Source organism: Ambystoma mexicanum, chromosome 9, assembly GCF_040938575.1.
Source record: "Ambystoma mexicanum isolate Mex_15411 chromosome 9, UKY_AmexF1_1, whole genome shotgun sequence".
Lineage (NCBI taxonomy): Eukaryota > Metazoa > Chordata > Amphibia > Caudata > Ambystomatidae > Ambystoma > Ambystoma mexicanum.
In genome coordinates this window covers 1,543,835,653-1,544,124,010 of record NC_090931.1, presented here as the reverse complement: position 1 = coordinate 1,544,124,010, position 288,358 = coordinate 1,543,835,653, and the positions used below count along the sequence as shown (strand labels likewise).

General features: G+C 47.8%; 1 protein-coding gene across 1 annotated transcript; it reads right to left on the bottom strand.

Moving 5' to 3' along the window:
- Positions 1 to 91,445: 91,445 nt before the first annotated feature.
- Positions 91,446 to 285,816, bottom strand: LOC138489489 (zinc finger protein 345-like). The gene is made up of 8 exons (XM_069617230.1): positions 285,034 to 285,816; positions 267,544 to 267,670; positions 214,435 to 214,509; positions 200,726 to 200,800; positions 198,388 to 198,516; positions 167,963 to 168,061; positions 116,526 to 116,624; positions 91,446 to 93,766 (listed from the first exon to the last, which is right to left on the bottom strand). The coding sequence occupies exons 1-8, from the start codon at positions 285,055 to 285,057 to the stop codon at positions 92,571 to 92,573; spliced, it is 1,824 nt and encodes a 607-aa protein (XP_069473331.1). The 5' UTR covers positions 285,058 to 285,816; the 3' UTR covers positions 91,446 to 92,570.
- Between the last annotated feature and the right edge of the window lie 2,542 nt (positions 285,817 to 288,358).

The window sequence follows — 288,358 nt, the reverse complement described above, 5'->3', positions numbered from 1 at the left end:
CCGTGTATTTGTTTATAGAATGTGCCATCGTACAGAAAAAAGTTTTCTGTCAGGGCGATTTTAATACATTCCAAAATAAATGAAGTGGGTACTTTCCTGAGGCTTTCAGTCCGCTTATTCAGATATAGTTCCATAATAGTTAGGCATTCTGCCTGAGGGATACTAGTATAGACTGCGGCCTGATTCTATTCATTCCAGTCCTTCTGCTTCTGCCCGTGGGTCATCGTTTCCGTCAGTGCCACTTCTGAAGACAAAGCGCTCCTATCATGGAAGGAAGAGGTTTTGTGCGGGTGACGGTCGCCTGGAGACGGCCATGGGAGGGGGCATACTGTCACGATTCGCTCCCTTCGCTCCCGTTCCCGCCACTTGGGGGCATGTTTTGGGGTTTATTCCCTACTGGACATTTCCTCCGAACCTAATGCTACAGTGCTGTGATGAATTGGGAGCGCTAAAACCTTATTTTTCAAGTTACTTCCGTTCCGGATCCATTCCAGGTTTTTGGCAGCCAGCATGCTACTTTGGTCAAATGACTATGCTTCCCAGAATGCCTGGCTCACTGCTTCACCTTCTCCCTTGCAGGACAAGGTTGGGTGGAGGATAGGCAACACCTGTGGCTGCAGGTGCAGCAGGCGGCACACCTGAGGGGTGTGCTCGTTAAGCAGCTTTAAAAGCCTCAGTTTACTTCAGTCCAGCGCTGGTCATCGTTGCAGTGTTTCCTGTTGTGACTAGTCCCTTGTTCTTAGCTTATGTGCCTAGTTCCTAGTTCCTGTTTTCTTGTTCCTCCGCCCTGGATTTCGGATTCATGCGCTAAATTGATTTCTGCTCCCTAGATTCCCTTTTTGTCTTCCTCTGTTTGCAGGCAGCATTTCTCAGTGCTTTCCCCTTTTAGATGCAGCCCAGTTTGTCTGTGTTCTATATTTCTTTGACTTTGTCCTTTGCTGCTGTAAACCCGTATGCCTTAGCCTTCCTCTTAGATTAGCTTCCTGTCTTTTCCTTGGAGGGGTAGGGGGAAGTTTGCCTTGGTTATTTAGTTTTTCCCTGCTCCTGATCCTTACTTTCTATTGGGATCCATTCCATGTTTTCCATAGCACTTCTGCATTTATTTCCCATTTGATTATTAGGTGTGGTGTGCTGTTGTAGCTAGCTCCTGTGTGAATGCTTATGTTTTCCTCACTATTTTGTAATCACTATTCCAACTTAGGTATTTAGTTATCCTCCCATTGCTGTTATAGCCTTTCTGGGTCCCAGTTTGATCAACAGGGTTCGTGGGCTTGCTGACATTCAAGAGGGTTTTCTCGTCCTCGTGAGTACTGTTTTTTTAGTTTCCTTATTTAATACCATCAAGAGTGTTAGTTCACAGATCCTGTCATTGCTGACCCTCTACGTGGGTTTAGCGCTGTCAGTACCTGTAACAGCAATTGGGGGTAAGGCACTTGCCGACTTTCCTCGCGGTCAGGTGCTTACCCCACATCCCTTTTCATATATTGGTTTTGTTGTCACACTCTATTTGCACTCCTGGGTTTTAGCATACATGAGTCTTGGTTCCTGTGTGCACGTAGTTTAATTCAAGGCTATTCACTGTGTGATTTAGTGCACATTTCCCTTGCCATATTCGCTGCCTTTGTACTCGCCTGACTAATCCTGACAGTTTTAACCCGACCCTCGGCATGCAGGCCGAAGGACATTTGGGGCCCGTTCAGATCCTATCTATGTAATATGATTGCCGATGCTGACTTGTCTTCATAATATTGTTATGTGAAATGTAACGGATATTTTACCCCTGATGTAATGGTTGAACAGATGTGCTGTGGTGTAACGGCCTATACGTGACCATTAATAAAAAAGAGTTTAAAAAAAAAAATACTTCAAACAGGGTGATGGCTTCACCCTTGGGTCCCCCTCTTCTAGCGCCAACCCTTGCTTACTCAAATCTTTGGATGATAGCTTAACTCCGTAGATCTTCTCCTTCGGGCTCAGATCCCTCTCGACTGCCAGCCCTTGGGTAATGACTTCACCTCTGGACATCTCTTAGCTGTCAGCGTTTGAGTTCAGCTTCATCCCGGATCTCCCTCGTGCCGGTCTCTGACCAATCTTAACTTCTTATTAAAATGTCTTTGTCAAGAATGGTTCGGTGGACCTCCCTTCTCTGGGTTCACTTCACCACTCCGTTTCTCGCGACAGTTAGGCTTCGTCCCTCTCCCTTGGCATCCCTCCTATGGGTTCACTATTGCCTTTCATTGTTGTTGTTTTCAACTGAGTTCAAATGTTCACAGGATTCACGTCCCTCACTTTACTTTCATTCACGAGGCGGGATTCACTTCACTTACCAACTTGCGGATCAAAGACTTTCAACTATACAGGGCTTTTGCTCGACCCTCACGTATGACCACTTTGCTTCCTCTTTGGCAGGCCCTCTGTATGGCCTTCTGGTTACTGTAGTTTCTCAATATGGGGCTCGGCCAGAGTCTCTTGAACTAACACCCACATGGTACCCTTTCCTCTCTGTTGCTGGTTTCCCCCTTTTACAGTTCAAACAGTTCACTAAAAGTTCACTTGTCTTCAAAGTTCAAACATTTGCCACATTGCGATTCTCACTCAACACAGCCCGGTGCCTATCGGTTCTCCCTTCGACTCACCAGCTGTGTTGAACCGCTTGGGTGGAGTCAAGGCTGGTACCATGGGCACAGTAGCTTCTATCGCTCCTGCCTATCAGCGTAGGCTGGCCCTATGTACCTACAACACCTGCAGCCTGACACTGGGGATATTGTCTACGGTCTCAGATTCCCTTCGACAAAGGTTCTGCTGGCCTGGGATGAAAAGGGGAAGGATCTTTCTCTCCTCGCCTCCCTCTCGCTTCCCGCCACCTTTCTTCTTTGTCAGAACTGCCACCTTGGCTTAGCCATCTCCGTGTGCTGTCGTTCGTGTCCGCCTCCACCTTGCTCAATCTGTACTCTTTGGCTCCACCCTTTATACCTGTGAGGAAGGGAAAAGGCCGCCGGGTGTGTGCGAATCCAGTTACTTGCCTGACTTTGCCTGACCCTTCTGTCGGAACATCAACATTACAGATTTGTGAAACAGTATTCCTGTCAGACTGTCCTACGGGATAGGATGAGGAAACGATGCTATTGTAAGGGGGAGGAGTGATTGGTAAACTGGGAAGAGTGGAATGGGTAGGGTTTGTAAAATGGACAAGAATAACCGTAATGGAGGACAGAACATAAGGGATTATGGCAATGGTAGTGTTTCTTCTGCGCAAATGAAGAGCGCAGGAAATACTGGGGTGTCGGGAAAGAATAATCAGAGTGACGGGATGAAGAATGCTTGGGAGTATTCTGATGGGGGAACAGAAAAACAAGGGTTCGGAGAAGGATGTTTTCTGAATGCAACAGGATGTGAACTCTGAGGGGATTTGTTACATCCAGAGGGGATTGTAGATTTGGATGAGATAGATCGAAAAGAAGGAAGGTGGGTAAATGTACTATAGCCTACAAAGGCCTCAGATATAGGGTCCTCCTCTCCGTCTTCCCTGGTACAATACTGCGTCTTACCTGTGGCGATTCCCAGAGCATAACCCTGGGTTTCCCTACTCAGGTAATCCTCCCCCACTGGACGACCTCCAGGAACTGGATCCAACAGCGATGGCCGTGTCCTGGCCACCTGAATAAGGGCTTCCCGGGGCTTTACTGGGAGAACACCCTCAGGTTTGTCCCAGTTGTCATAACTTTTATGATATTGTGCTTGGTCATCCAGTGCTGCAGTGATTCTTGGGATACTTCATCACATACCAATTGCTTGATTTTGCCATGGTCGGCATTACATTTACGATATTGTACTTGGTCATCCAGTGTGCTGGTGGTTCTTGGGAGACGTCATTGCATACTAATTCCTTGATTACACAAAGGTTGTCATAACGTCTACGATATTGTACTTGGTGACCCAGTGCTGCAGGTGTTCTTGGGAGACTTCATTGCATACTGATTCCTTCATTACTCGAAGGTAGTCATAACTTCTACGATATTGTACTTGGTCATCCAGTGCTCCAGTGGTTCTTGGGAGACTTTGTTGCAGTCCTAATATCTGGTCCAAGCTGCACAGGAGAACTGTGAGACCTTGAAGGACAATCGACAAAACCACTTTCACTCTTTCCTTGATCACACTATAAAAGTCTTGCCGCCCTGAACAAAGAATTTGTTATGAAAACATGAGGCTATAACCAAGCCTTGTAATAGATTTGTTAGATTGAGAAGGTTAAAATGATAAGCACTTCCCTAGTGTAATTCTGAGGATTACATAATTTTATAATTACTAACAATGGTCAGTATGCAATCCTGCTTTGGGAATGAGGGTAGGGAGGGGGGGAACTTGAGATTTATTTAGAATTTTAATAACAAAGACACCTACCTTCTACTTCACCTGAGCTGAGACAGTCTCTCTTCTCCTCTCTTCCTTCGGTGTCCGGAGTGTGGATAAGGTGTACGTGTTCTTCTCTCTTTATAATGAATGACTCTTCAGGATCAGTAATCGTGTCACCTGTAGTATAAAGTAAACAGCCATGATTTCCACCCTCTGGACAAAAATATAATTCTGATTCCATCAGTTGAACAATTCTCCAGCATGCTCTGTGTGTTAGAACTATTGTTGTTGAAATGAAATATCTACAAGAGACCTGCTGTCAAAAATCAAAGGCTAGGAGGACCACAAGGGGGCACAGGGAATAATGGCCAACTAGCTCAACGGCTCCCGACCCTAACCTTCATTTATCGGAAAATAATCCGTCCCACGACGATAGGGCAGGACACAAACCTGTGCAAACATCTGCAGAAGCATAGAGCCTCAAAAAGAGACCACCCACGCCGAAAGGGTGGCACAGGAACCATGTGAATGGGTGAACATGGAGAGACCCAGTATGAGAGCACAAGAGTATCTACCACCATCAGGCGCAGAGAGGGGACATAGGATGCCCCTACCCACCCCCAATACATGCTGCTGGACAGGGGCATTGCCTGTGACTGCACAGAACAGTAAAGAGCCACACAGGAGGAGAAGCTGGAGTCAACAGCCAGGGGGTACACACACGGCACACAGGACTTCAGGAGATATGCAGAAGGAGCCTGGGGGAGCGGCGACGAGTGGAGAGGGGAGTGCATGCCACCCCCCATTGCAGCAGGAGCCAGGATGAGGGGGAGCACGAAGGTGCAGCCTGGGGAACATTTAGCCTGAAGAGTGAACCAGCAGAGGTAGAGGGGCTTGAGGAAAGGACTGGAGCACCTTGTTAAGGGTGTGGAGGGTCAGATGGAGTCAGACACGTAGCAGGCATTATTCAGTATCTTTAATGAAATTATAAATAAAAGACCTAACTGTCCCTATTGCTAGAGGGAATACCCTACCTATCTAAAGGAACTAAAGGTGCTCCTCAGTTGTCAGGAAGTCCAAAGTAAATGTTTCCTCTCTCCAAACAAACTATCTAAACGTAACAATATAGCTAACTATAGGAAATAGGCCAGGGCACTGCCTTAAATTCGCCTGGTCTTCTCTTCTCTTTATTTACAACATTTCTCTGTGGTGCAGATATTTCTTAACATAATCTCTTTGGATAGTCCCCGACATCAATTCTTGTAGTTCTTCAAAGACGCTCTTGGTTCTCGTGCTTTCTGTGGTCCTATATTTAGAAAGTTTTCTCTGGCGGTGGTTCCTCGCACTCTTGTCATCCCTTATAGACTCTTCCCAATAGATAAGTCCAGGCTTTGCTGAGTTGGGCCTATCTTGACCCTTTTTTAGGCTTTTCTTGTAATTAATTCTTTGTCTCTCCTCTTTTATCCTGCTCATTTGACAATTGTATTTCCTATCTGTCCCGCGGTCTGCTCCGTTCCTCATCCGTCAGGGGACAGCAGGATACACCAATGTGCATGGGTTCAGCCTCTGCATGTCAGTCAGATCGGTGGATGTGGGCAATGGAGCTCATGAAGCGATTGAGCGATCCAGTCTTTGTGCTTGCCTTCTCTCCTGAAGACGATATACCAACTTTAGAAACATACTCATCAGGTCGGACAAAGAAGCTGGTCTAGGTACCCTAGTGAGTTCATTCTTGATTTCCTCATTGGGCCCTCTGCGGAAAAGGGTGAACTGTGCAGTCGGGGCCACCCTGATTCAGCTGCGACCTGTTTGAAATGGATAACATAAGAGAGTAGGACCATTGTTCCCTGTCAGATATCCAAAAGCTTTTCATGAGTATTACAAGTCAATTCCAGATGATCAAGCATCTGGCCTAGGGCTGCCACGAAGCTACCGTAGTTGTCAAGGAGAGTGCTGTTAGAGGTCACTAAAGTGAGAGCACACCCTGTCATGTGCAAGAACATGAATCCAACCTTGGCCCATGCTGTGGAAAAGGCCAATGGCATAAAGGTGAACTGTATTGTGCAGGCATTGAGGTATTCTCTCAGTTTCTTGTGGGAGCCATCCAATTTCCCTGAGTTAAGGCTAACCAGAGAGGGATCAGTAGGAAGAGGGTCACGGTTTGCGATCATGAGACGACGGGTAGCGTTTTCGATTTTCAATGTTACCACCTGAGTGGTAAGAGGCTGCACAGTATTTATGAATTCCTGAACTTGCTCCATAGTAGGTTTGTGACATGCAGGTTAGGAAGCATAGCTCAGGGGCAATGTGTTTGTTATGGAAGCAAGACTTTGCAGCGCAGCATAGGTTCGAATCCCAATCACGCACTTAGAGACCACTTGCTGGTATTAAGTTCGTTATAAATGGTGGGCATCTATAACTCTCACCTGTGGGTCTTGTGAGTCATTTGGTAAGAAGGCCAGATGAGTACAGGTAAAGGCAATCCTTCCTAGATGCTACTGTGCCCTCCTGAATACAGCAGGATGAGCAAGGGGGCCACCAGAGGAACATACTCTAATAGAAGGGTGACAAAGCCAATGGTGGAAAAATAAACCTGGAGCCTGTCTACAAAGGATCTGTGCAGGAGGAGGAAGCTGGAGGAACTCCCAGGGATTCAGGAGTCACAAAGGAACAGGAAGTAGCAGCAGCACAGGAGACAAGAGAGAGGGTAATCCATGAGGCAGGCGGCCGAAGGACCAAAGGGAAGAAAGGAACAGGAAGTAGCAGCAGCACAGGAGACAGAGAGGGTAATCCATGAGGCAGGCGGCCGAAGGACCAAAGGGAAGAAAGGAACAGGAAGTAGCAGCAGCACAGGAGACAAGAGAGAGGGTAATCCATGAGGCAGGCAGCAGAGGGACCAAATGGAAGAAAGGAACAGGAAGTAGCAGCAGCACAGGAGACAAGAGAGAGGGTAATCCATGAGGCAGGCAGCCGAAGGACCAAAGGGAAGAAAGGAACAGGAAGTAGCAGCAGCACAGGAGACAAGAGAGAGGGTAATCCATGAGGCAGGCAGCCGAAGAACCAAAGGGAAGAAAGGAACAGGAAGTAGCAGCAGCACAGGAGACAAGAGAGAGGGTAATCCATGAGGCAGGCAGCCGAAGGACCAAAGGGAAGAAAGGAACAGGAAGTAGCAGTAGCACAGGAGACAAGAGAGAGGGTAATCCATGAGGCAGGCGGCCGAAGGACCAAAGGGAAGAAAGGAACAGGAAGTAGGAGCAGCAGAGGAGACAAGAGAGAGGGTAATCCATGAGGCAGGCGGCCAAAGGACCAAAGGGAAGAAAGGAACAGGAAGTAGCAGCAGCACAGGAGACAAGAGAGAGGGTGATCCATGAGGCAGGCGGCCGAAGGACCAAAGGGAAGAAAGGAACAGGAAGTAGCAGCAGCACAGAAGACAAGAGAAAGGGTAATCCATGAGGCAGGCGGCCGAAGGACCAAAGGGAAGAAAGGAACAGGAAGTAGCAGCAGCAAAAGAGACAAGAGAGCGGGTAATCCATGAGGAAGGCGGCCGAAGGACCAAAGGGAAGAAAGGAACAGGAAGTAGCAGCAGCAGAGGAGACAAGAAAGAGGGTAATCCATGAGGCAGACAGCCGAAGGCCCAAAGGGAAGAAAGGAACAGGAAGTAGCAGCAGCACAGGAGACAAGAGAGAGGGTAATCCATGAGGCAGGCGGCCCAAGGACCAAAGGGAAGAAAGGAACAGGAAGTAGCAGCAGCACAGGAGACAAGAGAGAGGGTAATCCATGAGGCAGGCGGCCGAAGGACCAAAGGGAAGAAAGGAACAGGAAGTAGCAGCAGCACAGGAGACAAGAGAGAGGGTAATCCATGAGGCAGGCGGCCGAAGGACCAAAGGGAAGAAAGGAACAGGAAGTAGCAGCAACACAGGAAACAAGAGAGCGGGTAATCCATGAGGCAGGCGGCCGAAGGACCAAAAGGAAGAAAGGAACAGGAAGTAGCAGCAGCACAGGAGACAAGAGAGCGGGTAATCCATGAGGCAGGCGGCCGAAGGACCAAAGGGAAGAAAGGAACTGGAAGTAGCAGCAGCACAGGAGACAAGAGAGAGGGTAATCCATGAGGCAAGCGGCCGAAGGACCAAAGGGAAGAAAGGAACAGGAAGTAGCAGCAACACAGGAGACAAGAGAAAGGGTAATCCATGAGGCAGGCGGCCAAGGGACCAAAGGGAAGAAAGGAACAGGAAGTAGCAGCAGCACAGGAGACAAGAGAGAGGGTAATCTATGAGGCAGGCAGCCGAAGGACCAAAGGCAAGAAAGGAACAGGAAGTAGCAGCAGCACAGGAGACAAGAGAGAGGGTAATCTATGAGGCAGGCAGCCGAAGGACCAAAGGCAAGAAAGGAACAGGAAGTAGCAGCAGCACAGGAGACAAGTGAGAGGGTAATCCTTGAGGCAGGCAGCCGAAGGAACAAAGGGAAGAAAGGAACAGGAAGTAGCAGCAGCACAGGAGACAAGAGAGAGGGTAATCCATGAGGCAGGCGGCCGAAGGACCAAAGGGAAGAAAGGAACAGGAAGTAGCAGAAGCACAGGAGACAAGAGAGAGGGTAATCCATGAGGCAGGCGGCCGAAGGACCAAAGGGAAGAAAGGAACAGGAAGTAGCAGCAGCACAGGAGACAGAGAGAGGGTAATCCATGAGGCAGGCGGCCGAAGGACCAAAGGGAAGAAAGGAACAGGAAGTAGCAGCAGCACAGGAGACAAGAGAGGTTAATCCATGAGGCAGGCGGCCGAAGGACCAAAGGGAAGAAAGGAACAGGAAGTAGCAGCAACACAGGAGACAAAAGAGAGGGTAATCCATGAGGCAGGCAGCCGAAGGACCAAAGGGAAGAAAGGAACAGTAAGTAGCAGCAGCACAGGAGACAAGAGAGAGGGTAATCCATGAGGCAGGCGGCCGAAGGACCAAAGGGAAGAAAGGAACAGGAAGTAGCACCAGCACAGGAGACAAGAGAGAGGGTAATCCATGAGGCAGGCGGCCGAAGGACCAAAGGGAAGAAAGGAACAGGAAGTAGCAGCAGCACAGGAGACAAGAGAGAGGGTAATCCATGAGGCAGGCGGCCGAAGGACCAAAGGGAAGAAAGGAACAGGAAGTAGCAGCAGCACAGGAGACAAGAGAGAGGGTAATCCATGAGGCAGGCGGCCGAAGGACCAAAGGGAAGAAAGGAACAGGAAGTAGCAGCAGCACAGGAGACCAGAGAGAGGGTAATCCATGAGGCAGGCGGCCGATGGACCAAAGGGAAGAAAGGAACAGGAAGTAGCAGCAGCACAGGAGACAAGAGAGAGGGTAATCCATGAGGCAGGCGGCCGAAGGACCAAAGGGAAGAAAGGAACAGGAAGTAGCAGCAGCACAGGAGACAAGAGAGAGGGTGATCCATGAGGCAGGCGGCCGAAGGACCAAAGGGAAGAAAGGAACAGGAAGCAGCAGCAGCAGCACAGGAGACAAGAGGGAGGGTGATCCATGAGGCAGGCGGCCGAAGGACCAAAGGGAAGAAAGGAACAGGAAGTAGCAGCAGCACAGGAGACAAGAGAGAGGGTAATCCAAGAGGCAGGCAGCCGAAGGACCAAAGGGAAGAAAGGAACAGAAAAGGGCACACAGGGCAAGGAAAGGTAGAGAGGAGGACTATAATAGAGACCTTAGCTTGATCTGAGGCATAAAGAATCAGGAGATTCATGAAGTGGATCTTACATTGAGTGAAAAGGCCTCGGGGTCTCCCTGAATTTAGTTGGCATGGGTGGAGAAGGGATGTTGGTATCTGTTCCAAGCCCTGGGGCTGGTAGGGTGGCCAGGCTTAGCACTGACTTGAATGTACTATGAGTCGTTGGCCCACTAGAAGTCGTTGTGCCCCAAGGGTTACTGACACTAGGACTCTTGCTTATTGAGGAGTCCACCTTGGTTTGTAACACTGTGATAGTCTGAAAGAGAACCGCACTCTCATGGCGAGAGGTGTTAACCTCCGCTTGTAGTTTGAGCATTGAGTCAGTCAACTCTTTTATCAAGGCTTCCATGGTTCAGGAAGGAGTATAAGTGTCTAATATTCTTTTGTGTTCATCCAGCCCTGGCCTTCCGAAACCTTGGAGATAGTGCACTGGAACCACATTTGGAAGGTGGGTAGAGGTCCAAGAGAACCCCCTAGACTTACAAGTCCTGTCCCAGTGACAAGGGTGGTCTTGGGGAGTTTAGTGTAGAATAGGCGGGCAGCTCTTCACAGCAGTAGGGCTATGGAAAGGAGAACAAGAACACTTGCTACAATGGTCCCAACAATTACCCGAGACCCCATTCCTACCCACAAGGAGTTATAGTCATCTGGTATGGATGGTAAATCCGTATGGGAGAGAGACCACACAGTCCCCGGATATCTAGAGCTCTGCAAGGGTTATCCAGGTGGTAAGGGTTGGATGGCTGCACTCCATATCAACATTTGTGGAAATGTAGGTTGAATGCTATACGATTGTAGGGAGGAGGTTGAAACATAAAGGAAGCTTAATTACCTACATACGGGACTGGAAGTTGTAAGTATCAGTGTGAGGTCCGCAGGGCTTCGGGGATGGATGGCAGTTCCTGGGAGGCAATGGAAAGTTCGGGCGTGTCTCTTTGAAAGAATGGAACACTTCTTGATAAGAGGTGCTGAGATTCTTTGGAGCGTTCACAGGAGGTCCCCAGGATTCGGAGAAGTAGAGAAGGTTCCTGCAGGACTTGGCGGATCTTAAACATGAACAGGGGCAAGAGTTTCGAGGTAACAACGTTCCGCCATTGTTTCAACAATATTAGACGCATCACAATAGACGCAATGGTAAAGTAAGTGCTCCTTTGTTTGTTTTCATAGTTCTCTCTGAATGGACCAGAAACAAAGGATTTACCATGTTGGGGTGGTAGGGGTTGGATGTAGTCTAGGAAGCCCAATAGCGCAGGGTCCACAAGGGTTGCCACAGCCGACCTGGTGAAAATCGGGTACTGGGCAACCTTGGACGCATGACAGGTTGACCTAACCTGACAATCTGGAGCAGTGGAATGAACACTGGACATTATTCTGCAGTTAGGAGTGCCAGTTTCCCTTTTGCATATCAGTTTAAGTGTAAGAGTCAGAAATAGGCGTTTTGGACACAGGACAGTGGACTGTTGTTTGACAGACGTTCTGACAGTTTCCTTAGTTTTGTTTGAGGCAGAGAGGCTCCTCTTGGATTTAGGGAAAGGTAGGATTTTCATTTTCTGTTTAACAAAAAGGCTATCAGCCATTAAAATGCCACCACTGAGTCTGCATCCTGCGTCTGACTCCTTACATATGGTGTCTGGAGTGGAATGTGACGCAGCTGACACAAGCTTGGGTACCCTTAAGACTAACAAAACTGACGACCAAGTTTACAACCTTATGGTCACTACATTAAAAAAGGAGGGAGCTAATTGAATCCTGTTACTTAGTGGGTTATCTATCCCAGATAGTTAAACCAACCCAACCCATTTCAGCTGTTCAGAACCACTGGGTCCACTCTGAGAGATCTTACATCCCCATGGCCACCATCACCTCAGAATGGGGGTTCCATTCCCGCTATTCAGCTCCCATGCCATTTTTTCCACTGTGACAAACTGTGGAGGGCAACGGGTATTATCAATTCTGTCCCCAAGACTACCTTACGCCCCCTCCCCCCCCAGAGACAAGGCTATCATTTCCTGGGACCTATTGGTCAATCTTTCCTCTAGGTGAGTTACTTACATCGTATATCTAAAAAAAGGGGATACCAAGGGAAGGCAGAAATGTTTAACCCTTCTGTCTTACAGTGGGGAGGTGAAGTTGATTCTCTTTTGCCAGACCCTATTAAGATCCAAAGGGAGAAAATAGTGGGTAGCCTGGTGTATGAAGCCCTGTGGGAGTCTCCTTCCACCGAGACCCAAGAACAGGTTTCCATCCCTTAAATGAATAGGCTCAAATCAACCTGGGTGAGGACCCTGATAGATACCAAAGAGAATTCTCTCCAGAAACAAATAACCCTCCCACTTCTCCAATCCACTGGGGAGTCACCAATTCCGCAGAAGAATCAGGCCTTGGGTTATTTGACCATGACATTTCAACCCTTGTTCCCTTAGATAGTAACCCAAAGAAGTGCAGAGGGCACAGGAATCTTAGCCCCGGTCGGTAAGAGAATAACATGAGCAAACCAGTTACTATACTCACTGAACCGGAGAAACGCAAGGTTCATCCTTTCAGGGTAGACAGTTCACGGTCGGGAAGGGGGGAAAAGAATGGACACGATATGAGACTTAGAACCAATAAGTTAGAAACCAACCATGGGGAAGTGAAGGACCTAGAAGATCAGGAAGACTTGCAACCAGTCCCAAAGTGGATAATACCTGTACCACAGGGGAAGGACTCCGAGAGCCTTTCCCAGATCAGGGAAGTCCTCATTGTGACACCCACCAGCATCGGCATTGATCTCTCTGTTTCACGACTGACTCCAGTAAAAATTGCCCCAAGAATTCCAATCCTTCTCCATTACTATCAGAGAAGGTGAATTCATCAGGCTATGAACCCTTAGAGATAGAGAACCCAGAAACCACTTCTTTTTACCCATCTCTTACCGACAAACCTCGGTGGCATTACTGCGAGGAGGATTTCCTGTGCAGAGTTTGCAGTGACAGTCTCTCTCCTCTTGCACCATCATTAGAGTGAGGGACAGAACGACAGGCCTTCCACCCGACCAAGAATACCCCTGTTATCCATGCAGAGAATTTGGCCATCCAAATGAACTATGTCGTCTGACCCTACACTACAGATACCCTATAATCTCATAGCTGAGGGAAATCACAACACCACCTGGCCAGTGGAAAAAACTGTAAAAGACAATTTTTCTACTCAGTCCAGCAGGGATTCGGATATTAAAATATTGTATGCCCAACCCCACAATGTAGACTCCAGTTGGGGTCAAAAACCTGGGAAACCTGACAGAAGGGCTCAAAGAAAAAATATGGGCAGAGCAGCAATACTTTTTTTCTGTACAGGGGATCAGAATACCTATAAAGTTCCTGTTTTCTTAACAGGAAGGAACATCTGGGTCCTGTTGGGTAGCGGAATCAAGGGGTGCGCTATCTGATCACAGTTGCTCCCGAAAGGTTGGAAGATGAAGGGCACTGAAAAAAACAACTGTGTCCATGGGCATAGGGAGAAATACCCCCACACTCAAGTTCCCATTAATATCCTGGGAAAAGAGATCTGGATCAAGGTGGCAGTGATCCCTAATGTTCCCACACTACTACTTATTGGTAGGAAAGTTTGCCACTTTACCCAATGGATGGGCTGGGTTGCGCAAAGGAGCCTGGAATATCAGGGCCAAATCCTTGAAAGAAGCTATAATTACAGAAAATCCTCACCCCAAGAAAAGGCACCAGGAAAATACTCTCCTTCTAACAACAAGGATGACAAGAAATATAGTACCAGCCCACCTATCTGGTCTTGGGAGCCCCCAAAGAAAGCATACAGTCCTGTGTGTCCAGGGAAGGGTATGTACGAATCTATTGATGTTGTCACTACTTTCCCGGGGAAAATCTCCCTTATGTGGTCAGGGTGGTGCGGCCACAGTCCAGAAGACCCACTCGGGGCAGCAATATGAGGGAGGATCACATGAAGAGGGAGTTCTCCTATGGACTCTGGGACGATATTCCAGAGAGAACATGGAATCCCCCTTATCCACCCAAGGGTGACACCCAAAACCAAATCCTTCATATCCTATTGGCATGTTGAAAACGACCATGCTTGTATGACAAATAGGGAAGTACCTAAATGCCCCTCTTTGACTCTGATTCAATGTAGTGGCACGAGGAAGAGGGCCAGAGCGATGAAGAATACATGGAGGAACCAAGCTATGTGCTCTAGTTGTTGTAAACTCCTTATTGGTGCCGGGACATTCAAAACCACTCAGCATAGAGAAACATGGAGTCTTCTTCCTCTCGACGCGGGTCGAGGAACCGGAGAGCTGCAGGCAGAACCGCAGAGCAGAAAGGCTCAGGTAGACGGCATCCCGACAAGAGGCCCTTCCGAAAGGTTACACTGTGCGAAGGTTGAGGCAGAGGAAGGACGAAGTCTTCCCACCGACCAAGCAGACTAGGAAGCGGGTGAAACATAACCAGTGTACAGAGCAAAGCCGCAGAGCAGAACGGAGGCTACGAGAAACACGAAAGCTGCTACGAGAAGCCAGTGAGCCCATAGAAGGGAGTTGGAGCAACAGGATGCTGCATGGGGAACCAAAGGGGTTGAGAAGCTGGGTCGGAAACCCAATCCCTCGCTCAGAAAAGGAGATATCTTCTTCGTAGCAGTACTTACATGAGAAAGCAAACTGTTACGAAAAGCAAAGTACCGAAAGTCACAAAGACAAGATATTGAAATTGCATGAGACTGTGAATCTTGATAAAGGCCTGGCAGAAGAGTATATCAGGCAGGAAGATTGCGAGTCTGGGACCCGCACCCAAGTGTATGAAAGAGAACTGTCATATGCATGGTGACATCAAGAGGAGGACGTCATCCTCTTGATCATATAAAAACCAGGGGAAGGAAGTCTTTCCCTCCGGTCCTGTGGAGAACATGTAAAGGCCAGGAGAAGAGGAACTACCTCTTGGCCTTGTGAACATTTGTGCATCTGGTATCCAGGGGAAGAGAGGCAGTACCCTGGTATTGACTGAGTTTTGAAACACTGCGAGCGACAAGACAACCTCTTGAGTTTGTGAATATTTGTGCCTATAGTACCCAGGGGAAGGGAGACAGTACTTTGACCGGGAGTTGAATAAACCAAGAGGAGAACTACCTCTTGTTTTTTGTGAACATTGTGATAAAAGGGAAGATAAAAGCCCTTTCTTCTACTATTTGTTGAAGAACCTTTTTTGTTCTGACAGTTTCCTTAGTTTTGTTTGAGGCAGGGAAACCCCTCTTGGATTTAGGGAAAGGTAGGATTTTCATTTTCTGTTTAACAAAAAAGCTATCAGCCATTAAAATGCCACAACTGTGTCCACATCCTGCTTCTTACACCTTACAATACATTGCTTCCACAACACCATAATGGTGTCCTTAATCCCTTCATCCGCCTCCCTAGACATGGGATACTGTCTCGAATGTGGCAATATTGCACCAGGCTTCTATTTAATCCTCACCACTTCTGTGCTCTTCAGCAATCCGATGTCATCACTAGTCCACAAGTGACTAGGCACTTTCTCCAAATCTTCCTTCACATACAGTGCTGTATTCCTAACAACAGATATAGTCTGAGGTAGCTCCCTATGCTGTACTGTTATCTGGCAAGGTATCCCCACCTCAAAGGTCCGTTCCTCTGTGTCCTTGGCATCCTCAAACAATTGTTCATCAGGCACCTCCCTCAATGATAGTGTCAGAACGATGCAAAAAACCGTGCAGCATTCCTCTCCTTCCTCATCAGTGCCTGAGAGAACCACTTTGTCCTTAACAGTTACTGCCTCTAAAATGATGGTGACAACAGTACCTGGTTCTTTCTACTGTGAAACTGCAGGTCGAAACAAAAACTCTGCTGGTATCCGTAATGCTCGAATCCCAGGAATCCGCCCCAGCACTACAATTGCTCCCTAGAGAAACAAATCTGAATGTACACGCACCCCCCTTATCGCGGCATATTATCCCTTGTTCTGTGAATGAGTACGCCATATTCAGTTTACTCAACAAGTCTCTGCCCAAGAGGTTCACTGGGTATCTGTATAGTACAACAAAGGACCTGATAAATCCTGAGTAACTACATTAATAAGTAAATCCTCTGTGTATAGAACCGACATAATAGCCCCAGAGAATCCCTGTATGTCCAGCTTTTTTCCTGAAAGGGTAAACTTACCTTCCTTGAACTTCCACCATGAATGAAAAAGTTCAGTTGCCCATCGTTACACCTACATGGGGTTCCACTCCCAGATCGGCGGTAACAGACAGCACTGGACACGTCAGAGCTCTCTGTGGGCTGTCCTAGTCTGGGTATGAACTTGTACCCAGGAGCGGAATGTGGCTCCCCCCAAAACACACACTCCTGTGTAATGTGTAACGGTACCTTGAGGCAAAGGACTTCTCTCCATTGGCTGTACCGGTGCCTGTGCTGGCACAAAGGTCTCTGCAGCCTCAGACTCTGGGTTCTGTCCTACCTGTGCTTGGTGTGGTTGCAGAGATCCTGGGACCCAAGGCATGGTCGGGGTCTGCATCTGTGGAGAAGGGTCACCCACAAACCTACCTGCTGGTCCATTGGGATTAGTGTGTGAGTTATAGAAATATGATGGCCTACTCCTACAATCCCGCGTCAAATGTCCCATTCTTCCACAGTACCAACACTGGACTCCATATGGTCTTCCAAACTGGCCTCCGATCTGTCCACTGAAACTAGGCCCCACTCCTCTAAATCCACCAAATGCACTCCCTCTCCCCTCAGGAAACTTCGTCTGCCCCCTCCCATGTTTCTGAGATCAGAAGCATATCCATCCACCACTGTGCAATATGTGATTCAAATTGTCCCTGCTTTTCCTGTTGTACTTCGGTGGAGCTTGTGATCGTGGCTCCTTCTAAGCTTAACTTGGCCAACTTCATTTCAATTAGCTTAGCTTTGGCTTTCTGCGCCTGTTCTGCTGCTTCATTTACTTTCTCCTGCCTCCTTTTACAATGGTGCACCTTATATTCTTGAATTCCTGGCCAACCCTTTGCTTCTATACCTACAATGTTATCTAAATCTTGCTGTGCCTCCTTGGGGAGTCCCCTTTTTGTCTGTTTTTCCAATGCATAAATCCTCTTCTTTACCCCTGCAGTGAGCGAGAGTAGTAACTTCATGAGATTAATCCAGTCCAAGAGGCATATTGTGCTCTACCCAACCCTTTCTGTAGTAACAGAAACTGTCTTCCCTGTACCTTTGTTGGGGTTTTCCCTGTTACCCCTTTACACTTCATCACTACTACACGACCACCACAGTGTGTCCTAATAGCACATGGTGTAATTTCCCTAACTGCTACCTTATGCACTCAAGCACCCTGTTCTCCCTCTTCTCCATCTGATTCCCATTGCTCTTCATCTTCTTCCACTGCATCAAATCGTAGCCCGCGCTACCAGAGCGCACTTTTTCTGGGACTATTGTCTCAAGTTCCACGTCTAAGGACATATCTTCTGGGCGCAATCCACTTTAAGGTCTGTTATGACTGTGTTAGGGAGAATTCTCATAAAGGGCTGATTTCCCTTACCTAATGAGTCCCTCAGCAGCTTTGCTGGATTTCTAGGGTTTCTTTTTTTCACCTGGTAAGAGTGTGAGCCTTTTTCCCACTCTTACATGTGTTGCGCCTTGTGTGTTTTAACTTTTTGTGTGATCTTGGGCACTGGTGCCTCGCCTACTCCAGAGCACCACTTTTTGCGTGTGTTACACAGCACCTTCAGTGCAGTGACACAGGGTTGTCTTTGAGACTTCCCCCTGACTCCAGTTTCTGGGACTGACTCCTGTCTCCCAGAAACATGTAAAGTTGACATTAACTTTATGTAGTCTCTTTAAACCACAGACCCAGTACACCCCATCTTACATGGAGTATTGGAAAGGGTTAATTCTTATCACTTTTTGTCTGTGTCTCTTGGAGCCTTGTTTCGCTCCCTTTGCATCAAGACTTGGCTGGTGGCAGTGGTAACTACCCTATTTTCTCTACTGTAGTTATCTTATCTAACCATGATATTGTTTTAGGCTATTATATTAGCCTCGAACATAAATCCGCAAGACCAAATACATTTTATTTTGGCTTTGGTTGGGTTTATTCTCCATTTCTTTTTGTTAAAGTCTTTCTCGTGTTTTTCTCTGCGCGCCAAACTGGGGATGATTCCTTTGTTCGCTGTCTTTTCGTGGGCTTCTGCACAGAAGCCCTCCTCAGAGGCGCCTGCAAGTCTGGGTAGGCAGGATGTGAGGGTGGGGTCTTCGGACCCCTGCCATGGGTTCCCTTGGTAACCCAAGTTGCACTCCTGTTTGATTGGCTGGGTGACGTTCCTTGGCGGGACAGGCACCCTGCTGTGTGACTGACAGCCAGGCTGTATGAATGGGGGAAAACTGCATAAAAGTCAGGTCTCTGGGACTGGAAAGGCAGAGTCGCCACTGGAACGAAAGAACCTATGAGGAGCTGATGGAAGAGGACCCCTACAATGAATGAACCGCCCGGTGAAGCCCTGCTGCAGGTCCGAATCTTCAGAATCCGACGACAGAGAAGATCCTCCAGGAAACTTTTTCCCTTGAGCTGGTGGGACCAACCAGTTCACCCAAACTTCAAGCCAGGACCCCTCCTCTGGTCAAATTCGCTGTACAGAGCTACAGTGGGCCGGATAGCCAGGAAGGTCGGACCCTGCTTGGGTTTTAAGGAGCGCACCTTTTATTTGTTGCTTTGCTCTGCTGCTGGTTTCTTCCCTGGGTAGTGCAGGACCCTCCAGTCTTCCTACTTCTTGTCAGTCCGACAGTCGCTTCAGGAACCATGAGCCTGCAGGAACGACCAGGAACGTCTACCTCAGCTACAGCTTCCTCTGCGTTTTAAGGTACTGTGCCAATCCGGTTGTTCGTTTCGTTCAGCCACGGTGAAAGTGTTTGAAATCTTTCTCCAAACCGAGGGCTTGTCCTTCTCTTCTCTTTGAACTAACTTTTCTGCCAACCAACTTCGTCCAGAATCCGTAGCACGAACTTTACCGCGAATTACCCTGAACTGTGTGATCTTGAGCAAAAGACTTTTGACCCATTGACTTTGACCCTAAGCCTTTTCTACCTGGTCCTATCACTGTAGTTCCTCTTGCTCAATTGCCCTGAGTACTTACCTGTTGGTGTGGTTCAATTTCTATTAACTTTGTTTTTCCCTCCCTTTTAAATTGCTGGAGTGCCATTTTGCTCCCACTTCATTTTGTGAGCTTAACTTGTCTGGAATTTAAGGGAAGTGATGTGGTGTATTAAGAGTGTGATTTTAAAACTGCTTTCTGATAGTGAAATGTTATATAACTGAAGAGTAAATAAATGTATATTCTTTTACTTGAAAACCTTGAGTCAGTGTTTGCCTGAATCATAGTAATTGCTGTCCTTTGTGTAACTATTTGATACTTCTCACTTACTCTTGAGATATGTCTGGCTGCTCAGCCACTGCTACCACTTTAACTGTGTAGTACAGGCTTGTACCAAAGGTCAATATGTACTGTCACTTGTAGTCCTAATTGTGTGTGGTGTTCCCAAAGGGTACTGCATATAATTCTCCCTAACAGTGGTGTACAGCGGTGAGGATCAAAGTATAGTAATTACACTTAGAGTGCTGCTATTATCTTGGATCAACTAACGACGAGGCTAACATCACTAAAAAGCAATATTAATCATGTCTGATATGGAAAGCCACAGTCAGGAGACCCTCCCGAGTTACACTGCTGATTATTTAAGAAACATGTGTAAAGAAAGGATACTCTCTGCGCGCACTGCGGAAGTGCACCAAGGAGTGTGTCTTTGGTCTGCCATTCCCTTTGGCTGTGTGGATCACTCGTTTGGATTTACTTGCTGGACTCTATTGGTCCGCACCCTCATGAACTCTCATGGACACTAATGAGGACTTTTAGCCAATGTCTCTATAATACGGTGTTCCTAGTCAGCACATTACACTAATTGTGTAATCTTATCATTTTATCTTTCGGCTCCACCCACCTATAACGTAAACCCTTTAAGAACTAGCGTGCGCGCCCTGTAGGAGGGCACCAAGAAGTGTGTTTGTGTCCGTGTGCCGCGTGTCGTGCGTTCTGCACCAGGTCCCGTATGTTAGGTTTTATATTGCTTAATCTTAAGCTTTAATGGTTCCCCTCACGGTCCTTGTGCCCTATAATTACTGAATATCATTGCTGAGATCCCCATCTCAGCTTGACCCTTAGTCCCCAATCGGCCCCATTCTACTACTGCTGTTTGCTCTGTTGGCTCCCCGTAGCACGGAAGCACGGTGAGGAGGGAGGCGGTTGCAAAAACAATAGGGCGTTATGGCGGCGCCGGCCCCAGTGGCAAGTTGGGCGTTATGGCGGCGCCGGCCCCAGTGGCAAGTTGGGCGTAATGGCGGCGCCGGCCCCAGTGGCAAGTTGGGTGCTATGGCGGCGCCGGCCCCAGTGGCAAGTTGGGCGTTATGGCCGCGCCGGCCCCAGTGGCAAGTTGGGCGTTATGGCCGCGCCGGCCCCAGTGGCAAGTTGGGCGTTATGGCGGCGCCGGCCCCAGTGGCAAGTTGGGCGTTATGGCGGCGCCGGCCCCAGTGGCAAGTTGGGCGTTATGGCCGCGCCGGCCCCAGTGACAAGTTGGGCGTTATGGCCGCGCCGGCCCCAGTGGCAAGTTGGGCGTTATGGCCGCGCCGGCCCCAGTGGCAAGCTGGGCGTTATGGCGGCGCCGGCCCCAGTGGCAAGTTGGGCGTTATGGCGGCGCCGGCCCCAGTGGCAAGTTGGGCGTTATGGCCGCGCCGGCCCCAGTGACAAGTTGCAATGTGAAAGGTGGTCATTCACAGTTGAATCTGCTAGCCCCTAATATCGCCTGGTTCCTCTGAGCATAGTAATATCGTGGGTTTGTTAGCAGTTCATTGCGAGCAATTGGACCACTAAATGAGTATTTGAAAGCCCATAATTTGAAAACAATTACTGCAATCACCACACAGCAGTGTCAAGATTGCCATTAAGTTTGTTGTTCTCTCTACTTCCTAGTTCAGCCACATAGTCTGCATTATTACATTTCTGTGAAATACTGAGTGTTGTTCATTGTATTCTCTGTATAATCTGAACAGTGTGCAGCGGCCTTGTTAGGATGAGCTAAATCGTGGCTAAACTGCAGGATTGATGTGTGTAACTGGCATCTCTCCCTCTGACGTCATCCATATATGGAACGATCGCGCTAACCACTCTGGTGCTTCTTCTCGTGGCCACCATGGAGGAGTACGAGAGAGAAATTGCTTTCCATAAAAACCTTCGCAACAGACGGATATGTATCCCGAAAATAATTTCTAATCCAAAGGAAATGTTGCCTGTGTGCAAAGAAATAACGGAATATTATAGTAAGATGCCTATTGTACCCATGAACGGGCACACATTGCCTTAGAGTCTGTAAAATAAAGAAGCCCTTGTCACCGAACTGTGTGAGCTCTAAGTTGCTAAGCAATTTGTTATGTGGCCCTGCCCATTCCTTGCCTAAACTGAATAATGTTGCTTGTACTGGGAATCCGGATATTGCGCAATTACCTAGTGAAGCGATTGGAGACAAAGGGAGAAGCACTCTTGACCCCAAAGCCCACATCTTGAATCCAACTTGTTCTGCCAACGCTCATACCGTCCATAAGGAAAATATTAGTGATGCAACAGTTCTAGTCCATGACCTCTCGTCAATGGGGGCGAATCTACCCATTGACTTACCCGTTTCAGCTTTGGACGACACAGAGGTGGAATACATGGGTCTCGATCCCGACCAATCGCTAACAGAGGTCGTATCTACCCCTATGTATTTCACAGCTCCTCGTAAACCTAGCAATCTTAGTGACTCGCAAGGTGCTGCAAATCCCCCATATTCCCGTGGTGTAACTGTAATACCTGTAAAGGTTGAATGCCCATTGCCAGAGGTCTACTTGTTTCCTCTTCATCCCACAGATATTAAGTCGAACTCTGTTTTCCATTTTCCTACTACGAAGGCTATTCCTGACCCTAGTGAAACCCAGATGAAAAGCCCAAATGACACAAGCATGAACTCTGACGATATGTTCTATGCTCTTGAAAATCTGTTATCCCAGTTAATTTCTAAATGTGAAAATCTGGAAAAGAAGATCAATATTCAATCTTTGATAATATATAAGAACATGCGTGGGCGCTGTCATGTGGCATGTAGTGGTGAGTCAAGTAGATCACCACGTAAAACAAGTGTGTTGTTACGTCCGGTGTCAAAAAATATAAGAAGAAAACTAGAGTACCGTTACTTGCTCCTGTTCATCATGCATTCATGTACAGTGATAGGAAACTAAGCAGGCAACAAAAAATCAGTAAAACAATTAAACCACAGGATGACCTAAGTAGAGTGCATGGCGCCACCTCAGATGTTGATCCACCCCACCCAAGGGCAGTGGTAATTAGTCCATCCCCGGTTCTGAGACCTGTCATCGGGGATGATGAAGTAATTTTAGTTAAAGTTGCGTCCGGAAACTCAGCCAACACAACTAAATCCATTAAACCGCAATCGCGAAGGGTTCCTGAATCAAAACTGACTAAACAAATAGCTCGTGTCAATAAGAACACTAACACACAACCTACTCTGCCGGCAGTTTGGGCGCATCCTCAGAGTAGGTCTGCAGTAAATAACAGACTGCAGATAGGAATTAGACCTGAACTATTAAGGAAGATGGTACCAGCCCCCCTTCAGTTAGTGCAATTGTACCAAGATACCTAGCCTACCCCCTTGAATAGACCAGCTGTGTTATGTATCTTTAAGTCAATCGTACCATTAAGAGTTATTACATCCAGGCCGAAATAAAAAACCAGTTCATAACAAATATATGTTTTGAAGTGGAGGCTTCATTAAACTATGTGTTAAGTTTTGAAGCCGATTTTCTACGACTTGGCTATAATATCTATTGTGTCAAAATCTCGCTTCATAAATCTGACACAGTAGTATCATTAAGTGTCACTAATAGTGACCCGCAAAGGTCTCGGATCCCACTCCAATCCGATCTACCCCTTACATCAGATATGCCTAATGCAACTGTAAACAAAGAGGCCACTAGTCCACGGACCACTCTATTGAAATCTAGGGGTCCACCCGCCATTCCGCCAGCTAATAATACTCTTGATGGCTACTGGCAGTGGCTACCCGTGGCATTCAAGCCTCATTTTTCCGCTGAGCGACAGTGATGTAATAAGGTGGATATGCTCTACTCTTGGAATACTAGAGGGCATACCCACTTGTTTGAGAATGATGGCCTGGTGAGCAAGATGGACATTTTTGGTGTAGTTGCATTGCAGGAAACTTGGCTGATGGCCGAAGTGCAATTCGATGGTAGAAGTACAGTTCATCAGATAGCCACTCAAGGCCCAATGGGTCGACCGAAAGGTGGCCTTCTGGTATCTGTTCTACCACCATGGTGGATAGAAAAACTAAAACAGTCTTCCCAGTACATTTTAGTTACTCAGTTATCATTGCTTTCATTAGATATCATACTGATAAATGTGTATGATCCGCCAAATATGGCCCTGTCGCTCGGGAACTTTAGGATTGTTGATACAGTGCTATAGACATACAACTAGGCCTTACCGGTATGGCTAGTCGGGGATTTTAATGGGCTCATTGGTCACCTCCCTTTAGTGGAGGACAGCACACTTAATTTTACATCCTCAAATTTGCCCTCGAAGAAGACCAACAAACAGGGAGCAAAATGGCATTCTATGCTGGCTGCCCATGGGATCGTCAAACTGAATGGTATTACTCCTAGTGACCCCTTAACGGCCTTCACTAGAATTGAAGGTCGTTCGGTGTCTACAATTGATTATGCACTCTCTAAAACATGTGAGTTAACTTACATAAGGGACATGTCACTGTTGTTAGATACGAAAGTGATCATGTTCCGTTGTGTTGTCTTCTTACGTTGCCTATGCCACCGAATACTGCAACCGACTATGATGAAAATGGCCAATTATCTCTCAACGAGGGGGGGAATCGCATTCGCGGGCACAGCGCAATATTGATCAAGCCAATATTGTAGTATCTGCATTACTACCTCGTTTCATACAGACAGGGTCTGGTGGGGACAATGAAGCTGCGGTTATGCTGTCTAACTTTTCTAATATTATGTTGGCAATTAAAGAGAAGGTAGTTGAAAGACGATCCTACACCAGTATTGTATAACACTCTAATATGCCGAATAAGCGTTGTGATGGCTTTGATAAAGCAATTAGTGAAGCCAAAAAAAAGATGCAAATTGAAATACATACAATCCTTTCAGAGAATGACACCTGCATTCTTCCACGGTCGAACACTCTTGGGTAAGGCGAAATCTTGATGTATATTGCGCATATATGGATTTCTCTGCAGCATTTGATACGGTGCAGAGAAACCGATTATGGAGGAAGCTGTATAGGTGGGGCATTCCAATGGGTCTCCTTAGGATGCTTATGATGCTGCATACAGACACCACAGTGCAGATCCGTCTAAATGCAGGGGGTAAACTGTCAGCCTCCATGACAACCTCTAGTGGTGTAAAACAGGGGTGTATGGTGCGGCTGTTCTTTTCAACTTATACTTGGCGGATATGCAAATGGCTTTCCGCCTCAAAGCAGCAAACCCTGTAAAGATCACTGACGTAATTATCGGATGGCTGACATACGCCGATGATCTCATTTTGTTGGATTATACACTTGCAGGTCTCCAGCATATGCTGGATGTACTTGGCGAATATTGTGCTGATAATGAACTGCTGATTAATATCAATAAGAGTAAAATGATGGCTTTTACAAAAAACATAGACCTAAAAAATATGTGTGGACATTGAATGGCAAAATAGTGGAACAAGTAACAACTTATAAATACATGGGAATCATTGTGGATGACCGATTAACATGGAACGCTCACTGGTCTTCCCTCCAGCCTCGGTGTATAGTGTATGCCATCACCATATGGGGGCATAATCTTATCAAGATGGTAGAACGTTTTGAAGCCCGTTTGCTACGCAAATTGCTCCGTTTACCTGCCAATGTAAGTGTGGAGTATCTGTACTTGGAATTTGGTCTACTTGGAATGTCATATGTATTTATCAATCATTGTGTGATAAATTATGAGAAACTAAATAGACTGGAAATAGTCACAATCACAGGCACATATGCAGCTGAGTTCTTGAGACTTGATGGTAAAACCTTGTTTGGCATCATGGGCAAATTAAAAATGTTACACACTAAGTGGACTGGTGCACTTTTAACACAAGGCCAAACCAGTATATATACCTTGAAATCTTTGTTAAAAAGAGCATTGAAAGAAGTCAGTTACGAACAGCAGCTAACTAATCTTGCTACTAAATCTCATAGTAGTACTTATTGCCAAGAACGTATAACCAGATGTTCCATCCCGGGCTATATCAATGCATATCCAAGTTCACAAACTGTCCGCCAATATTTGTTATTGAAATTCAACATATCGGAAGCACTGGAAACAAAAGGTGCCCAAACAGGGATTCCGCGTGTCTGTGTCACCTGTGTGGCAATGAAGTTATTGAGACGCTGCACCACCTTTTGATTGTGCGTGACAGTTTGTACGCTCTGCGTCATAAACACATGAAGTCATAAGACAATCTTACGGAGTGTGATGAAATGGAGGCACTGTGGTCGCAATTTATGAGCGGCAATGATATAAATTTGATATATTTTATGGTTGCGTTTTATAAAAGGATTGTACTGATTTTACGCTGTATTGATTGATTTCGTGATGTATTTGGATCTAATTGGGTGAGAGATGTGTGTGTTCTTAATCTGGTTTTAACATTGTGATGTAATTGTGTAAATTGTTTTGTACAAAGCATTTGTTTTGCTGTATGTATACTAATAAACATTGAAACATATATAATTCTGCCTAACAGACTGCACTATCAACTTTAAAAATTAACTGTCCTGCCCTCCACTGATCCAATCCTATACCTGCTGCTCGCCTGTTGCCTTTTCCCTGATACTCCCTTCATTGCCACCTTACTTGTGCCAACTCTCGCTGAGCCTGCTGCAGTGCTTCCTCCAAGCTTCTGCATGCCTGGCTCTCCAATTCTATTCTTAATTGTTCTTCTATCCTAGCCGGTGGAGACAGTGTTTGCTTCCTCCTCACATCTATTGGGGTGGAGGATCGAGACGATGGAGCCACATACTAGTATCCTGCCGCAGGTGATAAGGGAAAGCGCCCATATGGTGGCAGGTAGTAGGGGTCTCTGAGCCCTCCTGCATCTCACCTACTTCCTGGGCCTTACCTTCCTGGGCCTTTCCTGTCTCCTCAAACATCCTCCACAATTCCAAAATGCTCTGCTTTTTTGCTAATTTCTTACCCTTCTATACCTTATTGATAAGAAGGTATGGATATTCTCCAGCATCCCAACCTTTTTTCGTGCCAAGATCTAAAAAGTCTACCCTTAGTTTCTTTTACCCATTCTCTATGGTACTTTAAAACCTTTTCCTTGTATCTTGGAAGCGACTGGCACAGATGATCAAGCGAGTCTCCATACTCCCTTAAATCCTTTATCTAATAAAAAACAGGAATCTAAACACAAAGCCGAACCTGCGGCACGCCAAAAAATAAAATAAGAAATACCCAAATGCCAATTTTCCCGCAAAATTCTTTAAAAACCCTCAACAAACCTTTCAGCTCTTCCTCACACACACCACAATAAACTTGTCATTAATCATCAGTAATCATTCTTACACAGAAGATAGCAAATTATTTGATTTGATTTGATTTATAGCGCACACCACACCGTGAGGTATCTAAGCGTGTTGCAAGACAACTTTGATGCAAGAATGGATACTTACATAATTTCTCTATCTGCTCTTACCATAGTGTAAAGTTAAGTTCTCCCTTGCTGATAATATCAGCTATGTCTGTAGCAGGCGCGATAATAGATCTTGCATTTACTAGGGTGCCTTTGATATAGGGGTTAGTGGACTGGGGTGAAGTTGTGGGGTTCTTCTGTAAGTTCTTGTTAGGTTTTCTTGTTTGGTCTTTTTAGGATGCAAAGTGTTGGGCGTTGAATGAGGTGGTCGAGGAGGCAGACTAGTAAAAGGTGGTGATTTATTGGGGCGAGGTAGACTCTCCTGGGGTGTGTTAGATACGGATGAGTGTCTGTTGAGCCTAGAACCAAGTCTTTCATTTCTGAGAGTGCCACGGCAGGGCTGGTTCGCTGTCGGTTTAGTAGCGAATAACTTAATCCATTGGCTGGGTGTGGGAATGTCTGTAGAGTTAGGCCTAGTTGGGTTGATGGTATGGTTGCTTGAGCATAGTTTTAAGTTGGAAGAAATAAGGTAGGTTTAACATGAGAATCAGGTGACCTATGTTTCAGAGGTGGGAGAAATTTGGTACAATTAATCTTGGTGGGTGAGGAAGGATTCATGTTTGACTTGCAGAATATCAACTCTGGCTGAGCGTAGTCAAGCACTAAGGCGCATAGTAGGCTAGCTATTGATAGGAGCCAGGGACTAGCTACGCAAGGGTTAATAGAATGCATGCTAAGATCTGTACTGGAACATGTAAGGCTTGTATAAGCCACAGTTAGAGTTCTAGGGATCGGCCAATCACTGACCACATTACAGTCTAAGGACGGGCTGTAGGGCTATGCAAATCGTTAAAGTTACAGTAGATCCTCATTAGTCCTGCGGTAGGCTAAGGCGGAGGTATGGTCTAGGACATTAGGGTCATGGTGAGATAAGTATGGAGCTATACAATAATAAAATACAATATCATGGTTCCTTATTAACAAATCTCTTCTGCTCGAGCACTGAAGGAGCGTGGTGTTTTCCACTACAAAACAATACATTTCTCTCTCTCTAGTACAGCATTTTCAACTGTAATGCTGTCTTTTCTTGGCTACAGGAAGGTCTCTCCTCACTACTTTGACTACCCAAAAATAATAAACAAAGAAAAAAAAAATGAAAAGAAAAAGAAAGACTTACAATGAACAATGCAATCTACTGTCACACCCATATGTCAATTCTCACACTTTCATTCAATTCCAATTAACTTCCTGATTCCAAAAAAAAACATACAACAACTTCTCTGAATACCCCTTTCATACAACCCCAAGAAATTAAAAAATAAAATGTTTCCCTCTTCCCCCTTGGTTATCTAGCAAGAGTGCACTCAAGTACAATAGATGTCCTCCAAAGCTCTCTGCAGCGGTGCCCTTCCAAAAAAACCTGCACGACTGGACTGCCGCACCTCCAGCTGAGTGGGCAGACAGGTCTTCAAATAAATTGGTGCCTGCAGGCAATTTTTTGGGGTTTTATGTGATTACAGAGAATACAAAACAGAGAATGCTTTTTCAGCAAAATAAACGTTAGTGAAAAAATATTGAAACCATTTTTTTTACGGGGGGATGGTTTCCCCCATAACCCCTGTTTCTCTATGTGCTTAAAGCAACCCCAACCCCATTCCCACCCGTTTTACCCCCTTAGCCCACCCCTTTATCTATTTTATAAAATGTTCGATGTTTTTTTCTCTGTTTCTGTTTCTCTCTTATAGCATTCTATGTAATTGTATTCTCTATTATCACTGGATATCTTTTTTTGTTGTAAAGAGAAATCTGATCTTTTCTACGAATTACAACAAAGTTACAGTTTGTATACAAAGTTTTAGACAATTTACGTAATTACAAATATTCTGTCACAAAGTCATCCCCTAACTCCCCATTGGCTAACTCTAATACAAAGTAATTTAATTGCCCTAGCTCTAAAACCCCATTGGATACTTTCACAAAGTACAACCCCTTTGACATGTGATCTTCTTTCATAGTCAGTTATGACGTACTCTACATAATACATCCATCATTCATGAATAACTCAGTTTATTATTCAGACCATGTGCCAGAAACCAATTAACCCAGATGGTGATTTAGCAAGGATTTCCATAAACACTACGAGGCAAGGGGAGGGGAAACCATATATAAGTACTTTTTTGAAGCAGCAGTAAAATCCTTATCCTCCCAGATGCACCGGCATCCCATATTATTTATCCTGCATTCATTCACATAATTCTATTTGTGACTGCCATTTCAAGTCATTTTGCCTTTGGCATACATTCTACTTATTTCCCTGAAACCCCATAAACCATCAGCTCTCCATTTATCCATCCATGTAACCAGCCCTTCCTGGTCATCAAAAACAAACTTTTGTGCTTCCAGGAAAATTACCCTTTGTATCTAAGAACCCAATCTGGTCATATAAAGCTAAAAAATGGCCGTCCAATCCGTTTTCACCTTTAGCCCTTTGCAATGTTATCACAACTGCCCAAATGCGGTTTGTTCCTACCACCTTCCATGACCTCAGTCATTCAGCTCTCCAAATCAGGCAAAAAACCCTCCTGCAAATCCAGGGACTCTGCGGCCTGCTAGCACTCCAAATAGGAGAAACCTGCATTCTGTGATGTCTCCATGTTCCCACAATGAACCCCATATTTCCCCATGCCCTAAATGTGTCAGCAATCTAAACCATTGTCGAATTCCAACGTGTTAGTTTCCCCTTCAATGAACTCCACTCTTGCATGCATAAAGCTCCCTGCTACCTACTTCTCAGCTCTACGAACCGTGCATTGCACAATACATTGTATCCGTGCTACTGCTGCTCATGTTGCTGCCTACTGTGGCTCTAAAATGTGTCCAACTAAAGCACAAAGTAACACTCATTTCAATTCTTCTAACTACATTGAACATGTATCTAGCTGTAACACCGCATCTAACCCAGCAGCACCATGGCCTAGTACAATGTGCGTAGTGTCAACCTCTTTTCCGTGTTGGGACCTACAATATCTACCCCAACAGTTGGCTTAATAAACCAAAAATACAATTTGAAAAAACTGTGAAAAAGGGATTGAGCAGACAACAGACAACCCTTTCTCAGAAGAATTAAACAGAGCTAGGAGAACTGGTAGACAATGGAGAGTTCTCAAGTCAATAGAACAGGAATGCCACCCGCTGACAAGTGAGAAACCACAAAATTATAGTTTGGGTTTGGGCCCTAGCCAACGGCATGCAAACAGTCAAAGAAAGTCTTTAATGTCCAGTTATAGTTGCACATATTAAAAAGCCTAAAAGGTCAGAGGATTCCACAGAGAGACACAGTGAGAGTTAGGGAGATCTGCAGCTGCAGATAAATGTAGTCCTCCAAAAGAGTGGTAGCCGGGGTGGACAGGGCAATGCAGTCTTTAGTGCGTGAAACCAAGGTGAATTGCAGGAGGTGGCACTCAGGTAGGGCAAAAGCATGATGGGGACAGAAGAGGCAAAGAATGGCAAGTCACTGGCAAAGCAATCCAGAGTCAGAAGAGGGTCTGGAACAAAGCATCAACCATGCAATCCCAAGGACCAGCGAGAGTCAAGGCTGGAAATCAGGCCGAAGGTCGGGTACACAGTCAAGCCAAGTAGCGGGTCCAATAAGCAAGACTGGGCCAAAAATTCCAGGGAAGCAAAACATCAGTACAAATATTCAAGCTGTTTGACAATGGGCACTGATATGGTGGAATAGGGGCTGTTTGTAGGGTATAAGGCATCATGCTTGGGTTCATGCTGCAGCCTCCCTGCCTAATGTGGTTTTATTGAGAAGATCCATGGCAACCGTAAACAGTGGTGAACAAGTCTTCACCTTCGGGTACGCTGCGCTAAGGCCGCACAATTTCTGCCAGCGTTTAATGATACTTTCTTCCCATCAACATCGATAATGTCTCTTGGTTGTTCAGTTACGCTTTATTTCTTAACACACATGAGCTTCAAATATCACAATTGTCTCTTGGTCTTCTGTTAAGATTTCATTTACCTCCATGGTTTCAGCTTAGTTATCACAATAATATTTGGTACTTGATAAGACTTTGCTTCCCACAATGCAACAATGATTTCATTCATATATTAGCCTATCGAAACTAGACTATTGTAACACACTTCATATATTAGCCTATCGAAACTAGACTATTGTAACACACTTCATCTAGGCACCAGCAAACACAACACCCATAAACTCCAAACCTTGCAAAACAACACCTGTATCAAACTTAAAACCTTGAACATCACTCACAACTGTCTTAATAACAAAGCACCCGCATACCTCACTGAGAAATGTACTAGGTACACATCTGAACGCCCCATTCGAAAGGCCCAAACCAATAGTATCAGAATCCCAAACTTCAATCTGAAAAGAACTGGAGGTTCAAACTTCCCAGTATTGGCTGCACATCTATGGAACTCTATTCCGGATCCACTAAGAGCCCTCGCCTCCTTTCACATATTCAAAACCAATGTTAAACGCTAGCTACAAACCAACGACTCCTGACACCTCTCCTCTGAACGTCCGGTCTCCACTGACCTAGACACCTCTCCCCTCTCCCTTTGCCTTTTTCTAATCCTTATTATGCTACCGATAACTGTATTATATCCTAATATACTGTATGTAATTGTAAGATATGATTGCAACTGTAACATAAGAAATGTAAGATATTTATGTTACTGTAAATTAAGATTTTCACAAGCGCTCTATAAATAAATAAACAATACAACAATACAATACAATGAGCTTTACCAGAAGTCAGTCCGATTAGGCTTCACCTCTCAGCATGCTATAGCTACAGCTGTTGCCGTCTTTCCTTAGGCTTTCCTTTAATATGTTGTTGGGTCTTAGACTACATTTCCCATCATGCATCAGTCTTCCCAGTTAAGATTTCCGATGTTGAATGGAATTAAGCTTCACTGCGCAGGCGATTAATTGCTCATGTCTTCAGTATGCTTTCTTTTACAGTATCATTGGGTTACAGTGCATGACACAGCATGCCTCCACTCACTCTCATTGTTGATGGTATTCAAGACCACAGGACCTAATTCTCCCTCTGACGTGTACCAATGGTTTCTTGTGCAACTGTGGTGTGTCTATGGGCCCTCAGCTAGTTTCTCTCTCCAGCATGAATCTTCAGCCTCATCCTTTCAATGTCTGCATTCCTCCCTCATCAGCACTGCATGACTATCTCGTTATTTCTTCTCCTCCTCCTTGCTCACTGTCTTACATGCTTTCTGCATCCAGTTGGTTGTGCGCTCTCAATACAGGTCTTATACCTCTGACTTATCTTCTCCTTTGTGCCATCACCTTTCTTTGGTATTTGTGTGCTTTGCTTCTATATGCTGTCTCCGTTGGTTTGATCAGCGTGCTCCAGTTTCCATCCCAGAATCTTGTCCAAGGTAATCTTACTCATCACTAGGTGATGACACTTAGGGGATCCATGTGTTTGCACCATCTGCAACTGGTTTTGGCAGCTTCCCTTCTCCTGCCCAACATACCTTGGCTTTCACCTGCAGACACTCGCTGCTTCTCTAGCGGCCTTGGCGGCTTGGTCAATTGGGGAAAGTAATAAAACACAAACTCTGTATTTTCCGTACCCGGCACCTCCAAGAAGACTGACTCACTGCTGGTGTGAAAGAATTGAAATTTGGTGTAGGTGACATGGCGAGGTTCACTGTTGCAGAGAATAGACTGGCTGGTAACTCCAGTTTCTCGGCTCCCATGATAGTGGTCAGTGTCACGGGAAATACTGTACTTACTGATGATGGGTAGTACATGCTGAGATTACCCAAATACTGGACTCCTAAGCAAAGGAGTCAGGTTAGGGAATGAGGTCTGAGTGTGACGACGAGTGGGAACAAGTAGTCAGTCTACGCCTTAGTCCTGATGGCCACAGAAATGGAAATGGTTCAGACGTTGCAGGGGAGTGAGAGGCACAGTGCCTAGCAGAGTTAAGCTGCACCAGCGGTCCATTCATAAACCATATACATATAGATAATAGGTATAATCCTGTGGGACGGTCGGAGGGTCGCCAGCGCCCCACAAAGCTATACTGCCTCAGGAGCTGGTGTACAGGGATCTCCCTGGTCCCCTGGCCAGTCTCTAGCCTCACACATCATATTGGCTGCAGGTTCACTTGGTCTGATAATGCTCCAAAGCAGCATTACCCTCTTGTGATTGGTGGGTGTCACAGCTCTACACACAGGATTCTGAATCCGTGGGTGGGGTAAAAGGGGTAGTTATTAAACATTTTTTTTTCATAACAACATTTTATTAAGTTATACAAATCAACATGACATCAATGACAGTACGACACTTCATTGCAATATCTCAGTGGTACCAGAAACAGGGATAGTGAGGAATCAGCTAGTGCCAGCAGGAGCTCCATTGTCCGCTACCATATCCTATCTTGGTGGCCATATAGGTAGTTGTAGGCAGAGCGCATCTGCTTGAGGTCTATGTATTGGTCAATAGAGGGAGCTACTTTGCAGCCATCTGGTTATTGGTGGCCTTCTAGACAGCGCTGGGAATCTAGTTGCATAATCCATGAAAGGATCCCAAATGTTCATAGTTTTATGAAGGTATTGGTTCGAATTGCAGTCACCTTTTCCGCCACCGCGATGACACTTGGACCACATAATGCTACTGAGGGACCTTCTTCATTTTTCCATAGCCAGGCCATAGCAATTTCTGCTGCAAGAAGTAAATGCGTACATAAACGTGGAATGTGTCCCGAGATTGGTAGAGCCCCCGCCCCCCCCCCCCCCCCGGTTTCCCCCAAGAGAATAATTCCCGGGTCCCAGGGTATGGTAGGTCCCGTGATATCCTTGATGTGTTTAATCACTTCCTTCCAATATGTCTCCGCCCTTGGGCAAGCCCATACCATGTGAAATAGGGAACCAGGGGTAGAGCAGCCTCGCCAGCAGCGATCAGAAAGATTCGGATTCGCTCTATTGATCTGTACTGGGGTAATGTAATATCTATAACAGAGCTTGTAGCCAACCTCTGTTTGTAATACATTGTGAGCTTTTGTGCAGTCTGGCCCAAATTTGAGTCCATTCCTCAATTTCTATCTCCCGGCCCAGGTCCTTCTCCCACTCAATCATGTATCTTTCTTTTTTCGTGGGGTCGGCCCTGTCCAGGAGACGGTACAGAGCCAAGATTTTACCTCTTTTTGTTGGCGTTGTGAGGGAGATCTCTAGAGCTGTTAGCTCTCTGGCGCATTCCTCCCGAACCGCTCTATGAGACAGCCAGCGCCATATTTGGGTGTAATGGATTCTCTCCCGCTCTTCTACCATGAACTTCTCTTTGCATCTTTCAAATGAGATGGGGGAACCCTCCTCCAGAAAGTCACCCGTCCTAAGCAGGCCACCCTCCCTCCACGACTGAAAGCTATTGCTGTCACAGCCTGGTGAAAACTCTGGGTTGTTCCAGATAGGGGTTAGTGGGCCCAGTGTGCCCCTTATACCCCATTTACGCGCTGCTGCCTTCCAACTTCGGACAACTGTTATCGTGGCAGATAGGGGGCCTTTATTCGCTTGCGCTTTCATTTCTGGCAGATGCGGAAGGTCCGCGGGGTTACCTGGACACCAGACCCCCTCGATCTGCATCCACTTCGGCGCATAATTGTGATGCTGGAAATGCATCAGAGGGACAGGGCCTCTGAATCCTTGTCCTTTATCGTGTGTTCTGTGTGTTTTCCGTGCAGGAGTCCATGTTGGATTCCTGGCGGTGCAGCTCTCTCTTTTGGTTTGGTGTACAGGCCCATGGGATACCCTTATGGCACCCATGGGTGGGGGTACAACCCTGTGCCCCTAGTGTATGTTTTTGGGCACCTGTGGGTGGCCCACAGAGCAGGGTATGGGCTGGTGGCAGCTCCATGCTGAATTTGACAGGTGCTCTGGGTGTCCTCCATTTTGGGATACCCAGGCCCTGCCATTGGAATCAGTTGATTCCTGATAGGAAACAAAATGGCCCCTGTGGCCTCTTGCTTTCTATTGCCTGTTACCTTGTTTTCCCAAAGTCTTGGGAAGCCCTGACGCTGTCCCTTCCCCCTGACTGGCTGTGGGGTGGAAGTTCCATATATGGTGTTGTTGTGAAGTGCTGCCCAGACTGGCTGGAGCCTTCTCAATTACTGTATGTTGTGGGTACCTCCTGTGGGTGGGACCTGGGCGAAAAGAGTGTGTGACCAATATGCACTCCTTGTTGTGGTTGTCCGGTTTCTGGCATGAGAGACAAAGACTGAGACAGCCCTGCCCGAAACTGGCCTGAATGCAGTGTGTAGTGTTGAATGGCTGGGTAGTTGTCCCAATCCACATTCCTTGTTGTGAGTGTCTGAGAGGGAGGAGGATGGCCTGAATGCACTGTGTGCCTGATTGGCTGACTGACTGCATGAATGCCCTTCTGAATGATTGGCTGCTGAGTGTGTGCCAGCAGTGTGGATGAGAGACCAAATAGTATATCTGGGGACCTCTCACCATTGGAAATTGTTCAGAAGCTGAAGTCCACTACAACGAGCAACTGGAGTAACTGAAGCCTGACCTTGAAGCCCTGCTGGAAGAGAAGAATTGCTGTTGCTCTCCTTCACAATCTGAAAGCTGCTGTGTCTCCAAGGACTGACCCAGAGAGGACCTGGTAAGGTGCCCTCTTCCCGAGCTACGAGGGACTATCGTGCACAGCTGCTCTTTGCCAACGCTCTCTGGTAGACAGGCCTACGACAGGCTGCCGACCGGAGACGGGGACTGCCGCGGAATCCCAAAGAGAAATGCCCGGACTGTTGTCTGCCACCGTCGACGACCGCCGTCGCCGACCAGAGCCGCCGTGCTCCCGTTTGCCTAAGAACTTCGTTTGATCAATGGACGCTCTCATCTGCATCGTCGCCCGCTTCATCCCGCTGGAGAAAGCCTGACCGTCGACGCGCCGAGGAGCATCCGCCGGTGGGTTTCCCGCCACCTGAAGACCGCAGAGACGCCGACGACTCAACACCCTTGCTGGGCCACAGTTCTTCATCATCTCTTTGCGGTCCAGAACTATCGTCACCGAGGTGCCCCGCACGCCTCTTCCTTGCAGGACGCCAGCGCTCCGTCGTCGACGAGCACCGCTAGGAACGAAGCTGCCACTTCACCACCATAGTTCAACCTGTTCCCCGTCGGACGTTCGACGACCCGTGACTCCTGCCTTAAAGGGAGGGCACTCAAGAAGGGCCGTCGATTCCCCGACGCTGAACGCCGAGTCATCCACACCTCTCGACGATCCGTGGCTCCTACTTTAAAGGGAGTCACTCCAGAAGGATCTGTCGACGCCTCTTCGACAAACTCTGCTCTACAAGGTACATTGGGGGGGGGGGTAGAAACATTATAGGAGAAAATAAGACTATTGAACAATATATGGACTGGGCTTGTGTTATATATGTTTATTTTACAGGTTGCCCAGGTGGGGGGGGATCTCCACACAGAAATGTGTCTATTGGTAGGGGCCAGTAATCTGCCTATTGTTTTAACTATCTTGCTTTTCTTCCTTTTTCTACTGCTGGTTTCCCTATTATTGATCTGTGTGCCATTCTGACAGTATTGTTGATGCACTTTAATGAGGTCTGATAATATTAGTGGTACCACTTTAGAATTGTAGATATTTACCATTGTTGATTTTCCTGAGCACAAAGTGTGTTATTGTGATAAGTGTACATAACCTTTGAATATTAATTATATAAAGACTGTGGGCCTCATTACATGGATGGCAGTGAACCATGGCGCTATTAGCGCCATGGTTCATGCCGGTAAAATACCGGCACCGCCTTGGTGGAAAGGGGAATTACCGCCCTATTCCAAGGTTGGCCGGGCGGTAATTCCCCCTTCCACCATTGCCCTTCCCCATTCCCATTCCCATTTTTGCCCCATAGGGCTCTATGGGAATGGGGAAGGCGCTAATTACGGTACCGCAAATTGCGGTACCGTAATTAGCTCCCTGGTCCCTTTGCGGGTTGGTTTTTAACGCCTGCAAAAAGCAGGCGTTAAATTCCCCAACCCGCAAAGAGACCTCGTAGTAAGGCGGTAAGGATTTACCGGTACCGGTAAAATACCGGTACCGGTAAACCCTTAACGCCATCCGTGTAATGAGGCCCTGGGTTTTCAGTAATACAGTGTGTGGACATTCCTTTGTGGGGGCTTGGGGACTACACTGTACTTAAGAACCAGCCTGCATCACCTCCTAAGAAGCTAGGCCTTGATTGCTCGACCAGGTTTACCAATAATAGAGAATCTTGGCTGGGGTCCTCTGTGCCTCTCCTCTACCATATAGAGAGCAGAAGTACAGACCACCCCCTACCAGTCTTTACAGTCCTCTTCTTGTACCCAGGAGAACGCGTGTGATAGCTGGGCTTCTAGGGTATATCTAGCTATGTCTGGCACTCCTAGGCCTCCCGGATTTTTGTCTCGCATCATTATTCGCTTACCAATATGAGGCTTTCCCCCCCCCCAGACAAAGCCCTGCAATTTATTTTGCATATCTACCAGTACTGGGCCTGGAATGCGGGTCGGTATTGCTGTGCAGAAGTATAGCCACCTGGGAATTATATTCATTTTTATGGCCGTAATTCGCCCAAACCAGGAAACTTCCCAAGAGGACCAGGTCTTTAGGTCTTTCTTAAGATTTGTAATAAGTTGTGGAAAGTTTGCAGCATATAGATGGGCCGGGTCTCTCGTGATACGCACCCCCAGATATCCGATCGCGTCTTTCACCCATGGTATCGGCATTAACCGGCTGAGGGCGGTTCTTTCTTGTTTAGAGATATTGATTGCCAGGGCCGATGACTTGTCTAGGTTAATTCTGAACCCTGATAATGCCCCAAATTCATTAATTTCCTTCCACAAGGACTCAAGGGAAGAGGCCAAATTTGATGCTGTTATTAATACATCATCCGCATAGAGTGCTATTTTATATTCCCTACTTCCTATCTTAATTCCCCCTATCCTAGCATTCTGCCTGATTTTGGCTGCAAAGGGCTCCATTGACAAAGCAAAAATCAGAGGAGAGAGTGGGCACCCCTGTCTAGTGCCTCTTGAGATTTGTATTGCTTTGGATCTCCTGCCATTAACTCGCAGCTGTGTCGTGGGGGTTTGGTAATTGGCCATTACCCATGTGATGAAATTTGGCCCAAATCCGAAATGTTCCAGGATTGCACGTAGGTACCCCCAGTCCATCAGATCGAATGCTTTATGAGCATCTAATGATATCACTGCCACCCTGTCCCCGGATCTGTGGACATGTTCAATAATTTCTATTGTTCTCCGAATATTGTCGTGAGTCCCTCTCCCTGGTATAAACCCTGTCTGGTCACTCTCGATCAGGCCTGGCAAAACCACTCCCAACCTGCCCGCTAATATTTTAGCAAAAATCTTACCATCATTGTTCATAAGCGTGATTGGGCGGTAAGAAGCGGCCAATTCTGGAGGCTTCCCGGGCTTGTGCAGCAGGACAGTTAATGACTCTGCCATAGTCCCGGTGACTGAGCCAGACAACAGAAAAGAGTTGAATAATGCCACTGGCTGAGGAACCAAAAGCCTGTAATATTTCTTATAAAAGGATGCAGATAAGCCATCGGGGCCAGGAGCCGTGGATTTCAACGATTTAATGGCTTCAGTTATTTCCTCTGCCGAAATGGGCAGCTGCAGGTGCTCCAGGCGAGTCGAGTGCTGTTTGAGCAAAGACTGCAAATACTTTGGCAAGTTGTCTAATACTGTTGTTGACCCCTTCATAATGTCTGCATGGTATCTTGATAGTTCATTGATTTTATCTGTATCAGTTTAGAGGATTTTCCCATCAGCCCCTGATAGTGTGAGGATGTTGTTCCTGCATCGGATTTTCTGCAGTTTTTGTGCTAGTATTTTGTTTGCTTTATTCCCCTTTGTGTAATAAAACTGTCTTGTGAAGGCTAAGTATTTAGCGGTACGATCAGCGCAATGCATTTCCAAAGCAGTTTTAGCCTTTCTAAGCTCTTTCTCGACTTTTCTGGAATATCGCTTTTTCAGCTCTGTTTCTAGTTGGTTCACTCTCTCCTCCAGCTTGGATGCAGCAATGTTCGAGACCCTTCGCTGTTCAGCTATTGCGCTAATCAGAGCACCTCTGACGACCGCCTTCATAGCATCCCAGATGATATTAATAGGAGATGTCTCAATTGTGTTTTCTTTGAAGTAGTTAACAATTGTGTTCTCGACATCCATTTTGATGCATTCATCCAGTAACAGAGTGTCATTCAATCTCCAGTGTTTTTGGACCGGGCGCTTTTGCCCAGAAATAGCTAATTTTGCAGTCACCGGGGCATGATCCGAAATCATGCATGTTTGTATTGACATTGCATCCAAGCATGGGTAAAGAACCCCTGAAATCAATATTAAGTCGATTCTCGAGAAGCCTTTGTGCACCTGGGAATAATGGGTGTAGTCTCTTGCAGTCCCGTTAAAGAGCCTCCAGGCATCTACGGTTTCCGTTTCCCTTAATAGCTTGGCTAATGCTAATGCTTGTACGAAGTCAGATTTAGTAGGCGGAAGGGTCTTGTCCACTTGGGGATCTGGCATCGAGTTGAAGTCCCCGCCCATGATTAGGTGCCCTTCTTGAAATGCCAAAATGGTTGGGATTAAACTTGTGATGAAGTTAGCTTGAGCTGAGTTGGGACCATAGATTGCAGCGATGGTGATCGGGAGCTCCTCAAATAGGCCCTTGAGTAAGAGGAACTGACCGTTTGGATCTCTTTTTATAGTTATTAGGGGGATCCTGTCACTCAGGAGTATGGCTACTCCTCTTTTCCTTTGGCCAGAAGTGGCAAAGAATGCTTTTTTGTACTTGTTAAATCTTACTCTGTGTTCATCTTCTTGCAGTAGATGAGTTTCTTGTAGAAAAACAATGTCCCTGTCTAATTGCCCGAGTCTTTGTTCAACTGATTTCCGTTTCCGTGGCGAGTTGAGTCCTTGCACATTCCATGACAGGATTGTTATTTCACTTGTGTCAGCCATGGTCTCTTATTCCTTTTTTGTCTAAGATGGAGTTTTGTACTTGTTAAATCTTACTCTGTGTTCATCTTCTTGCAGTAGATGAGTTTCTTGTAGAAAAACAATGTCCCAGTCTAATTGCCCGAGTCTTTGTTCAACTGATTTCCGTTTCCGTGGCGAGTTGAGTCCTTGCACATTCCATGACAGGATTGTTATTTCACTTGTGTCAGCCATGGTCTCTTATTCCTTTTTTGTCTAAGATGGAGTTTTGTACTTGTTAAATCTTACTCTGTGTTCATCTTCTTGCAGTAGATGAGTTTCTTGTAGAAAAACAATGTCCCAGTCTAATTGCCCGAGTCTTTGTTCAACTGATTTCCGTTTCCGTGGCGAGTTGAGTCCTTGCACATTCCATGACAGGATTGTTATTTCACTTGTGTCAGCCATGGTCTCTTATTCCTTTTTTGTCTAAGATGGAGCGCACTCTCGCCTGCAGATCTCGCCGTTTACAGCCTCCGTTGAGGAGCTTGGGTCGAGCCATTGAAGCTCCCAGACCTTGGGTATTTGATTGTTTTTCGATGAACCCTTCCCCCTCTGCCCCCCCTTTGACACGAACAAGTAGGAAGAACAACATCCTACAGCCACTGGGAAACTGGTGGCCTCGATGCTCTCATATTGGCCAACTGGGCCGCCGAACCAACTGTGAACTAGAACTGATGCAATATATCCGCACTGCCAGGATATCGTCCTCAGTGCCTGTATGAGGAATTAGTTTAAACGTGAGGCTCCATCTCCTTTTGGATTTGTAGATCCATCCATTGCACCTATCGTCAGTCGGCGCGGTCCGGTATAAAGCTTCCGTTACCCGCCATCGTCGTTATATTTTAATTCGAGATCACCCAGGATTGGAGTTTTTCCTGGATGGGCCTCGAGGTCTACGCCGTCGGGTAGGTTTCGACCATGATCCGTCGGAAGGATTGCTGTGCTGAGATTGGGGTGGTTCTTCAGAGTCTGAGCCGCCCCCCGTTCCTCTGATGCCCATGAATTTGTCGGCCTCTTTCAGTGATCAAATTTGTGTCTTAGCCCCCTCCCATATGAACTTGACCGAGGTGGGGAATCCCCACTGATAGGCAACCTTTTTCCCCGGCAGCCATTCCGTGAATGACCGCATGGCTCTTCACTTCTGCAGCGTGGAATTCGCCAGGTCTTGGTATAGCGATATTTTAGATCCTTGGAATGTTATTTGGCCCATTTGTCTTGCTTCACGCATGATTTCCTCCTTTATTTGGTAGAAATGAACCCTTACCAAGGCATACGGGGGGAAGCTGGATGCAGATCTCGGGACCGACCTGTGTAACCGGTCCAGTTCTAGAGGTGCATCATCCGGCAGGGTTATGATGTACCTGAGCAACCCCGAGACATGGTTTCTTAGCTCTGAGTCTGGTATAGACGATGGAATCCCCCGGATGCGTATATTGTTTCTCCGCGACCGATTCTCTGCATCCTCTTGTTTGGCTTCGATAAGGTCACATCTCCCCTCCAGAGCTTTGATTCTGTCTCTGTCGAACTCGTCCTCGAACCGCTGATCACAAACTTCTGATTCAAGCTCCGCCGTCCGTCTCTCCACCTCCACCACTCTTTTGTCCAAGGAGTTTATTTTTTTTGTTACTTCTTCTGTACTCTTGTGAATTTCATTTGTCAGTGTGGAGAGTAGTTCCTGCATGTCCGCCTTGGTCACCATTTGTTCTGTGTTGATAGCTGATGGTGCGCTGATAGGGACATCCTCCTCTGCGGGACCCTAGGGCTTTTCCCCTTTTTTGGAGCGTTCAGTCGAGGCACTAGCCATTAATGCCGCAATGTCCGTCTGCTTGGCCATCTTCCCACTCCTGGACATCCTCGCTCCCGACTACCCCCTGATTTTCCCCCTCAGTAATATATTCACTTGCTTTACCTGCCGCTGAGAGTAGTACGCGAGGGGGGGAGGGGACCAGGCAAAGCAGACAAGACCTCCAAAGGGGTTCTATTGAGCGCTGCTGGTTGAGGATATTGCGTAATGGTGCCGTCTGCACAATCGCAGCCAGCTAAACCCCCTTTCAGATTGTGGTGGTAAAGTGCACATCATTTATATCACTGTCTCTTAGGTGGTTTAGGCCAATACTGCAAGGGCAATGCTTTTACCGTTTATGTGGTCTTTCTGGTTCCAGGATCGAGGGAGCGTTGGTTTATGCAAACACTGGCCCGGCTGTTCGCGTGGCCTCACCTAAGAGTACACGTGGCGCCGCTTCTCCGTGCAGGTCCCCCCCACAGCTATGATCAGACGCTCGAACTTCGTAGTGTGCCTCGTTGTGAGCATTTGTTGGGGGTCCAGTTAGTCCAATGTCCCACTACTCACCTCATATCCGCGGGCCTGTGATGGATCTTTGTGGGGACTTTGCTCCCTCTGTCTCCAGTGCAATGACGGCTCCGATGCCACACCTGCAGCAGTCAGGCCAGCCGGGTGTTGGATCGTGGGTGCTCGCTGCAGCGCTGAGTTTCGCAGCAGACGGTTCCTCCTCTGTGAGAGTAGCTTGGATGAGCTCTGCGGTGTGTCTCACAACCGGTGGAACACGCACCGGTAGGTCTCGGATCGTAACCTCATGGAGCGGTGAAGGGAGCCTCTCCTGCTGCTCCCGAAGCCTCAGCGACTCAGGGACGTTTATCGGTGCCCATGCGGTCCCCCAGGTGAGGAGAAATGCGTTTCATAGTCTCACGGAGGCCCCCCCAGATCCGGGCTCCCTCCGCCGGGATTCTCCTCCGCTCTGCTCCAGGGCACCTCCGCGGGACTACTGCAGCGTGAGCCCTGGTGAGCCGCACACCTCTGGCACCTTCCGCTGGGCTTCAGACATACGTCGCTCTTCTTGAAGGCAGTGCTAGACAGTTTGGGTCCGTTCGTCCAGCGGCTCGTGCTGCTTTCATGCGCCTGCATCTCCCCCATTCCACAGCTTCGCGTGGGTCAGTGGCGTGGCCGCCATTTTGTCTCCGGGAGCTCCCCCGATTCAAAAATGCATCTGAACTCAGAGATTCAGTCACCTTCTAGGGAATCACTCGCCATGCAGCAGCAACTAGTCCTCCCACAAGCTGTGGCTTATTTTCGGCGGAAAACAGAGGCTGTAAACAGCATTATCGTATACTGCGCATCGGGCCAGCCAGGAGCTTCTAAGAAGACATGCCGCGGCAGCTCCAAGCCAGTAATCCAACCATTGCAGAGATCGCCCCATATTTACCTGTGCTGAGACAGTAATTTCCTCCTCTCTCTTCTGTGCTCGGGAGACTCTTCAAGTTCAGGTTCTCCTCTATGTTTTTGGTAAATACCTCCTCTCGATCGTTGATTATGTCACCTGTCAAGAGAAGGAAAAAAGAATTTCCACCCACAATAAACCATCTCCATTGTGCTTTTAGGGTCACTTTTAATGAAACGCTAAAATCAAACAAAATGGAGTAATCCCAGATTGAAGCTATATTGTAATTGTAAAAACATCTTAAACTACATTTCCTGGATGCTTATGGTACAAAAGAGCTACTCTCTGAAGCACTGAGGCCAGCACTACCTGCCTGTCTGGCACAAAGCATCAAAACATTTCTTTATCACAAAAGAGCTACTCTTTGAAGCACGGAGGCCAGCACTACTTGCCTGTCTGGCGCAAAACATCAAAACATTTCTTTATCACAAAGGAGCTACTCTCTGAAGCACAAAGTTTAGCACGGTCTTTGGAGGTGCAACTGTCGACCCTCTGGGTTACATCAGAGCCCAAATTGAATTCAAAGGGAGGTCTACCTCCACCAAGGTGTACTTCTCACCCAAAGGCCCAGCCGTGCTCGGATGGGACGATCAACACAGACTCTGCATCAAACTAGACCCCAGAACTCCGGAACAGGTACTCATGGTCTCCTCAGGAGCAGCGCAAAATTTCAAGGAGATTTTCCCAAGCCTGTTTTCTGAGAAACCGGGGAAAGTGAAGAACTTCGTCCACAAGATTCAGTTGAAACCCAACGCGGTGTCTGTGAAAAATAAAGTTAGACCGGTGCCTGCCACGGCAAGACCTGCCTTAGATGCCCACCTCTGGAAGATGGTCGAAGAAGGCACCATTGAGACGGTGGAATCCTCCGAGTGGTTGAGTCCGGTGGTTCTAGTAAAGAAAAAATCCAGCGACGACCTCAGAATATGCACTGATCTGAGAAGTCTGAATCTAGAGGTTGTTACAGATAGCTTTCCGCTCCCCAGCATCAGCGAAATTGTTCTCATGATGAAAGAGGCGTCAATCTTCTCGAAACTGGACATGCATGACACCTATCATCAGATTCCACTAAACAAATCGTTGCGCCTCCTTACAGTGTTCATCACTCCTTTCGGCACATTTCAATACACCCGCATGCCTTTTGGGCTGTCTTCAGCCACATCCGCATTTCAGAGAATGATGAATTCCCTACTCAAAGGTCTCACAAAAGTCTCATTCTTTCAGGATGACATCCTTGTGTATGTCAAGAACAACGATACCCATGACACAGCACTCAGGGCGGTCCTGAGCAAACTTCAAGAGGAGGGCGTTCATCTACGCCACGAGAAATGTGTCTTTCGATTTAGCAAGGTAGAATACCTTGGGTACTGCATCTCAAGTGAAGGGGTGAGCCCCAAGAAGAACCTTATGAAGGCCATAGCAGACGCCCCGGCCCCACTGTCCAGAGAAGAACTACGCTCGTTCCTGGGCCTAGCGGAGTACTACACAAAATTTGCCCCACGGTTCTCCGAAACCACGTCCTCCATGAGAGAACTTCTGAAGAAAGGGGCAACCTACTCCTGGGGGCCAGAGCAAGATGAAGCATTCACCGACATCAAAAGAAGGATCCTGCATGCACCTTGCCTGAAACCCTTCAACCCTGAATGGGACACCTGCATCACTACGGACGCTAGTGCGTACTGACTGGGAGCTACCCTGACACAGAAGAAGGGCGACACTGAAAATATTGTGGCATTTGCATCTAAAGCCCTATCATCAGCGGAGAAGAACTACTCCACCGTAGAGAAGGCGATGTTGGCTTGTGCCTGGGCCGTCGACTACTTCAGATCTTACGTTTGGGGCACCAAGTTTAGATTGGTCACGGACCACAAACCCCTCATTCACATGTTGAGCCCGGACGGCACCAAGGCTGCCACCCTGAGACTGGCCAGGATCGCCACAAAACTACAAGAGTACACGTACGAGATAGCCCACATTGCCGGCTGGAAAAACGCACAAGCTGACTGCATGTCCATGCTCCTGAACCAAAATACCCCTGGGACCACATTCTTGGAAGATGAATGTGTTGTAGCCTCTATAAGCGATTTGAGAAACGGCGAGTACCTGGACCTGAGTGAGCGCCACTGGCAGGAGGAGTTCGAGCAGGATGATGCACTACGGCGCGTAGCAGCCTGGGTCCGCAAAGGCTGGCCTGATGAAAGAACAATCCCCAAAGGCCTACGTCCCTACTGGAAAGTGAACGACAAAATCAACGTTGTGAACGGTCTCATTCTGAGAGGAGACCAAGTGATCCTGCCCAGCGGAATTCACAAATTAATACTGTGCAGAGCACACTCTGGCCATCTGGGGTGCAACATAACCAGATGCAGGATACGCGACGCCTATTGGTGGCCAGGAATGGATCAGGACATACGACAAATGGTCGAAAGGTGCCATGAGTGCGCAAACAATGACAAGCGCCTCTCTGTGAGACAAGCCCCTATGCTGCCCACCGAAGTCCCCAAAGGGGTGTGGTGCAAACTAGGTTTGGATTTCATAGGGCCTCTGGACAGCATGCTCCCGGAACATAAGTACAGGATAGACACGGTCGACTATTTCTCAAAGTGGGTCGAAGTCGACTTCACTTCAGACATCACCACTAACACAGTCATAGAAGCACTCACTGCCATATTCCAGCACGAAGGCCTCCCAGAGGAAATAGTGATGGACAATGGCGTCCAGTTGGTGTCACGAGAAATGGAGAAATTCCTCAAACTAAACAATATTGGTCAGCGAAGAGCAAGTCTCTACCACTCACAGGCCAATGGCCTGGTCGAGCGGGTGACCGTTTCATTAAAGGAGCGCTGCAACTAGCGCATGCCTCAGGCCTAAACCCGTACAAAACAGTCAAGGATGCCGTTGCAGCCCACTGCATCACCCCCAACGCCGTCACCAGCGTATCACCATTCCATCTGCTAAGGGGGAGAAGGGCAGCATCCACACTGGTACCACCGTGGCTCCATCACGTGAGAGCTGACGAGGATGTGGACATGGAAGACGTAGTCTTTCACATGCAGTGGAACAAAGAAGCCATGAAGGCTCACAGCGGTCAACAGAGGCGACCCGGTCAAGATACGCCTTCCCCACAAAGACACTCGACCGGCTCCAGATACAGCAGTCCCATAGAAGTCGTTGTGAAAGGGTCGAACCACATTTGCACCAGTGACGGAAGGAAGTGGAATCTAGAAAGGGTGGCCATGTACCGCAGGAAAGAAGCTATTGAAAAGCCACACTGGGAAACCGGAGAAGATCAAGACCAGCAAGAGTCATCCGAAAACCCTCGCCAGTCAGGAAGAGATGCCTCGGAGATACCCTACGACGGCGAGCTCTCGAACACCAACTCCCAACCCCACTCATGGAGTTACAGCGCGGGGCAAGACAAGGAGAACCTGAATCACCCGCACCTCCCCAAGGGTGCTCCCGCAACACTGCCCTGCTTCTAGACCAAGGCAGACCACAGAGAGAGAAAAGGAAACCCAGCAAGTTTGCAGACTTTGTCATGGAATGACCATCCATCCTTTTCCCAGCAAAGGAGGTGTGTGGAGATGTCACGTGATCGCGGGAGCATGGTCTCGTGAGATCTCGTTCCAACGTGATCTCGCGGACCCGCGCTCAACGAAAGAACCTTGGCGCCAGCAAGAGGCTGGTAGAGCGCCAGACAGGTCGGGTCTGAAGATCGCTGCTCCTGATGAGGAGCTCACGCACCCGAGGCCCACGTGAGCCCACACAGTAAGCTTCCAGGGCATAAATCCAATGCCACAGGAGGCCTCATGGGGGCCCTGGAAGTCTACAGTGTGCAGTACAACTGCACACCCTGCCCCCAGTGAAGTAACTGGGGTGCCCAGCCTGACACTGTGAGTACCTGCCACTGACCAGCACATGGACTACTGAGCTCACCTGTTTTGTTATATATAATAAAGCCAGTTAGAACCGCTCCAGGCGTCCTGTCGTCCTTAGAGGCCACAACAGTCCACAAAATGACTTTACTATGCTTGGCACAACAATGTCTTGCCACGTGGTAGAAGCAAAACGGCAGTCTCATTGCAATGGCAGGGACTTCTTCCCCACTCAGCACTCGCTTAACAGTCGTTCGTTCTCCTATCACTTGTGCCGCACTTACTTGTAATCCCCCCTGTCAAAGATTACAGTCCAGTACCTCAAAGCCACGCATGACATTGTACACATTCTTCCTCAGAATACTGCTACATTCCATCGCAGAGCATAACTGGCATCTTCTCCGGAATGGGCAATGTAAGAACTCCACGGAAACTTGGGTCTGTCCTCTGAGACGTCCCTCTGGTGGTACCGGTAGCACATGTGCGCCCCAAACCCATCGATCCCTTCATCACGAGTACTACTACACTGGCCCTGACAGGTCCAAGCCAGGGCTCCTCCTACATATCCTGGCAAGTCGAGGCACTACTCTACGACTCACTGGGGGTCATTCCGAGTTTGGAGGTAGCCATGGTGCTATTAGCACCATGGCTGCCTCGAAACTCGGGTCCGGGTCCGGGTCCGGTTAGTCGGAATGGGGACTTACTGGGACATTCTGACCTATGGGGACCCGGTAAATCCCCATTTCGAAAACCATTCCCCATTCTCATTTGAGCCCCCATAGGGCTCAATGGGAATGGGGAAGGAGCTATTAACAGGCCGGCAAATAGCGGGCCCGTTATTAGCTCCATGGTCCCTTAACAGGTCCCTGTTAGGGAGAATTCTCTCTTTAGGCTGAATTTCCTAACCTAGTGAGTCCCCGAGCAGCTTTGCTGGATTTCTGGAGTTTGTTTTTTTCTCCTGCCAAGAGTGAAACTCTTTTTCTCCCACTCTTGGACATGATTTATGATGTTCCTTTGACTGTTAATGTGTTTTATGGGCTATGGGGTCCTTTACTCCATAGGGTCTCATGTGTTTTTACCATGTGTGTTACACAGCACCCTCTGTGCAGTGACACAGGAGTGTCATAGTGACACCCCACCATAGACTCTATACCCTGGGACTAACTACTGTCTCCCAGAGCATGTAAAGTCACTGGCTTTACTAGTCCCAAATTATTAACATAAACCAGTACAAACCATAATATTGTGGACGTACTGGTCGGGGCAATTCGATTGCCCCGGGGTCTGTTAGTCGAGGGGGCACATCTCCGTCCCCCCTGACCGAGTTTTGGCTGGTGGCAGTGGAAACCATTTTTTATATTCGACTGCAAATATATCCCTATGGGATTTTCCCATTGTTCGAGGCTACCAACTTTGATTATTTAATTCTCATAGCCTCGAACATACCGCTGGTTTATTTATTTAATATTAATTCACCGGTTGGTATTTTTTGCCAGGACTCGATTCTAAAATGGCATTTGTGTTCTCTTCTGTGACTCCAACCCAAGTCGAGCCCTTTGTTCCACTTTTTGGTGGGCTTCTCCACAGAAGCCTCCAAAAGTGGTGCCACTCTGTCTGGGTACCACAGGGGGTTTGGGAGGGGGTTTAGGCACCCTGTACTGAGTTACCTTGGTAACTCAAGTCGTACTCTCGTGTGAGTGGCCCAAGTGGTGAGCCGGCGGGCTCACCACTTAGCATGTTTGATGGACAGCTAGGCTGAGTGAATGGGGGTGTGCTGCATAAAAGCAGGGCTTTGGGGACTGGAACTTCAGAAGTCGCCACAGGACCTGAGAATCCGACAAGGGAGAAGCTGAGCCAACCTGCCACGACGACACCACCGGTGGAGCCCTGCGGAACCGACTCACCACTTCCCGACGACAGAGAAGATCTCCCGGCTGGAGAGGCTTCTTCCCCTGACTGGTGGGCACAACCAGTTTTACCTTCTTTTTCTCGCATCCCAGGACGTCTTGTGGTCGAATTGCCCGTGCCAAGCACCCCGGCAACCGGATAGCCACTTACCACTGGACCGCGAATAAAAGGACCGCTCCTTTTACCTGAGAACTCTGCGGCTGGTTTCTTCCCTGGCAGTGCAACGGACTCCTGTCTTCCTCCCCGACGAGATCCTCTCTTCCCCCGGACGAAGCACCAACTTGCATCCGCTGCCAGGAACAACTGCCCCTGCTGGAGTATTCTCACCACTTTAAGGTACCGTGTCCGCCAGGCCTCCCTTTCTAAAGATTGCTACAAGGTAATAATAATCCCTTAACCTTCTGGATTGGGCTGGCCGCCTTGACCCTCTAACTGGTCCCTTTCTTTTGGTCCAACTCTTTCTGATCCTTTGCAAGACTTTTGTGCACTTCAACCGTGTGACCTTGGACACATTTCGTCCTGATCCTCTTAAAGTGGATCCGGCCTTCTGAACTCTAACTTCACGGTTTTACTTGCCTTCCTCTCTTGTTGTGTTCTTGTGAAAGTGTTGGGATCTGTTTCAAATTATACTCTGATTTTCTCTCCCTTTTAAAACGAATTATTAGAGTGCCATCTGCGTTAAGCGCTCACCTCTGTCTGAAAATAAGTGGGGCTTTACTTAAGACTTGTCTAATGTTCTTCTAAGGGAGTGTATATCTTTTAGTGACATTGTTTTTAACTGCTTAACATTAGTGCCTGTGTGTTCTTCTAGATGTGGTTTTAAATAAATAATTATCTCTTTTACACCAAGCTCTGGTCAGTGTTTACTTGTTCTACTGTGTTCTTTTGACCTATTGTGAATACTCTGTATACTGCCTAACTCTTCTTGAGGGAAGTCTGACTGCTCAGCCACAGCTACCAAGTGAATCTGTGTGGTACAGACTGCTACCAAGTGGGTTTACTGCCAAACACCTGTAGTCTTAAATCTTTTGCAGCGGTCCCAGAGGGAACTGCACAGGTTTCTGCCTAACAGTCCCGCTAAGGACGGCTGGTCAGACCAGCCTGTCCTGGTGGGACCCGCTAAAGGACCATGGAATGTGGCAGTAGGGGGTTAACGGCACCGGCATCCTTACCGGTGCCGTTAACCCCCTACCGCCATGATCGGAATGACCCCCTCTTCAGATGAAATCCACAGCGTCACGTATTGCGAACACTGCATGCACACAGCAACATTCCAACTGATCACCAACTCCCTCAGCACATTCGGGAATAATGTGTGTAGGTGCTGAGAGCTGCTGAAGGCTAACGGTCATCTCGGGCAAACTCAGCCCCAGTTGCAGCAACATGGTTAGACTTCCAAATTCCCTGTCAATCACTTCTAGCCGTGAGATGCTCTGTTATCCGCTCCTTCAGGCATACAAACCGGAGACATCCCTCTCCAAACAGCGAACCAGAAACCTCCCAAGTTCTCGTTGCATTCACCCTGGGACTACTCCCTTCCTAGACACGGAGTCACTTATGTTTTACAGTCTCTGGCACTCAACTTCTTAGCGCTTTCACGATCTCTATGTCATGAACACTCCATAGCTCCTTTTAGTATTTTACAGTCTCTTGGCACTTTTAGAGGCTCTGCAAAATTAATCTGCCACACCCCTGGGCATCTCCCGGGCCATCTCTCTTGCACTCTCATGGCCCCTGGGTGCTTAGAAGAACAGTCTCCGGCACTCCACCCCTTTGTGCCCAATGCACGCTGTGGAGCTTTTTCAAACTCTGGGAGGCACTGTCTCTGCTGCTTATAGCTCCCTTAAGCCTCCAAGCTTGCTGTACTGTCTCTCGGTTCCCCCTGGGTGATGGGACTTACATGGGGGGCAGTGGGCTCCCTCACTTTCTCAGTCCCTTTTATTCCTGTGCTGCCCCTCCACCCCGAGCAGTCTCCTATCTCCTCTCTCTCTTCCACATCTCTCTCTCTCCCTGACTCCATCCATACAAGTACCTGTCTGTCTCCTCTCTGGGTTCTCCAAGACCAACTCGTTGCCAATTTATGTTATGACCTTAACTGACGTCAACGGGTAAAAGGATAAACTGGCTGCCAGGAGATCTTCATTAAGTTACTTTAATCAGGTGTTACATCAAGAGATTCAGTTACTGTCAGGGTTCCGTCCCAAGTGACACACCGTGGCTTCAGCTCTCCTTTCCCACGTGTTGGACAATCGGTGCACGGAAGTAAACAACCCCATGCCTCCAGGAAGTCTGCTTTCCTGTCCCGACCTTTTGGAGTTAAACGGCGCATACAAAAGCCTCATGCTATGGCATTGTCTACGCACATTAGTTCTTTCAGAGAACGCTATGGGTTGTCATGGAAACGCTGACTACCAATGCACAGACGTATACTTCCTGGATTACGGTGAAGCGCTGTGTTTGCTATCAGCTGTTCATGATTTAAGCTCCACCCATCCTGCACGGCGCTGCTTCTAAATTTGTTTCTGTAAGCTGCTCTATGTTTGAACTCTTGTTTCCTGGTATCTTGACTCCTTGGCCTGAATATTGGATTCCATGTCCTGTCTCCTGTTTGGCGCTATGTTTGTTTATGGTTTTTAACTCGGATCGTTACCTGGACTGCTCCGGTTCTCCTTTGTGCTTCTGCTATGGTCTGTTGCTGACTTCAGACGGCAATACTGGACTGTCTCGGATTTCCCTTTCGGATTCTTCTTTCATACTCACCCGCCTCTTCACTTCAGTGCTGCTTGGGACTTCACGCATCGGCGTTGGGATTTCAGCTGACACTTTTGAGGACATTGGCACATCGGCGCAAGGATAAAGGACTTGGGTTTAGGCGTCCTCGTTCCGCGGTGTCAGGGATCCTGTTGTGTTTGGACCTCCTTCACAGGGGTCCTCGTGCCGGCGGGAATAGGGGGGGCTACGAATATCCTGGAACCTTGTTCTTCTTCTACTGCTGCTGTTTCTACGTGGGTTACTCCTCAACTCTTGGAAACTTTCTTATCGGTAAGCAGAGTGCACGTCAGTGTTCATATCTGTGTGATTAGACCTATTGCCTGTGTAACAGTCTGTTCTGTTTCCCCGGATTACCCCTCACATCTTTGCTTGAAACACTAGACAAAGCTAACAACGTTCTAGTGAGTACTTTTTCATATTCCTGTTTAAGTCTTTCATTTCGTTCACTGACATTATACTAATCATTTTCTTTCCTTTGTAGCCAGCTGTGTGTTAGGCAGAATCCTGTGCAGTTCCCTTAGGGAGCACTACAGAAGATTAAGACTACAGGTATGAGCAATAAATCCCCTTTGGTATCAGTCTGTACCACAAAGATTTACGGGCCGATTCATGGAATAAATGTGCACCGAAAGGGCGAGTGCAAGTGGGAAAATCGCAGCGCACGCGTGCCAAAGCCGCAAACATTGATTCATGGAATTCAGTGCGCGTGTAAATCCTGGGATGTGCACTAAAATCGTTAGTGGCACACGCGGGCACACACGTGATTAAACGGTGTGCGCTACGCGCACAGGGAAAGCGCACATAGCGCAGCGCACACAACAAAAGTGGGTGGAACACGGGGCATAACACGCGGAATGGGGAACAACGTGCGAAAATGTGGGCGTTACGGGCGAAGTACAGGAGGTAAATGCTCGCAACGCCCACACGCGCGCCAACAACATGTATTCATGGAATCGAACAGGGGAAAGGCGTGCGCCAAAAAAGACGCGCTAATCCGGAAAAACGTACGCCAGCAGGAAGTAGGCGTATGCGACCCGCGCAGCATAAAAGTACACGCAAACAACAAACAAGCTCAGACGCTACGATGAATATACCGTTCCTCGCAGCAGTGGTTGTGGGACACCACAGGAGGAGGAGGATAGCCAGGCCACGCATTTCTTTACCCAGGACCAGCCTTTTTGGGATGCCTGATGACCAGGTGTATGGAGGTACAGGTTTCTACCACACATAATCCTAGAACTGGTCAGGGAGTGGGAGGATGACCTCACATCACCCATCCTGTGCTCCCAAGCACTGAGCCCCTTGGAAAAGGTGCTCAATGTACTGCACTTCTTGGCTACTGGGTCATTTCAGCGGACAAGTGCCATATTGGGGGATGTGTCACAGGCCACGCAGTCACACTGCCTACACCAGGTGTTGGCCATCATGACTGCACGCCCCTCAGTCTGCAGGCATATATACATGCCCAGAATACCCGCAGAAAGGCAGGCCGTGGTCCAGGACTTTTACGGGGGGGCACACTTCCCCAAAGTGCTTGGTACCATTGATTGCACCCAATCTACGTCCTCCCAGGGCCACTGAGCACATCTATAGAAACCGCAAGCCCTGGCATTCCATCAACGTGCAGATAGTATGTGATGCCAAGGGAATCATCACCTCAGTATATGCCAACTATCTAGGGTCAAGCCATGATAGTTTTATTTTCAGAATGTCACCCCTAAACCGGGACCTGGAAGCTGGGCGGCATGGCGATACATGGCTGATTGGTGAGTATAAATGCCTCTGCACATGCATGCATGTCAGATACTGAGTAATGTCACAACCCCACTAATGATACCCATCACCACCTCCCCAGGGGACAGTGCCTACCCTCTGAGCACCCACATGATGACGCCAATTCGGAACCCCATCACACCACCCGAGGTAAGATACAACACAGCCATATTGCAACCCGGGGCATAGTGGAGCGCACATTCGGAGTGCTCAAGTCACACTTTCGCCTCCTTGACCGCTCTGGTGGGCAGCTGCTATACGCGCCCCCAGTAGTGTGCAGGATCATAGTGGCAGCATGTGTCCTGCACAACGTTGCAACACGCCGGTGGACATAATGGTGCCCCCACATCCCCAGCCACATGCACAGCCGCTGCGCATGGGAGGTGAAAAGGCACGTGGTGAGGCAGCCGGTACCCAGCTGGTGGCAAATTACTTCACCTAAAATCCTACCCCTGCAGAGTGCACACAGGCCTGGCACATACCAGCTGACAATCAATGATGATAACAAAAGGGACAGTCAACTGTCACAACCATACCACCCTGAGATTGTCCACCTGGAAGTGTTACATTGTGTGCCTCCCTACCTACTAAAAGACACCCAATGCTGTGTCACAAAAAGACACACATTCATGCAGCAGGAATGAGTACCCCCTTGCAAAATACCACATCAAAATAGTGCCATGTCACCAAACCCCTCCCCATCTCAGCTACCCAACACACCATGGCATGGCATGCAGTGTGAAAACAACTAAATGAATGCACAACTCATGACACAAGTGTCACAAAGTGCACTGTCCCTAATGTAAACCAATCCACAGACAATATGCTCTCATTAATCAATAAGAAACACCACACATGAACAAATACTTACCAGCAACACAAAACATCAGTACAGGATGAAACCGTGGCAATATATGACAGCAAAAAATTAAAGTAGTGCAAGTCTCACAACCTGACTAAGGCAGCACATCAACCCCTTCCAACGGCAGAGTGTTGCTGTCAAGCAAATGTGTCAGTGTACTGCATACAACATGAACTGCATCTGCAAAGGAGACGGCCTTGTGAAGACATCAAGAACCTACATGCATATAAGGAGAAAGACATGGATGCACAAGCACATATCAATACACCATGCAGTGTAGAATACAACAACAATCCCACTAGGGATGTACACACAGTTTTGACTACAGACTGCCCACACAACTCATGGGAGCCCAATGTCACTGTGTAAGTTACTGTCACTTGGTCACACCCTTTGCAAGCCCATGGAAGGGGGAAGCAGGAGGGGTGTGTGTGTCAAGAAACCAAGCATCTAACCCAAAGACAGGACAAGCCTGCATGTGCCCAGCTGGAATACACAGTGGATGCCCACGGGAGCCACACAAAGCAACAAACCGTAAAAACATTTTTTTAAAACAAAGAAATCAAAAATGGCCATGTGTGGACCAGGGGGGGGGTGGCTGAGGCCACCCAGGAGGGACGAGATACAGGGTGTATACCAACACCCATATGTGTGGATGTTGGAAAAAAAAAAAACCTCCATGGGCTCATGGCCTGCACGGCTACACTACAGTGGGAGAACTGCCATCGCTGTCATCACCCTCTGCTGCTACATCAGGAGGTGGCCTTGATATGGGAGGCAGCCCACGCAAAGCCCTGGTATGGTCCTCCATGGCAGCAAGCATGCGGGTCTGGAAGGTTTGGTTTTGCAGGATGATGGTACAGAGATCCCCATGCAGCACCTCACGGGTAGCAGGCATTTCTGCCTGCATGGCCTCGCGTGATGCCCGCATCTCCGCACGGGTTGCCTGGAGCTCAGCTGACAGTGAACGTGTGAGCTGCTCCAGCTGCTGTTCTGACCTAAAATTCCGAGAAACCTCAAGTTCACCCAGAGTATCTCTGAGGGACCCGTGTTCTAACCTCAGGGCTTCCCTGTGGGCCTGTGACTCTACAGATATGGCTGCACGCAGAGTCTCCAGTGCTGCCCGTTGGTCCCTGTTGGACGGCAACATATCCCCCCTGTGTGAGTGGCAAATGGAGTCTGTTGCCTGCTGCTGGAGCTCCATCTGCCTTTCAGGGGAGAGAATGGAAGTGGCCACCCTATCCATTGCCTGAGCCATTATTTCACACAATGCCCCCTTTTGTGCTGCTATACTGTACATGGAGTTCTCCCACACAGTATTGCCTGGTGGCGCACGGCCACCGTGTTGGCGGGCACCACACCTGTTTGGGGCAAGGCGATCTGCACCTTGCTGTGCTGGCACTGCCTGAGGCTGCAGGACTGCATTCCCCCTCTGATCTGCTGGCCCAGGAACAGGATCAGATGTTGTGGAGTGCGACCCTGCATCCGTAACCGCCAAAGGCGGACTTACCAACACCGACATCCCCATAGAGGGTTCTACCCCTGGTGCAGGTGGGTTGGACAGAACAGAATCCCTGCCAGAAACACTCACCTGCGACGGCACATAAGTCTCATCATCCGATTCAGCACCTGAATCATAGAGGTCTGGGGAAGTGCACCCAGAGACACCCGTAGACAGTATGGTCTGCAGTAAGATTGGGTTTTCACCCACCACCACACCACGTCCTCCACTGGTGCCCGGTCGTGGCTGAGATTCCTCCTGGGTCTGCACCATCTCCTCCACCTCAAAAGCATCAAGTGCGTCATCACCTGCAAAAACATGAAAGACAACAAATGGAAACAGGCATTAGCACCATAGCACACACATAGGCCTGACAAGCCAGAGATCCAGTACATGAATTACACATGTCCCACATGACTATAACCCTGGCATGCATGCACTGTCAATGAGTTGGAAGGGGAGGCAAAAAACAGACGCTGATGACACCAAGATGGAAAAGCAACACATTTGCTGCATGCTGGGTAGCACTGGCATCACACATTAGCCTGTGAGTGGCATGTCCAGTACACATACATGACACATGCCAGCACACAGATGGCATGTAGCATAGCCATGGTACATTTGACAAGTACAGCCATATGGTAGGAAATCAGTACTGTCACCCATCCATGTGAGACGGACATGATGAGATAAAACATGCAAAATAGTGTGACAAAACACGCATGTGCCACACACTGCAACAGATCCAGTGTTCACTGATACAGTGATGGCAGGCAGATGAATACATCAATGGTTGGTCACTTCAACATGGCAGAAGACAACAGTCATGTTCAACATTCAAACAGGGCCAAAAAATGATTGTGTGCAGCCCATTACTCAATCAGCCTGAATGGTTAAATCATTCCCATAACAAGGTAATAAATGTGGGCCATTGTGGGGTGTAATCTATGACAGAAGTATGTGACATTTTTGGCAGTACGTAAAAAAAATGTGTCCTAAAAATGGCAAGGATTGAAACAATCAGGCAGAATGAACAGGAAAACATTTTGAACAATGTAGTTGCAAGATGACGGTTGAAGGGCAACTGCAGTAATCTGGTGCAAATTGGCAACTGTGGTCAGAAGGGATACTATCATACCCAAATCCAAGGCCGGGGAATGGTTTGGAGGGACCACATGGGTGACCCATAACAGTCATGACTAAACAGCCTCACCTGGCACTCAATCAGAACACATCACCCAAGCAACATACACATGGATTGCACACACATGCATGGGCACTCACCGGACAATGCTTCAAAATCTGGTAGGTCTTCCACGCCTCGGATCTGATCCTCTGTGATGAAGCCTCCAGCGACAGACTCATGTTCAGTGAGTTGGTCGTCCTCTGGTGGAGACCCACCGCCAGTCACCAGAGTAGAGGCATGATTGGAAGCCAGCTTGTTCTTTGCTCTGCGTTTCAGGTCATTCCACCGCTTATAGCAATCATCAGCTGTGCGCCTCACAAATCCAAGGGCACTAATGTGGTCCGCGATGGTCTGCCAGTGGGCCCTACGTTGAGCAGGTGTAGTGTTGCACCCTGCAGTCACCACCATTTCGCGGCTATGTGCCAACACATAGGCCACAAGTGCATCTAGTTCGGCGACATTGAAGCTAGGCTTCCTTGACGTGCCGGAGTGTGTCGCTGTGTCTGGGGTCCCAGCCTGTAGTGCAAGAGCACCCTTCTTCTTCTTGGAAGGTGGTGCGGATCCTGAGCGGCTTACGCCGCTCTGGTTGGTAGGGGCAGAAGTGCAGGTAGACTGGGTACTTGAAGTTTCCAAAGGCACAATGATCAAAGGTCTCAATGCAGGCATTGGCTGCAGGGTGATGTTGGCAGGACCAACCTCGGTGTGAAGGACTTCGACCGACACTGTCCCGGCTGGGAGACTCGGAGCTGGGGTGGATTGAGCTGCAGCTGCCCCTGCTGCCTCCTCACCCTGGCTACTTGGGGCAGCAGATGACATTGCTGCCCCAGATCCACGTGGCCTGGTGACAGCAACTTTCACCGCCACACGTGGCTTAGACTTGGTGACACGGAAGTCAGCCTGGGAGTCATCCTGTGCCGGTTCAGCTGACAATATGGGCCGGTTTAACAAGGCCTGAGCTGGGATGGTGTCAGCTGCATCTCCCTGACCCACTGGGGAGAGGGGGGCATAGGTGTCCCTGAATGGTCCTGGACACACTGCCCTCTTGGTCCACCCTGCCACCGTTGGCCACCACTGCCACCCTGCTCATCTTGGCCATGTCCCCTCACGATGGAATTCGTACCCTAGTGCTCTAGCAAGGCTGTCTGTGACCCCTGGGGGAAGATGAAGGGTCACTCAATGCACAGTCACCCCGAAAACAAAATTAAACGTGCACGCAACCCCTGGTAGACCACGTGCGTGGAAAAATTAACCCACACTACGCTGTGGCACCCAGAAACACAAAAATAAGTGTACGCGTGATTCACGCAGCCTACAATGACCTCTGAAGGGGTATGCGACACACGGGGCAAGCACAGTTGGAAAATACGTGCGCGACTCACCATCTGCCTGGAAAAACAATGTGAAAAAGACGCGCGTGTGTGCGTTGCCAACACCCCCGCCAAAAGAAGAAATGAACGCTGTCTGAGTAAACAGGGAGTACGAACTGGAACCGTTGTGAAGTAATCGCGTGTGAACTGACAAGTAGTACAAGAATCACCAGCTCGCTCTCCACAAAAAGCACGTACAAGAAAATGGGGTCATACGCGTACCTTTTAAGCCAGCCCACACGTGCCATGTCACGTAGCGCGTACGCGCTAAGGGCCTTTTCTCCAATTACACGCAGTGCCACCCGGACGTGCAGTTTTTTCACGTGTACAATGAACATGCACCCGTTTTTGTGGGAAACGGCTGCACGCGTAATGTCACAGACGCGCTTGCGCGCTAAGGGCCTTTCCTCGAATTTCACGCTGATGTGCATTTTTTTCACGTGCCAAATCACTCCGTATCAAGCTGGCCACGCGACAACACACGGAAGACCACGCTCCTGCCCAAAAGGCCATTTCCCTGCCCCACAGAGCTCCGAGCACGCTCCCACCTGCCATCTGCTGCTGCCTGCCTGCTGCCAACATGTCCTGCTATTTGGTGCCTGCACGTCAGACATCTTCAGGGGTCCAGTTGCTGTGTCCACTCCTGCTGGAACAGAAGACTCTCGACTGGGATACCATCGCTCCACAGCCCAGCCCCAGGACCCAGTTGCCCACCCACACCTGCCTTGGGGGTCGCTATGTCGGGGCAAACAACATCCGAGACCACTGGCGACCCCCAGCCAGAGAGGCAGAGGGCTACCAGCTTCAGCAACAAGGAAGTTGGTATCCTGGTGGAGCAAGTTCTGGGGCATTATGATGCCCTTTTCACACCATCGCGCGCCAACAAGGAAGGACGGGAGAGGATCTGGGGGGACGTAGTGGTTGCCATCAACGTGGAGGGGGTGGCAACCCGCGACATCAATCACGTCCAGAAGCGCTGGGAGGACTTCAGGTCCAGGACCCTCAGCAAGGCCCGGGATACAGAGGGGTGCCGGGTCAGCCTGAGCAACATCAGATGAGGGTCCTGGAACGCATTAGCCCAGCGCTCCACGCCCAGATCCTTGATAGGCAGACCCGTCTGGAGTTGGCGGTAAGTGGCCATGCATTGCTGTGTGAAACAGGGCATGTTGCAGTGTGCTGGTAGTCAGCTAATTGCCTGTATGCCTGTATGTGTGACATGGGCCAGGTATGGAGGTGTGTTAGCAGGGACATCATGGTAATGCATGTGAGACCAGTCATGCAGGAACCACATGGATGGTGCATGTGTTGCAATGCAACATGGGGAGGTGCATGCGGAATGCACACATGAATGCATGCCTGTCTCTGTTCTTGGATATGGATGGGGGTGGGAGATGGGTGCTGCTCTCATGTACATGTATGGTGTACATGTCTGTGTGTCTGAGAAGTGTGTGTGTGACTTTGAAACGCCATGGATGCATGACACATGTCCGTGACGATGTGTTGATTCACTTATACAGTCTAGTCACCCTTGTATCCACTGTGTCTGTGGTGTACGAGGCCTGATGCATGACCCTCCTGTGATGTGTGTGCTTGGGATCAGTATGAGCCATGATGCATGTGAGTTTGAAGCCAAAGCTTTATGTCAATAGAGGCCCTTGTACATGGATGCTGATGTTGATTGCATGCACCGTGCCTGTTTCTGCATGTGTGTTGCCTGCATTGACCCATGTGTTTTGCAGGGACAGGATGGAAGTGACGTTTGACAGTGCCACTCATGTGTTATTGCTTCCTGTCTAGGGGACTATTGTACAGTTGTAACGCTCACCTGATATCCACGGGGACGCCACTCAGCCGGTCCGGACTTCTGACCACTTCGAACCCTTCCCTGGACTTGCTCAACCAAGCACTGGGCCTGAAACACAGTATTATCAGAGGTCAATTCCCTATTGGTCTTGCTTGTCTGGCCCCCCTTTTCTTCCCTGGGTCCCAACCTTCCCCCGGACCTCTCCTCACCTTGTTTTTTGATGTGGGGCGCTCTCCGTCCTGCCTTCGATGCAGGGGTGCATTGGGTGATGCGGGCTGGAGAGTGCCTAGTTGCTTCACTGGCACGAGCCCGGCGGACGGGGCTTGCTGCGGCTTCAGCCCGACCGGTAATTGGAATGAGTCTTACAAAAGTTCTGATGGCTCTCGTCCCTTTAATACTGTGTCTTTCTTTCATTAGGTGATGAAGGTCTTGAGGATGGTGATGCGCTGCTGAAGTAAGTAGGAATGCGGAGCATGATGCTTATTGGCTTCCTTAGCACTAACCAATGTTCGTCTTTTCCGTGCCGCAGTAACCCAGCATGGAAGCGAGCTGAGGAGATGAGCTGCGGTGAGAAAGCGCGATGTGCGGGACCTCTTCAATGTTTTGCGCTAACCTGATGTGTCTTTTCCCCTTTTTCAGATCGGCGGGATGCTCCGGAGCAGAAGTTGTCCGATCGCCGGGAGTTCAGGTAAGGATTAAACTCTATTTGCAAATTCGAGAGAGCTAAGTATTGCAGAATGCTTACTAACGTCTTTTCTTCTTTTCTTCTCCCCTTTGGTAGGGCGCGGCGTGCCGAGATGGAGATGACTCTGCCGTAGGAATCTGCAAGACTGGGAAGAGCTGGACAGAAGGTGGATGCTCTTTGAGGTGAGTATTGGGAACGAAGTTCTTATTCTTGCAGGTGCGCTGGCGCTGAAGAAAGAAGTGGGCCTCTTCAGGAGATCCGAGCACGGTGAGTGTCACGCTGCAGGTGCAGAGAAACGCAAAGCATGTTTCTCAGGCCGGGTGTGGTTTAAATAGTCTGTAGGTATCCCAGGTATCCCTGGGCTGAGCCACACCCGAAAGACTAGACCGCTCATCGAGTTCAAGGATCTGAATTACTTGGGGGGATCCATTGCCCCATAATACATTGCAAGTCCAATCCTAAGTGGATCTCAGGACTGTGTGTGAGCTTGGTGCCAAAGGCGCCAAGTCTGAGTCCAAGTAGGTGTCTGGGGAGATGGAGAGGCCGTTAGGGGCCGACTAGGTGGCCGTGACCTGGCTCCAGCCTGATATGCCGGGGGGTTGGGGGTAGGAATCGTGACAGCACTCCCCCTCAAGGCCCCTCTCAAGGTGGCTTTCCCCTCAGGTCCCGGTTTGTTTGGGTGGTTTTGGTGGAACCTCCTAAGCAGACGAGGTGCGTGGATGTATTCACAGGGTTCCCATGTTCTGTCCTGGGGACCGTACCCTTTCCAGTCCACTAGATAGTATAGTTTGGATCTGACATACTTGGAATCCAGGATGTCCTTGACCTCGAATTCTGGCTCTCCTGCGATCTCTATTGGCTTCGGTGCTGGAGTCACACGGGTCCCAGTTTGAACAGGCTTTAAGAGAGACACGTGGAACACAGGATGAATTAGCATATTAGCTGGTAAGGCTAGTTTGACAGCTACTGGATTTATCACGGAGGTGATAGTGTATGGGCCTAGGTATCTTGGACGGAAGGTTTGGGTCCCTTTAATGGGTACATGCTTGGATGCCAGCCAGACTTTGTCTCCCACTTGGTAGTTAGGGGCTTTGATTCGATGTTGGTCTGCCAATTTCTTCTGATGATCCTTAGCTCGGAGTAGCTAAGGATCGTCAGAAGCCAGGGGCAATCCTGATGCAAGGTCAGAGGCAGGCCAATCGGTACACAAGGGAAATACTAGATGAAATAACCATGAAATAGGATGCTAGACTCACTGGGGGTTTGTCGAGCAACGTTCCATTCGAACGCCAGTCTTATTCTTCTGACTTTCTCAATGTCACAACATGATGCACTCCTGATGCCACGTGACTTTCGCTATGTGTTTTGTTTCCACAGCAATGTCCAAACTCTGCCGTAGTCAACACGGCAGCGAGGTACAGGGTGGTGAGGGTGCCTTTGGCCCCTGACAGTGGTGCAGGCAGCTGCTCCACTAACACACATACTCAGTGTGTGTTTCAGAACAAAATCTGTCTGTAGGATGGCTGTACAATTCTTCCCAATGGATTTGGCTTAAGTCAGTGAAGTGTGGGAATTCCAAGCTTCATAGGGGCGCAAACTGGCCCCTGCTCCTCTTTTATTTCATTGATTTCCTTGGACTGCTCATACAACAAGTCTTTCTGCTGCATGCGTAACATGCATAATGTCACATTTGTTCTTCTTCGCTGGATGCGTCAGATTTAGTACAATCACTGGTATGGCTCACCTGTGTCTTATTTCAAGAAGGCTTGCTGTGGTCCTTTTCCTGCCGAGAATTCTGCTTTGTGCAGGTCTCATGTAGATATGAGCGAACCTCCCCTGACACCACACTGACAGATAGGTAAACATTCAGGCAAGGTAACCCCTGGAAGAACTGCCAAAATGCAGGAAAACCTCCAAAAGGAAGGGAAAAACCTGCATGCTGGAAGCAGGAGCAAGGGTCCAGTGGTTCAGCAGATGTGTACGGAACTCATGGTGGCAATAGTAAAGACAGACACACGTGACCACAGTTCAAGGGTGTTTATTAAACTGTATAGGTAGGTTGGAAAAATGCCTAATCTAAACCTAAATCTAAGATGGGAGCAAGCTTCGACCATCAAACAATAATAAGGCAGTCCTAGTGGTGTCTTGTCAAATAAAAGGACCTATACTAAGGAACACCTATTGCCAATCCTTATGGTTAATACAAAAGAAGTGTGGGATAATGTTCATAAGAAAGAAGGAAGTGTTCACCAATAATAATTCAGGATGCATTACCTGGGGTCTACCTTCCCCACGTTTTTAGCACAGGACAAGGTAGGATTTTGGAGCACAGCACACGCTCAAGCTTTCCCAGCATGAGCTAACTGTTCCGCTCTCAGCAATCAGGGCCTTCGGTGGTTAAGTTTCTTTTTTACAATGTATTCAAAATAATAAACAAATGTTCCCTTCTGCTTGCACGTTGGGTGATGCCGTTCACCCTTGGATCCCCCTCTTCCGGGCGCAGATCCCTGGAAAGTTCCTTAATGATACCAGGTCCTCCGATAGCTATGTTTTCTTGCTTTCGAGTGCCTGACAGGTTCAAAGTCAAAGTTTCAACAAAACGTTGTAGAGTTCTTCTCGGGTTTTATTTGTGTGACAGTTCTTCACCCGTAGGTTCCCCCTCTTCCGGGCTCAGACCCCTCTCGATTATTAGTTTTTTCTTTGTCTGATCTCACTCTGTCATATTCATTCACAAGGCCTTCCCTCTTGTACTTTGCTTTGTTGCATTCACAGGTCAGTGGGTGTTAGCTTCTCACCCTTGGATCCCCCTTGTCCGGGTTCATATCCGGCTCGACTGTTCGCCTCCCTCGATCGGGTTCACTCTATGGCTTTTAATGCAACTTTGTTGTGCTTTCGCGAATATTAATGTCTTTTTATACACTTCACTGTGGACATCCCTCAGAAGACTCACTTTTGTCAACACACTGTATTTCAGGACTGTAGACTTCGCCCCCTCTATATCAGCATCCCTCTTTCGGGTTCACTCTTGCCAATCTTGTCAATTGTGCCTTTTCCATTCAACTCTTACGATGCAGGATTCATTTCCCTTGACTTCACAAGCATCTGCCGGTCAAAGACTTTCAACTGTACAGAGGAATTTACAAGACACATGTATGATCACTCAAGTGTTAGTCTGTCGTCCTTTGTAATATGCGGAAGTGTTCGCGTCAGAAAAGGGGATGGGGGAGTAAAGTTCTTGTGTATTAAACATGGTAATTTGGGGAAAAGGTGTCAGAAGGAGGGGTTACTGTGCCTCTCCCATCAGTGTCCCACTTCCACTCCCCTAGGACCTCCATCCAGATGATCCTCCCTCACTGGTCCACCCCCCCAGGAACTGGATCTAATAGCGATTGCTGTGTCCTTGCCACCTGGATGACAGACCCCCGGGGACTCGTCAGGAGACACCTTCAGGTTTCTCACAGATGGGAAGAAGGCAGAACTGAAGATGAACAAGGAATCAACAGAACAAAGAGCCAGGATCCAAACTAGAGCGGGGAAGCGTCCAGAACAGAAAGGGAAGGAGTGAGGCAGAAGACAACAAAAAGGGAACAAGGAAAGAAGGTCACAAAGTGAGTGGAACAGGACAGAGTATCACATAGGAAGGGTTGAGCTGGGTATCACAGAATACAGAGCGTTGAGACATGGTATGCACTAATCAGCGATTGCATAAGTAATTGTGAGCTTCCGCAGCTGGTGAGAGAGAGCCTCTTACACTAGACCACTCAATCCGCTTCTGGGTGGACAAGCAGAGCACCATGTTGCAATGGTAAATGGCACCCATCAAACGAGAACTAAGCTTCCAGTAGGACCATAACCACCACGGTCAAAAAGACTTGACAGTATGTCCCCTCTGGGACTCCAGACCACCAGGCATGCCTGGAGGCACTTATGGAAGTGACGGAGAGAAACAGGTGCATGAATGTTGGTAGTGGGTTCCCAAGACCGTTCACTGGGGGGTGACCGTTCCATTCCACCAGATATTGCAGACAACCCCTTCTGTATCTTGGGTCACACAACCTGTCAACCTCATATTCCCCTTGCTGATCGCCAGTGACCACCGGAGGGGAAACACGTGCTTTCCTAGAGGAAGACTGGAATGGTTTCAACAAGGAGGTGTGAAACACAGGATGCATCTGTCTCCAGGTTGGAAGCAAGTGAAGATGGAAGGCGACAGCGATGATCACCTTGTCCACAGAGAAGGGTCCATAGAAGCAAGGAGAAAGCTTGTCTGGACGTAAATGTTTAGTTAAGTACTTAGATGACAGCCACACCAAATCCCCCACAGAATAAGGGGGAGAGTCTCAACGCTTACGATCAGCATATCGTTTGGCTTTGATCAGATGTTCTTTGACTTGTTTGTGAATTGTAGTCAGATCAGAAACCCATGCATCCATGGTAGGAACATAAGTTGTTCCAACAGGAAGAGAAGTTAGGACCATAGGATGGAAGCCATAATTATAGTAAAAAGGGCTTGCTTCAAGGAGGAATGATTGGAGTTGTTATAACTGCTTGTTATAACTGCTGAAACAGCCCTCTTAGACCTAAAGATCAAAATGGACGAGTCGAAGGACAAAGGTAAGCTAGCAGTCCTCCTACTCCTCAACTTATCTGCGGCCTTCGACCTCATCGACCACCATATTCTCACCAAGCATCTTAACACAGCTGCAGCATTTTCCACTAATGCATCCGACTGGGTTAAATCCTTTGTATCAAACTGGACGACCAGAGTCGTCTCCCCTTCAGCCTCACCAGATCACTCTGTGGTGTCCCTCAAGGATCTTGTGCGTCTCCCACACTATACAATATATTTACGAAGCTACTCTTCGAACACCTGGACAACTTGGGTGTCATCTACACTAACTATGCAGATGACACTCAAGTCCTCATCCCCTTCACTGGTTGCTACGACCATGATTCCAAATTGCTCAACAACATTTACCTTGAAATCCAAGCTTGGATGGCCACCAACAGTCTTTGCCTCAATGACGATAAGACTGATTTAATGATCGTGGGTACTCAGGCACGCCTGAATAAACTCGATTCCAGATACACTTCTTCCGTCATTGACGGTAATATAATCAATGTCTCTAAAGAGATAAAAACATTGGGGGTCTACCTCGATTCAACTCTCTCTTTCAAAAAACAGGTCAGCAGTGTGGCGTCTTCCACGGCCTACACTAATAAACCGATCTACAGCTGTAAATCTTACTTATCCACAAGCAGCTGTCTAACGCTAGCTAGGGCACTTGCTTTATCTAAACATGACTATTGCAATACATTATTCCTTGGCTCTTCTGAACACAATCTAAATAAACTCCAGGTACTCCAAAATAACTCTCTGAGAGCAGCACTTAGCCTCCTCAGATCCTGCCATATATCCTCTCACAGACATAATGCCAATTTGTTGCCCATCCGTGACAGAATCACACTACGCACCCTGACTCTCACGCATAAATGCCTCACAAACGAAGCCCCAAAATACCTGGCGGTTAAAATTTGTAAACACCAACCTACTCGCACTACCAGATCCTCTCACTCCCACAACCTGGTGGTACCAAGGTTCAATTTAAAAACAGCTGGAGGAACCAGCATCCCTGTCCAAGCTGCCAAACGATGGAACTCCATTCCCATCCCGCTTAGACAGGAACCCTCCTTCCTCACCTTTAAAGCCAGTATAAAAAACTAGCTGAGCAACAAGACTCATCACTAAAATGCCATCACCATGTTATCTGCTCACTGTCTATGCTACTGTTCATCGTCTTTGCATAATTATAATACTGTATACTACCTCCTGTCCTATGACCCACCTGTAACCAGGGTCCCACTTGCTGTCCCACACTAGTTTGTAAATTGCCTGCTTTACTTGTAAATTGCCTGCCTTATTATGTATGTAATCCCTAAGTTTCAAGTAACCAGCTACCTTAGGGTTTGGTGCGCGATATAAATAATAAACAAATACAAACACACGAATTCAGCAACGGGAATAAGGGTGACCCAGTCATTGAGTACTTGTGTGGAGAAACATCGAAGTAACTGCTTAAAGGACTGATTCACCCTTTTGGTGAATCCATTGCTTTGCGGGTGGTATCCTGAAGATAAGGCTCTTCTGACTCTGAGTAGCTGGCATAGTTGGGACAAAAACCAAGAAATGTACTGGCTTCCCCTATCAGAGATTATAGTAGACGGTAGGCCATGTAGTCGAAAAACACTTCTGTAAGGAAGACATTAGCTATCTCTGTGGCAGAGGGTAGATTGGCCAAAGGAATCCAATGGGCTATACAGGAATAAGCGTCACTGGTGACCATAATTGTCACGCCCCTACGTTCCATGAACACATCTCACAAAACACACTCTCCCCTGCAGGCTTGCCGGCAAGGAATGGGACAAGGTCAACGACGCCGGTTTTTGCCATCTCAGCGTTGGTTTCCATTCCGGCGGTGGCAGTTGCCATTGAGACGCGCCACGGGCCTTCTACAACGTCTCCGTTGCCGGCACCTGAGAGCTCCTCCTTCAGCACGCTCGATCACGTGACGGTTGATGGAAGTCATGTGATCACCAGTCAGCGTTCAAAAGGGACGCGCCGACTGCCCTTCAACGCTTCACAGCTGATCCTGTTGGGCGCATTACGGACTACGGACTAAGTTTACTACCACTGACCTCGGATTGATTTTTGGACTCTGATTTTGGCTTCTTCCTTCACGGTACCGTTGTTTGGAACTATTCTTCTACTGGATTCGACCACATTTCCGTCCCTGGATTGCTATTTGGATTGCCCTTTGTTATGAACTATGTTCTTGGATTACGCACTTTTTCAACTGATTGATCTACGTTTTCTGGCTTCTACGTAAGGTGGTGTTTTCATCAATCTCGTCACCCTTGCCGGCTGCCTCTGACAAACTTCTTTACACCATTATTAAGTCCCGACCAACTCTTAAGGCGGTCATAGGGGGCACCTTCCGGCATCTTCAGGCATTCCTTGTTGCGGCTGACGAAGATCACCACCTGTGGCCTCAAGGACCGCTCGGGCAGTAATTTCTTGTTTGCTCGAGTGGTACTTTGGGACAGAGGTTTCATCGGCTACACGACCATCAAGTTTTGACAGACTCTGAAGCCATTTTTTGGTCGTCCAGACGATGGAACCTGCTGCCGGGGACCCTGTGGCTGCTCTAATGCAAGCTGTTGCATCCCTTAGAACCGAAGTAGCGGATGCCACAACCGCGATACATCATCATTTAGATAATATCCAAAGTACCCGCAACCCTCTACCGGCAGATGCTGAGTTTGGCGATCAGGCAACACCACCACCGGTTCCCTCTGTACCTCCTACACCACCTACCCCCGTGGTGTTACCTACTCAGTTTCCATTAGCACCTCCTGAGAAATTTCAGGGTGATCCTAGAAAATATCGCACTTTCATTAATAAGTGTAAACTTCATTTTCTTTGCCGACCACTGGTGTTCCATGATTCCACCACAAAAGCTGCCTTTTTGTTATCCCATTTGACCGGGGTTGCAGCTACCTGGGCTAATCCTTTTCTTGAGAACAACCACCCAGCCCTTTACGATTTTGATCTTTTGGTGTGCGAGTTGGCCAAAGTATTTGATACCAGGTACAAAGCCCAGTCTCGGGATCTGGAGCTCCTAGCATTATCCCAAGGCAGACAAACCTTAATAGAATACATCACACGCTTTAACCAATTGTCAGCTGAGACTTCATGGCCTGAAAACAAGAAAGCTGTGGTATTTTACAAAGGTCTGTGTAACACTATGAAGGACGCCCTTTCTGAAATTCCTTCCCTTCCTGATGCATATCCCGAATTAGTAGACTTAGCTCTTCAGGTAGACGCTCGGAAGACCGAACGTCGGTCAGAATCTGGTTTTTCAGGTAAACCCTTACCCTCTCCACCGGATGGTGCAAGTGAACCCATGCAAATAGGTGGTCTACGAAGTCCCATCACTCAGATTGAAAGGGAGCGTCGGAGAACCGATAATGCATGCTTCTACTGTGGAATCAGTGGTCATTTTGTCAAAGAATGCCCAAGACGCCCAAAGAACAAGTCCTCGGGTTTTCAGAAAGCTCGTCCTTGAGTACGGGGGACAAGACAAGCTTGATTCACAACCCCAGAGTTCCTACTTTCGGCCCAGTAAGACCAGTGGTCGTTCAGGCAGTGCTTCATCCTGATAGGGAGTGTTCACACACAGTACATATAGTTATTGATTCAGGGGCCACTGGTTGTTTTATTGATATACCCTTGGCCAAAGCATTGAACCTTCCACTAGTGACCAAGACACATCCCGGACCAGTCCAAACGGTGGACGGACCTCTCTCATTTCTGGTCCGATTAAACAACAGACCGCCCAGATGGACGTGATTATTCAGGGGAACCATAGAGAACAATTGTCCTTTGATTTGATATCCACACCACAGTTTGGAATAATCCTAGGCCTTCCCTGGTTAAAAAAGCATAATCCCCTCATCAACTGGGGTACGGGGCAGGTTTCTTTTGAATCAGACATTTGCCAACACTTTTGTTTATTGGAAGATGAATTAAACAACCCTGCGAGGGCACTTGGGGCCCTACACTTAGCCCCTGTTGGGGAGAACGACCCACCTGAAATAACCCATACGGTGGGAGCCACCTTGTCAGGAGTACCCCCAGAATACCATGATTTCCATTCGGTTTTTGATAAAACATCTGCCGAGATACTGCCCCCTCACAGACCGTATGATTGTTCTATTGACCTAATTGATGGGGCATCGCTCCCCAAGGGACGCATATATTCACTATCACCATCTGAAGAAACGTCCCTTAAAGAATACATACGCCACGCACTACAGTTAGGACATATCAGGCCTTCTTCATCACCCGTGGCCAGTCCTATCTTTTTTGTTCCGAAAAAAGAAGGCGATCTCCGCCCCTGTGTAGATTACAGACGCCTGAATGCGATTACCATAAAGAACCGTTACCCTATTCCACTCATCTCTACCCTGTTAGACAAGTTGACCAATGCCTCCATCTATACTGAACTAGATCTCCGGGGGGCATATAATTTAGTTCGTATGCGACCAGGGGATGAGTGGAAGACTGCTTTCTGCTCTCGCCAAGGATTGTATGAATACATGGTGATGCCTTTTGGTCTCTGTAATGCCCCTGCCATTTTCCAACGACTGGTAAATGATATATTTAGTGATATTCTGGATGTTTATGTCGTGGCGTACTTGGACGACATATTGATATTTTCCCAAACATTGGCCGAACATGTCATTCATGTTAGAGAAGTATTCACAAGACTCAGGAAGAATTCACTCTACGCTAAACCTGAGATATCTGTTTCATACAGCTGAAGTTGAATTTCTGGGTTTCCATATTTCACCTGGGGGGCTAACAATGAACCGATCCAAAGTCCAGGCTATCACAAATTGGCCAGTACCTGTTACATTGAAACAATTGCAATCCTTCCTAGGGTTCGCAAATTTTTACCGAAGATTCATTGCAAATTTTTCCTCCGTTGTTGCACCATTAACCGCATTGACCAGTCCTGCAGTACCATTTATCTGGACCGATGCACATCAAGCAGCTTTTGACTCCCTTAAAACCTCGTTCACCACGGCCCCAGTCCTGCAGCATCCAGACCCAGAGCTTCCGTATATCGTAGAAGCAGATGCTTCTTCCTTTGCTTTAGGGGCCGTCCTATCTCAGCCTTGTCCTACCACCGGAGCACTACAACCGGTGGCCTACCATTCCAGGAAATTCACACCGACCGAAACTCATTATACGGTCACTGAAAAAGAACTTTTGGCCATCAGAGACGCATTGTTGGTCTGGAGACACCATCTTTTGGGAGCAAGACATCAGACTATCGTCTACACAGACCATAAAAACTTACAGGATCTAGCGTCTCTGAAATGCGCCAATAGTAGACAAGTTCGTTGGCACCTCTTTTTTGCTGCATACGATTTCCTTGTCAAACACAGACCGGGTTTGTCACATGGTAAAGCGGATGCTCTGTCCCGTTCACCTGGGGGAATACCTCTCCCTTCATATCCCGGAACTCTTTTAGGTAAAGGCCATGTTGTTTGTACCTGTACTCCATCTTCTCCTATGATAAAGGCTATACGGCAATGGGTTATACAACATCCCCAAGTATTGGATGATTGGGATACCGTTATGCAGGATGGATTGCCTTTTGTTAAAGGAAAGCTGTTCCTCCCCACCAGTGACTCTCGTAACCAGGCCTTAGAATGGTCCCACAATGCTCCAATCAATGGCCACCCAGGTCAGCGACGTACTCTAGAGTTGTTGAAACGCTGGTGCTGGTGGCCATCGATGCGACGAGACGTGGAGACATATGTTAACACCTGCTCTATATGTGCACAATGCAAGACTCGGAAGGGTCGTCCACTAGGATTGCTACAACCATTGCCCATACCCCCGAAACCATGGCATACGGTATCCATGGACCTGATAACTGATCTACCACGAACACAAGGCTATGACACGATTTGGGTGGTAGTAGACTCGTATACAAAAATGGCCAGTTTTTTACCATGTAAAGGCATTCCTACTGCTCCCTCATTGGCTCGGATGTTTTTTTAATCGATTTTCTGTCTGTTCGGTTTGCCGAGTGTCATTGTGTCAGACAGGGGGTCTCAGTTCACCTCACGTTTCTGGTTAGCCCTTACCAAATTACTAGGTATAGATGCCCGTTTTTCTTCAGCTTACCATCCAGAAAGCGACGGGCAAACTGAGAGAGTAAACCAGGTCTTGGAGCAGTACTTGAGGTGCTTAACTTTGCAATTCCAGAATACCTGGTTTGATTCTCTTCATTTTGCGGAATTTGCTTATAACAACGCCCTGCACTCGTCCACTGGGTTTTCTCCATTTTCTTCGCTCTATGGCCAACATCCACGTACTTTACCCTTTTCTGATTTGAATCCTGCCAATGCCCCTGTATGGAGTACCAGTACCCCTGCGGCAAATGACTGTGTCAGAGATCTCGCATCCGTCCATGCTCAAACCCTTGTCCATCTCCAGGAGGCCCAGGTATCTATGAGTGCTGCCGCTAACAAAAAAAGGAAAGAGGCCCCGTCATATAAGCCAGGCGACCGGTTATGGTTGTCTACACGGCATCTCCATATACCGGGTTGTCGTAAACTGCTGCCCCGTTTTGTCGGCCTGTATAGGGTTTCTAAGGTTCTGAACCCGGTGGTCTATAGACTCGCCGTCCCCGCTTCATGGAAATTACACCCTGTTTTTCACACATCTCTCCTCAAGCCTTGTCCTGATGATACACGCATTGCTCCCGCTCCTGGCCCTGTCCCTGTGGTTTCCCAGGAGGATTATGAAGTTAGCTCTATTCTGGGATCCCGGGTTGTTAGGGGGAGGTTACAATACTTGGTGGACTGGTTGGGTTATGGTCCTGAGGAGAGGTCCTGGGTCCCATCGTCTGATGTACATGCCCCGTTATTGGTGTCCAGGTTCCATCGGGAGAACCCTTCTAGCCCATGGGGTCGTGGGCCTTTGAGGGGGGGCTCTGTCACGCCCCTACGTTCCATGAACACATCTCACAAAACACACTCTCCCCTGCAGGCTTGCCGGCAAGGAATGGGACAAGGTCAACGACGCCGGTTTTTGCCATCTCAGCGTTGGTTTCCATTCCGGCGGTGGCAGTTGCCATGGAGACGCGCCACGGGCATTCTACAACGTCTCCGTTGCCGGCACCTGAGAGCTCCTCCTTCAGCACGCTCGATCACGTGACGGTTGATGGAAGTCATGTGATCACCAGTCAGCGTTCAAAAGGGACGCGCCGACTGCCCTTCAACGCTTCACAGCTGATCCTGTTGGGCGCGTTACGGACTACGGACTAAGTTTACTACCACTGACCTCGGATTGATTTTTGGACTCTGATTTTGGCTTCTTCCTTCACGGTACCGTTGTTTGGAACTATTCTTCTACTGGATTCGACCACATTTCCGTCCCTGGATTGCTATTTGGATTGCCCTTTGTTATGAACTATGTTCTTGGATTACGCACTTTTTCAACTGATTGATCTACGCTTTCTGGCTTCTACGTAAGGTGGTGTTTTCATCAATCTCGTCACCCTTGCCGGCTGCCTCTGACAAACTTCTTTACACCATTATTAAGTCCCGACCAACTCATAGGGGGCACCTTCCGGCATATTCAGGCATTCCTTGTTGCGGCTGACGAATATCACCACCTGTGGCCTCAAGGACCACTTGGGCAGTAATTTCTTGTTTGCTCGAGTGGTACTTGGGGACAGAGGTTTCATCGGCTACACGACCATCAAGTCTTGACAATAATGGTGGTACAACCCTTGGAGGCGGAACGTCAACAATGAAATCTGTAGCTATGATTTGCCAGGGTCTAAATGGTAGCTCTGATTGGTACACTAATCTAGATGGATTGCAGGTGTCATTTTTATTCTGAGCACAAACCAAACAAGTCTGAAGGCGAGATTTAACAGACTGCGACATCTTCGGCCACCAGAATTGTCTTTGGAGAGTTTGTAAAGTGACCTTTTTCCCTCAAAGTCCAGCAGGCAGAGGATCATGACACAACGTGGCCTCTCTCATAGAAACAGTGAACAAAAATAAAAGGCCTCCCTTGAACAGCAACTAATCCTTTTTGGAAAGACCCTAAGGATTGGATCGAGGGTACGTTGCTGACTGAGTACTAGTAGCAGTATCCTGGCAAACGTGTTCCAGGAATGTATCGATATGATAGAGAAAAACTGTCTCTGGAAAAATCCTAGGAAAAACGCTTGAAGAATCTTTCAGGAGTTCAGGTCATTGAGAAAGAGCATTGGCTATGACATTTTGTTGTCCTTGTATGCAAAATTGGAATTGAGCAAAGAAGTAGGCCCAACAGGCCTGTCTGCTTTTTTGGCACTCCATGGACTGGAGAATCATTAGATTCTGATTATCAGTTCTGATCTGTACCAGGTGATTGGCACTGAGCAAAAGGTGTCACCACTCGAGAAAGGCCGGTTTTATCGCCAATAATTCCTTTTCTAGGACAGACAAATGGACCTCATTACGAGTTTGGTGGTGCAGGGAAAACGTGGAGGTCATTCCGTTACCTCCATTTCTCCTGCACCAACCAAATTACACGTTTTGGCGAAATACCACTGGTGGAATTGCGAGTGGTAATTCAACACATTTTTGGAGCAAAAGTAGAGGATGTACCTCCAGCATGATGATAGAGGTGAATCCTCCACTTTTCCTCCCACAAAATCTGCAGAATTAACACTCGCAATTCCATCAGTGGCAATTCTGCCGAAAATCCCCAATGGAGTTCTATGGACTCCAGAAAATGGGGATTTACACCACCTACCACATTTAATCCCGTGGTAAATCTACAGGTCCAAGTGGTGGTAACTCTAAATCCATTTGGTGGTATCTCAGAGGACTTACCTCTGAAATACCTCCAAACTCGTAATGAGGCCCAATGTTTTTCACAATCTGTAAGGGTCCTCAACAGATATGTCATTGGGTGTTCCTCTGAATCATATTGGATTTGCTTAAGAACCACACCTATTTCCTCATCAGAAGTGTCAGTTTCAACCAGGAAGGGTTTGAAGGTGTTTGGGTGAAGAAGGATAGGGCCTTCTGTGAACTTTTTCCTTAGCAAGGAGTAGGCCTTTTCTCGTTCAATGGACCAGACAAACGGAACACCCTTTTTTAGAAGATGAACAATGGGTTGTACAATCGCTGAAAAATGTGGTATACATTTTCTATAGAAATTAGCTAGTCCCAAAAAGCACTGGACTTGTTTTATGGTTGTCGGTTGAGGCCAAGAGGTTACGGCCGACACCTTACAGGGGTCCATGGAACTTCTAGTTTACCTTATGATGAATCCCAAGTTGCGGTTAGAGGTCAAATGGAACTGGCACTTCTCTGGTTTAGCTAGAAGACGATTCTCACGAAGACAGGTAAATACCATGGTGACATGGTGAATAGATGAGCATGTCATTGAGGTAGACGATGACATAATGAAAGAACATGTCAGAGAAAATGTGGTCCATAAAGCGCTGAAAAACAGCCAGAGCATTGGACAACCCAAATGGCATGACAAAATATTCATAGTGCCAAATGGTGCCCTGAATGCGGTCATCTCCTGCTCTTATCTGAAACAGCTCCCTGAAGAGCTTCCAGGATGTCAGATATCAAGGGTAGCTGGTCTTTTTTCAGTGACTTGATTCAAACCACGATAGTCGAGACAGGGACGTAGTTTGGATGTGTCCTTTTTGGGTTAAAAGAAACAAAGAGGCTCCTGCTGGGGATTTAGCAGGTCTGATCAATCAATTTATTATGTCGATATCAAGGTATTGTTTCAAAGTGGCTTTTTCAGGTGCTGAGAGAATAAACATCCTTCCAAAGGGAATTATGTTCTCTTCACGAGTTTCAATAGAACAATCCTTAGGATGAAGGGGAGGAAGAGTTTTTACAAGAGACTCAGAGAACACACATGCAAAGCCATGGTATTCAATTGAGACATGGTTAATGTTGGAAAGAGACACTGTACCATCATCGGAACATTCTACAGAAATATCCTGGCGGTTTTCAGGATTATTAGAACATGCAGCCCATTCGATGTATGGGTGATGTCTTTGCAACCAAGGCATTCCCAAAAGCTCCAGATAGTGGGCCGCCTTAATGATATCAAAGCATAAACGCTGATGGTGATTGTTGATCGTCAGTTTGACTGGTTTGGATCTTGGGGTAATCGGTCCAGGTGACCTGCTCTTTCTCTTCATACAACCGCAAGTACACCAAAGCATGACAGCCAGGATTGCCAGGACAGCTCCTGTAGGACCACTAAGGAAGTGCGCATAGGTGAGTCCAGGGCAGCAGAAAAAAAGGGGCTATAGTCGTCCTCCCGTTTCCCAGCTACACTCAGGAACTGGAGTTGGCGTCTGATCGAAGAGGAGGAACAATTGGGCAAACCATGTTTTTTCATGAGGCACAGTACAAACAAAGACCGAACTCAATCCTTCGGCTCCTCTCTTCCGAGGTTAGTGGGAGAAGAAGTTGTGGGAGGATCTTGAGGAGTAGGATATATAGGTGTTGGCCTTGAAGTGGGTACACAATGCCTCCTTTTTTCAGCTTTCATTTTGCATGGGCAAATCAAGAAGAGCTTGAAAGGTGTTGGGTCTTGCAACACTGGTCAGCTCATCTTTTATGTCTTCGTTTATACCCTTCAGAAAGAGGGTAAAAGAAGCATTTGCAGACCAGTCCGCTTCTTTGACAAGCGGTTTGAATCTGGTTACGTATGTTAACATATCCTGAGACCCCTTCTGGAATTCAAGCAGCTTCTCTTGGACTGAAAAAACAAAGTGAGGGTGATCAAACATAGCCTTGAAAGATGCCCTAAAGGCTGCATAATTGTCCAACTGCGGGTCTCCAGAGGTGGCAAGGGGAATAGCCCAAGAAAGGGCATCGCCAATCAAATGAGAGACAATGAACCCCACCTTGGCCCTGTTGGTGGAATAACAATAAGGATTAAATGTAAAGTGGACCAAGCAGGAATCCAAAAAGGCACAAAGTTTCTTTGGGGATCTGTCATATTTCTCAAGGACTGCCCCCAAGATGGAACTTTCCTGAGCCAGGGCATCCCGAGACAGGGCCAACTGCAGTAGGGCGGCGTTTTCAGATTTGAGGGTTTGCACCTCAGTCGATAGATAATTCCTGCATGCCACACAAAATCTTGACCTGGATCCATTTCCACAAGTTCTTTAGTTATTGCGTGTCTCAAACTGTCAGATTTAGTACATTCCCTGGTATCGCTCACTTGTGTCTTCTTTCGAGAAGGCTTGTTGTGGCCCTTTTCCTGATGAGATTTCTGCTTTGGCCGGTCTCATGTAGATATGGGCGAACCTCCCCAGATGCCTTCTTGCTTGATAGGTAAATATTCAGACAAGTTAACCCCTGCAAGAGCTGCCAAAATACATGAAAACCTCCCAAAAGAAGGGAAAAAACCTGCATGCTGGAAGCAGGAGCAAGGGTCCAGTGGTTCAGCAGATGGCAAGAAGGCAGAACTGAAGATCAACCAGGAATTCACAGAACGAAGAGCGAGGATCCAAACAAAAGCGGGGATGCATCCGGAAAACAAAGGGACAGAGTGAAGCAAAAGAGCAAAAGGCATTGGAACTGGAACAAGGAAGGAAGGTCACAAGGTGAGTGGAACAGGACAGAGAATCATAAAGGAAGTACTGAGGTGGGTATCGCAGAATACCGAGCATTGAGATGTGGTATGCTCCGGTCAGTGGTTGCATAAGCAATCGCGGGCTTCTGCAGCCGGCGAGAGAGTGCCTCATACACTAGACCACTCAATCTGCTTCTGGGTGGAATGAAAAATGGCATCTGTCACCTGAGAATTAAGCTTCCAGGAGGACCACAACGACCACGGACGAAAATGGAACGGAATGCCACGGTTTCAATGGTACAGCTTACTAGTACTCCAGTAGGACTCAACAACCGTTTGCATACTAATCGACCGGGTGTACTCCTAGTTCCTCTAGTTCACTGTTAGAATACTGCCTGTGAAAAATAGAGAGTGAAAGTAGAGTTTGTAATTGAGAGTGACTGTGGGCTAAAGCTTAGAGTCTTTGAACTCTCAACTCTCCACAAAACACAACATATAATGAGACTGGATATATGTTGATATCACCGATTGTATTGCTCACCATCAGCTCATTATCGGGTACATTTCCCCCAACACATGAAATGCGGACAATTGTGTAAATTCTTATTCAATCAGACTTCACATGGAGAGACCATACGATAATTGGAAGTCTTCACAGATTCTCCAAGAGGTTAGGCAGTGTCCTAAACATGCCAGACCCCAATGCACTGTTAACAATCAGCAACCACAGCGAAAGGTACCTACAGCACACCTCATTGTGAAGCACTTACATCCCAAGTCACTCCTGCACCGGCACTGTATAATCTAGCATTAATATGCAAACCCTACCTTTATCGCCTAGCTCTGGACAACGACAGAGCCAATTTTGGGAGAGACATTTCCCTACTCTATGAAACACATCCTGGGGCAGCATCCCCTGCCCTCTCAACACCTAATCCTGGTAAGACCTAGCTACATGCCAATACAATTACTTACCCAACCCAATTTCACCGTGCTTTTTCTCTTTTTTCTTCCACTCTTTTCTCCTCCTGCCAATCTGTTTTGGGTATCCCCCACAATAAATGCAAATCAATGCACAATGTATATAATGTAACCTATTGCTAACTAAACACAACCAAATATGTGTTACCATTGACTATATGGAAATATGCAATTTTATTGTCACTCACTCACTCATTCACCTTGCTCAAAACATGTCACTTTAAACAACAAATGCAATGTATGTATAAACAAACTACTGTGGCATGGGATTTTGAACATCAGTCTTGATAAAGACCCCTCGGGGTCGAAACACGTGTCGGCTGACCACTATTAGACCACGTGTCTACACTATAATTAAAAATATCACTGGAAACACGGCACTGTGAAAATCTCGTTATGTATGAGATACATTAATAACCAAAAAATTGCAAGGTAACCAGGACTGTCCACGTTGTGGGTTCACCACAACCAACCTGTGACCTCGCAGAGAAATATCCAGATGATCAGATCAAATAATGAGCGCAGCGCGGGAGTGTTCATATCTAGAGCCCACCTTTCTCTCTCTCACTTCGATTATATGAAACCTAACATTGAGAAAGAAAAGCAGGTAATAGTAGAGCTATCATCCTTACAACAAACCAAGATAGCTTGCCGAACAGAAACAATCGTGTTGATTTAACTAACTTGGGAAACAGCAGAATGAAGTGTGTACCTAAACAGAAACCGGAGAGCAAAACTCAGCTTTCGGGAAGGTTCACGATGTGTGATGAAATCCCTGATGGAACCCAATACCAGTCTAGAGCTATGCAAAACAGTCCACTAAGAGAAAAAACAACAAATAGTAGAACAGGTGACACAGAACAATCAGTTACCAGCAAAGACAGGTAACAGTATTTACACATTTCTAGGTTCTACGAAAGGTCTTGTGAATGATGGCATCAGTTCAGTCTATGAGGAAGAACCGAGAAAGAGGCTCTATGAAGTCCGAGCAAAGCCATCCAAACATCTATAATGATCAGTGATAGAGAAAATGAATCAATATGAGAAGTTGGAGGTAAAATGGGCAACAAAATAAATCGGAAACAACTAATATACATGTAGTGGCGATAAAAAATATAAAAACAAATGGTATCGCTCTAAAAGATCCAGTTGAGATAGGAGAGAGCTCTGGGCGGACTACGGCAAACGATCAATGGGCCGCCATTTTTAATTATCCTAAATGTACATGTAAGAGGACTCCTAGTCCGGACGATAAGCCAGAAATGATCAATTGTATGGAAAAGAAAAGTTCCAGTCCTAACATGTGTCACCATATTTCAGTTGAATGAAACACTAGGGAATTAACTAACGAAGATGGTGCTGAAATTTTTGAATTGGGAAATGGGAGACAGAGATCGTTTGTCCAGGCTATTTGAGCTCAGTGATGTGGACTCTAGTAAAAACAAGAAAACAAACATGATCCATAAGGAGAGAAGTTTCTCTATTAATGGACCCAGAAGAACAAGTTACTTCTTACCTTGTAACGTTCTTTCGACGGGATGTTCCTCCAACGTATTCCTTATCTTTAATAATACGTTTCCAGCTTGCTGGCCTCGGAAATTTTTCCTGTAGAGGGCGCTGCGCGTCAACGTCCGCCGAGCCGATGTCCCTCGGCGGCCACCGTATCGGCGCCGACATCACCATGCCCATAAATAACCACGCGTGGCGTCTGTTGCTCAGTTCCGTTTTGTAGCATAAGAAAGTCATGCCTGAATTGGTTATTGACCTTGAAGGAGCGTAAGCTGCAACCACAAGGGAAGTATTACTGCGGGGATGGATGGGAGGGGCGATAAGGAATCCGTCGGAGGAACATCCTGCCAAAGAACGTTACAAGGTAAGAAGTAACTTGTTCTTCGAAGGGATTGTGTCCTCCGACATATTCCTTATCTTTGATAGACTCCCATAGCAGTGGCATGTGATTGGAGGTGGGAGTAAGAATGTTATGTATTCCTTAGGGATGGACCGAATGTAATACGGCCTTGCCGAATCTGGTCTCTTGACTAGTGGAGGAATCCAGGTTGTAAAATTTTGTGAATGTATGTGCGGATGACCATGTGGCAGCCGCACATATGTCTCGGACCGGTACCCCTCTTTGGAGAGCCGAAGAGGCTGCGATACCCCTGGTTGAATGAGCCCTAAGATTTTGGGGTGGCTCTTTCCCTGCCAGTTTATAACATTCCAGAATGGCCAAAATAATCCACCTGGAAATGGTTTGTTTTGTTATGGGTAGTCCCAACTTGTGACCTGAGTATCCTACAAACAGTTGGTCTGCTTGCCTGATCCTAGCCATTCTGCTGATGTAAAAGCTGAGAGCTCGCCTTGGGTCCAGCCTATGTAGTCTTTCTTCCTCTTTCCCCGGATGGGGAGGAGCGTAGAACGAAGGTAAGGTAATTTTCTGAGTAATATGAAATTTAGAAACCACCTTTGGGAGGAAATTAGGCTTCACCTGTAGGACAGATCCACCTGAGGGGTTCCCCAAAGGGCGAAGATGTCTTGAAGGACTTCCTGAGCTAGCTCCCACTCGTGGGAGACTGTGCTCTGCCTGCTCAGAGCGTCCGCTGTCAAGTTCTTCTCTCCGGCTAGGTGGACTGCCGATAGAGAGATTCCTTCCTGAATTGCCCAAAAACCAGAGCTGCATTGCCTCTCTGCACAGTGGCAGTGATCCTACACCTCCTCTTTTGTTGAGATAGTGCATGGCCAGCGTGTTGTCCGTCATTATCAGGACATTCTTTCCCTGTACTGATGGCAGGAAAGCTTTCAGCGCTAGTCTGATCGCTCTCAGCTCCAATAGGTTGATGTGTAGTCTGGACTCCGATGGAGACCAATGACCGCTGATGGTCAAGTCGTTGGCATGGGCTCCCCACCCCGTGAGGCGTCTGTGACTACTGTTATCTCCAGCCATGGTTGCCAAAACATTTCTCCTTTCAAGATGTTCTCTGGATAGGCCCACCATTGAAAGTCCCGGGCTACCTTGTCCGGAATCCGGAGGAGATCTGTCATTCTCCCTGAGAATTGCGACCACTGAGTTCTCAGTGCCCACTGAAGAGATCTCATTCTCAGGCGAGCCTCTGGCACAAGGAAGATGCAGGATGCCATGAGGCCTAGCAACCTCAGAAAGTCGAAGGCTTGGAGATGTTGGGCATTTTGAAATTTGTTGTCCATCTGCAGAATATCTTGAGCCCTCACCTCTGGTGGCGAGGCTTTTCCCAGGGAAGTGTCCAGGACCGCTCCGGTGAACTGGAGTCTCTGTGATGGTATCATCTGTGACTTCTTTAAATTGAGGGAGAAGCCCAGCTTGTGAAGGAAGTGGCAGACATAATCTAGCTGGATTCGAGCTTGTTCCGAAGATACAGCTCTGATCAGCCAATCGTCCAGGTAGGGGTAGACGTGGATCCCTTCCCTCCTTAGACTTGCAGCCACTACCGACATTAGCTTGGTAAAGACCCTCGGGGCGGAGGTCAGCCCAAATGGCAGAACTCGAAATTGATAATGAGAGTCGCCAATTGCGAACCTCAGGTATTTCCTCTGTTTGAGGTGGATTGGCACATGGAAATAAGCATCCTGAAGGTCCAGAGATACCAGCCAGTCCTGGAGCTGGAGGGCCTGAAGGATCTGAGAGAGAGTTACCATCTTGAACTTGTCCTTCCTGAGGAACTTGTTCAATTCTCGTAAGTCCAGGATGGGTCTCAGTCTTCTGTCTTTCTTTGGTATGAGAAAGTAGGGGGGAGTACCAGCCCTTGTTCCTGTGCGCTACAGGTACCGGTTCTATGGCACCTTTCTCTAGTAGGTCTATGATCTCCTGAAAGAGGAGCGGATCTGGAACTTGTAGAGAGCTGTGCCCCGGTGGATGACTCTGAGGGATGTGTAGAAGGGGTAGGCAGTAAGCCTGGGCAACTGTCTCCAATGCCCAAGCATCTGACGTTATAGCCTGCCATTCCGTCAGATGGTGAGTTAACCTGCCCCCTACAAGTGTTTTGTGTGGAGAGGCCTCAGAGCGGTTTGGGGGCGGCTGATGCAGATGCCGAGGGTAAAGAGGCACCTGCTGCTGCTGCGGCTTTATTACTTTTGACCCGTCCACCTCGGGTAGGTCTTCTTTGGCCTCTTTGAGACGGCTGTCCTCTGCCTTTCCCGAATGCGGAATAATAGCGAAAGGACTTTCCTCTTCCAGAGGTTCCTGAGGGGCAAAAAAGGAGTTTGGCGGATTGCAGCTCCTAACGATTTTGCCGCTGCTTTAGATGTCTGCAACTTTTCCAGACTGTCATCAGCCTTCTTTCCAAATAACGAAGAGACGTCAAAGGGCATATTCAAAAGTCTATCCTGTACATCTGGAGCAAAGCCAGACTTTCGCAACCACGCATGCCTGCGGATTGTTGTACTTGCCGCCATGGCCCTGCTGATACTGTCGGCAGAATCGATACCAGTTTGAAGTGATTCGCACATGGCATCTTTGCCATCTTTAATAATGTTAAGGAAGGCTTCCTTTTCCTCTCCTTCGGGTATGCAGTCAGCCGCTGATGAAGCACACTCCCACAGTGTGTGACTGAACCTGGCGAGCGTACAGGTGGCGTTGATGGACTTCAACGCCATACTACAAGCAGAGAAGACTTTCTTCGCCATAGAATCGTACCTCTTGTCATCTCTATCCTGTGGGACAGTAGGGTAAGCGGTCCTACTGCTAGATGAAGTTGCCGCTTGGACCACCAGGCTCTCTGGAGTCGGGTGTTTTGATAAGTATTCAGGGTCAGCAGCCGCTACCCTATACTAGGCTGACAATCTTTTATTGACCGCAGGGATAACTTCAAGAGTTTCCCAATTAGATGTAATTTTCCTTTGTAAGGCTGCATGGAAGGGGACCACAGGGTCATCCTGTGGACCTTTGTCTGATATGTCTGCCAGGTCATACTGTTGAAAAACAGGCAAAGGCACAGGCCAACCCATAAATTCAATAATTTTTGCCATAAGGGTTCTATAGGGTGTTTCGGCATGTTTCCCTGGGTCTGGCTTAACAAATTCCACTTCTGGGGAAGTGTCCAGCCCACTTGCCTCATGAAGTGAGTCCTGTAGGTCCTTCAATCTTCTTTCCTCAGAGGTGAAATCCTCTGAAATAGGCAGTGTGGTCCTCTGCAACCCAAATGTTTCCCGGTCAGAATCTTCCCCTTCTTCATAAATTGAAGATAGTCCAGGGTACTCTGACCTCTGAAATGGTGTAAAACCCATCTCTAAGGCAGAAGGAGCCAAACTCGTCATTATTGGCTGAGAAAACGTCGAAGTCGTCGACGCCGATGTGACTGGCTTCGAAGGCGCCGAGAACGGCATCGAGAAGACTGGAAGAGGTCTCAAAGAACTCGAGAGGATCGGGATCCTACTCAAGGATGTCGACGACAGTCTCGGCGTCGAGCCGGAGGCCCTTGGAACCACCGTTGGCTGTGGAGTAGCCTTGGTCTTCTCTTTCATCGGCGTCGATGTCGGCGTCGACGATGGCGTCGAGTCGATCAACCGATGCGTCGAAGAACCCTTCGACAACGGCGTTGATGGCGCCGATCCATGCGTCAAAGGAATCTTCGACGACGGCGTCGAAGATGGTGCCTTCTTACCCGATGGCTCGTGGCGCTCTCGGGTGGAATGTTTCGCCGGGTGCAGCGACTCGCGGCGTTTTGATTTTTTGGGTTTTTCATCCGGGGTATCACCCTCAGCTGTCTTCGAGGGGGTCAAGGCCGCTTTCTCGAAGACGCTTAACATTTTCTTACTGAATTCCTCCCACTCAGCCTGAGAGCTGTGTTTTGTGGGACAGGAGACCCTTTCTGGGGAAACAGAAGATGACGAGGAAGGGGATCTTCGACGTCTCTTTTTTGAGTGTCTTGATCTCGACGAATGATGGGAGCTACTTCGAGATCTAGAATGGGAATGTTTTCGACGGTGAGGAGATGAATGCCTCGACTCAGCCGAAGAAACCTTCGAAGAGGTTTTGACTAATTTACATCTCTCGAGCTTCCCCTTGCGCTCCTTCAAGGCTTTTGCCGTCATGGACATGCAGTCCTCACACTCCGAACAATGGTGCTCGGCTCCCAAGCACCACAAGCAGATCCTGTGTGGATCCGTTATCGACATTTTTTTTACCGCAGTCTCGACATTTCTTGAAGCCGGATCGCGGCGTCCTCAGTTCCGATGAAGATGCCATCGAGAACGAGTTGGTATTTATTCAAGTAGATATAGAGGGTTATCCTGACTTAACTGAGCGACGACGTTCCGAGGCCCCACGAAGCATGGAAAAACGGAACTGAGCAACGGACGCCACGCGTGGCTATTTATGGGCATGGTGACGTCGGCGCCGATACGTTGGCCGTCGAGGGACATCGATTCGGCGGACGTTGACGCGTAACGCCCTCTACAGAAAAAATTTCTGAGGCCAGCAAGCTGGAAACGTATTATCAAAGATATGGAATACGTTGGAGGACACAATCCCTTCGAAATGGTAGTTCTCATATATCCCAAGACACAGAAGCAGGAAAGACATTATACTTTGAAATTCGCCCTCATCTCGAGCTAGATATTTGGCCTCATTACAAGTGTGGTGGCCTGGAAATAAGGGTGCCTGTTGCACCGTGCCGGCACCCTTTCCGGACCGCCACACTACAACGCTGGCTTCTGGGGCCATTGTGCCCGGCAGGTCTGACCTGCCGGGCGAAATGGCCCTGGACGGCAGAGTTGTCAGAGAAGCACCGGTACCATTAATGGTGCCGGTGCTTCTCTGAACCCATTTCCGTGAAGTCCTATGGGACTCTACGGGAATGGGGACTTCCAAAATTCGCTGCCTGATATCCAGGGCAGGGCCACCGGGACTTGTAATGTTGTGGTGGGACCGGGATATCAGGCGGCGGATTCGCTGTTACAAAGATGAGCCTCCTTGTACTAAATCGAACACATTTGTGAAGACTACTGAGTATAATATATGCCCTAGAGAGAGATATCACAGTAGATATTGAGTATATTAGTTTCCCTTTTCAAGCCCGCAAACACCTTGTTACAAGTGCATTTGAAATATTTGCTTGTGACTAAAACCATATTAGAAGAAGAGCAAGAAATTTAAAAATATGGTTGCCTTGTCAATCAAGACAGGGCAGACATTAAATCATTGTTACAAACAAAAGATAGCACCCTTTTTGTGAACAACAGAGTTGGGGAGGTGAGGGCAAGCATGGCTGACCAAGGCGGGGAGGAGCAGCAACAGCCGCTGGGGTAGCGTCCTTGGCTCCACGAAAAAAGAAGTCCCAGAAAGAGCAACACAGCCTGTGAGTTGGGGAGACCAATGCAAGACCGGTCTGTGTTGCACTCAAGGTTGCAAGCAGCAACATTGTATAACAAGTGCTGGAACGAACATGGTTAAACGCCTGTGATGAGACTCGAGTAAAGCTAACTGGTGATGAATGTTTGAACTTGAGAAGGAAATATACAATACTGTTGACAGGGGGGTCCAGCACTATGGATGTGCTCAATCGAAAGTCTCTGTAAGGTATCCTGCCTAGAGAAACGAAAGTAGAAGATTGATAAGAATAATTGTGTGAAATTAATCGAAGTGGTCCTGTGACTGTTTAAGCACAACCCATTGCACATTCAAAAGTCTTCGATTTCCATAGCAAGAGGATCTGAGCCCGAATGAGGAAGATCCATGGTCTGAGCCCGAACGGGGGAGACCAAGTGTGAATACTGTAATCAAAGGGGGTCTCAGCCTGAAGAGGGAGACCAATGATGAACATTGAGTATGTGAAAATCCTGGTAGGAATGGAACTTTGAGACATTATGTGCACCAACAGACCCTCTGCAGTAAGAAACTCTTATTGGAAAAGAGGCTTTGGCAGAAGGCCCTGATGTCTATGCTTTGAACTGTATCCTCGTGGCTGAGAAGCCAGAATGTGTGTGAAGCACGAACATGCAGCCTTGCCCCGTGCTGAAAACAAAGGGAGCCAACTGCTCAATAGTCCTGACATATTATTTATTGAACACTTTTCTTTTGCATACATCATTGTCCCACACTCTTTTGTATTTAGAAGTAAGGATTGGCAATAGGTTTATGAGTACAGGGCCTTTTATTTGACAGAAACTTGACTAGGACTGCATTATTATTATTTGCTGGTCATAGCTTGCTCCCATCCTTAGCTTTAGGTTTAGATAGGAGTTTGACCATCCTATTTGAAGTTGAATAAACATCTTTGAACTCTGATCACTTAGGGCTGTCTTCACTGTTTGATACCATGCCCTCCTTACAAGACTGATCATGGAGGAGCCTGGTACGTAGTGAGACTCTGAGGGTAGCCAAGCAACCAGTCAGCACAGCATACAGGTAGGTCAGCAGGGGAGGCAACGAGAGAAAGCAAAGGAGAAAAGTAGTCTTGAGCTGCTTCCGGAACTTCAGGTGGTCCAGCTCAAGCTTGAGAGAGGGAGTGAGGTCATTCCAGACGGAGGCACCTGCACAGGAAAGAGATCTACCCCCAACTCTCTACCCGGAGAAGCGTCTAACCCTTAGAGAGTTGGAGGTAGCTGAGTGATCAGGCTCGAGAAGGAAGGTATTTTGCTGAAGAGTGTGAGAGCAATGTGGTGAAGGAAAGAGCACCACAAAGTGAACTGTATGAAAGAACTAATTGTGGCAAAGTCAAGAGATTGCCAAAGAGGAAAACACATTGTGGCAAACTCAAAAGGCTGGCATGTAGAAAGCCAAGTGAGTGTGAACCAGAACACAGGTGCCGTTACCAAAGAACCTGTGTGTGCAAGCAAGGTAACCGGTTGCGTGACCTGTAATGAGTCGACCGTGTGGTCCGACAACATCGCCTTGACCGGATATACCCGATCTGTGAAAGCCAAAGAAACATACAAAGAGCAAATCCAAGTGTCTGAAAGAAATTGTTGAAGTGAAGCATAAAAAAGCAATCTGTATGAACTGTGAAGAAATCAGAAGGAGTGTAAAGTTAACCTGGAACGGATTTTTGAATATTGAGAGACTGAGACTAAGTACAAGCTGGCGAGCTGAGCAAGCTGAAGGGAAACGTGAGACCTTATGAACTTTGTTGCTGCCTTGAGGAAGGGAACCGCAAGGCCCCCTTTTTGGCACTGTGTTGTATTCTTGGGGAAGAGAACAGGGAGACTTTGTGGAACTGTCTTGAACATGGGAGAGGGGGCTGGAAAGTAAGCCAGGAGCAGGAAGAAGCTCAGAACTTTATTTTGAACACTGTTTCTTTTATTGCTGGCATCCCTACGTAAAGATTATCTTTAGCTGTGAGGGCAAGCATAAGTTTTAGACCTTTAAGTTGAACTTCCTGACTCAGACTTTCCTTAGTTTCTTTAGGTAGGGAAATCCCACCTTAGCATCGGACAAGTTATGCCTTCCACCATCCTGACATTTAAGTTAATACATTACTTTTGTTTAAACTTTGAATCGGTTGTCTGTGTCTTGCGTCATGACGCCTTCACATTAGCCTTGAGAGCAGCTACTGGCATTATTATACTATACTTGAAACCAATTAGCAGTAACAAAAATAAAATTGGGGATTCATTCTGGGAGCAGAAATAAAGACTTTGTGCCTGGTGGCAAAGTGACAGCACCTTTCCAGTCTTCCCAGCCCCCGTTTGCTGGGGGGGGGGGCGGTAATGCCTTCTGAAAGAATGCCGGTGAGCTGTCTAGGCCTGGCATATATACTTACTTATTTCCACCAAAAATGGCATCTTCAACATTTAAAGTTTCCATCTCTGTTTCTAAATCTATTAGGGCTTGCTGTTGTGACTTTTGCCCTACATGAAAAAAAGCAATTTTAAGGAAACGGGTCCTGGGTGATTGACAATTATTCATTCATGTTAACTAGAATGTCAGTTTACAGGAAGCTCAAAGCAACATGTTTCTTCGGCAAGGAAGGAAGCTGGCCTTGCTCAATGGCCGCAATTTCATTTGTACAAAACCCAACAGAGGTAGCTGGTGTTTCACATGTGCTTTTTACTATTTTCTAACTGAAATTGTGTCATGCTTTTTTCTGTTTCAAAAGCATGCGTAGGGAACAGTGGCATTTGATTTTTACTAAGTTACAGCAGCTATTCACATTCTAGAAGGCCTGGTCTTCAAGAGTGAGGTAGGATATGACAAGGTGTGTGATGTCATGGTGCATAGCTCATATCACTTCCACACTACTACTCCATCCTTCTTAGGCTAGATGTTTTAGGTCTCCGCATGAGATAGAGGTTGACACTATGTAAATTGCACTAGGGCATGGTGCGGCTGGGTTAGATGCAATGTTGCAACTAAATATGTGTTAAATGTAGTTAGAAGAATTGAAATGAGTGTTACTTTGTGCTTTAGTTGGATACATTTTAGAGCTACAGTAGGCAGCAACATGAGCAGCAGTAGCATGGATACTATGTATTGTGCAATGTACAATTTGTAGTGCTGTGAAGTATGTAGTGGGGAGCTTTATGCAGGCAAGTTAGGGGTTCATTAAAGGGAAAACTAACATGTGGGAATTCGACAATGGTTTAGACTGTAGACACATTTAGGGCATTGGGAAATATTGGGTTGAATATTTTGTGGATACATGGAGATATCGCAGAATGCATGTGTCACCTACTTGGAGTTCTAGTAGACCACATAAGTCCCTGGATTCGCAGAGAGATTTTTTTTTTGCCTGGTTTGGAAAGCTGGGTGTCTGTGGTCATGAAAGGTGGTTGGAAGCGAACTACATATGGGCAGCTGTGATAACTTTGCAAACGGATGAAAGCGAGAACGCAATGGAAAGCCATTTGTTAGGTCATTTTGTGCAGATTGGGTTCTGAGATACAAAGAGTAATTTCCCTGGGAGCACAACGGCTTGTTTTTGATGACCAGGAAGGGCCAGTTACATGGAGGGTTACATTGAAAGCTGGTGGTTTATGGGGTTTCAGGGAAATATGTAGAATGTATGCCGAAGGCTATATGACTTGAGATGGTGGTCGCAAATAGGATTACGTGAATGAATGCAGGGAAAAATAATATGGGACGCCTGAACATATGGAAGGATAAGGATTTTACTGCTGCTTCAAAGGAGTACTTATATATTTGTCTCCCTCCACTTACTAGTGTGTATGGAAAGCCTTGCACAATCACCATCTGGGTAATGGCTTTCTGTTGCAAGGTCTGTATTATAAACGGAGTTATTCATGAATGATAAATCTATTATGTGGATTACGTCATAACGGACTATGAAAGAAGATCACGTCATTGGTTGTACTTTGTGAAAGTATACAAAGGGGTTTTACAGCTAGGGGGATTACATTACTTTGCATTACAGTTAGCCAATGGGGGGTTTGGGGATCAGTTTGTAACAACATATTTGTGATTATATAAATTGTCTAACTGTGTACACAAGCGGAAACTTTGCTGTAATTTGGAGAATCTGGTTCGTTTTCAGCTCCAAGGAACTGACTAGCCCCTCGCGATCAATTTTGCAGTAAACTTGCTTTTCAGACAACCTGCATTTATTGTTGTTTTTTTCCGCATTGGATTTTGGGGTCACATTCTTACATCGTCCTTGCCATTACTCCCTCCTCCACTCCACTACTCCTTCTTCCACACTACTACTCCCTCCTCCAGTCCACTACTTCCACCTCCACTCCATTAATCCCTTCTCCACACTACTATCCAACTCCAACCACCTCCTACTCAGACACCCTCCTTTCACTCACTTCTTACACTACTTCACATCACCACTACCACTACTGTTATGAGGTACTAAAAAAGCCTTGATCCACGGAGTTGTGCATACGATAAAATGCAAAGGAGTAGCTCATGGTGCTATCAGAATGTCTTCTGTGGGCATATGGTACTGGAGAGCTACTAAAAAACAGCAGGAGCAGGGATATCTTCGGGAGAACATAAAGATAGTAGTCCAGGAATAAGGACCCCTTGCAGAAAGGAGTCAAGTGTAGAAAACCTGCTTGCCTAGATAACAGGCCAACCTAGGTTGCAAAAAGTCAGTCAAAGATACAATGAAAAACTATGATTTAGTGGAGAAATGGGTCAGGACAAGATTTAAACTGAGGTCTGACAGAACCTTGGGCCAAGAGAAGAATGAGTCTTAAAACAGTGAAAGTCTCACAAGAGGAAAAACCTGAATATATGTAATCATACATGCAGAGGTTACTGAAACAGCAGGTCAGGTCACCAGTTTCACACCACTGTTAACCATTGGCTAAAAGTGCCTGTGCTGCAGAACACAATCAGCTCACAAAGCCTGGTGCATCCTAAAAAAAGGTTGATTATTGCCAGCAGTGATTGCTGCCGACGCCTATCTGTTTGCTATGATGGGCAATATTTTTGATAGCATTCTGTACTGTTTTTGAGCAAAACAATGTATTCTTGACTGCTTTTAAAGTGCTATGCATTATGCTGATTCGGCATTTATTGTTTTACCCGTGTAGTTTTCTTACTTAAGCAGTAATGCATTAGGCTGGACTTTTGCTGGCAATCTGCGTGTTAACTGTATGAGAGGGGAACAGCAGCAGAGCAAAGAAGCCACAATCTGAGGCGGGAGCAGAGGAAGGCAAAAAGAGTAAAGAAAAACAAAACCACCACCACCACCAAGACAGCTCACCAATCAAGCAATAGAAGAAAAGGACATGGGTACATAGCATCAGTGGAGCCATAGCAAGGGGTAGGATTGTGTTGAGACACGCACTACGTGCTCCCCCTTTTTGCTGTGCATACACGTTGAAGCATGTTCTGCTGCAACCAAGTCAGGTCAGGATTTGAGTCTGGAGGAATGAGGTGGGAATTGTGCAATGAGCAATTCACAAACCATTATAACAATGCTTTAACTAACTTTCACTGGTTATAACTACATAAAACAACATACTGACGAAGCTTCTGAAATAGGCTTTGGCACTCATGCGGTGTGATCAACTGAATTTTGTAATTTCACTTTAACTAAAGCATACTCATAATTTAAAGCTTGTTAAGTTTCACTACCACGGACAGAGAAGGAAATGACATAGATACGCAAATGTATGCATTATCTGGAAAGTCAACATGCTCTCTGTGAAGAAGATCCATGGAATAATAAGCTGCAAATCCATAGACATTTTATACATGGCCTTGTTGGTATTTGTAGTGGAACATTAAAGGAATGTATGATTTTTTAAATATCTTAATGCCATTTATGCAAGGGTTAAATTTACAAAGGAAACTATGTATGATCAAATAAACCTCTTGGATTTAGAAATATATTGTACGAACTTTAGACTTGAAACAAGGGTTTATATGAAACCTATTGATAAGAATAGTACATTGCTGGCATCTAGTTTTTATCCACCAAGTCTGATTAGAGGCTTTCCAAACAGTCATTTTATTTATTATTTCAGAAGATTCAGAGTTACACGTTAAGAATGAAGAACTTCGAGCTAGATACAAAAAAAGAGAATATAAAGAAAAAATACTGGTTACATCACTTAATGAAGGTCGAGCAGAGATCATAGAAAAAGTTGACACATGAGAAACAACGTAGACATGCTCCTAGCTTAGTGTATATACCTACATGTTCGAAAAAAAACAACCTTAACAAAAAATAATTCGGAAGAATTGGAAAATATTTGAATTTGACCCAGTTATGTTAAAGGAATTAGCTAACTCTGACTAGAGTCAATCTTCACTGAATATGTTGGTTAGGGCAGTAAGCCCAACTGGAATTTCTGTAACTTCAGAAGGCAAGGCACCTTGCTTGTGCAACACGTCATTACTTTAATAATGTTATAAGGTGGACAGCATTCGACACCCTTACTCTTGTAACAGTTTAAGATTGAACCATTCATCTACGTGTGATGCAGCGGATGTCATTTCCTAAACCCTCTACATGAAATCACACAAATTAAACGTATTTTGGAGAAAGTTCAAGTAACATTAAGAGGAGGTTATTTAAAATGGTTACTAGTTAGGAAGGACATTTCTGGATTAAAAATGTGGATCCTCTTATTCCTAGAGAGATTAATTGAGAATGCGACTTAACTTGCTTTTTTTTAATAATGAAGAACTTTACATCATTTGAGGACTATATATATCATTCATTATTTTGCTAAGAATGTAGGCCTTTTGTTTAGATTTAGTAAAGTGTATTGATGCAATTTATATAAAGACTTACATCGTCATATGCATCATTACGTGGTATAAGCTATTTATATAAAAGGAAATTATTGTAATTTCCTCTGACTGCATCCAAGATGGATGAAATATGGACTGAACAAGGTTTAAAGGTTAGCGGTTCAGTGTGACTGGTGCCATATCTGGGCGTAAAGTGTTTGTTAGTGACTTTTCTAACCGCTATTTATATACAAATGATTAAGAATCCATGTTTTATACCCAGCAAACTACAGGAAGAACACAACAATGACCACGTTCTGCAATGCATTTCTAGGCGATGTTATCTGGATAGTGTTTGCATTTGATGTTTATCCTAAGTGTTAATAGAGGGTTCGGGGGTTATTGAATCTTTACATGCACCATGTGCACTCTTGTGCATCTCGGCAGTATGAATTCTTTGATGGCTGATCAGATTTGAGCGGTCACTGAAACTCCTCTTGCACTCGGTGCATTGATAGGGCTTGACCCCAGTATGAATTCTCTGATGGCTTCTCAATGTTGAGAGGTCACTGAAGCATTTCGTGCACACCTCGCATTGATAAGGCTTCTCCCCAGTATGAATCCTCTGATGGATTCTCAGAGCTGAGGAGTGGCGGAAGCATTTCCTGCACTCGGAGCATTCATAGGGCTTCTCCCCAGTATGAATCCTCCGATGACAGCTGAGGTTTGAGTGGCAGCTGAAGCTTTTCTTGCACTCGCTGCATTCATAGGGCTTCTCCCCAGTATGGATTCTTTGATGACAGCTCAGGGCTGCAGAGCTGCTGAAGCGTTTTGGGCACTCTGTGCATTGGTGGGGCTTCTCCTTTACATGGATTCTCAGGTGGCAGCTCATGGCTGAGGAGCAGCTGAAGCTTTTCTGGCACTCTTTGCATTGATAGGGCTTCTCCTTCATATGGATTCTCTGGTGGCAGTACAATTGAGATTTCAGAATGAAGCTTTTCTCACAGTCAGTGCACTGGTATGGTCTCTCCCCAGTGTGGCTACTCTGATGCTCGGACAGTGCTGAGCTCTGAATGAAGCTTTTATCACACTCCACACACTGGCATGCCCGCTTTTCAGCGTGGATCTCCTGATGTTGGTACAGACGTGACCTATAAGCAAAGCTTTTCCCACACCGAGTACATTGGAATGGTCTCCCTCCAGCGTGGGATCTTTGGTGTTGCCGCAGTTGGGACATTAAATTGAACTGCTGATCACATACGGTGCCCTCTGAGGGATTTTCGCTGGTGTGGATCATGTGATGCCGGATAAGACTTGACTTGCGGGTGAAGTTTTTGTCACAATCCATACACTTATAGGGTCTCTCACCTCTGTGGGATCTCTTGTGTATGATTAGACCAGGTCTATTATCGAAGCTCTGCCCACAGGCGCTGCAGGTAAATGCCTTCTCTTTCGTGTGGACCCTCATATGCAGCATGAGTTGGCTGTGCTCAATAAAGCTCTGCTCGCAGTCTGGGTATGTTCTACGGTTTGTTGGCAGGCTCTCAATTTTGGTAAATGCTCCATTATCTGTTGAAAGAAGCAGAGTTACTAGATATTATTTCATGTCATAAAGCCTACAAATCAACAAACCTAGTGCCGAGCTGTGACCTATTGACCCCATTTCCAACTAACACGGTGCAAGGTTCAAAGGAAATCCATGTGTCTCTTGTCCAACAGATCACATTAAACCACATGTTTAATAAGAAAGTTGATATGTTTATAATCTAAATTCATTCTTCCCATATTAAAGAAATACAAATTGACAAAACATACCTACTGAGTGCATTCTGTAATACTTAAAATATAGTAATGAGCTCAAACAATTGTTTGGTTGTTTATTTTATTTATATAGCGCGCCTGTCCCAGGGGTATCTGGGCGCTTAAGATGATTATGGTTACAGAGATACAGATATGTACAGATATACAGAGTTACAGGAGGTTCAAGCAAGTGTACTTATACAGATATTACAATGAATAGGGGAAGGGCTAAATTAAGGCACCAAAATGTGTGGGAAACATACAGTGGTGTATGGGTAATGGAGAAGAAGAACATGCATGTGAAGGAAGAACTATATACATGTGAGAGGGTAAAAGTGCGATTGTGTAGGATGAGTGCTGGTGTAGGTCCTGGTATGTGAAGTTAGTTTTTGTTAAGTAGCCATGTCTGACTTCTGAATTCTACGAAGGACTGAATAGATTTGATGTCCTGGGGAAGTGTGTTCCATAATTGGGCGGCTAGAACCGGGAAACCGGTTCCGCCAGCTCTTTTAAGGTTGTATCTGGGCACCACAAGGCAAGAGGTGTTGGTAGATTTTGTAGTTCTAGCTGACAACTTTAGGGAAAAGTGTTATGTTTCTATCCTCTGCTCCACAGTGCATTGCAATGTGGGATGATCAGACACACCGTGGCACACATCCCGCTCTCACCACAAAATGCAAAGGTTATCATAGAAATGTAATCACAGAAAATACTGCTAAAGAAATGCGATGGCTTGTTCCCTTCCTCTCCGCAATCACTTATTCTTAATTGCATCAAATTCAAACATGTAGTAAAATAAATAAAGAGTAACATGAAACACATTTACACTGGAAGATAATAGAAATATTTAAAATAATGTTCATGGGGGTTTCATCACAGTACCTGTGCTATACGTTCCCCTGCTGGGATTCAGGTGGGACCCCAAATCATCTGTGTCATCTCCTCAGCACCCCACCAGCCCCAAAGCAGGGGAAAGGCACATGGCTCACATGATAGCCACAGCTGCACATGTAAGAACCCCATTCCAATTGAGCCAGGTCAATAGGGGAAAGAATGGTAGAGAACGCTACAGCTCCCAGAATTCCCTACTGGGTCCAATGCAAAACCTGAAATGGTTCCAGATAAAGCAAGTAAGGAAACTGGGGTGAGAGCACCATGGGGAATTGCCAGCTAAACCCAAGAAGCCATTAGCGCACCAGGGGAGAGCTTACAAACCAAGACTATCTAGGATGTTTGCAGGGAGCAGATAGGGAAGGACTTCTTCTCCCACAATCACCCTGGTTGCCTAAAAGCAAACTTGGACCAGATTAGCAAACTCCACTGACCACTGCAAGGTGAGGAGAATTGGGGAGAAAGGGTGGGTCAACCCAAAGAAGGGCTTTTTAAAACCCTATGAAAATACTCAGAGGGATCCCAAAACCCTTAACCCCATTAGGGAAGAAAGTACACCCTGATGCTTCTTAAAAACAAAGGCGAGAAGCAGAAATCCCAACATCCTTCCTTCTCCAAAGGAGGTGATATAAAGTACACTTTCCTGGGGAAAACGAGAAAACACCACATTTTATTTTTATTTATTCGTTAATAGTGCAGACCTAGCACGAGAGCAGCAGAGCGCAGTACAAGGTGTCAGTAGCTAGCGTTTGGGCTGGCATCTTTTACCAGTGGCGCAGTACTGTGATTTGCAGTCTGTGTTTGAGATTAGTCCATGGTCAGGTGCTGTTGAGAAAGCTACCTTTTAAGAGATTAGCGAAATTGGAGAATTGTGGGGGCATTCTGAGCCGACTCCGGGATAGAGTTCCAGAGGGTGGCTGCATTTAAGTGAAGCATTGTTTGCAGGTCTTCTCTTTACGGACTAGTTGTGATTCAAGCAGGTTGGTTGATTTGCAGAGAAAGGAGCATGTGCCACCAGATATGTGGGGCATAGCATGATTTGTTACTCGTGACTGCTTTGTAGATGACACATGCAGTCTTGATCAATATCCTGGCCTTCAGAGGAAGCCAATGTAATTTGCAGTGATTCGGTCAAATTTCTGTGCACCCGTAATAAGATGTGCTGCAGCGTGGTGGACTGCTTTCAGGGCAGCCAAGTGAGCGGCTGGGAGCCCTGTTATAGAGGGCAATTCCCGCATCGATGTGCAAGGCCACAAACCCTGTACTACGGTCTGCAATTCCTGCAGCAGAATCCAGGCTGTTTGGCCCTACTTGGCTACGTGTTTCTGAAAGGCTGCTGTCAATGGTGAAGGCTAAGGGTTTCACTGAATCCAAGAGTTGTGGATTAAGTCCTTCTAAGTGCATTCATTAAGTATCAGTTAGACAAGTTTCTGTTTAGTGGGGGACTAAAAAGGTCAAATTTAGTCTTGGATGGGTTAAGTTTGAGTTAGGATCAGCAGCATAGAACTTTCCAGCAAGGGTGTGGGAGCTGAAGAGAGCAGACAGATAGGGCGAGGCAAGCAGGGAGTATGCAGGAAATAGGCAGGCAGGTACAGAGCAGACAGGTAGGGAGAGGCAGGCAGCGAGCATGCAGGCTACATTAATGAAATACAAAATGTCCGTTCCACCTCTTATAGCCTCTATCTGTTTAAGTCCATCCCCATGGACAAGCAGGAAGAAAGTGTACCCAGTCAATAAAAATGGAGTCCTCCCAGGGTGCCACAGCTGCAACTCATTACATGGAGAACCAGCCAAGGTGAGGAGTTACGAAAGAAAAACAGAAGAGGTGATGGCTGGAAGGTTTAGAATTAATCTTATCCTCTGGCATTGCTCTGGACAACCCTCCAGACCCTCGTTCTTCACCTGCCAAGCCATTACAAAAGGCGAAAGACCATATGCAAATAAGGCTTGGTACCAACCCAAATTGGGCAGTACAGCCCAAACTGCTTGGTCACATCCCTTCTGCACGAGACCACAAGCATCCCCAGACATGTGTCAGCCTCATTGGGCCTCATCAGCGAGGAGTAGCTTAGGTCTCTAGCCCCAGCAGGCAGGGGACCCATGTCTGGGCATACCCGTCCCACTCGGGGTGAGAAAGCCAAACAACAGAAGTGATGGATGGAGGGTTTAGAACTAAACTTAACCTCTGGCATTGCTCTGGGCAACCCTCCAGACCATCCTTCTTCGCCTGCCAAGTCATTACAAAAGGGGAAAGACCATATGGAAATCAGGCCTGGTCCCACCCCAGCCCATTTAGCCAACAGGTGAGCTGATCGGGTGGTGTTTGAAGACAGGTTGGTAAGAGATACTGGAGTATTACAATGAGGTGGAGACTGGACGAGCAGGGACGGAGTGGAGTTGGTAAGATGAGGATGAGGATGAGGCGGAGGTGAGTAAGCGGGGCACTATATCCCTGGGGGAAGTTAAGGAGAGGTTGGTGGAGAGTTATTATAGGAGGTGGTTAAAGTTAAAGAGGAGGTTGGAGCGAATCAGTAAAGTAAAGAAGGAAAGGGGAAGGTTGTCAGGGGAGGTGGGTGGGTTTAAGGAAGAACTGAGACTGCGTTTAAGGAAGATGGGAACTATTTCAGATGTAGTGGGAAGGTTGTATGAGCAGGACATTGAGAAGCAGGGGGAATTTGGCAAAGCTAAGGAAGAATTAGTGAAAGATTAAGAGGTGGAAGGAGGTGGAGTTGAGAAGGGATTGGTTAGAGAACTCAATGAGCAGGTGGCACAACATCAGGAGGCGGAAGAAGAAACTAAAGTGAAGTAGAGTTGAGAAGGAGGTGGTTGAGCAAGGCCAGGAGGTGAAAGTTGGGTGAATGACAGGGAGAAAAATGAGGAGGTTAAATTACAGGAGGTAATGTAAAGAGAGTTTTGAAAAACAGAGTTGTTGCTTGGAGAAGGTTGGTTGAGGGGTGAAACCCTGATCAGAAGGAGTTGAGGCGGCATATTCTAATGCGTATCACCGAGGAAGGCAGGGCTGGAGTAGTGACTAGGACGCCCATCTATCTGCTTGGGACATAATTTGATGAAATGATTACATTCAATGTTTTATTTCTATGGGCCTCATTACGAGTCAGGCGGTAAGGGGTTTACGGCGGCGTAAACAGCGCCGACCCTTACCGCCTGATTCCGAGGTCCCTTAGCGCCATGGAGGACTTAACACCTGCTTTTAGCAGGTGTTAAAATCCATGGCGCTAAGGGACCTTGTTGTTAATTACGCCACCGTAATTTACGGTGGCGTAATTAACGCCTTCCCCACTCCCATTATGCCCTATGGGGCAAAAAGGGGAATGGGGAAGGGTAAATGGGGATTGGGGACTTACCGCCCCGCCAACCTCGGAATGGGGCGGTAAGTCCGCCAACCACCATGGCGTAAACGTAGTTTACGCCATGGTGGTAAAGGTACGACCCAGGCGGTAACTTACCGCCTGGGTCGTAATGAGGCCCTATGTGTTTATCTATTGCATTGGGTTATATTTTCTTCGTTATTACAATGTTTATCTTGCCATCCTTTCATATTCTTAAAGCTGCTTTGCTTTTAGTAGACTAGTCTTTGCACCCGAGAACTGGTGACAGTTCCATTCTCTGAAGGGAGCTGGGTCTTCAACCTCCTCTGCCATAGCACATTCCACAGCAATAGGGACTGCCCATCATTCTCTTGCCGAGGTTGGTCAGCTGAGTATGAGTGTGAGGCTCTCCACCTGCCATTTTTACACCACTCTGATCAGTGGTGCAGGGTGGGGCGTCACCAGATATCCAGCAACATGTAGTCCACAGGGCATTGCTTGGCACACCTCTTCTGGGTACCCGGAGGGGAAGTGTTGCCATTTTGCAGAAAATGAGTCTTTGTTAGTCTATGTTGTTAGGGAGAATTATCAGAAATGTGCTTATTCCCTTCACCTTAGATTACCCCCCAACAACTTTGCTGGATTTTTGAGGACATGTTTTTTCCCTGGAGAGAGTGTGAGTCTTTTTTTCCCACTCTCTCATGTATTTTGATATGCATTTTACTCTTGTGTTCTTTGATTATGGAGTTTTAGATAACTCCATAGGCTTCATCTTTTTATTGTTGTGTCACACAGCACCTTTAGTGCAGTGGCACAGGGTTGTCCTTTGGACTTCCCAAGGTTGAAATACCTTCTCTGGGATGAACTACTGTTACCCAGAGAATGTAAAGTTAAATTGACTTTACTAGTCTTTTTAAATTCATAGACCCAGCACACACTATCTTCTTATAAAGTGCTGGAGGGGTTACTTAGTATCCCCTATGTCTAAACACTATTGTAGCTGTCAAAAGCTACCCTTTCCTTTTGAAATGGCTGGTGGCAGTGGTTTTATAACAAACTACCATGATTTTTCCCGACCGCGAACACTGGTAGCTAAAATCGGGGCTGCCATGTTTTTCAATATGGCGCCCAAGACCCCTGTGTAAAAACAGACCCCAGTCATCCTTTTTTCGCTGTTTCTTTGTGGAAAGGTCCTTCTGGTGTTTAACTCTGCGCGCCAAACCAGTTTTGGTCCCTTTGTTCGTGAGCCTTTGGCGGGCTTCAGGACTGAAGTCCACCCATGGTGTCTGAGTGTCTTGGGTGGGCAGGAAGTGAGGGAGGTGCCGGAAACTCCCTGTGCTTGGTCTCCTAGGAGGCCCAAATGCACTCTGGTGTGATTGGCTGGCTGACTGTCCGGCAAAGACAGCCACCCTGCTGGGTGAGTGACAGCTAGGCTGGAATGCAAGGGAGAAAACTGTTTAAAAGGCGAGTCTCCAGGACTGGAAGGCAGAGTCGACCACTGGAACGAATGAACCAAAGACGAGCTGAAAGAGGATGCCTGATGCAACCACTGGACCGTTGGTTTGCCCGGTGAAGCCCTGCTGCAAATCCGAATCGCCAGATCTCCATTCGACAAAGAAGCTCCTTCGAGGACGGCTTCTTCCTTTGAGTTGAAGGGACCAATCAGCTCAGAAGACACCTGGATACCATTCTCAATGCTGGTTAAGGTTTAGCCAGGCAGAGGGAAACCAGTTTGTGTCTTGAAGCAACGGCTACTGAACCAAAGTGACTCCATTTTGTTTGCTCCAACGACGATCCCGTGCAGTGCAGGAGTCCCCCGACAACCTACCTCTCGTCCCCCTGACTGAGGCTCAGGAACAGCGAGATCTTCAGCTGCATGTTTCTGCTTCACTTTAAGGTACTCTGCCATCCGGTTGAGAGATCCCAACTCTCGCGGTGAAAGAAAATCAGCTTGTGACCCAACATATCATTCGTTTTTGTCTAAAATACTTCTAGAAACTTTTACAAAGACTTCTCCATCTTTAACAGAACTGTGCTGTCCTACCCAAGAACACTATACTATTGACTTTGTCCTAGCCTATTGAATTGAGCTGACCCTCCTGTTATATTGAACCTTTGAATTATCTAAAAGAAGTGTTTTCTAACCCATTGTACAAACCTCTGCCTTTTTATTCCTATTTTAAAGTACTGAAGTGTCATTTCGCTCCTTTTTCAGGGGAGCTCAAACTGTCCCTACAACTAAGAGTTTTGTACTGTAGTATATTGGTGTTTAATATTGAGTTGATTTCTACTAGTGAATGTTTTTTAAATGATTGTGTAAATAAATGTTTAAGTGTATTTTACCAAAAAACCTTGAGTGTAAGCGTCTACTTGAACAATTGTGATTGTGATACATGGACCGCTAACCCCTACTAATTAAATCTTGCTACAGGTGAGGGTCTAAAGGCTTTGGCTGTATCTGTGTGGCTCCCTGCATGGTTCTTCCTGGGATTCCCGAACCTAAACCTCCCCAGGACTGCTGAATAGAAATGATGCTTTCATTAGTTGCATTCTCTCTCCCTCTCCTTTCCTTGATCTCACTACTCCTCCAATCTCACTCACCCCTCTCTCTCCTTCACCTTCTCTCGCACCATCTGGTCGTCCTTCTCCCTCTCCCTCTCCCCCTCTGAAGTTCACACTCTCTCCTCACTTCTCTCTTCCCACCTCTCTTCACCCTTCTCCTCACTTCTCTCTTCACTGCTCTCTTCACCTTTATCCTTACCTTTCCTCTCGTCTCTCCGTACCCCTCTCCTCATCTCTTCACTCTCCCATCCACTCCCACATTCACTGCTTCAGTGTGTCAGGTCACACAAGGTATTGAAACACAAGCTTCTTTGTCAGTGCTTTCATTGGCTTTTCCATAGAGGGTGTACTCGGTCTAGGTGCAGTTGTTGGACCACACGGTCCACACATTACAGGTCACGCAACCGGTATACCTAGCTTGCTTCCTTTTCACCAACTCGTTGCCACTGCCTCAGCTTGGCAATGGTGCTTGATTTGCTCACATATTACATCCTCTTGATGTGGTATCACAGCTTGGTTTGCCACTGAGAACTTGTTACACTTGCTTCCTTTTCCTGGCTCCTGCCAATGCTTGTTTCTCATATTATTCAGTTCCTTAAATTATCTTGGTTCTTGCCAAGGCTTGTTCACCCATGTCTCTTGTGGCTCTTGAAGATGTAGTCCATTCGTTGTAGCTTGGTACCATTAGATATGTATTATCACTGTGGGTGCTGACACGTGTTTCAACCATCACAAAGGTCTTTATCAAGGCTGCATTCATTATCACGCATACATTGTATGTTCAAATATTGATCATCATATCCAAACATAAGGGTGAAAAGTGCAGAGCGATAAGTGATTTAGTGAATAATGTGTGTGGTGACGAGTGCACTACATCTTTCATCACTATAGGACTCCCCACAAAACATAGGAAGTATAACAAATGTGTAAAGGGCCAATTGTGTAAGTATGCAACACAAACACAACCTATGACTCTTTCATGAAATACATCACCATGTAGTCCTCTTGTTTCTGAGCGGAATGTCCCCTTGTAATGTTCAGCAGCTATCTTCAAGCAGTGGGATTTTCTGTGTCTTCTGAGCATGAAAATATGAAAGTGACTCTTTCATGTCTTACATCACCATGTAGTCCTCTTGTTTCTGAGTCGTACCTCCTCTTGTAATGTTGTCCTGTTGAAACTTTTCTGCTTGACAAATTGGTTTAGTGGTCAAGCACTGGATGAATGATTTCGTTTTTTGGGGAATTGTTCTGACTGGAGTTCAAACAGATAGCTTGAGATAAAAGACCATGTTTACTTTACTGTTTATTTACACTACAGAAAACATTTGGTTTGGTCTTAACTAACCACATGGTCTCAACGAGAATACTCTGACAATTGGTGGGACAGTGATCTTCAGCCGTTCCTTCTCTCCTCTGATGTTTGTCTACCCCCTGTCACTCAGTCATTGGGGGTTTAGGGGCCTGCACTTGGCTTTTAGTTGAGTATTTTCTCATGGATGTTTCGGGTCTGGTCAGAAGTCTCATAGGTCCTCCTTGACTTGGAGGTAAACTGGCACCACCGCCCATGGTGCCTTTGGTCATCTTGATGGGGTCAGGCATCGAGACTCTTTCAAGCAGGTAGATTCTCAAGGTTGGTCAGACCTCCTCCCCTCTTTTTAGGGGTGGTTAACCTCATCTAGTTGTTTTTTCCTGCGTTTGGTAATACTCAGAGGCCCCTCTACCACGGGATGACTCTTTCCAGGATCAAGGCATTGAGACGCTTTCACGCAGGTAGATGCTCATTGTTTGTCAGACCCTCTCCCCTCATCTAGTTGGTTTTTCCTGCTTTTGGTAATACTCTGAGGCCTCTCCACCATGGGATTACCCATTCCAGGATCAAGTCTCTTGCATCCCCTTTCACCTCCTTCTGCTTTTTGTAACATTTCATGGCTGACCCTTCATTTCCTCCTTTTCCCACTGTGATGAAATCCCCTGCCTCTCTCTGGGGGAAGTCAATGGGGGGCGGGTGACTCCCTAAGCTAGAGGATGATTGCCTGGGGCAGTATGGGGAGGAGTCCATGGTCACATGCCCTTAGTTCCCACTGTGTAGCAGGGCATAGTCGCAGGATGCATCTATACATGCCACTTCCAAGGTTACAAAGCCCGACGATCCCACTAGCTGATCCCAAAGTCTGAGAGAAATAACAAACACACAGATTCAACCACATTCTGGTTTGTGCACAACATACTTTTAAAACGCGTACTGCTACCCCTCTCAGTAAGAGACTAGCCGCCTCCCTTAACAGATCCTACTGTAACCAGCGTCCACCGTTGTACAACCAACCGTGTATATCGTACTCGACCCAGCCGTAACCAGGGTCTCTCTTTCTGTTATCTAACTGTATAACCTGTATACCTGCTGTAAATCTGTAACCTATATTCTCAAGCGCCCAGTTACCCCAGGGTTCGGCGCGCGATATAAGTAATAAACAAAAACAAATACAAAAAAATACTGTTCTCAAAGGTCCCATTATAGAGAATAAATCACTTTAAAGGCCCATGGAATTTCTCGCTGAGACTCGAGTTCTCACGTGTGATACGTTATCACTTCACTGCTTTCCTGCAACATTCCCACATGAAAATGATACATTCCTAGCAATCCATTGTTTCCCGGCATAGTTTTCACTCATGAGTGGTCCAAAGCTGCAATATAACTGAATAGAAGCATTTCTTTCACATTCAGAAGGATTAAAAAGACTTGTAAATGGTTTAATGGCACCTGTTTCACAAGCTACACAAGCATGGGAGCTCTGTCCTTAAATTGCAGTAACAGGAAAGAGGAAGTGGATCCAAGATGGCAGACAGACCACATAAAGGCTTTGTCTGGCCCCTAAACCCCAGATAAAGGTTATGTGAGCCTATTGGGTCCTCCAATCCCTCCATCAATTCCAGGACACAGGTGCCCCAACTCAGGGGGAGGGAGCAAAGGGCTATAAAAACCAACACACTGAGTGCAGAGGTATGGGTGCTTGGAGAGAGAAGGTCAGAGTTCAGAGAATGAGCTGACGTTGGAGGCAGACCGTAGACAGGAGATTCATGACTATGGAGAGTAGACACAGGAGGTCGGAGGATTGACCAGGAGACTGGGTGAGGCCAAGCAAGGGAGAACTGCGGATGGATAAAGACCCCGCACGCGGGGTGAGTCCAGGCTAGGAAACTCTGGATTTCGATAAAGAGCCGTGAGGCTGGAACGGAGGCCAAAGGGGCTGTAAAAAATACTCAGTAGGTGCTGAGTAGGTGCAGTCCTGCAGTCTACTCTGGAGCAGTCTGTTTGCAGTGTCTACTGTGGGTGGAGCAAAGCAGAGCAAATTCAACAGTCAAAAACTCCATTCTCCAGCGGAGCGGAGTAGGTGCTGAGTAGGTGCAGTCCTAATCCTGCGCTGCCCTCCCCCAGCGTGGCTGGCGACCCAGAGCCCACCAGTCTGGGGGCTCTTAACTTGGCGACGGTTGTGGCGGTAACTGGGACTGGCGTATGGAGAGAAGAGGAGGGGTACGGAGTGGAGCCGGCAGCAGCGGAGGACGAGGGGGAGAGGGGGGGCTTCCTCTGCCTCGACTCCGCGTCCCCAGGCAAATGCATCTCGGAAGCCGCCCGAGGTGCAGGGAAGGGATAGAATACCCATCAACGAGCTTACGCCATCGAGGGCCGTGGAGGCTAACGTGGGGGGGCTGCCCCTTAGAGCCCCGCCTCCAAACATAAACTGGGAAGAAGGAAAGGAGCTCGTCCCGAGGGCCCCTCCTACAAATTCAAAGCAAATCCAGGAGTTTGCAGGACGAACAGTCTTGATTGAAGCCATGATCCACCTTCCCCAGATACCCCGTGAGGTCAGGGCCGACCAGGTGAACCCTACGGAGAGCGAGCAGGAGCTAGGAACCCCAGACTCCCTGGCGGTCGAAAGAAACAAATGCCTAAAAAGAAAAAGGCAACAGGTTGACACAGTAAATAGGGGAAAATCTAAGAACAGACAGATTAATAGGAACTCTTTGAGTAAAAACAAAGCCGCACCAAAAAGAAATTTAAAAGGAAAAGTACCAAATTAAGCGACATCCCGCGGGGGGCCCCAAAACAATAGTATGCTCAAAGAGCAAAATGGGGATCGAAATGAAAGATATAATTTAAAAAACTATTTCCAACCTTCCCACAAAACACACAGGCCATTGATAGAGGAACTTTCAGACGCAGAAATCCTCCAGGCTGTTAAGGATTGTTGGCCTTATTCGAAACATCGTAGAACGGATGTGCCAGAGCCTCAAACAAACTTTACTCCTCGGGGAGACCCCCCAGACATTATAAGAGGAGAAGAAAACATGGGACCCGAGGAATTAATGGAAAGGTCTTTGACACCAAGCAAGAAAGTGGGATCAAAATTGAGCTCTGCTCCAACCGGCCAAATCGACGATGCAACACCGTCAAGGGGCGATGCGACAGCCCAAACAAAAGCAGGCCCACAGACAACAGAGGAAGATCTTACCACACTCGTAGCCCATAAAGACTCATCTTCCATAGCGTCCCGCACTGAAAAACGCAGCTGCGAGGAAAACAGATCGACAGGAGCAACCACAGCACCCTTCCAAAGCCAGGGTCGTGAAAACTTGAATTCACCTCCAGTAAGTCAAAAAGATCTTGCGATCATGGCACAAAACGACAAGCCCCTTACAGAAGATCTAATTGGTGAGAAAAACATGAACACAGGAACAAACACAACACCTGTGAAAAAGTCAGTGACGAACAAGGGGACATCGACCCCAGTAAACTTAAAAGACCCTGCAAGCTTGGAGAACCTTCAACAAAGACCTCAAAAAAGTAGTAAAGAAAATGTAAACTTACCTTCAATAAGTTCTTCAACCATAAATGAAAATGTACGACCACAGGATCCTCGAAGACATTCTTTTGGGGCAGTGCGGAGCCAGGGCATCTACCAACCGATGAGACAGCCCAGGATACAGGAACTCCAAGAGAAAACAAGAAGCAATGGCCAACAAAACCTGTCACCTCCAGACACACCAACGAAGAAAGGTGACATGCTTTCGATAATGTCAGCAATTACAATAGCTTTAAATCCCTTCTTAAAGCTATATGAAACAATCAGTGACAGTTTAAATGACCACACTAACATTCAAACTACAATGAACAAAAAACTAATCTGCCTGGAGGCTCATATCCTGGCACGAGAGCAACTGGAGGCAGCGCTGCTCTCAGGTAGGCCAGAATCACGCTCCTCTGACAAATCCACACAAGGCGATCTGACACACCTGGAAACTAAAATATCTAGTAGCACTCAAACAGAAATAAAAATTGATCTGACTGAAGAGACTAACAACGTGTGGACAAAAAACTCAAGTATCTGGGGCCCGTGCATTAGCAATATGAAGGAATGTATTACAGAAGAGTCAACAAACAACAACCTAAGTGCAATAAAGTCTAGAAAAGTAACATTGGGACAACGTGATCAAACTACCGGTGAGAAAACAACAAAAGCAATTACGAAAGAACGTATAAATACGATCGTGCTGGCGGGTAATGAAACTCCATTGGCCCCAATGTTCAAAAAAGTGCCCATCACGAAGGCTACTAGATCCTCTACATCTACAGCTTGTACTTCGAACAAAGGTGATCCTAAACCGACCATGGATGAGAAGAATGAAACTGAATCACAAATTAAAAGTCACAAGGTCATTCTTAGACCTGTAGGCTCCCCAAGGTCGGTAGAAGATTTCCTGGCAGACAAGGAAATGATGAACTTAAGCCAACATATAATGGATGAAAATAGAGGGGAGGCTATTTCATCCCCCACACTTGCGACCGCCTTACAGAAAAAGGAGCCTAGAGAAAAAACTAAAGCTGACGGTTTCTTAACATTGGAAGATCGATGTAAGAAGACAGCTAAGAAGGGTGGATGGACTCAAGGCACATCAGAATACTGCAATCGCATGCAAGAGGCGAGACCACAAGAACCTATCCCGAGGGAAATCAGGAGGAAGTCCCGGGAATTACATCAAAAGGAGAACCCTTGAGAACGGAAAAGGTCTAACAGAGCTTCACCAAGTATTTATCACACGCATAAAGTAACAGGTGAAAACAGGAGATATGAGAAGAAAAGGGGAAATGATCAGCCTCTAAGAAAAAAGGAGAACATCAAAATAAAGGAGACTGACCCCGAGAAAAAGAGATGGGTGATCAAATTGGAACAGATCCCAGGGAACGAAGATGACGTGATTCTGAATAGAGGGTCAGTTTTAAGGCTCTTTGCCTTTATCCCGAAACTAAGATCTATTAAAACGGAGGACCTATTGATCGTCGATCCCAGCAAGATACATCAAAAGGCCATATCACACCTATACCTCTCTTCCAAAAGGGTGCCCAACCTGTTAAAAGAAGAGACCAAATCGCTGTTACGAATGGGCTATGACATTGCCGACTCGTCAAGGTCGATAGCCTTGATGCCAAAAATTAAGCGCGCTGAGGAGCTTAAATCAAGAACAAGAAACTCCAAGTCAGCTCAGCGAGGGACTCGTTATGGAAAAAGGCCACCCACCAAATCTGGAAACCAAGAGGAAGAGATCCCGGCCCAAAAAGACAGAAACGAAACAGTACTTCGTGGACATATCCAGGATCGTCACTTTGTACAATTCTCAGAAGAAGATGACAAGAGCGTGGACAACAACAAGCATGAGACGCAAGAAAACAAAAGTACCAGAAGAGGGAGTGATAAAAGCAAAGTCATTACGATAACGAGAACTATAAAGAAAGTAGCAGCCAAAGACAACAATGGACCTAATCTAGAGTCAAAATCGTCGCACAGCATTTGGTCTTGGCTACTTAAAGCCTTCCAAAGGGAATCTAAGAGATAGCAATCCAACGATCAAAATCTAAAGAATGGCGTCAACGACAAAGTAGCAACACACAGGCAAATTTTCCGTATAGGCTCATGGAACACCAGAGGCCCTACTCATTTGACAGCACAAGGACCTATAAAATTAGCAGACTACGACCTACTGTGCTTCCAAAAAACGTGGTTAACACAAGCACCAACATTGGATGGCTACGAAATAGCGTTCTCTCCAGCAAAAAAAGGACCAAGGGAACGACCATCTTCGGTGCTTCTGATAGCCTGCAGACAGGGAAGTGGCTGCACTTTGGAAAAAACCTTGATCAGTAACCCTTCTTTGCTATTGGTCAAGGCCATATGGCTAGAGGGTATCAAGAAAGGAGACAAAGGCAAGCCACCAGTAATTATAATTGCAAACACCTATTGGAACCCGGCGACCCTCACTGATTTAGAGTACCTGGAAATGCTGGAAAGTGCAATTGACAAAGCCATAGGTGTCCATTTGGCACCCTACCTTATGATTTGTGGTGATCTCAACGCCACGTGCATACAAGATTCAAACAAGCTAGCACCCCACGATTCCATGAGCGCAACAGCTAAAAGAGGTACGGCTTGGCTCAAATTGATGACATCTAGAGAAATGCACAACATAGACAGTGTTTTCCCAGACCCCTCGCGCTTGCCAACTTGGAAAAGAGAGTCTACAAGGGCCACAATAAATTACATTTTCATATCCACAACCTTGCTATCAGTTGTGACGTTATTTGAAGTAATCGAAACAGCAGCAAGTGACCACAATCTCCTCTGTGCAACGAGGCCCAGAAAAAGGATGGTAAAATCTACGGGGGAATTACCATTATGTATCAACAATCAACGCTCAAGACTGAAGCTATCAGCAGCAGCGATCTGTGACCTGCTAGGTGCAGAACAACGCGAAGCACGTGTGGCTGTTCGGGTGGGGTTTAAATAGCTTTGGCGGAAGTTCCAGGTATGTATCCTTCCACCGATCAGGTATGTATCCTTCCCCGACCACACCCAGGTGGAAAGTAGTCCCACAGGTAAAGTAGTCCCATTCAGGCATCAAGAGGTCCTGGATGTAGCAGCATGGTCTGCATCAGGTAAGTGCACATAAAAACACTTGAACACATGTCCAGCTTGGCGCCTAAGGCGCCAGGACTGGGGTCCAACATGAGCCTGGCGCCTAAGGCGCCAGGACTGCGTCCAAAGGGCCCCAGCTTGGGCCCGCTGGAACTTCCCTGGGGGGAATGATGCCTGCCTCTGGGGTTGCTGGGTCGGACCTGGCTCCTTGGAGGTAGGCATCATGACAGTATCCCCCCTCAAGGCCCCTCCCAAGGTTGTTCCCTCCGGGGGTTTTGGCTTGTTCGGAAATCTCCGGTGGAACCTTTGTATTAATCGAGGTGCGTGAACATGGTTACTAGGCTCCCACGATCTCTCCTGAGGTCCATATCCCTTCCAGTCAACAAGATAGAAGAGTTTCGACTTTAACACCTTGGAGTCTAAAATGTCTTTAACTTCGAATTCTAATTCCCCTTCAATTAGAACTGGGTCTGGAGGCTTGGACAGTCGGGTTCCTTGTTGTACTGGCTTCAAAAGTGATGCATGAAAAACTGGATGAATACGCATGTTGGACGGTAAATCCAGTTTAAAGGCCACTGGGTTGATTATAGCTTTGATGGGATAAGGTCCTATGAATCTGGGATTGAAGGTTCGCGGGCCCTTGAGGGGTAAGTGTTTAGTTGCTAGCCATACCTGGTCTCCTACTTGGTAAGGAGGAGTTTTACTTCGGTGCAAATCAGCGTTTTCTTTATACTTTTTCTTGGCTTGCTGTAAATGAGTTGCAGCGTCTTTGAAGGCTCGGGTTATTGTGGAATGCAGATGATTTACTGCGGGAATTTCCAGGGTCAGAGGTGGATCTAGGTCAGAGGTCCGAGGATGGTGACCATACAAAGTATAAAAAGGAGTTTGTCCGGTTCCAGAATGCACTGAATTGTTGTATGCATATTCTGCGATCCAAAGGATGTCTTTCCAATTCAACTCGGATTGGTGTAACATGCACCGAAGATATTGCTCGAGAGTCTGATTGGTTCTCTCGGTTTGTCCGTCGGTCTGGGGGTGGTGGCTGGTGGATAACCGCACATCTATTTGTGCTAGTTGACAACACCTCTTCCAAAAATGGGAGATAAATTGACTTCCACGATCCGAGACTAATATGGAAGGGAAACCATGTATGCGAACTATATTCTCCAGAAATTCCTGGCCAAGGTGGAAGCTGAAGGCAACCCTTTTAAAGGGATAAAGTGGGCCATTTTGGAGAATAGATCCACAATTACAAGGATAGTGTTGTAACCACCACAAGGAGGCAGGTCAGTTATAAAGTCCATTGACAAGGTGTGCCATGGTGCCGGTGGAATATCCAAGGGTTGAAGTAGGCCGGCAGGCCTTTTCTTTTGACCCTTGTTTTGGGCGCAAATTCTGCAAGACAACACAAAAGACTTTATGTCTTTTCTCCAAGAAGGCCACCAGAAGTGGCGTTTGATTTTTTCCTCCGTTTTAGCGATACCAGGGTGTCCTTCCATTAATGATTCATGATGATGGGCAATAACAAGTTCCTGCAATTCTTTACTTGGCAGAAACAACCGCTCCTGGAAGTAGGGTAAATCATCCTTAACGGTGTAATGAGGACCCTTTTGACTCCATTCCAGTAAGGCTGAAGAGTCTAGAAGTTGTTTTACTTGCGTTTGGATATCCTCAATAGTTTGCAATGAAGTTAAACCTAAGATTCTTTGTTCAGATATGATTGGCACAGGTTCTAAACTCGAATTGGGTTCTTCCATGCCAATCCGGGATAAGGCGTCTGCTTTACCATTCTTGCAGCCAGGGCGATAGGTAATTACAAAATTAAATTCCGCAAAGAATAGAGCCCATCGGAGTTGTCGTGAAGATTGAGCTCTGGCCGTCTTTAAATACTGCAAATTTCTGTGGTCCGTAATTACGGTGATGGTGTGTCTTGCCCCGAGAAGGTAGTGACGCCAAGCCTTGAAAGCAGATTTAATAGCCAGTAACTCTTTGTCGGTAATTGCGTAGTTGATTTCAGGAGGAGAGAATTTTCTGGACCAAAAGGCCACAGGGTGTAGTTGGTTAGTTTCTGGGTCTCTTTGCGACAGGACAGCTCCCATGGCCGAACTGGATGCGTCGGTTTCCACAATGTAAGGGAGATCTGGGTGCGGGTGCCTCAATACAGGTGCAGAGGTGAATTTGGTTTTCAGGTCCTGAAAGGCTTGTTCGGCCTCAAGAGTCCATTCGAAGCGTTTATTTTTCTTTAGGAGAGCTGTGATGGGTTGGACTGTTCGGGAAAATTCCGGGATGAATCTTCGATAGAAATTGGCAAAGCCAAGCATGCTCTGAACTCCCTTCACCGAGCTAGGAGATGGCCATTTGAGGATGGCGTCCACCTTTCGCGAGTCCATTCGGACTCCTTGAGGTGTCAGGATGAATCCGAGAAACTCAACTTCTGTGGTATGAAAAACGCATTTTTCGAGCTTGGCAAATAGTTTGTGCTGGCGCAATTTCTCAAGAACTGCCCTAACATGTTTTCTGTGATCGGCTTCAGAAGAAGAGTACACCAGGATGTCGTCAATATAAACAATGACACAGGCATCAATAAGTTCCCGAAAAACATCATTCATAAAGTATTGAAAGGCGGCAGGTGCATTGCACAAACCGAAGGGCATCACCTGATATTCAAAGAGCCCAAATTTGGTGCGGAAGGCAGTCTTCCATTCGTCGCCTTCTTTTATACGCACCAGGTGATAAGCTCCTCGGAGATCTAACTTGGTGTACACACTAGCGTCTTTCACCTGGTCGATAAGCTCAGGGATCAGGGGCAGAGGATAAAGATTCTTAATCGTTATTTGGTTTAGGGCGCGATAGTCTATACATGTTCTAAGGTCGCCCTCTTTTTTCGGCACGAAGAACAAAGCTGAAGAGACAGGAGACTTGGACGGGCGAATAAAACCATTGGCTAGGTACTGATCTAAATACTGCCGCAAATGCAGGTTCTCAGGTTCCGTAAGAGCATAAATCCTACTACAAGGTAGTTGAGCATTGGGTACCAGATCGATTTGGCAATCATAAGATCGATGGGGAGGTAACGTGTTAGCCTGTTCTTTCTGAAAAACGTCTTGGAATTCTTGGTATTCTGACGGTAGCTGTATAGAGGTGGAAGTTGCTGAGGCTAACCCCATAGCTGGATTTCTTGGATAACAAGTTGGTTCACAATCAGGAAAACTTATCTTCTTTGCTCGCCAGTCTATTCTTGGATTATGTGTTTCTAACCAAGGAATTCCAAGAATTACTTGAAATTGTGGGGCCTTGATCACATCAAACACGATTGCTTCCCGATGTCCATCCTGACCCACCAGTGTCAATTCAACAGTGGAATGCGTCACAGGCCCTGAGGCTATTTCGGTTACATCTACTGTAGTAATGACATCTTGGGTTACTTTCGGGTGGAGAGAAGCTTAATCCTGGAAGCCAATTCACGGTCTACGTAATTTCCAATAGCTCCACTGTCGATGTATGCTTTTATAGCATGCAACTGCTGAGGCTGTTTTGGGTCCACGAGCACCATTGGCATGACAAAATGCGAGGTCAAAGAGTTTGTTTTCAAGCTCGGCAAGCGGACCCCTACGCTTGTCGGGCTAGGTCGTTTCCCGAATCAGGTGTCAATAAATCGTTATCAGTGGCTCCAACCACCTTCTTAGGTGGTTTAACCGGACAATTTCGAAGAAAGTGACCGGAAGCCCCGCAATACAGACAAAGTTGCATTTGCCGCCTTCTCTCTCGTTCCTTCTGCGTTAATGGTCCTTTAACACCGCCGATTTGCATAGGTTCGGATACATCGGCGCTCTTGGAGTTAGCGTGGGTTTTGATCGGTACTCGAGTTTCGTACTTGAACCGATCTGCTTTTCTATTTTGAAGTCTGTGATCAAGTTGAACCACAAAGTCTATGTAATCTGCGCAGACCTGGGGTGGATTTACTATCTGAGCTAGAACGTCTTTAAGCTCTCCGCGCAGGCCTCGATGAAACAATGTGATCCTTTTATTTTCTGGCCATCCAGTTTCCACAACCAGTCTATTAAAGGTGGCAATGTAGGACAAGAGATCCTGATTACCTTGTCGTAAGGATAGCAGTTCGTTATCAAGGGCCTGTCCTTGAGAGTGTCGAGCAAACAATCTTTCCATGCTGGCCTGGAAGCTCTGAAAATGCTGGAGAATGGGATCATCCTGATTTACCAATGGAATAGACCAATCGGCAGCACTGCCACTGAGGTAAGATAGTATAAAGGCTACCTTGGTCTGGTCGTTAGGGAAGGGCCCGGGTCTGCATAGAAAGTGTAAACGACATTGGTTCATAAAGACGGCATATTTCTTGGGATCCCCCGCAAAACGTTCAGGCGGGGCCAAAGGCATGTGTCCAGGTAGATTGATTTGTACCGGGTTATTCAAACCCATTGATGTGGAAGTACCACCGGAATTCGGTAAAGGAGTGTGCCCTGCCTGGGCCTGCAATAACCTTTTGGCCAGGTCATCTGTTCTTTCCTTGGATATGATCAGTTCTCTTTTGAGAGCGTTAGTCTCCTGGCGGGCTGAGTGCTCCTCTGCCCGTAATTCCCCCAAAAGCTGGGCCAGCTGGTCAGTCTCTGAAGTCTCCATAGCGCCCGGGTGGGAAATTGTGGGTAGGCTTCGCGTTCTGTCACGCTCACCTGATTCCCACGGGGGCGCTGGCCTGGTTTCGAGTGCTGATGCCTCTTCAATGGTGAAGCGCAGGGCTCTGAAGATGGATAGGACGGGCCCCTCTACTCTGGCTAAACTGGCTCGCAGGAATATCCTCCTGTACGTGAAAAGGGAGTATTACAATCTGGCGGAATAATGCTTGAGTCTCCCACTTCCTTCCAACCCTCCTCGATACCCTTCCACGATCCCCCGTGAAGTCTCACCTTAGGGTCTGAAAGGACAAGCTCTCCATCCTGCTTCTGACGCAGGGGCGCGTTGAACCCAGTTACTTCACTGGATTGAGGTTGGATGGGAGTTCAGGTAAACTTGAGGCGCTGTAAAAGTTCTGTTGCAAGTTCAAAAGTTCAAGCTTTAAATAATAATGTTCATTGTCTTTTTCAGGTGATGAATGAAGATTCCTTTGGAGACTTCTTGCAACAAAGCGCTAATGTTGATGTCTTTTCCCCATAGGGGCCGGGGTTCGGAATGCCGGAGATATGGCGCCGACCCGAAGTGAAAAGTGCAGTTCCAGTAAAGATCAGGTAAGTCCTAGATGAGCGCTCAGGTAATGTTTTTGCATTCGCTCATCTAATGTCTTTGTCTTTTTTCCCCATAGGGGCCGGGGTCCGGAAAATGCCTGGAAGCAGCAAGACCCGAAATGAAATGGGAATGACCCAACAGGTAAGTCTTAGAAGGAAACTGAGCTTTTCCTATTCCCTTCCTTCTCTCACCTTGTGTTCTTGTCTTTTTCTCTCTAGGCTCTGGGAAGTGGCTGCGGATCCGGTTGATCGCTGCTGAAGATGGAGGCGCCCAAGAAAGGTGAGTGAAATGCAGCGCTGCAGCGATCAGAGCGAAATGCTTTTAAAAATGATGTCTTCCTTTTCAGGATCGTCAGTGAAATGTCTCTGTGATGCAGGTTTAGCAGGTAAGGCCTTCTTCCTCTCGAATTCTCTTCTTATCACCCTTTGCAGGTGTCCCAGGATGCTGACAGGCGTGGCTGAAGTCCAGAAGCAGGAGCAGACACGGTGAGCGTCCAGCTGCTAGGTGCAGAACAACGCGAAGCACGTGTGGCTGTTCGGGTGGGGTTTAAATAGCTTTGGAAGAAGTTCCAGGTATGTATCCTTCCACCGATCAGGTTTGTATCCTTCCCCGACCACACTCAGGTGGAAAGTAGTCCCACAGGTAAAGTAGTCCCATTCAGGCATCAAGAGGTCCTGGATGTAGCAGCATGGTCTGCATCAGGTAAGTGCACATAAAAACACTTGAACACATGTCCAGCTTTATGAGCCTGGCGCCTAAGGCGCCAGGACTGGGGTCCAACATGAGCCTGGCGCCTAAGGCGCCAGGACTGCGTCCAAAGGGCCCCAGCTTGGGCCCGCTGGAACTTTCCTGGGGGGAATGATGCCTGCCTCTGGGGTTGCTGGGTCGGACCTGGCTCCTTGGAGGTAGGCATCATGACAGTATCCCCCCTCAAGGCCCCTCCCAAGGTTGTTCCCTCCGGGGGTTTTGGCTTGTTCGGAAATCTCCGGTGGAACCTTTGTATTAATCGAGGTGCGTGAACATGGTTACTAGGCTCCCACGATCTCTCCTGAGGTCCATATCCCTTCCAGTCAACAAGATAGAAGAGTTTCGACTTTAACACCTTGGAGTCTAAAATGTCCCCAGCTTGGGCCCGCTGGAACTTCCCTGGGGGGAATGATGCCTGCCTCTGGGGTTGCTGGGTCGGACCTGGCTCCTTGGAGGTAGGCATCATGACAATGCACAGCACCACAAAGGAAGCTTTGCGTGCTCCTGTGGCCTTCTGCGTGGGATACTGTGTCCTCCATCTATGAAACGTATCATTGCTGAGTCTATGTGGTTGCTCATGGGCTTGTGTGAGTGGGGAAAAGTGGGGTCCTGGTTGTTCTCATAAGCAGTGCTCACAAATCTTTGCCTTTTGGAGTAACTTGGATCTGGTTCTCACCTACAGATCGCATAACCCCAACTACTGGCGGCAGGTCTGCAGTTTAGTGGGTATTCTACCAACAGTTGTTGACTCTAATTGCAGTACGCTTTCATAAGTAGCAAAAGGGTTGTAACCTGTGACTTGCTCAGCAAACACAACAAACTGGGGGTACATGCAGTATGGGTAGTGTTCCAGCCTTTGGCCCACTCCCTATTGCTCCGCCAGATCAGACACGCAGTATAGGTGATGTTCCAGGATTGGTGCTGCTGTCTGCTCCTCTGCCCGAACAGATATTTATTTATTACATTTGTATAGCGTACAATAGCCCTTTGGCATCGAGGCGCTGTTACTTGCGGGGAGCTTAGTTACAGGGTAGGTACAGCTGAGAAATGCATTTACACGTTGTACATCGATACATTGAGGTACATAGTAGATTTATAAATACATTTGAAGCTTATCAGGCTGAGCAGGTGATTGTGGCGCATGTCAGGCGAAGAGCGCCGTTTTCATGGCTTTCTGGAATGCCATGAGGGATACCTCGCCTGGAAGGGTAGGAGGAAGGGCATTCCAGTGTGAAGGTGCAAGGTAGGGGAAGCTAGAGGCACCAGCTCTTGTTCTCTTTACCATGGGTATGCAAAGCATGTTAGCGTCGGGAGTTCTTGTTGGCCTTGTGGAGGTGGAGGGGTGGATCCTTTGCGATAGGTAGTCGGGTGCAGAGAGGTGGATGCATTTGTGGGTCAGTGTCAATGTTTTGAATAAGATCCTTTCTTTTATTGGGAGCCAGTGGGTGTGTGGTAGTCTTATAGGACTAGACCCGCCCCCAAGCTGCTCTGACTGATAGGAAATAGGACACAGGCAACACTGTATGTTTAGCTTCCTCTGCAGTCACTAGTGGTAGAGTTGTGGATTTCGTGGGTCATTCTCCTGGAGTCTTTCCCATTTGTAATTGGGGTGAATGTCTGTACTTTGTAGTAAAGGTCTCGCAGTTCAGCCTCTGTGCTCATGAAGAGAGGATACAAACATTGTGAAACATTGTCAAGCAGCATGAAAGGCCCCCACAGTATTAATCAATACAGAGATCAGACATTATCTGAGTATACAATGCACGCAGGAGGACCTCTGGGGTACTTCCTACTCACCTGTTGGACTTCTGGTCTCTGATCCATGGGACTCCATGGAACAGACGTCACCCTCCTCTTTAACGAACACCTTGGCAAAGGCTGCGATATCAGCATGTCCTGTAAATAACATGAAGCTATCATTCCAATGAGAACAACTCCAGAAAAACGATATGCAGAAATACAGCGCCTTCCACTCGTCTCTTTCATGCACCGTAAAAGAGGTACAGTATGATACGATATGAAGGAATACAGCGCCTTCCACTCTTCTCTTTCATGCTCACTAAAAGAGGTACAGTATGATACGATATGCAGGAATACAGCGCCTACCACTCTTCTCTTTCATGCTCAGTAAAAGAGGTACAGTATGATACGATATGCAGGAATACAGCGCCTTCCACTCTTCACTTTCATGCTCAGTAAAAGAGGTACAGTATGATACGATATGCAGGAATACAGCGCCTTCCACTCTTCACTTTCATGCTCCGTAAAAGAGGTACAGTATGATACGATATGCAGGAATACAGCGCCTTCCACTCTTCACTTTCATGCTCCGTAAAAGAGCTACAGTATGATACGATATGCAGGAATACAGCGCCTTCCACTCTTCTCTTTCATGCTCCGTAAAAGAGGTACAGTATGATACGATATGAAGGAATGCAGCGTCTTCCACTCTTCTCTTTCATGCTCAGTAAAAGAGGTACAGTATGATACGATATGCAGGAATACAGGACCTTCCACTCTTCTCTTTCATGCTCAGTAAAAGAGGTACAGTATGATACGATATGCAGGAATACAGCGCCTTCCATTCTTCTCGTTCATGCTCAGTAAAAGAGGTACAGTATGATACGATATGCAGAAATACAGCTCCTTCCACTCTTCTCTTTCATGCTCAGTAAAAGAGGTACAGTATGATACGATATGCAGGAATGCAGCGCCTTCCATTCTTCTCGTTCATGCTCAGTAAAAGAGGTACAGTATGATACGATATGAAGGAATGCAGCGTCTTCCACTATTTTCTTTCATGCTCAGTAAAAGAGGTACAGTATGATACGATATGCAGGAATACAGGACCTTCCACTCTTCTCTTTCATGCTCAGTAAAAGAGGTACAGTATGATACGATATGCAGGAATACAGCGCCTTCCATTCTTCTCGTTCATGCTCAGTAAAAGAGGTACAGTATGATACGATATTAAGGAATGCAGTGTCTTCCACTCTTCACTTTCATGCTCAGTAAAAGAGGTACAGTATGATACGATATGCAGCAATACAGGACCTTCCACTCTTCTCTTTCATGCTCAGTAAAAGAGGTACAGTATGATACGATATGCAGGAATACAGCGCCTTCCACTTTTCTCTTTCATGCTCACTAAAAGAGATACAGTATGATACGATATGCAGGAATACAGCGCCTTCCACTCTTCACTTTCATGCTCAGTAAAAGAGGTACAGTATGATACAATATGCAGGAATACAGCGAATTCCATTCTTCTCGTTCATGCTCAGTAAAAGAGGTACAGTATGATACGATATGAAGGAATACAGGACCTTCCACTCTTCTCTTTCATGCTCAGTAAAAGAGGTACAGTATGATACGATATGCAGGAATACAGCACCTTCCATTCTTCTCGTTCATGCTCAGTAAAAGAGGTACAGTATGATACGATATTAAGGAATGCAGTGTCTTCCACTCTTCACTTTCATGCTCAGTAAAAGAGGTACAGTATGATACGATATGCAGGAATACAGGACCTTCCACTCTTCTCTTTCATGCTCAGTAAAAGAGGTACAGTATGATACGATATGCAGGAATACAGCGCCTTCCACTTTTCTCTTTCATGCTCACTAAAAGAGATACAGTATGATACGATATGAAGGAATACAGGACCTTCCACTCTTCTCTTTCATGCTCAGTAAAAGAGGTACAGTATGATACGATATGCAGGAATACAGCGAATTCCATTCTTCTCGTTCATGCTCAGTAAAAGAGGTACAGTATGATACGATATGAAGGAATGCTGCGTCTTCCACTCTTCTCTTTCATGCTCAGTAAAAGAGGTACAGTATGATACGATATGCAGGAATACAGGACCTTCCACTCTTCTCTTTCATGCTCAGTAAAAGAGGTACAGTATGATACGATATGCAGGAATACAGCACCTTCCACTCTTCGCTTTCATGCTCAGTAGAAGAGGTACAGAATGATACGATATGCAGGAATACAGCACCTTCCACTCTTCACTTTCATGCTCAGTAAAAGAGGTACAGTATGATACGATTTGCAGGAATACAGAACATTCCACTCTTCACTTTCATGCTCAGTAAAAGAGGTACAGAATGATACGATATGCAGGAATACAGCACCTTCCACTCTTTACTTTCATGCTCAGTAAAAGAGGTACAGTATGATACGATTTGCAGGAATACAGAACATTCCACTCTTCACTTTCATGCTCAGTAAAAGAGGTACAGTATGATACGATATGCAGAAATACAGCGCCTTCCATTCTTCTCGTTCATGCTCAGTAAAAGAGGTACAGTATGATACGATATGCAGGAATACAGCGCCTTCCACTTTTCTCTTTCATGCTCACTAAAAGAGATACAGTATGATACGATATGCAGGAATACAGCGCTTTCTATTCTTCTCGTTCATGCTCAGTAAAAGAGGTACAGTATGATACGATATGAAGGAATGCAGCGTCTTCCACTCTTCTCTTTCATGCTCAGTAAAAGAGGTACAGTATGATACGATATGCAGGAATACAGGACCTTCCACTCTTCTCTTTCATGCTCAGTAAAAGAGGTACAGTATGATATGATATGCAGGAATACAGCACCTTCCACTCTTCACTTTCCGTAAAAGAGGTACAGTATGATACGATATGCAGGAATACAGAACATTCCACTCTTCTCTTTCATGCTCCGTAAAAGAGGTACAGTATGATACGATATGCAGGAATACAGCACCTTCCACTCTTCACTTTCATGCTCCGTAAAAGAGGTACAGTATGATACGATATGCAGAAATACAGAACATTCCACTCTTCACTTTCATGCTCCGTAAAAGAGGTACAGTATGATACGATATGCAGGAATACAGGACCTTCCACTCTTCTCTTTCATGCTCAGTAAAAGAGGTACAGTATGATACGATATGCAGGAATACAGCGCCTACCACTCTTCTCTTTCATGCTCAGTAAAAGAGGTACAGTATGATATGATATGCAGGAATACAGAACATTACACTCTTCACTTTCATGCTCAGTAAAAGAGGTACAGTATGATACGATATGCAGGGATACAGCCCCTTCCACTCTTCTCTTTCATGCTCAGTAAAGGAGGTACAGTATGGTACGATATGCAGGAATACAGAACATTACACTCTTCACTTTCATGCTCAGTAAAAGAGGTACAGTATGATACGATATGCAGGAGTACAGCCCCTTCCACTCTTCTCGTTCATGCTCAGTAAAAGAGGTACAGTAAGATACGATATTAAGGAATGCAGCGCCTTCCACTCTTCTCTTTCATGCTCACTAAAAGAGGTACAGTATGATACGATATGCAGCAATGCAGCGCCTACCACTCTTCACTTTCATGCTCAGTAAAAGAGGTACAGTATGATACGATATGCAGGAATACAGGACCTTCCACTCTTCTCTTTCATGCTCACTAAAAGAGGTACAGTATGATACGATATGCAGGAATAAAGCACCTTCCACTCTTCTCTTTCATGCTCACTAAAAGAGGTACAGTATGATACGATATGCAGGAATACAGCACCTTCCACTCTTCTCTTTCATGCTCACTAAAAGAGGTACAGTATGATACGATATGCAGGAATGCAGTGCCTTCCACTCTTCTCTTTCATGCTCACTAAAAGAGGTACAGTATGATGCGATATGCAGCAATGCAGCGCCTACCACTCTTCTCTTTCATGCTCACTAAAAGAGGTACAGTATGATACGATATGCAGGAATGCAGCGCCTTCCACTCTTCTCTTTCATGCTTAGTAAAAGAGGTACAGTATGATACGATATGCAGGAATGCAGCGCCTACCACTCTTCTCGTTCAAGCTCAGTAAAAGAGGTACAGTATGATACGATATGAAGGAATGCAGCGCCTTCCACTCTTCTCTTTCATGCTCAGTAAAAGAGGTACAGTATGATACGATATGCAGGTATACAGCGCCTTCCATTCTTCTCGTTCATGCTCAGTAAAAGAGGTACAGTATGATATGTTTTGAAGGAATGCAGCGCCTTCCACTCTTCTCTTTCATGCTCAGTAAAGAGGTACAGTATGATACGATATGCAGGAATACAGCGCCTTCCATTCTTCTCGTTCATGCTCAGTAAAAGAGGTACAGTATGATACGATATGAAGGAATACAGCACCTTCCACTCTTCTCTTTCATGCTCAGTAAAAGAGGTACAGTATGATACGATATGCAGGAATACAGCGCCTTCCATTCTTCTCGTTCATGCTCAGTAAAAGAGGTACAGTATGATACGATATGAAGGAATGCAGCGTCTTCCACTCTTCTCTTTCATGCTCAGTAAAAGAGGTACAGTATGATACGATATGCAGGAATACAGCACCTTCCACTCTTCACTTTCATGCTCAGCAAAAGAGGTACAGTATGATACGATATGCAGGAATACAGGACCTTCCACTCTTCTCTTTCATGCTCAGTAAAAGAGGTACAGTATGATACGATATGCAGGAATACAGCACCTTCCATTCTTCTCGTTCATGCTCAGTAAAAGAGGTACAGTATGATACGATATGAATGAATGCAGCGTCTTCACTCTTCTCTTTCATGCTCAGTAAAAGAGGTACAGTATGATACGATATGCAGGAATAAAGGACCTTCCACTCTTCTCTTTCCTGCTCACTAAAAGAGGTACAGTATGATACGATATGCAGGAATACAGCGCCTTCCATTCTTCTCGTTCATGCTCAGTAAAAGAGGTACAGTATGATACGATATGAAGGAATGCAGCGTCTTCCACTCTTCTCTTTCATGCTCAGTAAAAGAGGTACAGTATGATACGATATGCAGGAATACAGGAACTTCCACTCTTCTCTTTCATGCTCAGTAAAAGAGGTACAGTATGATACGATATGCAGGAATACAGCACCTTCCACTCTTCACTTTCATGCTCAGTAAAAGAGGTACAGTATGATACGATATGCAGGAATACAGGACCTTCCACTCTTCTCTTTCATGCTCAGTAAAAGAGGTACAGTATGATACGATATGCAGGAATACAGCACCTTCCACTCTTCACTTTCATGCTCAGTAAAAGAGGTACAGTATGATACGATATGCAGGAATACAGGACCTTCCACTCTTCTCTTTCATGTTCAGTAAAAGAGGTACAGTATGATACGATATGCAGGAATACAGCACCTTCCATTCTTCTCGTTCATGCACAGTAAAAGAGGTACAGTATGATACGATATGAAGGAATGCAGCGTCTTCCACTCTTCTCTTTCATGCTCAGTAAAAGAGGTATAGTATGATACGATATGCAGGAATACAGGACCTTCCACTCTTCTCTTTCATGCTCACTAAAAGAGGTACAATATGATACGATATGCAGGAATACAGCGCCTTCCACTCTTCTCGTTCATGCTCAGTAAAAGAGGTACAGTATGATACGATATGAAGGAATGCAGTGTCTTCCACTCTTCTCTTTCATGCTCAGTAAAAGAGGTACAGTATGATACGATATGCAGGAATACAGGAACTTCCACTCTTCTCTTTCATGCTCAGTAAAAGAGGTACAGTATGATACGATATGCAGGAATACAGCACCTTCCACTCTTCACTTTCATGCTCAGTAAAAGAGGTACAGTATGATACGATATGCAGGAATACAGGACCTTCCACTCTTCTCTTTCATGCTCAGTAAAAGAGGTACAGTATGATACGATATGCAGGAATACAGCGCCTTCCACTTTTCTCTTTCATGCTCACTAAAAGAGATACAGTATGTGTTAGGCAGAAACCTGTGCAGTTCCCTCTGGGACCACTGCAAAAGATTTAAGACTACAGGTGTTGGCAGTAAACCCACTTGGTAGCAGTCTGTACCACACAGATTCACTGTGGTAGCTGTGGCTGAGCAGTCAGACTTCCCTCAAGAAGAGTTAGGCAGTATATAGAGGATACAGAATAGGTACAGAGGCACAGTAGTACAAGCAAACACTGACCAGAGCTAGGTGTAAAAGTATATACTTATTTATTTTAAAGGCATACTCATAAATTACACTAGCACAGAAAAAGGTAAGTAAGTCAAAACACAGTCACTATTACTTATATGTACATCCCTAGTCATTTGTTGGACAAGTCTAAGTTAACACCACTTATTTCCAAACAGAGGTGAGCGCTTAACGTTAGATGGCACTCCAACAAGTTATTGAAAAAGGGAGGGAAAAGGCAGAAGTCATGAAAGCAGCAAGGTAAAACACTTTTCACATAAGGTTAGAAAGGCAGTCAATTGTGGAACAAGGAGAATTGGTTTGAGGCCCGCTTTAGAGAGAGCCAGGCGAAAATATGCCCAAGATCACACAATGTCACAAGTCTTTGCAGGTGAGTAGAAAAGGTTTTACTAAGTTTAGAAACGTTTAGTTAGGGTGTCCCAGGCTTACCCAGGTTCGAGAGCCGAGGGCTAAATCTACCCCGTACAATCGGTGGCAAGGGAAGCCGGGCGGAACACAGTACCTTTAAAAGTGGAAAGGATCCTCCAGCGGTGGTAGTTGTTCCTGGTAGTGCGTGCAAGTCGCGGCGTCGTCCAGAGGAAGAGGTGATCTCGACGTGGAGGAAAGCTGAAGGTCGTTGCACTACCAGGGATGAGACCAGCCGTGGAGTTTTCCGGTTACAAAGGATTTTACCCCTCTTTCGCGGTTGAGGTAAAAAGTGGTATCCCGGTTGCCAGGGTGCTTGGCACAGGCAAGGCGGCCACGAGATGCTTCAGGACGGCGAAAAGAAGGCAGAAACTGGTTGTCCCCACCAGTTAAGGGAAGAAGACTCTCCGGCGGGAGATCTCCTCTGTCGTCGGGAAAAGTGGTGAGACGGTTCCGCAGGGCTCCACCGGTGGTGTCGTCTTGGCAGGTCGGCTCGGCTTCTCCCTCTTCGGCTTCTTAGGTCCTGTGGCGACTTCTGAAGAACCAGTCCCAAAAACCCTGCTTTTATGCAGCAAACCCCCATTCATACAGCGTAGCTGTCACTCAAACATGCTAAGTGGTGAGCGGGGTGGCTCACCACTTGGGCCAATCACACCAGAGTGCGACATGAGTTGGCAAGGCAACTCAGTCCAGGGTGCCTAAACCCCCTCCCACACCCCCTGTGGTACCCAGACAGAATGGCACCACTTTGGAGGGCTTCTGTGCAGAAGCCCGCCAAAAGTGGAACAAAGGCTCGACTCGGGTTCAGGGTTACTGAAGTGAACCTAGAGGCCATTTTGGCGGCGAGTTCTGGCAAAAAATCCCAACCGGTGAATTTATATTAAATAAATAAACCGGCGGTATCTTTAACATTGCACCAAAAAGTGGTCCATTAAAAACAATGGGAAATCCCATTGGGAAATATTCCGGTGGAAATATTTCCGTGGTATCCACTGCCACCAGCCAGAACTCGGCGAGGGGGGATGGGACAGTACCCCCTCGACAACAGACCCAGGGGCAATCTAATTGCCCCTACCAGTACTTCCACAGTAAGATGGTTTGTACTGGTTAAGTTCCTAAGTTAAGACTAGTAAAGTCAATGGTGACTTTACAGACCCAGGGAGACAGTAGTCAGTCCCAGGGTGTGGAGTCTATGTTTGGGGGTCTCTACGACACCCCTGTGTTACTGCACTGAGGGTGCTGTGTAACACATATTCAAAAACCAATGATAGCCTATGGGGAAAAAATACCCCCTAGCCCATAAGCACATAGCAAGTCACAGAAAACACTCTCAAGTCATGTCCAAGAGTGAGGGTAAAAGAGTCTCACTCTTGGCAGGAGAAAAAAATAAACCCCAAAAATCCAGCAAAGCTGCTGGGGCACTCACTAGGTTAGGAAATTCAGCCTAAACAGAGAATTCTCCCTAACACTCGCCCCCCCCAGACTAAGGGACAGGAGGATTTAATCCACTCCTGGATGAACCTCATACCTCTAGTCGATGACATACATCCTAGAGAGTCCATCAGCATTTTGATGGTGACACCCTGACCTGTGCTCAATGGTGAAATCAAACCCTTGGAGGCAGATTGACCATCTCAATAGTTTTGGATTTTCCCCTTTCATTTGCATTAACCATCTCAAGGGTTGGTGGTAAGTCTGAATGACAAAAGTAGAACCATACAAGTATGGCCTAAACTTCTTCAGTGCCCACACAATAGCAAAGCATTCTCTTTCGATTGTTGCCCACCTTGTTTCAGGATACTTCAGTTTTCTACTGATGAAGCAAATGGGGTGTTCCCTACCCTTCTCATCCAGTTGGCTAAGAACTGCACCTATACCTACATTGGAAGCATCTGTTTGTACAATGAAAGTTTGGTGGTAGTCAGGAGCTCTGAGTACTGGAGCTTGGCAAAGAGCTTTCTTCAGGTTTTCAAAGGCCTGATTGCATTCCTCATTCCATTTGACCTTTTTAGGGAATTTTGGAGAGGAGATTACATTCAGAGGAGAGGCTATGGTCCCATAGTTCTCAATGAAATTCCTGTAGTACCCAGTGAGGCCTAAGAAGGCTCTCACCTGGGTCTGAGTAGTAGGTGTTGTCCAATTTTGCACAGCTTCAATCTTGCTGAGCAAAGGCCTTATTTCTCCACCTCCTACCTCATGTCCAAGGTAGACCACTTTACTCTGACCAATTTGGCATTTGCTTGCCTTTATGGGCAAATTGGCCTGCTCAAGAGCCTGCAAAACATGTCCTAACTGGGTCACATGTTCCTCCCAGGAGTGGCTGAAGACTGCAATGTCATCCAAGTATGCCATGCAGAAGTCCTCCATCCCAGCTAGAACTTGATTCACCATCCTTTGGAATGTTGCAGGTGCATTTTTCAGTCCAAAAGGCATAACCTTGAATTGGTATAGGCCAACTGGGGTAGAAAATGCAGTTTTCTCCTTGGCATGGTCTGTCAGGGCTATTTGCCAATAGCCTGACGTAAGGTCCAGTGTGCTGAGGTACTTGGCTGCACCAAGTTTATCCACCAACTCATCTGTCCTTGGCAAAGGGTGGGCATCAGTCTTGGTGACTGCATTAAGAGCTCTATAGTCCACACAGAATCTCAACTCTTTGGATCCTGCCTTTGGTACTAACACCACTGGGTTAGACCATGGACTAGTAGAGGGCTCTATTACCCCGAGATCAAGCATCTTCTTGACCTCACCTTTGATGTGGGTTCTGACATGTTCTGACATTCTATATCCTCTGCTTTTGACTGGCAGACAGTCACCAGTGAGTATATCATGCTGTCTCCAAGGGGTCAAGCCTGGTGAAAGTGAGAACAGGGGGGCAAACTGATTTAACATAGCTTTGCACTCCTCCTGTTGCTCAGGGGTCAGATCTGAAGAGAGATTAACTCCTTCAACCTTTTCGTCCAAAGGTAAGCCTCTCAGGAGGTCAGGTAGAGCTTCACTCTCCTCCTCCTCTTCTGATGAAGCTAGAAGCAATGCTCCTACTTCTGGTCTAGAGACATAGGCTTTGAGGCGGTTGGTGTGGAAGACTCTGGGAGCTTCCCTGGGTTTGCCCAGATCCACCAGAGAGTTGACCTCTCCAAGTTTTCCCACAACCTTGAAGGGTCCCATCCATTTGTCTTGCAAGGCCCTCTGCCTTGTTGGAAGCATAACTAGAACCAGCAGGTCTTGAGTAAACTCAACCATGTTAGCCTTCTGATCATGCCAATGTTTGATCAGAGCTTGGCCAGCTTTCAAGTTGTCACTTGCTTCTGCCATCATGTGTGACATTCTCCTTCGGAGACCTATCACATAGTCAGTCACTCTGACTGGCTTGGGGGAAGGAGCACTCTCCAACCCCTCCTTAATCAGGGCCAAGGGGCCTCTGACTGGATGGCCATAGAGAAGTTCAAAGGGAGAATAACCTACTCCCTCCTGAGGGACTTCTCTATAAGCAAAGAGAAGGCATGGCAGTAGAAGGTCCCACTTCTTCTTAAGGGGTTCTTCTAAAGCACCTATCATGCTCTTCATAGTTCTGTTAAACCTTTCTACCAACCCGTTTGTCTGAGGGTGGTATGCGGTTGAGAACTTGTAGGTGACTCCGCAGGTTTTCCACATGGCTTTCATGTAGTTGGACATAAAATTTGACCCCCTGTCAGAGATCACCTCCTTAGGAAACCCAACCCTGGTAAAGATACCAAGGAGGGCCTTAGCCACAGCCTGAGCTGTAACAGTCCTCATAGGAATTGCCTCAGGGTACCTAGTAGCATGGTCTACTACAACAAGGATAAACCTGTTGCATGAGGAGGTTGGGGGATCAAGGGGACCAACAATGTCAATCCCTACCCTCTCAAATGGGACTCCCACAACTGGGAGAGGCACTAAAGGTGCCACATTCTTGGAACCAACCTTACCAGAAGTCTGGCAGGTATGGCAGCTCCTGCAATATCTATCTACTTCAGCCCCCATCTTTGGCCAATAAAAGTAGAGGGAGAGCCTTTCCTTGGTCTTCTTGAAACTCAAGTGACCAGCCAAAGGAATCTCGTGGGCTAGTTGCAAGAACTGTTGTCTGTTCTCTTGGGGCACTACCAGGCGTTGGTAGGCTCCAGGTTCAGATTCAGTTGGTTCACTGTAGAAGAGGCCATCTTCCCAGTGTAACCTATACTTCCCAGGCTCTTGCCCATCAGCCTGAGAAGCGGCCTGTTGGCGGAGACCCTCCAGAGTTGGACATTCTCTTTGTCCCTTACGAAAAGCTGTCCTGCTGGGTCCACCTTCTGCCAGTAAAGACTGCAGCTCAGGATGGTCAGCCGGGTCCAGGTCTCCAATAAGTTCTGGGCTTCCTACTAGCTCTTCTTCAGAGTCTAGTTCAACCAGACAGGGTTGTACCTCCCTCTCAGCCTCAGCTGGAGGTGGAGTTACAGGTGTAACTTTGGACAACCTTGGGGAAGTCCTTGTTGGAAGCACTGGAGTGCTTGCTGTAGGCTTTTTCCTAGGAGTCTTGGGTTGCCCCTTTGCTCCTGATCTGGTAGTTACTGCAGTAAGTTGCTCCAGTGGGAGAGGAGTGATTTCTGTCATCATCTCCTGAGATAAACCTCGCAGGGTTTTCTCTCTTGCAGGTTTGGTGAGCTCCTGTAACCTTTTACTAGGAGGTCTGGGGGTATGTGACACAACTCCAAGAGCTTTCAGGTCATTTCCCAACAGAACCCTTCCTGGCACTTCACATTGTATACTGACAGGTATCTTCACAGCCATATCATTACACTGGATGAGAACTGGTAACTGGGGACACATCTGCACAGGCCCTCCAGCTAACTTGGTGAGGCATTTGGGTGCCTTAGCAACATCCTCTGCCTTGAAAAATGATTCATCCACCACAGTTATGCTGGCCCCAGTGTCCCTGATGGCAGGAGTCTCCTGACCATTCACGTGGACACTGTCCTTATAATACCCTTTAGTATTATCTGGGATAGAATTATACACATCTAAATTCTGTTGTTCCCACAACCCCAGAGAGACTAAAGAAACACTGGCTGAGACTCCAGTGGGTTCATCAGCCAGTAGTAGAAAGTTTCCACTTGCCATAGTGACTTCCTCCTCTGGAGCGAAGGCTAAGGAGACAAGCTGGACCCCTGAAGGTTTACCCTTACATCTGGGATCTCCTTTCACATGGTCAGTAGCCTTACAAACATAACAGGCCCCAAAGGTCCTTTGGAATGGAGGCTTGTTCTGACCTCCTTCTGGTTTAGCACCAGAAGGTATACTACTCTGCTGTGGTTTCCCAGGTGGCTTACCCTTATGGTTTGGTTTGGGGCCCTCTTTGGAATTAGAATTATTAGAATTCTCTTTGGAGTCTTTCTTAGGCTGTCTTCCCTCATCCTTCTTCTGAGTTACCCCAGAATCCTTGTGAGTAGCCAGCAGCCTTAGCTAGCTTCCTAGGATCTAATTCCCGTGAATCAGCCAAGTGCTGTCTGAGCTCAGGAGAGCAGACATCATAAATTGACTCCATCATTACAAGATTTCTCATTCCTTCATAAGTGTTCACTTTGTAACCCTTAATCCATCCCTCTAAGTTTTTCAACCCTTCACACACCCAGGTAGCCCAAGGGGTACCATCATGCTTTTTGAGGCTCCTAAACCTCTTAAGATACTGGGAAGGGGTCTTCCCAAACCTAGCTATCAAAGCTAGTTTCACACATTCATACTCTTTCCTATCCTCCTCCCCCAACTCCATTACCACATCAGTTGCAACAGGGGGAAGCCTTGAGAACAACCAGGTGAGTAACTCATTACCTGTGATGTTCTGGAGCCCATGATTATACTCAAACATAGACAACCAATCCAACACATCCAACTTAGGCTCATACATACCAATCAATTCCTTAGGCATCCGGGGTCTTTTAGGACTGGAACTTCTAGAGGAGCCAGAGAGAGAAGCATTCTCAACAGACAATTTCTTCATTTCTAGCTCATGCTTGAGCTCCATTTCCCTTAGCCTTAGTTCTTGTTGCTTGTGTTCTGTTTGAGCACTAATTCTTCTATGCTCTAATTCTAGTTTCATTTTCTCTAGTTCAAAGTATTGAGGGTTAAATGTGGGACCTGGCAAAGGTCCAGTAGGTACAGCTGGTAGAGCAGACAGAGGCCTAGAGGGAACATCTACAACAGTTTCATCCTACTCTTCTGGTTCTGACCCAAGATCATCAATACTTTGTTCAATATCAATATCATTGCTGTTCTCTACATTTGCTGGAGTGCTAGGTTCCTCTGAACCATCATCCAGACTTTGGTTTTCTAACAACCTTTCTATTAGCTCCATTTTCTTTCCTTTAGTCATGAGATTCTTATGCTTACAGAGAAGTCTTAGACAATCAGCAGTTTTTGTAGCAAGGGATTCTTGACTATAACTTTCCATAGTAGACAGGTTAGAAAATGACTTTTTCTTTCTTGTGCTTAAGCTTTGTGGTTAGTTGCACTAAGGTATCTCAAAAGTACACTAAAGTGTATACTCAATACAAATCCCACCGCTGTACACCAGTGTTAGGCAGAAACCTGTGCAGTTCCCTCTGGGACCACTGCAAAAGATTTAAGACTACAGGTGTTGGCAGTAAACCCACTTGGTAGCAGTCTGTACCACACAGATTCACTGTGGTAGCTGTGGCTGAGCAGTCAGACTTCCCTCAAGAAGAGTTAGGCAGTATATAGAGGATACAGAATAGGTACAGAGGCACAGTAGTACAAGCAAACACTGACCAGAGCTAGGTGTAAAAGTATATACTTATTTATTTTAAAGGCACACTCATAAATTACACTAGCACAGAAAAAGGTAAGTAAGTCAAAACACAGTCACTATTACTTATATGTACATCCCTAGTCATTTGTTGGACAAGTCTAAGTTAACACCACTTATTTCCAAACAGAGGTGAGCGCTTAACGTTAGATGGCACTCCAACAAGTTATTGAAAAAGGGAGGGAAAAGGCAGAAGTAATGAAAGCAGCAAGGTAAAACACTTTTTCACATAAGGTTAGAGAGGCAGTCAATTGTGGAACAAGGAGAATTGGTTCGAGGCCCGCTTTAGAGAGAGCCAGGCGAAAATATGCCCAAGATCACACAATGTCACAAGTCTTTGCAGGTGAGTAGAAAAGGTTTTACTAAGTTTAGAAACGTTTAGTTAGGGTGTCCCAGGCTTACCCAGGTTCGAGAGCCGAGGGCTAAATCTACCCCGTACAATCGGTGGCAAGGGAAGCCGGGCGGAACACAGTACCTTTAAAAGTGGAAAGGATCCTCCAGCGGTGGTAGTTGTTCCTGGTAGTGGGTGCAAGTCGCGGCGTTGTCCAGAGGAAGAGGTGATCTCGACGTGGAGGAAAGCTGAAGGTCGTTGCACTACCAGGGATGAGACCAGCCGTGGAGTTTTCCGGTTACAAAGGATTTTACCCCTCTTTCGCGGTTGAGGTAAAAAGTGGTATCCCGGTTGCCAGGGTGCTTGGCACAGGCAAGGCGGCCACGAGATGCTTCGGGACGGCGAAAAGAAGGCAGAAACTGGTTGTCCCCACCAGTTAAGGGAAGAAGACTCTCCGGCGGGAGATCTCCTCTGTCGTCGGGAAAAGTGGTGAGACGGTTCCGCAGGGCTCCACCGGTGGTGTCGTCTTGGCAGGTCGGCTCGGCTTCTCCCTCTTCGGCTTCTTAGGTCCTGTGGCGACTTCTGAAGAACCAGTCCCAAAAACCCTGCTTTTATGCAGCAAACCCCCATTCATACAGCCTAGCTGTCACTCAAACATGCTAAGTGGTGAGCGGGGTGGCTCACCACTTGGGCCAATCACACCAGAGTATGACATGAGTTGGCAAGGCAACTCAGTCCAGGGTGCCTAAACCCCCCTTCCACACCCCCTGTGGTACCCAGACAGAATGGCACCACTTTGGAGGGCTTCTGTTATTAAATAAATAAACCGGCGGTATCTTTAACATTGCACCAAAAAGTGGTGCATTAAAAACAATGGGAAATCCGGTGGAAATATTTCCGTGGTATCCACTGCCACCAGCCAGAACTCGGCGAGGGGGGACGGGACAGTACCCCCTCGACAACAGACCCAGGGGCAATCTAATTGCCCCTACCAGTACTTCCACAGTAAGATGGTTTGTACTGGTTAAGTTCCTAAGTTAAGACTAGTAAAGTCAATGGTGACTTTACAGACCCAGGGAGACAGTAGTCAGTCCCAGGGTGTGGAGTCTATGTTTGGGGGTCTCTACGACACCCCTGTGTTACTGCACTGAGGGTGCTGTGTAACACATATTCAAAAACCAATGATAGCCTATGGGGAAAAAATACCCCCTAGCCCATAAGCACGTAGCAAGTCACAGAAAACACTCTCAAGTCATGTCCAAGAGTGAGGGTAAAAGAGTCTCACTCTTGGCAGGAGAAAAAAATAAACCCCAAAAATCCAGCAAAGCTGCTGGGGGACTCACTAGGTTAGGAAATTCAGCCTAAACAGAGAATTCTCCCTAACAGTATGATACGATATGCAGGAAGACAGCGCCTTCCACTCTTCACTTTCATGCTCAGTAAAAGAGGTACAGTATGATACGATATGCAGGAATACAGCGCCTTCCATTCTTCTCGTTCATGCTCAGTAAAAGAGGTACAGTATGATACGATATGAAGGAATGCAGCGTCTTGCACTCTTCTCTTTCATGCTCAGTAAAAGAGGTACAGTATGATACGATATGCAGGAATACAGGACCTTCCATTCTTCTCTTTCATGCTCAGTAAAAGAGGTACAGTATGATACGATATGCAGGAATACAGCGCCTTCCACTCTTCTCTTTCATGCTCAGTAAAAGAGGTACAGTATGATACGATATGCAGGAATACAGCGCCTTCCATTCTTCTCGTTCATGCTCAGTAAAAGAGGTACAGTATGAGACGATATGAAGGAATGCAGCGTCTTCCACTCTTCTCTTTCATGCTCAGTAAAAGAGGTACAGTATGATGCGATATGCAGGAATACAGGACCTTCCACTCTTCTCTTTCATGCTCAGTAAAAGAGGTACAGTATGATACGATATGCAGGAATACAGCACCTTCCACTCTTCACTTTCCGTAAAAGAGGTACAGTATGATACGATATGCAGGAATACAGAACATTCCACTCTTCACTTTCATGCTCAGTAAAAGAGGTACAGTATGATACGATATGCAGGAATACAGCGCCTTCCACTCTTCTCTTTCATGCTCAGTAAAAGAGGTACAGTATGATACGATATGCAGGAATACAGAACATTACACTCTTCACTTTCATGCTCAGTAAAAGAGGTACAGTATGATACGATATGCAGGAATACAGCACCTTCCACTCTTCACTTTCATGCTCAGTAAAAGAGGTACAGTATGATACGATATGCAGGAATACAGAACATTCCACTCTTCACTTTCATGCTCAGTAAAAGAGGTACAGTATGATACGATATGCAGGAATACAGCCCCTTCCACTCTTCTCTTTCATGCTCAGTAAAAGAGGTACAGTATGATACGATATGCAGGAATACAGCGCCTTCCATTCTTCTCGTTCATGCTCAGTAAAAGAGGTACAGTATGATACGATATGAAGGAATACAGCACCTTCCACTCTTCTCTTTCATGCTCAGTAAAAGAGGTACAGTATGATACGATATGCAGGAATACAGCACCTTCCACTCTTCACTTTCATGCTCAGTAAAAGAGGTACAGTATGATACGATATGCAGGAATACAGGACCTTCCACTCTTCTCTTTCATGCTCAGTAAAAGAGGTACAGTATGATACGATATGCAGGAATGCAGCGCCTTCCATTCTTCTCGTTCATGCTCAGTAAAAGGGGTACAGTATGATACGATATGCAGGAATGCAGCGCCTTCCATTCTTCTCGTTCATGCTCAGTAAAAGAGGTACAGTATGATACGATATGAAGGAATGCAGCGTCTTCCACTCTTCTCTTTCATGCTCAGTAAAAGAGGTACAGTATGATACGATATGCAGGAATGCAGCGCCTTCCATTCTTCTCGTTCATGCTCAGTAAAAGAGGTACAGTATGATACGATATGCAGGAATGCAGCACCTTCCATTCTTCTCGTTCATGCTCAGTAAAAGAGGTACAGTATGATACGATATGAAGGAATGCAGCGTCTTCCACTCTTCTCTTTCATGCTCAGTAAAAGAGGTACAGTATGATACGATATGCAGGAATACAGGACCTTCCACTCTTCACTTTCATGCTCAGTAAAAGAGGTACAGTATGATACGATATGCAGGAATAAAGCGCCTTCCACTCTTCTCTTTCATGCTCAGTAAAAGAGGTACAGTATGATACGATATGCAGGAATACAGCGCCTTCCATTCTTCTCGTTCATGCTCAGTAAAAGAGGTACAGTATGATACGATATGAAGGAATGCAGCGTCTTCCACTCTTCTCTTTCATGCTCAGTAAAAGAGGTACAGTATGATACGATATGCAGGAATACAGCGCCTTCCACTCTTCTCTTTCATGCTCAGTAAAAGAGGTACAGTATGATACGATATGCAGGAATACAGCGCCTTCCATTCTTCTCGTTCATGCTCAGTAAAAGAGGTACAGTATGAGACGATATGAAGGAATGCAGCGTCTTCCACTCTTCTCTTTCATGCTCACTAAAAGAGGTACAGTATGATACGATATGCAGGAATGCAGCGTCTTCCACTCTTCTCTTTCATGCTGAGTAAAAGAGGTACAGTATGATACAATATGCAGGAATACAGGACCTTCTTCCACTCTTCTCTTTCATGCTCAGTAAAAGAGGTACAGTATGATACGATATGCAGGAATACAGGACCTTCCACTCTTCTCTTTCATGCTCAGTAAAAGAGGTACAGTATGATACGATATGCAGGAATACAGCGCCTTCCACTCTTCTCTTTCATGCTCACTAATAGAGATACAGTATGATACAATATGCAGGAATACAGCGCCTTCCACTCTTCACTTTCATGCTCAGTAAAAGCGGTACAGTATGATACGATATTGTTGTAAATAGCGTCACAAGAACGCTGCGTACCTGTTCGTCCGGTTGGGTTCCTTGGTGATGAGGCCAGGCTGTCAGATGATCCGAGGGGACGTGAACGATGGCGCGGGGAACCAGCCCAACACCAGCCCGAATGGAACCGGATTGGAGCTGAACCGGCTCCCAACGCCACGGGTTGGCTCACCCCTGATTTGCGTGGCGTCAGGACAGTGCAAGCACTGGCAGGGGGAGCCGCTGAGTAGAAGGTTCAAGGTCCACAGGAGGCAGTGTGATCTCGGTGGAAGCTGATGAAGATCAGGAGACCAGAAGCTGAACAGTACCTCCAGGAGCGAAGACTAGGCAGCAAGAGGAGCAGGCCGGAACATGAGATGAGCACGGGAACCAGAAGGAGCAGTGGAAACTTAGAGCCGGATGGAATCAGGGAGGACTGAGCCGGACAGGCGGGAAAGGAGGACAAGGACCAGAACCAAGGTAGGCCAGCGGGAACTCAGAATCAGGGAGGAACAGGAGGAAGGGAGCGAGGCAGAACAGGTAGGAGGGCAGGGTGCCCCAGGCAGAACAAGGGCAGGAAAAGGTAACAGGATAACGGAAGGCAACACAAGGCAGCGAAGACACGATCCGAACAAACCGTGTTGAGACGCGGTTTGAAAAAGGATCAGGGCGCCTTAAATAGGCCCACCAGCACCTGGGAGGCCTGCAACGCAAGCCGTGCTGTCTCCCAGGCATTTAATACCCCACAACGAGGCTTGAGCCGCATAGCTCCCTGAATCGAGCATCCTGCGCATGCGCGGAGAGCGGACGCCCGCGCATGCGCAAAGCAGTGCGCACAGGAGACCCGGAAGCGCCTGAGACCCAGGACCACCCCGGACCCCAAAGCCGAAAGCGGGGATACAATCTCCAAGACGGGGAGCGCCGCAGCGGGAAAGGAGACCCCTGGACAAGCGGCGTGACACCATGCCCCCTCCCAGAAAGACCCGGGGCCCCAGGTTTCCAGGGAAAACGAAGAAAGAATTCACGGATAAGCCAGGGAGCATGCACATTACAGTGCGGCTCGCAGGTGCGATCACAAGCAGGATAACCCTTCCAATCGATTAAGAACTGGAGCACACCCCGACGAATCCGTGAATCACAGATTTCCTGAACCTCAAACTCAGGAACCCCCTGTACCAGAACAGAGGAGGGTCGTGGGCCAGAGCGCTTAAAGACATCCTTCACATAGGGCTTCAAAAGGGAGACATGAAATACAGGGTGTATTCTCCAAGTGAGGGGCAGCACTAATCGAAAAGCCACAGAAGACAAACGTTTGGCAATCCTGAAGGGCCCATAGAACCGGGGTGCCAACTTGGTGGGTAAATTACGAACAGGTAGGTTCTTGGAGGACAACCAGACCAGATCGCCCACCTGGAAATCGGGCTCCAGGATTCGGCCCCTATCAGCCTGCTTCTTCATGCATTCCCGTGTCTCCGTAAGGGTTCTCCGGGCCAGGTCATGCTGTTTCTGAATATTGAAGACCAATTGATCCGCAGACAGAACAGAGCTGGGCACCACAGGTGAGAAGGGAACCAGCTTGGGATGTTGTCCGGCTGAACAAAAAAAAGGACTGATGCCGGTGGCAGCATGGGCCGCATTATTGTAGGAAACTTCCGCCAGATCCAGGTACCTTAGCCAGTTTGACTGAGTGGCATTGGTATAGCAACGTAAGTATTGCTCCAGGGTTTGATTTGTCCTTTCGGTCTGACCATTGGTGTGCGGGTGATAGCCTGAGCTCAGGGCTCTGTGGATACCTAGATGATTACACAACTGATGCCAGAAAGAAGAAAGAAATTGTGAACCACGATCAGAGATGATCTTCTCTGGGAGTCCATGTAACCGATAAATGTTATGTAGAAATGCCAAAGCCATCTGGGAGGAAGTTGGGATCTTCATGAAAGGAATGAAGTGTGCGTATTTAGTGAAACAATCCACGACCACCATGACACAAGTGTGACCCTCAGAGGGTGGAAGCTCAACAATGAAGTCAGTGGCGATAGTATGCCAAGGGTAGGGTGGTGTTTCAGTAGGCTTAAGTAGCCCCAAAGGCTTTCTTCTGGGCGTCTTCGTCTGAGCACAGATCGGACAACTTTCCACATACGATCTTACTTCTTTGGCCCATCCAGGCCACCAGAATTGTCTGGAGATCAACTCCTGGGTAGCCTTGATACCACGATGACCAGCTACTTGAGAATCGTGAAAACCATGTAGAATGTCCAAGCGAAGGGCAGTCGTTGGTATGTATAACCGGTTCAGGAAGAACAAAAAACCGTCTCGTTCGCAGATCTAGGGTTTCTTCAGCAGATTGACACGTTCCGGATCCCTCAAGGTCTCTTGAATGATCTTCTGGAGATGCGGAGCTAAGGTCAGTAGAAAGTGTTTGGGAGATATCATAGGCGTGTTCAAACCGACTCCCACTTCTCCCTTTTCCAAGGATCGAGATAAGGCATCAGCCTTCTGGTTCTGGGAGCTAGGAATGTATGTGATATTGAAGTCATAGTGAGAGAAGAAGAAGGCCCATCGGGTTTGGCGGGCAGTGCGACACTGCAATGATCGTAGGAACTGCAAGTTGCGATGGTCAGTACGAACTTCTACAGGGAAACGACCACCAAGTAAGTGATGCCTCCACTCTTTGAACGCCGTCTTGATGGCCAAAAGTTCTTTTTCAATGACTGCGTAGTTCAGCTCACTGGAGGTGAGTTTCCGTGAGTAATAGGCCACAGGGTGTTCGTCGCCGGACGTAGGATGCTTTTGCAGGAGGACTGCTCCAACAGCGAAGTCGGAGGCATCTGCTTCGATGACATATGGCATCTCATCGTTAGGATGGCGCAAAACAGGAGCTGTACTAAACGCTGTCTTTAAGCACTCAAAAGCTGTTGATGCCTCTTGATCCCAAAGGAAAGGTATCTTAACACTGGTCAGACGTGTCAATGGGGCCGTGACCTGTGAAAACTGTGGGATAAAACGCCGATAAAAGTTGGCGAACCCCAAAAACCGCTGAAGGGACTTCAAGTCATGTGGTGGTTTCCAGTTCTGAATAGCCGTCACTTTACCCGAATCCATGTGTATACCTGCATTGCTGATTACGTATCCCAGGAACTCCATGCTATTCCGATGAAACGAACACTTTTCGGCTTTGGCGTACAGGTGATTACGTGACAATCGCAGAAGTACTTCACGGACATGTGAGACATGTTCCTTCAGATTGTTCGAGAAGATCAGGATGTCGTCCAGGTAAACCCAGACCGAGATTCCAACCAGGTCGCCAAAGACGTTGTCCATAAACCGTTGGAAGACGGCTGGGGCATTACACAACCCGAAGGGCATTACCCTATATTCGTAGTGCCCAAAGGGTGTCTTAAATGCCGTCTTCCACTCGTCGCTCTCTTTGATTCTAACCAGGTGGTAGGCACCCGGGAGATCCAACTTAGTGAAGATATTGGCAGAACATAAGGACTCTATGATGTTCCGAATCAAAGGTAATGGGTACCTGTCCTTGAGTGTTATGTCATTCAATTGGCGGTAATCGATACAGGGCCGCAGGGTCCCCTCCTTCTTCTTGACAAAGAACAGCGGGAAACCGGCGGAGGATTTGGAAGGTACGATGTAACCCTTCTTAGAACAATCATCCAGATAATCCCGGAGTACCTGTTTTTCAGACTGAGTTAGAGAGTATAACTTCCCATGAGGAATCACAGCACCAGGAATCAGGTCTATGGAACTGTTATGCATCGACGGCGGACTTGGTAGATTTGGCACCGTTGGCGTCACATCTCGTCAACATATCGCTCTAAACCCAAGTTGACGTATAGTTCTTCCAAAATGGCGCATCGAACTGAGAGTAACAGTCTAGTCCTGCAGAATGGCGGACAAGAGGCTCCTCCCTCTTTCCTGGAGACGGTACATCTGAAGCAGAAGCCAGGAGGAGGGTGCGTTGCTACTGCTTACTGTAGCTACGTTACGTGAGTAATAGAATAGTTCCGAACTTTCCTCCCGCTTCCCTACCTTTCCGCAACTCCTCTGCTTCTTACCTTTCAACTCCTTTATATTTCCAGGTTTTCTCTTCCTCCGCGCCCACCGAGCGCAGCGAGTACTCCCACGGCCCCGAGCTTATCGCAGGAACCCTTGCAAGCAGCGTTCCCCGTTGTTAAGGAAGATTCTTTTCAAGTAGGTCGCGTACCTCGTCAGATACTTGACTCCCATCAGGCTACTTTTTGCTGTTAGTAATTCTCGACCCTTTCAGGTTACGTTCCTTTCTACTAACGAGGATTCGTGGTATCAGACTACATTTCCCATAACCCCTTCTCCACAAGTCACGAACCTTGTCCTCGTCAACTTAGGTAAACTAAACTCCTCAATAGGTATTCTGAGTAAGACTTCCTACTCCCTTCTTTCAAACCTCTCTTTTTCCTTACTCTTTTACCCAAAGGAGTCAAGCGTGTTTCAAACAGCAGGACTTCCCATCCGTCTGTTCTCCCGTTCTAACAGAAATACAGTCCGGAAAGGTATCCTCATTTCCTATATCCTTTGACATACCTTTCCGTCAAAAACATCTTAGTAATTCTCTCCTTGTATTATAGTTACCTCCACGTGAAGTAGAATACACCTGCTAGACATTGGGGATCAAACTACGCTCTCTAGCCACGCACCCCAATTTCTATTGACCAGCGCTCTCAAGCAGCCCAGGGTTTTTTCCCTTTCGAGGGTTTCCCTGCTGTGGTCTCCAAGAGCTTTAATTACAAGCGCGAGGAGAGTGCGGCAGGTGAACTTGCATCACGTCCAGCAGCTCCGAAGACAAGGTAGGCTGTACTTTGATTGTGTTACCCATCGGCCAACATTAAGAGTGAGAAATAGATCATTTGATTGGAAACCTACAAATAAGTAACAGATAGCAACGCCCGAATATCACCTAGTGTTGGCGGTTGGAGAACGCAACCGAGTGTAGCCCTACTATGGAGCAACAAGTGCAACAGTTGGTTTCTGCCATGCAAGCACTATCGGCGGAAATGCAACAACTTAAACAAGAAAATCTCAGTTTACGTCAGACTATAGGGCAGTCAGGACAGAGTTCAGGGGTTCCCCCGGGTCCCTTGCCTTGTGGCAGATTTGATGGAAACCCTCATATGGTGAGAGAATTCTTAGAATCCTGCACAGTCCAATTTACTTTCAAAGCAGCGTTTTTTCCTACCGACAGGGATAAGGTAGGTCACATGATCGCCCAGATGACGGGAGCCGCTTTGGCATGGGCCACTCCTCTTGTGACCAACAACAATCCCATTCTCGACTCTTATCCCGCCTTTTGTAATAGTGTTAAAAGTATGTTCGGGAGACAAGAAGTTACCATTGTATCCCAAGAGAAGCTATTGGATTTAAAACAGGGAAATCAAGATATCCTAACATACATAACCAAATTTAAACAAATGGCTGCAGACACCTCTTGGGCAGACGATGCTCAGATCACCATATTTAGGCGAGGTCTTTCTGAGGAACTTAAAGACGAGGTATCCAGAGTAGCGAGACCCCACAACATGGCCGAATTCATTTCCTTAGTAATGCAACTGGATTTTCGTCTACAAGAACGGAATAAGGAAAGAAGGAAGGGACGTACTTTTAGACAGCTGACAGAAGGTGGTACTTCCTCAAACAAAGGCACTTCATCTGAAGAACCTATGCAGTTGGGGACTACCAGAGGCCCCCTTTCGGCAGAAGAACGATTTAGGCGAAAGACACAGGGACTTTGCATGTACTGTGGTTCCAACACCCATACTGTGAAAGAATGTACTGTGGCTCCACAAAGGAAGCCGGGAAACGCCAAAGGCCGACCGTAAAGGGAACGACGGGGCAGGGCTTTCTTTCAGTTACTGGTTCCCTACTTAAGAAGGAGTCTCATCCTCCCAATTTCATCAATAATTCCATGGTGGTTCTTGAAGTATCCTTGTCTTGGAAGAACATTAGATTAGAGAGAGTATCCGCATTGATAGACAGTGGCGCTGCAGGTAACTTTATAGATGACTCTTGGTCCAGAAATCATGGGATACCCAGAGAAACCAAACACGTGGAAATCCCAGTTGAAAGTGTAGATGGTAGTCCATTAATATCTGGCCCTATTAAGGAACAGACTTGTTCCCTTGGTCTTAACATATCTGCCCACCAGGAGATAGTGGTCCTTGATATAATTCGCACTGCACATTATCCGATCATACTCGGATTACCTTGGTTGAGGAGACACAACCCATACATCAACTGGTCAGCGGGTACGCTTTTTTTGGGTTCAGAACATTGTGTTCATCACTGTCAAGAAACTAAAAGATCTCCAGAAGACAGCATTTCCAGCAAGATACTTAATCAGGTTTCTTCAATACCCCCAGAATACCAGATGTACCAGTCAGTATTTTCTCAGTCAGAATATTCATCTCTCCCACCACATCGAAGGGACGACTGTGCTATCGAATTGCTTCCCGACTGTCCCTTGCCCTTCGGTCGCATGTATATCCTATCAGCCAAAGAGAAGGAAGCCTTAAAAGAGTACCTTCATACCCATCTACAAAACGGTTTGATCACGGAATCAACCTCCCCAGCGGCCGCGTCTTTGTTTTTCATTCCAAAGAAGAACACAACGGAACTTCGTCCGTGTATCAATTTTAGAGGACTAAACAAAATCACAGTACCTGATAAGTACCCCATGCCGCTTATACCAGACATCTTGGAGGCGATCAGAGGAGCCCAAATCTACACTAAACTCGATCTACGGGGTGCGTATCATCTGATTCGCATACGTACTGGAGACGAATGGAAGACAGCGTTTCGAACGCCATTTGGACATTTTCAATATCGTGTAATGCCCTTTGGCTTAGCAAATGCCCCCGCAGTCTTCCAAAGGTTTATGGATCATGTTTTTTCAGACATTTCTCTTCATTATGTTATCGTCTACTTAGACGATATACTGGTGTTTTCTCCTTCCTTGTCCGAACATATACGACATGTGCGTGAAGTCCTACATCGATTACAACAGAATCACCTATTATGTAAACTGGAGAAATGTGAGTTCCATCAAACAACTGTCGCCTACTTGGGTTATATTCTATCCCCTCAGGGTATCGCTATGGATCCAACAAAAGTGTCAGCCATCATTGAATGGCCCTCACCAAGATCGGTAAAAGATATCCAGAGATTCCTAGGTTTCGCAAATTTTTACAGGCGCTTTATACCCCATTTTTCTAAGCTTACCATGCCTTTAACTCATTTGTTGAAAAAAGGAGTTGCCTTCAATTGGTCTTCTGAAACACAAAGGTCTTTTCAAGACCTGAAAGGATTGTTTACTGCTGCACCTATCTTATCGGTCCCTGATCAAAGGAGACGTTTCATTGTGGAATCCGATGCTTCTCATCACGCCATCGGCGCTATTCTTTTACAACCGGACCATAGAAACAATGAGAAACCCATCGCCTATCTTTCCAAGACTCTGACCCCTGCGGAACTGAACTATACAGTCCTCGAGAAAGAACTCTTGGCCATCAAACGTGCCTTTGAGGAATGGCACCATCTCTTATTAGGAGCACAACATCCTGTTGAGGTGAGAACGGACCATCAAAACCTCCGCACCTTACAATACGCGCAAACCTGCAACAGCAGACAAGCGAGATGGGCACATTTCTTTTCTCCTTTTCGCATCGTTTTCACCTTCATTCCAGGAAGAAACAACCAAAGGGCGGACGCACTATCTCGACGGGATCCCTGGGAGAAGAAAGCTTTTCAACCTGAACCTTTGTTTCCCAAGGCGCTTTTCATTTCAGTCCTCCATAACTTCTTGCAAAGGATGAAAGACCGAAGCAAGATTTGGGTCCCTTCTAACCCCGAGATTATCGCACGACATGGTCTTACACTTAGCAAGGGATTGCTGTTCAAGGATGAAAAGATGTTTGTTCCAGAGGGAATCCTGCAAAAAGAAGTCTTACGACTCTGTCATGATTCTCGTGTTGCTGGACATCGGGGTTTTGTAAACACTACGGAATTGATCCAGAGACATTTCTGGTGGCCTTCTCTGCAACAGGACGTACGACTATACATCAGTTCCTGCCCGGTCTGTCTTCAAACCAAGTCATCACGTCAACCCCCCATTGGTGAATTGACTCAAATGCCACTCCCCAATAAGCCATGGCAAATAATCTCCACTGACTTTATAGTGGATCTCCCTTTGTCAGAGGGTTGTAACACGATTATGGTCACGGTTGACTCTCTGACCAAGATGGCTCATTTTATTCCTCTCTCTTCCGTACCTTCAGCAAGTACGATGGCTCGAATTTTTCTGGACCGTATTTTTTCATTGCATGGACTCCCTGATACTATCATATCAGACCGTGGTCCGCAATATACCTCCAACTATTGGCGCCACCTGTGTAACGCCTTAGGGATCTCACGAGCTCTGAGTTCGGGCTACCACCCACAAACCAATGGGCAAACCGAGCGTCTCAATCAGACCCTAGAGGGTTACCTCAGATGTTACATATCGTCGGCCCAAGACAATTGGAAGGAACTTCTACCGTTAGCAGAATTTGCGTATAACAACGCACAACATTCCGCAACCCGTTCCAGCCCCTTCTATTGTACATATGGATTTCATCCGTCAGTATTTCCTGCTTCTCTACCTCAATCCCTGCCTATTCCGAATTTGGAGAAACTCGCTGACGGAATCCGACAGGGACACGCCAAAGCGGTTACGGCCCTACAAGCTGCCCAAGAAGCAAGCAAGAGGCAAGCGGACAGACACCGGACTCCAGCACCGCTTATAAATATCGGAGACCGAGTATGGTTGGCAAGCAAGTTCCTGCCCAGAAGACTGGTCCCTTCCAAATTGTCACCTAAATTTTATGGCCCATTCACTGTATTGGAAAAGAAGGGAGCAGCGGCTTATCGTTTACAGTTACCACTGTCATGGAGTCGCATTCACCCTACCTTTCATGTGTCTCAATTGAAACTGGATGTGAGAAGTCAATTTCATCCTAAACACTCTGGTATGCCTCCCCCTGTTTTGCTAGACTCTGCCCCTGAATACGAGGTGTCGGGAATTTGTGACGCCCGCTACTATCGCGGGGTTCTTCAATTCCTGGTGGACTGGAAGGGATATTCCGTGGCTGAGCGCTCTTGGGAACCCGCTTCAGCGGTTCATGCCCCGCGCCTGGTTCGCTTGTTTTACAGGAATCATCCGGGCAAACCGGGGGGTTCTTCCTTTGGAAGGGGGCATACTGTTATGCACCAACGGCGGACTTGGTCGATTTGGCACCGTTGGCGTCACATCTCGTCAACATATCGCTCTAAACCCAAGTTGACGTATAGTTCTTCCAAAATGGCGCATCGAACTGAGAGTAACAGTCTAGTCCTGCAGAATGGTGGACAAGAGGCTCCTCCCTCTTTCCTGGAGACGGTACATCTGAAGCAGAAGCCAGGAGGAGGGTGCGTTGCTACTGCTTACTGTAGCTACGTTACGTGAGTAATCGAATAGTTCCGAACTTTCCTCCCGCTTCCCTACCTTTCCGCAACTCCTCTGCTTCTTACCTTTCAACTCCTTTATATTTCCAGGTTTTCTCTTCCTCCGCGCCCACCGAGCGCAGAGAGTACTCCCACGGTCCCGAGCTTATCGCAGGAACCCTTGCAAGCAGCGTTCACTGTTGTTAAGGAAGATTCTTTTCAAGTAGGTCGCGTACCTCATCAGATACTTGACTCCCATCAGGCTACTTTTTGCTGTTAGTAATTCTCGACCCTTTCAGGTTACGTTCCTTTCTGATAACGAGGATTCGTGGTATCAGACTACATTTCCCATAACCCCTTCTCCACAAGTCACGAACCTTGTCCTCGTCAACTTAGGTAAACTAAACTCCTCAATAGGTATTCTGAGTAAGACTTCCTACCCCCTTCTTTCAAACCTCTCTTTTTCCTTACTCTTTTACCCAAAGGAGATAAGCATGTTTCAAACAGCAGGACTTCCCATCCGTCTATTCTCCCGTTCTAACAGAAATACAGTCTGGAAAGGTATCCTCATTTCCTATATCCTTTGACATACCTTTCCGTCAAAAACATCTTAGTAATTCTCTCCTTGTATTATAGTTACCTCCACGTGAAGTAGAATACACCTGCTAGACATTGGGGATCAAACTACGCTCTCTAGCCACGCACCCCAATTTCTATTGACCAGCGCTCTCAAGCAGCCCAGGGTTTTTTCCCTTTCGAGGGTTTCCCTGCTGTGGTCTCCAAGAGCTTTAATTACAAGCGCGAGGAGAGTGCGGCAGGTGAACTTGCATCACGTCCAGCAGCTCCGAAGACAAGGTAGGCTGTACTTTGATTGTGTTACCCATCGGCCAACATTGAGAGTGAGAAATAGATCATTTGATTGGAAACCTACAAATAAGTAACAGGAACAGTCAAATGTCCTGTGAGGAGGAAGAGGTATTTCTCCGGGCTCAGAAAACACTGTACAAAAGTCGGCATAAACATTCGGAATCGAGGACAGGGAACATAAAGCAGATGAGTCCCCTCCCGGGACTAGAGGGATCGAGGTTGTAGACTTCAAGGATGTGTTGTGGCAGCAACATTCATGGAGGCAAAAGGCAGAAACAAACTTCAAAGTGCGGAACTCCCAATTGATTGCAGGATTGTGTCGCAAAAGCCAAGGCAGTCCCAAAACCACTGGATACGAAGGTGACTTGATGACGCCGAGGGCTATCCTTTCTTCATGCCCCTTGATCTGTAATAGCATGCCGACTGTATGCAACCGGATGGGACCGGAAGCCAAAAGGTGTACCATCGATGACCTCTACCGGTATAGCAGTTCTTCTGGTAAGTAAAGGCATACCAATGTTGATGGCGAATGCCTCATCAATATAGTTTCCGGAGGCCCCGCAATCTAAAAGACCATGGACATTAACTGTTTTATCAAGCCACTTTAAAGTGATCTCAAGAATCATCAAGACGGCAGGCTGCATTGGGGGCAGTTGTAACCCAGGGCTGGAAAGGTCTGAAAGCTAGAAAGGACCTGTCGTAGCCTTTCCCTTAGACGACAGGTCTTCTAGTTTCCCCCTTTCTTGATAGGACGCAGAGGGCAGGTTCCCAGAAAATGACCAGCACCTCCGCAGTACAAACACAGTCGCTGACTTCTCCTGCGCTTCTTCTCCTCTTCCGATAAAGGGACCCTTACAGCTCCCAGTTGCATTGGTTCCTGGGTAGAATCCGAAGGTGCTGACATCCCAGTAGGTAGAGTTAGTGGTCTGGGGTTTCCCTTCTCAAACCGTCGCCTCTCTCCTTTTCTCTCGGCCAACCTCTGGTCAATTCTCAAAACTTGATCAATAAGTTTCTGTAGATCGTCAGGTTCAGGAATGTGTAACAATTCATCCTTGTATTCCTCTCTTAATCCCCGGCGAAACAAGGTCTTTTGTGTTACCTCTGGCCATAAGGAGTCAGTTGCTAATTGACGGAAACGGCTGATGTAAGAGATGATGTCAGTATTGGCTTGTTGTAGGTCCATCAATTGGTTCTGTGCTGCTGAAGCCAGATTGGGGGATTGAAACACATCCAAGAATGCCTTCTCGAAGGCTACAAAATCATTCAGGATTGGGTTATTGGTAACGACCAAAGGAGTTGCCCAGGCCAGCGCGTTTCCAGACAAGTTGCCCAATATGTATCCGATCTTGGCCTTGTCATTGGTGAAATGAGTTGAACGGAAGAGAAAGTGTATGCGGCAATGATTACAGAATTCACCCACGCGGCGGGGATCTCCATCGAACTTGATGGGAGCAGTGTGAGCCATGGGACCTTCAGGCTGTGGAATGGCACCAACATTCTGTGTCACCATTTGGCGCAAGGCTACATTCTCCTGACGGAGTGCCGCCATCTCAGCATGAAGTGCTTGAAGCTCATTACGAAGACCCGGATCCTCTTCCATCGCAGAGTCCGAGGTTTCAGAAGACAGGCGTCTCAATCTGTTGTAAATAGCGTCACGAGAACGCTGCGTACCTGTTCGTCCGGTTGGGTTCCTTGGTGATGAGGCCAGGCTGTCAGATGATCCGAGGGGACGTGAACGATGGCGCGGGGAACCAGCCCAACACCAGCCCGAATGGAACCGGATTGGAGGTGAACCGGCTCCCAACGCCCCGGGTTGGCTCACCCCTGATTTGCGTGGCGTCAGGACAGTGCAAGCACTGGCAGGGGGAGCCTCTGAGTAGAAGGTTCAAGGTCCACAGGAGGCAGTGTGATCTCGGTGGAAGCTGATGAAGATCAGGAGACCAGAAGCTGAACAGTACCTCCAGGAGCGAAGACTAGGCAGCAAGAGGAGCAGGCCGGAACACGAGATGAGCACGGGAACCAGAAGGAGCAGTGGAAACTTAGAGCCGGATGGAATCAGGGAGGACTGAGCCGGACAGGCGGGAAAGGAGGACAAGGACCAGAACCAAGGTAGGCCAGCGGGAACTCAGAATCAGGGAGGAACAGGAGGAAGGGAGCAAGGCAGAACAGGTAGGAGGGCAGGGTGCCCCAGGCAGAACAAGGGCAGGAAAAGGTAACAGGATAACGGAAGGCAACACAAGGCAGCGAAGACACGATCCGAACAAACCGTGTTGAGACGCGGTTTGAAAAAGGATCAGGGCGCCTTAAATAGGCCCACCAGCACCTGGGAGGCCTGCAACGCAAGCCGTGCCGTCTCCCAGGCATTGAATACCCCACAACGAGGCTTGAGCCGCATATCTCCCTGAATCGAGCATCCTGCGCACCGCGCATGCGCGGAGAGCGGAGAGCGGACGCCCGCGCATGCGCAAAGCAGTGCGCACAGGAGACCCGGAAGCGCCCGAGACCAAGGACCACACCGGACCCCGAAGCCGAAAGCGGGGATACAATCTCCAAGACGGGGAGCGCCGCAGCGGGAAAGGAGACCCCTGGACAAGCGGCGTGACAGATATGCAGGAATACAGCGCCTTCCATTCTTCTCGTTCATGCTCAGTAAAAGAGGTACAGTATGATACGATATGAAAGAATGCAGCGTCTTCCACTCTTCTCTTTCATGCTCAGTAAAAGAGGTACAGTAAGATACGATATTAAGGAATGCAGCGCCTTCCACTCTTCTCTTTCATGCTCAGTAAAAGAGGTACAGTATGATACGATATGCAGGAATACAACGCCTTCCACTCTTCTCTTTCATGCTCACTAAAAGAGGTACAGTATGATACGATATGCAGCAATGCAGCGCCTACCACTCTTCACATTCATGCTCAGTAAAAGAGGTACAGTATGATACGATATGCAGGAATGCAGCGCCTTCCACTCTTCCCTTTCATGCGCAGTAAAAGAGGTACAGTATGATACGATATGCAGGAATAAAGCACCTTCCACTCTTCTCTTTCATGCTCACTAAAAGAGGTACAGTATGATACGATATGCAGGAATACAGCACCTTCCACTCTTCTCTTTCATGCTCACTAAAAGAGGTACAGTATGATACGATATGCAGGAATACAGCACCTTCCACTCTGCTCTTTCATGCTCACTAAAAGAGGTACAGTATGATACGATAAGCAGGAATGCAGCGCCTTCCATTCTTCTCTTTCATGCTCACTAAAAGAGGTACAGTATGATAGGATATGCAGCAATGCAGCGCCTACCACTCTTCTCTTTCATGCTCACTAAAAGAGGTACAGTATGATATAATATGCAGGAATGCAGCGCCTTCCACTCTTCTCTTTCATGCTCACTAAAAGAGGTACAGTATGATACGATATGCAGCAATGTAGCGCCTACCACTCTTCTCTTTCATGCTTAGTAAAAGAGGTACAGTATGATACGATATGCAGGAATGCAGCGCCTACCACTCTTCTCTTTCATGCTCAGTAAAAGAGGTACAGTATGGTACGATATGAAGGAATGCAGCGCCTACCACTCTTCTCTTTCATGCTCAGTAAAATAGGTACAATATGATACGATATGCAGGAATGCAGCGCCTTTCACTCTTCTCGTTCAAGCTCAGTAAAAGAGGTACAGTATGATACGATTTGAAGGAATGCAGCGCCTTCCACTCTTCTCTTTCATGCTCAGTAAAAGAGGTACAGTATGATACGATATGCAGGAATACAGCGCCTTCCATTCTTCTCGTTCATGCTCAGTAAAAGAGGTACAGTATGATACGATTTGAAGGAATGCAGCGCCTTCCACTCTTCTCTTTCATGCTCAGTAAAAGAGGTACAGTATGATACGATATGCAGGAATACAGCGCCTTCCATTCTTCTCGTTCATGCTCAGTAAAAGAGGTACAGTATGATACGATATGAAGGAATACAGCACCTTCCACTCGTCACTTTCATGCTCAGTAAAAGAGGTACAGTATGATACGATATGCAGGAATACAGGACCTTCCACTCTTCTCTTTCATGCTCAGTAAAAGAGGTACAGTATGATACGATATGCAGGAATGCAGCGCCTTCCATTCTTCTCGTTCATGCTCAGTAAAAGAGGTACAGTATGATACGATATGAAGGAATGCAGCGTCTTCCACTCTTCTCTTTCATGCTCAGTAAAAGAGGTACAGTATGATACGATATGCAGGAATACAGCGCCTTCCACTTTTCTCTTTCATGCTCAGTAAAAGAGGTACAGTATGATACGATATGCAGGAATACAGCACCTTCCACTCTTCACTTTCATGCTCAGTAAAAGAGGTACAGTATGATACGATATGCAGGAATACAGGACCTTCCACTCTTCTTTTTCATGCTCAGTAAAAGAGGTACAGTATGATACGATATGCAGGAATGCAGCGCCTTCCATTCTTCTCGTTCATGCTCAGTAAAAGAGGTATAGTATGATACGATATGAAGGAATGCAGCGCCTTCCACTCTTCTCTTTCATGCTCAGTAAAAGAGGTACAGTATGATACAATATGCAGGAATACAGGACCTTCCACTCTTCTCTTTCATGCTCAGTAAAAGAGGTACAGTATGATACGATATGCAGGAATACAGCGCCTTCCATTCTTCTCGTTCATGCTCAGTAAAAGAGGTACAGTATGATACGATATGCAGGAATACAGGACCTTCCACTCTTCTCTTTCATGCTCAGTAAAAGAGGTACAGTATGATACGATATGCAGGAATACAGCGCCTTCCACTCTTCACTTTCATGCTCAGTAAAAGAGGTACAGTATGATACGATATGCAGGAATACAGCGCCTTCCACTCTTCTCTTTCATGCTCAGTAAAAGAGGTACAGTATGATACGATATGCAGGAATCCAGCGCCTTCCATTCTTCTCGTTCATGCTCAGTAAAAGAGGTACAGTATGATACGATTTGAAGGAATGCAGCGTCTTCCACTCTTCTCTTTCATGCTCAGTAAAAGAGGTACAGTATGATACGATATGCAGGAATACAGCGCCTTCCACTCTTCTCTTTCATGCTCAGTAAAAGAGGTACAGTATGATACGATATGCAGGAATACAGCGCCTTCCATTCTTCTCGTTCATGCTCAGTAAAAGAGGTACAGTATGATACGATATGCAGGAATACAGCGCCTTCCACTTTTCTCTTTCATGCTCACTAAAAGAGATACAGTATGATACGATATGCAGGAATACAGCGCCTTCCATTCTTCTCGTTCATGCTCAGTAAAAGAGGTACAGTATGATACGATATGAAGGAATGCAGCGTCTTCCACTCTTCTCTTTCATGCTCAGTAAAAGAGGTACAGTATGATACGATATGCAGGAATACAGGACCTTCCACTCTTCTCTTTCATGCTCAGTAAAAGAGGTACAGTATGATACGATATGCAGGAATACAGCGCCTTCCATTCTTCTCGTTCATGCTCAGTAAAAGAGGTACAGTATGATACGATATGAAGGAATGCAGCGTCTTCCACTTTTCTCTTTCATGCTCACTAAAAGAGATACAGTATGATACGATATGCAGGAATACAGCGCCTTCCACTCTTCACTTTCATGCTCAGTAAAAGAGGTACAGTATGATACGATATGCAGGAATACAGGACCTACCACTCTTCTCTTTCATGCTCACTAAAAGAGGTACAGTATGATACGATATGCAGGAATGCAGCGCCTTCCACTCTTCACTTTCATGCTCAGTAAAAGAGGTACAGTATGATACGATATGCAGCAATGCAGCGCCTACCACTCTTCTCTTTCATGCTCAGTAAAAGAGGTACAGTATGATACGATATGCAGGAATGCAGCGCCTACCACTCTTCTCTTTCATGCTCAGTAAAAGAGGTACAGTATGGTACGATATGAAAGAATGCAGCGCTTTCCACTCTTCTCTTTCATGCTCAGTAAAAGAGGTACAGTATGATACGATATGCAGGAATACAGCGCCTTCCACTCTTCTCTTTCATGCTTAGTAAAAGAGGTACAGTATGATACGATATGCAGGAATGCAGCGCCTACCACTCTTCTCTTTCATGCTCAGTAAAAGAGGTACAGTATGATACGATATGCAGGAATACAGCGCCTTCCACTCTTCTCGTTCATGCTCACTAAAAGAGGTACAGTATGATACGATATTCAGCAATGCAGCGCCTACCACTCTTCTCTTTCATGCTTAGTAAATGAGGTACAGTATGATACGATATGCAGGAATGCAGCGCCTACCACTCTTCTCTTTCATGCTCAGTAAAAGAGGTACAGTATGGTATGATATGAAGGAATGCAGCGCTTTCCCCTCTTCTCTTTCATGCTCAGTAAAAGAGCTACAGTATGATACGATATGCAGGAATACAGCGCCTTCCACTCTTCTCTTTCATGCTCAGTAAAAGAGGTACAGTATGATACGATATGCAGGAATACAGCACCTTCCACTCTTCTCTTTCATGCTCAGTAAAAGAGGTACAGTATGATACAATATGCAGGAATACAGCGCCTTCCACTCTTCTCGTTCATGCTCAGTAAAAGAGGTACAGTAAGATACGATATTAAGGAATGCAGCACCTTCCACTCTTCTCTTTCATGCTCAGTAAAAGAGGTACAGTATGATACGATATGAAGGAATACAGTGCCTTCCACTCTTCTCTTTCATGCTCAGTAAAAGAGGTACAGTATGATACGATATGCAGGAATACAGCGCCTTCCACTCTTCTCTTTCATGCGCAGTAAAAGTGGTACCGTATGATACGATATGCAGGAATGCAGCTCCTACCACTCTTCTCTTTCATGCTCAGTAAAAGAGGTGCAGTATGATACGATATGCAGGAATGCAGCGCCTTGCACCCTTCACTTTCATGCTCAGTAAAAGAGGTACAGTATGATACGATATGCAGGAATACAGCACCTTCCACTCTTCTCTTTCATGCTCAGTAAAAGAGGTACAGTATGATACAATATGCAGGAATACAGCGCCTTCCACTCTTTTCTTTCATGCTCACTAAAAGAGGTACAGTATGATACGATATGCAGCAATGCAGCGCCTACCACTCTTCTCTTTCATGATCAGTAAAAGAGGTACAGTATGATACGATATGCAGGAATACAGCGCCTTCCACTCTTCTCTTTCATACTCAGTAAAAGAGGTACAGTATGATACGATATGCAGGAATACAGCACCTTCCACTCTTCTCTTTCATGCTCAGTAAAAGAGGTACAGTATGATACGATATGCAGGAATACAGCGCCTTCCACTCTTCTCGTTCATGCTCAGTAAAAGAGGTACAGAAAGATACGATATTAAGGAATGCAGCACCTTCCACTCTTCTCTTTCATGCTCAGTAAAAGAGGTACAGTATGATACGATATGCAGGAATACAGAACATTCCACTCTTCACTTTCATGCTCAGTAAAAGAGGTACAGTATTATACGATATGCAGGAATACAGGACCTTCCACTCTTCTCTTTCATGCTCAGTAAAAGAGGTACAGTATGATACGATATGCAGGAATACAGCACCTTCCACTCTTCACTTTCCGTAAAAGAGGTACAGTATGATACGATATGCAGGAATACAGAACATTCCACTCTTCACTTTCATGCTCATTAAAAGAGGTACAGTATGATACGATATGCAGGAATACAGGACCTTCCACTCTTCTCTTTCATGCTCAGTAAAAGAGGTACAGTATGATACGATATGCAGGAATACAGCGCCTACCACTCTTCTCTTTCATGCTCAGTAAAAGAGGTACAGTATGATACGATATGCAGGAATACAGCACCTTCCACTCTTCTCTTTCATGCTCACTAAAAGAGGTGCAGTATGATACGATATGCAGGAATACAGCGCCTACCACTCTTCTCTTTCATGCTCAGTAAAAGAGGTGCAGTATGATACGATATGCAGGAATACAGCGCCTTCCACTCTTCTCTTTCATGCTCACTAAAAGAGGTACAGTATGATACGATATGCAGGAATGCAGCGCCTACCACTCTTCTCTTTCATGCTCAGTAAAAGAGGTGCAGTATGATACGATATGCAGGAATGCAGCGCCTTGCACCCTTCACTTTCATGCTCAGTAAAAGGGGTACAGTATGATACGATATGCAGGAATACAGCGCCTTCCACTCTTCTCTTTCATGCTCAGTAAAATAGGTACAATATGATACAATATGCAGGAATGCAGCGCCTTTCACTCTTCTCGTTCATGCTCAGTAAAAGAGGTACAGTATGATACGATTTGAAGGAATGCAGCGCCTTCCACTCTTCTCTTTCATGCTCAGTAAAAGAGGTACAGTATGATACGATATGAAGGAATGCAGCGCCTTTCACTCTTCTCGTTCATGCTCAGTAAAAGAGGTACAGTATGATACGATTTGAAGGAATGCAGCGCCTTCCACTCTTCTCTTTCATGCACAGTAAAAGAGGTACAGTATGATACGATATGCAGGAATACAGCACCTTCCACTCTTCTCTTTCATGCTCACTAAAAGAGGTACAGTATGATACGATATGCAGCAATGCAGCCCCTACCACTCTTCTCTTTCATGCTTAGTAAAAGGGGTACAGTATGATACGATATGCAGGAATACAGCGCCTTCCACTCTTCTCTTTCATGCTCAGTAAAAGAGGTACAGTATGATACGATATGCAGGAATACAGCACCTTCCACTCTTCTCTTTCATACTCAGTAAAAGAGGTACAGTATGATACGATATGCAGGAATACAGCACCTTCCACTCTTCTCTTTCATGCTCAGTAAAAGAGGTACAGTATGATACGATATGCAGGAATGCAGCGCCTACCACTCTTCTCAATTCATGCTCAGTAAAAGAGGTGCAGTATGATACGATATGCAGGAATGCAGAGCCTTGCACCCTTCACTTTCGTGCTCAGTAAAAGAGGTACAGTATGATACGATATGCAGGAATACAGCGCCTTCCACTCTTCTCGTTCATGCTCAGTAAAAGAGGTACAGTATGATACGATTTGAAGGAATGCAGCGCCTTCCACTCTTCTCTTTCATGCTCAGTAAAAGAGGTACAGTATGATACGATATGCAGGAATACAGCACCTTCCACTCTTCTCTCATGCTCACTAAAAGAGGTACAGTATGATACGATATGCAGGAATACAGCACCTTCCACTCTTCTCTTTCATGCTCACTAAAAGAGGTACAGTATGATACGATATGCAGGAATGCAGCGCCTTCCACTCTTCTCTTTCATGCTCACAAAAAGAGGTACAGTATGATACGATATGCAGGAATGCAGCGCCTTTCACTCTTCTCGTTCATGCTCAGTAAAAGAGGTACAGTATGATACGATATGCAGGAATTCAGCGCCTACCACTCTTCTCTTTCATGCTCAGTAAAAGAGGTACAGTATGATACGATATGCAGGAATACAGGACCTTCCACTCTTCTCTTTCATGCTCAGTAAAAGAGGTACAGTATGATACGATAAAGAGGTACAGTATGATACGATATGCAGGAATACAGCGCCTTCCATTCTTCTCGTTCATGCTCACTAGAAGAGGTACAGTATGATACGATATGCAGGAATGCAGCGCCTTCCACTCTTCTCTTTCATGCTCAGTAAAAGAGGTACAGTATGATACGATATGCAGGAATGCAGCACCTTGCACCCTTCACTTTCATGCTCAGTAAAAGAGCTACAGTATGAACATGATGTGTTCCTATTAGTTACATAACATGTTCGGATCATTTTTTATTTCATGAACAGCAAAATCTTTGGAAATATCAATCTCATCCATCCTTGAAAATGGGCCTGCATCCAGGATCAGGGTAAGGTAGAATTGGTGGATCGTATTGAGTTTATCCAATAGAAAACAGTGAATTAAAAACAGAGAAAAGAATATCCCATTTTTTCTTTTGTCCATTTGGGCCCTCCTCTCCAAGCCCCCCCCGATTCCCTATGCGTGTAACCCTATCCTACCCGCCCCACCACTTGTAGCCCCTTACCCCACCCCTTATATATATTTTTAAACATGTGTGATTATTTTTCTCTTTTTTCTATTTGCTGTTATTGTATTCTCTATAATTGTTTTCACTATTTTCACTGGATACTGAATTGGCTCCTAAAATTGCAGTACAGTCATCTTTCCAAGGTAAACGGTGTGATGGCGTCATATAATTCCGCCATTTCCGTTCATCCTCAACAGGTTTCAGCATTCCATCATTTTAGGTTTCCTCTTAGTTAGGGTTGCACACTTTTCACTTACAGCATGGATACTGAACATAAAAGTGTGTTTGCACAAATAAGTAACATTATGAGACTGCATCCGTTAGGCCTTCTGTCCAGTTACCGGAGACCACTATTATTAGAGCAGACGGTGCATTAATATGCGGCCAGTGCTGCATTAGGCAGCTAGCATGCTAGACTGCGGATTCTGCACATGAAGGCCATGACACCAGGAAGCACCACAAGGCCTGGACACTTAAACACTGAGATCCTGGTATCAGAATATGGGACTGTGGACATGTACTAGACAGAGAGGAAGCTGGCAGGTGGCCCCAGAGTTACCGCAGAGACTAACAATCCAGAAGCTTTCGAGTCATGCAATGAGCGTAGCAGGTCCATCAGCGACCGATGATGGACTAATGGAGAAATAGAAAAGGGACTTAGGCATCATTATTAGAGATATGTTCTCCTGTTTGTCGTCATATTCTATTTAATACCCATCAGATTTTATAGATGGGGTCAGGTTGGCTGATGGAATGTTGGAAGCAGACAGACTGTATGTTTGTTATTATTACATTTGAATAGAATAACCTGTCTCGATTCTTTGCTACTCTTCAACATTATATTGTGTGGATCTTCGTTTATCCCACACCTGTGACTTGCTCAGCAAACACAAGAGGCTGGGGAGCCTTGGTGATCCACTGTCTACCATCTCTGGGACCAGCAACACAAAGCGGGTGGGATCCACACAACCACAGTGTCCCGTCCCATTGCCTAGCCTACTGTGATACATGTAGTGTTGACAGATTGAACTGGCTCCCTGCTTCTCTGGTTTGCCAGATCAGACATGCGGTGCATGTAGTATCCCAGGATTTGACTCCCTCCCTACTGCTCTGCCAGATCAGACATGCAGTGCATGTAGTATCCCAGGATTTGACTCCCTCCCTACTGCTCTGCCAGATCAGACATGCGGTGCATGTAGTGTCCCAGGATTTGACTCTCTCTCTCTACTGCTCTGCCAGGTCTGACATGCAGTGCATGTAGTATCCCAGGATTTGACTCCCTCCCTACTGCACTGCCAGATCAGACATGCAGTGCATGTAGTATCCCAGGATTTGACTCCCTCCCTACTGCTCTGCCAGATCAGACATGCGGTACATGTAGTGTCCCAGGATTGGACACCCTCCCTACTGCTCTGCCAGATCAGACATGCAGTGCATGTAGTATCCCAGGATTTGACTCCCTCCCTACTGCTCTGCCAGATCAGACATGCGGTGCATGTAGTGTCCCAGGATTTGACTCTCTCTCTCTACTGCTCTGCCAGGTCTGACATGCAGAACATGTAGTGTCCCAGGATTGGACCCCCTCCCTAATGCTCTGCCAGATCAGACATGCGGCACATGTAGTGTCCCAGGATTTGACTCCCTCCCTACTGCTCTGCCAGATCAGACATGCAGTGCATGTAGTATCCCAGGATTTGATCCCCTCCCTACTGCTCTGCCAGATCAGACATGCAGTACATGTAGTGTCCCAGGATTTGACTACCTTCCTACTGCTCCGCCAGATCAGACATGCAGTACATGTAGTGTCCCAGGATTTGACTACCTTCCTACTGCTCCGCCAGATCAGACATGCAGTACATGTAGTGTCTGTGAGAAACCTGAAAGTGTCTCACTCACTAGCCCCCAGGGATCTGTCATCCAGGTGGCCAAAACACAGCCATCGCTATTGGATCCAGTTCCTGGGGGTGGACCAGTGCAGGAGGGTCACCTGGATGAGGGGTCTTCGGGGAGTGGAAGTGGGGCACTGAATGGTGAGACGCAGTATCCCCTTCCTTATGACACCTTTTCCCCATCCTGCCCAGTAGGATACATAAAAACTCTACCCCTCCCCCCACTTTCCAACACGAACACTTTCCCTCACAGTGAACGGCAACAGAGCTGTTTACCTGACATGTCCCAACACCAGAGTCAGGCAATTATCGCCAACTACACACACCTGAATGCCCTTTCCCTTCTCCACTGGGATAAAAGGAGGAGCACAAGAGCACACGCTGAGCAAGGCCGAATGCACGAGGAAGCAGTTATTCCAGGACGGCAGTTCAAACGGAGGGGAAAGGCAGCAAGACCTGAAAGGACGTCAAGGGGGGGGGGGAGTCTCCCTTGCCCTTTTCAACCCAGACCCACGAAGCCTCTGACAAAAGAAACATAAGACCAGGAATCACAGCTGGCGAATCGTGTGACTGATGTCAGCGGTACATGGAACCCCCCCTCACTGATAGCCAGGGCGGGGAAATGTGGTTTGCATTGTGGTACCGTCTTTGATTCCAGCAGCAAAAGAAATGCCGAGTTCAGCACAGCCGGTGAGTCGGAAGAACCTGATAGTGGGTCAGACTGTGTTAGGCTCGAGGTTGCAGTGGCAACATTAAGAAGATTAAGATACAGAGGTCTTTTGTGAACGAACTTGGTACCAGAGATAGAGTGGTCCGGCGCCATTTGTGGGCGCTCATTCAAAAAATTCTAGCTAGTACCCCTCTCCTTCACAAAGAGACTGTATTGATCGAAAAGGGTATTAAAACTACGAGTACCAAGAGGCCATAGGGAAGGCCGACGTGAGGTGTCAAGGCGGTCATACAAGGGTCAAGCCAAATACCTTGTACAATCAAAGTCCTTGACACGTTGTAGAAGAATTTGGCAATTGTGAAATTGTGCACTTGACTGAGGGAATTGTGAAACAGGCGTTTAGGCCCGGCGAAGGAGAACACAGTGTGAACTATGACTTTGAGAATAAACATTCACTTGCCATAGGCTAACAGAATGACCCAATGAGACCTGATCGCCCTTCAGAAGTCTTTGTTTAAAGTTGTCAATTGCTGTGAAAGGTCTGAGCTTAACTAGGGGGGGACTTAACTAAAAAGGTAGTTGTGTAAAAAGACATTGGGCGGGAAGGTGGGCGCCCACCCGCAGAACTCGTAGTTTGCCGGTCCAGTAACAACGGTGCTGGTAGCTTACCGGCACCATTGTTACCAGACCGGCAAACTTGTAATGAGGCCCATTGAGACTCTTGAATATTACAAATAAGGAAATTGTGATTGAAAGGCGATAGTGAACCCGACTGAGGGACGTCAGGAGAAAAGGTGTGAAGAAGCCAAGTGAACAACATTGTGATGACAAGTATGAACCCAACTGGGGGATGTCCAGAGTGAATGGTTGGTCTGAGCGCGATTGAGGGAGGCTGACGAGTGAGAGGCGGATCGGAGCCCAACTGAGGGTGATCCAAGGGTGGAGGGTAACCACCCGATGTGAAGATTAGCAGAAGGAACTGTTTGTTTTGTTGTTTTAGCACATCAGGCCCTCTGAAGCAAGAGACTTTGGATGAGAAGAGACTTCGGCACAGAAGGCCCTGATGTAGAGAAAAGGAACTGTACGCTTGTGCCAGAAGCCCAGGAGAGTGCTGTGCTCAAGATTCCCACCTTGTCCCAAGCTAAAAACATGGAGAAGGGAGACCATAACATGCTGACTATCATTTTGTGAAAACTTTGTTCTTTTCTTGTGAAACATTATCCCACACTATTTTTATAACATAACGTTAAGGATTGGCAATAGGTTTTTTAGTATACAGACTTTTTATTTGACTAGACTCCACTAGGACTGTATTATTATTATTTTATGGTCTTAGCTTGCTCCAATCTTAGATTTAGGTTTAGATTAGGCGTTTATCTCACCCATTTTACAATTTAATAAACACCCTTGAACTGTGATCACTTGTGTCTGTCTTGCTTTGATACCATGCCCTCTTTACATGTCCCAAGAGTTTACCCTTTCCCTGCTGCTCAATCAGGTCATACATGCAGTACATGTAGTGTCTCAATAGGTGACCCCATCCCTACTGCTTTGCCCCATGAGACGTGTGATAGGGGCAGTGCTCCAGGACTCAGCCCACACCCAGGCGTTCTGCCAGATGAGACATGCGGCACATGTAGTATCCCAGGATTTGAACCCCCCACTGCTCTGCCGGGTCAGACATGCAGTACATTTAGTGTCCCAGGACGTGACCCCCTCCCGACTGCTCTGCCAGGTCAGACATGCGGTGCGTGTAGTGTCCCAGGATTTGATGCCCTCCTTACTGCACCGGAGAGCCATCTGGAAATGGAAGCCTTTGAGAGAGCGTTCCCTTGGTTCACAGGTCCAAAGTTCACAAACAGCTGTGATGTCTTCCGAAGGGTCTTCGAGCTGTCCACGTAGAACTTCAGTGCTCTAGCCACATCCAGCGAGTGCGAAGTCCTCTCGGCCGGTGACGAAGGCGACGGAAAGATAACAGGTAAAACCAAGGGCTCATTGAGATGGAAATCCGACGGCATCTTGGGCATGAAGGAGGGGTGCGTTTTCAGCACTACCCTTGTCCCGTGGAAAGTCAGGTATGGAGGCTTACAGGAGAGGGCCTGGATCTCTCCCACTCGTCGTGCGGAGGTGATGGCCACAAGAAACACTATCTTCCACGAAAGGAACTTCAACGGTGCCGAGTGTAGCGGCTCAAATGGCGGCCCCATGAGCCTGCTCAGCACCACGTTGAGCTACCAGGCCGGGGCCGGACCCTTCACCGGTGGGAATGACTGGAACAGTCCTTTCATGAACTCCTTCACCAGGCGGTTGGACCATAGTGATGACCGCCCCAGAGTTCTGGTTGTTAGGCAAAATCCTGTGCAGTTCCCTTAGGGGGCACTGCAAAAAGATTAAGACTACAGGTGTTGGCAGTAAACCCAAATGGTAGCAGTCTGCACCACCCAGATTTACCTGGTAGCTGTGGCTGAGCAGTCAGACTTCTCTCAAGAAGAGTTAGGCAGTATATAGAGCATAGACATTAGGTACAAAAAGACAGTAGCACAAGCAAACACTGACCAGAGCTTTGGTATAAAAGTATATAATTATTTATTTAAAAACACACTTGTAAAAATACACTGGCACTTATGTCAAGCAAGTTCAAACACAGTCACTAGAAGTATATACACCTCCCTGATTAAATTATTCGAAAAGTCTAAGTTGAGACACCACTTATTTGCAAAACAGAGGTGAGCGTGTAACGTTAGATGGCACTCCAATAATTCAGTTTAAAAATGGAGAGAAAAGGCAGAGTTTGGAAATATCACAATACCAACACTTTTAAGGAACCACAGCAAGTCAAGAAAGGAAGGGTCTACTGTAGAGCAAAAAGTGCATAGGCCAGGCCCACTCTTGGAGAGAGCAAGGCGGAATGTGCCCAACATCACACAGTGGAAATGCACTTAAAGTCTTTGTAGAAAAGTCAAAAAGGAGTAGGAATACTTCAGAAAGGCAAGGTTAGCAGGTCTGGGGCCAACCCAGTATAGAGGACAAGGATTTAGGGGACACCTTGAGCACTCTGTAGAAAGGGAGGCCAGGCAGGACACAGTACCTTAAGCGGGAAGGAGGCTCCAGCGGAGGCAGTTGTTCCTGGCAGTGGTTGCAGCTCGGTGTTCCAGTCAGAGGAAGAGAGGATCTCGTCGTAGAGGAAGTTTGGAGTCGTTGCACTGCCCAGGGATGAAACCAGCCACAGAGTTTCCGATTAAAAGGTGCGGTCCTTTTATTCGCGGTCAAAAGTGGTGAGCTTGGCTATCTGGCCGGCGGGGTGCTTGGCACGGGCGATTCGACCAAGGAACGCTTCTGGGAGCGAAAGAAGGTGAACTGGTTGTTCCTATCAGCTCTAAGGGGGACAGACTCTCCAGATGAAGATCTTCCTTGTCGTTGGAAAGTGGTGAGTTTGTGCAGCAGGGCTTCACCGGTGGTGTCGTCGGGTTGCAGGTGGCTCAGCTTCTTCCTCGTCGGATTCTTAGGTCCTGTGGCGACTTCTGAAGTTCCAGTCCCAAAGGCCTGCTTTTATGCAGAAAACCCCCATTCATTCAGCCTAGCTGTCAATCACACATGCTAAGTGGTGAGCCGGGCGGCTCACCACTGGGCCAATCAGAAGAGAGTGCGACTTGGGTTGCAGAGGCAATGCAGTCCAGGGTGCCTAAACCCCCCTCCAACCCTCCTAAGGAACCCAGACAGAGTGGCACCACTTGGAGGGCTTCTGTGGAGAAGCCCGCCAAAATAGTGGAACAGAGGGCTCGACCTTTGTTGGAGTCACAGAGACGGACACAAACACCATTTTGGAACCGAGTTCTGGCAAAAAGACCCAACCAGGGAATTGATATTAAATAAATAAACCGGCGGTATCTTTAACATTGCACCAAAAAGTTGTGCGTTTAAAAGCAATGGGAAAATCCCATAGAGAATATTCCGAAGGAATATTTTGCGTGGTAACCACTGCCACCAGCCAGAAACTCGACAAGGGGGGACTGGACAGTGCCCCCTTGAAAACAGACCCAGCGGCAATCGAATTACCCCTACCCAGTACTTCCACAATATGATGGTTTGTACTGGTTCTGTTCACAGATTTGGACTAGTAAAGCCAATGGTGACTTTACATGCCCTGGGAGACAGTAGGCAGTCCCAGGGTATGGAGTCTATGTTTGGGGGTCACTATGACACCCCTGTGTTACTGCACTGAGGGTGCTGTGTAACACACATAGGAAAACAGATGATGCCCTATGGAGTAAAAAGAGGTTACCCCATAGCACATGAACACATACAAAGCCAAAGGTACATCTCAAATCATGCCTAAGAGTGGGAGGAAAAGAGTCTCACTCTTAGCAGGAGAAAAAAATAACCCCAAAAATCCAGCAAAGCTGCTGGGGGACTCACTAGGTTTGGGAAATTAGCCTTTACAGAGAATTCTCCTTAACACTGGTGTAGCGGGAAATCGCCGCTAGATGGATCTTGATGGAGGCATGAGCTAGCCCTGCCTTGGCCAGCGACAATAGGTACTGCAGCACTTGAGGGGCCGTAATCCGCAGAGGGTTAATCTTCTGTGCACGGCACCAGACACAGAACCTCTTCCATTTGTGTCCATAGCACTTGAGAGTCGAGGACGCCCTGGGCTTTGCAAGCACCTCCTTGCAGTCCGCTGGGATATCGTACCCTCCAAACTCTAGCGCTGCAGGAGGCAGGCCTTCAAGTTTAGCGACCCCGGGTCGTGGTGGAGGATGGCGCCCCCTTCACTGGCGAGAAGATCCGCGTCCGTCGGCAGCTTGATCGGGGGGGACGCTGACATGTCCAGAAGGTCCGGGAACCAGATCTGCCTCGGCCACGCCGGTGCAACGAGGATCATCCTGCACCGGGACCGTCTTGAGTTGGTTGATGAGTCGCAGTAGCAACGGCAACGGTGGGAACGCATACAGGAATAGGCCGTCCCACGGGAAAGAGAAGGCATTGCCCATGCTCCCCGGCTGGGGAAACCTGCTGGCGAACCTCCGGCACTTGGTGTTCGTCGCCGTTGCGAATAGGTCGATCTGGGGATTGCCCCATCGTTGGAATAGGAGATCCACTTGATCCTGCCACAGTTCCCAATCGTGGCACGAGCGCAGCTCCCTGCTGAGTGAGTCAGCAATGGTGTTCTTTATTCCTGCCAGGTGGAAGGGTACCAGAAACATCCCGTGGGCGACGGCCCAGTGCCACAGATCCTGGGCCTCCTTGGATAGGGCTGGGGATCTGGTGCCTCCCTGTTTCCGGATGTAGAACATCGTGGTGGTGTTGTCGAAGATCCTTACCACCTTGCCCTTGAGGGATGGAAGGAACAACCTGAGGGCCCAGAACACGGCTCGGAGCTCCAGGACATTGATGTGCAGTGACCTCTCCTCTGGAAGCCAAAGGCCTCTTGCGTGGAGATCTCCGGTGTGCGCTCCCCATCCCTCCAGGGAGGTGTCCGTTGTCACCGTCTCCTGATGTGCCGGGGTCTGGAAGCCCATGCCCACCGCCAGATGCGTGCGGGTGCCCCACTACCAGATCGCTTGCTGGAAGGTCTCGTTGAGCGAGATCCTGTCTTCGAAGGTGCCCGCCGCTTGCATCCAACGGGCGTCGAGGAACTCTTGCACTGGCCGCATCCGCAGCCTGCACAGGTGCACGAGGTAGATGCACGAGGACATCATGCCGAGCAGGGACTTGATGGACCTCACCCTGGCCGCGTCCATGGTTGACAGTCGTTGCACCTTGCCCAAGATGGCCTTCGTCCTTTCCTCCGACGGAGAAGCCAATCGCGCCACTGTGTCGAGCCTGGCTCCCAGGAACAGGGCGACTTGCGATGGTACCAAGTGGGATTTTGCGAAGTTGATCGAGAATCCCAGATCTGTGAGCAGTTGGATGGTCTTTGCTGTGTGCACGACGGCGAGTTCTCTTGTCTTCGCTCGGATGAGCCAATCGTCCAGGTAGGGGTAGAGGTGGATCCCCTGCAGGCGCAGCCGTGCCGCCACTGGTACTAGGCACTTGGTGAACACCCGGGGGGCCGACTTCAATCCGAAAGGAAGGGCCTTGAACTGATAGTGTCGCCCTTGGACCACGAATCGCAGGAACTTTCGATGTCCTTTTAGAATGGGGATGTGAAAGTAGGCATCCTCCAAGTCCAGCGACGATAGGAAGTCGCCTTCCTCCAGCTGTTCCAGCACGTGCTGGAGGGTGACCATCCGGAACTTCTGGGACTTGATGTACTTGTTTAGACGACGAAGGTCAAGCAGGGGCCGCCATCCGCCAGTCTTTTTCCTTACGAGGAAGTAGCAAGAGTATACGCGGAGCCCCGGAGCCTCTTTGGGACGAGTTTGATGGCTCCCTTTTTTAGCATCGCACGTACCTCCAGTAGGAGTTGAGGGACGTGGTTTTCCTTCCTGGCCACAGGTGGAATACGGGGGCACTTAGAAATTCCAGAGTGTGCCCGCGGGCCAGGGCATCCAGCACCCAACGGTCGGTGGAGATGGACTCCCACACGCTGACGAATCTCGCCAGCCGGCCTCCCACTGAGGTGCTCAGGTGGGGGCCCGACGCTACGGCCGGTTCAGTCCTGCTTGGCCGCAGCCTTGCTGCCTTGGCCTCCTTGACGATGATGACGAGATCCTCCTGTCTTGCCGCGTCCTCTGTAAGCCTCTTGCGACGAGGAGCAGGCAGCCTGGCAGTACGATGAGGAGCCGCTGCCAAATCCTTTGGTGGCAACTTGCTTGCCTCCGGTGTTCCGAAAGGACGGCTGTCGCTGATGAAGGACACCTAAGGCCCGAGCAGTCTCTGTGTCTGCCTTGATGGCCTGCAGTGAATCGTCTACTGTCTTGCCAAACAGGTTGTTCCCGTCAAAGGGCATGTCCAGAACCCTGGTCTGAACGCCCTGGCGGAAATCGGTCCCTTGAGCCAGCCGTGCCGACAGAGGCAAACGCTGTTGCCCATCTGGCAAAATCCGGTGTCAGCAATATCCATGGCCACCGTAATGGCGTGGTCCGAGGCCACTTCGCCTTCCTGTAGGATCTCCAGGGCCTCAGTCCTCTTGTCGTCTGGGAGGAAGTCCAGCAGGGGAGCGATCTTAAACCACAGCTCCCTGTCGTACCGTGCCACAATCGCGAGGGCGTTGGCCGATTTAATCGTCGTCGCCACAGACGAGATGACCCGTTGTCCCATGGTGTCCAGTTTCTCCCCCTCGCTGCCGGCGGGGAAGTCAAAGTTGAAGTCGTCGCCCCTGCCGCTTTCTTCTTGGCTGCTGCCGAGACGACCGAATCCGGGGACGGCTGAGCCCTAAGGCACATGGGGCAGAATCAGGGACCTGGTACTTCTTCTTGTACTGGTCTCTCTTAGCAGGAGCCATGGAAGGTTCTTCAGGAGCGTCAGCCCTTTGTCCCAGATGTCGTCCAGTAATGGAAAAGAGAGGACCGTCTTCCTTTTGGCCTCACGCCGTTGGTAGAGGAACCCTTCCTTCTTCTGCTCTTCGGGGCAGAGCTGGAAAAGCTCGGATGCCCTGGTGATCATGGCATGGAAGGAGCCAATTTCGTCGGGCATGGAGGCCCGAGGGGGTGGTGAAGGAAGGTCCATTCCGTCGTCACCACCGTCGTCATCTGTCCCCGTCGTCGATGTCTCTGTTCCCGTCTCATCCCTCGGAACAGGGGAAGGAGATGAAGGCTGTGAAGGCTGGAAGGGAGGGCGAGGATGAATTCTCCTCCGCTTGCTTGGTGGACTTTCCGACGGTCCAGGCTCTGCTGGATTGTCCGTAGGGAGTAAGGGCAACCTTGTCCTTATCTCCGTACACAATGCCTGAATCGCCATGAAGATCGCCCCCGAGTTGTCTTGTGGCATAGGCACCGGCTGCGACAGGAGCGACGGTTGGGGAGCAGACTCTGACCCCTCCATGGCTCTCGGTTCCTCATCGGCACCGCCGTCGCTTTCTTCGTCCGACTCGTCGGGAACCCTCCCATATGACCGGGCCTCCTCGAACTTCTTGTTCAGGACCTTTGCAACGCCTGCCAGATCCTCTTCAGAGGCTGAATCTGTGTCCGTAATGGCCACCGGGCCCCCCCCCTCTTTTTGTGCCTGGGGTTTCACGGGGTTCTTATCGATGGGCTGAAAAGAGGATTCCCTCCGCGGTGGCAGGGAAACTCTAGGCCCCGAGGTCGCCTTCACGACTTTAGGCGCGCCTGAGGCCTTCACCTTGGGGGGAGGGTCACTGCCTCGGTTGTCTCCGTCGGGATCGACCGGGACTTCTCCCAAAGCTTACCCGGGTTCTCCGACTTTCTCTTCCTCGAGCCAGAGCGTTGGCTCGTGGTTGATAGCGTCGGTGATAATGCGCCCTGCCTGGCAGCCGAGGAGCCCGACCGATCGGCACTCCCGGTGCCCGCGGTCTCGCGGTGCTTTGCCTTCTGTTGGGCCCCCTTCGCCGGGGTGGCCTCAAAGGTCTTAGAAGACCGCTCGGACTTCTTCTTCTTCTCACCTGCCGCTGGGCTTTTCCCTTCCAGCCAGTTGGTGAGGCGGACAGGACGATCCCTCATAGTCCATTCGGACATGTTCTTGCAAAACGCACAGTCCTTTTCCACGTGCGTTTTGTCTTCGTGAAGGCAGTAGAGACATCGGGAATGCTCATCGTCCTTGAAAACCTTTTGTAATCCGCATCCAGGGCAGCTTCTGAACACCTTGGATCCGGGCGTCGTGTTTCCTTTGTCCTGGGCCATGTCACGCGGGGTAGGCCTCAAAGATCTTCCAGAAGCCTCAGAGAAGTGAAACTCAATGAAATCTCACCCTTGAGGGGCGTTGAAAATTCCGAAACAGGTCTCCATTGATCGGAAGTAGAAATGGTGGAGCTTGAGGCTCGATTGACCGAAAAAAAAGAGGTTAAACTCTTTGAAAAATCGCAAAACGCAGTAAAAGCTCGAGAGCTATAGCACGAGGACTCCCAACACTTGAACGTGCGGTAAAAATCTGAAGATGGCTGCCAGAGGAGGGGCTTAGGTAGAGGGCAGTCATTGGCTGGGGGCAGTATGACCCAGAGACCAGTGATTGGTTAATAGGAGAAAGACAGTTCAGAAACAAAACTGAAACTGATTTTTTCTGTACCGAGGATTCCCAGCCTGACGACGGGGAATATTCATGAGCATGTGAATCCAAGCTGGAGAAATGTAGTGTCCCAGGATTTGACCCCCCCTCCCTACTGCTCTGCCAGATCAGACATGCGGTACATGTAGTGTCCCAGGATTTGACCCCCTCCCTACTGCTCTGCCACATCAGACATGCGGTACATGTACTGTCCCAGGTTTTGACCCCCTCCCTACTGCTCTGCCAGATCAGACATGCAGTGCATTTAGTGTCCCAGGATTTGACCCCTTCTCTACTGCTCTGCCAGATCAGATATGCAGTACATGTAGTGTCCCAGGATTGGACCCCTTCTCTACTGCTCTGCCAGATCAGACATGCAGTACATGTAGTGTCCCAGGATTGGACCACCTCCCGACTGCTCTGCCAAATCAGACATGCGGTGCATGTAGTGTCCCAGAATTTGACCCCCTCCCTACTGCTCTGCCAGATCAGACATGCGGTACATGTTGTGTCCCAGGATTTGACTCCTGCCTACTGCTCTGCCAGATCAGACATGCAGTGCATGTAGTGTCCCAGGATTTGACCCCTTCTCTGCTGCTCTGTCAGATCAGACGTGCGGTACATTTAGTGTCCTTGGATGTGAACCCCCTCCCTGCTGCTCTCCAGATCAGACGTGCGGTACATGTAGTGTCCCAGGATTTGACTCCCTCCCTACTGCTCTGCCAGATCAGACATGCAATGCATGTAGTGTCCCAGGATTTGACTCCCTCCCTACTGCTCTGCCAGATCAGACATGCAATGCATGTAGTGTCCCAGGAGTTGACCCCCTCACTACTGCTCTGCAAGATCAGACATGCAGTACATGTAGTGCCCCAGGATTTGACCCCCCTCCCTACTGCTCTGCCCCATGAGACGTGTGATACGGGCAGTACTCCAGGACTCGACCCACCACCAGGCGCTCTGTCAGATCAGACATGCGGCACATATAGTGTCCCAGGATTTGACCCCCTCCCGACTGCTCTGCCAGATCAAACATGTGGTGCATGTAGTGTTCCAGCACTAGACCCACACCCAGGCACGCTGCCAGAACAGACATGCAGTACATGTAGTGTCCCAGGATGTAACCCCCTCCCTACTGCTCTGCCAGATCAGACATGCGGCACATGTAGTATTCCAGCACTAGGCCCACACCCAGGGGCTCTGCCAGATCAGACTTGCAGCACGGGTAGTGTTCCTGCATAAAGCCTGCTTCCCGCAGCTTTGCCCCATGGGACATTGTACGGGCAGTGTTCCAGGACTAGGCCTGCTTCCAGGCACTCTGCTTGATCAGATACGTGGTTGGGGCAGCCTTGCAGGTTTAGGTTCAATCGCTGTTGCTCTGCTGGATGAGACTTTGAACATGGCTAGAGTTCCCGGTTTAGTTGGGGCCAATCTTTTTGCACCTACCCCTGGAATCTTCCCAATTTGTAATTGGGGCGAATGCTTATACCTTGTAGTTTAAATTGTCCCGGATAAGCAGCTGTGCTCATGAAATGAGAAGGATAACACTGTGAAAGATTTTCAAGCAGCATCAAAGATTCCCACATGCTTTAACAACACAGAAATCAAACAGCATCTAAATATGCAATGGGTGGCACAGGGACACTGGAATACTTTGAGCAGGTAAGTCCTTTCTACTCACCTGCAGGACCTGCAGTCTCTGATTCATAGGGTTCCATGGAATAGGCGTCAGTCTCGTCTTTAATGCACACTGTGTCCATGGCTGTGATCCCGGCGTGTCCTGTAATCACAAGGAGAGATTAGTCCAATGAAAGCAGAATAATAAATACTGTATGCTGATAATTGTGATCAGAAAAAAGCACCCGCAGGAATAACTATCTGAAAACAGGTAGTCTTCACCATGATCTACAGGCACTAATTAGTATACTATATGCTGATTTGTCGATTTATTATTCCATGTACATTGTAATCTTTAGGAATCCAACTGAATCCATGGCAACAGCCATGCAGCTGCAAACCCAGAGCCAGATGCTTAGTGAGTATTTGCTCCCCGGATCAGTATCCTGCCATGATCTGCTGTGCTACCTCCAAAACAACAACACAAAGGGAGGTGTAAGAGAAAGATTTAATTTATCCTGCTTTACAAGCACAAACTCTAAAATATAGGTATCAAACCTTTAACTAACACGCCAGAGCTTGTAGGCAGCAATCTATTTCAGGAAAGGGTACTAATTCCTCATGAACTCACTAAGAAGTGCTTTGTTATTGAGCGTCACTGGTGGTTTATGGAAAATTAAACTTAGCACCAGTCCAATTTGGTATCAAAAATATAAATTTGTATTAATCTAAATATCAGATAAAATTAGGTTTTAAGAGACAAAACATATTCAATTGTTTGTCAAACAGTAGATGGTTGTACATTGAGCAGACAGATATTGTAAAGAAATAATCGTAGAGGTGGAAATTCACTGTACTCCACAAAAAATTGTGAAAATTAAGTCAACACAAATTTATAATCGGAGAGTAAATATTAATATTCAGTTTTCTCATACCGAACTAAAGTTGTTACACTCAAAGTCAAACCAATTCATACACGTTCATCCCAACATGTTTCATTCCTCACACTCTATTAACACAATAAAAACAGGGAAATTCATCAGGGGAGCCCTGTCTGTTCTTTGTCAACAGCATACAAAGTCAAAATGGCCAAAGAGATGGTTGTTCTTGTCTACAGCCAGAAGACCGATCCGGGCCGCTAAGAGGTCCAATATCGATTCTTTGGTGGTCTCGTTTCATTCGAGTCAGACAAGAGTCTGCATTGAGCTAACAGTCAACGTTAGGAGCGCAGATTGAGAAACCCGAAGTGGATTCTCACCGAAATGTGACTAATTTCGAACAGAAGTCCAATGATTACCAATTAGATTGGTCTTCTAACAGAACGGCTCAGAGGCATAATAGCATCAGTTTCTATCTCTGCTCAGGTCCTAGGACGCCGTTCTCTCTCCCTCACGACAGACGATGTACTACCTCCAAAGCAAGCAGGTACTATTGATATATTACCCAGAATAGCACCATAGCCCCTATAGAAAGGGCTGTATACAATCACTGTCTCTCTGGGAACCTATAGGGGAAAGGTCCCCAAATCAGCAATTGCGTACAATCGTCCAGTAGAGGGGCAGGGGCTGCTGATGAGGATCCAATGAGAATGGAAAACACCTAGTTCTGAACTCCAGCAACAACCACCACTACTACCAGGTATCCCCATTTCTCAAATGAGCTCTGGAAAGAGGGACATTCCTGATCTATTGGAGGTTGCAAGACTGGTCCACGATCGAGGAGAGAAAGAAGAGGCCCTACATCCTGCTTTGTCTCTGATCTCATTCTCCTCTCACATATTGAATTAATTCTCCACTGTGACCTTCACCACTTGTTCCTCTGTCCTTTTCTCCTTACTCCTTTCATCTTTGAGTTTTACGCAGCCCTTGTGTCATTTTCCTCCTCCTCTCCTCTCACTCTTTATCTTGCCTTTTCCTCCAGCTCCTCTATCTATTGCTCTACTCTCTTCCTTTCTCTCTACTGCTCTCACCTCTTCCTTTCCGTCTTCAGCGCTCCCTACTCCCTTCTGTCTACTGCTCTCCCCTCTTCCCTTCTGTCTACTGCTCTCCCCCTCTTCCCATCTGTCTACTGCTCTCCCCTCTCAAGTTCTGTTTACTGGCCTCCCCATCTTCCCTTCTTTCTATTGCCCTCCCTCTTCCCCTCTGTCTACTGATCTCCCCTCTTCCCTTCTGTTCACTGCTCTCCCCTCTTTCTTCCGTCTACTGCTCCCCCTCTTCTCCTCTGTCTACTACTCTCCCTTTCTGTCTACTACTCTCCCCTTCTTTCTACTGGTCTCCCCTCTTCCCGTCTAATGCTCTCCTCTCTTCCCTTCGGTCTAGTGATCTCTCTTCTTCCTTACTGTCTACTGCTCTACCCTCTTTCCCTCTGTCTACTGCTCTCCCCTCTTCTCTTCTGTCTACTGCTCTCCCCTCTGTTCTCTCCTCTTCCCCTGTCTACTGGTCCCCCATCTTCTGTCTACAGCTCACCCCTCTTCCCTTTTGTCTACTGCTCTCCCCTCTTCCCTTCTTTCTGCTGCTCTCCCCTCTGTCTACTGGTCTCCCCTGTTCCCTCCTGTCTACTACTCTCCCCTTCATCTACTGCTCTCCCCACTTCCCTTCTGCCTAATGCTTTCCGCTCATCCCTTCTGTCCACTGCTCTCCCATCTTTCCCTCTGTCTACTGCTCTCCCCTCTTCCCTTCTGTCTACTGCATTCCCCTCCTCTCTACTGGTCTCCCTTCTTCGCTTCTGCCTACTGCTCTCCCCTCTTTCTACGGCTCTTCCCTTCTATCTACTGCTCTCCCTCCCCTTCTGTCTACTGCTCTCCCCTCTTTCCTTCTGTCTACTGCTCTCCCCTCTTCCCTTCCGTCTACTGCTCTCTCCTTCCCACCTGTCTACAGCTGTCCCTCCCCTTCTGTCTACTGCTCTGCCCTCTTCCCTTCTGTCTACTGTTCTCCCCCTTCCCTTCTCTCTACTGTTCTCCCCCTTCCCTTCTCTCTTCTGCTCTGCCCTCTTCCCTTCTGTCTACTGTTCTCTCCCTTCCCTTTTCTTTTCTGCTCTCCCCTCTTCCCTTAAGTCTACTGCTTTCCCCCTTGCCTTCTGTCTATTGCTCTGCCGCCCCTTTTCCCTTCTGTCTACTGTTCTACCTCCCCATCTTCCCTTCTGTCTACTGGTCTCCCCTCTTCCCTTCTGTCTACTGCTCTCCCTCCCATCTTCCCTTCTGTCTGCTGCTCTCCCCTCTTCCCTTCTGTCTACTGCTCTCCCTCCCCATCTGTCTGCTGCTCGCCCCTCTTCCCTTCTCTCTACTGCTCTCCCCTCTTCCCTTCTGTCTACTGCTCTCCTTCCCTTCTTCCCATCTGTCTGCTGCTCTCCCCTCTTCACATCTGTCTACTGATCTCCCCTCTCTCCTTTTGTCTACTGCTCTCCTTCCCCTCTTCCCTTCTGTCTACTGATCTCCCCTCCTCCCTTCTGTCTAATGCTCTGCCCTCTTCCCTTCAGTCTACTGATCTCCCAGCTCCCCTTTTGTCTACTGCTCTGCCCTCTTCCCTTCTGCCTACTGGTCTCCCATCTCCCCTTCTGTCTACAACTCTCCCCTCTTCCCTTCCGTCTACTGCTCTCCCCCTTCCCACCTGTCTACTGCTGTCCCTCCCCTTCTGTCTACTGCTCTGCCCTCTTCCCTTCTGTCTACTGCGTTCCCCTCCTCTCTACTGGTCTCCCTTCTTTGCTTCTGCCTACTGCTCTCCCCTCTTCCCCTCTGCCTACTGCTCTCCCCTCTTTCTACGGCTCTTCCCTCTTCCCTTCTGTCTACTGCTCTCCCTCCTCTTCTGTCTACTGCTCTCCCCTCTTTCCTTCTGTCTACTGCTCTCCCCTCTTCCCTTCTGTCTACTGCTCTCCCCTCTTCCCTTTCGTCTACTGCTCTCCCCCTTCCCACCTGTCTACTGCTGTCCCTCCCCTTCTGTCTACTGCTCTGCCCTCTTCCCTTCTGTCTACTGCTCTCCCCTTCCCTTCTATCTTCTGCTCTCACCTTCCCTTCTCTCTTCTGCTCTCCCCTATTCCCTTTTGTCTACTGCTCTCCCCCTTCCCTTCTGTCTACTGATCTCCCGCCCCTCTTCCCTTCTGTCTACTGCTCTCCCTCCCCTCTTCCCTTCTGTCTACTGGTCTGCCCTCTTCCCTTCTGTCTACTGCTCTCCCTCCCATCTTCCCTTCTGTCTGCTGCTCTCCCCTCTTCCCTTCTCTCTACTGCTCTCCCCTCTTCCCTTCTGTCTACTGCTCTCCCTCCCCTCTTCCCAGCTGTCTGCTGCTCTCCCCTCTTCCCTTCTGTCTACTGATCTCCCCTCTCTCCTTCTGTCTACTGCTCTCCTTCCCCTCTTCCCTTCTGTCTACTGATCTCCCCTCCTCTCTTCTGTCTAATGCTCTCCCCTTTTCCCTTCGGTCTACTGCTCTCTGTTAGGATTAAGGGATGGTGCGTAAAAACATGCAGAAATGGGAAAATCTGGAGTAAAACTACAACTCCCAGCAGCACTTTCAGAAGGGTGTAGTCCTAGCCGTGCGCCCGTTGGAACAGCTGTGAACAATCAGCAAAAGCAATAAATGGGCAAGCGGCATACGGCAGGTGTGGCTTATTTTGTATCGGCAGCAGGAGACGTGCGTGTCAGGACTTCGGGATGCGGCGGCTGCAGCACGTTCTATGAAGGAGCTCAGACGATTGGCAGCGGCCGCGAGTGAACAGCAAACGCAGTGATTGTTGCGTCCGGGGCGGCTCACAGGCCTCCTGGACATGAGATAAGTACTGGTGAGAAGACCTGCGGGTCTCCCGGACTTCAGATAAGTGTTACACGAGTTTGTTTAGAAACTCGTTTCTTCTTTTCAATTGCGGATAATGTTGGATTTATTGCACAGCATTTCTTGTGTTCAGGTCTAAGTGCGGGTTGGAGTTTAACCCGTGCAGAACAAGGAAGGACTCTGCTGGGGGTGTAGGGAACTCTCTGCATTCCAAAGGGGATATGGTGCCTTCAGTTATGTTATCAAGTCCACGTTGCATGTCATGTTTTATGTTCATTGCTTATACGTGCCTGATGGCCATGTGTTCTTGTCTATCATTGTATTTAATGTCATTGTGATCAATGTGAGTACAACCAGTTTGGTAGATGGCAATCTACTTACATGTTGATATGAGACTAGTGCTGTCAGTCTGGCATCCCAGACTCAGATATACTGAATAAGGTGTATGTAAGCTTATGTTGCTAGTACCCTGTGGTTTCGACACGTATTAAGAGTTGTCAAGCCTTAGGGAGAGATATGTATGGTTTAGTATGAATGCTACGAGTACAGGGTGTTACAAGTAGAGACAGGTAGGGTGTTTTCCCTGCGGTTTCACCTCGTCCTATTCACTTTAGGTGTTCCCTCAACCTCTTTCCGGTGTTCCTATACTCCCCTACCCATCCACAACCTCTCCCTAACTCCTCTTCCCCCCACTGGCTGCCACGTGGTGTCCTGTTTATACTATCAGGCGCCTGTGCCAACCATGGGTGGAGGGTCGACTTTCATTCGGCTTCTGTGGTTCGGGAGTGTCGAATACTCTCCCCTCGCATTGACACTCTCGCTCCCCTCTTCCCTTCTGTCTACTGCTCTCACTCCCCTCTTCCCTTCTGTCTACTGCTCTGCCCACTTCCCTTCTGTCTACTGATCACCCCTCTCCCCTTCTGTCTACTGCTCTCCCCTCTTCCCTTCTGTCTACTGCTCTGCCCTCTTCCCTTCGGTCTACTACTCTCCCTCCCCTCTTCCCTTGTCTGCTGCTCTCCCCTCTCTCCTTCTGTCTACTGCTCTCCTTCCCCTCTTCCCTTCTGTCTATTGATCTCCCCTCCTCTCTTCTGTCTAATGCTCTCCCCTTTTCCCTTCTGTCTACTGCACTCCCTCCCCTCCTCCCTTCTGTCTACTGCTCTCCATCCCCTCTTCCCTTGTCTGCTGCTCTCCCCTCTTCCCTTCTGTCTACTGATTCCCCCCTCTCCCCTTCTGTCTACTGCTCTGCCCTCTTCCCTTCTGTCTACTGATCTCCCCTCTCCCCTTCTGTCTACTGCTCTCCCTCCCCTCTTCCCATCTGTCTGCTGCTCTCTCCCTTCCCTTCTATGTACTGCTCTCCCTCCCCTTCTGTCTACTGCTCTCCCCTCTTCCCTTCTGTCTACTGATTCCCCCCTCTCCCTTTCTGTCTGCTGCTCTCCCCTCTTCCCTTCTGTCTACTGCTCTGCCCTCTTCCCTTCTGTCTACTGCTCTGCCCTCTTCCCTTCTGTCTACTGATCTACCCTCTCCCCTTCTGTCTACTGCTCTACCCTCTTCCCTTCTGTCTACTGCTCTACCCTCTTCTCTCCTGTCTACTGCTCTCCCCTCTGTTCTCTCCTCTTCCCCTGTCTACTAGTCCCCCATCTTTTGTCTACTGCTCTCCATCCCCTCTTCCCTTGTCTGCTGCTCTCCCCTCTTCCCTTCTGTCTACTGATCTACCCTCTCTCCTTCGTCTACTGGTCTCCCCTCTTCCCTTCTACTACTCTCCCCTTCTGTCTACTGCTCTCCCCACTTCCCTTCTGCCTAATGCTTTCCGCTCGTCCCTTCTGTCCCTTCCGTTCACTGCTCTCCCATCTTTCCCTCTGTCTACTGCTCTCCCCTATTCCCTTCTGTCTACTGCGCTCCCCTCCTCTCTACTGCTCTCCCTTCTTCCCTTCTGCCTACTGCTCTCCCCTCTTCCCCTCTGCCTACTGCTCTCCCCTCTTTCTACGGCTCTTCCCCCTCCTGTCTACTGCTCTCCCTCCCCTTCTGTCTACTGCTCTCACCACTTCCCTTCTGTCTACTGCTCTTCCCTTCCCTTCTGTCTACTGCTCTCCCCTCTTCCCTTCCATCTACTGCTCTCCCCCTTCCCACCTGTCTACTGCTGTCCCTCCGCTTCTGTCTACAGCTCTCCCCCTTCCCTTCTGTCTACTACTCTCCCTCCCCTCTTCCCTTCTGTCTGCTGCTCTCCCCTCTTCCCTTCTGTCTACTGCTCCCCCTCCCCTCTTCCCTTCTATCTGCTGCTCTCCCCTCTTCCCTTCGGTCTACTACTCTCCCTCCCCTCTTCCCTTCTGTCTGCTGCTCTCCCCTCTTCCCTTCTGTCTACTGCTCTCCCTCCCCTCTTCCCTTCTATCTGCTGCTCTCCCCTCTTCCCTTCCTTCTACTGCTCTCCCTACCCTCTTCCCATCTGTCTGCTGCTCTCCCCTCTTCCCTTCTGTCTACTGATCTCCCCTCTCTCCTTCTGTCTACTGCTCTCCCTCCCCCTTTCCCTTCTGTCTACTGATCTCCCTCCCCTCTTGCCTTCTGTCTACTGCTCTCCCTCCCCTCTTCCCTTCTGTCTTCTGCTCTCCCCTCTTCCCTTCTGTCTACTGCTCTCCATCCCCTCTTCCCTTCTGTCTGCTGCTCTCCCTCCCCTCTTCCCTTCTGTCTACTGATCTCCCTCCCCTCTTCCCTTCTGTCTATTGCTCTCCCCCCCTCTTCCCTTCTGTCTATTGCTTTCCCTCCCCTCTTCCCTTCTGTCTATTGCTCTCCCTCCCCTCTTCCCTTCTGTCTACTGCTCTCCCTCCCCTCTTCCCTTCTGTCTACTGATCTCCCCTCTCCCCTTCTGTCTACTGCTCTCCCTCCCCTCTTCCCATCTGTCTGCTGCTCTCCCCCTTCCCTTCTATGTACTGCTCTCCCTCCCCTTCTGTCTACTGCTCTCCCCTCTTCCCTTCTGTCTATTGATTCCCCCCTCTCCCTTTCTGTCTGCTGCTCTCCCCTCTTCCCTTCTGTCTACTGCTCTGCCCTCTTCCCTTCTGTCTACTGCTCTGCCCTCTTCCCTTCTGTCTACTGATCTACCCTCTCCCCTTCTGTCTACTGCTCTACCCTCTTCCCTTCTGTATACTGCTCTCCCCTCTTCTCTCCTGTCTACTGCTCTCCCCTCTGTTCTCTCCTCTTCCCCTGTCTACTGGTCCCCCATCCTCTGTCTACTGCTCTCCATCCCCTCTTCCCTTGTCTGCTGCTCTCCCCTCTTCCCTTCCGTCTACTGAGCTACCCTCTCTCCTTCTGTCTACTGCTCTCCCCTCTTCCCTTCTACTACTCTCCCCTTCTGTCTACTGCTCTCCCCACTTCCCTTCTGCCTAATGCTTTCCGCTCGTCCCTTCTGTCCCTTCCGTCCACTGCTCTCCCATCTTTCCCTCTGTCTGCTGCTCTCCCCTATTCCCTTCTGTCTACTGCGCTCCCCTCCTCTCTAATGATCTCCCTTCTTCGCTTCTGCCTACTGCTCTACCCTCTTCCCCTCTGCCTACTGCTCTCCTCTCTTTCTACGGCTCTTCCCCCTCCTGTCTACTGCTCTCCCTCCCCTTCTGTCTACTGCTCTCCCCTCTTTCCTTCTGTCTACTGCTCTCACCACTTCCCTTCTGTCTACTGCTCTTCCCTTCCCTTCTGTCTACTGCTCTCCCCTCTTCCGTTCCATCTACTGCTCTCCCCCTTCCCACCTGTCTACTGCTGTCCCTCCGCTTCTGTCTACAGCTCTCCCCCTTCCCTTCTGTCTACTACTCTCCCTCCCCTCTTCCCTTCTGTCTGCTGCTCTCCCCTCTTCCCTTCTGTCTACTGCTCCCCCTCCCCTCTTCCCTTCTATCTGCTGCTCTCCCCTCTTCCCTTCGGTCTACTACTCTCCCTCCCCTCTTCCCTTCTGTCTGCTGCTCTCCCCTCTTCCCTTCTGTCTACTGCTCTCCCTCCCCTCTTCCCTTCTATCTGCTGCTCTCCCCTCTTCCCTTCCTTCTACTGCTCTCCCTACCCTCTTCCCATCTGTCTGCTGCTCTCCCCTCTTTCCTTCTGTCTACTGCTCTCCCCTCTCTCCTTCTGTCTACTGCTCTCCCTCCCCTTTTCCCTTCTGTCTACTGATCTCCCTCCCCTCTTCCCTTCTGTCTATTGCTCTCCCCCCCTCTTCCCTTCTGTCTATTGCTCTCCCTCCCCTCTTCCCTTCTGTCTATTGCTCTCCCTCCCCTCTTCCCTTCTGTCTACTGCTCTCCCTCCCCTCTTCCCTTCTGTCTACTGCTCCCCCTCCCCTCTTCCCTTCTGTCTTCTGCTCTCCCCTCTTCCCTTCTGTCTACTGCTCTCCCTCCCCTCTTCCCTTCTGTCTTCTGCTCTCCCCTCTTTCTACGGCTCTTCCCTCTTCCCTTCTGTCTACTGCTCTCCCTCCTCTTCTGTCTACTGCTCTCCCCTCTTTCCTTCTGTCTACTGCTCTCCCCTCTTCCCTTCTGTCTACTGCTCTCCCCTCTTCCCTTTCGTCTACTGCTCTCCCCCTTCCCACCTGTCTACTGCTGTCCCTCCCCTTCTGTCTACTGCTCTGCCCTCTTCCCTTCTGTCTACTGCTCTCCCCTTCCCTCTTCTGCTCTTCCCTTCCCTTCTCTCTTCTGCTCTCCCCTCTTCCCTTTTGTCTACTGCTGTCCCCCTTCCCTTCTGTCTACTGATCTCCCGCCCCTCTTCCCATCTGTCTACTGCTCTCCCTCCCCTCTTCCCTTCTGTCTACTGGTCTGCCCTCTTCCCTTCTGTCTACTGCTCTCCCTCCCATCTTCCCCTTCTGTCTGCTGCTCTCCCCTCTTCCCTTCTCTCTACTGCTCTCCCCTCTTCCCTTCTGTCTACTGCTCTCCCTCCCCTCTTCCCATCTGTCTGCTGCTCTCCCCTCTTCCCTTCTGTCTACTGATCTCCCCTCTCTCCTTCTGTCTACTGCTCTCCTTCCCCTTTTCCCTTCTGTCTACTGATCTCCCCTCCTCTCTTCTGTCTAATGCTCTCCCCTTTTCCCTTCGGTCTACTGCTCTCTGTTAGGATTAAGGGATGGTGCGTAAAAACATGCAGAAATGGGAAAATCTGGAGTAAAACTACAACTCCCAGCAGCACTTTCAGAAGGGTGTAGTCCTAGCCGTGCGCCCGTTGGAACAGCTGTGAACAATCAGCAAAAGCAATAAATGGGCAAGCGGCATATGGCAGGTGTGGCTTATTTTGTATCGGCAGCAGGAGACGTGCGTGTCAGGACTTCGGGATGCGGCGGCTGCAGCACGTTCTATGAAGGAGCTCAGACGATTGGCAGCGGCCGCGAGTGAACAGCAAACGCAGTGATTGTTGCGTCCGGGACGGCTCACACAACTCCCGGACATGAGATATGTGCTGGGGAGACTGTGTGAATATATTGGGCGGCGGCGGGCGGAGGTTCCTGGCTGCCAGTTACGGGCGGATTACTGTGGTGTCCGGGACGACCTGCGGGTCTCCCGGACTTCAGATAAGTGTTACACGAGTTTGTTTAGGAACTTGTTTCTTCTTTTCAATTGCGGATAATGTTGGATTTATTGCACAGCATTTCTTGTGTTCAGGTCTAAGTGCGGGTTGGAGTTTAACCGTGCAGAACAAGGAAGGACTCTGCTGGGGGTGTAGGGAACTCTCTGCATTCCAAAGGGGATATGGTGCCTTCAGTTATGTTATCAAGTCCACGTTGCATGTCATGTTTTATGTTCATTGCTTATACGTGCCTGATGGCCATGTGTTCTTGTCTATCATTGTATTCAATGTCATTGTGATCAATGTGAGTACAACCAGTTTGGTAGATGGCAATCTACTTACATGTTGATATGAGACTAGTGCTGTCAGTCTGGCATCCTAGACCCAGATATACTGAATAAGGTGTATGTAAGCTTATGTTGCTAGTACCCAGTGGTTTCGACACGTATTAAGAGTTGTCAAGCCTTAGGGAGAGATATGTATGGTTTGGTATGAATGCTACGAGTACAGAGTGTTACAAGTAGAGACAGGTAGGGTGTTTTCCCTGTGGTTTCCCCTCGTCCTATCCACTTTAGGTGTTCCCTCAACCTCTTTCTGGTGTTCCTATACACCCCTACCCATCCACAACCTCTCCCTAACTCCTCTTTTCCCCACTGGCTGCCACGTGGTGTCCTGTTTATACTATCAGGCACCTGTGCCAACCACGGGTGGAGGGTCGACTTTCATTCGGCTTCTGTGGTTCGGGAGAGAGTGTCGAATACTCTCCCCTCGCATTGACATAATAAGCCACCCACGCCAAATGGAAGCGACACCGTCGCCTTTAGCCGATGTGCTAAAGGCACTACAGGATATTCAGGTAGAGTTGGCACATGCTCGACAAGAGTTGGATAATCTAAAGACACAAGTTCAGAGTTTGGTAGCCCAGAGAACACCATTGGAGAGTAATCGGGCAACAGGAGCTTCTACTAGTCAAAACCCCACGGTAATTGTTCAACCTCCAAGTAGTGTTCCGCTGGCAGCACCAGAGCGTTTTGCGGGAGATCCCCAAAAATATATGATGTTTCTCACTCAATGTAGACTGCATTTTTTATGTAAACCTACAGCTTTTGAGACAATACAGGCAAGCACCGCGTTTGTAATCTCCTATTTAACTGGGGACGCCGCTGCTTGGGCTATGCCATTGGTACAAAAGGACGATCCGTTGTTATATAACTGGGATGGTTTTTTAGCGGAATTTGGCAGACTATTTGACGACGGGAGGTGTCGTTAGCTCAGGATAAGGAACTGTTGGGATTAAAACAAGGAACTGGGGACTTGGTCACCTATGTAACACAGTTTAATCGGCTGGTAATTGAAACAGAGTGGCCGGTGGCCAAGCAGACTGTTGTTTTATCAGGGGTTACGTGAGGAGTTTAAAGATGCCATTGCTCAAGTTGAGCCGCAACCCAGTACGTGTACGGCAATGATCGACTTGGCTTTATGTTTGGATCATAGGATGAATGAGAGAAAAGGGGACAAGAAAAGGCCAGAGGTAGTCCCCTTTGCACGATTGGATCGTGGGCGGGGAGGCAGGATGAGTGAAGTAGAGCCCATGCAGATTGGAAGTATAAGAGAGCCATTATCAGCAAGTGAAAAGGAACAACGTAAAATGAACAAGTTATGTCTTTATTGTGGGCAGGTGGGACATTTTATACGCACTTGTCCCAAAACTCCGCAGAAGAAGGTGGGAGGTGAAAAGAGTACCAAGGAAGCGGGAAAAGAGATGGGCCGACCTTATGGGGAACACAGGTGTCAGGCCCGAAAGATGTTTGGCAAATACAGTGGGGGGTAAAACTTCTCATTTTTACATTTTGGTAACATTATGTTTTTCGTGCACTAAACAAGAGGTGATGGCCATGGTTGATTCAGGGGCTACAGGTAATTTTTTGTAGATATTTCTTTTGCTAAACAGTTAGGATTGCCAGTAGTGGAGAAACTAAAGATGGAAGGTGTGCAATCGGTGGATGGGTCACCGTTAGTATCTGGGCCCATACGGAAAAAGAATCAAAGTTTGGAGATGATATGTGAATCAGGTCATAGGGAGGAAATCACATTTGATTTGATTACAGCCCCGCAGTTCAGATTGATTTTGGGCATGTCATGGTTGGTATTGCATAATCCTAGAATTGATTGGAGAAGACAACTATTGTGGTTTGAGGAGGAACATTGTCAGGGACATACAGTAGCAGAAGCAGGACCAGTCAAAGTGTTGACAGAGAGGGGATTGGACAACCAGATGGTGGGGGCTATGATTGGAGAGATTCCTCCACAGTATCAAGAGTTTGTTAAGGTGTTTGACAAAAGGGTGGCAGAACAATTACCTCCCCATAGATCTTATGATTGCGTTATCGAATTGGAAGAAGAAGCAAAATTGCCTTGCAGTAGGATTTACGCTCTTACAGAAAAAGAAAACCAGTATTTCCGTGACTATTTGGATGAGATGTTGGCTAAGGGGTTTATACGGCAGTCCACGTCCCCAGTCTCCTCACCATTGTTTTTTGTTCCTAAGAAGGAAGGAACTTTACGAACATGCATAGATTATCGTGCCTTAAATAAGATAACAATTAAGAACAGATTTCCCTTGCCATTGATTGCGGTTCGCTTGGATCAAGTGAGGACAGCCAAGATGTATACTAAGTTGGATTTGAGAGGAGCATATCACCTGATACAAGTTAAAGAGGGCGATGAGTGGAAAACCGCTTTCAAGACAACGTTTGGGTTGTTTGAGTATTTGGTTATGCCTTTTGGTTTATGTAATGCTCCAGCGGCTTTTCAGTTCTTTATGCAAGAGGTATTGCATGATTTCATTGATGTTTTTGTTATTGTTTATATTGACAATATTTTAATTTATTCAGACTCTCCAGAGCAACATGTACAACATGTACAAAAGGTATTGCAATGGTTGCAAGGGCATCAATTATGTGTTAAATTGGAGAAATGTGCCTTCCATGTGACTCAAGTAGAGTTTTTGGGTTTTATTTTGACTGCAACAGGAATTGTGATGGATCCCAAGAAAGTGCAGGCCGTAAGGGATTGGCCATCACCACAATGCACATTCTGTCGTTTTTGGGGTTTGCCAACTTTTACAGAAGATTCATTGGCAATTTCTCGGAAATTGTAACACCCATTACACAATTGCTTAAGAAAGCAGTGAGTTTTAAGTGGAGTGCTGAGGCAGAAAAAGCCTTTCAGGAGTTGAAGGTGTCATTTACTACTGCACCTGTTTTAAGACATCCAAACACTGAAAGGGTTTTTCAGGTGGCGACAGATGCCAGTAATGTGGCCATAGGAGCTATTCTGTCTCAAAAGGATGAGACAGGAGCATGGCACCCGGTGGCATTCTATTCTAGGAAACTGTCAGGTTGTGAACAAAATTATTCCATCACTGATAAAGAATTATTGGCTATCCGATCAGCATTCCTTGAGTGGAGACATTATTTACTGGGAGCACGGCATCAGGTGGTGGTGGTAACCGATCACAAAAATTTGCAGTACTTTAAGACAGCTCAAACTTTAAGTCCAAGGCAATTAAGGTGGTCTCAGTATTTCAATTAATTTGATTTTGTGATGACATTCAGACCAGGAAATAAGAATGGGAAGGCGGATGCCTTAACTCGGCAACAGAATTTAGACAATATTGTCAGTGAAAAGAAAGCAATAATTGCGCCCAACAAGATCATTGGGTCTATTACTAAGCAATTCATTGAGCAGGTGAAAAAAGCATTACCCGCTAGACAATTGCAGGTGTGGTGGAATAGTCATCCGACAAGAACAGAACGGGAAGGATTACCATACCATCAGGGTAGATTGTATTTACCAACCAAAATGCTACAAGACAGGGCGTTATTCTGGTGTCATAAATCCCCCTCGGCGGGATATGCAGGTCAGAGAAAAATGAAAATGTTCTTGGAAAAATATTTCTGGTGGCCCACCTTAAGGCAAGATATAATGACTTACTTGGTACAATGTGAAAATTGTTTACGAAATAAGGCAGATTATGTTAAGAAAAGGGGATTGTTACAGCCATTACCCACTCCTGAGAAATCATGGACTCACATTTCCATGGATTTCATCACGGATTTGCCTCCTGACAATCAATTTGACACAATTTTGGTAGTAGTGGATTTTTTGTCTAACAGGCTCATTTTGTGCCTTGTGTTGTTATACCAGGGGCAGGCCAGTTGGCGGAGTTATTTCTGCAACATATAGTGAGATTACATGGCCTCCCAAAGAGTATCGTTTCAGACAGGGGTTCTCAGTTCACTTCCAGGTTTTGGCGTGCTTTTTGTCGACTTTTGGGAATCAACTGTGCTCTATCCACCAGCTATCACCCTGAAACACATGGTCAGACAGAAAGGGTGAATCAAACACTTGAGCAGTATTTGCGAGGGTATTTGGGAGATGGAAGAGAATCCTGGGTTCAAGCCTTATGGTTGGCAGAATTCACATATAACAACACCTTTCATAGTTCACTGGGAATGGCTCCTAATGAGTGTTTGTATGGTTATGAGCAGAATATGATACCTGAACATTTGCTAGAGGTAAACAGCATGTCAGTGTTACAAGAGCGAAAACAGTTGCTTCTGGAAGTCAGACAAAGAGCTGGGGCCAATTTGGAGTATGCCAAAAGACAATATAAAACACAAGCTGATAAGCATAGGCAGGACAGCCCTAAATATCAAGTGGGGAACAGAGTGTGGTTGTCGACTCGAGATTTATCTATGATAGGATCACGTAAATTCATGCCTAGATTCATTGGGCCATATACCATTATTCAATGTGTTTCTGAAACTGCTATGAAATTACGTTTGCCTAAAAATGTGCCCATACACCCCGTGTTCGATGTATCTTTACTTAAACCCGCAGATCCCGGGATGACGACTAAACGGCCGCCAGCAATACTGAAAGAAGGACAAAAGGAATATGAAGTAGAACGAATCTTGGACATCAAGAAACGGGGCCAGAAGGCTTGGTATTTGATTAAATGGAAATGCTATGGACCGGAGGATTGTTCTTGGGAGCCAGCAGGAGCTGTGCATGCTCCTCGGTTAGTCACACAATTTCATAAGCAACATTTGTTCAAGGCTGGCCTGAGGAAGGGCTGTGGGAGAGGAGGTAATGTTAGGATTAAGGGCTGGAGCAAGAAAGGTGTGTGTAAAAACATGTAGAAATGGGAAAATCTGCAGTAAAACTACAACTCCCAGCAGCACTTGGGAAGGGTGTAGTCCTAGCCGTGCGCCCGTTGGAGCAGCTGTGAACAATCAGCAAAAGCAATAAATGGGAAAGCGGCATACGGCAGGTGTGGCTTATTTTGTATCGGCAACAGGAGACGTGCGTGCCAGGACTTCGGGATGCGGCGGCTGCAGCACGTTGTATGAAGAAGCTCAGACGATTGGCAGCGGCGGCGAGTGGACAGCAAACGCAGTGATTGTTGCGTCCGGGGCGGCGCACAGGCCTCCTGGACATGAGATAAGTACTGGGGAGACTGTGTGAATATATTGGGCGGCGGCGGCAGGCGGAGGTTCCTGGCTGCCAGTTACGGGCGGATTACTGTAGTGTCCGGGATGACCTGCGGGTCTCCCGGACTTCAGATAAGTGTTACACGAGTTTGTTTAGAAACTCGTTTCTTCTTTTCAATTGCGGATAATGTTGGATTTATTGCACAGCATTTCTTGTGTTCAGGTCTAAGTACGGGTTGGAGTTTAACCCGTGCAGAACAAGGAAGGACTCTGCTGGGGGTGTAGGGAACTCTCTGCATTCCAAAGGGGATATGGTGCCTTCAGTTATGTTATCAAGTCCACGTTGCATGTCATGTTTTATGTTCATTGCTTATACGTGCCTGATGGCCATGTGTTCTTGTCTATCATTGTATTTAATGTCATTGTGATCAATGTGAGTACAACCAGTTTGGTAGATGGCAATCTACTTACATGTTGATATGAGACTAGTGCTGTCAGTCTGGCATCCCAGACCCAGATATACTGAATAAGGTGTATGTAAGCTTATGTTGCTAGTACCCTGTGGTTTCGACACGTATTAAGAGTTGTCAAGCCTTAGGGAGAGATATGTATGGTTTGGTATGAATGCTACGAGTACAGGGTGTTACAAGTAGAGACAGGTAGGGTGTTTTCCCTGTGGTTTCACCTCGTCCTATTCACGTTAGGTGTTCCCTCAACCTCTTTCCGGTGTTCCTATACTCCCCTACCCATCCACAACCTCTCCCTAACTCCTCTTCCCCCCACTGGCTGCCACGTGGTGTCCTGTTTATACTATCAGGCGCCTGTGCCAACCACGGGTGGAGGGTCGACTTTCATTCGGCTTCTGTGGTTCGGGAGAGAGTGTCGAATACTCTCCCCTCGCATTGACACTCTCGCTCCCCTCTTCCCTTCTGTCTACTGCTCTCCCTCCCTTCTTCCCTTCTGTCTACTGCTCTGCCCACTTCCCTTCTGTCTACTGATCACCCCTCTCCCCTTCTGTCTACTGCTCTCCCCTCTTCCCTTCTGTCTACTGCTCTGCCCTCTTCCCTTCGGTCTACTGCTCTCCCTCCCCTCTTCCCTTGTCTGCTGCTCTCCCCTCTCTCCTTCTGTCTACTGCTCTCCTTCCCCTCTTCCCTTCTGTCTATTGATCTCCCCTCCTCTCTTCTGTCTAATGCTCTCCCCTTTTCCCTTCTGTCTACTGCTCTCCCTCCCCTCCTCCCTTCTGTCTACTGCTCTCCATCCCCTCTTCCCTTGTCTGCTGCTCTCCCCTCTTCCCTTCTGTCTACTGATTCCCCCCTCTTCCCTTCTGTCTACTGCTCTGCCCTCTTCCCTTCTGTCTACTGATCTCCCCTCTCCCCTTCTGTCTACTGCTCTCCCTCCCCTCTTCCCATCTGTCTGCTGCTCTCCCCCTTCCCTTCTATGTACTGCTCTCCCTCCCCTTCTGTCTACTGCTCTCCCCTCTTCCCTTCTGTCTACTGATTCCCCCCTCTCCCTTTCTGTCTACTGCTCTCCCCTCTTCCCTTCTGTCTACTGATCTACCCTCTCCCCTTCTGTCTACTGCTCTACCCTCTTCCCTTCTGTCTACTGATCACCCCTCTCCCCTTCTGTATACTGCTCTCCCCTTTTCTCTCCTGTCTACTGCTCTCCCCTCTGTTCTCTCCTCTTCCCCTGTCTACTGGTCCCCCATCTTCTGTCTACTGCTCATCTACCCTCTCTCCTTCTGTCTACTGATCTCCCCTCTTCCCTTCTGTCTGCTGCTCTCCCCTCTTCCCCTCTGTCTACTGGTCTCCCCTCTTCCCTTCTACTACTCTCCCCTTCTGTCTACTGCTCTCCCCACTTCCCTTTTGCCTAATGCTTTCCGCTCGTCCCTTCTGTCCCTTCCGTCCACTGCTCTCCCATCTTTCCCTCTGTCTACTGCTCTCCCCTATTCCCTTCTGTCTACTGCGCTCCCCTCCTCTCTAATGATCTCCCTTCTTCGCTTCTGCCTACTGCTCTCCCCTCTTCCCCTCTGCCTACTGCTCTCCTCTCTTTCTACGGCTCTTCCCCTCTTGTCTACTGCTCTCCCTCCCCTTCTGTCTACTGCTCTCCCCTCTTCCCTTCCATCTACTGCTCTCCCCCTTCCCACCTGTCTACTGCTGTCCCTCCCCTTCTGTCTACAGCTCTCCCCCTTCCCTTCTGTCTACTACTCTCCCTCCCCTCTTCCCTTCTGTCTGCTGCTCTCCCCTCTTCCCTTCTGTCTACTGCTCCCCCTCCCCTCTTCCCTTCTATCTGCTGCTCTCCCCTCTTCCCTTCGGTCTACTACTCTCCCTCCCCTCTTCCCTTCTGTCTGCTGCTCTCCCCTCTTCCCTTCTGTCTACTGCTCTCCCTCCCCTCTTCCCTTCTATCTGCTGCTCTCCCCTCTTCCCTTCCTTCTACTGCTCTCCCTACCCTCTTCCCATCTGTCTGCTGCTCTCCCCTCTTCCCTTCTGTCTACTGATCTCCCCTCTCTCCTTCTGTCTACTGCTCTCCCTCCCCTTTTCCCTTCTGTCTACTGATCTCCCTCCCCTCTTCCCTTCTGTCTATTGCTCTCCCTCCCCTCTTCCCTTCTGTCTACTGCTCTCCCTCCCCTCTTCCCTTCTGTCTACTGCTCTCCCCCCCCTCTTCCCTTCTGTCTTCTGCTCTCCCCTCTTCCCTTCTGTCTACTGCTCTCCATCCCCTCTTCCCTTCTGTCTGCTGCTCTCCCTCCCCTCTTCCCTTCTGTCTACTGATCTCCCTCCCCTCTTCCCTTCTGTCTATTGCTCTCCCTCCCCTCTTCCCTTCTGTCTATTGCTCTCCCTCCCCTCTTCCCTTCTGTCTATTGCTCTCCCTCCCCTCCTGTCTACTGCTCTCCCTCCCCTCTTCCCTTCTGTCTACTGCTCCCCCTCCCCTCTTCCCTTCTGCTCTCCCCTCTTCCCTTCTGTCTACTGCTCTCCCTCCCCTCTTCCCTTCTGTCTTCTGCTCTCCCCTCTTCCCTTCTGTCTACTGCTCTCCCCTCTTCCCTTCAGGCTTCCGAGCATGCCTGCAAGGGCTGCTTGTGTATTGCCACCGCCGTTTAAGTCATTCCTCTGCATTCAGTTCCTGAGCCCTGCTGCTGACCGTTAATGGGATCCTTGACCCAGCAGAGCCACAGTAGTGCATCTTGGTTGTGGATTGCACTGTCAGCAATCAGCACACGTCTTCCCACAGATCACTGACTCCGCTCTATGGTGGTACTGCAGGGGTTAATGTGTTCTTTGCACAAGCTGAACTGTTAAGGAGAAGACACAGCCCACCTGTATGTAATGCAATGTTAGCTTACAAGATGACAAAACCTGGTTCTCTGCCCAGGCCCATCACCTCACAATATCATTCACCATTGGAATCTCGTGGCCTGCTGTGATTAAAGTAAAACTCCTCTTCTGCCAATGCTTCATCTCTGTGTACATCCCTGCTGCTGCCTTCAGCCAAGATCACCAGGTCCTGCCAATCAGCCAGGTGTTTCTTTGACCAGTGGGATTAACTACCGGTCATTCCAACTCAGTGAGTCAGGAGCCTGCGAGTGGCCAGCACACCTGGGGGAGCAGGAGGGTCCTAGGCAAGTTACATTATCTTGCCTTTGTATAGCACCACCTGAAACAGTTTATCGCTTCAAAGCACTTTACTTCTCAGAGTGGCAAAGGAGAAGTATGACAGATTAGAAGTAGTGTAGGGAGAAACAAAGTCGGGCAGATAGTTGGATGAGGGTGATGGATAAGATGGACAGAAATGGACAAGGAGGAAAAGGTAGAGGAGTTCTGTGTACGATTGGACCACATGTATCGTGGGGTTCCACTGTATTCTATGGGGCGCAGCGCCAAGAGGAGAGATAGTTGGAGACCAGGTCTTCTCTGCGCAAGGGGGGGGCAGGTCTGCAAAGTATTCACTGCATGGTGAGCCTGGGCATGTTGAAGCCCAAGCAAACACATGCAGCAGCGCCCTTATGCTTACTTCCCTAGGCCCCCACCAACATTTGGCTGGGGTTGTATATCAGAATTTGCAAAGATTGCAAAAGCTGCCTGAAAAGTGAGCAAAGAAATTCTCATTTTTGGATTCCTCATTTCTGTAATGGTTACCAAAACACTAGGCTTGGGCGCAAAGTGCCTATGGCCAGTCTTTGATCCTTACCGGGTGTCATGGTGAGACAAGGCAAGTAAAAAACACTGCATGCAAAGCCCCTCTTACTTACTCCCGTAAGCCCCAGACGTTCTATAGATGGCAAAGCTGGCAATATGGGCACTTTAACTGAGGGCGGGATTCCGACCACAGCTTCCTTGGGAGCAGAAGCCCCAGTCCAAGTCACTAATTAAGAAATAAGACCCGAGCCGGAGGGCCGCATCCGGTGGTAATGGCCCGGCAGCAAGGGTCTCATTGCTATTAGCACCCCAGGTTTGCAATCCGGAAACCCGAGGTGCTAACAGCAATGTATTTTGTTTGTTTCCATGGTGGCTGGAAGGGACACAGAGTGGCAGCAGTATGTTTGTTTGTTTGTTTGTTTATTTATAGTGCGCCAGAAAACCCTTGGGTTGCTGGGCGCACAGAATAACAAGAATACTAGAGCTTGGTTACAGGTTACAGGTTGTTGGTATCATATGTTATATACAGTAATTACATTATATACATTCTTTACATGTGAGGATAGAGGGAAACATATTATAAACAGTAAACACATTATGTACATTTTACATGTGAGAGTGGAGGGGTACGTATGACATCAGATCCCAATGCACATGGTCTCAGGTTTCAAAGGTCATTGCGTCGGAGCCAGGTGCGGGTGTGGTGCCTGAAGCTGTTGTAGGGTTGGTCCCTTCTTAGTTCAACTGGTAGGGCATTCCAGTATTGAGCTGCTTGCACAGGGAAGCTATTGCCTCCTGTTTTTTTTTTTAGACGGAATCTCAGGGTTTGGAGACAGAAGGAGTTGGCTGTTCTGGTTGGTGGTGCAGAAGTGTCCTTATTATTCTGTCTCTGAGGTATGGGGGGGCTGCATTGTTCAGGCATTTGAATGTTAGCGTGACAATTTTGAAGGTGATCCTATCGCTAATTTTTAGCCAGTTGTGATTTCTGCGCACATTCGAAATGTGCTCTCGGACTGGGAGGTTCAGGGCCGTTCTGAGCGCGTTGTTTTGCAGGGTTTGAAGTTTATTGATGATGTATTTGTTAGCGCCTGCATAAAGTGCATTACAGTAATCCCATTTTGAGAGGATCAGTGCATTGGCAAGGATAATGCAGCTAGCTGGTGAGATGAAGGGTCTGCATGCTTTAATAAGTTTACCAGTATAGGCAATGGATGAGGCCAGGGAGTTCACTTGTTTCCTTAGGGATAAAGTGGAGTCCATATAGAAACCAAGGGTCTTCACCTCTTTGGCGACAGGGATTATATTGCTATCGATATTGAAGGAGCTGTAGTTGGAATCGAGTTTTTTTAAGTTGTTAGGTGAGCCTAGAATAAGGATCTCTGTTTTTTCGTCATTCAGGCAGAGGCCATGGGTTGCCATCCATGCCTGAATGAGGGTGTACATTTTGTTTACTAAAGCTGTATCCGTAATGAAATTGCCCGAAAGGGGGATGAGGATCTGGGTGTTGTCTGCATAATTTGTGTAGGTGACACCCAGTCTGTCCAATTTGTCGAATAGAGGTTTAGTAAAGATATTGTACATTGTTGGTGAGACACAGGAACCCTGTGGGACTCCACATGTTGTCTGGATAGGGTCTGCAGAGTCTAAGGTGGAGAAAACTTGCATGCTTCTATTGTCGAGAAAGGATTGGACCCAGGCTATAGCTTCACTTGAGAAGTGGGCGGCTGACGCTAGGTGTTTGCAGAGTACTGCGTGGTCCACTAGGTCAAAAGCCGCCGATAGATCAAGGAGAAGTAGAATAGCTGTGTTTCCTCTGTCGTTGAGCTCGTCGATTTGGGCTTTAAGATCTATAAGTGTGGTCTCAGTGCCGTGCTGAGGTCTGAAGACCGATTGACGAGTGCCAAGGAGTTGGTTAGTCTCCAGGTATTTTTAGATTTGGAGATAGGCCACTCTGTCAATTATCTTCAGGAGGAAAGGGACAGTAGTGATGGGCCTATAGTTGGTGGGGATGGAGGGGTCTAGGGCTCTTTTAAGCTGCTTGGGACTGTGCTAGATGAGAAGGAGGCGTCGATGAGTTTGGTGACGAAGGGGGCTAGGTCTCTGGCGGAATTCTTGATTAACTGGGCCGGGCAGTAATTGTCTTTGCAATGGGAAGGTTTTAGTGAGGCAATGATTTTTTCAGTTTCGTGAGTGGAAACTTTAGCGAATTTGAAAGGTGTTAGGCTAGGTTTGGGCGTTGGCGTGGGTGTACTGGGAGTTTCGCTGAGAGGGAGCAAGGTTTTTTCTAATAGTAATTTTAGAATGCAATGTTTTCACTTTATTAGCGAGGGCATTTTGGATATTGGTACACCGTTGCTTGTCTTTGGGTACGTTATCGGGTGGTGGTATGGGAGATCAAAGTTCTCGCAGGATTGCAAATAATTCCTTTGTGTTGGAGCATGCGTTGGAGATTCTGTCGTTATAGATGTCTTTTTTAGCTTGGATGATTGTTTTCTTGTAGTTAGTAGCGCATAGTTTGAGTTTAAGTTTGTTTTCAGCTGTAGGGGTGTGTCGCCATACAGTTTCAATCTTCCTTTTTTCCAATCTCAGTTCTTTTAGGTGGGGGGGTGAACCAAGTATTGAGATGGGATTGTTGTTTACTTTTACAGTTCTTCGGTGGGGCAACGGTGTCCATGGCTATGGCCATGGTGTCTTTGTATATTTTGACCATGGTGTCTGGGTCAGAGTCAGTTGGCAGGGCATTGATGGTTGGGAGGAGCAGGGGTAGGATATTGTCAGGTGTGATGTTTTTTCTGGATCTCGTGGGAACCGAAGGTGCCATTATTTTTTCAGTTCTGCGCATCTTGTTGACTGTTAGGTAGAAATGAATGAGGAAGTGATCAGTCCGCGGCTGGGGTGTAATTTTGGTTATAGTAGTAGGGCAGTTGGAGGTGGCTACCCAGTCTAATATTCTCCCTTTGTCGTGGGAGGGAGTGAGAACCTTTTGGGTGAGGCCGTGTCCCTCAAGCATGGTGGCAATAACTTGCGCTTGTTTGTCATCTGGGTCGTTAAGACCTAGGTTAAGATCACCAAGGATCATCGCCTGGGATTACTTTTTTGTGTTGCTCGCTAGGAGGCTGGATAGTTCCTCTTCAAATAGGCCTAGCGGCCCTGGTGGCCTGTATATGAGATAGATAGTTAGGGTTTGGCATGGGGATATCGGTAATTTAGCGGTTAGAAGTTCGCAGGATTTTAGGGTGGGCGGTGTTGTTAATCTTACATTCCAGGTTGGATTTGGAGATGATGGCTAAGCCACCACCTCTGGTGCTCTGGCAGTCTAGTCTTAGTAGTTGGTATTCTTTGGGTATTGCTCGGGAGAGGGCTGGACCTGCTGCGTCATGTAGCCAGGTTTCTGTGACTGCTAGGAAGTCAAGGTTATCTAAGGCACGGAGGTCGGCTATTTCAGTGGCGTGGGCCACGACTGATCTAGCATTGATCAGTGCTCCTGTTAAGGAAGTTGTTTTGGGAAGACAGTTGGTATTAGAGGTAACCAGGATGGGTTCTTTCGTTATGGTGCTAGCAGGTATTTGTGGGTTAGGGTGCGTTGAGTTCCTAGTCTGGTTTTTGGGAGTGGTGTGACGGTTCAAATAGGCGTTGCTGGGTACCTGTGGTTCATAGAGGGTGGAGAGTCTAGCGCGAAGCCTAGAGTTTCTATGGAGAGTAGGACAGGGTACATGTTTAAATTGGTCCATAGTTGCCAGTATTAATTGTAGTAACAGCAGAGGGGCGTATGTTGATAGAGTCGTGCTAAAATGCATTCTGCTGAAGTAGAGGATGTTATACAATATACTGTGACATATAGATAGGTAGGCTGAGAGCACAGGATCCCAGCGGTGGCACAGTAGGCGGTCACTCGATTGGGGCACAGTTGACTAAAATAGAGGTAAAACAACTATTCATAATTCTAACTTCGCTAATGAGGCTAGGCGCTAGTCAGATTTGTGTGCTGTAGCCACAGATCATAATAGGCAATGCAGTGTGGTAGACACGTCAATGTTCACAATGGCAAGTAGGCATGATAAAGAGCATGGAAAAAAGTAGGCATTGTAGTACATGAGTTTAAGAAGTCCGTTATGCAAGGCATATTGGGTACGTGTTATACATGCAGCGTAGTATGCTAGGATAATATGGGCAGGCTTAACATGGATTAAGGCATTGGCTGTCTAATATTAGAGTATAGTGTAGCGTGTTGGTAGCTGTAGAGCTATTGGCAGGCACAGTGCACACAACGTTAGATGTTCACCTGGAATTGGAGGCAGTTCAGATAGCACTGCACTAATGGGCTAAGAGCGACTATCAAATTACAATGTAGTGGCAGGCTAAAAGCAACTAGAGAACACAATGTAGTGACAGGCTAAATGCAGCTTTCAGTGGCAATGCACTTTCAAATGGCTAAATGCATGTGCAACTGTAGGGCAATACAATGAATATAGCTAACAGGAGATGATACAGCAGATGGCTGGGTAAAGATAGCATGTGGCAAGCTTGGGAGCAGATATCAAGTGTTACAGCAAATGGGACAGATGGTATCACAGTTGCAAGTTACAGGCGCTCAATAATCACATGTAGGTTACCTCTATGGAATAGAGTGCGGCGTCGGACACCAATGAAGTCTGCTGTGCTGCGAGGGCGATGTCCAAGCTCTGGGTGATCTGGGTAGGCTCAGGAGCCAGAGGGGCAAGGGCAAGTAGGGCACTAAACAGGGTTAGTGGCGATAGGGCTCAGTGTCCTGGTGCAGCCTGCAGCTCAGTCAGGACCTGAGCCTTTTTACGATGCCTTCTCACGGAGGCCGGCTCACGCCTGCCCGGTGTCCAGATTGGCCTCTTAACAACAGAGGGAGCCAATCAGGGCTTGTTACAGCAAACTCGGAGGGGTGAGGAGGTACAGGCACTCGAGGCAGCCATCTTAGAATGGCAAAAAGCCTTGTGCTGCAAACAAAGGCCAAAGGGCATCCAGTGTCTGCAGGGGAAAGGCAGCACCTTTCTGTGGCCTGGGAACTGGGTGAAGTCTTGCAGGATTCATGTCACGGAAATTAAATAAATTATTCTGCAAATTTCTGAGATTTTCCAGAGCGCTCGCGCTGGGCTGGGAGCGGGTGGGGGAGAAGGTCCTCACTTCCCTGCATGTGTCGGCCGGTAGGGGTGCAGCAGGGATGATCCTGATGGTGGCCCAGAGCTCCTGCTCTGGGGAGGACGAGCTGTAGTTGCAGCGATGCCGCCAAACCTATCAGGGAAGTGGGGGTGCCAATGGAGCGCAGCACCTAGAGGTAGCAAGGTGGGGGTGAGCGGAAGATAGTGGGCAGAGGAAGCAGCCATCAGGCTGTTCAGAACGTGGGCTGAGATTGTGGGATTCAGCCCGTGATCCGAGCAACGTGATTAATTGTTCTTCAGGTCTCCCTCGACTCACTGGTTTCACTGCGCTGTTGCTGTCTCAACTCTTCCAATCTCTATGCCTCATACTCGAGGTAAGAGGTGCCCACCCCTGTCCTTTCCAGACCAGACAATCTCAGCCTACTTGGTTTCTGATGCCCCTCAGTATCTCTTGGGGGAGCATGTGGAAGCTGAGAGGGTCAGTGCCAGCTCACATCAGTTGATGTGCTCTATCGGTAGTCAACGCTGTACATACACATGCCATGTTTGTCACATTCGTGGGCTGCATTTATTATGACTCTCTCTCCCCTAAACTCTCTTTGGTGTGTTTCAACGACTCTTGGGGAGAATTCTCTTCTAAGGCTAATTTCCATTACCTATAGAGTCCCCCAGCAGCTTTGCTGGATTTGAAGGGTTTATTTTTTTCTCCTGCTAAGAGTTCGACCCTTTTTTCCCACTCTTAGACAGATTGCTAGTGTGTGTTTTAGGCTATTTTTGTGCTTATGGTCTATGGGGTTTTTCTCACCCTCATAGGTATCATCTTGTTACATGTGTGTTACACAGCACCCTCAGTGCAGTAACACAGGGGTGTCATAGTGACCCCCAAACATAGACTCCATACCTCGGACTGACAACTGTCTCCCAGGGCATGTAAAGTCCCCATTGACTTTACTAGTCAAAAATTATGAACAAAACCAGTACAACCTATCTTACTATGGAAGTACTGGCAAGGGTTAATAGTTTTTCCCTGGTGTTCATTTTCGAGAGGGTACCGTACAGTCCCTCTCTCCAAAGTTTCTGGCTGGTGGCAGTGGTTATTACCGTAAATATTCGACCGCAAATATTTCCCTATGGGATTTTCCCATTGTTCGAGGCTACCACTTTTACTGACAGCCTCTAACATACCGCCGGTTTATTTTAATATTAACTTTACTCCGGTAGGTTTTTATTGCAGACTTTCATAATATTTCTTTCTCGTGTCTTTCTCTGAAATCCTAACCCGGGTCGGGGATCCTTTGTTCGTCCTTTTTGGCGGGCTTCTGCACAGAAGCCCTCCTCTCGGCGCCACTGAGTCTGGGGTAGTCAGGATGTGTGGGAGGGGGAATAGGCACCCTGGACAGGGTTACCTAGGCAGCCCAAGTCGCACTCTGCCCTGATAGGCTGGGGGTTATCCCGCCAGGATAGCCACCCCACTGTGTGAGTGACAGCTAGGCTGTATGAATGGGGGTTTTTCTGCATAAAAGCAGGGCTCCGAGGACTGGAGGACAAGATGTCACCACTGGAACTTGAAACCCGAAGAGGAGAGAAGCTGAAGACATCTGCAACGACTGAACCACCGTTGGCGCCCTGCTGAAGATCGTCACCACTTTTCTCCAATGACTCGAGAAGATCTTCGCCTGCAAGAGTCTTCTTCCCTTGAGCTGGTGGGGCCAACCAGTTCACCAATCGCCTTCCAGGACCTGTCTTGGTCGAATTGCCAGTGCCCTGCACTTGGAGACCGGATAGCCAGGCACCCGTCCACCACGACCGCGATTTAAAGGAGCGTACCTTTTATACGTTTTGGCAGCACCGCGGCTGGCATCATCCCTGGGCAGTGCAGTAACTCAAACCTTCCTCCATGACGAGAACCTCTCTTCTACTGCTGGATCTCCCGAACTGCAGGAACTGCCAGGAACTACCGCCACCGCAGGAGCCTCTTCCACTTTAAAGGTACACTGTTCCGCCAGGCCTCCCGTTTCGTTGGGTATCGCTAAAGGTGTTTTAAATCCTTTACTTACCTACTTGGTTGGCCGCCCCTCTCGTCTAACATTGTCGTTTACCTTCTGCAACCGCCTTTTCAAATCGTTAAACAAAGACTTGACTGCAGCTACTAGAACCATTTGATCCTGGGCACTTTGCCTTGTACCACTGACTCTGGCACAGGCCTATTGACTCTGGCTAAATCTGTTACAACTGCCTTCTCTAGATTGCTTTTCACCTAGAAATGTGTTGGTGCACCTAACTCTTATAAACACCTTTTTCCTTCCCCTTTTTAATATTGTGAAGTGCCATTTTGCTCGGTTTTCACCTCAGTATTGCATATGCTAAAGTACTGCCTTGCCTAACTTGTTCACAATCTACTTGGGAAGTGTTGTTGGTGTGTCAAAGAGTCTAAATCTATATAACATGTCCTTTCCCTCCCTTTTGAGAAATTGGTAGAGTGTCATTTCTGCTTGGTTTACACTGCCGTTTTTCACTCTTGCTCAAACTTGTCTACAATTTAAATAGGGAGTTGTGTATACTTTTCTTGACTGTTTTAACTTGCTTTAATAATTTTTTTTTTTTTTTTTTTTTTTTTGTTTTTTATTTGTATATGGTAAAAAACCTTTACAAATTTGGTACATAATTTATCATATAATAAAAACAATTTGAAAAGAATCACACATTAATCAGTAAGTTTCCTATAAATTGCTGTTACACATATAAAACAATAATTTAGAACAATTAATATCCTTTAAAGCTTATATGCATTCTATTCCCCTTCTCTTTTTACATATCACAATTTAGTTCATTTAATTTAATATCAATATTTGTTAAAATCTGTGTTAGTCTAATAATAAATTTGGTACTATTGCCATTCATACATTTTTGCCATAGTACTTCACGAGATAGAATTATACCAGAATCCAAAAAATTAGCAAACCTATCTTGACGTAGATCTTCAAAAAATGTACAATATATTACTAGATGTTTTAGAGTCTCCAAAACCTTCGAATTATTGCAGAATCGACATGAGCCAGACATGAACTTTTCATCACATTTCCCCCATTGATATAACTTTTCATTGGTATGATACAAGTTAAGTTTGAAGCGAAGATATAACCTTCGAGCAACAGAGGATGGAAATTGTGCAATATATTTCAACCTCTCCCCCCACTTTCTTCTATACTGGGCATATTCATAATAAGAACTATAACACCCTATTCTGTCTGCCTGACAGCACCAATAAAATAAGTGCAATTTTCGTTTACAACTTGGTAGTCCCAATATTAAGTCTTCTTTTAGAATTCCCAGTATTGACATTAGATCATTCATTTTTTTCGCATAATCATTTATTGATCTCACATTCCCTATTTCCAGCAAATTATTTAGGTCTTCATAAAGAGAATTGCTCGGAGGGTCAAGTATTTTAGCATAATTGTTCAACAATCGCAGGTTTCTTTTGGCAGATAGTGGTAAGAGGCCTAATTCATGTCGAACGATGTCATTCGGTATAGCGAGAGGCAAGCCAAGTACCCTTTTCCATATTGTCCCTTGAACTGTATCCAATATATCATCGACCTCATATAGGCATATGTCAATTAGGTAAATAATTATTGGTTCGATTTTTAGGAGATAGAACTGTATAATAGGCAAAAGTGAAAATTCACAATATTTTGCCATAATTATACGCATTTGAGATATCAATGGTTTGGTTCTAGTGTGTATTTTTTAATAATAGTGAATTGTGTGTTGGACTTGAGAGTGTGTAAAATAAATATATATTCTTTTTGATACAAAGCTTTGGTCAGTGTTTCCTTGTTCCATATTATTGTAGTCCTATTGTGTTAACCCTGAATACTGCTCATCTCCCTCTTGAGATGAGTCTGACTGCTCAGCCACAGCTACCAACTAAATCTTTGTGGTACAGACTGATACCAAAGGGGATTTATTGCATATACCTGTAGTCTTAATCTTCTGTAGTGCTCCCTAAGGGAACTGCACAGGATTCTGCCTAACAACAACTTTGGTGTTTGCACAACTTCCCCTCCTTTAATATGCAGGACCCACAGGGGAATCCGTTGGTCTGGCCACTACCCATTGTGCCTCCCACAGGGGGGTGGAGTTGGATTCCTGGGCCCCCCTTCCGCGCCAAGAGGTGGTAATCAGATGTGGTAATAAGCAGTGTTCTGCGAGGATTGTGATTCCAGGTTTATGGAGAGAATACATTATACCAGCCGCTGCGGTGCCAGGTCTCCTAGAAGATGGAGTACTAGACACATGGATGGAGAATGCAGGATTAAATCCCAAAGATCAGCGTGGGATGTTAGAGAATATGGAAAACCTGGGCACGCGTTTATATAGGTACACTCTCCTAAGAAAAGAGAAGGGGGCAGAAAGAAAGGCAAGGGAACTCCCGATCCTTTACTATGGCGGAGCCGAGCCACAGGGTCTGGGTTAGTCCGACCACTTGCTGATGTTCCTACTAGAGGTTGGAAGGAATGGGATTACCTGGGCCTCACCCTCCCCTCCGAGATGCTGTATTCAGGTGTACCCTATGAGGATACATCACCTCAAACAGAAACAGGAATCCACACGTGCCAGCAAACCTTAAGTGAAACCCCCATCCCTGCAGCTTTACAGGCATGTTTCAGATCTAGTATGTTAAAATGTAAGCGCACGCCTATCATAATTCTGACCATTGTATCATTTTATAATTATTTGTGATGTACAGTATGTGAGCCACTCTCCAGAGCCATTATCCTGAGCAAACTAGACTATTGTAATGCCCTATTCAAGGGAACATCCGCGTCCAATCTAGCCAAGCTACGGCTGCTTCAAAACAAAGCCCTCTGCAAATCAGACCACATTTCTGCAACTGGACGAGAAGTCCACTGGCTACCAAAAAAAGCACGGATTGACTTCAAAACCTTGACTATAGCACACTGTTGCGTCTACAATGAAGTCCCCATATACTTGAAACCATTGCATCACAAAGAAACAGCACCGTCGCTCACTCCGCTCCTCTGACCATCTCACCCTAGCTGTTTCACACTGTAAACTATCCGGAGCAGGAGGGGTTAGTTTGAGCACCACAGCCCCCCGCCCTGTGCAACTCCTTACTTCCACACTTAAGAAGTGAGCCCTCCTGCCCAGCATTCAAGCGACTGTTGAAAACCTGGCTGTTCAATAAGTATGACTAACACTCTAAGCATGAACTGTCTCCTACTTTAATTTCCCGTACTACTTCCTACTAATGCAATGATCTGTAAAGTAATTACTCTGTTACTACCCTGTAGAAACGCTGTGATAGATGTGGGTCTGGGCGATATACAAATGTTAAAATAAAATAAAAAATATGCAATCTTGCTTTGGAAATTGGGACAGAGAAGGGTGAGGGATAGGGAGACTTGTAGTGTATTTTGAATTTGTACAGCATGGATACCATACCTTCTCTTTCACTCGGGCCGAGACAGTCTCTCGTTTTCTCTCTTCCTTCTCTGTCCGGAGGATGGATCAGGTAAAGGTTTTCCTCTCTCTTTATAATGAAGGACTCTTCAGGAGCAGTGATTGTGTTGCCTGTTGTATAAAATAAATATCCATGATTTACACCCTCTGGACATGAATAGAATCCTAATTTCAGACCCATGTACCACCCGATCCCTTGTCCACCATCCTCTGGGTGGGAGAACAACTGTTGTTCACACTAAATATATTTAAGTGATCTGCTTGCAAAAAACAAAGACTGAGCGGAAACTGTAACTGTCTGTATTCCTCTCTAAATTATTTAGGAATTGGATTTTCAACCAAGGAGGGCAGACCCAAAAAGATGACCTGTTACTGTGTCTCCACATAACAGTCCTCCCACCTAAATCCCTCCCAGGTTATTTGCGGTTTGCCTCCTTCTCTGGCGTTCTCTTCTTCTCTTCTCGCTCCTCCATCAATCCCTTTTTTCCTGCATCTCTTGCTATCTTTTACCCTCATTCTGTCTCTTCCGCCCTACTACCTTCCCCCTTCTTCTTCTTATCCCTCCAGTTTTCTTTTTCTTTTCCTTATACTTTTTTATTTTATTTTTAAACATGTAATAACATGCCAGAGGTGTGCAGGGATAACAAGGTGTTGTACAAAAGTTAATAAAAAACAGCAAAAATTGAATGTCTAGCAGACTGGCTCTTCTCCAGGCTCTGAAGGTCTCTAGTACCTGCCAGGCTCCAGCCTGAGTAGGGTGGCAAGGCTTCACTTTCTCTGCAGCTCTGATGGACTAAGGACTCAGGATCTGGGCTCTAGTCCGAACAGGCAACTAAAGCTGCTGCTTCCCAATAGGTTCTGGCTCTTGCCAGCTTCTGGGATACAGCTCCCAGCAGTCTCTCGCTCCTCTCCCGCCTAAGTTTGTCCCAGGTCTGGGATAGCTGGCTTAGCATGCGCTATTCTGCCCTCCGCTATTCTCTCTGGTGACACATAACCTTCTGGAATGCCATCCTAACTCCCACACCACTGCCCCCTTCTGTAGCTAGGAACTGGATGGGCACTTTCTCCTTAACTCTGGGTCAGCTTTTCGGCTGGCATCCTGTGGCCCTCCTGTGTGCCCACCTCCCTGCTGAGTGTTGCCCCTGTTTCTCTCATGATCTCTTGTAGTTTGGGTGTTTATGTTCAGAAACACAGTCCGCCATTTTATACCAGGCAAAACTAAGATGGCTTTCTTGCGGCCCTGCACTCTGTCTCCCTGTTTCACCACTGATGGTGTTTTCTTTTATTTACGTGACTTTGCAAGCACCAGTTCCTCTTGCGACTCCAATTGGGAAATCCCTCTGGGGTCTCTGCAGCCTTGAGGTACACAGCGAGGGGTTGCCTGCCGTGTGATCAGGTTCATGGAGCGGGCACAGAGAGAGCAGAAAGCTTACCTCATGGACTATGGTTCTCATGTCTGTTCTCTCACCCTGTCGTGCTACGTATCTTTATTCCCTGGAATCACCCCTCCCCCCCGCCCCCGAGTAGGGGACAATTCTGTACCACCTACATAACACATCTTACAATGGGTCACAATGAGACAAACTATCCTAATGGGGTTGTTGTGGGGGTTCCTGCAGGTGAGGGGGTAGACTGGTGCGGCTCTGAGGGACCCCCACACACCACTTCCAGGGGATGTATTACACAGCAAGTGCTTTCCATTGCCCCCCAGAGTCAACAGTCCCCTCGGGGCCTCATTACACCTTTAAACACAGACCTGGATGCGACAACCACACATCATAGAACACTCATGGCAACCACTCTCATTACACCCACTATTCCTGATCCATCCATCCATCCATCCATCCCCACCCACACTCTGGCGTGTTCCAACCCAGCCACTGCATCACGCACCACCCGCACATCTTGTGTTCCCTTCGCTGCCCTCATCATGACACCATACTTCACCCACAATGCACAGTCTGGATTTCATTAATCAGGGTGATTGAGGACTGTCCCACAATACATACAACACAAAAGGACTTGTATCATGGCAAGAAAAGAAAACCTCCAATTCACCCCAAGACATGCAACAACGCAAAAGCACATTTAACAAGCTGTGAAGAGATCACCATCTCACCAACTGTCCAATCCAAGACTTGGGAGCAAACTAGGATCACGGAACCCGGCTGAGTAGAGACGATCAAAGGAGCCAGCTCTAGAGAACGAATCAGGAGAGTGGCCGCAGCCGGTTCAGACAGACGGGGCTAGCTGTGCAGGCTAGGTGTCCTGCCCCACTCAGTGCAAGCATCAGAAGTGCTCCAGAGCATTGCTAACTCACCCGCGTCTGGATCCAGGCTCCGCCCTCCAATCACGCCTCCACGATTATGGATGCAAAGTGAAGCTGAATCTTCATCTTTCCTCGAACAAGTGGCAGTATTTAGAAAAAGAAACCAGATGCAAATAGTTAACCACAGATAAGCCAGGAGGTAAAAAGATGGTGAGCGATAAGCAGTACAAAATATGCATTACCTTCTATAGACCCCAGTCTCATCACCCAGCTACTACTAAAGAAGCCTCTGGCCTTCTAGACCCTAGTCCTGAGGGAAACACAAACCCCCCACACTGCGCTGTCCTCTGCCTGGGTTATTTCTGTCTCCAGTAGACCAACAAACAAGCTTGGGACCAGGCTGTCCCCCGTTCCAGGATGAAAAAGGTGACAGGGTGCTAGTGCTGTTGTGCACTTCGATCCCTCTAACCCCCGCATTTCACTCCCTCCCCATGGCTGTACTGTTGCAGGTTGAAGGTGTTTCTCCATTTCTTTCAAAACCTTTATGCAAATAGTTGCGCTGTTGCGGACCCTAGCAGATGAGGAGTATGGGGAAATTAGAGGCCCGTCAGTCGTGCTGTTGTGACATTAACATAGAAATATACATAATTATGTCATACTCAACATTAGCATGTCTCCAAAGAATGTCACACTGTTGTGGGGCGATTTACAGGCACCAGCAAGCACATGTAGCACAGCTCACATGTGCACGTGCTGCCTGGCATGTCGAGATCTGTCAGCGATGCATGCAGAGGGCTGTATCTCCGGTAAAACAGTGGGATCACAGCATGTGGATGCGATGCCTTGCAGGTAGAGAACTGTCTGTGAGCCATGCGGAGAACTGCATCAGAGCGTGTGGACGTGCTGCCTTGCATGTAGAGAACTGTCTGTGAGCCATGCGGAGAACTGCATCAGAGCGTGTGGACGTGCTGCCTTGCATGTAGAGAACTGTCTGTGAGCCATGCGGAGGACTGCAGCAGAGCGTGTGGACGTGCTGCCTTGCATTTAGAGAACTGTCTGTGAGCCATGCGGAGGACTGCAGCAGAGCGTGTGGACGTGCTGCCTTGCATGTAGAGAACTGTCTGTGAGCCATGCGGAGGACTGCAGCAGAGCGTGTGGACGTGCTGCCTTGCATGTAGAGAACTGTCTGTGAGCCATGCGGAGGACTGCAGCAGAGCGTGTTGACGTGCTGCCTTGCATGTAGAGAACTGTCTGTGAGCCATGCGGAGGACTGGAGCAGAGCGTGTGGACGTGCTGCCTTGCATGTAGAGAACTGTTTGTGAGCCATGCGGAGGACTGCAGCAGAGCGTGTGGACGTGCTGCCTTTCATGTAGAGAACTGTCTGTGAGCCATGCGGAGGACTGCAGCAGAGCGTGTGGACGTGCTGCCTTGCATGTAGAGAACTGTCTGTGAGCCATGCGGAGGACTGCAGCAGAGCGTGTGGACGTGCTGCCTTGCATGTAGAGAACTGTCTGTGAGCCATGCGGAGGACTGCAGCAGAGCGTGTGGATGTGCTGCCTTGCATGTAGAGAACTGTCTGTGAGCCATGCGGAGGACTGCAGCAGAGCGTGTGGACGTGCTGCCTTGCATGTAGAGAACTGTCTGTGAGCCATGCGGAGGACTGCAGCAGAGCATGTGGACGTGCTGCCTTGCATGTAGAGAACTGTCTGTGAGCCATGCGGAGGACTGGAGCAGAGCGTGTGGACGTGCTGCCTTGCATGTAGAGAACTGTTTGTGAGCCATGCGGAGGACTGCAGCAGAGCGTGTGGACGTGCTGCCTTTCATGTAGAGAACTGTCTGTGAGCCATGCAGAGGACTGCAGCAGAGCGTGTGGATGTGCTGCCTTGCATGTAGAGAACTGTCTGTGAGCCATGCGGAGGACTGCAGCAGAGTGTGTGGACGTGCTGCCTTGCATGTAGAGAACTGTCTGTGAGCCATGCGGAGGACTGCAGCAGAGCGTGTGGATGTGCTGCCTTGCATGTAGAGAACTGTCTGTGAGCCATGCGCCATGCGGAGGACTGCAGCAGAGCGTGTAGAGATCCCATAATCATTACATCCCCAGAAAATACATTGGGACTAACAGATTTTATTTCTGCTACTTATCAGCAATTGCAACATATTGTGGACCTGGTATAGTTACTGGAGGGACACACAATGTTATATTTATGCTAAAGGTGGCATTCAGAAAAATAAACGCTGCTATAGGAGCTAAAACCGTGCAGGATCGTCTTCACCAGTAATGAAAAAGTTAAGCCAATTTAATCTCCTTCTGGCAGACTGAGCACTGGGTCTTTGGTGGCACAGACCATAAAATGGTGCATCCCCTAGTGCCTGTGCCTATATCAGTCTGGGTAAAATGGAGGGCATTAAAGAAGAAGAGGCATGTTTCCATGTCCCCATTATCCTCGGCAGTGCACAGAAGACGTCAACACCCGAGGCCCTGTAAAAAGAATAAGGCACTCTGCATTACCCTCCTAGTTGGCAGAGGAACACATTGTGAAAGTAGTGAAGACTCCTGTGGTGGAAGCTTTGAAGGATGCAGAGAATAATCCTATGGCAGCCTGTGGTGAGGAGGTGCAGTGGAATCACAGGGATGGTGACAGGGTGAGAAGACTCCAGTGGTGGAAGCTTTGAAGGACGCAGAGAATAATCCTACAGTAGCCTGTGGTGAGGAGGTGCAGTGGAATCACAGGGTGTTAAGAAAGGAAGAAGGCAATGAATATGGCAAGGGAAATGTGCACGGAATCGCACAGTGAACAACTTTGAATCTAACAACATGCATACAATACCCAAGACTCGTGTATACTAAAACCCAGGAGTGCAAATAGAGTGAAACAATGATACCAATATATGAAAAGGGATGTGGGGTAAGCACTTAGAACCTCCTTATGACTGACTTATTACAGATACTGACAGCGCTAAGCCCACGTAGAGGGCAAGCAAGGACAGGATCTGTGAGCTGACACTCTGGATGATACTGAATAAGGAACTTAGAAACAATACTCACGAGGACCGGAAAAGACCACTTGAATGTCAGTAAACCCACGAACCCAGTTGATCAAACAGGGACCCAGAAGGCTATAACAGCAATGGGTGGAGGATAACTAAATACATAAGACCCAAGTCAAGGGGCAAGTAGGAATTGTGATTATAGAATAGTGAGGAAAACAAAAGGTATTCACACAGGGACTAGTTACAACAGCCCCCCACACCTAATAATCAATAGGAAATAAATGCAGAAGTGCAATGGAAAACATGGAATGGATCCCAATAGAAAGTAAGGATCAGGAGCAGGGAAAATGATATCCCAAAAGGAAACCTTTCCTACCCATCCAAGGAGAAAGGGCAGGAAGCTAAATCTAAGGGAAAGACTAAAGCATCAGGTTTTTCAGTAGCAAAGGACAGCATCAAAGAGACAGAGAACATTGGCAAATTGGGCAGCATCAAAGGGTAAAGCACAGAGAAAGGCTGCCTGCAGACAGAGGAAGACAGAAAGGGAAATCCAGAAAGCAGAAATCAATTAAGCACATAAATTCGAAATCCAGGGCAGAGGAACAAGAAACAGGAACTAGGAACCAGGCACAAAAACTAGGAACCAGGAACAAGGGACCAGTCACAACAGGAACACTGCAACAATGACCAGCGCTGGACTGAAGCAAACTGAGGCTTTTAAAGCTGCTTAACGAGCACACCCCTCAGGCGTGCCGCCTGCTGCACCTGCAGCCACAGGTGTTGCCTATCCTCCTCCCAGCGTTGTGCTGCAAGGGAGGAGGTGAAGCAGTGAGCCAGGCATTCTGGGAAGCATAGTCATTAGATTAAAGTAGCATGCTGGCTTCCAAAAACCTGGAATGGATCCGGAAGGGAAGTAACTTGGAAAATAAGGTTTTAGCACTCCCAATTCATCACAGCACTGTAGCATAAGGTTCGGAGGAAATGTCCAGTAGGGAATAAACCCCAAAACATGCCCCCAAGTGACGGGAACGGGAGCGAAGGGAGCGAGCCGTGACACAGGGATGGTGACGGGGTGAGGAGACTCCTATGGCAGAAGCTTTGAAGGATGTAGAGAATAATCCTATGGCAGCCTGTGGTGAGGAGGTGCAGTGGAATCACAGGGATGGTGACGGGGAGAGAAGACCCCTGTGGGGGAAGCGTTGAAGGACACAGAGAATAATCCTACAGTAGCCTGTGGTGAGGAGGTGCAGTGGAATCACAGGGATGGTGACGGGATGAAGACTCCTGTGGGGGAAGCTTTGAAGGACACAGAGAATAATCCTACAGTAGCCTGTGGTGAGGAGGTGCAGCGGAATCACGGGGAGGGTGACGGGGTGAGAAGACTCCTGTGGGGGAAGCTTTGAAGGACACAGAGAATAATCCTACAGTAGCCTGTGGTGAGGAGGTGCAGTGAAATCACGGGGATGGTGACGGGGAGAGAAGACCCCTGTGGGGGAAGCGTTGAAGGACACAGAGAATAATCCTACGGTAGCCTGTGGTGAGGAGGTGCAGTGGAATCACAGGGATGGTGATGGGATGAAGACTCCTGTGGGGGAAGCTTTGAAGGACACAGAGAATAATCCTACAGTAGCCTGTGGTGAGGAGGTGCAGTGAAATCACGGGGATGGTGACGGGGTGAGGAAACTCCTGTGGGGGAAGCTTTGAAGAACACAGAGAATAATCCTACATTAGCCTGTGGTGAGGAGGTGCAGTGAAATCACAGGGATGGTGACGGGGAGAGAAGACCCCTGTGGGGGGAGCGTTGAAGGACACAGAGAATAATCCTACGGTAGCCTGTGGTGAGGAGGTGCAGTGGAATCACAGGGATGGTGATGGGATGAAGACTCCTGTGGGGGAAGCTTTGAAGGACACAGAGAATAATCCTACAGTAGCCTGTGGTGAGGAGGTGCAGTGAAATCACGGGGATGGTGACGGGGTGAGGAAACTCCTGTGGGGGAAGCTTTGAAGAACACAGAGAATAATCCTACATTAGCCTGTGGTGAGGAGGTGCAGTGAAATCACGGGGATGGTGACGGGGAGAGAAGACTCCAGTGGGGGAAGATTTGAAGGACACAGAGAATAATCCTACAGTAGCCTGTGGTGAGGAGGTGCAGTGAAATCACGGGGATGGTGACTGGGTGAGGAGACTCCTGTGGCAGAAGCTTTGAAGGACACAGAGAATAATCCTACAGTAGCCTGTGGTGAGGAGGTGCAGTGAAATCACGGGGATGGTGACGGGGTGAGGAGACTCCTGTGGGGGAAGCTTTGAAGAACACAGATAATAATCCTACAGTAGTCTGTGGTGAGGAGGTGCAGTGAAATCACGGGGATGGTGACGGGGAGAGAAGACTCCAGTGGGGGAAGCTTTGAAGGACACAGAGAATAATCCTACGGTAGCCTGTGGTGAGGAGGTGCAGTGAAATCACGGGGATGGTGACGGGGTGAGGAGACTCCTGTAGTGGAAGCTTTGAAAGACACAGAATAATCCTACAGTAGCCTGTGGTGAGGAGGTGCAGTGGAATCAGAGGGATGGTGACGGGGAGAGAAGACTCCTGTGGGGGAAGCGTTGAAGGACACAGGGACACAGAGATTAATCCTAAAGCAGCCTGTGGTGAGGAGGTGCAGTGGAATCACGGGGATGGTGACGGGGAGAGAAGACTCCTGTGGGGGAAGCTTTGAAGGATGCAGAGAATAATCCTATGACAGCCTGTGGTGAGGAGGTGCAGTGGAATCACGGGGATGGTGACAGGGAGAGAAGACTCCTGTGGGGGAAGCTTTGAAGGATGCAGAGAATAATCCTACAGTAGCCTGTGGTGAGGAGGTGCAGTGGAATCACGGGGATGGTGACAGGGTGAGGAGACTCCTGTGGGGGAAGCTTTGAAGGATGCAGAGAATAATCCTACAGTAGCCTGTGGTGAGGAGGTGCAGTGGAATCACGGGGATGGTGACGGGGAGAGAAGACTCCTGTGGTGGAAGCTTTGAAGGACACAGAGAATAATCCTATGGCAGCCTGTGGTGAGGAGGTGCAGTGGAATCACAGGGACGGTGACGGGGAGAGAAGAAAGACTCCAGTGGGGGAAGCTTTGAAGGACGCAGAGAATAATCCTATGGTAGCCTGTGGTGAGGAGGTGCAGTGGAATCACGGGGATGGTGACGGGGAGAGAAGACTCCAGTGGTTGAAGCTTTGAAGGACACAGAGAATAATCCTATGGCAGCCTGTGGTGAGGAGGTGCAGTGGAATCACAGGGATGGTGACGGGGAGAGAAGACCCCTGTGGGGGAAGCGTTGAAGGACACAGAGAATAATCCTACAGTAGCCTGTGGTGAGGAGGTGCAGTGAAATCACGGGGATGGTGACGGGGAGAGAAGACCCCTGTGGGGGAAGCGTTGAAGGACACAGAGAATAATCCTACGGTAGCCTGTGGTGAGGAGGTGCAGTGGAATCACAGGGATGGTGATGGGATGAAGACTCCTGTGGGGGAAGCTTTGAAGGACACAGAGAATAATCCTACAGTAGCCTGTGGTGAGGAGGTGCAGTGAAATCACGGGGATGGTGACGGGGAGAGAAGACTCCAGTGGGGGAAGATTTGAAGGACACAGAGAATAATCCTACAGTATCCTGTGGTGAGGAGGTGCAATGAAATCACGGGGATGGTGACTGGGTGAGGAGACTCCTGTGGCAGAAGCTTTGAAGGACACAGAGTATAATCCTACAGTAGCCTGTGGTGAGGAGGTGCAGTGAAATCACGGGGATGGTGACGGGGTGAGGAGACTCCTGTGGGGGAAGCTTTGAAGAACACAGAGAATAATCCTACAGTAGCCTGTGGTGAGGAGGTGCAGTGAAATCACGGGGATGGTGACGGGGAGAGAAGACTCCAGTGGGGGAAGCTTTGAAGGACACAGAGAATAATCCTACGGTAGCCTGTGGTGAGGAGGTGCAGTGAAATCACGGGGATGGTGACTGGCTGAGGAGACTCCTGTAGTGGAAGCTTTGAAAGACACAGAATAATCCTACAGTAGCCTGTGGTGAGGAGGTGCAGTGGAATCAGAGGAATGGTGACGGGGAGAGAAGACTCCTGTGGGGGAAGCGTTGAAGGACACAGGGACACAGAGAATAATCCTAAAGCAGCCAGTGGTGAGGAGGTGCAGTGGAATCACGGGGATGGTGACGGGGAGAGAAGACTCCTGTGGGGGAAGCTTTGAAGGATGCAGAGAATAATCCTTTGACAGCCTGTGGTGAGGAGGTGCAGTGGAATCACGGGGAGAGTGACGGGGAGAGAAGACTCCTGTGGGGGAAGCTTTGAAGGATGCAGAGAATAATCCTACAGTAGCCTGTGGTGAGGAGGTGCAGTGGAATCACGGGGATGGTGACAGGGTGAGGAGACTCCTGTGGGGGAAGCTTTGAAGGATGCAGAGAATAATCCTACAGTAGCCTGTGGTGAGGAGGTGCAGTGGAATCACAGGGATGGTGACGGAGAGAGAAGACTCCTGTGGTGGAAGCTTTGAAGGATGCAGAGAATAATCCTACAGTAGCCTGTGGTGAGGAGGTGCAGTGGAATCACAGGGAGGGTGACGGGGAGAGAAGACTCCTGTGGGGGAAGCTTTGAAGGATGCAGAGAATAATCCTATGGTAGCCTGTGGTGAGGAGGTGCAGTGGAATCACAGGGATGGTGACGGGGAGAGAAGACTCCTGTGGGGGAAGCTTTGAAGGATGCAGAGAATAATCCTATGGTAGCCTGTGGTGAGGAGGTGCAGTGGAATCACAGGGATGGTGACGGGGAGAGAAGACTCCTGTGGGGGAAGCTTTGAAGGATGCAGAGAATAATCCTATGGCAGCCTGTGGTGAGGAGGTGCAGTGGAATCACAGGGACGGTGACGGGGAGAGAAGAAAGACTCCAGTGGGGGAAGCTTTGAAGGACGCAGAGAATAATCCTATGGTAGCCTGTGGTGAGGAGGTGCAGTGGAATCACGGGGATGGTGACGGGGAGAGAAGACTCCAGTGGTTGAAGCTTTGAAGGACACAGAGAATAATCCTATGGCAGCCTGTGGTGAGGAGGTGCAGTGGAATCACAGGGATGGTGACGGGGAGAGAAGACCCCTGTGGGGGAAGCGTTGAAGGACACAGAGAATAATCCTACAGTAGCCTGTGGTGAGGAGGTGCAGTGGAATCACAGGGATGGTGACGGGATGAAGACTCCTGTGGGGGAAGCTTTGAAGGACACAGAGAATAATCCTACAGTAGCCTGTGGTGAGGAGGTGCAGCGGAATCACGGGGAGGGTGACGGGGTGAGAAGACTCCTGTGGGGGAAGCTTTGAAGGACACAGAGAATAATCCTACAGTAGCCTGTGGTGAGGAGGTGCAGTGAAATCACGGGGATGGTGACGGGGAGAGAAGACCCCTGTGGGGGAAGCGTTGAAGGACACAGAGAATAATCCTACAGTAGCCTGTGGTGAGGAGGTGCAGTGGAATCACAGGGATGGTGACGGGGAGAGAAGACCCCTGTGGGGGAAGCGTTGAAGGACACAGAGAATAATCCTACGGTAGCCTGTGGTGAGGAGGTGCAGTGGAATCACAGGGATGGTGATGGGATGAAGACTCCTGTGGGGAAAGCTTTGAAGGACACAGAGAATAATCCTACAGTAGCCTGTGGTGAGGAGGTGCAGTGAAATCACGGGGATGGTGACGGGGTGAGGAAACTCCTGTGGGGGAAGCTTTGAAGAACACAGAGAATAATCCTACATTAGCCTGTGGTGAGGAGGTGCAGTGAAATCACGGGGATGGTGACGGGGAGAGAAGACTCCAGTGGGGGAAGATTTGAAGGACACAGAGAATAATCCTACAGTAGCCTGTGGTGAGGAGGTGCAGTGAAATCACGGGGATGGTGACTGGGTGAGGAGACTCCTGTGGCAGAAGCTTTGAAGGACACAGAGAATAATCCTACAGTAGCCTGTGGTGAGGAGGTGCAGTGAAATCACGGGGATGGTGACGGGGTGAGGAGACTCCTGTGGGGGAAGCTTTGAAGAACACAGAGAATAATCCTACAGTAGCCTGTGGTGAGGAGGTGCAGTGAAATCACGGGGATGGTGACGGGGAGAGAAGACTCCAGTGGGGGAAGCTTTGAAGGACAAAGAGAATAATCCTACGGTAGCCTGTGGTGAGGAGGTGCAGTGAAATCACGGGGATGGCGACTGGCTGAGGAGACTCCTGTAGTGGAAGCTTTGAAAGACACAGAATAATCCTACAGTAGCCTGTGGTGAGGAGGTGCAGTGGAATCAGAGGGATGGTGACGGGGAGAGAAGACTCCTGTGGGGGAAGCGTTGAAGGACACAGGGACACAGAGAATAATCCTAAAGCAGCCTGTGGTGAGGAGGTGCAGTGGAATCACGGGGATGGTGACGGGGAGAGAAGACTCCTGTGGGGGAAGCTTTGAAGGATGCAGAGAATAATCCTATGACAGCCTGTGGTGAGGAGGTGCAGTGGAATCACGGGGAGAGTGACGGGGAGAGAAGACTCCTGTGGGGGAAGCTTTGAAGGATGCAGAGAATAATCCTACAGTAGCCTGTGGTGAGGAGGTGCAGTGGAATCACGGGGATGGTGACAGGGTGAGGAGACTCCTGTGGGGGAAGCTTTGAAGGATGCAGAGAATAATCCTACAGTAGCCTGTGGTGAGGAGGTGCAGTGGAATCACAGGGATGGTGACGGGGAGAGAAGACTCCTGTGGTGGAAGCTTTGAAGGATGCAGAGAATAATCCTACAGTAGCCTGTGGTGAGGAGGTGCAGTGGAATCACGGGGATGGTGATGCGGGAGAAGACTCCTGTGGGGGAAGCTTTGAAGGACACAGAGAATAATCCTATGGTAGCCTGTGGTGAGGAGGTGCAGTGGAATCACGGGGATGGTGATGCGGGAGAAGACTCCTGTGGTGGAAGCTTTGAAGGACGCAGAGAATAATCCTACAGTAGCCTGTGGTGAGGAGGTGCAGTGGAATCACGGGGATGGTGACGGGGAGAGACGACTCCTGTGGGGGAAGCTTTGAAGGACACAGAGAATAATCCTACGGCAGCCTGTGGTGAGGAGGTGCAGTGGAATCACGGGGAGGGTGACGGGGAGAGAAGACTCCTGTGGGAGAAGCTTTGAAGGACGCAGAGAATAATCCTATGGCAGCCTGTGGTGAGGAGGTGCAGTGGAATCACGGGGAGGGTGACGGGGAGAGAAGACTCCTGTGGGGGAAGCTTTGAAGGATGCAGAGAATAATCCTATGGCAGCCTGTGGTGAGGAGGTGCAGTGGAATCACGGGGAGGGTGACGGAGAGAGAAGACTCCTGTGGGGGAAGCTTTGAAGGATGCAGAGAATAATCCTATGGCAGCCTGTGCTGAGGAGGTGCAGTGGAATCACGGGGAGGGTGACGGGGAGAGAAGACTCCTGTGGGGGAAGCTTTGAAGGATGCAGAGAATAATCCTACAGTAGCCTGTGGTGAGGAGGTGCAGTGGAATCACGGGGAGGGTGACGGGGAGAGAAGACTCCTGTGGGGGAAGCTTTGAAGGATGCAGAGAATAATCATACAGTAGCCTGTGGTGAGGAGGTGCAGTGGAATCACAGGGACGGTGACGGGGAGAGAAGACTCCTGTGGGGGAAGCTTTGAAGGACACAGAGAATAATCCTATGGCAGCCTGTGGTGAGGAGGTGCAGTGGAATCACAGGGACGGTGACGGGGAGAGAAGAAAGACTCCAGTGGGGGAAGCTTTGAAGGACGCAGAGAATAATCCTATGGTAGCCTGTGGTGTGGAGGTGCAGTGGAATCACGGGGAGGGTGACGGGGAGAGAAGACTCCTGTGGCGGAAGCTTTGAAGGATGCAGAGAATAATCCTATGGCAGCCTGTGGTGAGGAGGTGCAGTGGAATCACAGGGACGGTGACGGGGTGAGGAGACTGCAGTGGGGGAAGCTTTGAAGGACACAGAGAATAATCCTCTGGCAGCCTGTGTTGAGGAGGTGCAGCGGAATCACGGGGAGGGTGACGGGGTGAGAAGACTCCTGTGGGGGAAGCTTTGAAGGACACAGAGAATAATCCTACAGTAGCCTGTGGTGAGGAGGTGCAGTGGAATCACGGGGAGGGTGACGGGGAGAGAAGACTCCTGTGGGGGAAGCTTTGAAGGATGCAGAGAATAATCCTATGGCAGCCTGTGGTGAGGAGGTGCAGTGGAATCACGGGGAGGGTGACGGAGAGAGAAGACTCCTGTGGGGGAAGCTTTGAAGGATGCAGAGAATAATCCTATGGCAGCCTGTGGTGAGGAGGTGCAGTGGAATCACGGGGAGGGTGACGGGGAGAGAAGACTCCTGTGGGGGAAGCTTTGAAGGATGCAGAGAATAATCCTACAGTAGCCTGTGGTGAGGAGGTGCAGTGGAATCACGGGGAGGGTGACGGGGAGAGAAGACTCCTGTGGGGGAAGCTTTGAAGGATGCAGAGAATAATCATACAGTAGCCTGTGGTGAGGAGGTGCAGTGGAATCACAGGGACGGTGACGGGGAGAGAAGACTCCTGTGGGGGAAGCTTTGAAGGACACAGAGAATAATCCTATGGCAGCCTGTGGTGAGGAGGTGCAGTGGAATCACAGGGACGGTGACGGGGAGAGAAGAAAGACTCCAGTGGGGGAAGCTTTGAAGGACGCAGAGAATAATCCTATGGTAGCCTGTGGTGTGGAGGTGCAGTGGAATCACGGGGAGGGTGACGGGGAGAGAAGACTCCTGTGGCGGAAGCTTTGAAGGATGCAGAGAATAATCCTATGGCAGCCTGTGGTGAGGAGGTGCAGTGGAATCACAGGGACGGTGACGGGGTGAGGAGACTGCAGTGGGGGAAGCTTTGAAGGACACAGAGAATAATCCTCTGGCAGCCTGTGTTGAGGAGGTGCAGCGGAATCACGGGGAGGGTGACGGGGTGAGAAGACTCCTGTGGGGGAAGCTTTGAAGGACACAGAGAATAATCCTACAGTAGCCTGTGGTGAGGAGGTGCAGTGGAATCACGGGGACGGTGACGGGGAGAGAAGACTCCTGTGGGGGAAGCTTTGAAGGATGCAGAGAATAATCCTATGGCAGCCTGTGGTGAGGAGGTGCAGTGGAATCACAGGGATGGTGACGGGGAGAGAAGACTCCTGTGGGGGAAGCTTTGAAGGATGCAGAGAATAATCCTACAGTAGCCTGTTGTGAGGAGGTGCAGTGGAATCACGGGGACGGTGACGGGGAGAGAGAAGGCCTATTAAAGGTTATGTTAGGTACAGGCATGAGGGAAGAGCGAAGTAGGATAGAAACAGCAAATTGGTGGAGAGTAGAAGCTAGACCCAGGCACAGGGAGGTGGTGAAACTCTTGAGATCCAACCCAGTGGACAGCAACTTGGAGGAACCCTGCGTGCCGAGGCATATGGGACCCCATGAGTAGCTGGAGTACCCTAACACCCTGCACACCCCAACTGCCGACGCCCACCTTCTTCAGAGACCAAGGGAACATTCTCCCTACCCAGACTGGAACAATATATAAATGTCAAGAAAACAAGAATATCAAGAAGTGAGGTGTTCTTTTGCAAACCCTGAACTGTGAGTGACCTGGGACACGCCCAGAGAGAATTCCAGAAACATTTGGTTTGCCTTCTTTTCTTATCGCTGAACGACACGTCATCCTGTTTTCCATACTCACTTTCCGTACCTCAAATGTACTCTTGTAAAGGGAAGAAGCTCTGGGGTTTTGCCTTTTTGTGCGTGGACACTTGACTTTGTGATAGGACCACAGAGAAGAAAGAGGAATATTAAAAAATATGCTTCCCTTTCACGCACAAACTAATTCATCATATTTTTTGCTAGAACTGACCCACTGACCAGGAAGCAGTACACTCAGGGAGGAAGTGATGTCATTTGTAAAACCTGAGAGGGTCAGAGCACTTCTTGAATACTGAACTTGCGCTACTTATTCCCTCTTCCTTTTTGTGTTTCTCCTCAAATTCTTGAACTGGTTTCACTTGGTAAAAGAGCAAACACTGTTTACCAAAATATCAGTGTAAATTGTCCCTGAAGTGCGAGGTTGCCTGTTATTTAGTTATTTTACTCTTTGGAATGCATTACACTGAGATCTTGCATCCATGATTTTAAGGGACATTTCTCGGGTCAGCCTGCGCTACCATTGATGTGAGTTTCAGTGCAACTCTGAGATGAAGGGTAATGATGATGAGGAGGCCTTGGCTGTGGCAGGGGTCAGTGACACGATTGATGCTCCAAGATTCTGGTTCTGTGATAGAATCCATCCTTCATTCCGCTCTCCCTCACTACAGCATTGCATCTGGTCCTGTAACTCTCTCACCCCAACCTTTCCTTGATTTTTCACCTGTTTTTCCCATTCCATTGAGCCCTCCTTATCCTTCCTACTCTTCTGTCCTACCTCATCCCTCAGTTCCTTTATTCCTTTCTTATTCACGGTTATCCATTACTCTCTGGCATCCTTCTTGTTCTTTCTTTCTCTCCAAACCTCTGGCCCAGCCTCTGCCTCTTCCACTCATGCCACGTTTCTAAGTTTAACAGTTGCAGAGGCTTATTATCAGCAGACCATAACTAAACTCCTCTCAGACGTTCCCCTTCCCACACCAAGCTGAGTGATGCGGGACGAGGGGGCCTGCAACAGCTGCCGACCGTGACTGTGGGAACATATGCATAAGTATGCCTGCCTGGTCACAGCTAGTGCACAAGGCTTACCGTGAATTCTCCCCGCCTCCAGGTCTGGCTTTTCTTTGGTTCCTAATGCTAGGACAGTGGTGACAATAAGGGGACCTGTAAATAAAACACAAAAGTCATGTTATCAGTTCTTCTATTTGCCTAGAATGATCTGTTATTTCCCACCTGGCATTCGCTGGAGGAAGGAAATGAAAGACACCACAAAGCAACCATTCGACAACGGGTCTAGAGTGTCTGATGACGCTGGCAGAAAATGTTCCCAGAAACACCTCAATCCCAGCAAAGGGGGTGCTACTACTACAGACAGTAAAAAGCAACATGAACAGCCTGTTATTACGGGAAGTGGGGGCACGACTGCTGTAGATGCAGACAGGGGCGCACATCTTTGGGGCAGAAATCCCACAAGGGCAGAAAACCAAGGAAACCAGAAGGCAGAATAATCCAAGACCATTCATGACAGTGTGTGTGAGTGAATTCAATGTTCCGATGAGTGCCATGTGCATGACTGAGAAAGAGACTGTATGAGTGCGTGACTGCTTGTGTGAATGCTGTGAATGTGTGTGTCTGTGTGAGTAAGTGTTCTGGTGCGTGCCATGTGTAAGACTGAGAGAGACTGTATGAGTGCGTGACTGCTTGTGTGAATGCTGTGAATGTGTGTGTCTGTGTGAGTATGTGTTCTGGTGAGTGCCATGTGCATGACAGAGAGACTGTATGGGTGTGTGACTGCTTGTGTGAATGCTGTGAATGTGTGTGTCTGTGTGAGTATGTGTTCTGGTGAGTGCCATGTGTAAGACTGAGAGCGACTGTATGGTTGCATGACTGCCTGTGTGAATGCTGTGAATGTGTGTGTCTGTGTCAGTATGTGTTCTGGTGAGTGCCATGTGTAAGACTGAGAGAGACTGTATGGGTGCGTGACTGCTTGTGTGAATGCTGTGAATGTGTGTGTCTGTGTCAGTATGTGTTCTGGTGAGTGCCATGTGCATGACTGAGAGAGACTGTATGGGTGCGTGACTGCTTGTGTGAATGCTGTGAATGTGTGTGTCTGTGTGAGTATGTGTTCTGGTGAGTGCCATGTGTATGACTGAGAGAGACTGTATGGGTGCGTGACTGCTTGTGTGAATGCTGTGAATGTGTGTGCCTGTGTGAGTATGTGTTCTGGTGAGTGACATGTGTAAGACTGAGAGAGACTGTATGGGTGCGTGACTGCTTGTGTGAATGCTGTGAATGTGTGTGTCTGTGTGAGTATGTGTTCTGGTGAGTGCCATGTGTATGACTGAGAGAGGCTGTATGGAGCGTGACTGCTTGTGTGAATGCTGTGAATGTGTGGGTCTGTGTGAGTATGTGTTCTGGTGAGTGCCATGTGTAAGACTGAGAGAGACTGTATAGGTCCGTGACTGCTTGTGTGAATGCTGTGAATGTGTGTGCCTGTGTGAGTATGTGTTCTGGTGAGTGCCATGTGCATGACTGAGAAAGAGACTGTATGGGTACGTGACTGCTTGTGTGAATGCTGTGAATGTGTGTGTCTGTGTGAGTATGTGTTCTGGTGAGTGGCATGTGCATGACTGAGAAAGAGACTGTATGGGTACGTGACTGCTTGTGTGAATGCTGTGAATGTGTGTGTCTGTGTGAGTATGTATTCTGGTGAGTGCCATGTGCATGACTGAGAAAGAGACTGTAAGGGTACGTGACTGCTTGTGTGAATGCTGTGAATGTGTGTGTCTGTGTGAGTATGTGTTCTGGTGAGTGCCATGTGCATGACTGAGAAAGAGACTGTATGGGTGTGTGACTGCTTGTGTGAATGCTGTGAATGTGTGTGTCTGTGTGAGTATGTGTTCTGGTGAGTGCCATGTGCATGACTCAGAAAGAGACTGTATGGGTACGTGACTGCTTGTGTGAATGCTGTGAATGTGTGTGTCTGTGTGAGTATGTGTTCTGGTGAGTGCCATGTGCATGACTGAGAAAGAGACTGTATGGGTGCGTGACTGCTTGTGTGAATGCTGTGAATGTGTGTGTCTGTGTGAGTATGTGTTCTGGTGAGTGCCATGTGCATGACTGACTGCTTGCGTGAATGCTGTGAATGTGTGTGTCTGTGTGAGTAAGTGTTCTGGTGCGTGCCATGTGTATGACTGAGAGAGACTGTATGGGTGCGTGACTGCTTGTGTGAATGCTGTGAATGTGTGTGTCTGTGTAAGTAAGTGTTCTGGTGAGTGCCATGTGTATGACTGAGAGAGACTGTATGGGTGCGTGACTGCTTGTGTGAATGCTGTGAATGTGTGTGTCTGTGTGAGTAAGTGTTCTGGTGAGTGCCATGTGTATGACTGAGAGAGACTGTATGGGTGCGTGACTGCTTGTGTGAATGCTGTGAATGTGTGTGTCTGTGTGAGTAAGTGTTCTGGTGAGTGCCATGTGTATGACTGAGAGAGACTGTATAGGTGCGTGACTGCTTGTGTGAATGCTGTGAATGTGTGTGTCTGTGTGAGTAAGTGTTCTGGTGAGTGCCATGTGCATGACTGAGAGAGACTGTATGGGTGCGTGACTGCTTGTGTGAATGCTGTGAATGTGTGTGTCTGTGTGAGTAAGTGTTCTAGTGAGTGCCATGTGTATGACTGAGAGAGACTGTATAGGTGCGTGACTGCTTGTGTGAATGCTGTGAATGTGTGTGTCTGTGCGAGTATGTGTTCTGGTGAGTGCCATGTGTATGACTGAGAAAGAGACTGTATGAGTGCGTGACTGCTTGTGTGAATGCTGTGAATGTGTGTGTCTGTGTGAGTAAGTGTTCTGGTGCGTGCCATGTGTATGACTGAGAGAGACTGTATGGGTGCGTGACTGCTTGTGTGAATGCTGTGAATGTGTGTGTCTGTGTGAGTAAGTGTTCTGGTGAGTGCCATGTGTATGACTGAGAGAGACTGTATAGGTGCGTGACTGCTTGTGTGAATGCTGTGAATGTGTGTGTCTGTGTGAGTAAGTGTTCTGGTGCGTGCCATGTGTATGACTGAGAGAGACTGTATGGGTGCGTGACTGCTTGTGTGAATGCTGTGAATGTGTGTGTCTGTGTGAGTATGTGTTCTGGTGAGTGCCATGTGTATGACTGAGAGAGACTGTATGGGTGCGTGACTGCCTGTGTGAATGCTGTGAATGTGTGTGTCTATGTGAGTAAGTGTTCTGGTGCGTGCCATGTGTATGACTGAGAGAGACTGTATGGGTGCGTGACTGCTTGTGTGAATGCTATGAATGTGTGTGTCTATGTGAGTAAGTGTTCTGGTGAGTGCCATGTGTATGACTGAGAGAGACTGTATGGGTGTGTGACTGCTTGTGTGAATGCTGTGAATGTGTGTGTCTGTGTGAGTAAGTGTTCTGGTGAGTGCCATGTGTATGACTGAGAGAGACTGTATGGGTGCGTGACTGCTTGTGTGAATGCTGTGAATGTGTGTGTCTGTGTCAGTATGTGTTCTGGTGAGTGCCATGTGCATGACTGAGAGAGACTGTATGGGTGGGTGACTGCTTGTGTGAATGCTGTGAATGTGTGTGTCTGTGTCAGTATGTGTTCTGGTGAGTGCCATGTGTAAGACTGGGAGAGACTGTATGAGTGCGTGACTGCTTGTGTGAATGTGTGTGTCTGTGTGAGTATGTGTTCTGGTGAGTGCCATGTGTATGACTGAGAGAGACTGTATGGGTGCGTGACTGCTTGTGTGAATGCTGTGAATGTGTGTGCCTGTGTGAGTATGTGTTCTGGTGAGTGACATGTGTAAGACTGAGAGAGACTGTATGGGTGCGTGACTGCTTGTGTGAATGCTGTGAATGTGTGTGTCTGTGTGAGTATGTGTTCTGGTGAGTGCCATGTGTATGACTGAGAGAGACTGTATGAGTGCGTGACTGCTTGTGTGAATGCTGTCAATGTGCGTGCCTGTGTGAGTAAGTGTTCTGGTGAGTGACATGTGTAAGACTGAGAGAGACTGTATAGGTGCGTGACTGCTTGTGTGAATGCTGTGAATGTGCGTGTCTGTGTGAGTAAGTGTTCTGGTGAGTGCCATGTGTAAGACTGAGAGAGACTGTATAGGTGCGTGACTGCTTGTGTGAATGCTGTGAATGTGCGTGTCTGTGTGAGTAAGTGTTCTGGTGAGTGCCATGTGTAAGACTGAGAGAGACTGTATAGGTGCGTGACTGCTTGTGTGAATGCTGTGAATGTGCGTGTCTGTGTGAGTAAGTGTTCTGGTGAGTGCCATGTGTATGACTGAGAGAGACTGTATGGGTGCGTGACTGCTTGTGTGAATTCTGTGAATGTGCGTGTCTGTGTCAGTATGTGTTCTGGTGAGTGCCATGTGCATGACAGAGAGACTGTATGGGTGCGTGACTGCTTGTGTGAATGCTGTGAATGTGTGTGTCTGTGTGAGTATGTGTTCTGGTGAGTGCCATGTGTATGACTGAGAGAGACTGTATGAGTGCGTGACTGCTTCTGTGAATGCTGTGAATGTGTGTGTCTGTGTGAGTATGTGTTCAGGTGAGTGCCATGTGTATGACTGAGAGAGACTGTATGAGTGCGTTACTGCTTGTGTGAATGCTGTGAATGTGTGTGTCTGTGTGAGTAAGTGTTCTGGTGAGTGCCATGTGTATGACTGAGAGAGACTGTATGGGTGCATTACTGCTTGTGTGAATGCTGTGAATGTGTGTGTCTGTGTGAGTAAGTGTTCTGGTGAGTGCCATGTGTATGACTGAGAGAGACTGTATGGGTGCGTGACTGCTTGTGTGAATGCTGTGAATGTGTGTGTCTGTGTGAGTAAGTGTTCTGGTGAGTGCCATGTGCATGACAGAGAGACTGTATGGGTGCGTGACTGCTTGTGTGAATGCTGTGAATGTGTGTGTCTGTGTGAGTATGTGTTCTGGTGAGTGCCATGTGTAAGACTGAGAGAGACTGTATGGTTGCATGACTGCCTGTGTGAAGGCTGTGAATGTGTGTGTCTGTGTGAGTAAGTGTTCTGGTGAGTGCCATGTGCATGACAGAGAGACTGTATGGTTGCATGACTGCCTGTGTGAATGATGTGTGTGTCTGTGTGAGTATGTGTTCTGGTGAGTGCCATGTGTAAGACTGAGAGAGACTGTATGGTTGCGTGACTGCTTGTGTGAATGCTGTGAATGTGTGTGTCTGTGTGAGTAAGTGTTCTGGTGAGTGCCATGTGTATGACTGCGAGAGACTGTATGGGTGCGTGACTGCTTGTGTGAATGCTGTGAATGTGTGTGTCTGTGTGAGTATGTGTTCTGGTGAGTACCATGTGTATGACTGAGAGAGACTGTATGGTTGCGTGACTGCTTGTGTGAATGCTGTGAATGTGTGTGTCTGTGTGAGTAAGTGTTCTGGTGAGTGCCATGTGTATGACTGAGAGAGACTGTATGGGTGCGTGACTGCTTGTGTGAATGCTGTGAATGTGTGTGTCTGTGTCAGTATGTGTTCTGGTGAGTGCCATGTGCATGACTGAGAGAGACTGTATGGGTGCGTGACTGCTTGTGTGAATGCTGTGAATGTGTGTGTCTGTGTCAGTATGTGTTCTGGTGAGTGCCATGTGTATGACTGAGAGAGACTGTATGGGTGCGTGACTGCTTGTGTGAATGCTGTGAATGTGTGTGTCTGTGTGAGTATGTGTTCTGGTGAGTGCCATGTGTATGACTGAGAGAGACTGTATGGGTGCGTGACTGCTTGTGTGAATGCTGTGAATGTGTGTGTCTGTGTGAGTAAGTGTTCTGGTGAGTGCCATGTGTATGACTGAGAGAGACTGTATGGGTGCGTGACTGCTTGTGTGAATGCTGTGAATGTGTGTGTCTGTGTGAGTAAGTGTTCTGGTGAGTGCCATGTGTATGACTGAGAGACTGTATGGGTGCGTGACTGCTTGTGTGAATGCTGTGAATGTGTGTGTCTGTGTGAGTAAGTGTTCTGGTGAGTGCCATGTGCATGACAGAGAGACTGTATGGGTGCGTGACTGCTTGTGTGAATGCTGTGAATGTGTGCGTCTGTGTGAGTATGTGTTCTGGTGAGTGCCATGTGTAAGACTGAGAGAGACTGTATGGTTGCGTGACTGCCTGTGTGAATGCTGTGAATGTGTGTGTCTGTGTGAGTAAGTGTTCTGGTGAGTGCCATGTGCATGACAGAGAGACTGTATGGGTGCGTGACTGCTTGTGTGAATGCTGTGAATGTGTGTGTCTGTGTGAGTATGTGTTCTGGTGAGTGCCATGTGTAAGACTGAGAGAGACTGTATGGTTGCGTGACTGCTTGTGTGAATGCTGTGAATGTGTGTGTCTGTGTGAGTAAGTGTTCTGGTGAGTGCCATGTGTATGACTGAGAGAGACTGTATGGGTGCGTGACTGCTTGTGTGAATGCTGTGAATGTGTGGGTCTGTGTGAGTATGTGTTCTGGTGAGTGCCATGTGTAAGACTGAGAGAGACTGTATGGTTGCTTGACTGCCTGTGTGAATGCTGTGAATGTGTGTGTCTGTGTGAGTAAGTGTTCTGGTGAGTGCCATGTGTATGACTGAGAGAGACTGTATGGGTGCGTGACTGCTTGTGTGAATGCTGTGAATGTGTGTGTCTGTGTGAGTAAGTGTTCTGGTGAGTGCCATCTGTATGACTGAGAGAGACTGTATGGGTGCGTGACTGCTTGTGTGAATGCTGTGAATGTGTGTGTCTATGTGAGTAAGTGTTCTGGTGCGTGCCATGTGTATGACTGAGAGAGACTGTATGGGCGCGTGACTGCTTGTGTGAATGCAGTGAATGTGTGTGTCTGTGTCAGTATGTGTTCTGGTGAGTGCCATGTGCATGACTGAGAGAGACTGTATGGGTGCGTGACTGCTTGTGTGAATGCTGTGAATGTGTGTGTCTGTGTGAGTAAGTGTTCTGGTGAGTGCCATGTGTATGACTGAGAGAGACTGTATAGGTGTGTGACTGCTTGTGTGAATGCTGTGAATGTGTGTGTCTGTGTGAGTATGTGTTCTGGTGAGTTCCATGTGTAAGACTGAGAGAGACTGTATGGTTGCGTGACTGCTTGTGTGATTGCTGTGAATGTGTGTGTCTGTGTGAGTAAGTGTTCTGGTGAGTGCCATGTGTATAACTGAGAGAGACTGTATAGGTGCGTGACTGCTTGTGTGAATGCTGTGAATGTGTGTGTCTGTGTGAGTATGTGTTCTGGTGAGTGCCATGTGTAAGACTGAGAGAGACTGTATGGGTGCGTGACTGCTTGTGTGAATGCTGTGAATGTGTGTGTCTGTGCGAGTATGTGTTCTAGTGAGTGCCATGTGTAAGACTGAGAGAGACTGTATGGGTGCGTGACTGCTTGTGTGAATGCTGTGAATGTGTGTGTCTGTGTGAGTAAGTGTTCTGGTGAGTGCCATGTGTATGACTGAGAGAGACTGAATGGGTGCGTGACTGCTTGTGCGAATGCTGTGAATGTGTGTGCCTGTGTGAGTAAGTGTTCTGGTGAGTGCCATGTGTATGACTGAGAGAGACTGTATGAGTGTGTGATGCTTGTGTGAATGTGTCAGTATGTGTCAGTATGTGTTCTGGTGAGTGCCATGTGCAAGACTGAGAGAGACTGTATGGGTGCGTGACTGCTTGTGTGAATGCTGTGAATGTGTGTGTCTGTGTGAGTAAGTGTTCTGGTGAGTGCCATGTGTATGACTGAGAGAGACTGTATGGGTGCGTGACTGCTTGTGTGAATGCTGTGAATGTGTGTGCCTGTGTGAGTATGTGTTCTGGTGAGTGACATGTGTAAGACTGAGAGAGACTGTATGGGTGTGTGACTGCTTGTGTGAATGCTGTGAATGTGTGTGTCTGTGTGAGTATGTGTTCTGGTGAGTGCCATGTGTATGACTGAGAGAGGCTGTATGGGTGCGTGACTGCTTGTGTGAATGCTGTGAATGTGTGTGTCTCTGTGAGTATGTGTTCTGGTGAGTTCCATGTGTAAGACTGAGAGAGACTGTATGAGTGTGTGACTGCTTGTGTGAATGCTGTGAATGTGTGGGTCTATGTGAGTATGTGTTCTGGTGAGTGCCATGTTTAAGACTGAGAGAGACTGTATAGGTGCGTGACTGCTTGTGTGAATGCTGTGAATGTGTGTGCCTGTGTGAGTATGTGTTCTGGTGAGTGCCATGTGCATGACTGAGAAAGAGACTGTATGGGTACGTGACTGCTTGTGTGAATGCTGTGAATGTGTGTGTCTGTGTGAGTATGTGTTCTGGTGAGTGCCATGTGCATGACTGAGAAAGAGACTGTATGGGTACGTGACTGCTTGTGTGAATGCTGTGAATGTGTGTGTCTGTGTGAGTATGTGTTCTGGTGAGTGCCATGTGCATGACTGAGAAAGAGACTGTATGGGTGTGTGACTGCTTGTGTGAATGCTGTGAATGTGTGTGTCTGTGTGAGTATGTGTTCTGGTGAGTGCCATGTGCATGACTGAGAAAGAGACTGTATGGGTACGTGACTGCTTGTGTGAATGCTGTGAATGTGTGTGTCTGTGTGAGTATGTGTTCTGGTGAGTGCCATGTGCATGACTGAGAAAGAGACTGTATGGGTGCGTGACTGCTTGTGTGAATGCTGTGAATGTGTGTGTCTGTGTGAGTATGTGTTCTGGTGAGTGCCATGTGCATGACTGACTGCTTGTGTGAATGCTGTGAATGTGTGTGTCTGTGTGAGTAAGTGTTCTGGTGCGTGCCATGTGTATGACTGAGAGAGACTGTATGGGTGCGTGACTGCTTGTGTGAATGCTGTGAATGTGTGTGTCTGTGTAAGTAAGTGTTCTGGTGAGTGCCATGTGTATGACTGAGAGAGACTGTATGGGTGCGTGACTGCTTGTGTGAATGCTGTGAATGTGTGTGTCTGTGTGAGTAAGTGTTCTGGTGAGTGCCATGTGTATGACTGAGAGAGACTGTATGGGTGCGTGACTGCTTGTGTGAATGCTGTGAATGTGTGTGTCTGTGTGAGTAAGTGTTCTGGTGAGTGCCATGTGTATGACTGAGAGAGACTGTATAGGTGCGTGACTGCTTGTGTGAATGCTGTGAATGTGTGTGTCTGTGTGAGTAAGTGTTCTGGTGAGTGCCATGTGCATGACTGAGAGAGACTGTATGGGTGCGTGACTGCTTGTGTGAATGCTGTGAATGTGTGTGTCTGTGTGAGTAAGTGTTCTAGTGAGTGCCATGTGTATGACTGAGAAAGAGACTGTATGAGTGTGTGACTGCTTGTGTGAATGCTGTGAATGTGTGTGTCTGTGTGAGGAAGTGTTCTGGTGAGTGCCATGTGCATGACTGAGAGAGACTGTATAGGTGCGTGACTGCTTGTGTGAATGCTGTGAATGTGTGTGTCTGTGTGAGTATGTGTTCTGGTGAGTGCCATGTGTATGACTGAGAAAGAGACTGTATGAGTGTGTGACTGCTTGTGTGAATGCTGTGAATGTGTGTGTCTGTGTGAGTAAGTGTTCTGGTGCGTGCCATGTGTATGACTGAGAGAGACTGTATGGGTGCGTGACTGCTTGTGTGAATGTGTGTGTCTGTGTGAGTAAGTGTTCTGGTGAGTGCCATGTGTATGACTGAGAGAGACTGTATAGGTGCGTGACTGCTTGTGTGAATGCTGTGAATGTGTGTGTCTGTGTGAGTAAGTGTTCTGGTGCGTGCCATGTGTATGACTGAGAGAGACTGTATGGGTGCGTGACTGCTTGTGTGAATGCTGTGAATGTGTGTGTCTGTGTGAGTATGTGTTCTGGTGAGTGCTATGTGTATTACTGAGAGAGACTGTATGGGTGCGTGACTGCTTGTGTGAATGCTGTGAATGTGTGTGTCTATGTGAGTAAGTGTTCTGGTGCGTGCCATGTGTATGACTGAGAGAGACTGTATGGGTGCGTGACTGCTTGTGTGAATGCTGTGAATGTGTGTGTCTATGTGAGTAAGTGTTCTGGTGAGTTCCATGTGTATGACTGAGAGAGACTGTATGGGTGTGTGACTGCTTGTGTGAATGCTGTGAATGTGTGTGTCTGTGTGAGGAAGTGTTCTGGTGAGTGCCATGTGTATGACTGAGAGAGACTGTATGGGTGCGTGACTGCTTGTGTGAATGCTGTGAATGTGTGTGTCTGTGTCAGTATGTGTTCTGGTGAGTGCCATGTGCATGACTGAGAGAGACTGTATGGGTGCGTGACTGCTTGTGTGAATGCTGTGAATGTGTGTGTCTGTGTGAGTATGTGTTCTGGTGAGTGCCATGTGTATGACTGAGAGAGACTGTATGAGTGCGTGACTGCTTGTGTGAATGCTGTGAATGTGCGTGCCTGTGTGAGTAAGTGTTCTGGTGAGTGACATGTGTAAGACTGAGAGAGACTGTATAGGTGCGTGACTGCTTGTGTGAATGCTGTGAATGTGCGTGTCTGTGTGAGTAAGTGTTCTGGTGAGTGCCATGTGTAAGACTGAGAGAGACTGTATAGGTGCGTGACTGCTTGTGTAAATGCTGTGAATGTGCGTGTCTGTGTGAGTAAGTGTTCTGGTGAGTGCCATGTGTAAGACTGAGAGAGACTGTATAGGTGCATGACTGCTTGTGTGAATGCTGTGAATGTGCGTGTCTGTGTCAGTATGTGTTCTGGTGAGTGCCATGTGCATGACAGAGAGACTGTATGGGTGCGTGACTGCTTGTGTGAATGCTGTGAATGTGTGTGTCTGTGTGAGTATGTGTTCTGGTGAGTGCCATGTGTATGACTGAGAGAGACTGTATGAGTGTGTGACTGCTTCTGTGAATGCTGTGAATGTGTGTGTCTGTGTGAGTATGTGTTCAGGTGAGTGCCATGTGTATGACTGAGAGAGACTGTATGGGTGCGTGACTGCTTGTGTGAATTCTGTGAATGTGTGTGTCTGTGTGAGTATGTGTTCTGGTGAGTGCCATGTGTATGACAGAGAGACTGTATGGGTGCGTGACTGCTTGTGTGAATGCTGTGAATGTGTTTGTCTGTGTGAGTAAGTGTTCTGGTGAGTGCCATGTGTATGACTGAGAGAGATTGTATGGGTGCGTGACTGCTTGTGTGAATGCTGTGAATGTGTGTGTCTGTGTGAGTAAGTGTTCTGGTGAGTGCCATGTGCATGACAGAGAGACTGTATGGGTGCGTGACTGCTTGTGTGAATGCTGTGAATGTGTGTGTCTGTGTGACTATGTGTTCTGGTGAGTGCCATGTGTAAGACTGAGAGAGACTGTATGGTTGCATGACTGCCTGTGTGAATGCTGTGAATGTGTGTGTCTGTGTGAGTAAGTGTTCTGGTGAGTGCCATGTGCATGACAGAGAGACTGTATGGGTGCGTGACTGCTTGTGTGAATGCTGTGAATGTGTGTGTCTGTGTGAGTATGTGTTCTGGTGAGTGCCATGTGTAAGACTGAGAGAGACTGTATGGTTGCGTGACTGCTTGTGTGAATGCTGTGAATGTGTGTGTCTGTGTGAGTAAGTGTTCTGGTGAGTGCCATGTGTATGACTGAGAGAGACTGTATGGGTGCGTGACTGCTTGTGTGAATGCTGTGAATGTGTGTGTCTGTGTGAGTATGTGTTCTGGTGAGTGCCATGTGTAAGACTGAGAGAGACTGTATGGTTGCATGACTGCCTGTGTGAATGCTGTGAATGTGTGTGTCTGTGTGAGTAAGTGTTCTGGTGAGTGCCATGTGTATGACTGAGAGAGACTGTATGGGTGCGTGACTGCTTGTGTGAATGCTGTGAATGTGTGTGTCTGTGTGAGTAAGTGTTCTGGTGAGAGCCATCTGTATGACTGAGAGAGACTGTATGGGTGCGTGACTGCTTGTGTGAATGCTGTGAATGTGTGTGTCTATGTGAGTAAGTGTTCTGGTGCGTGCCATGTGTATGACTGAGAGAGACTATATGGGCGCGTGACTGCTTGTGTGAATGCAGTGAATGTGTGTGTCTGTGTCAGTATGTGTTCTGGTGAGTGCCATGTGCATGACTGAGAGAGACTGTATGGGTGCGTGACTGCTTGTGTGAATGCTGTGAATGTGTGTGTCTGTGTGAGTAAGTGTTCTGGTGAGTGCCATGTGTATGACTGAGAGAGACTGTAAAGGTGCGTGACTGCTTGTGTGAATGCTGTGAATGTGTGTGTCTGTGTGAGTATGTGTTCTGGTGAGTTCCATGTGTAAGACTGAGAGAGACTGTATGGTTGCGTGACTGCTTGTGTGATTGCTGTGAATGTGTGTGTCTGTGTGAGTAAGTGTTCTGGTGAGTTCCATGTGCATGACTGAAAGAGACTGTATGGGTGCGTGACTGCTTGTGTGAATGCTGTGAATGTGTGTGTCTGTGTGAGTAAGTGTTCTGGTGAGTGCCATGTGTATGACTGAGAGAGACTGTATAGGTGCGTGACTGCTTGTGTGAATGCTGTGAATGTGTGTGTCTGTGTGAGTATGTGTTCTGGTGAGTGCCATGTGTAAGACTGAGAGAGACTGTATGGGTGCGTGACTGCTTGTGTGAATGCTGTGAATGTGTGTGTCTGTGTGAGTATGTGTTCTAGTGAGTGCCATGTGTAAGACTGAGAGAGACTGTATGGGTGCGTGACTGCTTGTGTAAATGCTGTGAATGTGTGTGTCTGTGTGAGTAAGTGTTCTGGTGAGTGCCTTGTGTATGACTGAGAGAGACTGTATGAGTGTGTGACTGCTTGTGTGAATGCTGTGAATGTGTGTGTCTGTGTCAGTATGTGTTCTGGTGAGTGCCATGTGCAAGACTGAGAGAGACTGTATGGGTGCGTGACTGCTTGTGTGAATGCTGTGAATGTGTGTGTCTGTGTCAGTATGTGTTCTGGTGAGTGCCATGTGCATGACTGAGAGAGACTGTATGGGTGCGTGACTGCTTGTGTGAATGCTGTGAATGTGTGTGTCTGTGTCTGTGTGAGTATGTGTTCTGGTGAGTGCCATGTGTATGACTGAGAGAGACTGTATGGGTGCGTGACTGCTTGTGTGAATGCTGTGAATGTGTGTGCCTGTGTGAGTATGTGTTCTGGTGAGTGACATGTGTAAGACTGAGAGAGACTGTATGGGTGTGTGACTGCTTGTGTGAATGCTGGGAATGTGTGTGTCTGTGTGAGTATGTGTTCTGGTGAGTGCCATGTGTATGACTGAGAGAGGCTGTATGGGTGCGTGACTGCTTGTGTGAATGCTGTGAATGTGTGTGTCTCTGTGAGTATGTGTTCTGGTGAGTTCCATGTGTAAGACTGAGAGAAACTGTATGAGTGTGTGACTGCTTGTGTGAATGCTGTGAATGTGTGGGTCTGTGTGAGTATGTGTTCTGGTGAGTGCCATGTGTAAGACTGAGAGAGACTGTATAGGTGCGTGACTGCTTGTGTGAATGCTGTGAATGTGTGTGCCTGTGTGAGTATGTGTTCTGGTGAGTGCCATGTGCATGACTGAGAAAGAGACTGTACGGGTACGTGACTGCTTGTGTGAATGCTGTGAATGTGTGTGTCTGTGTGAGTATGTGTTCTGGTGAGTGCCATGTGCATGACTGAGAAAGAGACTGTATGGGTACGTGACTGCTTGTGTGAATGCTGTGAATGTGTGTGTCTGTGTGAGTATGTGTTCTGGTGAGTGCCATGTGCATGACTGAGAAAGAGACTGTATGGGTACGTGACTGCTTGTGAATGCTGTGAATGTGTGTGTCTGTGTGAGTATGTGTTCTGGTGAGTGCCATGTGCATGACTGAGAAAGAGACTGTATGGGTGTGTGACTGCTTGTGTGAATGCTGTGAATGTGTGTGTCTGTGTGAGTATGTGTTCTGGTGAGTGCCATGTGCATGACTGAGAAAGAGACTGTATGGGTACGTGACTGCTTGTGTGAATGCTGTGAATGTGTGTGTCTGTGTGAGTATGTGTTCTGGTGATTGCCATGTGCATGACTGAGAAAGAGACTGTATGGGTGCGTGACTGCTTGTGTGAATGCTGTGAATGTGTGTGTCTGTGTGAGTAAGTGTTCTGGTGCGTGCCATGTGTATGACTGAGAGAGACTGTATGGGTGCGTGACTGCTTGTGTGAATGCTGTGAATGTGTGTGTCTGTGTAAGTAAGTGTTCTGGTGAGTGCCATGTGTATGACTGAGAGAGACTGTATGGGTGCGTGACTGCTTGTGTGAATGCTGTGAATGTGTGTGTCTGTGTGAGTAAGTGTTCTGGTGAGTGCCATGTGTATGACTGAGAGAGACTGTATGGGTGCGTGACTGCTTGTGTGAATGCTGTGAATGTGTGTGTCTGTGTGAGTATGTGTTCTGGTGAGTGCCATGTGCATGACTGAGAAAGAGACTGTATGGGTACGTGACTGCTTGTGTGAATGCTGTGAATGTGTGTGTCTATGTGAGTATGTGTTCTGGTGAGTGCCATGTGCATGACTGAGAAAGAGACTGTATGGGTGCGTGACTGCTTGTGTGAATGCTGTGAATGTGTGTGTCTGTGTGAGTAAGTGTTCTGGTGCGTGCCATGTGTATGACTGAGAGAGACTGTATGGGTGCGTGACTGCTTGTGTGAATGCTGTGAATGTGTGTGTCTGTGTAAGTAAGTGTTCTGGTGAGTGCCATGTGTATGACTGAGAGAGACTGTATGGGTGCGTGACTGCTTGTGTGAATGCTGTGAATGTGTGTGTCTGTGTGAGTAAGTGTTCTGGTGAGTGCCATGTGTATGACTGAGAGAGACTGTATGGGTGCGTGACTGTTTGTGTGAATGCTGTGAATGTGTGTGTCTGTGTGAGTAAGTGTTCTGGTGAGTGCCTTGTGTATGACTGAGAGAGACTGTATAGGTGCGTGACTGCTTGTGTGAATGCTGTGAATGTGTGTGTCTGTGTGAGTAAGTGTTCTGGTGAGTGCCATGTGCATGACTGAGAGAGACTGTATGGGTGCGTGACTGCTTGTGTGAATGCTGTGACAGTGTGTGTCTGTGTGAGTAAGTGTTCTAGTGAGTGCCATGTGTATGACTGAGAGAGACTGTATAGGTGCGTGACTGCTTGTGTGAATGCTGTGAATGTGTGTGTCTGTGTGAGTATGTGTTCTGGTGAGTGCCATGTGTATGACTGAGAAAGAGACTGTATGAGTGCGTGACTGCTTGTGTGAATGCTGTGAATGTGTGTGTCTGTGTGAGTAAGTGTTCTGGTGCGTGCCATGTGTATGACTGAGAAAGACTGTATGGGTGCGTGACTGCTTGTGTGAATGCTGTGAATGTGTGTGTCTGTGTGAGTAAGTGTTCTGGTGAGTGCCATGTGTATGACTGAGAGAGACTGTATAGGTGCGTGACTGCTTGTGTGAATGCTGTGAATGTGTGTGTCTGTGTGAGTAAGTGTTCTGGTGCGTGCCATGTGTATGACTGAGAGAGACTGTATGGGTGCGTGACTGCTTGTGTGAATGCTGTGAATGTGTGTGTCTGTGTGAGTATGTGTTCTGGTGAGTGCCATGTGTATGACTGAGAGAGACTGTATGGGTGCGTGACTGCTTGTGTGAATGCTGTGAATGTGTGTGTCTATGTGAGTAAGTGTTCTGGTGAGTGCCATGTGTATGACTGAGAGAGACTGTATGGGTGTGTGACTGCTTGTGTGACTGCTTGTGTGAATGCTGTGAATGTGTGTGTCTGTGTGAGTAAGTGTTCTGGTGAGTGCCATGTGTATGACTGAGAGAGACTGTATGGGTGCGTGACTGCTTGTGTGAATGCTGTGAATGTGTGTGTCTGTGTCAGTATGTGTTCTGGTGAGTGCAATGTGCATGACTGAGAGAGACTGTATGGGTGCGTGACTGCTTGTGTGAATGCTGTGAATGTGTGTGTCTGTGTCAGTATGTGTTCTGGTGAGTGCCATGTGCATGACTGAGAGAGACTGTATGGGTGGGTGACTGCTTGTGTGAATGCTGTGAATGTGTGTGTCTGTGTCAGTATGTGTTCTGGTGAGTGCCATGTGTAAGACTGGGAGAGACTGTATGAGTGCGTGACTGCTTGTGTGAATGCTGTGAATGTGTGTGTCTGTGTGAGTATGTGTTCTGGTGAGTGCCATGTGTATGACTTAGAGAGACTGTATGGGTGCGTGACTGCTTGTGTGAATGCTGTGAATGTGTGTGCCTGTGTGAGTATGTGTTCTGGTGAGTGACATGTGTAAGACTGAGAGAGACTGTATGTGTGCGTGACTGCTTGTGTGAATGCTGTGAATGTGTGTGTCTGTGTGAGTATGTGTTCTGGTGAGTGCCATGTGTATGACTGAGAGAGACTGTATGAGTGCGTGACTGCGTGTGTGAATGCTGTGAATGTGCGTGCCTGTGTGAGTAAGTGTTCTGGTGAGTGACATGTGTAAGACTGAGAGAGACTGTATAGGTGCGTGACTGCTTGTATGAATGCTGTGAATGTGCGTGTCTGTGTGAGTAAGTGTTCTGGTGAGTGCCATGTGTAAGACTGAGAGAGACTGTATAGGTGCGTGACTGCTTGTGTGAATGCTGTGAATGTGCGTGTCTGTGTGAGTAAGTGTTCTGGTGAGTGCCATGTGTAAGACTGAGAGAGACTGTATAGGTGCATGACTGCTTGTGTGAATGCTGTGAATGTGCGTGTCTGTGTGAGTAAGTGTTCTGGTGAGTGCCATGTGTATGACTGAGAGAGACTGTATGGGTGCGTGACTGCTTGTGTGAATTCTGTGAATGTGCGTGTCTGTGTCAGTATGTGTTCTGGTGAGTGCCATGTGCATGACAGAGAGACTGTATGGGTGCGTGACTGCTTGTGTGAATGCTGTGAATGTGTGTGTCTGTGTGAGTATGTGTTCTGGTGAGTGCCATGTGTATGACTGAGAGAGACTGTATGAGTGCGTGACTGCTTCTGTGAATGCTGTGAATGTGTGTGTCTGTGTGAGTATGTGTTCAGGTGAGTGCCATGTGTATGACTGAGAGAGACTGTATGGGTGCGTGACTGCTTGTGTGAATTCTGTGAATGTGTGTGTCTGTGTGAGTATGTGTTCTGGTGAGTGCCATGTGTATGACTGAGAGAGACTGTATGGGTGCGTGACTGCTTGTGTGAATGCTGTGAATGTGTGTGTCTATGTGAGTAAGTGTTCTGGTGAGTGCCATGTGTATGACTGAGAGAGACTGTATGGGTGTGTGACTGCTTGTGTGAATGCTGTGAATGTGTGTGTCTGTGTGAGTAAGTGTTCTGGTGAGTGCCATGTGTATGACTGAGAGAGACTGTATGGGTGCGTGACTGCTTGTGTGAATGCTGTGAATGTGTGTGTCTGTGTCAGTATGTGTTCTGGTGAGTGCAATGTGCATGACTGAGAGAGACTGTATGGGTGCGTGACTGCTTGTGTGAATGCTGTGAATGTGTGTGTCTGTGTCAGTATGTGTTCTGGTGAGTGCCATGTGCATGACTGAGAGAGACTGTATGGGTGGGTGACTGCTTGTGTGAATGCTGTGAATGTGTGTGTCTGTGTCAGTATGTGTTCTGGTGAGTGCCATGTGTAAGACTGGGAGAGACTGTATGAGTGCGTGACTGCTTGTGTGAATGCTGTGAATGTGTGTGTCTGTGTGAGTATGTGTTCTGGTGAGTGCCATGTGTATGACTTAGAGAGACTGTATGGGTGCGTGACTGCTTGTGTGAATGTTGTGAATGTGTGTGCCTGTGTGAGTATGTGTTCTGGTGAGTGACATGTGTAAGACTGAGAGAGACTGTATGTGTGCGTGACTGCTTGTGTGAATGCTGTGAATGTGTGTGTCTGTGTGAGTATGTGTTCTGGTGAGTGCCATGTGTATGACTGAGAGAGACTGTATGAGTGCGTGACTGCGTGTGTGAATGCTGTGAATGTGCGTGCCTGTGTGAGTAAGTGTTCTGGTGAGTGACATGTGTAAGACTGAGAGAGACTGTATAGGTGCGTGACTGCTTGTATGAATGCTGTGAATGTGCGTGTCTGTGTGAGTAAGTGTTCTGGTGAGTGCCATGTGTAAGACTGAGAGAGACTGTATAGGTGCGTGACTGCTTGTGTGAATGCTGTGAATGTGCGTGTCTGTGTGAGTAAGTGTTCTGGTGAGTGCCATGTGTAAGACTGAGAGAGACTGTATAGGTGCATGACTGCTTGTGTGAATGCTGTGAATGTGCGTGTCTGTGTGAGTAAGTGTTCTGGTGAGTGCCATGTGTATGACTGAGAGAGACTGTATGGGTGGGTGACTGCTTGTGTGAATGCTGTGAATGTGTGTGTCTGTGTCAGTATGTGTTCTGGTGAGTGCCATGTGTAAGACTGGGAGAGACTGTATGAGTGCGTGACTGCTTGTGTGAATGCTGTGAATGTGTGTGTCTGTGTGAGTATGTGTTCTGGTGAGTGCCATGTGTATGACTGAGAGAGACTGTATGAGTGCGTGACTGCTTCTGTGAATGCTGTGAATGTGTGTGTCTGTGTGAGTATGTGTTCAGGTGAGTGCCATGTGTATGACTGAGAGAGACTGTATGGGTGCGTGACTGCTTGTGTGAATTCTGTGAATGTGTGTGTCTGTGTGAGTATGTGTTCTGGTGAGTGCCATGTGTATGACAGAGAGACTGTATGGGTGCGTGACTGCTTGTGTGAATGCTGTGAATGTGTGTGTCTGTGTGAGTAAGTGTTCTGGTGAGTGCCATGTGTATGACTGAGAGAGACTGTATGGGTGCGTGACTGCTTGTGTGAATGCTGTGAATGTGTGTGTCTGTGTGAGTAAGTGTTCTGGTGAGTGCCATGTGCATGACAGAGAGACTGTATGGGTGCGTGACTGCTTGTGTGAATGCTGTGAATGTGTGTGTCTGTGTGACTATGTGTTCTGGTGAGTGCCATGTGTAAGACTGAGAGAGACTGTATGGTTGCATGACTGCCTGTGTGAATGCTGTGAATGTGTGTGTCTGTGTGAGTAAGTGTTCTGGTGAGTGCCATGTGCATGACAGAGAGACTGTATGGGTGCGTGACTGCTTGTGTGAATGCTGTGAATGTGTGTGTCTGTGTGAGTATGTGTTCTGGTGAGTGCCATGTGTAAGACTGAGAGAGACTGTATGGTTGCGTGACTGCTTGTGTGAATGCTGTGAATGTGTGTGTCTGTGTGAGTAAGTGTTCTGGTGAGTGCCATGTGTATGACTGAGAGAGACTGTATGGGTGCGTGACTGCTTGTGTGAATGCTGTGAATGTGTGTGTCTGTGTCAGTATGTGGTCTGGTGAGTACCATGTGTAAGACTGAGAGAGACTGTATGGTTGCGTGACTGCTTGTGTGAATGCTGTGAATGTGTGTGTCTGTGTGAGTATGTGTTCTGGTGAGTGCCATGTGTATGACTGAGAGAGACTGTATAGGTGCGTGACTGCTTGTGTGAATGCTGTGAATGTGTGTGTCTGTGTGAGTAAGTGTTCTGGTGAGTGCCATGTGCATGACTCAGAGAGACTGTATGGGTGCGTGACTGCTTGTGTGAATGCTGTGAATGTGTGTGTCTGTGTGAGGAAGTGTTCTGGTGAGTGCCATGTGTATGACTGAGAGAGACTGTATAGGTGCGTGACTGCTTGTGTGAATGCTGTGAATGTGTGTGTCTGTGTGAGTATGTGTTCTGGTGAGTGCCATGTGTAAGACTGAGAGAGACTGTATGGTTGCATGACTGCCTGTGTGAATGCTGTGAATGTGTGTGTCTGTGTGAGTAAGTGTTCTGGTGAGTGCCATGTGTATGACTGAGAGAGACTGTATGGGTGCGTGACTGCTTGTGTGAATGCTGTGAATGTGTGTGTCTGTGTGAGTAAGTGTTCTGGTGAGTGCCATGTGTAAGACTGAGAGAGACTGTATGAGTGTGTGACTGCTTGTGTGAATGCTGTGAATGTGTGTGTCTGTGTGAATATGTGTTCTGGTGAGTGCCATGTGTATGACAGAGAGACTGTATGAGTGCGTGACTGCTTGTGTGAATGCTGTGAATGTGTGTGTCTGTGTGAGTAAGTGTTCTGGTGAGTGCCATGTGCATGACTCAGAGAGACTGTATGGGTGCGTGACTGCTTGTGTGAATGCTGTGAATGTGTGTGTCTGTGTGAGTAAGTGTTCTGGTGAGTGCCATGTGTAAGACTGAGAGAGACTGTATGGTTGCATGACTGCCTGTGTGAATGCTGTGAATGTGTGTGTCTGTGTGAGTAAGTGTTCTGGTGAGTGCCATGTGCATGACTCAGAGAGACTGTATAGGTGCGTGACTGCTTGTGTGAATGCTGTGAATGTGTGTGTCTGTGTGAGTATGTGTTCTGGTGAGTGCCATGTGTAAGACTGAGAGAGACTGTATGGTTGCATGACTGCCTGTGTGAATGCTGTGAATGTGTGTGTCTGTGTGAGTAAGTGTTCTGGTGAGTGCCATGTGTATGACTGAGAGAGACTGTATGGGTGCGTGACTGCTTGTGTGAATGCTGTGAATGTGTGTGTCTGTGTGAGTAAGTGTTCTGGTGAGTGCCATGTTTAAGACTGAGAGAGACTGTATGGTTGCGTGACTGCCTGTGTGAATGCTGTGAATGTGTGTGTCTGTGTGAGTAAGTGTTCTGGTGAGTGCCATGTGTATGACTGAGAGAGACTGTATGGGTGCGTGACTGCTTGTGTGAATGCTGTGAATGTGTGTGTCTGTGTGAGTAAGTGTTCTGGTGAGTGCCATCTGTATGACTGAGAGAGACTGTATGGGTGCGTGACTGCTTGTGTGAATGCTGTGAATGTGTGTGTCTATGTGAGTAAGTGTTCTGGTGCGTGCCATGTGTATGACTGAGAGAGACTGTATGGGCGCGTGACTGCTTGTGTGAATGCTGTGAATGTGTGTGTCTGTGTCAGTATGTGTTCTGGTGAGTGCCATGTGCATGACTGAGAGAGACTGTATGGGTGCGTGACTGCTTGTGTGAATGCTGTGAATGTGTGTGTCTGTGTGAGTAAGTGTTCTGGTGAGTGCCATGTGTATGACTGAGAGAGACTGTATAGGTGCGTGACTGCTTGTGTGAATGCTGTGAATGTGTGTGTCTGTGTGAGTATGTGTTCTGGTGAGTTCCATGTGTAAGACTGAGAGAGACTGTATGGTTGCATGACTGCCTGTGTGAATGCTGTGAATGTGTGTGTCTGTGTGAGTAAGTGTTCTGGTGAGTGCCATGTGTATGACTGAGAGAGACTGTATGGGTGTGTGACTGCTTGTGTGAATGCTGTAAATGTGTGTGTCTGTGTGAGTAAGTGTTCTGGTGAGTGCCATGTGTATGACTGAGAGAGACTGTATGGGTGCGTGACTGCTTGTGTGAATGCTGTGAATGTGTGTGTCTGTGTGAGTAAGTGTTCTGGTGAGTGCCATGTGTATGACTGAGAGAGACTGTATAGGTGCGTGACTGCTTGTGTGAATGCTGTGAATGTGTGTGTCTGTGTGAGTAAGTGTTCTGGTGAGTGCCATGTGCATGACTCAGAGAGACTGTATGGGTGCGTGACTGCTTGTGTGAATGCTGTGAATGTGTGTGTCTGTGTGAGTAAGTGTTCTGGTGAGTGCCATGTGTATGACTGAGAGAGACTGTATAGGTGCGTGACTGCTTGTGTGAATGCTGTGAATGTGTGTGTCTGTGTGAGTATGTGTTCTGGTGAGTGCCATGTGTAAGACTGAGAGAGACTGTATGGTTGCATGACTGCCTGTGTGAATGCTGTGAATGTGTGTGTCTGTGTGAGTAAGTGTTCTGGTGAGTGCCATGTGTATGACTGAGAGAGACTGTATGGGTGCGTGACTGCTTGTGTGAATGCTGTGAATGTGTGTGTCTGTGTGAGTAAGTGTTCTGGTGAGTGCCATGTTTAAGACTGAGAGAGACTGTATGGTTGCGTGACTGCCTGTGTGAATGCTGTGAATGTGTGTGTCTGTGTGAGTAAGTGTTCTGGTGAGTGCCATGTGTATGACTGAGAGAGACTGTATGGGTGCGTGACTGCTTGTGTGAATGCTGTGAATGTGTGTGTCTGTGTGAGTAAGTGTTCTGGTGAGTGCCATCTGTATGACTGAGAGAGACTGTATGGGTGCGTGACTGCTTGTGTGAATGCTGTGAATGTGTGTGTCTATGTGAGTAAGTGTTCTGGTGCGTGCCATGTGTATGACTGAGAGAGACTGTATGGGCGCGTGACTGCTTGTGTGAATGCTGTGAATGTGTGTGTCTGTGTCAGTATGTGTTCTGGTGAGTGCCATGTGCATGACTGAGAGAGACTGTATGGGTGCGTGACTGCTTGTGTGAATGCTGTGAATGTGTGTGTCTGTGTGAGTAAGTGTTCTGGTGAGTGCCATGTGTATGACTGAGAGAGACTGTATAGGTGCGTGACTGCTTGTGTGAATGCTGTGAATGTGTGTGTCTGTGTGAGTATGTGTTCTGGTGAGTTCCATGTGTAAGACTGAGAGAGACTGTATGGTTGCGTGACTGCTTGTGTGATTGCTGTGAATGTGTGTGTCTGTGTGAGTAAGTGTTCTGGTGAGTGCCATGTGCATGACTGAGAGAGACTGTATGGGTGCGTGACTGCTTGTGTGAATGCTGTGAATGTGTGTGTCTGTGTGAGTAAGTGTTCTGGTGAGTGCCATGTGTATGACTGAGAGAGACTGTATAGGTGCGTGACTGCTTGTGTGAATGCTGTGAATGTGTGTGTCTGTGTGAGTATGTGTTCTGGTGAGTGCCATGTGTAAGACTGAGAGAGACTGTATAGGTGCGTGACTGCTTGTGTGAATGCTGTGAATGTGTGTGTCTGTGTGAGTATGTGTTCTAGTGAGTGCCATGTGTAAGACTGAGAGAGACTGTATGGGTGCGTGACTGCTTGTGTGAATGCTGTGAATGTGTGTGTCTGTGTGAGTAAGTGTTCTGGTGAGTGCCATGTGTATGACTGAGAGAGACTGTATGGGTGCGTGACTGCTTGTGTGAATGCTGTGAATGTGTGTGCCTGTGTGAGTAAGTGTTCTGGTGAGTGCCATGTGTATGACTGAGAGAGACTGTATGAGTGCGTGACTGCTTGTGTGAATGCTGTGAATGTGTGTGCCTGTGTGAGTAAGTGTTCTGGTGAGTGCCATGTGTATGACTGAGAGGGACTGTATCGGTGCGTGACTGCTTGTGTGAATGCTGTGAATGTGTGTGTCTGTGTCAGTATATGTTCTGGTGAGTGCCATGTGCATGACTGAGAGAGACTGTATGGGTGCGTGACTGCTTGTGTGAATGCTGTGAATGTGTGTGTCTGTGTGAGTATGTGTTCTGGTGAGTGCCATGTGTATGACTGAGAGAGACTGTATGGGTGCGTGACTGCTTGTGTGAATGCTGTGAATGTGTGTGCCTGTGTGAGTATGTGTTCTGGTGAGTGACATGTGTAAGACTGAGAGAGACTGTATGGGTGCGTGACTGCTTGTGTGAATGCTGTGAATGTGTGTGTCTGTGTGAGTATGTGTTCTGGTGAGTGCCATGTGTATGACTGAGAGAGGCTGTATGGGTGCGTGACTGCTTGTGTGAATGCTGTGAATGTGTGTGTCTCTGTGAGTATGTGTTCTGGTGAGTGCCATGTATAAGACTGAGAGAGACTGTATGAGTGCGTGACTGCTTGTGTGAATGCTGTGAATGTGTGTGTCTGTGTGAGTATGTGTTCTGGTGAGTGCCATGTGTAAGACTGAGAGAGACTGTATAGGTGCGTGACTGCTTGTGTGAATGCTGTGAATGTGTGTGCCTGTGTGAGTATGTGTTCTGGTGAGTGCCATGTGCATGACTGAGAAAGAGACTGTATGGGTACGTGACTGCTTGTGTGAATGCTGTGAATGTGTGTGTCTGTTTGAGTATGTGTTCTGGTGAGTGCCATGTGCATGACTGAGAAAGAGACTGTATGGGTGCGTGACTGCTTGTGTGAATGCTGTGAATGTGTGTGTCTGTGTCAGTATGTGTTCTGGTGAGTGCAATGTGCATGACTGAGAGAGACTGTATGGGTGCGTGACTGCTTGTGTGAATGCTGTGAATGTGTGTGTCTGTGTGAGTATGTGTTCTGGTGAGTGCCATGTGCATGACTGAGAAAGAGACTGTATGGGTGCGTGACTGCTTGTGTGAATGCTGTGAATGTGTGTGTCTGTGTCAGTATGTGTTCTGGTGAGTGCAATGTGCATGACTGAGAGAGACTGTATGGGTGCGTGACTGCTTGTGTGAATGCTGTGAATGTGTGTGTCTGTGTCAGTATGTGTTCTGGTGAGTGCCATGTGCATGACTGAGAGAGACTGTATGGGTGGGTGACTGCTTGTGTGAATGCTGTGAATGTGTGTGTCTGTGTCAGTATGTGTTCTGGTGAGTGCCATGTGTAAGACTGGGAGAGACTGTATGAGTGCGTGACTGCTTGTGTGAATGCTGTGAATGTGTGTGTCTGTGTGAGTATGTGTTCTGGTGAGTGCCATGTGTATGACTTAGAGAGACTGTATGGGTGCGTGACTGCTTGTGTGAATGCTGTGAATGTGTGTGCCTGTGTGAGTATGTGTTCTGGTGAGTGACATGTGTAAGACTGAGAGAGACTGTATGTGTGCGTGACTGCTTGTGTGAATGCTGTGAATGTGTGTGTCTGTGTGAGTATGTGTTCTGGTGAGTGCCATGTGTATGACTGAGAGAGACTGTATGAGTGCGTGACTGCGTGTGTGAATGCTGTGAATGTGAGTGCCTGTGTGAGTAAGTGTTCTGGTGAGTGACATGTGTAAGACTGAGAGAGACTGTATAGGTGCGTGACTGCTTGTATGAATGCTGTGAATGTGCGTGTCTGTGTGAGTAAGTGTTCTGGTGAGTGCCATGTGTAAGACTGAGAGAGACTGTATAGGTGCGTGACTGCTTGTGTGAATGCTGTGAATGTGTGTGTCTGTGTGAGTAAGTGTTCTGGTGAGTGCAATGTGCATGACTGAGAGAGACTGTATGGGTGCGTGACTGCTTGTGTGAATGCTGTGAATGTGTGTGTCTGTGTGAGTATGTGTTCTGGTGAGTGCCATGTGCATGACTGAGAAAGAGACTGTATGGGTGCGTGACTGCTTGTGTGAATGCTGTGAATGTGTGTGTCTGTGTCAGTATGTGTTCTGGTGAGTGCCATGTGTATGACTGAGAGAGACTGTATGGGTGCGTGACTGCTTGTGTGAATGCTGTGAATGTGTGTGTCTGTGTGAGTAAGTGTTCTGGTGAGTGCCATGTGCATGACAGAGAGACTGTATGGGTGCGTGACTGCTTGTGTGAATGCTGTGAATGTGTGTGTCTGTGTGACTATGTGTTCTGGTGAGTGCCATGTGTAAGACTGAGAGAGACTGTATGGTTGCATGACTGCCTGTGTGAATGCTGTGAATGTGTGTGTCTGTGTGAGTAAGTGTTCTGGTGAGTGCCATGTGCATGACAGAGAGACTGTATGGGTGCGTGACTGCTTGTGTGAATGCTGTGAATGTGTGTGTCTGTGTGAGTATGTGTTCTGGTGAGTGCCATGTGTAAGACTGAGAGAGACTGTATGGTTGCGTGACTGCTTGTGTGAATGCTGTGAATGTGTGTGTCTGTGTGAGTAAGTGTTCTGGTGAGTGCCATGTGTATGACTGAGAGAGACTGTATGGGTGCGTGACTGCTTGTGTGAATGCTGTGAATGTGTGTGTCTGTGTCAGTATGTGGTCTGGTGAGTACCATGTGTAAGACTGAGAGAGACTGTATGGTTGCGTGACTGCTTGTGTGAATGCTGTGAATGTGTGTGTCTGTGTGAGTATGTGTTCTGGTGAGTGCCATGTGTAAGACTGAGAGAGACTGTATGAGTGTGTGACTGCTTGTGTGAATGCTGTGAATGTGTGTTTCTGTGTGAGTATGTGTTCTGGTGAGTGCCATGTGTATGACAGAGAGACTGTATGAGTGCGTGACTGCTTGTGTGAATGCTGTGAATGTGTGTGCCTGTGTGAGTATGTGTTCTGGTGAGTGCCATGTGTAAGACTGAGAGAGACTGTATGGTTGCGTGACTGCTTGTGTGAATGCTGTGAATGTGTGTGTCTGTGTGAGTAAGTGTTCTGGTGAGTGCCATGTGTATGACTGAGAGAGACTGTATGGGTGCGTGACTGCTTGTGTGAATGCTGTGAATGTGTGTGTCTGTGTGAGTATGTGTTCTGGTGAGTGCAATGTGTAAGACTGAGAGAGACTGTATGAGTGTGTGACTGCTTGTGTGAATGCTGTGAATGTGTGTGTCTGTGTGAGTATGTGTTCTGGTGAGTGCCATGTGTATGACAGAGAGACTGTATGAGTGCGTGACTGCTTGTGTGAATGCTGTGAATGTGTGTGTCTGTGTGATTAAGTGTTCTGGTGAGTGCCATGTGTATGACTGAGAGAGACTGTATAGGTGCGTGACTGCTTGTGTGAATGCTGTGAATGTGTGTGTCTGTGTGAGTAAGTGTTCTGGTGAGTGCCATGTGCATGACTCAGAGAGACTGTATGGGTGCGTGACTGCTTGTGTGAATGCTGTGAATGTGTGCGTCTGTGTGAGGAAGTGTTCTGGTGAGTGCCATGTGTATGACTGAGAGAGACTGTATAGGTGCGTGACTGCTTGTGTGAATGCTGTGAATGTGTGTGTCTGTGTGAGTATGTGTTCTGGTGAGTGCCATGTGTAAGACTGAGAGAGACTGTATGGTTGCATGACTGCCTGTGTGAATGCTGTGAATGTGTGTGTCTGTGTGAGTAAGTGTTCTGGTGAGTGCCATGTGTATGACTGAGAGAGACTGTATGGGTGCGTGACTGCTTGTGTGAATGCTGTGAATGTGTGTGTCTGTGTGAGTAAGTGTTCTGGTGAGTGCCATGTGTATGACTGAGAGAGACTGTATAGGTGCGTGACTGCTTGTGTGAATGCTGTGAATGTGTGTGTCTGTGTGAGTAAGTGTTCTGGTGAGTGCCATGTGTATGACTGAGAGAGACTGTATGAGTGTGTGACTGCTTGTGTGAATGCTGTGAATGTGTGTGTCTGTGTGAGTATGTGTTCTGGTGAGTGCCATGTGTATGACAGAGAGACTGTATGAGTGCGTGACTGCTTGTGTGAATGCTGTGAATGTGTGTGTCTGTGTGAGTAAGTGTTCTGGTGAGTGCCATGTGTATGACTGAGAGAGACTGTATAGGTGCGTGACTGCTTGTGTGAATGCTGTGAATGTGTGTGTCTGTGTGAGTAAGTGTTCTGGTGAGTGCCATGTGCATGACTCAGAGAGACTGTATGGGTGCGTGACTGCTTGTGTGAATGCTGTGAATGTGTGTGTCTGTGTGAGTAAGTGTTCTGGTGAGTGCCATGTGTATGACTGAGAGAGACTGTATAGGTGCGTGACTGCTTGTGTGAATGCTGTGAATGTTTGTGTCTGTGTGAGTATGTGTTCTGGTGAGTGCCATGTGTAAGACTGAGAGAGACTGTATGGTTGCATGACTGCCTGTGTGAATGCTGTGAATGTGTGTGTCTGTGTGAGTAAGTGTTCTGGTGAGTGCCATGTGTATGACTGAGAGAGACTGTATGGGTGTGTGACTGCTTGTGTGAATGCTGTAAATGTGTGTGTCTGTGTGAGTAAGTGTTCTGGTGAGTGCCATGTGTATGACTGAGAGAGACTGTATGGGTGCGTGACTGCTTGTGTGAATGCTGTGAATGTGTGTGTCTGTGTGAGTAAGTGTTCTGGTGAGTGCCATGTGTATGACTGAGAGAGACTGTATAGGTGCGTGACTGCTTGTGTGAATGCTGTGAATGTGTGTGTCTGTGTGAGTAAGTGTTCTGGTGAGTGCCATGTGCATGACTCAGAGAGACTGTATGGGTGCGTGACTGCTTGTGTGAATGCTGTGAATGTGTGTGTCTGTGTGAGTAAGTGTTCTGGTGAGTGCCATGTGTATGACTGAGAGAGACTGTATGGGTGCGTGACTGCTTGTGTGAATGCTGTGAATGTGTGTGTCTGTGTGAGTAAGTGTTCTGGTGAGTGCCATGTTTAAGACTGAGAGAGACTGTATGGTTGCGTGACTGCCTGTGTGAATGCTGTGAATGTGTGTGTCTGTGTGAGTAAGTGTTCTGGTGAGTGCCATGTGTATGACTGAGAGAGACTGTATGGGTGCGTGACTGCTTGTGTGAATGCTGTGAATGTGTGTGTCTGTGTGAGTAAGTGTTCTGGTGAGTGCCATCTGTATGACTGAGAGAGACTGTATGGGTGCGTGACTGCTTGTGTGAATGCTGTGAATGTGTGTGTCTATGTGAGTAAGTGTTCTGGTGCGTGCCATGTGTATGACTGAGAGAGACTGTATGGGCGCGTGACTGCTTGTGTGAATGCTGTGAATGTGTGTGTCTGTGTCAGTATGTGTTCTGGTGAGTGCCATGTGCATGACTGAGAGAGACTGTATGGGTGCGTGACTGCTTGTGTGAATGCTGTGAATGTGTGTGTCTGTGTGAGTAAGTGTTCTGGTGAGTGCCATGTGTATGACTGAGAGAGACTGTATAGGTGCGTGACTGCTTGTGTGAATGCTGTGAATGTGTGTGTCTGTGTGAGATGTGTTCTGGTGAGTTCCATGTGTAAGACTGAGAGAGACTGTATGGTTGCGTGACTGCTTGTGTGATTGCTGTGAATGTGTGTGTCTGTGTGAGTAAGTGTTCTGGTGAGTGCCATGTGCATGACTGAGAGAGACTGTATGGGTGCGTGACTGCTTGTGTGAATGCTGTGAATGTGTGTGTCTGTGTGAGTAAGTGTTCTGGTGAGTGCCATGTGTATGACTGAGAGAGACTGTATAGGTGCGTGACTGCTTGTGTGAATGCTGTGAATGTGTGTGTCTGTGTGAGTATGTGTTCTGGTGAGTGCCATGTGTAAGACTGAGAGAGACTGTATGGGTGCGTGACTGCTTGTGTGAATGCTGTGAATGTGTGTGTCTGTGTGAGTATGTGTTCTAGTGAGTGCCATGTGTAAGACTGAGAGAGACTGTATGGGTGCGTGACTGCTTGTGTGAATGCTGTGAATGTGTGTGTCTGTGTGAGTAAGTGTTCTGGTGAGTGCCATGTGTATGACTGAGAGAGACTGTATGGGTGCGTGACTGCTTGTGTGAATGCTGTGAATGTGTGTGCCTGTGTGAGTAAGTGTTCTGGTGAGTGCCATGTGTATGACTGAGAGAGACTGTATGAGTGCGTGACTGCTTGTGTGAATGCTGTGAATGTGTGTGTCTGTGTCAGTATGTGTTCTGGTGAGTGCCATGTGTAAGACTGAGAGGGACTGTATGGGTGCGTGACTGCTTGTGTGAATGCTGTGAATGTGTGTGTCTGTGTCAGTATATGTTCTGGTGAGTGCCATGTGCATGACTGAGAGAGACTGTATGGGTGCGTGACTGCTTGTGTGAATGCTGTGAATGTGTGTGTCTGTGTGAGTATGTGTTCTGGTGAGTGCCATGTGTATGACTGAGAGAGACTGTATGGGTGCGTGACTGCTTGTGTGAATGCTGTGAATGTGTGTGCCTGTGTGAGTATGTGTTCTGGTGAGTGACATGTGTAAGACTGAGAGAGACTGTATGGGTGCGTGACTGCTTGTGTGAATGCTGTGAATGTGTGTGTCTGTGTGAGTATGTGTTCTGGTGAGTGCCATGTGTATGACTGAGAGAGGCTGTATGGGTGCGTGACTGCTTGTGTGAATGCTGTGAATGTGTGTGTCTCTGTGAGTATGTGTTCTGGTGAGTGCCATGTATAAGACTGAGAGAGACTGTATGAGTGCGTGACTGCTTGTGTGAATGCTGTGAATGTGTGTGTCTGTGTGAGTATGTGTTCTGGTGAGTGCCATGTGTAAGACTGAGAGAGACTGTATAGGTGCGTGACTGCTTGTGTGAATGCTGTGAATGTGTGTGCCTGTGTGAGTATGTGTTCTGGTGAGTGCCATGTGCATGACTGAGAAAGAGACTGTATGGGTACGTGACTGCTTGTGTGAATGCTGTGAATGTGTGTGTCTGTGTGAGTATGTGTTCTGGTGAGTGCCATGTGCATGACTGAGAAAGAGACTGTATGGGTGCGTGACTGCTTGTGTGAATGCTGTGAATGTGTGTGTCTGTGTCAGTATGTGTTCTGGTGAGTGCAATGTGCATGACTGAGAGAGACTGTATGGGTGCGTGACTGCTTGTGTGAATGCTGTGAATGTGTGTGTCTGTGTGAGTATGTGTTCTGGTGAGTGCCATGTGCATGACTGAGAAAGAGACTGTATGGGTGCGTGACTGCTTGTGTGAATGCTGTGAATGTGTGTGTCTGTGTCAGTATGTGTTCTGGTGAGTGCAATGTGCATGACTGAGAGAGACTGTATGGGTGCGTGACTGCTTGTGTGAATGCTGTGAATGTGTGTGTCTGTGTCAGTATGTGTTCTGGTGAGTGCCATGTGCATGACTGAGAGAGACTGTATGGGTGGGTGACTGCTTGTGTGAATGCTGTGAATGTGTGTGTCTGTGTCAGTATGTGTTCTGGTGAGTGCCATGTGTAAGACTGGGAGAGACTGTATGAGTGCGTGACTGCTTGTGTGAATGCTGTGAATGTGTGTGTCTGTGTGAGTATGTGTTCTGGTGAGTGCCATGTGTATGACTTAGAGAGACTGTATGGGTGCGTGACTGCTTGTGTGAATGCTGTGAATGTGTGTGCCTGTGTGAGTATGTGTTCTGGTGAGTGACATGTGTAAGATGAGAGAGACTGTATGTGTGCGTGACTGCTTGTGTGAATGCTGTGAATGTGTGTGTCTGTGTTAGTATGTGTTCTGGTGAGTGCCATGTGTATGACTGAGAGAGACTGTATGAGTGCGTGACTGCGTGTGTGAATGCTGTGAATGTGCGTGCCTGTGTGAGTAAGTGTTCTGGTGAGTGACATGTGTAAGACTGAGAGAGACTGTATAGGTGCGTGACTGCTTGTATGAATGCTGTGAATGTGCGTGTCTGTGTGAGTAAGTGTTCTGGTGAGTGCCATGTGTAAGACTGAGAGAGACTGTATAGGTGCGTGACTGCTTGTGTGAATGCTGTGAATGTGCGTGTCTGTGTGAGTAAGTGTTCTGGTGAGTGCCATGTGTAAGACTGAGAGAGACTGTATAGGTGCATGACTGCTTGTGTGAATGCTGTGAATGTGCGTGTCTGTGTGAGTAAGTGTTCTGGTGAGTGCCATGTGTATGACTGAGAGAGACTGTATGGGTGCGTGACTGCTTGTGTGAATTCTGTGAATGTGCGTGTCTGTGTCAGTATGTGTTCTGGTGAGTGCCATGTGCATGACAGAGAGACTGTATGGGTGCGTGACTGCTTGTGTGAATGCTGTGAATGTGTGTGTCTGTGTGAGTATGTGTTCTGGTGAGTGCCATGTGTATGACTGAGAGAGACTGTATGAGTGCGTGACTGCTTCTGTGAATGCTGTGAATGTGTGTGTCTGTGTGAGTATGTGTTCAGGTGAGTGCCATGTGTATGACTGAGAGAGACTGTATGGGTGCGTGACTGCTTGTGTGAATTCTGTGAATGTGTGTGTCTGTGTGAGTATGTGTTCTGGTGAGTGCCATGTGCATGACAGAGAGACTGTATGGGTGCGTGACTGCTTGTGTGAATGCTGTGAATGTGTGTGTCTGTGTGACTATGTGTTCTGGTGAGTGCCATGTGTAAGACTGAGAGAGACTGTATGGGTGCGTGACTGCTTGTGTGAATGCTGTGAATGTGTGTGTCTGTGTGAGTAAGTGTTCTGGTGAGTGCCATGTGCATGACTCAGAGAGACTGTATGGGTGCGTGACTGCTTGTGTGAATGCTGTGAATGTGTGTGTCTGTGTGAGTAAGTGTTCTGGTGAGTGCCATGTGTATGACTGAGAGAGACTGTATGGGTGCGTGACTGCTTGTGTGAATGCTGTGAATGTGTGTGTCTGTGTGAGTAAGTGTTCTGGTGAGTGCCATGTTTAAGACTGAGAGAGACTGTATGGTTGCGTGACTGCCTGTGTGAATGCTGTGAATGTGTGTGTCTGTGTGAGTAAGTGTTCTGGTGAGTGCCATGTGTATGACTGAGAGAGACTGTATGGGTGCGTGACTGCTTGTGTGAATGCTGTGAATGTGTGTGTCTGTGTGAGTAAGTGTTCTGGTGAGTGCCATCTGTATGACTGAGAGAGACTGTATGGGTGCGTGACTGCTTGTGTGAATGCTGTGAATGTGTGTGTCTATGTGAGTAAGTGTTCTGGTGCGTGCCATGTGTATGACTGAGAGAGACTGTATGGGCGCGTGACTGCTTGTGTGAATGCTGTGAATGTGTGTGTCTGTGTCAGTATGTGTTCTGGTGAGTGCCATGTGCATGACTGAGAGAGACTGTATGGGTGCGTGACTGCTTGTGTGAATGCTGTGAATGTGTGTGTCTGTGTGAGTAAGTGTTCTGGTGAGTGCCATGTGTATGACTGAGAGAGACTGTATAGGTGCGTGACTGCTTGTGTGAATGCTGTGAATGTGTGTGTCTGTGTGAGATGTGTTCTGGTGAGTTCCATGTGTAAGACTGAGAGAGACTGTATGGTTGCGTGACTGCTTGTGTGATTGCTGTGAATGTGTGTGTCTGTGTGAGTAAGTGTTCTGGTGAGTGCCATGTGCATGACTGAGAGAGACTGTATGGGTGCGTGACTGCTTGTGTGAATGCTGTGAATGTGTGTGTCTGTGTGAGTAAGTGTTCTGGTGAGTGCCATGTGTATGACTGAGAGAGACTGTATAGGTGCGTGACTGCTTGTGTGAATGCTGTGAATGTGTGTGTCTGTGTGAGTATGTGTTCTGGTGAGTGCCATGTGTAAGACTGAGAGAGACTGTATGGGTGCGTGACTGCTTGTGTGAATGCTGTGAATGTGTGTGTCTGTGTGAGTATGTGTTCTAGTGAGTGCCATGTGTAAGACTGAGAGAGACTGTATGGGTGCGTGACTGCTTGTGTGAATGCTGTGAATGTGTGTGTCTGTGTGAGTAAGTGTTCTGGTGAGTGCCATGTGTATGACTGAGAGAGACTGTATGGGTGCGTGACTGCTTGTGTGAATGCTGTGAATGTGTGTGCCTGTGTGAGTAAGTGTTCTGGTGAGTGCCATGTGTATGACTGAGAGAGACTGTATGAGTGCGTGACTGCTTGTGTGAATGCTGTGAATGTGTGTGTCTGTGTCAGTATGTGTTCTGGTGAGTGCCATGTGTAAGACTGAGAGGGACTGTATGGGTGCGTGACTGCTTGTGTGAATGCTGTGAATGTGTGTGTCTGTGTCAGTATATGTTCTGGTGAGTGCCATGTGCATGACTGAGAGAGACTGTATGGGTGCGTGACTGCTTGTGTGAATGCTGTGAATGTGTGTGTCTGTGTGAGTATGTGTTCTGGTGAGTGCCATGTGTATGACTGAGAGAGACTGTATGGGTGCGTGACTGCTTGTGTGAATGCTGTGAATGTGTGTGCCTGTGTGAGTATGTGTTCTGGTGAGTGACATGTGTAAGACTGAGAGAGACTGTATGGGTGCGTGACTGCTTGTGTGAATGCTGTGAATGTGTGTGTCTGTGTGAGTATGTGTTCTGGTGAGTGCCATGTGTATGACTGAGAGAGGCTGTATGGGTGCGTGACTGCTTGTGTGAATGCTGTGAATGTGTGTGTCTCTGTGAGTATGTGTTCTGGTGAGTGCCATGTATAAGACTGAGAGAGACTGTATGAGTGCGTGACTGCTTGTGTGAATGCTGTGAATGTGTGTGTCTGTGTGAGTATGTGTTCTGGTGAGTGCCATGTGTAAGACTGAGAGAGACTGTATAGGTGCGTGACTGCTTGTGTGAATGCTGTGAATGTGTGTGCCTGTGTGAGTATGTGTTCTGGTGAGTGCCATGTGCATGACTGAGAAAGAGACTGTATGGGTACGTGACTGCTTGTGTGAATGCTGTGAATGTGTGTGTCTGTCTGAGTATGTGTTCTGGTGAGTGCCATGTGCATGACTGAGAAAGAGACTGTATGGGTGCGTGACTGCTTGTGTGAATGCTGTGAATGTGTGTGTCTGTGTCAGTATGTGTTCTGGTGAGTGCAATGTGCATGACTGAGAGAGACTGTATGGGTGCGTGACTGCTTGTGTGAATGCTGTGAATGTGTGTGTCTGTGTGAGTATGTGTTCTGGTGAGTGCCATGTGCATGACTGAGAAAGAGACTGTATGGGTGCGTGACTGCTTGTGTGAATGCTGTGAATGTGTGTGTCTGTGTCAGTATGTGTTCTGGTGAGTGCAATGTGCATGACTGAGAGAGACTGTATGGGTGCGTGACTGCTTGTGTGAATGCTGTGAATGTGTGTGTCTGTGTCAGTATGTGTTCTGGTGAGTGCCATGTGCATGACTGAGAGAGACTGTATGGGTGGGTGACTGCTTGTGTGAATGCTGTGAATGTGTGTGTCTGTGTCAGTATGTGTTCTGGTGAGTGCCATGTGTAAGACTGGGAGAGACTGTATGAGTGCGTGACTGCTTGTGTGAATGCTGTGAATGTGTGTGTCTGTGTGAGTATGTGTTCTGGTGAGTGCCATGTGTATGACTTAGAGAGACTGTATGGGTGCGTGACTGCTTGTGTGAATGCTGTGAATGTGTGTGCCTGTGTGAGTATGTGTTCTGGTGAGTGACATGTGTAAGACTGAGAGAGACTGTATGTGTGCGTGACTGCTTGTGTGAATGCTGTGAATGTGTGTGTCTGTGTTAGTATGTGTTCTGGTGAGTGCCATGTGTATGACTGAGAGAGACTGTATGAGTGCGTGACTGCGTGTGTGAATGCTGTGAATGTGCGTGCCTGTGTGAGTAAGTGTTCTGGTGAGTGACATGTGTAAGACTGAGAGAGACTGTATAGGTGCGTGACTGCTTGTATGAATGCTGTGAATGTGCGTGTCTGTGTGAGTAAGTGTTCTGGTGAGTGCCATGTGTAAGACTGAGAGAGACTGTATAGGTGCGTGACTGCTTGTGTGAATGCTGTGAATGTGCGTGTCTGTGTGAGTAAGTGTTCTGGTGAGTGCCATGTGTAAGACTGAGAGAGACTGTATAGGTGCATGACTGCTTGTGTGAATGCTGTGAATGTGCGTGTCTGTGTGAGTAAGTGTTCTGGTGAGTGCCATGTGTATGACTGAGAGAGACTGTATGGGTGCGTGACTGCTTGTGTGAATTCTGTGAATGTGCGTGTCTGCGTCAGTATGTGTTCTGGTGAGTGCCATGTGCATGACAGAGAGACTGTATGGGTGCGTGACTGCTTGTGTGAATGCTGTGAATGTGTGTGTCTGTGTGAGTATGTGTTCTGGTGAGTGCCATGTGTATGACTGAGAGAGACTGTATGAGTGCGTGACTGCTTCTGTGAATGCTGTGAATGTGTGTGTCTGTGTGAGCATGTGTTCAGGTGAGTGCCATGTGTATGACTGAGAGAGACTGTATGGGTGCGTGACTGCTTGTGTGAATTCTGTGAATGTGTGTGTCTGTGTGAGTATGTGTTCTGGTGAGTGCCATGTGCATGACAGAGAGACTGTATGGGTGCGTGACTGCTTGTGTGAATGCTGTGAATGTGTGTGTCTGTGTGACTATGTGTTCTGGTGAGTGCCATGTGTAAGACTGAGAGAGACTGTATGGTTGCATGACTGCCTGTGTGAATGCTGTGAATGTGTGTGTCTGTGTGAGTAAGTGTTCTGGTGAGTGCCATGTGCATGACAGAGAGACTGTATGGGTGCGTGACTGCTTGTGTGAATGCTGTGAATGTGTGTGTCTGTGTGAGTATGTGTTCTGGTGAGTGCCATGTGTAAGACTGAGAGAGACTGTATGGTTGCGTGACTGCTTGTGTGAATGCTGTGAATGTGTGTGTCTGTGTGAGTAAGTGTTCTGGTGAGTGCCATGTGTATGACTGAGAGAGACTGTATGGGTGCGTGACTGCTTGTGTGAATGCTGTGAATGTGTGTGTCTGTGTCAGTATGTGGTCTGGTGAGTACCATGTGTAAGACTGAGAGAGACTGTATGGTTGCATGACTGCTTGTGTGAATGCTGTGAATGTGTGTGTCTGTGTGAGTAAGTGTTCTGGTGAGTGCCATGTGTATGACTGAGAGAGACTGTATGGGTGTGTGACTGCTTGTGTGAATGCTGTGAATGTGTGTGTCTGTGTGAGTATGTGTTCTGGTGAGTGCCATGTGTAAGACTGAGAGAGACTGTATGAGTGTGTGACTGCTTGTGTGAATGCTGTGAATGTGTGTTTCTGTGTGAGTATGTGTTCTGGTGAGTGCCATGTGTATGACAGAGAGACTGTATGAGTGCGTGACTGCTTGTGTGAATGCTGTGAATGTGTGTGCCTGTGTGAGTATGTGTTCTGGTGAGTGCCATGTGTAAGACTGAGAGAGACTGTATGGTTGCGTGACTGCTTGTGTGAATGCTGTGAATGTGTGTGTCTGTGTGAGTAAGTGTTCTGGTGAGTGCCATGTGTATGACTGAGAGAGACTGTATGGGTGCGTGACTGCTTGTGTGAATGCTGTGAATGTGTGTGTCTGTGTGAGTATGTGTTCTGGTGAGTGCAATGTGTAAGACTGAGAGAGACTGTATGAGTGTGTGACTGCTTGTGTGAATGCTGTGAATGTGTGTGTCTGTGTGAGTATGTGTTCTGGTGAGTGCCATGTGTATGACAGAGAGACTGTATGAGTGCGTGACTGCTTGTGTGAATGCTGTGAATGTGTGTGTCTGTGTGAGTAAGTGTTCTGGTGAGTGCCATGTGTATGACTGAGAGAGACTGTATAGGTGCGTGACTGCTTGTGTGAATGCTGTGAATGTGTGTGTCTGTGTGAGTAAGTGTTCTGGTGAGTGCCATGTGCATGACTCAGAGAGACTGTATGGGTGCGTGACTGCTTGTGTGAATGCTGTGAATGTGTGTGTCTGTGTGAGGAAGTGTTCTGGTGAGTGCCATGTGTATGACTGAGAGAGACTGTATAGGTGCGTGACTGCTTGTGTGAATGCTGTGAATGTGTGTGTCTGTGTGAGTATGTGTTCTGGTGAGTGCCATGTGTAAGACTGAGAGAGACTGTATGGTTGCATGACTGCCTGTGTGAATGCTGTGAATGTGTGTGTCTGTGTGAGTAAGTGTTCTGGTGAGTGCCATGTGTATGACTGAGAGAGACTGTATGGGTGCGTGACTGCTTGTGTGAATGCTGTGAATGTGTGTGTCTGTGTGAGTAAGTGTTCTGGTGAGTGCCATGTGTAAGACTGAGAGAGACTGTATGAGTGTGTGACTGCTTGTGTGAATGCTGTGAATGTGTGTGTCTGTGTGAGTATGTGTTCTGGTGAGTGCCATGTGTATGACAGAGAGACTGTATGAGTGCGTGACTGCTTGTGTGAATGCTGTGAATGTGTGTGTCTGTGTGAGTAAGTGTTCTGGTGAGTGCCATGTGTATGACTGAGAGAGACTGTATAGGTGCGTGACTGCTTGTGTGAATGCTGTGAATGTGTGTGTCTGTGTGAGTAAGTGTTCTGGTGAGTGCCATGTGCATGACTCAGAGAGACTGTATGGGTGCGTGACTGCTTGTGTGAATGCTGTGAATGTGTGTGTCTGTGTGAGTAAGTGTTCTGGTGAGTGCCATGTGTATGACTGAGAGAGACTGTATAGGTGCGTGACTGCTTGTGTGAATGCTGTGAATGTTTGTGTCTGTGTGAGTATGTGTTCTGGTGAGTGCCATGTGTAAGACTGAGAGAGACTGTATGGTTGCATGACTGCCTGTGTGAATGCTGTGAATGTGTGTGTCTGTGTGAGTAAGTGTTCTGGTGAGTGCCATGTGTATGACTGAGAGAGACTGTATGGGTGTGTGACTGCTTGTGTGAATGCTGTAAATGTGTGTGTCTGTGTGAGTAAGTGTTCTGGTGAGTGCCATGTGTATGACTGAGAGAGACTGTATAGGTGCGTGACTGCTTGTGTGAATGCTGTGAATGTGTGTGTCTGTGTGAGTATGTGTTCTGGTGAGTGCCATGTGTAAGACTGAGAGAGACTGTATGGTTGCATGACTGCCTGTGTGAATGCTGTGAATGTGTGTGTCTGTGTGAGTAAGTGTTCTGGTGAGTGCCATGTGTATGACTGAGAGAGACTGTATGGGTGCGTGACTGCTTGTGTGAATGCTGTGAATGTGTGTGTCTGTGTGAGTAAGTGTTCTGGTGAGTGCCATGTGTAAGACTGAGAGAGACTGTATGGTTGCGTGACTGCCTGTGTGAATGCTGTGAATGTGTGTGTCTGTGTGAGTAAGTGTTCTGGTGAGTGCCATGTGTATGACTGAGAGAGACTGTATGGGTGCGTGACTGCTTGTGTGAATGCTGTGAATGTGTGTGTCTGTGTGAGTAAGTGTTCTGGTGAGTGCCATCTGTATGACTGAGAGAGACTGTATGGGTGCGTGACTGCTTGTGTGAATGCTGTGAATGTGTGTGTCTATGTGAGTAAGTGTTCTGGTTCGTGCCATGTGTATGACTGAGAGAGACTGTATGGGCGCGTGACTGCTTGTGTGAATGCTGTGAATGTGTGTGTCTGTGTCAGTATGTGTTCTGGTGAGTGCCATGTGCATGACTGAGAGAGACTGTATGGGTGCGTGACTGCTTGTGTGAATGCTGTGAATGTGTGTGTCTGTGTGAGTAAGTGTTCTGGTGAGTGCCATGTGTATGACTGAGAGAGACTGTATAGGTGCGTGACTGCTTGTGTGAATGCTGTGAATGTGTGTGTCTGTGTGAGTATGTGTTCTGGTGAGTTCCATGTGTAAGACTGAGAGAGACTGTATGGTTGCGTGACTGCTTGTGTGATTGCTGTGAATGTGTGTGTCTGTGTGAGTAAGTGTTCTGGTGAGTGCCATGTGCATGACTGAGAGAGACTGTATGCGTGCGTGACTGCTTGTGTGAATGCTGTGAATGTGTGTGTCTGTGTGAGTAAGTGTTCTGGTGAGTGCCATGTGTATGACTGAGAGAGACTGTATAGGTGCGTGACTGCTTGTGTGAATGCTGTGAATGTGTGTGTCTGTGTGAGTATGTGTTCTGGTGAGTGCCATGTGTAAGACTGAGAGAGACTGTATGGGTGCGTGACTGCTTGTGTGAATGCTGTGAATGTGTGTGTCTGTGTGAGTATGTGTTCTAGTGAGTGCCATGTGTAAGACTGAGAGAGACTGTATGGGTGCGTGACTGCTTGTGTGAATGCTGTGAATGTGTGTGTCTGTGTGAGTAAGTGTTCTGGTGAGTGCCATGTGTATGACTGAGAGAGACTGTATGGGTGCGTGACTGCTTGTGTGAATGCTGTGAATGTGTGTGCCTGTGTGAGTAAGTGTTCTGGTGAGTGCCATGTGTATGACTGAGAGAGACTGTATGAGTGCGTGACTGCTTGTGTGAATGCTGTGAATGTGTGTGTCTGTGTCAGTATGTGTTCTGGTGAGTGCCATGTGTAAGACTGAGAGGGACTGTATGGGTGCGTGACTGCTTGTGTGAATGCTGTGAATGTGTGTGTCTGTGTCAGTATATGTTCTGGTGAGTGCCATGTGCATGACTGAGAGAGACTGTATGGGTGCGTGACTGCTTGTGTGAATGCTGTGAATGTGTGTGTCTGTGTGAGTATGTGTTCTGGTGAGTGCCATGTGTATGACTGAGAGAGACTGTATGAGTGCGTGACTGCTTGTGTGAATGCTGTGAATGTGTGTGTCTGTGTGAGTATGTGTTCTGGTGAGTGCCATGTGTAAGACTGAGAGAGACTGTATAGGTGCGTGACTGCTTGTGTGAATGCTGTGAATGTGTGTGCCTGTGTGAGTATGTGTTCTGGTGAGTGCCATGTGCATGACTGAGAAAGAGACTGTATGGGTACGTGACTGCTTGTGTGAATGCTGTGAATGTGTGTGTCTGTGTGAGTATGTGTTCTGGTGAGTGCCATGTGCATGACTGAGAAAGAGACTGTATGGGTACGTGACTGCTTGTGTGAATGCTGTGAATGTGTGTGTCTGTGTGAGTATGTGTTCTGGTGAGTGCCATGTGCATGACTGACTGCTTGTGTGAATGCTGTGAATGTGTGTGTCTGTGTGAGTATGTGTTCTGGTGAGTGCCATGTGTATGACTGAGAGAGACTGTATGGGTGCGTGACTGTTTGTGTGAATGCTGTGAATGTGTGTGTCTATGTGAGTAAGTGTTCTGGTGCGTGCCATGTGTATGACTGAGAGAGACTGTATGGGTGCGTGACTGCTTGTGTGAATGCTGTGAATGTGTGTGTCTGTGTAAGTAAGTGTTCTGGTGAGTGCCATGTGTATGACTGAGAGAGACTGTAGGGGTGCGTGACTGCCTGTGTGAATGCTGTGAATGTGTGTGTCTGTGTGAGTAAGTGTTCTGGTGAGTGCCATGTGTATGACTGAGAGAGACTGTATGGGTGCGTGACTGCTTGTGTGAATGCTGTGAATGTGTGTGTCTGTGTGAGTAAATGTTCTGGTGAGTGCCATGTGTATGACTGAGAGAGACTGTATAGGTGCGTGACTGCTTGTGTGAATGCTGTGAATGTGTGTGTCTGTGTGAGTAAGTGTTCTGGTGAGTGCCATGTGCATGACTGAGAGAGACTGTATGGGTGCGTGACTGCTTGTGTGAATGCTGTGAATGTGTGTGTCTGTGTGAGTAAGTGTTCTGGTGAGTGCCATGTGTATGACTGAGAGAGGCTGTATAGGTGCGTGACTGCTTGTGTGAATGCTGTGAATGTGTGAGTATGTGTTCTGGTGAGTGCCATGTGTATGACTGAGAAAGAGACTGTATGAGTGCGTGACTGCTTGTGTGAATGCTGTGAATGTGTGTGTCTGTGTGAGTAAGTGTTCTGGTGCGTGCCATGTGTATGACTGAGAGAGACTGTATGGGTGCGTGACTGCTTGTGTGAATGCTGTGAATGTGTGTGTCTGTGTGAGTATGTGTTCTGGTGAGTACCATGTGTAAGACTGAGAGAGACTGTATGGTTGCGTGACTGCTTGTGTGAATGCTGTGAATGTGTGTGTCTGTGTGAGTAAGTGTTCTGGTGCGTGCCATGTGTATCACTGAGAGAGACTGTATGGGTGCGTGACTGCTTGTGTGAATGCTGTGGATGTGTGTGTCTGTCTGAGTATGTGTTCTGGTGAGTGCCATGTGTATGACTGAGAGAGACTGTATGAGTGCGTGACTGCTTGTGTGAATGCTGTGAATGTGTGTGTCTGTGTGAGTATGTGTTCTGGTGAGTACCATGTGTAAGACTGAGAGAGAGACTGTATGGTTGCGTGACTGCTTGTGTGAATGCTGTGAATGTGTGTGTCTGTGTGAGTAAGTGTGAGTAAGTGTTCTGGTGAGTGCCATGTGTATGACTGAGAGAGACTGTATGGGTGCGTGACTGCTTGTGTGAATGCTGTGAATGTGTGTGTCTGTGTGAGTATGTGTTCTGGTGAGTGCCATGTGCATGACTGAGAAAGAGACTGTAGGAGTGCGTGACTGCTTGTGTGAATGCTGTGAATATGTGTGTCTGTGTGAGTATGTGTTCTGGTGAATGCCATGTGTATGATTGAGAGAGAGACTGTACGGGTGCCCGACTGCTTGTGTGAATGCTGTGTGTGTGTGTCTGTGTGAGTAAGTATTCTGGTGGGAGGCACTTGAATGATTGAAAGAAGCAGTACGAGTGTGTAACTGCTTTTGTGGAGGCTGTGAGAGTGGAAGGACTCGCAGAATCTCACCACCCACTCGCACAGGCGAGGAGAGTTTATGAAGGGGGGGCACAATTTCCACAGACAGTTCAAGAGTGTGTAAGGAAGGCCTGGTATCAAGAATAGACAGCCACAAGTGATCACAGTTCAAAGGTATGTAGGGAAGGCATGATATCAAGAATAGACAGACGCAAGGGATCACAGTTCCAGGGTGCGTAAGGAAGGCATGGTATCAAAGCAAGACAGACGCAAGGATCACAGTTCAATGCTGAGTAAGGAAGGCATGGAATTAAAGCAAGACGGACGCAAGGGATCACAGTTCAATGCTGTGTAAGGAAGGCATGGAATCAAAGCAAGACGGACGCAAGGGATCACAGTTCAATGCTGAGTAAGGAAGGCATGGAATCAAAGCAAGACGGACGCAAGGGATCACAGTTCCAGGGTGCGTAAGGAAGGCATGGTATCAAAGCAAGACAGACGCAAGGGATCACAGTTCAATGCTGAGTAAGGAAGGCATGGAATTAAAGCAAGACAGGCGCAAGGGATCACAGTTCAATGCTGAGTAAGGAAGGCATGGAATCAAAGCAAGACAGACGCAAGGGATCACAGTTCAATGCTGAGTAAGGAAGACATGGAATCAAAGCAAGACAGACGCAATGGATCACAGTTCAAGGCTGTGTAAGGAAGGCATGGTATCAAAGCAAGACAGTTCAAAGCTGTGTAAGGAAGGCATGGAATCAAAGCAAGACAGACGCAAGGGATCACAGTTCAATGCTGAGTAAGGAAGGCATGGAATCAAAGCAAGACAGACGCAAGGGATCACAGTTCAATGCTGTGTAAGGAAGGCATAGAATCAAAGCAAGACAGACGCAAGGGATTACAGTTCAATGCTGTGTAAGGAAGGCATGGAATCAAAGCAAGACAGACGCAAGGGATCACAGTTCAATGCTGTGTAAGGAAGGCATGGAATCAAAGCAAGACAGACACAAGGGATCAAAGTTCAAAGCTGTGTAAGGAAGGCATGGAATCAAAGCAAGACAGACGCAAGGGATCACAGTTCAATGCTGAGTAAGGAAGGCATGGAATCAAAGCAAGACAGACGCAAGGGATCACAGTTCAATGCTGAGTAAGGAAGGCTTGGAATCCAAGCAAGACAGACGCAAGGGATCACAGTTCAATGCTGTGTAAGGAAGGCATGGAATCAAAGCAAGACAGACGCAAGGGATCACAGTTCAATGCTGAGTAAGGAAGGCATGGAATCAAAGCAAGACAGACGCAAGGGATCACAGTTCAATGCTGTGTAAGGAAGGCATGGAATCAAAGCAAGACAGACGCAAGGGATCACAGTTCAATGCTGTGTAAGGAAGGCATGGAATCAAAGCAAGACAGACGCAAGGGATCACAGTTAAATGCTGTGTAAGGAAGGCATGGAATCAAAGCAAGACAGACGCAAGGGATCACAGTTCAAGGCTGTGTAAGGAAGGCAAAGCAAGACAGTTCAAAGCTGTGTAAGGAAGGCATGGAATCAAAGCAAGACAGACGCAAGGGATCACAGTTTAAGGGTATGTAAGGAAGGCATGGAATCAAAGCAAGACAGACGCAAGGGATCACAGTTTAAGGGTATGTAAGGAAGGCATGGAATCAAAGCAAGACAGACGCAAGGGATCACAGTTCAAGGGTGTGTAGGGAAGGCATGGAATCAAAGCAAGACAGACGCAAGGGATCACAGTTCAAGGGTGTGTAGGGAAGGCATAGAATCAAAGCAAGACAGACGCAAGGGATCACAGTTCAATGCTGAGTAAGGAAGGCAAGGAATCAAAGCAAGACAGACGCAAGGGATCACAGTTCAAGGGTGTGTAAGGAAGACATTGAACCAAAGCAAGACAGACGCAAGGGATCACAGTTCAATGCTGTGTAAGGAAGGCATGGAATCAAAGCAAGACAGACGCAAGGGATCACAGTTCAAAGCTGTGTAAGGAAGGCATGGAATCAAAGCAAGACAGACGCAAGGGATCACAGTCGAAGGCTGTATAAGGAAGGCATGGAATCAAAGCAAGACAGACGCAAGGGATCACAGTTCAATGCTGTGTAAGGAAGGCATGGAATCAAAGCAAGACAGACATAAGGGATCACAGTTCAAGGCTGTGTAAGGAAGGCATGGAATCAAAGCAAGACAGACGCAAGGGATCACAGTTCAAGGGTGTGTAAGGAAGGCATGGAATCAAAGCAAGACAGATGCAAGGGATCACAGTTCAATGCTGAGTAAGGACGGCATGGAATCAAAGCAAGACAGACGCAAGGGATCACAGTTCCAAGCTGTGTAAGGAAGGCATGGAATCAAAGCAAGGCAGACGCAAGGGATCACAGTTGAAAGCTGTGTAAGGAAGGCATGAAATCAAAGCAAGACAGACGCAAGGGATCACAGTTCAAGACTGTATAAGGAAGGCATGGAATCAAAGCAAGACAGACACAAGGGATCACGGTTCCAGGGTGCGTAAGGAAGGCATGGTATCAAAGCAAGACAGACGCAAGGGATCACAGTTCAAGGGTGTGTAAGGAAGGCATGGAATCAAAGCAAGACAGACGCAAGGGATCACAGTTCAAGGGTGTTTATTCAACTGTAAAATGGGTGAGATAAATGCCTAATCTAAACCTAAATCTAAGATAGGAGCAAGCTACAACATCAAACAATAATAATACAGTCCTAGTAGTGTCTAGTCAAAATAATGTGGGATAATGTTCACAAGAAAAGAAAGAAGTGTTCACAAAATGATAAGTCAGGATATTATGGCTGGGGTCTCCCTTCCCTACGTTTTTAGCACAGGACAAGGAGTGACTCTGGTGCACAGCACACTCCTGGGCTTCTCTGGTATGAGCTTACAGTTCCTTTTCTCTTTATCGGGGCCTTCTGTGTCCAAGTCTCTTCTCATGTAAAGTCTCTTGCTTCAGATGGCCTGATATGCCAAAAACAACAAAACAAACAGTTCCTTCTGGTAACCTTCACGTCGGGTGATAACTCTTCACCCTAGGATCCCACTCAGCCGGGCTCCGATCCTTCTTTAAGCGTTCGCCTCTGAAAGCACTTGCCAATTTAAACAGAGGCTTCCGAAGGGTGATCACGTCTCGCTGGATCGCTCTGTTATTCTATGGCAATTGCGTGCTTCACAATATTACAGTTCGCACAGCGTTCCCCCAAGCCGGGCACAAACGACAGTTTCACAATTCCCTCAGTCAGGTTCACACTTTCCACAGTTCACAATTTCTAAATCTCATCAGAAAGCGGGGGTTCCCTTCCCCAAGCTTTCTCTTGGCATCCCTCTGTCGTGTTCACATTTCCCACAGTTCACATTTCAACAAAAAGTCATTCTAGACCCCTTAGGTTCTTCCCTTTATCCAAGTCCGGGTTTCAGCCCCCAGTTAGGCTTCGCACAGTTCATTCATCATCATGTCCTAGGGTGTGTTAGGGTTCACCCCAATTCGCAGGCATCCCTCAGTCGGGTTCACGTCTGCCTTCACAATGTGTCAAAGACTTTTGACTGTACAAGGCGTTTGGTTTGACCCTTGTATGACCACCTTGACACCTCATGTTGGCCTCCCCTAAATCCTCTTGGTACTTGTTGTTTCTCCTGGTTCGGGAGAGGGGGCACCAGCCAGAGACCTTCGAATGTTGCCGGACCTCTAGTGCCAGTCACAAAGTTCACAGGGGTCTCCCTCTGCTGGGCTTGGACGCTTCTCTCAAAGTTCACAAGGGTCTCCTTCTGCCGGGCTCGGAACACTCTCACAAAGTTCACAATCTTCAAAGGAATGTTTTTGGACTCCCAGTACCAGAGTGCACTTGTGATAATTTTGCTCCCACTTCACAGCTCCCTAAAACGGCATTCCATGTTTTTCGGGAGCTGTGGGAGCCAGAAGGGGGATGTTTCAATGAGGTCAGGGTCTTACCTCCTGCCCCTCATGTCCCTGGGTTCGCCCATCTGGCACCAGGGGAGGAGTTCTGCTGTAGGAACCACCAGGCAACCCCCAGCTGCCCATGGTCTTGCCTTCTTTAAGTACAGCTCCCTCCTCCACACTACAGTCTCCTCTCAAATAGCGGGGCCAGTGTTTGGGTAGTTCTCTCTTCCTCCAGGTCCTCCAGGGCTTTTGCTGCTCACCAGGGCTTTCTCCTTCGCTCCTGCACCTCCCAGCATACCCGACTCGCTCAAAGTATGCTTTCCTGCTCCGCCTTTTATGCTGCCTGGGAGAGACAAGTGGAGTCAGGTGCGAGTAATATAAAGAGGGAGGTCTCACTTAGCCTGTCCTCATTAATGGGACAGTCTGCTGTAGAAAGGGGAGAGTCTGTTTTCTGTGTCTGTGGTTCCCTGTTCCTGTTGGTAATCATCATCCAACCAATCTCTCTCCTCCTCGTCTCAGTGACTTTAGAAAAGAACAGAGGGGAGGAATTATGGGGATTGTAGTTTTCACTAGTAAATTTAGGAAAATCCAGAAAAATACTGTTGAGAAAGTGGGGTAGTCCTGTTGTCGTTCACAGTGAGTTGTTTGTAACAAAGTGTCTGTGTCGGGGAATGTGTCGCAGCTCCTAGGTGTGAGGCTAAAGACCTGCTAGTGTCTGCACATGGCTTACTCATAAACCCTCCCACACATTCCCAAGCCATATAAATAACACCCGGGAATGTGCTGCAGCTCCTAGGAGTGAGGCTAAAGAGCTGCTAGTGTCTGTATTGGTGTACTCATAAACCCTCACCACATTCTCAAGCCATGCAAAAAGCACTAGGGAATGTGTCCCAGCTCCTAGGAGTGAGGCTAAAGAGCTGCTAGTGCCTGCACATGGTGCACTCATAAACCCTCCCCACATTCCCACGCCATTTGAACAGCACCAGGGAATGTGTCCCAGCTCCTAGGAGTGCGGCTAAAGAGCTGCTAGTTTCTTGAGGTGGTGTACTCGTAAATCCTCCCCACATTCCCAAGCTGTGTAAATAGCACGAGGGAATGTGTCCCAGGTCCTAGGAGTGAGGCTAAAGACCTGCTAGTGTCTGCACATGGTGCACTCATAAACCCTCCCCACATTCCCAAGCCATGTAAATAGCATCAGGGAATGTGCTGAAGCTCCTAGGAGTCAGGCTAAAGACTTTCTAGTGTCTGCACATTGTGTACTCATAAACCCTCCCCACATTCCCAAGCCATGCAAATAGCACCAGGGAATGTGTCCCAGCTCCTAGGAGTGAGGCTAAAGACCTGATAGTGTCGGCACATGGTGTACTCATAAACCCTCCCCACATTGCCAAGACATGTAAATAGCACCAGGGAATGTGTCACAGCTAGTAGAAGTGAGGCTATAGACCTACTAGTGTCTGCACATGGTGTACTCATAAACCCTCCCCACATTCCCAAGCCATATAAATAGCACCAGGAATGTATCCCAGCTCCTAGGAGTGCAGCTAAAGGCATGCTAGTGTCTGCACATGTTGAACTCATAAACACTCCCCACATTCCCAAGCCAGGTAAATAGCACCGGGGAATGCGTCCCAGCTGTTAGAAGTGAGGCTAAAGACCTGCTAGTGTCTGCACATGGTGTACTCCTAAACCCTCCCCACATTCCCAAGCCATGTAAATAGCACCGGGGAATGCGTCCCAGCTGTTAGTAGTGAGGCTAAAGACCTGCTAATGTCTGCACATGGTGTACTCATAAACCCTCCCCACATTCCCAACCCATGTAAATAGCACCAGGAATGTATCCCAGCTCCTAGGAGTGCAGCTAAAGGCCTGCTAGTGACTGCACATGTTGAACTCATAAACACTCCCCACATTCCCAAGCCATGTAAATAGCACCGGGGAATGCGTCCCAGCTGTTAGAAGTGAGGCTAAAGACCTGCTAGTGTCTGCACATGGTGTACTCATAAACCCTCCCACATTCCCAAGCCATGTAAATAGCACGGGGGAACGTGTCCCAGCTGGCAGGAGTGAGGCTAAAGACATGCTAGTGTCTGCACATGGTGTACTCATAAACCCTCCCCACATTCCCAAGCCATGTAAATAGCACCGTGGAACGTGTCCCAGCTAGTAGGAGTGAGGCTAAAGGCCTGCTATTGTCTGCACATGGTGTACTCATAAACCCTCCCCACATTCCCAAGCCATGTAAATAGCGCCGGGGAATGCGTCCCAGCTGCTAGGAGTGAGGCTAAAGACCTGCTAGTGTCTGCACATGGTGTACTCGTAAATCCTCCCTACATTCCCAAGCCATGTAAATAGCACCAGGGAATGGGCTGCAGCTCCTAGGAGTGAGGCTAAAGACCTGATAGTGTCTGCACATGGTGCACTCATAAACCCTCCCCACATTCCCACGCCATTTGAACAGCACCAGGGAATGTGTCCCAGCTCCTAGGAGTGCGGCTAAAGAGCTGCTAGTTTCTTGAGGTGGTGTACTCGTAAATCCTCCCCACATTCCCAAGCTGTGTAAATAGCACAAGGGAATGTGTCCCAGGTCCTAGGAGTTAGGCTATAGACCTGCTAGTGTCTGCACACGGTGCACTCATAAACCCTCCCCACATTCCCAAGCCATGTAAACAGCATCAGGGAATGTGCTGAAGCTCCTAGGAGTGAGGCTAAAGACCTTCTAGTGTCTGCACATTGTATACTCATAAACCGTCCCCACATTCCCAAGCCATGCAAATAGCACCAGGGAATGTGTCCCAGCTCCTAGAAGTGAGGCTAAAGACCTGATAGTGTCTGCACATGGTGTACTCATAAACCCTCCCCACATTCCCAAGCCATGTAAAAATCACTGGGGAATGTGTCCCAGCTAGTAGGAATGAGGCTATAGAGCTGCTAGTGTCTGCACATGGTGTACTCATAAACCCTCTCCACATTCCCAAGCCATGTAAATAGCACCAGGAATGTCCCTGGCTCCTAGGAGTGAGGTTAAAGACCTTCTAGTGTCTGCACATGGTGTACTCGTAAACCCTCCCCACATTCCCAAGCCATGTAAATAGCACCGGGGAATGTCCCTGGCTCCTAGGAGTGAGGCTAAAGACCTGCTAGTGTCTGCACATGGTGTACTCATAAACCCTCCCCACATTCCCAAGCCATATATATAGCACCAGGAATGTATCCCAGCTCCTAGGAGTGCAGCTAAAGGCCTGCTAGTGTCTGCACATGGTGTACTCATAAACTCTCCCCACATTCCCAAGCCATGTAAATAGCATCAGGGAATGTGCTGAAGCTCCTAGGAGTGAGGCTAAAGGCCTGCTATTGTCTGCACATGGTGTACTCATAAACCCTCCCCACATTCCCAAGCCATGTAAATAGCACCGGGGAATGTGTCCCAGCTGTTAGGAGTGAGGCTAAAGACCTACTAGTGTCTGCACATGGTGTACTCATAAATCCTCCCACATTCCCAAGCCATGTAAATAGCACTGGGGAACGTGTCCCAGCTGGTAGGAGTGAGGCTAAAGGCCTGCTATTGTCTGCACATGGTGTACTCATAAACCCTCCCCACATTCCCAAGCCATGTAAATAGCACCGGGGAATGTGTCCCAGCTGTTAGGAGTGAGGCTAAAGGCCTGGTATTGTCTGCACATGGTGTACTCATAAACCGTCCCCACATTCCCAAGCCATGTAAATGGCACCAGGGGAATGTGTCCCAGCTCCTAAGAGTGAGGTTAAAGGCCTGCTAGTACCTGCACATGGTGCACTCATTTTACCATGGGGCACAACTGTGATCAGTCAGTGTGACTTTGCCTCCTGCCTATTGAAGTGAAACCCTCAGCAGCTGTAGACTTATGAGCGAGAACCAATAATATGCCCAGCACCTGGCCCCTACACAGGAGAACAAGCAAACAGGACATGTTTCAGGGTTGTGCTGGGTGTTATCAGTTTCGTATTCTCTACGTACAGCAAAGAAGGCCAACTGACTGATTTAAGGCACTTATAAGGCACACTCTTACAGTACTCCTGCCTTGAAGCCCTGACATCATTCACAGGGTCAATCACAGCAAGAACAGTTCCAACACTGTATTCAGCTTAGCTGCGCAATTAGAAAAGAGGAACAACCATACATGAAAAGTCAGCCCTCTTCCCGCAGGAAGCAGACTTTGCCACATCTTCCACACCCAAAACAACCAAGAACCACTTAGCAGACATCAAACTCTGGGCGATTTGGGCGAATCATTTTCAGGGTGCTATTTGCTCCCTTCTATCTGCCCCTAGCGGTGGTGAATGCAAGCCTTCCTCTAGGGCACAATGCGGACAAGGTTGCCCCCCCCCCTTTCACTGCTCCTCATGCCTGAATTGGTGCTACGATGTGGAGCTTCCCGACTCACCGGCACAGGAACCCCCCAGAAGCATGAGGCAATCTTATGATTATTTAAGGATATACATCAAAGTCAGGGCAGCAGAACTGATTCCTAGAGTCTGAAATAACAACTGAGACATTTCATTGACTCCAAGACCATTTATAAAAGACCAGTGGATCAGTGGAACAGCCTCCCTGCCCCTCTCAGACTTGAGCCGGACCTCCTTAAGTTCCAGAAACTGCTCAAAACGCTGCTGTTCTCTACCTCTTTCCATTCACTGTTAATCACCCTACTGCCGCTGTGACCTGTGGCCTGACCCTCATGAATCTCACAGGATCCCAGGCTCTTGTTCCCAGTCGATACCAGCAGCCTCCCCCCCAACTGCACTGTCCTTGCGGGCCCCTGCTTGGCAGCTCTGCATCCCACCCTTGGGACCCGCCTGCACCCACACTTGTTCAGTCTGTTTGGTATCATTCCCCCCTGTATCTCTAGTGATTCATACCTCACCAACAATGGCCATACATTTCATGCAATCTTTTACAATGACGGATATCATGATCGTCCTCGCAGCACAGCATGTAGGTATCTTACACTATTCATGCCAACATTGGAGAAATGAAAGACCTCATCACATACATATGAGCAGTCGACCACCACAGTAACCCAGATGGGTTCCAAGCGGGAGTAGGAACATGCCATAGTTGACTGTCACTCCTGAGGAGGGTCTCACCCCCCCACCCCCCAGCCGTTTTTTCCCTGCTTCAACAACAAACAGGGCCATCATGTGAGGGGCCTCCTGCGTCAGTAGATATGCCGTGAAAGGGTGCCAGATATTTTTGGGGCGATTTTGTACACCACACATATTGGCATACTCCATATCAGTGTCACTAAACCATATCAACTCTCTCAATTAACCCTGCACTCCCCAGGGGGGGGGGGTGGACTTGTCCACATCATCAGGATGCAGCGTCTTGCTAAGATCATACAGGTGGATAATAATTTAAGGTATTGTTTTGGCAAACCCAGAAGCCACCCAAACATGCAGCACAGCAGCTCTCTCGGTACTGGCCGACTTAACACCTCAGACATCACTTTTACCACCCCCTCTCAGAAGGAGCTCAGTTCCACACATAGCCACAGCATATGCAACATATTGTCCGGCTCCATGTTACATCTCGAGCAAGTAGCGGGCCTTTTGGGATCATATTGGTGCGTACGCGCTGGGGAGATGTATACTCTGTGCAGCGTTTTTAGCTAGATCACCTGCAACCTGGTGTTAAAGGCCCCTTTATGCGTGGTACCATACAACACACAGCCCATTGATTATCCGACAGGGTCTTTCCTGAGTCCTCCTCCCACTTCCCTCTACACTTGAATGTCTCCCTGGGTGCATCTTTCTGCAGCGATTTATACAGTGTGGATAGTGTACCTCTACATCCAGGAGAGTTCCGAATGAGCTGCAGCACTGGGGTAGTGCGTGGCATTTTAGGTAATTCCGGGGACCATTCTCTGAAGGCTGCCCTCATTCGGAAGTACTGCAGGGTGCGTTGAGATCCCCTCCTATTTTTTCCTTAAACAAGTCATGGGAGACGAACTGTCCTTGAGGGTACATGTCTTCGATACGTGCAATGCCCGCCCCACACCAATCTCTTGCAATTGCCTTATCGCAGGTTGGTACCAGGGTGTCTATGTCCCAAAATGAAATGCCTGGGTCAAAGGGGCAATCCACCACCATCCTCTTCATAGCTCTCTTCCAGGCGTGTATTGAACACGCTAGTGGGTCGAAACTGCACTTATCGTCGGTACTATCTGAGATCAGTAAACCTTGCAGGAAAAACGGTTGTACCAAGCATTGCTCGATCCTAACATGGGGAGTCAGCCGAGTGCCTGTCATCCAATATTTTGTAAATGTCAGTTGCGCCACCATGAAGTACAGTTCCACGTCAGGCACCCGACCCCCCCCTTCCCAAGGTTGTGCAAGTGACTCCCACCCTATGCATGGGATCTTGGGGTACCACGTCAGCTTGCTCAGTAGCGAGCGTACCTCCTGGAAGAATCCTACCCCAGGCCATAAGGGGACATTTTGAAAAGTCTACAATAGTTTAGGGATAACTATAATTTGAGCGATACTTATTCCCCCAGGAGGGAGAGGGACATACCACACCACCTCTCCAAGCTGGATCGCAATGCTTGCAGATATTTGGTATGGTTGCCTTCTAGCAATAATTTTGCATCCCTACTAACCCGAACTCCCAAGTATGTGGCCGCCCGCTGTTCCAACTGTAGCCCTGTGTGTTAAGGGGTCGGGCTGTTTTTTCATTTAGACGGAATAAGGAGGATTTAGCCTTGTTGATTCGCAGCACTGACACTGTACTGAATTCTTCTATCTCCCTGGACAGTGGGCCAGGTTATTTCTGGGGTCCTTAATGTAGACAACTGCATCATCTGCATACAATGAAATGAGTTCTCTTACCCATCCCATCGCCAGACCTCTATGTCCATGGTATTTCCTCTTACGGGCCGCTAGTATTTCTATTACCATAGCGAATGGCAAGGGCGACAGAGGGCAGCCCTGTCTTGTGCCCCGGCCTAATTTAAAAACCTGAGAGCGACTGCTACCCACATTTATCTGAGCACTTGAACCTGAGTAGATTAGCTGTACTGACGTGAGGAAAGAGCCCGGGACCCCGAATTGAGTCAAGACTTCAAACAGATAACCCCACTCCACAGAATCAAATGCCTTCTCCATGTCAAGCAGGACCGCCACTGCCTGGGTGCTGGGTTTTATCTGGGAGGTTCAGGGAGGTTGATCTTTTCGGTATGAATCCAGAGTGATTCATATGCACTACCTCAGAGACATAGGGCAGTAGCCGATCTGCCAATATTTTCATTTCGTAGGTTACGTTTACGTGTGTTGCGCCCATAAGCCTTCGGGTCCATAGGTTGCGCAGTATAAATCTTCAAAGTAAAGTTCGCCTGAGGTCCTCCTTGGCTCCCCTTAGCACTTCCCTCCTGGGCCCTCCACCAGCACTTGCCCACTCCTCTACCCCCCGCCCCTTTACATCCCCATCCCCTGCACTTCTCCTCACTGCACTTGCACGTCCAAATGCCACAAGACCTGGTAGGACCACAACTGTATATTTTTCTGATTTTGCCGTTGTTATTATTTACCCTGTTCCCTTCCCATTTAGCCTTGTAGCACTTTGAAACACAATTCTGTTGTATAAAGTGCCTAACATATGCTCAATAAAATAAATACATAAAATAACTTTACCCAGAGAGAGCAGAGCTTGGTGAACTTCCTTCATCACATTCCTGTAAAGTTCCTTCTGCCACTCCTTCAAAACCGTCCACTCCTCTTCAGAGAAATAGGATGAGGCATCATGGAAGGTGACCTGCACCTGGAACAGAACATGTGACATCAGTTATGAATTCCATTCAGGTAAACACAGTGTCCAAGGAATACACTTTTCCTTACTTTTTTACAACCTTCCCTCCCTCCTCATTTGCTATAATAATTCCCTAGCTGGGAGTCAACAGAGCGCTGTATAAAGGAGACACACGAAAGGGTGACAGGTAGGGTGCAGGGGTAGCAGAGGAGCTGGGAGGCAATGGAGCGATGTACACAGGGCATACGCCACACAGTAACAAGTGGGGTGCAGGGGTAGCAGAGGAGCCAGGGAAGGGGACACACCCAGGGGTGACAGGTGGGGTGCAGGGGTAGCAGAGGAGCCAGGGAAGGGGACACACCCAGCGGTGACAGGTGGGGTGCAGGGGTAGCAGAGGAGCCAGGGAAGGGGACACACCCAGCGGAGACAGGTGGGGTGCAGGGGTAGAAGAGGAGCAAGGGAAGGGGACACACCCAGGGGTGACAGGTATGGTGCAGGGGTAGCAGAGGAGCCAGGGAAGGGGACACACCCAGGGGTGACAGGTGGGGTGCAGGGGTAGCAGAGGAGCCAGGGAAGGGGACACACCCAGGGGTGACAGGTGGGGTGCAGGGGTAGCAGAGGAGCCAGGGAAGGGGACACACCCAGGGGCGACAGGTGAGGTGCAGGGGTAGCAGAGGAGCCAGGGAAGGGGACACACCCAGGGGCGACAGGTATGGTGCAGGGGTAGCAGAGGAGCCAGGGAAGGGGACACACCCAGGGGCGACAGGTATGGTGCAGGGGTAGCAGAGGAGCCAGGGAAGGGGACACACCCAGGGGCGACAGGTGGGGTGCAGGGGTAGCAGAGGAGCCAGGGAAGGGGACACACCCAGGGGCGACAGGTGAGGTGCAGGGGTAGCAGAGGAGCCAGGGAAGGGGACACACCCAGGGGTGACAGGTATGTTGCAGGGGTAGCAGAGGAGCCAGGGAAGGGGACACACCCAGGGTGACAGGTATGGTGCAGGGGTAGCAGAGGAGCCAGGGAAGGGTGGGGCACATGGGACACTGAGTGTTTTCTTAATTTGTGTCCCTGTAGATTGAGAGGATGTGTAGTATGTATATCGTGTGGGCTGATGAGGTATTTACTTTTATTTGTATTCTTTTAGGTTAACTGGGTCTCCCTGTGATGATATGGTAAAATGTTTCCTTATACGTTGAAACCAGCCGGTCCTGTTAAACTGCTTGCAAATGGGGTTATGCAAATCACTTTGTGTCCACTCCAGGCTACATATGTCACAGAATCTGTTATTTGTGCCATGGCTTTATTTTCACACAAGAACTACGTAAATAACCCTCCAGCAGAAACCCACACGCGAGTAACAACTACATGTATACGAGAGCCCATATTGACGAATGCGAGGTACCTTCTTCGGCTTATGTTTGTAAATCTTGCAAACACAACCCGTGCGATTGGAATGTGGGTTACAACACCAAGAGACTCAGTTTGATGTAATTGCAGCTCCGCAGTTTGGTTTAACCTTAGGACTATCTTGGCTAAGACTTCACAATACAACAGTGAACTGGGCCTCAGGAACCGTACAATTCCTGTCAACCCATGATATGATATATGATATGATATGGCATTTATAACGCGCCTATATACAGGTGTTTCAAGGCGCGTTACCTCGTTTCCTTTATGCATGCAAAGAACAGCGCCTAGATGCCTCCGGGTTAAGCGTGCTATATAAATATCGAATAAATAAATAAATATAGGTTTTTGTCTTGAACATAAAATGCTTGTGTATGATTGTGTGTGGCGGGTGTAGGTAAGGGTATTGTTGACTGTAATGAGTTTGTGTCATTATGGTTGTAAGAGAAAACATTGGGCCTCATTAGGAGTGTTGCGGTAAGGCAACAATGGTGCTGGTAGTGCTACCGGTGCCGTTGTTACCTCGCCGTAACATTCCGTGTAGGCTCGCGGGTGCCGCTCTGAAACACCTGGTCAGACCAGGCGTGCAGAGCAGCACTTACGAGTGTTAGGCGGAAACCTGTGCAGTTCCCTCTGGGACCACTGCAAAAGATTTAGGACTACAGGTGTAAAACCCACTTGGTAGCAGTCTGTACCACACAGATTCACTTGGTAGCTGTGGCTGAGCAGTCAGACTTCCCTCAAGAAGAGTTAGGCAGTATGTGGAGTATACAAAATCGGGCAATCCACACAGTAAAACAAGTAAACACGGAACAAGGCTTCGGCGTAAAGATATAAAGGTATTTATTTCTAACGACACATCTATATAAAACACTCTGGCACTAATACGGCAAACAACTTCAATTACAATTACTATACGAAGAAAAAGATCAATCCCCCTAACAATAGTTCGACAAGTCTAGGTTTATCAGCATCACTTATTTGCAGACAGAGGTGTATGCGTTACCCTAGATGGCACTCTAGTATTCGTTAGGACGGGAGAGAAAAGTAAGGTAGGTTACGAAATCAACACGGTACCAATACTTTACGGACAAATGCAAGGCAAGAAGACAAGAACAACTGTAGATCATAAAGTTCAGAGGCCAGGCCCACTCGGAGAGAGGCAAGGCGGTATGTCCCAAAAAGTATCTTAGTGGAAATGCGTTCGAGTCTTTGTAGCAAATTGTTATCGGCAGATTGGACCAGTTCAGAACAACACGCTAGAGAAAGCTTGGAGGCGACCCTATGGAGAGGCGAGGATTAAGACACCTCACTCTATCCAGCAACAAGGGAAGCCAGGCGGACACAGTACCTTGGTTGTGGAGAGACTGCTCCGGCGGGGGCAGTTGTTCCTGGTGATGGATGCACGTCCGGTCTTTGCCAAGAGAAGAGATGATCTCGTCGTCGAAGGAAAGTTGAAGACCGTTGTACCACCAGGGAAGAGACCAGCCGCGGAGTGCTCCGTCACAAGGCACCACCTTTTGGTCGCGGTACAAGGGTAGTGGCTATCCGGTTGCCGAGGTGCTCTGCACGGGCAATTCGACCACTGCGTCCTGAGGCGAACAAAAAGCAAAGGGGACTGGTTGTTCCCACCAGTCAGGGGAAGAGACTCTCCGGCAGGGAGATCTCCTCTGTCGTCCGGAAGTGGCGAGTCGGTTCAGCAGGGCTCCACCGGAGGTGTCGTCGTTGCAGGTCGGCTCAGCTTTACCCTCGTCGGATTCTTAGGTCCTGTGGTGACTTCTGAAGATCCGGTCCCAAAAGCCCTGCTTTTATGCAGAAAACCCCCATTCATTCAGCCTAGCTGTCACTCAAACCATGCTAAGTGGTGAGCGGGGAAGCTCACCACTTGGGCCAATCACACCAGAGTGCGACCGGAGTTGGCAAGGCAACTCGGTCCAGGGTGCCTAAACCCCCTCCTACACCCCTGTGGTAACCCAGACAGAATGGCATCACTTTGGAGGGTCTCTGTACAGAGGCCCGCCAAAAGAGGAACAAAGGGCTCAACCTTTGGTTTAGGAGTCACAGAGACGAACACAGACGCTATTTTAGAAAGCCGAGTTCTGGCAGAAAATACCATCCGATAGACTTATTTAAGATAAGTAGACCGGTGGTATGTTAGAGATTGACGGGAAAAAGTATCAATCTCCAACAATGGGACGAATCCCATAGGGTTACATTCGGGGTCGAATATAACAAGTAGTTTCCACTGCCACCAGCCAAAACTCGACGAGGGGGGACGGGACAGTGCCCCCTCGAATAACAGACCCAGGAGTAATCGAATTACCCCTACTAGTATGTCCACAATAGGATGGTTTGTACTAGTTCTGTTAGTAAATTTAGCTCTAGTAAAGCCAATGGTGACTTTACATGCCCGGAGAGACAGTAGTCAGTCCCCGGGTATGGAGTCTATTATGGAGGTCCTCTAGGACGCCCCAGTGCTACGGCACGGAGGGTGCAGTGTAACACACATAGCAAAAACATATGAGACCCTATGGAGACCCCATAGCCCATAGAACACATTGACATTTCAAGGAATTACACACATTCATGTCCAAGAGTGGGAGAAAAAGAGTCTCACTCTTGGCAGGATGGAAAAAACAAACTCCAGAAATCCAGAAAAGCTGCTGGGGGACTCACTAGGTTAGGAAATTCAGCCTAAACAGAGAATTCTCCCTAACAGCGAGCAGTACCAGATGGTAGCAACGGCCCCGTTATTAACGGGACCATTGTTACCATCCTCCCCATTCCCATAGAGCCCTATGGGGGCTCAAATGGGAATGTGGATGTACCGGGTCCGGGTCCCCCGAAAGGGAATTACCGGGCCCTCCAAGGTCGGAATGGGTCGGTAAGTCCCCTTTTGCGGGACCCGGACCTGGGTTTAGGGGTAGCCATGCCCTTATTAAGGGCATGGCTACCTCCAACCTCGTAATGAGGCCCATTGTTCTCCTCATTATTGTCCTGCTTTAATTCAATTTACTTTGGATTTCTTCTTGATTAAATCAATATTTTGTATCAATACATTTTTAAAAAATACTTTTGTAATTAATCCCTCAGGATGTTTTGTTCTGCTGTTGAATATTGTGTTCCCTCAATCCAGGGATGGGGGTCCCTGCTTTTCAGCTATGCACTATTTACCTATGCCAGTAATGGTGAGGCTGAAACCATGATCTATATATGCCAGTAATGATTATTACTGTAAATCACTTGTGTAAGGCTGCGACCACTAATATACATATGCCAGTAATAATGTTGGGGAGCTTGGGAGGCTCCCCACTCCCTTGAGAAGATTTGTAAAAAATGTGTTGATATGCTACATTTGACAGCAACATTTTGAACAACATGGGGTAAAAAGCCATACAATTTACATTTGGTGAGTTATTATTACTATTGTTTTTTTAATTAGGTTTTGTGGTTAATCAAATAACCTTTAACCTTTACAAAATAAAAAATAAAAAGTATTGCACCAAAACAAAACAGACCAATATACAAGTTCATAATACACAATAACGCACAATCCGTTAAACAACACAGCAAATTCTATCAACATTAAAATGAACCTCTATGATTTCATAAAACATAACACTTTACAATATTAAAAAAATATTATTAAAACTATACATCCTCTTCCAAATGACTGCTATTTATAAAACCATTGCGGTAATGCGACCTGCTAAAGAAACGTTGCAGAATTCCCCAGCCTTACCTTCATTGTCATGAACAGTCGTCTGCATCCTTTCTGGACCTCCTGGTCCCTGACTCGCAGGGGATTGAATGCAGTGATCCTTCCAGCATGGCCGCCCGGAACGGAACGCTCCTGGTCAGTCTATGCGTTCCACGCTGCTCGCCTTACAAAAGAGACACACCCCTCGGCTCTGCGCGTCTCAACGCTACCGCTACCTGTAGTCAGACGTGTTTAGCCGGAGTTCGATCAGGGCTCTCGCTTGAATCCTTGTTCCCAGTTCCTTGAATCCCTGTCCTGTCCCCAAATTGCTCTCCTAACTTCCTGGAACCCCTTTCGCGCTCGAGTCACGGACTTCCGTGCCCCCGAGCGTACCTTATTTACATCCTGGTATTTACCCTGGACTTTTGAACGCTCCCGGAAACAGAACCGCTAGCGCCACGCTGGACGCCGAGGATCAGCGTTTGGGTCTATACAAATCCCGGACCGTGAAAAAGAAGAAATCCCAGAAGGTCGCAAGTACACAACAAAAAACAGGTGAGAAGGGGAGAGATTTGTGACAGATTGAGATGCCTTAAAAACGATACAGACACAGAGATGGAAGCCGCCGTTCAAGACCTCATGCGAGGTATGCAGGAATTAACTATGGAGGTACAGAACCTCAAGGAAGAGAACGCTGCATTAAAACAGCTAGTCTTATCACGTGATTCTGCAACCAAAGAAAGTGTGGTATTGGGAGGAATAGTGGACAAGTATGACGGTTCCTCCAAGACTCTCTGCGCATTTTTCATTCGTGTTTAGTTCACTTCACCTTCAAGCCCTACTATTTCTCCACTCCTAGGGCAAAGGTGGGCTTTATGATCTCACACCTCACTGGAAATGCATTGACTTGGGCAACCCCCCTAGTTAATTCAGGTGACGCCCTCCTGGATGACTATGATGGCTTTGTGAGAGCCCTTAAGGAAATGTTTGATCACCCAGAACAGGTGTACAGTGCTCAAGAGAGACTGCTCGAGTTTCAACAAGGGTCCCAGGATATGCTCACCTATGTTACTTGTTTCAAACAACTCGTGAAGGAAGCAGACTGGTCTCCAGAAGCTAGCTTTACTCTCTTCTGAAGGGGGCTGAACGAAGAAATAAAAGATGAGTTAGCAAGGGTTGCCCGCCCAAGCTCCTTCCAGGCTCTTATGGACCTTTCCTTACAAATAGATTTCCGAATCCAAGAAAGAAGAGCAGAGAAAAAGAAGTCTAAAGTGAGTTTCCAAAAGACCATCACGGAACATGCGCCTAGATCAGAGCCTACTGTTCCTTCTACCCCGGACCCAGAACCTATGCAACTAGGAGCCTTCCGGGTACCCATTACCCCTCAAGTAAGGATGCGACGAATCCACACTGGTCTGTGCATGTATTGCGCCTCCGATAAACATCTTGTGAGAGAATGTCCTGTTGCTCCTCCACGGCGTTCGGGAAACGCCAGCTCCCGATCCTAGATGGAGCACAGTGTCGGGAGAGAGATGTTTGCTCCACATCAATTCCATCCTTGAACTCTCCTGGACAAAATAATCTTGTGGTTCTTCAGGCCCTACTATCGCCTTCCAAGACAGAATCCTACCCCATTCTGGCATTAGTAGACTGCGGAGCTATGGGCGTATTCCTAGATCAAGATTGGGTCACTGCTCACAACATCCCACATGAAAGCCGAGTAACAATGCAACCAGTAGAGGCAATTGATGGGAGACCTCTTTCTTCAGGACCCATAACCCTTCAGACTAAAGAGCTTCTACTCTCTATAAATCACCATCGAGAAAGGATCAAATTTGGCATCATTATTTCAGCCCATTATCCGATGGTTCTTGGAATGCCCTGGCTACAAAGGCACAATCCCTACAACAATTCGGCAGCAGGCTCCCTGTTCCTTGGATATGAACATTGTATGGCTCACTGCTTATCCCTGAATACCTTACCAAAGCCTTCTGAAGACTTCCTAGAGAGCCAACAAAATCCAGTCACCGTTTCTAACATCACCCAGATTCCCAGAGCCTACCAAGCCTTTTCTGATGTCTTTTCAACCGCTATAGTTCAAGCTCTTCCTCCTCACAGGTCAGAGGATTGTGCCATCGATACCGAACCCTCAGCAGTGATTCCTTTCGGCAGAATGTTTATATTATCTGAACCTGAAAAGAGGGCTCTCCGAGAATACCTGGATACTAACTTGGAAAATGGCACCATACGACCATCCAAATCTCCAGCGGGTGCTTCATTGTTCTTTGTTCCCAAGAAAGATACCAAGGAGCTCAGACCATGTTTGGACTACCGTCTAAAATCAGTGCACTCTCAAGGACCGTTATCCCCTGCCCCTCATCTCGGATATCCTAGAAGCAGTCAGAGGTGCAGTAATCTTTACAAAATTAGACCTAAAGGGTGCCTACCATCTCATTCGTATAAAGGAGGGTGACAAATGGAAAACAGCCTTTAGAACCCCCTTCGGCCATTTTGAATACCTGGTCATGCCCTTCGGACTTGCTAATGCCCCAGCAGTTTTCCAACGTTTCATGGATCGAGTGTTCTCTGATATGTTGTTCATCTTCGTTATAGTATATCTAGACGATATACTGATATATTCAAAGGACCATCGTAGACATGAAGAGCACGTGAAGGCAGTCTTGCAACGTCTACGAGAACATAAGCTCCTGGCCAAGCCTGAGAAGTGTCTTTTTCACGTTTCAACTGTTCACTATCTCGGATTTGTCCTTAGCCCTAAAGGAATTGGTATGGATTCCTCAAAGGTAGACTCCATTTTATCCTGGCCTACTCCAACCACCGTGAAACAGATACAATCCTTCCTAGGACTTGCAAATTTTTATCGGAAATTCATACCAACCTTTTCTGAGATTGTGCACCCTATCGTCTCATTATTAAAGAAAGACACCCCCTTCTTGTGGACCTCAACCCAAGACGCGGCCTTTCACCATCTGAAGTCAGAGTTCACACAAGCCCCCATCCTAGCCCAACCTGACATAGATCGACCCTTTCTTGTTGAAACTGATGCTTCCAACTACGCCATTGGGGCCGTCCTAAAACAAGAATTGGACGACAAGTTAGAACACCCCATCGCCTATCTTTCTTGCACTCCAACTCCCAGTGAAACCCATTACTCCATTCTGGAAAAGGAATTGCTTGCCATTCGTCAAGCCTTTACTGATTGGCGCTATCTCCTCCTGGGAGCCAAACACCCAGTGCAGGTCCACACGGATCATCGAAAACGTCAAGTCCTACAATCCCTGGAATGCAGAAACAGTCATCAAGCCCGTTGGGCTTTCTTTTTTGCTCAATATCAGTTCCAAATCCATCACATTCCCGGAACACATAACATAAATTGCTGATGCCTTATCCAGACGTCCAGACTACGAAAACCCTGAGGATCGGACCTTTCCAAAGATGTTTCCCCACACAATCTTTGTTGCCCAAGCACTCACTCTCCTGGAGAATATCCAGAGCCAAACTCGAATTTCAGATATCTGGAAGGAGCACAAGAGAAATAATAGATGGAATCTCACAGCAAAGGACGGGTATCTATTCAAGGACAACCGCTTAGTCATTCCCACTCCTGGACTGAGACAAAGGTTCACAAGTCTATATCATGATACCTTACATTCGGGACATCGTGGGATTACCAACACTCCCCATCTAGTACAAAGACAGTTTTGGTGGCCGAAGATGAAGGATGACATTAGGATCCATGTCCAAACGTGCGCATTTTGCAATCAGAACAAACATGATAATAAGAAGCCAGCAGGACTCCTACTTCAACCAGCAATACCAACAAGACCCTGGGAAATCATCGCCACTGGTTTTATTGTGGAATTACCACCCTCTAGAGGCTACACGACAATCATGGTCACTATTGATTTGTTTACTCATATGGCTCATTTTACACCCTTATCCAAACTGCCGTCCTCATCTGACCTTGCCGGAATCTTCCTGGAACACATATTCCGACTTCATGGGCTGCCTCCCAAGATCATTTCAGACTGAGGAGCCCAGTACATATCTCAGTTCTGGAAGTAAGTAAGTCGTATTCTGGGAATCCAACGTGCCCTATCTTCTGGCTACCACCCACAAACCAATGGGGCCACTGAACGTGTGAACCAGACTCTCAAACAATACCTTTGTTGCTTCGCCACCAAAGTTCAGGATGATTGGTCACTCCTAATAGCTATGGCCGAATTCGCTTATAACAATTCAGATCATTCAGCTATCAAGACCAGTCCCTTCTTCTGTAGTCAAGGATTCCATCCATCTGTCCTACCCTCCGTACTCCCACACCCTACCCCAGTGCCTGCAGTAGACTCCTGGATCGGAAACCTCATCACAGTACACAAGGATGTTAAGGAATACCTAGAAAGGGCCCGAAAAGATGTCAAACGTTATGCTGACTCCAAAAGAAGACCTGGACCTTCCTACTCAGTAGGAGATAAGGTTTGGTTATCCTCGAAGCTCCTTCCTTGACATCTACGCCCTAATAAACTGGCTCCCAGATATTACAGTCCCTTTTCTATACAGGAAATCATCAACCCAGTGGCCTTTCGGCTTCAGTTACCCGAATCCTGGAAAAGAATCCATCCAGTATTTCACACTTCTCTGTTAAAACCATACATTCAGTCATCCCGAACAGCTCCTAGATCTACCCGTTATTGTAAATGATCAACTGGAATACGAGGTTTCCAGGATTTGTGACTCAAGATATCGACGTGGTCAACTACAATATCTGGTTGAGTGGAAAGTTTACCCTTCCAGTGAGCGTACCTGGGAACCAGTGTCAAACATGAATGCTCCCAGGCTGGTTCGACGATTTCATCTGATCCATCCGGGCAAACCCGGAGGAGCTGGTTTTCAGAGGAGGCATACTGTCATGAACCGTCGTCTGCGTCCTTTCTGGACCTCCTGGTCCCTGGCTCGCAGGGGATTGAATGCAGTGATCCTTCCAACATGGCCGCCCGGAACGGAACGTTCCTGGTCAGTCTATGCGTTCCACGCTGCTCGCCTTACAAAAGAGACATGCCCCTGCGGCTCTGCGCGTCTCAACGCTACCGCTACATGTAGTCGGACGTGTTTAGCTGGAGTTCGATCGGGGCTCTCGCTTGAATCCTTGTTCCCAGTTCCTTGAATCCCCGTCCTGTCCCCAAATTCCTCTCCTAACTTCCTGGAACCCCTTCCGCGCTCGAGTCACGGACTTCCGTGCCCCCGAGCGTACCTTATTTACATCCTGGTATTTACCCTAGACTTCTGAATGCTCCCGGAAACAGAACCGCTAGCCTCACGCTGGACGCCGAGGATCAGCGTTCGGGTCTATACAAATCCCAGACCGTGAAAAAGAAGAAATCCCAGAAGGTCTCAAGTACACAACAAAAACAGGTGAGAAGGGGAGAGACTTGTGACATATTGTATATTGACACCAATAAATGTTTTTAAAAACATTACTCTCTTTCCATTAAGTGCAGTGCAAGCAGATATCAAATGTCTAACGGTTTCCAGAGACTCAGTTTTCCCACAAAATCTACAGAATTCTGCTGTATTTGACCAATATTTCCATTGTCAAATACAAATTCGATTTAAATTTCAAACAAGATCTTAAACATCGATTTGGATGAATGGACAAATATGGTGCCAGCATTCCAAGCTTTTTGTGCTCCATGTTCATATGACTTAAAGATTCATGTGATTGAAGGCCCTCCAGGGTACATTGCCAGAGGAACTTATTTAAAAACAACTTAACTTTAACAGGATTGGTTATCAAATCCAAGTCAGTCATGCTCAATTCACTCAAAAGATTAGTGCCAAATCCAGTCAATTCTCTTTAAAAAAAACAACATTCTTTTCATTAGCCAAAACGTTTAAGTCATAAAATAAAGATTCTTGCAATGGACATATCATTTTGCAATAAAATATTACAAAACCTCCAATTAACGCAAGTAATGTTCACTGTAAATTGGTTGCATGAAGTTGTGTGGACAATCAATATATGATGCCAGTAATGGGCACCATAATTCAGTTGCACGAGGCTGCAGCCACAATCTACATGAGTAATATTACCTGTAAGCCACTCGCATACGGTAGCTCTGTGCTCACAATATTTCTATGCCAGTAGTGGTCACTGTAAAACACTTGCACAGGGCTGTTTGCACAATCTATCTATGAAAGTTATGGTCATCTGTGCCAGTAATGGTTGCTGTAAATCACTTCATGAAGCTGCATCCACAATATATGCCAGTAATGTTGCCTGTAAATCACTTGCATGAGGCTGCAGCCACAATGCATCTAAGCCAGTAAATAATTATCACTTTAAGTCACTTTCATGAAGCTTTGACCAGAATTTATCAGGATTTACTCTACACCACCTACTACGCAAACATGTGCATGCATTGAATTTACACACCCAGATGCTCAGGTACACACACATACACTCACTCTGATACTAACATGCACACAGACACGCACTATGGAATCACCCAAAAACTCTTGTGCCTTCACGCACAAAACTGTGTGCATTACAATCAGACATGCATGCACACATAAAATACAAAACCACAAAACCTTTGTTTAACCTTCTGACCTTATCTTCTGTCTGCAGTGCCAAGATCAAGTGGGCACCAACACACAGGGCCCACTGGGCTCTCAACTTGCTGGATGCTCAGCTGTGAGAAAGCCAGGTGGAGCTCGAGCCCGCTCAGGTCAAGTTGCTCCTTGGAGCTCAGCACAAGGTTCAAGCCAATGGGTCCTTGAAACCAAGCCAAGACCCTCCTGGCACCTGCTTGTCCAGAACAAAAATGTACAAATACATCATTATGGTGCTTATTCTAGGGCAGGCAGTCTCTCCGCAATTCCCTTTCCCACCCTCAGCAGAAAGATTCATTCAGAAAAAGGCCCATCCCGACATCCCTTCTTCCCCACACCCACTCCCACCTGACCCACTTTCCAGTTCCTGGACGAAACAGCACTTCTGTTGAATTGCAGTGCTCAGCCGCAGTGCTCGCCTTCTTCAATAAAAGGGCCTGGCAGGGCCTCCCCAAAACCCTTGTAGAACCTTGTGGATTTTGCTTTTGATGATTAACACGACCATACACCCCATTGTTTGGGGTGGAGGGCAGAGTAGGGGATATGCATGGGTGACAGGCCCTGCACAAACTGCACTCCGCAAACTGGACAACAATGGGGAAAACTGCTAGGTAAAATATTGCACCATGTAATGCCTGAGCCTTTTTCCTTTATTAGAAACATGTTTAAGCGAATGAAAAATTAATATTTCAATATTTTTTAAACCACAGATGTTATCTGCACTCACGCTAGATTATATATTAATATTGTAGATGGCATTAGTATTAATTTGTCAAAGTCAAAGTTTTGACAGTTTGTAAAAAAAGAATATTAAGAAAGTACATGACACTAAATATGCTAGGTTCTCCTATGTGGATTGTAAGTGAGTGCACAATGACACATTTTGAAACGGCCACTGCGTGAAACTGTCTCTGGTTGTTGGCACGCATTGCTGCCACGTTTTGCGATGACAAAAGCTAAAAGGTGTCTGCCACCCACCAGAAGGCCGTACAATTGGTGTGGCTGCCACATGTGTCTCTGCTTTCGTTACAATGGACACCCACGCACTGATTTTTCTAAAAGATTATGTTTCAACAGACCCCTGATTGGGCACTGCCTCGGTGCTACTCATGAATTCCCTGGCTCTCTCAGCTCTGTGCTCAGCCACCTAGAGACCAGGAAGCACACTGCACATGTGTCTGAGTGGTCACTTTTTTCTAAAATAAAAGAATAGCCAGCCAGCTGCAATTGTGGGTGGCGCAGACCAAGACACCTAGCCGTGGTGGAGCAGGAGCGCCAGGAGCTGAAGATTGCGGAGGAAGAAGAAGATGAAGAGGTGTTCTTCGTATCAAACATTGACTCTAAAACCAAGAAAAGGAGGCAGCCCACATGCGTGGTGGACATTTGTGAGACTCCAACTCCCGCGTTAATAGACACAGGCTAGTCAGTATGTGTGCTGGCGACAAGACATAACGAGTCACGACCAGGACCACGAGTGCTTGGGGAAACCAAAGCAAAGATCTACTCATTTGGTGGAGATCATCCACTTCCACTCCGAGGAACGTTTGTGGATCCAGTCACCCACGCCAACAACACCATCAGGGCAAGGTTCTTTGTGACAGACGTCAGCCCACACTCGCTCCTGAGTTGTGCCGCATCTAAGGCGCTAGACATTGTGCATTTTGTGCTCTCAGTATATGAAGCAGACATCAAAGACATTGTCACCAGATTCGCAGACGTCTTTCAGGGAGTAGGGAAACTAAAAGGGGAGGCAATCAAACTGCATATAGATGAATCAGTGCGCCCAACAGCATTGAAGCACAGGCGCATACCCTTCCACCTACGAACTCAAGTGGAGCAAGAGCTACAAAATCTAGTAGACTCGGATATCATCGAGAAAGTTGATGGCCCCACCCCATGGGTGTCCCCGATCGTCGTGGTGGCTAAGCCCAATCAGCCATGAGCCGTACGCATTTGCGTGGACATGAGGCTACCCAACCTCACGATAAAAAAGTAACCTCGCGATAAAAAAGGAACCTCACCTCACGCTGACACTGGACAATTTAGTGGGTGAGCTTCTGGGTGCCAAGTTCTTCTCAAAGCTTGATTTGCGTTTGGGTTATCACCAACTTGAACTGCACCCCCGAATCCAGGTGTATAACTATTTTTACAACACACAATGGCATATACCAGTATAAATGTTTGAGCTTTGGGATTTCCTCTGCCGCTGAGGTGTTCCAGAATGTCATCAGGGGCGCCCTCACTGGCCTGTAGGGCATAATCAATCTAAGTGAAGACATATTGGTGTACGCAACCTCAGAAACAGAACACACGACCAGGCTGGAAAAGGCATAGAAAAAGAGCCGAGACCTGGGTTTGACGCTGCACTGGGAAAAATGTGAGTTTCTAAAAGGGAGTACAAGACACGTAGAAGCAGACCTGCCAGAGGAAGATGCGTTCATATTACAAGACACGTAGAAGCAGGCCTGCCAGGAGAAGATGCATTCATATTACAAGATACGTAGAAGCAGACCTGCCAGAGGACGATGCATTCATATTACCAGACACGTAGAAGCAGGCCTGCCAGAGAAAGATGCGTTCATATTACAAGACATGTAGAAACAGTCATGCCAGAGGAAGATGTGGTCATATTACAAGACACGTAGAAGCAGACCTGCCAGAGATAGATGTGGTCATATTACAAGACACGTAGAAGCAGACCTGCCAGAGATAGATGCATTCATATTACAAGACACGTAGAAGCAGACCTGCCAGAGAAAGATGCGTTCATATTACAAGACACGTAGAATTAGACCTGCCAGAGAAAGATGCGTTCATATTACAAGACACATAGAAGCAGACCTGCCAGAGGAAGATGCGTTCATATTACAAGACACGTAGAAGCAGACCTGTCAGAGGAAGATGCATTCATATTACAAGATACGTAGAAGCAGACCTGCCAGAGGAAGATGCATTCATATTACAAGACACGTAGAAGCAGTCATGCTAGAGGAAGATGCATTCATATTACAAGACACGTAGAAGCAGACCTACCAGAGGAAGATGCATTCATATTACAAGACACGTAGAAGCAGTCATGGCAGAGGAAGATTCATTCATATTACAAGACATGTAGAAGCAGACCTGCCAGAGAAAGATGCATTCATATTACAAGACACGTAGAAGCAGACCTGCCAGAGGAAGATGCGTTCATATTACAAGACACGTAGAAGCAGGCCTGCCAGGAGAAGATGCATTCATATTACAAGATACGTAGAAGCAGACCTGCCAGAGGAAGATGTGTTCATATTACAAGACACGTAGAAGCAGACCTGCCAGAGGAAGATGCATTCATATTACAAGACACGTAGAAGCAGACGTGCCAGAGGAAGATGCGTTCATATTACAAGACACGTAGAAGCAGACCTGCCAGAGGAAGATGCATTCATATTACAAGACACATGGAAGCAGACCTGCCAGAGAACGATGCATTCATATTACAAGACACGTAGAAGCAGACCTGCCAGAGAAAGATGCATTCATAGTCCAAGACACGTAGAAGCAGTCATGCCAGAGGAAGATGCATTCATATTACAAGACACGTAGAAGAAGACCTGCCAGAGGAAGATGCATTTATATTACAAGACACATGGAAGCAGACCTGCCAGAGAAAGATGCGTTCATATTACAAGACACGTAGCAGCAGACCTGCTGCTCCAGACTGACTCGCAAGTCCAAATGAAACCCATTGTATACGCCAGCAAGGCGTTGACAGACACTGAGCAAAGATATTCTCAAATTGAAAGAGAAGCGCTGGCAATTCTGTGGGGCTGTAGACATTTTCCCGCAGGGATAGAGACAGTCAGCGCGATTTACAGTCACTGTGGAGGGCCTGACACGAGCTGTCATGATCAGACGAAGGACTGTTACTCCGAGGGAGACAAATAGTGGTACCTCGGAAATTGATTGGGAGGGTGCTCGAACTATCCCACAGTGGCAACCAGGGCACTGCGAAGACCAAAGCAAGGCTGAGACCAAAGGTATGGTTCCCGGAATTAGAAGGAAAGGTCAATGAGTACATTCGACAATGTGCCTGGTGCCAAGCGGCCGCACCAGTAAACAAGGAGCCATGCATCGAGTCGATGCAACGGAGCGGAACCCCATGGGGTATGGTGCACGCTGACTTTGGATCCACTGGGAGGGGTATGCACTTCTTAGTACTAACTGACCAGTGGTCACGCTATCCAGAGGTGGAGATTGTCGAATCAACGTCAAGTGATCACACCATACAGGCAATGGAGAAGATCTTCGCAACCCATGGGCTTACCCGGGTCGTGTGCTCAGACAATGGGCGGCCGTTTCACGGCAGATGGTTTGCGGAATTCATGCATGACTACGACATCGTACACCGGAAAGTCACTCCAGCATGGCCAAGGGCCAATAGGGAGGTGGAGCGATTCATGCGCACCCTCAATAAGATTTTTAGAATCTCACAGAATCAAGAAGGGGAACTAAAGAGAAACCTGTATCAGTTCCTTCGAGAATATCGATCAATGCCCCATCAGTCTACAGGGGTGGCCCCAGCCGAGGCGCTGTTCAGCCGATGCCCGAGGGGGCTCATAGCAGAAATCGATGGCCGACCACCAGGTGTCATAGATGATCAAAAGACACTGGAGGACCGATGGGCTCACAATGAGAGCGAGAACGTCAGGGGAAACTTGGAGTGGTAGGACATTGAAGTGAGGAATCGACACCAAGAAGGGAAGCTGTGCCTCAACTATGAGTCCACCCCCATGGGGGTAATCCATGTCAATGGGTCCATGGTGACGGTGGCTGATCAACGGGAAACTGTTACAAGAAACTCATGCTTTTTCAAGAAGATTGCCACGAGAGAACCCTGGCAGGAACCTGCCATGGGGCTATTCCTGGCTCGGGCAGCGTCGAGTGGACCTGCTCTCGAGGTGGACCCAGGAGACCCTGAACCTGAGTGACCCAGTCCCTGCAGGTAACCAGTCGAAGAGTGGTCTGATTCAAGGACTACATCTTGGACTCAGGCTAACGAGGACCACAAGCAGACGGTACTTGCCCACGTTGGGATGAAACACTTTTTACTGTATCAGACTCATGTTCACTGTGTCACGTTGATACCAAGTTAATGTTAATAATGAAAATTGTTGTCTTGTTAGGAAAAAGGAGGGATGTGACAGAGCAAGTTACGTGGGCATGAAGGCAAGGTTCGCCGTCGCGCATGCGCAAAATAAAGGCATGGCCTGCTGTGTGTCAGAGTGCCCTGGGGCCCAAAGAAGGCAGACCTGTGTCCGCCTCTTCGTTAAGGTACGTGGGGATGGGGGCATGCTCACGGGGCCCCACCGAGGGCACGGATCAATTGTAACAGGTGGTATGTGAGATGTACAGGGCACTGAAGAGGTGGCCAGAGAGGCAGACTGCTCTCCTAAGTCGGCCTTTTGGCCAAATCAGACCCATTGGCTCGGCTCTCCTCATTATCTCCCCAGCATCTATCACACATACACAGATGGTACATAACATATTTAGTGACCGTCCAAAGGATAGTTCCAGTTGGCTGAGGACCTTGTGGCATGGGTCGAGATGGCAGCAACGGCTGCTGTCCACAAGCACACAACAATGGAGACAACTCACCTCATCTGACCCCTGTCCAGGCATCTCCGCCAGTGATCTTGGATAGATGGATTTCAGTTCAGTGATTTTGGGTGGATTTCAGTTCAGGGATCCTGGATGGTTTCAGCTCAGGGATTCTGGATGGGTTTAAATTCAGGGATCCTGGATGGATTTCAGTTCAGTGATCCTGGGTGGATTTCAGTTCAGTGATCCAGGATGGGTTTAAATTCAGGGATCCTGGATGGATTTCAGCTCAGTGATCCTGGGTGGATTTCAGTTCTGGGATCTTGGGTGGATTTCAGTTCAGTGATCCTCGGGTGGATTTAAGTTCAGTGATCCTCGGGTGGATTTAAGTTCAGTGATCCAGGATGGGTTTAAATTCAGGGATCCTGGATGGATTTCAGTTCTGGGATCTTGGGTGGATTTCAGTTCAGTGATCCTCGGGTGGATTTAAGTTCTGGGATCTTGGGTGGATTTCAGTTCAGTGATCCTCGGGTGGATTTAAGTTCAGTGATCCTCGGGTGGATTTAAGTTCAATGATCCTCGGTGGATTTCAGTTCAGTGATAGTGGATGGATTCCTCTCCAGTGATATTGGAGGGATGTCTCCCCAGTAATCCTGGATGGGTTTCTCCCCAGGGTGTTGGATGAGTGAGTCTACATGGATTCCTCCGCAGTGATCTTGGATGGAGCTCTCTCTAGTAATTGTGGATCATGAACTTCCCTCAATTAGCGCAAAACTAAGCGGGATAGGACGGAGACCGACCTGGGCCCCCAGACTAAGAGGAGAGGGATCGCGGGGTTCTAGCAGTGAGTGCGGCTGCGCAGATCATGAGCCACGTGTCACCGCAACGCGATGACGCAATCACCAGGGCGAGAGACACTAATCACACGGTAGAAGACACTAATCACCAGAGCTGCTCAGAGACTTCGAGAATTCACAGGAATAAAACGCTCAATCACATCAGAGTCAGTTCAACTCTCCGAAGACGTTATAATTAAGAAGCTGGAGGACGCGATCCGGACATTTAGCTGGAATCCTACTGCGCGTGTGCAGATAAGCAGTGTGTGAATCCTGCGCATGCTCACAAAGGCAGGTGTGCCGATAAGCAGTGTGTGAATCCTACGCATGCTCACAAAGGCAGGTGTGCCGATAAGCAGTGTGTGAATCCTGCGCATGCTCACTAAGGCAGGAAGAGCTGCCAGCAGGGGGCGGGGCTAGCGGGGTCACGGGGTGCCCTGCAGAGGCCAGGCTCGAGCCGGTCCACTCAAAGCGCTGGTTTTATGTGTGATCAGTCCTGGCCTGAGGATGAATTATTAACCCCTGCGCCCACTACGGGGCGCCTGGCATGTAATAAAGACCAGGTGCCGGTGCAACGTCGGATTTTGCTTACCCATCAGAAAATGCTTTCTGTTCTACGGGGCAGCGGGGGCAGGGGCAGGGGCAGCGCTACATTAACCCTGTGTTTCCACAGGGCATATTATCTATTTTAACCCTATGTTGTGCAGGGCAGTGCAGCATAGCATTAACCCGTCAGAAAATGCTTTCTGTTCTACGGGGCAGCGGGGGCAGCGCTACATTAACCCTATGTTTCCACAGGGCATATTATCTATTTTAACCCTATGTTGTGCAGTGCAGTGCAGCATAGCATTAACCCGTCAGAAAATGCTTTCTGTTCTACGGGGCAGCGGGGGCAGGGGCAGGGGCAGCGCTACATTAACCCTATGTTTCCACAGGGCATATTATCTATTTTGCCCCTATGTTGTGCAGGACAGTGCAGCATAGCATTAACCCGTCAGAAAATGCTTTCTGTTCTACGGGGCAGCGGGGGCAGGGGCAGGGGCAGCGCTACATTAACCCTGTGTTTCCACAGGGCATATTATCTATTTTAACCCTATGTTGTGCAGGGCAGTGCAGCATAGCATTAACCCGTCAGAAAATGCTTTCTGTTCTACGGGGCAGCGGGGGCAGGGGCAGGGGCAGCGCTACATTAACCCTGTGTTTCCACGGGGCATATTATCTATTTTAACCCTATGTTGTGCAGGGCAGTGCAGCATAGCATTAACCCGTCAGAAAATGCTTTCTGGTCTACGGGGCAGCGGGGCAGGGGCAGCGCTACATTAACCCTGTGTTTCCACGGGGCATATTATCTATTTTAACCCTATGTTGTGCAGGGCAGTGCAGCATAGCATTAACCCGTCAGAAAATGCTTTCTGGTCTACGGGGCAGCGGGGCAGGGGCAGAGCTACATTAACCCTGTGTTTCCACAGGGCATATTATCTATTTTAACCCTATGTTGTGCAGGGCAGTGCAGCATAGCATTAACCCGTCAGAAAATGCTTTCTGGTCTACGGGGCAGCGGGGGCAGGGGCAGCGCTACATTAACCCTGTGTTTCCACGGGGCATATTATCTATTTTAACCCTATGTTGTGCAGGGCAGTGCAGCATAGCATTAACCCGTCAGAAAATGCTTTCTGGTCTACGGGGCAGGGGCAGGGGCAGAGCTACATTAACCCTGTGTTTCCACAGGGCATATTATCTATTTTAACCCTATGTTGTGCAGGGCAGTGCAGCATAGCATTAACCCGTCAGAAAATGCTTTCTGTTCTACGGGGAAGAGGCAGCGGGGGCAGGGGCAGGGGCAGCGCTACATTAACCCTGTGTTTCCACAGGGCATATTATCTATTTTAACCCTATGTTGTTCAGGGCAGTGCAGCATAGCATTAACCCGTCAGAAAATGCTTTCTGTTCTACGGGGCAGCGGGGGCAGGGGCAGGGGCAGCGCTACATTAACCCTGTGTTTCCACAGGGCATATTATCTATTTTAACCCTATGTTGTGCAGGGCAGTGCAGCATAGCATTAACCCGTCAGAAAATGCTTTCTGGTCTACGGGGCAGGGGCAGCGGGGGCAGGGGCAGAGCTACATTAACCCTATGTTTCCACAGGGCATATTATCTATTTTAACCCTATTTTGTGCAGGGCAGTGCAGCATAGCATTAACCCGTCAGAAAATGCTTTCTGTTCTACGGGGCAGCGGGGGCAGGGGCAGCGCTACATTAACCCTGTGTTTCCACAGGGCATATTATCTATTTTAACCCTATGTTGTGCAGGGCAGTGCAGCATAGCATTAACCCGTCAGAAAATGCTTTCTGGTCTACGGGGCAGGGGCAGCGGGGGCAGGGGCAGCGCTACATTAACCCTGTGTTTCCACAGGGCATATTATCTATTTTAACCCTATGTTGTGCAGGGCAGTGCAGCATAGCATTAACCCGTCAGAAAATGCTTTCTGGTCTACGGGGCAGCGGGGGCAGGGGCAGGGGCAGCGCTACATTAACCCTGTGTTTCC

What these genes read in the sequence shown, in the direction of transcription:
- LOC138489489 (XM_069617230.1), bottom strand. Translation starts at nt 285,057, where the DNA reads ATGCCTGGACAGGGGTCAGATGAG. An exon ending in CTGGACAGGGGTCAGATGAG is followed by an intron (nt 267,671 to 285,033) that starts GTGAGTTGTCTC and finishes GTTCTGTTCCAG; the next exon opens with GTGCAGGTCACCTTCCATGA. An exon ending in AGAGACTGCAGGTCCTGCAG is followed by an intron (nt 116,625 to 167,962) that starts GTGAGTAGAAAG and finishes TGTTATTTACAG; the next exon opens with GACATGCTGATATCGCAGCC.